This window comes from Pelodiscus sinensis, chromosome 1 (genome assembly GCF_049634645.1).
Source record: "Pelodiscus sinensis isolate JC-2024 chromosome 1, ASM4963464v1, whole genome shotgun sequence".
Lineage (NCBI taxonomy): Eukaryota > Metazoa > Chordata > Testudines > Trionychidae > Pelodiscus > Pelodiscus sinensis.
In genome coordinates, this window is record NC_134711.1 from 178,817,024 (window position 1) to 179,087,005 (window position 269,982).

Consider the following 269,982-nt stretch of genomic DNA (forward strand, 5'->3'; position numbering starts at 1 on the left):
AATGTGTGCCATCCCTTCACAGCTTCTAGTACTGACCAGATTCTGCATGCTCCAGCCCAGAGCTACGGGGCTTAGAAGGACCTTCCCTGTACTGGCTGTTCCAGGCTGGGAAGGCTTGGCATGGGCACTGAGAGCAGAAAGTCTGTCTCCAGTGAGCCCTCCCAGGGTATGTCTACACTACCCCGCTAGTTCGAACTAGCGGGGTAATGTATGCATACCGCACTTGCTAATGAAGCCCGGGATTTGAATTTCCCGGGCTTCATTAGCATAAGCGGGGAGCCGCCATTTTTAAATCCCCGCTGCTTCGAACCCCGTGTAGCGCGGCTACACGGGGCTCGAACTAGGTAGTTCGGACTAGGGTGCCTATTCCGAACTACCGGTACTCCTCGTTTCACGAGGAGTACCGGTAGTTCGGAATAGGACCCTAGTCCGAACTACCTAGTTCGAGCCCCGTGTAGCCGCGCTACACGGGGTTCGAAGCAGCGGGGATTTAAAAATGGCGGCTCCCCGCTTATGCTAATGAAGCCCGGGAAATTCAAATCCCGGGCTTCATTAGCAAGTGCGGTATGCATACATTACCCCGCTAGTTCGAACTAGCGGGGTAGTGTAGACATACCCCCAGCCCCACAATGGTGCCCAGGCATCCTGGAGGAGAAAGACATCTGATTCAAATTTAATAGTGACAAAATTCAGATAAGGAGTGAAAGGAATAGACTTAGATAAAGAGTCTAGTGAGAGTGTGGCTGGAGTGAGAGTGGAAGAAACTAGGACCTGGAGGTGGAGACTGGAACTGGTTGGGCAAAGGAACTGGAACTGGGACTATTGGGAGACTGTGAATGGGAACTGGTTAGACAAGGAGATTGAGACTAGGAACCAAACGGGATGAGGGGAGCGTGAGAAGGAAGAGAGGAAGATATTAACAAGCAGCTGAGATACAGGGCAAGAACAGAGTCTGGCTGGGCAAAGCAACTGACGTAAGGATCCAGGAGATGTTGCTGTGGAGATGGACACTGGGGGTATATCTACACTACCACCCTAGTTCGAACTAGGGTGGTTAATGTAGGCAACCGGAGTTGCAAATGAAGCCCGGGATTTGAATTTCCAGGGCTTCATTTGCATCTCGCCGGGCGCCGCCATTTTTAAAGGTCCACTAGTGCAGACTCCGTGCCGCGCGGCTACACGCGGCATGGACTAGGGAGTTCGGACTAGACTTCCTATTCCAAACTACTGTTACTCCTCGTGTAGCCGCGCGGCACAGAGTCCGCACTAGCGGACCTTTAAAAATGGCGGCGCCCGGCGAGATGCAAATGAAGCCCAGGAAATTAAAATCCCGGGCTTCATTTGCAACTCCGGTTGCCTACAATACCACCCTAGTTCAAACTAGGGTGGTAGTGTAGACATACCCTGGATGAGGTGATGTAGAGAGAGACAGACTGGTCAGATGAGGAATAAGAAGACTTGGATTGTCTAGGCAAGAAGACAGGGGACAAGGAGTTGAGGTGGGAGGGTTGGAATTGAGTCTGGCTAAGTAAGAAAGCTGGGACTTGGTGTAGGGATAGGAAGAGACTGAGAGCTGTGGGGAGACCAGGGCTGAGAGAGCAAACTCAGAGGGGGAAACTAGAATTGGCTGGACAAGGACACCAGGACTGGAATGAGAAGCTTGAAGAGTAGAGATTGGAAGAGGATGGGAAAAGAAAATGGGACAGAGACAAGAAGTCAGGGGTGGGAAAGAGACAGGGCTGAAACAGATAAGGTTGGAAGGAATGAGGTGAACATGGCCATGCCTGGGGAAAATAGGTAGAAGAGCTGATGGCCACTAAATAAATTTCCTTGAAAAGCTTGGACTGGAACTCTAGATTATTGCATCTCTTCATTCCTCTGCTCTTCAGTTAAGTATCAGTGAAAACCCACTGCTAAAGTGTATGTCTCACCCCATCCCTGCAAAGCTTCTCCATAAAGAGAACAACCTACTACTAAGAGTTACTCCATTAGTTCAAGTGGGAGAGGTCTTAAAGATTCTTCTCCTCCTGCTGACCCAACTGGGTGTCTAATACTTTGCTGTGTGATGGAATTTCTGATTTTTCAGTTTACTTTCAAAACCTAGAAATTTATACGCAAACTATGTATTGAGAATTCAAAGAAAAGTATTCAAAAGTTAGGAAATGTCTGTTTTAAAGTTGCCTATGAAGTCTTAATTGGCCCCCTGGAGCATATTCATTTTGATAAACTCTTCATGGGTGGATGTTTTTACACAGCACAGTTATTTCAAAATAATTGACTTTGTTTTGAAATAACAATGTGAGCATCTACACAGAAATTCCATTATTGCAAAATAATTTCGAAATAACGGATGGCTTATTTTGAAATCTGTAAACCTCATTGTACAAGGAAAATAACGCCTATTCTGAAATAGCTATTTTGGAATAGCAGTAGTGTAGACACTCCACTGCTGCTATTTCGAAATAGCTCCTCCCCAGGGCCATTCAAAGTAATTACTCCCCGTGCCTGTTGGGGCTCTAATTTGAGGTAGCATGTCCACATTAGGTAAGCTTGCCTCAGACTAATGTAGATGTAGATGTGCTATTTCAAAATAAGAGTGCTGTGTAGATGTACCTAACATACTAATCACATAGGCTGCTACACTACAAGGTTATTTCAAAATAATAATAATTCCATAAATAACTATTTCAAAGTAAGCTTATTCCTCTTCACTACAAGCCTCTTTCGAAAAAGCCTCTTTCAAAAGAGAGCATCTAGACTGCAACCACTTCTTTCGAAAAAGCGAGCCCCTTTTTCAAAAGAGAGCACCCAGGCAGTCTGGATGCTTTCTTTCAAAAAAGCCCTGTTTGCATTCAAGAACACCTTTTTTCGAAAGAGCACTTTCAAAAAAAGGCATTCTTCCTCATAAAATGAGGTTTACTGCGGTCGAAAAAACTGCCGCATTCTTTCGATTTAATTTTGAAAGAACGTGGCAGCAGTCTAGATGCAGGGGAAGTTTTTTCAAAAAAAGGCTACTTTTTTTTAAAAAAAAACCTGTAGTCTAGACACACCCGCAGTGTGGATGCTCACCTTATTTCAAAATAGACAATGTAGACACACCCACACTGTTTTTTTCCATAAGACCCCAGCTTCCTTCCATGCGCAGGATGGACATGAAATGTAGTGAATCAACAATGTGTAGTGAAGGAGGCTGGGATCTTAGGGTTTGCTGTAGATGTTGGAAGAGTTGTAGGAATGAGGCAGGGGGGCAGCAGAAAGGCAAAGGTATTGCTCATGGTTAAGGCAGCTGAATGCTGCCCTGGAGAAATGGATTCTATCCCTGCCTCTGCTACAAAGTTCCTGTGTGATACTAGTCAAGTCACTTAAACCCAGCTTTTTGCAGGTGGCCACCAATTGTCAGCTCCTCATTTTCTAGGGTCTGCCTTGAGACCCAGGAGACTGATTCGCAGAAGTGCTGAGCACAGACAGGTGCAAACTGAAGTTAATGGGTGCTGCACTTTGACCATATGAAGTGTTATATATTGCTAAGTTCATTGAAAAATCAGGCTCTAAGCACCAAAAAATGGAATACCTACAAGTGGTGGATACTTTTGACCTTAATTTCCCTGTGTCCCAATTCCCTATCTGTAAAATGTGGATAATAATTCTTCCGCCATCCTCCAACCACTCTAACAATAAAGAAGGGGCATATGATAGGCTGCTTGCCTCTATGGTAGCAGAAGTTGGAAGAGATATGTTGATATAGGCTTGCAGGAAGTGGAGGAGATATGTTATGACAGGCAAGCAGGAGCTCATGTTTAAAACAGTTAAATGCTGCTGTAAGGAACTGAGTTCTATCTCTGCTGAAGTGCTATAGAAGTCTAAGTGCTCTCTAAACTCAGGTTTTAGATATCTTTAGGGCACCCAAAATTAGTGGATACTATTCAACTTCATCTCTCTGTGCCTCAGTTCCTCACTTGTAAAATTGGGGTAGTAGCACTTCTCTACCTCATAAGGGAATCATGAAAATATATTCACTAATATTTGTAAAGTAATCAGAAACCATAGCTATGAATGCCATAGAAAAGCCCTTCAGGAAATTAATAATTCTGTTGTTCTGTATTGAGAGCAGAGATTGAATAGCATGCAGTAAATGTGGCCAAAGGCCATATATTCCAAAGTGTGGAGAAAACAACATTTTGAATAGCCTGCTCATTAAGTATGCATTGTGGACTTGATGAGGAAGGATCCTGCAGAAAAGTAGTATATAATCGAGTAATTTAATATTATCATAATACATATGTACAAGGGACTGAACTAAAGAGGCTCAGCCTCACTTTTGAGTGCTTGACTTTGTAACCTTAATTCTTTTTTTAATGTAGCTTTATTTTTGTCTATACACAAACAGTATTTAGTAGGGGCACAGGCAGCAGACCCCATGCCATCCCTCATGGCCCCTCTTCGTCATTGTCCTTTTCTGCACGACACCACCTCATTCAGTACACAAGATAGAGAGAGGGGCAGACAGCAATTGCAGGGAAAGTACTGCTCGCCCCTGCACCTCAAAATGGAACCTATTCCATTGCTGTGGGGGCATGGAGTATGTGGAGTCTGGCTACACCAAGGAAGTGGGAGAAGCTAGAGCAGGCTGACTGCAGAGGGAATATTCCAAGACTTTTGCTGCTGAATTCTAAGAAATATCTACTGAGTTTGTATGAATTGAGAGGTTTTTTTACAAGAGCATATAAAATGTCCAAATTTGAGTGAAGTTTCATGACACCTCTTTGAAACACAGACAATCAAATCATAGAGGTGCTAGATCTTCTCCACAAAACTAGTCTCATTCTCAGAAACTGACGAACCACTTTAAAACTTGCCAAATAAATCAGTCTGAGGCAGCCACCGAGCAGGGGAAATTTCAGCATGACATGAATGGTTTAAGTTTGGCAAAGTTCTAAACAACTGAAAACAATGTTTAATAATGGTAAAAATCTGGCAACCTTAATTACAGGTGTCATTACCTGCACCACTTATAACAGAGTACCTCTACACTAGCTCGTTAGTTCGAGCTAGGTAGGGTAATGAGGGCAAGCGGAGTTACAAATGAAGCCCGGGATTCAAATATCCCGGGCTTCATTTGCATGTTCCCGGGCGCAGCCATTTTTAAATCCCCCTTAGTCCGAACTCCGTGACCCCGGCTACATGCGGCACGGAATAGGTAGTTCGAATTAAAGATCCTAATTCAAACTACCGTTACTCCTTGTGGAATGAGAAGTAACGGTAGTTTGAAATAGGATCTTTAATTCAAACTGCCTACTCCGTGCCGCGTGTAGCCGCGGGCACGGAGTTCGGACTAAGGGGGATTTTAAAATGGCGGCACCAGGGAACATGCAAATGAAGCCTGGGATATTTAAATCCCGGGCTTCATTTGCAACTCCTCTTGCCCTCATCTCGAACTAATGAGCTAGTGTAGACGTACTCACAAAGACAGAGAAAGAGAACATGTTAGGTGTTGAGGTTTATACATGCATAACAACATATGCTAATTATAGTACTGTCTTGTGATTTTGGTGGGAGTGTCCTGTTTATATTTTATCCATTGTACAAAATACCAGTCAGTTAGTTTTTTCTATGACTGTATTAAAAAAAATAAAATATTAATGAAGCTTAAGAAGTAAAATATATTTGCTGGAAATGTAATGGAAGATGGGTTCTTTTTTGTTATTTTCTTTGAGGAAGTTGGTTGGTGAGGTTTTAAGGAGGGTTATTTGTTTTTTGTTTTGGTTTGTAGGTGTTTTTGTTAAATATGGAAATGAATATGGAATCGAATGCTCAAAGTGCTTCATTTATCTACTAGAAGGTTGTTCTTTTTTTATTGATTTTACTGCATTTACTTTGAATCTTGGTATACATAAAGGGGCACCCAAAATCTTTAAAGTATCTCCTGCCGAATTAAATTGTTTTTGTAATCAAAATCAAACTATTAAAATAGCAGAGGAAGCATTATTCCCCAGAAGAATAATTATGAAAACAGAATAGAAATATTGTGAAAGGATTTTGAAACTGTATGTAGTGCTCCTGCCATCTTGTGGCTTTTCTGTGTAGAATCATATTAACTCTTTTATTTATGAACTTAAATGGATGTTTGGGTGTGTTTTCCCAGGGCATACATGTAACGCATTTCTGACAATAAAAGTTATACGCAAGAATGGTCTGATCAGACAGGCACCTTAAATTTAATAAATTCCTCACACACTTTGAAGTGGGAATTATGTGTAAAATAACAAATCATTTTGCTATAGGAAGAAAACCTTTTCATAGTTTGGGAAACATTCTTTATACTCTCTCCAATTATGCTAATTTCCCCTACAGAAAAATGTATTTAAATGCTCTTGATTCTGACTTGGAACAAAGTGCATTATGAGCTAGGCACAGGAGGCAACTTTTATTGGCATTATTTCATTTTGCATCTTTTCAAATTATAATTTTCTACTAAAACTGAAAATCATATCCATTTTCTGTACCTCTGGAATGATGGCTTTAAAGACAGGGATGAAGATAGTAAAACTCTCTCCAAACTTTTGAGTTGTGGAGAGGAGTGATAATGGGTGATATCTGGTGGCATCACGTACTGGTGTCCCGTGTTTCCCATGTTTGAGGAGGACAATGACTATCACCAGATGCCAGCTCTTTGGGATTTTCCCTGTCAATGAAGTCTGCCACTATGCTAGTCCTTTTGACCCCAAACTCTTGAGGAATTTAGGATAAAAGCCATATTTGCCAGCACCTTTTCTGATTTTGATGGCCATAAGGGCCTTGTTTACATTTTCTATAGCATATGGAGAGACTAGTGATGAAGTGATAGTGCTTTGTCAGATGTTTAACCTTCCATCTAGTCAGCTTGTTGGTTTTGATTTTTGAGTTATGAAGAAAGTAGGAGACAACCGTGCTGACTGTCTCTTTTCGCTGGCAGTCAGTTTACTGGGTCATAACTCTAAGCTTACAGAGAAGTGGCCAGACTTTATTATTGAAATGAGTGAAGTCAAGATACTCCACTGCCTTGTTCCATCTTTTCAGGTGGGCAGAGTTCAGTAATTCTATTAGTGCTTTTGCTATGACTGGATCACTACTCGTCTACTACACTGAAGAGTGCTTCTGTCTCCAGCCGCCTTGTAATAGCCATGGGGAATGTGCCCTGCCACAGTTTGATAAGAAGGTGAACAAAGTGGTCAGAGTTTTCTAGGATCAACTTGATACAATGTATCCTCTCTTCAGTTTCTTGTTGGGTCAGTGATAAAGTGCTTATTTGTAACAGTGGATGAGGTCTGGACACTTTGCCATTTCTTGGCCAGATCCAGAGACATGAGCTAGTCACTTGTCCATAGTAGCTTTCAGGATTTCAGGCATATTTTCCATAACCTGCCAGATAGAAGTTCTGGGTAATCTTCAACATGCTTAAGTTCTCATGCAGTGGCTATGTCTCAACAGATAACTGGAGGCTTGATCTTTGCTAGCACAGAAAGCCACGGCGGAAGAATTGATTTAAAGTTCCTGAGCTTTTTTTGGCAGCTTCTTGTTCACACCACTGCACATTCTCTGGAAGTTAGTACATGAGGGGCAGGGCCAATGTTTGTAGCACCAGAGCAGTTAATCCCCAGCTTGTTCTCACTAACTTTTGGCTAATGTTGATGTGAGCATAGTTCCCTCTAGGGTGTGTGCCTGGGTGATGGCTGCCTAGCTGGTTCCAGGGCAGGGCTGCATGAAAGGAGGCTGCCCCATGTGCCCGTGATGGAGTAGGGGCTGCAGTGCGGCTGTCTCCATTGGTTTCTCCTAGAGATGGGGCCGTGGTGCCTCATAGGGGGAAAGCTGCACCATGGCTCCAGATCCATCAGCTTTCATGCAGCCCACCCTGGCTGGAGCTCCAGCAGTACTGCAGGCTACCCAAGATATAATTTCAATAATTGTCTAAAATTTTTTGAAGTTGATCAAGAAACCCAGTCATCTAGCATGTTCATTTCCTGATAGGATCAAACCCCAAAGCCCCAAAGACTATTGTAGTCAATAGAAGTTGTCCCCCTGATTTCCAGTGAGTCTGAAATAGGCTGCAGGTGCAGAATAATCTGATTGATGACTTCCAGCAGGCTCTTGTACATAATAACAATAAACCTCAGTGGTATTGACCGTCCCATGTTTTATTGTCTTTCCTGAATCTATTTAAACATTTTTCCCTTCAAAACCATTTCGAAGGAATCCCTAAAGAGCAAATGCATCTTCATACTGTTCTGTGCTGCAGTGATAGCATTTATGTTGTGTTCTAGTTTATGCAGTTTTTTAATTGTACACTGAGCACACATGGTCTCAATATTGTGCACAAGAAATAATTCACTCCGCTCATGGATGGAAAATCTTAGAGGGAACATTGGACGTGAATCTTCACTTTGGAGGCTTCTTTCTTGAAGTGGTCACGAAAGGTGAATGTCTGGTTAAACCTAACACTGTGATATGTTGGCTTTGACTCATAATGCACAGTTTCACCACAAAACTTGACAGTTGGAATGTTCTGTGCTGTTCTCTTGTCAAAGTGGAAAGTAAAAGCCTACCAGTTTGCCTGGATTTTATCTCAGACACCACTTTTGGGAGTACTCCTCTGTGATCTTAAGGTCTGATGTAAGGGTCACTTCAAGTTCCTTAAAGCTACCGTACTGAGTTGCAAAGTGACAAGCTACCAGCATGCATAAACTTCTGCACTCTCATTTCAGGCATATCACTTATGTAGATGTTGAAGAGTGCTGGAGTGAGTCCAAGTCTTGGGACAGCCCATTATTCACTATTTCTAAGTACAAAATACTCATAACTGCCACTGAGCTCAACAGGTGGTGAGAGTTCTTAAAACCTCTGAAAATCACTGGTTTTTTGCATTATAAAATTTGTTTTCAGCCAGTCTTAAGCTTCTGAAGCTTTCATGGTGAAATCTTCTTGGAATGGTCCTTAGCCTGAACATAAATTATTATAGACAGTTTGGGGAAAGAGTTCAGACATTTTGAAGTATGAAGATAGTGGGAAACATTTTGCTTTCTCAATTATTAAAAATAAAAACTCTCGCCGCCTGTTTTGAACTGATCTAGCACCAAAACTACTGAAGAAAAAATAAAGGAAATATCCAACTTTTGCTTTTGATTTGGCTGAGTTATGACTCACTGAAAATTGCATGTCCCGTATATTTTTTATCAATGATAGCACTAAGGGCCTTCGGGCTGCTCCCTCCAAAACCAACCACAACTGATTTAATTAGTACATAACAAGGGCTTCTGTGCTCAGTGCACAGATGATGCTTGTATGTCTGTTGTTATTATAGAGAAAGACAATGGCTGAGGGAATATCTTTTATTGGGCCAGTTTCTGTTGATGAAAGAAACAAGCTCTTGGGCTACACAGAACTCTTCTTCAGCTCTGGGGAAAGAAATCAGTGGATCTGCTCTGATCATTATTTATTTGTACTGCAGTAGTATATCAGATTCCCAGTTATCAACCATAACCCCCTAGTGTTGGATACTAAAAAAAGAACACAAAGAACACAAAGCCCCTGCTTCAGAGAACTTACAGCCTAAGAATAAACAAAACACTACAGATGGGGACAGACAGGCAGACTGGAGATTACCAGGAAACAGTGAAGTAATGGTGCTAACATTTGTGTGGTGAAAATTTCAGTAAAGATTTAAAGTACTTGAGGGACAGCTCTGCAGAACACTAACTTGCCTTTTATTACAGTGGTGCTGGTAAAACCATATGGCTACGTCTAGACTGGCCCCTTCTTCGGAAGAGGCATGCTAATTTCTAATTTTGGAATAGAGAAATCCGCGGGGGATTTAAATATCCCCCGCGGGATTTAAATAAACATGGCCGCCGCTTTTTTTCCGGGTTGGGGAAAAGCCGGAAAAGAGCGTCCAGACTGGCGCGATCCTCCGGAATAAAGCCCTTTTCCGGAGGATCTCTTATTCCTACTTGCAAGTCACATGCTGGACAGCTACCGATCTGTCGGGAACCAGTTCGGCGTGGGGAGATCCACCGTCAGAGCAGTGCTAATGCAGGTATGGCACCCACCGGCCACTGGGCCGGGGGGGAGAGGGGCTGCAAGGAGGGGATGGGCCGCCCCAGGGAAAATGGGGGGGGGGGAGGAGGCGAAAGTGTCCCGCACCGGAGGGTTTGGTCTGTCCTGACCATACTACACACCGCCCGTGGGGGTTGCTTCTGGGAGTGAGGCGCAGGGCAGTGCCAGGGCACGAACACTCCCAGCCACACGGGTGCCCCAGTGATTCATGGTTTGCTGTGTCTCTCTGCAGGTGGTCAAGGCCATTAACCAGGTGCTGCTCTGCTGGGTGGTCTGCTTTGCCGACCCAGACGCCGTCATCCGGGGGTTCGGCGCCCTCGGCTTCCCCAACTGCGGGGGGGCCATCGACGGGACGCACATCCCCATCCGTGCCCCAGAACACCAGGCCTCCCAGTATGTCAACCGCAAGGGGTACTTCTCCGTGCTCCTGCAGGCCGTGTGTGACCACCGGGGCCAGTTCATGAACATTAATGTGGGCTGGTCCGGCAAGGCACACGACGCACGGGTGTACCGCAACTCCTCCGTGTGCCAGAGGCTGCAGGCCGGGACCTTCTTCCCCGACCGCCACATCAGGGTCGGGGACGTGGACATGCCCGTGTGCCTGGTGGGGGATGCGGCCTACCCCCTACAGCCCTAGCTGATGAAGCCATACACGGGGCACCTCAACCCCTCCCGCCAAGCCTTTAATGCCAGGCTGACCAGGGCCCGCATCGTGGTGGAGGGGGCCTTCGGGCGACTGAAAGCCAGATTTAGGTGCCTCCTCACTCGCCTCAACCTCGCCGAGCACAATATACCTCCCGTGGTGGCAGCATGTTATGTGCTGCACAGTTTGTGTGAGCGGAAGGGGGAGGCTTTCCTGCCAGCCTGGATGGCTGAGGCTGAGCGCATGGCGGGCCACTACGCTCAGCCCCGTACCACCGCCGTCCGGGAAGCCCAGCGGGGGGCCGTCCAGATCCAGGAAGCCCTGTGGGAGAGCTTCTAGGTGGAAGAGGAATAAACTCTCCCTGCATGCCCTACTGGTGCCTTCTTCCACCCTGCCCCCCTTCCCCTCCCTAACCTCCCTTCCTAATGTCAAATAAAGACACCTGTTTTGTCAACAAAAATCTCATTTTTATTTTACATGCGTGTAGCCGCGCGGCACGGAGTCCGCATTAGCGGACATTTAAAAATGGCGGCGCCTGGCGAGATGCAAATGAAGCCCGGGAAATTCAAATCCCGGGCTTCATTTGCAACTCCGGTTGCCTACATTACCACCCTAGTTCGAACTAGGGTGGTAGTGTAGACATACCCTAAGCGACATCACCTCAGGACCTAACCACATCAGCCACCACATCAGAGGCTCATAAAACTGCATGTCCACTAATGTGATCTATGCCATCAAGTGCCAGCAATGCCCTTCTGCCATGTATATTGGACAAACTGGATAGTCTCTATGATGAAGGATTAATGGACACAAATCAGATATTCAAAATGGTAACAAATGGAAACCTGTTGGAGAACATTTTAACTTTCCCAGGCACTCATTAATGGATTTAGAGGTGGCTATTTTCTTACAAAGTAATTTCAGAAATCAACTTGAGAGAGAATCTGCAGAACTACCCTTCATATGCAAATTTGACACTCTCTCTCATGGCTTGAACAAAGACAAGAACTAGATGGGCTGTTATATTCAACACCCAAATAACATCAAAAGCTAAGTATTGGGCACTAAGGGCTCATCTAGACTATGCAGAATGGTCAAAAGAGGATATGCAATTCCCACAGAATTTGCATATCTTCTTCCAATCACACTTTCAAAAGCAGAGCTTTCGAAAGTGAAAGTAGTTTAGATGCAGCTTTTTTTGGCAAGCCCACTCTTTGTCAAAAAGCCTCATAAACCTTCACTTTCGACCATTCCGCATAGTCTAGATATGCCCTTACAGTCCACTCTATTAGCCTCATTTAGCATGGACACTTTAACTGAAAGATTCCCCCTCCGTCTTTTATGGCTTTTTATTTGGAGCTCTGTACCTCTTGCTCCATATCTATCATCTGAAGAAGTGGGTTGTGCCCATGAAAGCTCATGATACTAGCTATATAGCTACAACTAATCAGGAAAGTGATCTTGGAGTCATTGTGGATAGAGCTCTGTGGGCTCTGTGTAAGAAGACTCAGTCATGAGTTTAAGAGACCAGAATATGTATGGTAGATTCAGCTCAGGAACTCAGAGTCTGTTACTGGTCAGGTGACTGTATCAAAACTACTCACAGCTCCCTTTAATATAACTTCAGCAAGGTTAAATACAATTCTCCCATCTCCCCTTTTCCAATAAAATAACGTATTCAACACTAATCAAAACTATATAGAATAGTGATAGAAATGTAGCCGTGTTAGTCTTGGGTAGCTGAAGCAAAATGCAGGACAATGTAGTACTTTAAAGACTAACAAGATGGTTTATTAGATGATGAGCTTTCGTGGGCCAGACCCACTTCCTCAGATCAAATAGTGTCTTCCACTATTTGATCTGAGGAAGTGGGTCTGGCCCACGAAAGCTCATCATCTAATAAACCATCTTGTTAGTCTTTAAAGTGCTACATTGTCTTGCATTTTGCCAAAACTATATAAACTATCTATCTACAAGTAAACATGATGAATTACAACTTTAATCTCTGCATCCATTGGTTCAGCAGTCTGATGCTCACATTTTTCCATTGCTCTTTCTGTTTCAATCAGTTTCCTCCTTATCCCTCCCTTTTTCAGGACTATATTGAAGATTTGTCCAATTCCCAGAGCAAGTCTTTCTTTCAGGAATAACCACATCATATGACCAAAGAGCCATGACACCAGTAGCTACTCCCTTGAGTTTACAACAATTTATCCTGAGGCTTCGAAGGCTTATTCTCTTGATCCTTTGTTATAGTACCTGTCTGGTGTCCTCTATCAGCCTTTTACAATCCTTTTGCATTTTGTTCATTCTTAACGTCAAAATTAGACTGTCCAGTTTTTCATTTTCTGTTAAACAGTGTCTCTGAGGGAGACAGCATATCTCTCAAGGGTGCTGATCCTTAGGTTAAGCCAATTAAGGATGAGAATTACATTCTTCTGCTTCTTTTAGTCTTCTCTTTATTAACACCATTCTCCCCAAGACCATACGGATGTGGGTATCTAGGACTCACTATCATGTGCTTGAAGCCATAATCTCTCACAATTTTTTATTCATATCCTGCAAATTGTGGACCATTGCTTGACATTACCACTGCGGGAGTATTATATCTAACAGAAATTGATTTAATGTGCTTTTTTACACACTTTGCTGTGGTCCTGCCCGGTAAAGCAATCTGTGGAATGTGTGAGAAACAGTCGAAAATCAAAACAGAATCTTTGCCAGCATAATAGAATAAATCAATACCAACTTTATACAAACTTCAAAGGTTCCTTATATAGCAGCATAGGCTATTTTGCAGGTTTAGGATGGCACTTTTGACACTGTTTTTCTTAACTGTTTTTCTATATCCTTATTCATTTGACATCAACACAACACATTTCTGACCCTTCTTTTTCATTCCTGAATGTCCTTCATGAATTCTAATAAGCATGTCAGACTGTAATGCATTGAGAATGAGTAATCAGTTGCTTCTAACCAAAATGTAATCAATCGCTGAAAGTTCTTTTTTGAAGTGAAACTATGGGGTAGGTACATGGTGACCAGACCAACCAACAGCTACTGCTTTAATAGCTTTTTGCAAGGTCTCATTTTGTGCTGTGCTGCAAACACCATCCACATGTCATCACATATTTTCTTTATAATATTCAGATTCTGAAACATGTTCTGCTACAGGGTTTTCAAAAGCTCTCAACAGAGTGTCACTGCCACGAACTCCTGTTTTATAGTTAATTTGCAAATCATATAACTGCAATGGAAAACACAGTCTTTGCATTCTGGGAGGAGTGTTAGCCAGCCCATTCTTTGCCAGGCTATTAAAGGCTAACGGTCTGAGTCAGCAATAACTAATTTCCCACAGATGAACACATGACATTTATTGCAACCATGCACCAAAACTGAAGTCTCTTTCTCAATTTGTGCATATTGACACTAAGTTTTAATGAGTGCCCAGGAAGTATGTTAAGGGAGGAAAGTTAAGGGAGTCACCCAATTTAGGCTTTATCAGGTTTTGCCTTTATTTATACAATTTCAGACAGAATTCTTGTCACTTAGTATCTGGATATACATTTTTGTCAGACAAGTAATAACAGACAGCATTGGTAAATGGACCCAAGGTACCACATTTCCAACACTAGGAAGTCCTTCCACCTTTCATGATAGTCCTCACCTTCTGAGGTTCCTTGGTCTGGTCCTTCAGTCTTGTTCTTCTGTTTCTTGTCTGGCATTTTTCCAGGCTGGGCCTATGTCCACTTAGGTCTTTCAAACCTTTCTATCTTTATCCAATAAGCTTTTAGCACATCTACTCTTTGGATTTTAAGAAACCCATACATTACACGGGCACAAGCTTCAATTAACCAAACACGTAATTTCCTTGGTAGTCTTGCACTTTCTGGGTCATGCCATTTTGTCACCCTGCCCTGGGTCTTCCTAGAAAAAGGGTTTGTTGTTGTTACAAGTCTGTATGTACTTACCTCAAAACTTCCAGAATACTGTATTACCTTTGTTCTGTCAGAAGTAACAGTATTTCTAGTAGATTAGCAATGCTATGTCAAAGCAGAATGGGCAAAATCAAACACATGCCAGCAATGACTTAGCTTAAAGATCACCTCATCTGTACTCATTCACTCTCCATAAATGAGGCTGCAGTTCTGTCACGAAAGTTGTGGAAGTCACAGATTCCAGGACTTTCTGCAACTTCCATAATTTCCAAAGAAGTTGGTGCAGCTGATTCCAGGCCCACCTTGGGATGTGCTGCTCAGGGCCAGCCACACTGGCTGCTGCTGAAGTGGCCCCAGGGCCAGCTACTTGGGCAGTTCTTGGGGACAGCAGGGTGGTAAAGTAGCTGCCTTGGGGGTGGCCCCGGAGGATGACTGGAGTGTGGTCCTCAGAGAGAAGCAGACACTGGGGGCCCTCAACCCTCAGCACTGGAGCAGAGACCCCTGAATCAAGGCGCCCAGAAACAGAGATTTAGTCCTAGGTACTTATAGTAAAAGTCATGGGTTAGGGTTGAGGATTCAGAGAGCAGGGAGAGGCTCAGGACTAGGGCAGGGTGTTGGGGTATGGGAGGAAGTATGGTCTCTGGGAGGGAGTTTACGTAGAGGAAGAGACTCACAACCATAGGGTAACAGGTTGGGGTGCAGGAGTGGTTCAGGGGTGCAGGCTCCAGGTGGCACTTACTTTCAGCAGCTACTAGGAAGCATGTCCCTCCAGCCCTTAGCCGAAGGCATGGCCAGGAGACTCTCTGCACTACCCACACCTGTAGGCACCATTCCCTCAGCTCTGAGTGGCTGCAGTTCCCAGCCAATGGGAGCTGCAGAACCAGCACTAGGGATAAAAGGGAAGAATGCAGGAACCCGCCCCATGACCACTGTATGTCTATGAGCTGGAGGAACATGCCAACCATTTCCTGAAGCAGCACAAAGCTGGTAGGTAGCTTGCTTTAGCCCCGCGCCAACTGGATTTTAAAAGCCCATTCAGCAGTCCTGACTGGTCCCTTTGCCAGGGTCCCTTTCCAGTCAAAACTGGACACTGACAAGCCTACTGATTTCTAATGTGAAAATTAAATCTTTCAAACATTTTGTTTGTCTTGACTGTGCAGTATTCTTCAAACTTCTGCACAACTGCCTTATAGCATGCTTTAAAAACTATGGCTACGTCTAGACTGGCATGATTTTCCGCAAATGTTTTTAACGGAAAAGCACTTTTTGCGGAAAAGCGTCTGTGCCAATCTCGATGCGCTTTTGCGCTAAAAAGCCCCAATTGCCATTTTCACGATCAGGGCTTTTATGTGCAAAACAAATCTGAGCTGTCTACACTGGCCCTTTTGCGCAAAAAGCATTTGCACAAAAGGACTTTTGCCCGAACGGGAGCAGCAACAAGAAGCACTGATTTCTTACATGAGATCGTCAGTGTTCTTGCAGAAATTCAAGCAGCCAGTGTAGACAGCTGGCAAGTTTTTCCACAAAAGCAGCTGCTTTTGCGGAAAAACTTGGCAGACTAGACACAGCCTATGAGTAGTCCTGTGGTACCTTAGGACACATCTACCCAGCATGGCAAAAGTCAAATTAAGATATGTAACTTCAGCTACATCAACTGCGTAGCTGAAGTCGAAATAGCTTAATTGGACTTTTGGTGCTGTCTACACAACAGGAAGTTGAAGGAAGACCACTCCTTTGACTTCGCTTACTCCTCGTGAAGTGATGGTTACAGAAGTTGGAATAAAATGTCCTCCAACTTGCCATTGTTTTGAAATAATGGCTTTCTGTGAAGATGCACATTTTGTAATTTCAAAATAACATCAGTTATTCCTAAATGATACTGCGGTGTAGACATACCCTTAGAGACTAACAAAATGTATATAGTATGCTTGTTCTGCCTGATTTTATTGCATACTATAAACACTGAATACTTTCTGCTCTGTGATATTTTTAAAAATAGCTATCTTCTGCTTATCTTCTTTTTCCAATTAAGCCGCTTGCTTGCATGTACAGGCTGAATCACTGTTGAAATTTCTTCCAGTTATTCGCTGCCTTATCAGATAACTTGAACTGCAATTGAGCTCTCATCCACTCCATTTTATTATCCCTGTTGCCCTGCACTCTCTTTACCAATCACTCCTATCCATCCACTTCTGATACCATGTAATGTTTGTGGATTCTGTGTAAAGACACTCAGTAAGGACTTTAGGAAGATTAGAATATATCATTTCTTGCATACTCAGCTCAGCAATTCAGAGTCTGGTGTTGATGCTTAGGTGGCTATATCAGAACTGCTTGCAGCTTCCCCTAATAAATCTATTCAGATAAACTACATAGCTTCACAAAAGTCACATTAAGTGCTGCAGAGTGGGCCAAACAGCAGATCTGAAAAATCACACTGCTCCACTTCACATATCTCCTCTGTCCATAACCTCATGCATGGAAGCTAGCATGGATTTTTGTGATTTCCCTAATGGAAAATTTGTGCTGGTTGGCAAAGATGACTATTCTTGTTACCCAGAAGTTGGAATGATCAGCAGGACTTCTGCCAACGCTGTTATACACAAACTAGCCAAGGCTTTGTCAGCCAATGGCACTGCATGAAATTTGCTCAATTTTGCAGAAAACCTTGGTTTCAAACATTTTAACACACTCACACGGGCCAAAAGGCAATGGTAAAACTGAGAGTGTTATTAATGTAAGCACTTGAGAAAGTACTACAAATTGCTGCGCTGATGGATTGGCCACGAAACAGGAGTTATTTAATTCCTTCCATAGTTATCGAACCACTTTTCACTGTTCAATTGACATGACATCAGCAACTGTCCTGTTTGGCAGGCAGCTAAGAATAAAATTGCCACTAGCTAAGATAAGAGCAGTTAATGAACTTCTACATCAACATGACAACAAAGAGAAGCTCATGAAAAAATATGCCAACCAGCTCAGACGGGCTAATAACACATCTTTCAAAATGGAAGATGGAGTTCCTTTCAGAAAGTTTCAACTTGGCAGCAAATTCTCTACACCCTTTTATCCTGAGACTTACCAAGATCACAATGTTTAAAGCCATGACAGTCACTGCTCAGATAGGATCCCCACAAAATCACTTGAATGCATCTTACGTCAAACCACTTCATGGCACTTATTATGTTCCCCATCCATGAGATGATGACAGAAACGGAACTGACTGTACTCTCTCCAAGGCAAGTGAGGTGACCTGCTGTGTCTCCAGAAGCTGAAAGTCAGTCTTATCCAAAAAGAAGCACACATTAACCTACTGTGCACCAGAAAAACTACATAGCATAAGCAACTGTTTCTGTGGACGTACAGAGGGATCATTAAAATGTTGCCATTGTTTAATTTAGTCTATGTTTGTTGCATTTTATTTATAAGGTATAAATATTTCAAAGTGGTGAATTTATTAGTTGTTGTTAATTTAAATTTTGAGGGGAAAAAAAGGGAAGTAATGTTTATGGAGAATTCATTTCATGAGACATCATACTGGAGTTTGGGGGTGGAAGGTTGGAGTATCGAGTATAGAAACAGGGGTATGTAAATCCATTCCAAGTTTTGGATTTTTACTAGAGAGTTCAGTTAGCTATGGTTCGAGAAGCTGCATGCTGCATTGTGTCAACTACAGGATTAAGTAAGTAGTTTGTGGAATCTTAATTTGAAACTACTTACAGCTTCTGCATGATTTTTTCCAGAAGATCCTACTCAGCTATGACACAATAAGCCTTTGAAAACTCATCCTCGATAGAAATGATTAAAGTTGGGCATCTAATTTCTACAAAGATTTCATCAGTCCTCTCACAGTTCCTATGCGTCATACCAAGACAGCAACTCATCATGCTCCATCCCCTCATCACTCCTGTGTACAACCAAACTGCACGTGCCTTCCCTGAGAACATTTCAACATGCTCCAGCCAAAAGCTGCTATAGCTAAATCCAGCTTTTCCTGTGATTATTACTCCAAGTCACTGGGTCCTGCTGTGGTACCTGGTGTAGGAATTCAGAGCTGGAGACTGTCACTCCTATGTTTTCACACCTCCAACCGTCTGACCCTGGAAGTGTGAAAGAGGCAGAAACAGCCTGAATTAAATGCAGGGGGGACAAGAGCTGGAGCAAGGATACAGTGAAAAAGGAACTGTAGATTAGGATAAAGAGCTTGGTGGGAGGAGACCAAGACTGAGAGCTGGTAGGGTGGAGGGTAGGACTGAAGAATGTGGGGGAGGGGAAGGGGAAGCAAACTAGAATTGAGAACCAGAAGGAAAATGGCAGCCAGTGGAAAGGGATAAGACCAAGATTAGATGAGATGTCAAGGGGGGGCAGAGAGGGGACAGAGCAAAGGGGAAAAGAGGCAGGCTGGAGAGAATAGAATCAGAAGGGCTTGTGACCACTAGAGAGCACTCCACTCCAGAATTCGGAGTGAAAGACACAATTTCTAAATCTTAATATTCCTCTGCTATCAGCAAATATCTATGAAACCCACTGGTAAAGTGTGTGTGCTTCATCCCACTCTAGTTACTAGCCAACAAATGACTATGGCTTTCAGTTATTTTTAGTTTGTCGAATGTCTATGCTGTGGATCTAGAGGTTTCACCATTGCTAATGACCCATGTGGGTGTCTATAGGATGCCACAGGATGAAATTATGGGAGGTGGGACATGTTCAGTTTTCTTTTAAAAAAAAAACTAGGATATTCCACACACAAAAATACATTTTAAAAGTTAAGCTTGCAAAGCCAAGCACTCAAAAGTTAGGAAATGCCTATTTCAGGTGTCTCTGCAGCCCTAATTTGCCCTCTTTGTGCATATTCATTACAGTACAGTCCTTAATTACATGATACATAATATTTTTTTCCACAGAAACCTGTAGTCCTTCAGTGCACAGGATATGCACAAACTGGAGTTGAATCAACAATATGTATGTAGTAAAAGAAGCTGTTGTCTATAAAACTGCTGTCTCATTTGGAGCAAATGTTGGAAGGTCTGTAGTGAGTGAGGCAGGGGGCTTAAGAAAGGGAAAGGTATCATTCATGGCTAAGGCAGTTAAATTTTGTCCTGGAGAAATGGATTCTATCTCTGCCTCTGCCACAAAGTTCCTATGTGATGCTAGTCAAGTCACTTAAACCCAGCTTTTCGCAGGTGGCCATTAATTGTCAGTTCCTCATTTTCTAGATGCCTGACTTGAGACCCTGGGGACTGATTTGCAGAAGTGCTGAGCACAGACAGGTGCAAACTGAAATTAATGGGTGCTGCACTTTGACCATATGAAGTATTATATATTGCTAAGAACACTGAAAAATCAGGTCCGAAGCATCTCAGAAGAAGTACCTACAAGTGGTGGATACTTTTGACCAAGCCTCAGTTCCACCTCTGTAAAATGGAACTAAGATGGTTTTGCTCCCCAAAACAGAGACATGGGGCTTAGGACACACACCTTTCCTTGACATCTCACATTAGCTACCCCTGCGTAATATGCTGGCTTTTGTGAATTCCATTCTGAGGTCCTCTCTTTCCCTCCCCATTCATTGTACAGGAAGCTAGGCTCCTATCTCAAGCTTCGTAAATCCCAATGATTTTCTAGGCACCAGAAAATAACCTCAGCATTGCCACACCTAAGTTCCTTTGTAAAACTGGCCCTCACTCCTTTCTCACATTTAGATGGAAAGAAAGAAAGAAAATGGAGCTTTCTTTCTCTCTGCACACAGACACACATATACATATTCGTGCGGTGTTCTGGTCTTTTTTTCCAGCACAGATGGAAATGGATGCTCACTTTGCTAGCTCTACCGATGACTAGTCATCGTGAACATAGTTCCAAATTCCAATAAAGGCGCTCAGACATCAGCAAATGCACCAGTTCTACTCTACAAAATGAGGTACAACATGAACTGGAGAAGTCTCATGGGTTGTAGGTTTTGTGGATTGCTCAGGTTAGCTCTGGACAAGACCTGCTCTGCCAATTATTTTAAATTGGGCCATTCTGAGACAGGCATCCAAGCACTCAAAGTACAGCAAGCCAATATTAAGTCTTGAGTCTCCTTCTAACTTCTATTGCAACACAGGCAAAGCTAGTATTCCCACTAGCACAGGAAAGGCAGAAACCTATAGGGAACATAGTCAAATAACACAATGTATTTCTAGCCTAAGGGAAATGCCAAGAAGCCCATCAGAATGTCAACCTATCTTAGATCATATGTCAGATATTCGAGTTTTTATTCCTCGTCCATGACAGTAAAAGAAGAACATGTGCTGTTTTTTTGTGTTTAAAATTGAGTCCCCAGATGGGAAATTTTAGCTGCTTAGTCTAGTCACTGAGTGAATCATCCACACAGTAATATGTCTGCAGTCACCACAGCCATATTGCCACACTGCAGGATGGTGATCTAATAATCACCACCAGAGTGGAGTCAAAGTTTTCTCTTCAGCACTAGAGTAGGTAAAATCCTACTCACAAGTCAGCACCATTTCCTAACCTGCTCTCCAGTTGCAAATCAGTTAATTTGATTTAGTTTACTGTTCTCATCAGTATTTGTCAGAATACATAAAATAATAGTTTTATGTATACATAAAACAGTATTTGTCAATACATAAAAATGATGATACTGTATCAGGCCAAAGGTTCATCTAACTCAGTATCTTGTCTTCTGACAAGTAGCCAATGTGAGGTGCTTCAGAGGGAAGGAACAGAACAGGCAATCATTGAGTGATTCATCCCCTATTGTCTTCTTCCAGCTTCTGGCAACAGTGGCTAGGGATGCTTAGAGCTTGTGGTTGCATCTCTGATCATTCTGGCTAATAGCCTTTCATGGACCTATCCTCTATGAGTTTATCTAATTCCTTTTTGAGCCCTGTTATAACTTTGGCCTTCACAACATCTCCTGGCAACAAGTTTCATAGGTTGTCTGTGTTTGGGTACGTCTACACTGCACAGATATTTTGGGATACCGGAGGTCTACACAAGCATCTACACAAGCCACCTGTTATTTCAAAATATTTTTCGAAATAACAGGTGCGCTATTTCACCACCCCAGTAAACCTTGTTGCACGAGGGTTAAGGAATGGCTTGAAATAGCATGTTATTTCAAAATTTGGCACTCTGAAGACACACCAAATTTCAAAATAAGCTATTTCGAAATAGATTCAAGACAAGATACGCAATTTGCATAGCTCAAATTGAGTATCTTATTTCGAGCTTTGTGTGAAGAAATACTTCCTTCCATTTATTTTAAAGCATACCCAATTTTAAACTCAATGTATATGTTTTCATTTTCTTAGGAAATTTAGCTATCTTTTTTTCCAAAGCAAATGTAAGCAATTGAGATAAAAATCATTCTGGGATCCAGAGATGATGCCCCAAAAAAATCTCAGATAGCAAGCTTATTTTAGCATGTCTCTGTCTATGATGAGTTACAAAAGATTTCATAGTCAAGTGCCATCAGTTTGCAAAATTGTAAAAAGAAACTTTCGTGAATGAATCATCTCCAAAGCTGATTTTTGGGTAACTAAACTTACAAGTACTTTTTGAAAAAGCGAAAGATGATCTTAAGACAGCCCTATGCTTCTTTCAGGTGCAAAAAAATATTTTAATGTTACATGGCAAAGATTATTGGAGCCAGCTTGGATTCTGTCCAATTTAAACCACACTGGCAGGCTGATAACGATACTCTTCTTATGAATAAATGCTTACTCACTCTCATTGTACAGACAGTTTAACATTTGAAAAACATGATTAGCTTTTTTAAATAAGTGTCTGAACCACTGAAACTATTTTTCCTATAAATTACTGATTCACCGCGACTGGGGAAATCCTTTCCTCACAGATAACTTAATAATCAGATAATTTATCTAACTGTAGGATTTAATCTAACCAAATAATCCAAATTAAGATTTCCAAACCCAGGTAACTAGGATTTCCAAACCCAGGTGGATTGCTGAATAGATTTGGCCTGGGTAATGACTAGGTGCTGTAAAGGCTTTGAACTTTTGAAAATCATGTCACTTCTATTAGGGGGCCTAAATATGTATTTATGAATCTAGAGTTAGGCATATGTTGTCTTATGTCTTTGCATTAATGGCAGGAATAACTTTATTAATACTTGTTTAATGAGTTTTTCCATGGTCAAAAAAATGTTATAATAAACTACCATTGATTGAAAAATGCTGCATGTTTTTAAGAAACATTTCTAAAATGTTTCACAAAAAAGCCATTGGAATTTCAGATTGTTGAAAAATTCCACTCATTCTTTACATTCATTAAAAAAAATCAAAATGATTCACAAAATAGTTTTATTAAACATTCATACATTTTCAATCAGCAATAGAATATACCACATATTAATCGTGTGGTTTTTAGGTCACTTCCATTATGAAGCTTAAATGACTAAGATCTTCATGGACAACACCAGCGTTGCCAACTCTCAAAATTTAATCCCAAGTAAAGCTATCTTGGCCTCTGCTGGATCCATTATTCCAACAACATGAGAAGCTCTGGCTTTCATATTATTTTCAGCCCTTCCGGAAGGGCAACTCCCTTCTGATTGGATGCCTTCTCCATCACTTGCAGAACAGCTGCCCAATCAAAGCTGCTACAGCAAGCAGGCACAGTTCTCCCCCTTCCACACACAAGTCAGAGAGTGGGAGAAGCTCCCACCATTCTCACTGGAGCAGAGTGGGATGAGGGGCAGAAAAAGACCAGCAGCTCAAAGCAACTCACCCTTCATCTTCCTTCTCTCAACAAAATGGTTACATAGTTTGTTTAACATGAACAAAGCCATGTATTTTTCCCTCATCTCAGTATCAGAAACTGTGAACCCATTTTTGCTGAACTTTTTCAAAATATTCAGCCTCAGGCAGACCCTCCACTTGTAAAATTTCAGCCCAAATGCTAACAGTTTAGCAAAGTTTAAGCAACTGAAAATAGTTTTATAATGGGGAGTGTCAGGCAAGCTAAAAAAAGTTGAGGCTTGGTTTGGCTTCACGTTACCTTGCTTTCCTTTCAGTCTCTTTCTCAAGTTCTTTGTCATTTCTCCCTACATGCTCACTCTCTCTTTCATTGCACCCAGAAAAGTAACACAGCAGCCTTTTTTTTTAATGGCCTAACCCTTTTCCTTGTGAAGTCAAATAAAGTGGCAATAGCAGTTTTTTCATCCCCCATCACAGACCTTCTTAAAAGACTTTTAACTGAAATAAAAAATTATTTACAATTCAATTCTGAGGAATTTATTTAGGCCAGGGGTGGGGAACCCACAGCCTGGGGGTCAGATCTGGCCTGTTGCTTCATTTCACCCAGCCCATGTATGGGCGGTGAGCCCCATAAGTTGTGCCTCCCCAGACAGCCAGGTATAGACCCACCCAGGCCCTGTGCTGCCCAGCCCTTCCACCACTGTGCAGCATGCCACTCCTCCAAACCCCTGTGCTCCAGTCAGGGCTGTGGGGGCTGCAATAGTGCTACCTACCCTCCTGATGCTCTGGGGCTGGAGACACTGTGGCAGTACCTTCCTAGTGCTCTGGGCTGGAGAGACTGCAGTCACATGCTAACCGCCTTCCCAGCACTCCGGGGATAGGAGGAAGGCTAGGTCCATTCTCTGCCTGCCTTTCTGGTACTTCTCTAGGACTATGTCTAGACTACGGAGTTTTTCCAGGATATCGGATCCTGGAAAAACTCCACCATGTCCAGGGAATGCATTTTATGAGGAATAAGGGCTCTTCCAAAAGAGGTTTTTCCAAAATTTGGACCCGTGTACACTAGCCAAATTTTGGAAAAGCCTCTTCCGAAAAACAATCGGAAAAAGGTACGCCAACTGCGAAGCGCAATTGGCGTACCTTTCTCTGAAAAAAAGTGGCAGTCTAGACATAGCCTAGATCTGGGGGCTAGCCTGGGCTGGGGCTTGCCTCTGTCAGCCATAGGGTGGGGACTCAGCACTCCAGCAGCCGGGAGGAAAGCAGCTGGGGACTTTGGATCCAATCCTTGATTTTTATTTGTCTGTAGCTCACAAAATGGATTTGTTTTTTCCTGTGGGTCAATGGCCCAAGATGGAAAAAAGGTCCCCCACCCCTGATTTAGGCTTTGAGTCTGCATGGGAATACTTGTACTTGTGTGTAGTCAGACTTTATTCCAACTCAGCTAGCAGATCCCGAGGGAGGGCTTGCAGCTTTAAATCCATATTTCCTCAGAGGTTTCTGCAAAGTGATATAATAAAATATAACAACGCAATAATACAATTTCAAAACCTATTATGTGGAAAAAAGAACTGTGCAGCTGCAATTATTGTACAGGTTGGACCTCCCTGGTCCAGCTCCCTCAGGACCTGACTGATCCCAGATGAGGGAGTTTTCCATATTGAGGAAGGTCCAGGGGAGGGGCAGCCTCTCCACTAGGCTCCTCTCCCTAGCTATCTGCCACTGCTGCAGACCCCTGGTCCCATGAGCTCCAGCGGCAGCCCTGCGGGTGCTCACAACCCTGCCAGCCCTACCGGCCCTGCCAGCGCTTACAGCCCTGCCAGGTGAGACTTCTGCAACCTCCTCCCTTCCTGGCCTCACCAGCTGCAAGCTCTGCTGCCTCTCCTCTCTTCCCTACCCGTGGGATCCAGCACCCCCACTGGCTTCCCAACACAGCCAGCTGTGGGCTCTGGTGCCTCATGGGCTCCGCTGCCCCACTAGTCCCACCAGATGGCTGTGCTCCCAGCCTCTGGCAGTCTCTGTGTTGGGGCTCTCTAGTCCAGCAGCATCCAAGGATGTTACTGGACCAGAGAGTTCCAGACCACAGAGGATCGACCTGCACTATATATGTGGCATGGCCAGTAACATCCCTTATTCTGGCATAGGAGGTAGAATGTTTTGAAAAGTTTGGCAAATTGGACAGAGCATTCAAGGTAATGGCAGGATACAACAGTAAGATGGATTTCACTACTGGTAAGCCACAAAACACACTTTTTTTAAAAAAAAAAAGGGGAAGTCCTCATTATTCTCAATGGCTTGGAACAGAAACTCCATATATGCATTATTGGTCTTGGTGAGGACTGGTTCCTAGAACTGGTTTCTAGGATCCTGGGGTAGAACTCTTTAATTATTAGAAGTAGTTTCTAACATGCTTTGCAAAATCTGCCTGAATCTCTACTTTTATAGAGATTTTATAGATGTTTTCTGTGCCCTGCAGTGGAGTTGGATGAGGAGGTGGGAGGGAAGGAATGGGGAGTGAGGGGAATGAGAGAAGGGGGGTGAGGAGGTAGGGGGAAGAGGCAGTGGGAAAGAATAGGGAGTGAGAGGAATGAGGAGAGGGGGATGAAGAAGAAAAGGAGATGAGGAATCGGGGTGGGGGACAGGAGTCTGGCATGCAGTGTCCCCTCAGCAGCAGCTGGGGCTCCCAGGTTAAGCAGGCCCATCTAACCCTCACCCTGACAAGCCCTGCTCCTGCTCCTGGACTTATCCAACCTGGACTTATCCAACAAGCTCCCCACACCCCCAGCAAGTTACACCTGGACCCCCCCCCCCATCCTATGAAGTCCCTCTTCCCCAGCACCTGGACCCCATCTCTCCTGGACTCTTTCACCAAGCTCAGCCAGAGGTCCATTGCCCCTACACCAGAATGCCCCACCAAGCCCTTATGCATCCATATCTCCCACTGAGCCCCTCACACCCAGACTGCCCCACACCTGGATCACCCACAGTAACTCCCGCCACACTTGGCTCATGCTGGGCTGTGCCTGCCCAGCCACACCGGGTATGCCTGGCACACAGGGCCAGCCCTTACACTGTGTTAGCGTCAGGCACAGCCTCACTGAGGAGTTCCTGTACTGAGGCAAGCTGGGGTTTCAGGTGATCTCCCCACCTCAATGCAGCCAGAGGCCCATGCTCCCCTCTGCTAGAAATGTAAAGATGAGGGGGTTTTCAATGGCCTTCCTGTGACAGACTTCCAGCATGACATTTAAGGCCTGGTCTCAAGGGGAGTTTTTCCACAGATTTAAAAAAAACAGTGGATAAGGAACTTAATTATCCTGTGCCTCAATTTCTCCATCCAAAAAAAAAGGATAATAATAATACTTGCCTGCCTCATAGGAGTTTGTGTACATTCGTTGGTTTTAGTTCGGTGTTTTGGTGTCATCAGATGGAAAGTGCTGAGAAGTGCAGTTCTGCAAAGTGTTTTTTCCAATTTCAAAATCTTTCTGTATTATTCATGCAGAAGCCACTGCTCGTGGATTACAGGATAATTTCAAGTTGGAACTTCATGGGATAACTCCTCCTCCCATTGTGTGATGCTGGAGCAATTTGCCCACATTTAGGGCTGTTAATTAGGTAGTTTTTGCACATCTGGCACATGCTCCATTTTGTTGAGAAATTGCAGAAAAGTGGAGGGTTTTTTTTCAAAAATAATGTGCTTGGGTTCAGGGATTTGGCTAGAAGGGGACAAGCACATGGTGAGTAAGGACACAGGATGCACCGGGAAGAGAAGAGGGAGACAGTGGGGAGGGGGCGGGGCCTGGCCAGGAAAGGAGTGGGGCCTGGGCTGGAAAAGGGGCGGGGCCTGGGCTGGAAAGCTACTGCCTCCCCATGTGAAAATTTCAACAACCACCCATGAGAAAGGAGATATAGGAGCAAGCTCAGTGACTGCAATAGGGGGTCTTTAAGGGGAAGACTGAGAGAAAATTAGCTGTCCAGAGCAGCAGCAGGTTGGGAGTGGCTAGGGAAAGCTAGGTTTATATGGAGTATTGTTGGAGTGATGGGTAGATTGTGGAAGAAGCTGGCTTTTTGGGGATGGCTGGGAGCAGAGCTGCAAATCATCCAGGAATGTCCTGGAGTCTTCAGGATAGAGATGTGATGAAACCTCCAAGGATTCATCCAACCAAAGTGAAGCAACTCTAATGGGGAGGGCTTTGGGGGGGATCTAGCACAGGTATCTAGGGGAAGACAGCTTTACCTAGGGGTTCAGTGGGGAAGGGTTGGTTGCTGAGGAAAGCCAGGGGCCACTCCTCATTCAGCATTTCTTCCTAGCCATGCCTACACTACAATATCAAGTGAGCCATCCTTGTCATTCTGGCAGTAAGGTATAGAGACAACCAGAGCATGAGGTTACATCCCTGACCATGTTGACAAATAGCCTTTGATGGGCCTGTCCTCCATGAACTGTTCTAATTCTGTTTTGAACCCAGTTATACTTTTGACCTTCACAATATCGCCCCACCCCTTGGAAATAAGCACAGGCTGACTGTGTGTTGTAAGAATCAGTATTTCTTTTTGTTTGTTATACCACTGTCTATTAATTTCATTGGGTGACCCTTGATGCTTGTATGTGAAGGGATAAATAATAGTTTTCTATTCACTTTCTCCACACCAGTCATGATTTTATAGACTTCTATCACATCCCCCTTATTTATTCCTTATCTAAACTGATCAGTTTTAGTCCTTTTACTCTCTTTTCATATGGAAGCTATCGCATATCCCTAACCACTTTCGTTGCCATTCTCTACTTTCTCCAGTTCTAATATATATTTTTGAGATGGGGTGATTAGAACTGAATGCAGTATTCAAGGTGTGGGCATTCCATGGATTTATATAGTGGCATTGTGGTATTTTCTGCCTTCTTATCTATTTGCTAATGGTTGCAAACATGGTTAGCTTTTTAGACTGCCACTGCACATTGAGCAGATGTAGTTGGAGCACTATCCAAACTGATTCCAAGATTTCATTCTTGAGTAGTTATAGCTAATATAGATTACGTTTTCCAAAGTGCATTACTTTGTATTCATCAGTAGTGAATTTCATCTGCCATTTTGTTGCCCAGTCACACAGTTTTTGCTCTAAGTTTGTCTACACTAGGGGATAAGTTCAAATTAAGATACTCAACTTCAGCTACGTTATAGTGTAGCTTAAGTCAAATGATCTTTACTCCAATTTTGGTGCCATCCACACTGTGGGAAGTCGAGCACACTCTCCCTTCGACTTCTCTTACTCCTCGGAGAAGCAGGACTACCGACATCGATGGGAGGGCCCCTCTTGGTTCAAATTGGTGTGCCTTCACTAGACCTGCTAATTCGAACCTCGGAAGATAGACTGTGGCTCCTTCAATCTTACCTGTAATGTAGACATGGCCTTAGTGTCTTTTGCTGGCTGCTCTTCAAATTCTTTGTTGGCTTGCCTAATTATATTTTTGCACTTTACAGTCATAGTTTATGTTCCTTTCTGTTTCCAAACTCTTAGGATTTGACTTCCAATTTTTAAAGGGTGACTTTTGATCTCTATCTGCCTCTTCTACTCTGTTTAGACAAAATAGTGTTTTTGGCCTTTGTTGTTGTTGTTGTTGTTGTTATATACATATATAAAATTTGGGCCTCTATTATGCAATTTTTAAAAAGTTTTCATGCAACTTGCTGGCATTTCACTCCTTTTGCTGTTTCTTCTAATTTCCATTTAACTAGCTTCCTCGTGTTTGTGTACTTCCCCTTTTGAAGTTAAATGCTACTATGATGGATTTCTTTGGTATTCCCCCCTTCCTCCTAGAATGTTAAATTTAATTACATTATGATGGAGATTGCTGGTCATTTCAGCTGAATTCACTTCTTGGACCAGATCCTGTGTGCCACTCAAGACTAAATCAAGAATTGCCTTTCTTCTTTTGGGTTCCAGGGCTAGCTGCTCCAAAAATCAGTCATTACCAGTGTCTAGAAATGTTATCACTACATCCGTGCAATGACATGTGACCAGTCAATATGGAGATAGGTGAAGTCCCTCATTATTATTTAATTTTATATTTTTATAGTCTGTCTAATCTCCCTGAGCTTTTCATAGTTACTATCAGCATCTTGGTCAGGTGATTAGTCGTATTCTTCTATTGCTATTCTCAAACATAGAATTTCTGTAAATAGGGATTCTATGGTACATTTTGGTCATTAAAGATTTATTATATTTGACCTCATGCTTTCTTTCATTTATAGTATCACTCCCCCACCAATATGACCTACTCTGTCATCTCTCTCTCTCTATGTATATATATATATTAGAGATTTGTGCATCTGTCTGTGACTCTGTGTGTCTGCAAGTCCATTTGTTCAAGAACTCCTAAACTATAAGAGCTAGGACTACCAAATTTGGTATTCAGCCTCCTCTTATCCTAACTTAAAGCAAGGTCAGGGCTTGGTTGTGCCAGGAAATCAGCAAGTGCTGGGAATGGAATTGTTTTCCAGAACATGGAGAGAGAGCACAAAAGACAGCTATACTGCAGAGTGACCACTTGGGGCAGCTGCACCAGTAAAAGAGTGGCCAGCTAGGGATGGGACTCTGTACCAGAGCTGGTAAGTGACCCCCTTTCCCAAAACAGGGAGGAGCCAGTGGTTGGGGATTGCAGCTCCAGTGCCCCAGGAGGAGCTGCCACTGCAGCAGCAACACCCTCACTGCTCTGAGCAGCCCCAATGAGCTCCTCTTCCCCCCTCCCCCTGGCCTTCCAGCCTGCTGCCCTGAGTCCTGCACCCCCACTTGCTTCCCTCAGCTCCCCCTCCCACACCAAACCCCATCCTCTGTCCTCGGCCCTCTATCCAACCCCTGCCATGACTTATGCACCTCCACCCCCTGCCCAGACCCCTCCACACCAAACCCTGTGCCCTCAGCCTCTCACAACCTTCACCTCCAACCCTGGATCCCCCAACCCTGCCAGGCTCCTGCCCTCACTCCTGCACCTCCATCTCTTTTTATTCTAGCAAAAGACAAAAAACTGCAAATATTACCTACCAACAATCTCTATTTAATGTATGAATCACTTTCCTTCTTTTATTAATACAAATTTCTTTTTTCCTTCATTTTTGAAAAATACAATCACTTAAATAAAGCATGTACATTTTCCTTTTATTTTACAAACAAACTAAAAAAAAAGCATTACTTTGCTTAAAGACCCAAGTAACGCCAGGTACACCGGCTAGTTCCAATTCATTTTATACCTTCATATCATTATCCTCTATTGATTCCATCAAGTTTCTGTGATGCCTATTACATCAATATTCTTATTTAATACCAGGCAATCAAGCTTACCCATGTTTAGACTTTTAACATTTGTACATAAGCACTTATACCATTTGTCAATATGTCATTGGCTACCTTCAAGTGACATAATTTAAAAGGGACTTTTTTTCATTTGACTGATCCTCTTCCATTCCTTCCTGGACTTGATCAACTTCCAATTTCTTTACTAGCATATAATGAATCCCCTTTAATAAATCCTCCCCAATAAGGGATGTCTCTGTACAAATTGAGTGCTCTACCTCACCGATCAGTTTCTCCCCAGCCTTTAGTTTAAATCTTTCTCAATGACAGTGGTGGATAACCTGCTTGAGGGCCACATGTAGCCCATTTGGGTTTTATGTGTGATCCACAAGACATTTTGTTACCAATGCAGAGGGTTGCCAGATTCTGCTAGTTTTCGTCCCCATAGGTTTTTTTCCCCTACCAGTATTACAAAAGTGACATGTATTTAACGCAAGGGCACATGAAGAGAGGTGTGTGTTGATTGCACACAACATTATGAGCGATACACTGCTAGACTACGTTTATATTGCGCCCATTTGGCACAAGAAATATTCAAATGAGGTGAAGCATGGAATATCACCGGGCCTCATTTGCATAATTAATGAGGCTCCGTTTTTGGACAAGAGGCTTTTACGCAAAGAGGAGCCATCTACATGGCTCCTGTTCGCTCAAAAACCCCTCTTGTGCAAGAGCCGTTCTTCTACATTTTTTTCAGGAAGAATGGCTCCTGCACAAAAGGGAGGTTTTGCGCAAAAATGGAGCCTTGTTAATTATGCAAATGAGGTGCAGTGATTTTCCATGCTTCACCTCATTTGCATATTTCTTGCGCCAAATGGGCGCAGTATAGATATAGACCTACAGTTCAAACCCTGAAAATTGCAAGTCCTGCAAGTACAAGCAGTTAGCAAAACTATCCTCTCTCGGAAGACTGTCTTCTTATGGCAGTCTTGCGGCCCACTGAGACAAAGGAAAGCCACTCATGCTGCCCGCTCACTAGCCTAGGTTGCCCTTCAATGCTCTATGACCTTTTTAATTTTTCATGGCTCTTTTTTAGTTTAGGTGCAGAGAATCCTTTCTGTATAGGCTCCTTTCTTCCCCAAAACCTTCCCCCATTCATAATAAAGCTAAATCCCTCCTCCAAACACCATCATCTCATCCACACACATGGACAGTTCTGCCTCTCTCAGGGTTAGTCTATACTGCAGGGCTTAACTCAAAATAAGCTATGCAAATTGAGCTACGTTAATTGCTTATTTCAAAATAGGGAACGTCTACACGGCACTTATTTCGAAATAGAACACTCTTCCTCTGACTTCCCTTATTCCTTGTACAATGAGGGTTACAGGAGTCAGAATAAGACGTCCTCCAGTTTGACAGTATTTTGACACTATTTCAAAATAACTGCTGGCCGTGTAGATGCGGACTATATTTCTTCAGAATAGCGCTAGTTATTTTGAAATTGTGTTGCAGTGTGGACATTTCCCCCACTGGCCTTGCATGTGGAACAGGAAGCATTTCAGAAGCTGCTACTGTGGACTTTAATGTCTTACCTATCAGCCTAAATGTTGCTTTTAGGACCTCTCTCCTCCCTTCCCAATGTCATTGGTAACTACATATGTCCAGTTTCACATTCCTGCACCTTTATCAGAGAGGAAAACAAGGCAGAAAAGTGATTTTACCTTCGTTTAGTGATATAGGTCCATTCTGGGGAGAAGACTATAGGTTAAATCAGCGGTGGGAAACGTGCAGCCAACAGGCCATATGCAGCCCATCGGGTTACTATATATGGCCCATGAGATATTTTGTTTACTGTTGCCCACGTGCAGGGTTGCCAGATTCCACTGGTTTTTAGATGCTCAGTTTTTTTTCCTACCCGTATTGCTAAAGTGACATGCATGTAAAGCAAGGGCACATGAAGTGAGGTGCATTGCTGACTGCACACAACATTGATGGTGTGAGCCATGTGCTCCCTCTGCATCCAATCAGAGTGCTGCTGCGATTCAATCAGCACACCCCACAAGTTCTAGATACTCACGCTCAGTTAGCAAAACTACCCTATCCTGGGAAACTGTCTTGGATATGACAATCTTGTGGTCCACTAAGATGAAAGAGGGTCTGCATGAGGCTCATTCATTAGCCTAGGTTGCCCATTGCTGGGTTAAACTATACGAAGTAGTAATTTGTATGCCCTCACTTGGGCTTTCTGAGAGGTGGATTTCATACTAGGTGATGTCACAGCTTTAGAGAGGAGATCAATCTGTGGAGCCAAGAGGTCATGGGGGGGCACTTCTCTTTACTGTGTAACATCAGAAAATGTAAAACACCTAATTATAATGGAAACACAAGGGAAAAAAACATTTACTATGGGACATTTGTTTCTATGGAGACCAAAGCACTACAAATGCTCAATTGCTTTTTAACTATGTATTTGTGGGTTACACCAAATCCTGTTTGTCAATCCAAGTAGTTTTGCTGTGAAATATTTCTAATTATCTGCATGCTTCTCTAAATATTTCTGAACTTTTTTCCAGATAGAAATTGCTCTGGAAATCTCATGAGAACTATATTTCTCATTAGATCTTTGGTATTACCTGATTCTCAATTTGTTGAAAATATTAAAGGAACAGTTTTATTGAATTCTTTTGGATACTTCTGGTTTCTGTTTCAGTCTAAGCCAGCAGGTGCACAATGCACACAAGAATTAAAAGGAGAAAAAGATGAAATCTGCAGGGAGTGGGGAATGTCTAAGTATAATTAGAGATTTTAATGACGCTTCAGTTCTTACTTTATCCAATCCTGTTTGCCTAGTTTCTAACTTACAAGAAAAAAAACACAACACAAACTTTGATGTTGCTATAGACTTCACAGAAGGGATTCTTTTTGTTTGTTTGCTTGCCTGTCTCTCGGCACAAACAAGACTCTAAAAAGTATCTACACTGATACTTCTAAATTAAAAGCAGAACTGTGGAATTGACTATGCCATGTTTCATGTGATAACGACATTGCTACATTTGGTATTATTTGTGGTTTTACCCGGAGTTTCTCATTTTTTGCCAGAGAATTAAATTTATAACACTGTGAGAATATAAAAAATAGAATTTTGAATTTCTCCCCACCACGTATCATCTTGAACTGTGATTAATTTCAACCCCAAAATAGTTTCACTTTCACTTTGCCTGTACTACAGAGTGTACAAAACAGAAGTGAAAAATCTGATTAATACTACTATCGAGAGTCATGCTAATTTGTTATATCCAGAGAAGCAATAGGTTATTTCCAAACTGATTTCATTTATAGAAAGGACAGCACATTCTTTTTAAAAAAATTACCTAAGACTGTTGGGGAATTTAGACTCGAAGGTATAGTCCCAGTTAATAATTTAGTGTAACTTTAACCCTCTCATACCTTTTTTTTCTGAGACACATCAGGTACCATGGTACAGATCAAATAAACTATTTTTGAGGTATGCAGTGGTGCTGTGCCCATGTTAGTCCCAGAATATTAAAGAGACAAGGTGGGTGAGCTAATATCTTTTACTGGACCAACTTCTGTTGGTGCCAGAAATAAGTTTTCAAACTTACATAGAGTTATTTTTCAGGTCTAAGTTTAAAAGCTTGTCTCTCTTACCAATACAAGTTGGCCCAATAAAAAATATTACCTCATCCACCTTGTCTCTCTAATTTATCATCACATGGCAGACACACTACATAAATAATTATCATTAATTGAATAGGCAAATTGTGATTATGTACATGTACTGATTCCATTAGTATAAATTAAAGACATAGATATATTTTTATCCAAAACCCCAAGCTGTGTTCTGCATTTTGCTTTCTTCAATAATTACTGGATCCCTAATATAGTCTACTATTCTAGCATACTTGCTTTGAAGTAGCATAACGCTTCCTGTTAGAAAAGGAGGAGTTAAGAGGCAGAAGAGAGAGATTTGTGCAAAACTACCAACTCTTCACTTCAGAATTATGTATCTGCAAAAAAAATGTTTATTTGTATGACTACCCACAAACAGTATCCAGGTAGAAATAAGGGATGTTGGCGTATAGTCGTTTAAACGATTAGATCATAAGCCTGGACTTATTGGTGAATCCAAATGACTACACACATGCACACACATCTTGCTGCTTCTGTATCAGAGGCAGCAGGGGTGGAGACAGACGGGAGCGGATATGTGTGGGGAACCAGCTTTTAAGCCGTCTCTCCACGCATGCCAGCTCTGCAGAGTTGCTTGCCCCATGCTTGCTGCAATGCAGGGGCAGGTGGAAGCCACCTGCCGCCCCTACCCCCTGCGCCAATGCGGGGGAGAGGAGGGATGCAGGAGCAGCGTCTGTGTGAGGAGCTCGGGCCCCCTGCAGACAGGGGTTATTGCTACTCTACATTGCTGCCTCTGTATCAGAGGTAGCAGAGTGAGGTGGCAGGTGGGAACCAGTCTGCACGGCGAACCAATTTTTAAACCGTCTCCCCTCGCAGACTGGCTCTGCCTGCCACTGTGCACTGCTGTCTCTGTTACAGAGCCAGCAATGTGAGGTGACAGAGGACTTTCCAGTATTAGGGCCAGGAGTTGGGAGCCAATTGGCTGCCGGTCCTGTCCCAAGTGGGAGCATATTAGTAAGTGTGTAACCCCTAAAAATTGTTGCAGCTACACGATTACTGAAAATATCAATATTTAACATCCCTTCTAGAAAGGTGGCTAGTTCTTCCTGAAGAGAGACTTTCACTGAGGGGTGCAAACTCCAGCCCATAATCTAAAATGTAAAATGTCTCTAAACGGAAACTAAACATTTCTACAATAAATATATCATAAGGGATATAAAAAGCTTTGCATTTCAGAGCATAAGGCAACCACTAACTGAAAAGAGTTAGAAATAAATTGCCATTATGTGAAGGTTATTCCTAATCCATGGATGTTTTACATCCTACTCAAAGTCATCTAACAGTAGACACATTTGGAGATGGGATATTGGATAAGATGGACCGGAAGTCTGATCCAATACATCAGTTCCTTAATTCCTGTGTTTTCATGGAAAATACATCCAGAAGCAAGTATGAAAATCTGAACTTACACTGCTTGTGAAATTCTACATCAATTTTTTTAGACTACATTACGGACCTTGTCACACTTTACACTTGGTTTGTTGCTTTCTCACATATTCAAAATATTAGCCTCCGCTCTTCTCCTTACTCGGTCTTGGAACTGATGCAAAAACTTAATATGGGGAATCTGACATCTAGTACCGATTTCCCTGCTGTTAACTCTCTCCCATTCCAAACCTCATAACATTGTGTGTGATAAGTAGCTCAAATTCCATGGAAGTTACTAACAAGGTTGGAGGTAGGAAGTACTTAGCTAACAGGAGACCTACAGAAAAAAATAGGACTGAGAAACATGTTAATATCTTATCAGAAAAGAGATTGAAACAACAGGAAGTCTGGCCTACTTTAAAGAGTGATAGACACATTCATGACCCATCTTGTGGGGGAAAAGTGCTACCGTACCACATGTGAATTAAGTGGTAACTAACATAGGATAAAATCTTACCGAAGACAAGGCAGTGTGTAGTTTGACCACCTGTTAGCAAGACAAGGCCCAGAATCTAGGTTACCTTGACATGCTCATATGAAAACAAAAATTAAATATTGATCTTCTTTAGAATTACACCATATGGGTATGTCTACATTACAAAGTTAATTCGAACTAACAGCTGTTAGTTCGAATTAACTTTCATAGGCGCTACACTTGCAAACCGCTAGTTCAAACTTAATTCGGACTAGCGGAGCGCTTAATTCAAACTAGGTAAACCTCATTCCACGAAGACTAACGCCTAGTTCGAATTAAGTAGTTTTAATTAAGGGCTGTGTAGCCACTTAATTCGAACTAGTGGGAGGCTAACCCTCCCCAGCTTTCCCTGGTGGCCACTCTGGGCACCACCAGGGAAACTCGTCTGCCCCCCTCCCGGCCCCGAAGCCCTTAAAGGGCCACGGGCTGGCTATGGTGCCCGTGCCAAGTGCAAGCCTGCCAGCACCCAGCCAGCAGACCCTGCACCTGGTAAAGCACGAGCCAGCCTCCCGCTGCCACCCAGACCTCCGCCTCTTCCCAGGATCAGGCTGGCAGCTCCCAGGAGGCGGGCGCCCACCTGGTCTAGTGCGGAGATCGTGGACCTCATTCAGGTTTGGAGGGAGGCCTCCAACATCCACAATCTCCGCACTAGGCACAGGAAAGTGGCCGTCTAGGGCAGGATAGCTGCCAGCCTGGCCACCAAAGGCCACATGCGAACCCAGGAGCAGGTTTGCATGAAAATCAAGGTGGTCCAGTGAGACCCCCGACTCTGAGCCCTGAGCTTAGAACATAAGAACAGCCATACTGGGTCAGACCAAAAGTCCATCTAGCCCAGTAGACTGTCTGCTGACAGCGGCCAACACCAGCTACCCCAGAGGGGATGGACCGAAGACAATGAACAAGCCATTTGTCTTGTGCCATCCATCTCCAGCCTTCCACAAACAGAGGCCAGAGACACTGTTCCTACCCCCTAGCTAATAGCACTCTGTGAACCCAACTTCCATGAATTTATCTAACTTCTCTTTAAACTCTGTTCTAGTTCTAGCCTTCACAGCCTCCTGCAGCAAGGAGTTCCACAGGTTGACTCTTTGCTTTGTGAAGAACAACTTTCTGTTACTAGTTTGAAGCCTGCTACCCATTCCTTTCCTTTGGTGTCCTCTAGTCCTTCTTTATGGGAACTAATGAAGAACTTTTCTGTATGCACCCTCTCCACCCAACTCCTGCTTTTAGAGACCTCTATCCTGTCCCCCCTCCGTCTCCTCTTTTCTAAGCTGAGAAGTCCCAGTCTCTTTAGCCTCTCTTCATATGGGACCTGTTCCCAACCCCTGATCATTTTAGTTGCCCTTTTCTGAACCCTTTCCAAGGCCAAAATATCTTTTTTGAGGTGGAGACAACCACATCTGTACACAGTACTGAAGATATAGCATACCATAGTTTTATACTTCCCTTCCTCCTTCTTCCCCTGGCTTCCCCCTTCCAGCTCCCTCTTCCCAGGTTTCCCCATTCCCTCTCCCACCCTCTCTCTTCCCCTCTCCCACCTCCTTTTCCCAGTCTCCCCAGAACTTAATCCCCTCCCCAGTTTTGTTAAAAAAAGAGAGTTTCTATTTTTGAACACACATGTCCTTTATTTTGTACATCAGGAAGGGGGGCTAGGGAGGGGTAAGTTGAAGGAGGTGAGGGAGGAATGGGACATGAGCCCCCGATGGGGAGGACTGGGGTGGCTCTGCGGGCTCCTCAGGGTGGAAGCTCTCCTGCAGGGACTCCTGGATCCTGACAGCCCCGCAATTGACCCCCCCCTCCCCCGGATGGCAGCCTGCAGCAAGTGCAGCCGGGCTGATGGCCGAGTACTGTAATTTGCCGAGTGTGGGCACTCAGGGCACTCCAATGAGGGATAGCAAAGCAGTCCTGTCTTGAGGTAGACAAGCAAGCAGGGAACCCTGAGAACTGTCTGTCCTGGGTGGGGGTCGGGTCCCTTTAAGCACAGCCCTCGGCTAGCCTGATGCAGCAGCTCCACACTCTAAATCCGAACCTGGTGCCCTGCCGGCACTGGTTCCGGCCAGCCTTAACTTCAGTTCAGGGTCATGCTAGTTCGAATTAGCAAAATGCTAATTCGAATTAGTTTTTAGGTCTAGATGCACTAATTCAAATTATCTTAGTTTGAATTAACTAATTTGAATTAAGTTAGTTCGAATTATTGCTGTAGTGTAGACATACCCTATGTTATTTACCATAGATTAAGTACAGGTTCGACCTCCCTGGTCCAGCACCCTGGAGACCAGACTGATTGGTCTCAGATGAGGGATTTTGCTGGACTAGGGGAGGTCATTTGTGTCCCCGCTGCTGGGCCACATGCTGGGCCTCCCTGCTCCCTTCCCCTGCTGCTCAGCTGAGCCACACACCAGGCTTCTTGGCTTCCTGCCCCCTCTCAGTCCGTGCAGTCCAGTTGGGCCATCTGCCAGGTTCCTAGACACCCCATGCAGCCCAGTTGCATTGTGCCAGGCTCCCGTCCCTCCCCCCAAACCACACCAGGATTCTCTGATCCTGGAATATCTGTGCTTTGGCAGGACCATGGATGTTACCGGACCAGAGAGTCCTAGTTTATAGAGGTGCAACCTGTAATATGTGGCATAAAAACAGCTCCCTCCCCCCCCACTTAGTTTGGATGCATCCACAAAGGAACAGGCTAAGGATACATGCTACTGTGTCAGACACTAGAGTTTGGTCTCTGGAATCATGTGCAAGTGACTTTTTTCTTCTCTGTATCTGAAAATAACCAACCCTTGGCAGCGTATGTACAAGGTAAACCATAAGCCCTGGAAGTATCCATATCTGGCCATTGCTCACCAAACTTGCCTCAAAAATATCTATGACCTGGATCAAGACCTCTGCAGGGAAAGGAGCCCTCATGGGAACAATATCCGTTTTTATTCAAATCATCAGATGTGCTCATTTTGAGATGCCTAAGACATTATGGGCTCGTCTACACTGGCCCCTTTTCCGGAAGGGGCATGGTAATTTTTGAGATCGTAATAGGGAAATCCGCGGGGGAGTTAAATATCCCCCGCGGCATTTAAATAAAAATGTCCGCCGCTTTTTTCCGGCTTTTAGAAAAGCCGGAAAAGAGCGTCTACACTGGCCCCAATCCTCCGGAAAAAGCGCCCTTTTCCGGAGGATCTTATTCCTACTTCAAAGGAGCGTCTACACTGGCCCCGATCCTCCGGAAAAAGCGCCCTTTTCCGGAGGATCTTATTCCTTTGAAGTAGGAATAAGATCCTCCGGAAAAGGGCGCTTTTTCCGGAGGATCGGGGCCAGTGTAGACGCTCTTTTCCGGCTTTTCTAAAAGCCGGAAAAAAGCGGCGGACATTTTTATTTAAATGCCGCGGGGGATATTTAAATCCCCCGCGGATTTCCCTATTACGATCTCAAAAATTACCATGCCCCTTCCGGAAAAGGGGCCAGTGTAGACGTAGCCTATCATTATGGTGGTGAGGTGTGTATTGACTGTCAAGCACCGCAGTGCAAATGCACACACCAAATGCCCACCCCACCCTCCATATGCAAATGGGATTGATAGATTTTAAGGCCAAAAAGTCATCATTATCATTGACTCTGACCTTGCACAAAACACAAAGGCCCCTTGGCACACTTTTTAAGGACTCAAAGACTAGAACCCAGGTCTACAGAGCCTGGAAAAGCCTGTATTCCCAAAGTACCTCTCGGAAGCCATACAGCAGCCTAGAAAGCAAATGTTGCAGGCTGTATCACCCAAGAGACTCAGTGATGGCATCTTGTGGTTCTCTGATTGGCTCACTGTCCTATTTATTCTCCAGGCAGTTGTCTAGACAACCATACAGACTTTGGCCTGCAGCCATGCCAGACTTTGCTTGATCTCTGGATCCCCCACTTCTGATTTAACCCTAACTCTGACCCTAATCCTAATTCCTGCCTCCTGATTCTAGTCTGGTAGCCTCTGATCTCCAGTGTCTAATTCCAGCATTACAATTCCTTTAAAGACCTGCCTGGTAACTATAATCTCTGGGGGTATGTCTACACTACCCCGCTAGTTCGAACTAGCGGGGTAATGTATGCATACCGCACTTGCTAATGAAGCCCGGATTTGAATTTCCCGGGCTTCATTAGCATAAGCGGGGAGCCGCCATTTTTAAATCCCCGCTGCTTCGAACCCCGTGCAGCGCGGCTACACGGGGCTCGAACTAGGTAGTTCGGACTAGGTGCCTATTCCAAACTACTGTTACTCCTCGTGAAACGAGGTGTACCGGTAGTTCGGAATAGGCACCCTAGTCCGAACTACCTAGTTTGAGCCCCGTGTAGCCGCGCTGCACGGGGTTCGAAGCAGCGGGGATTTAAAAATGGCGGCTCCCCGCTTATGCTAATGAAGCCCGGGAAATTCAAATCCCGGGCTTCATTAGCAAGTGCGGTATGCATACATTACCCTCCTAGTTCGAACTAGGAGGGTAGTGTAGACATACCCTGGTAGACAGACTTCAACCTATTTGTAACCACTACACCAGGTAGTCTATGCCTGAGTTTTCCTCAGACCTGACAGGCTCTCTCTCTCAAATACATTGTTTGCTGGATATTTGTAGATAAGTTCACTATTGCAACTTATTGATGTTCATAATTATGATGTGATGTGTGTACAGCTAGGCTACGTCTACACTGGTCACAATTTCCGGAAAAGGGATGCAAATCAGGTAAGTCAGGATAGGGAAATCTGCGGGGGATTTAAATAAACATGTCCGCCGCTTTTTTTCCGGCTTGGGGAAAAGCCGGAAAAAAAGCATCTAGACTGGTGCGATCCTCCGGAATAAAGCCCTTTTCCGGAGGATCTCTTATTCCTACCTCAGGTGAGGGATTTTGCTGGACTAAGGGAGGTCATTTGTGTCCCCCCTGCTGGGCCACATGCTGCGCTTCCCAGCTCAGGTAGGAATAAGAGATCCTCCGGAAAAGGGCTTTATTCCGGAGGATCGCGCCAGTCTAGACGCTTTTTTTCCGGCTTTTCCCCAAGCCGGAAAAAAAGAGGCGGCCATGTTTATTTAAATCCGCGGGGGATATTTAAATCCCCCGCGGATTTCCCTATCCTGACTTACATCCCTTTTCCGGAAATTGTGGCCAGTGTAGACGTAGCCCTAATGTTTAAGGAAACCTTGAACTCTATTGACATGTGTGTCCTTATTCATTGAGCTGCAGACCTGCAACTTTTAGAAAAAGCTGCACACTATGATTGGTAGACAGCCATCACCAACACACCGCTGTGAATACCTCCAAAGAACCTGAGTTACAGGCCCCTGCCATGACAGTGAATAGGAGGTGAAGTAGGAAGATCGAAGACATGACCAGGGGAGCCAACTGTGCCATCAGCCAGAACCTGTTTGGACTACACCGCAGTCCAGTCCAGTGGTGGGCAGCCTGTGGTGCAATTGGAGTTCTATATGTGACCCATGACATATTTGGTTTACTGTTGCCCATGCAGAGTTGCCAGATTCTGCTGGTTTACATCCACATAAGTTTTTTCCTACTGATTGTAGTAGTCAATTGTGGAAGAACTTTGTACATGCTAGTTTAGGGGTGGTGAGGCCTGTATTCCTTCCCCCCTTTCCCTTTCCCCTATATCTGATGAGCCAGAAGCAAGTCTTTGGGAACACACGCCATTTAAGATAAGCATTGTTGCCAGCATAGCAAGAACAAGTATAAGATAAGGTTAAGAACGCATAAACAACTCTGTTTACCCTAAAGTACTGATCACGTAAACAGGGCCGAAGGACAAGAAGAACCAGATCAGAACTAGATCGATAACTAACAGCTAAGCTCTATATCAGCACTAATGAGTAAGCCCTGGACATTTCCAAACTGCCAAACAGGGCAGGAAAACTGTATTTAAGGCTGCATCAGAGCCTAGCAAATTGGACCTCACTGATGGGCTTTGGGTACCGGCGCCTCAGAAGCTGAGACAACCTCCCACTTCGTCCACAGCCTACCAGGCTTGCAGGAAGGGACATAAGATATGCCACTTCTTTGTTATGTTGTTCTTCCATTTATGGGGCACAGTTGTTAGCTGTCAAGATACTAAACTGTTTGTGTTCGACAGATAGCTGTGTGGTGTGTTTTGTACTTTGAGAACCCAGTGTCGGACCTGAGACTTACTCTTGCCAGCTACACTGATGTTAAAAATGTGGCAGGCACATAGAGCAAGGGTATGTGAAGTGAGATGCATATTGATTGCACACAGTATTGTGAGAGCTATGTGCTCCCTCTGCATCCAGTCAAAGTGGTGGTGCGGTTAAGCTGGCATACTTGCAAATTGTATGTTCTCACTTGCAGTACCCAATCCCAGGAGACCATTTTGGTTACAAAATCTTGCTGCCTACTGAGATGGAGGAGGGCTACTCACAAACCTACGCTTTCCTTTGCTGGTCCAATCAGTTCTAGCAGTTGAGCACAGACAAGCCGAAGGAACTATATGCAAATGTGTAAACTTATCTTCCATTACAGTGATAGCCCTTCCAACTTAACAGGACACTATCAACTCAATTAATTTGCTCGTACTAAAATAGGTGGTGGTACAACAAAGAGAGTTGGAGTTAGGTGGGGATGCAGGGCATGCAGAGCAGTTTATGTACACAGGGATATCCCTTCCTGAACTCTCTCAATGAAACTTTCATGACTACATTCTGCAATCCTCTTTCAAACTTCCTAGGGATGGCAGCCTTATTTCTTCTTCCATGGTAGGACACTTTCTCCTGCCATCTGCAATCAGCAAGCACTATTTAAGTAAATGGACTAGCAGTATATGAGCTTTGGGATTCGAGCAATAGCTGTGCTCTTTCTACATTGCTACCCAGGATGAGATATCTGCTGAAATCACTGCCTGTGGGAAATTCAGTGCCAGTGCCCTGTACTCATAGTTGCATGCAATCAACCAATTGCCTCCTTGTTTCCTTCACATCTGGCAGGCCCTACTCACCATGGCCGTTGCTGAGACTGGCACCATGCCCAAGCATTGTGAATCAGAAATGTCAATAAGCAAGTCTTGTTTAATACTGCAGGGGCTCCAGCTATGGAAATGGGGTAGGTTTAGAAGTTAAAATAAAAAAAGTTAAAAATTACTTAGGGTACATCTACACAGCAACATTATTTCAAAATAACTAGCGTTATTTTGAAATAACTTGGTCCGCGTCTACACAGCAGACAAGTTATTTCAAAATAATGTCAATCTGGAGGACTTCTTACTCTAGCTCCTGTAACTCTCATTGTACAAGGAGTATGGGAAGGCAGAGGAATAGTGCTCTATTTCCAAATAAGTGCTGTGTAGATGCTTCCAATTTCGAAATAAGCTACGCAATTGATGTAGATCAATTTGTGTAGCTTATTTCAAGTTAAGCCCTGCTGTATAGATGCACCTTTAGAAAAGTTAGATGTCTTCAAGTAACCAAAGACTGATTAAATGGATCCTAGAATACTCAAGGAGCTGATAGAGGAGGTATCTGAGCCTTTAGCTATCATCTTTGAAAATCATGGAAGTCGGGAGAGACTCCAGAAGACTGGAAAAGGGCAAATATAGTGCCCATCTATAAAAAGGGAAATAAGAACAACCCAGGAAACTACAGAGCAGTCAGTTTAACTTCTGTGCCTGGAAAGATAATGGAGCAGGTAATTAAGTAATTCATCTGCAAAAATGTGGAAGAAAATAAGGTGATAGGTAACAGCGAGCATGGATTTGTTAAGAACTAATGAGGTCAAACCAAGCTGATACAATTCTTTGATAGGATAGCAAGTCTTGCGGATAAGGGAGAAGTAGTGGACATGGTATACTAAAGTCTAGGTAAGGCATTTGATATGGTCTCACATGACCTTATTAATAAACTAGGCAAATAGAAGGGTGCCTAGTTGCACCCCATGTTGTGTCGGAATAAGCTACGCAATTTGCATTATGAAAATTGCATAGCTTATTCCAAGTATAAATCAAAAGAGCTTATTTTGAAATTTGGCATTGTCTACCCAGCACCAAATTTCAAAATAAGGCACTATTCTGACAAATCCCTTAACTCTTGTGGAAGATGCGGCATTGCTATTTCAGGTTATTTCCGGAATCCCAAAAGAGCAACGCAGTCTAGAGATACGCTTAGATGGGGTTACTGTAAGGTGGGTAGCTGGCTGGATAACCATTCTCCCAGAGAAGTTATTAACAGTTCAGTGTCATGCTGGAAGCGTACAAGTGGGGTTCTGCAGGGGTCTATCTTCAGGTAGGTTCTGTTTAATATCTTCATCAACGATTTAGATGATGTCATACAGAGTACACTTATGAAGTTTGCATATGATACCAAGATAGGAAGGGTAGCAAGTGCTTTGGAGGATAGGGTCATAATTCAAAGTGATCTGGACAAACTGGAGGAATGGTCTGAGGTAAATAGAATGAAGTTTAATAAGGACAAATGCAAAGAACTCCACTTAGGAAGGAAAAATTTCACACATACAGAATGGGAAGCGACTGTCTAGGAAGTAGTACTGCAGAAAGGGATCGAGGGGTCATAGTGGGCCTCTGGCTAAATATGACCACAAGCTAGGTGTGACACTGTTGCAAAAAAAGCAAACATGATTCTAGGATACATTAATAGGAGAGTTGTGAGCAAGACATTAGAAGTCGTTCTTCCGTTCTGTTATGCACGGATTAAGCCTCGGTTGGAGTATTGTGTCCAGTTCTGGACACCATATTTCAAGAAAGATGTAGAAATTGGAGAAGGGCCAGAAAAGAGCAACAAAAATGATTAAAGGTCTAGATAACATGAGCTACGAGACAACGCTGAAGGAATTGGGCTTCTTTAATTTGGAAAAGAGAAGACTGAAAGGGGACATGATAGCAGCTTTCAGGTATTTAAAAGGGTGTCACAAAGAGGAGGGAGAAAAATGGTTCTCCTTGGCCTCTGATGATAGGACTACAGCAAGGGGGGCTTAGGTTGGACATTAGGAAAAACTTCCTAACCATCAGGGTGGTTAAATACTGGAATAAATTGCCTAGGGAGGTTGTGGAATCTCCATCACCGGAAATATTTAAGAGCAGGTTAGACAGACATCTTTTGGGGATGATATAGACTTTGCTTGATCCTGCCACGAGGGCAGGGGACTGGACTTGATGATCTCGAGATCCCTTCCAGTTCTAGTGTTCTATGATTCCATTATGTCCTGCACATTGCCAAGAGTCACAGTCCTGCGTAGCTGGAGATGATTAATGGACCTGAACACTTGCATGTCAACAACCTACAACGAACCTAGTAATGGATTTTCCAATTCCAAAATGATTTTGCAAGCAAGGTCAGCTTGCTACCAGTAAATGGAAGTTTCCACAGTGTGATCGCTGTTAACTCTGCTGTCAGTGCAGCTCATGCTAGAGTACCCATATGGGCGAATGCAGCACAGAGATCCAGGAATGTGGCCTTGGGCATCCAAAAGTTTTTCAGCTACTGCTTGTCATCCCACACCTGCATTATGGTGCAATCTCACCACTCAGGCTGTGTCCAGACTCAGGGGTTTTTTCGGGAAAAGTAGCCTTTTCCCGAAAAAACTTCCCCTGTGTCCAGACTCAAGCCGCGTTCTTTCGAAATTATTTCGAAAGAACGCGGCTTTTCTTTCGATGGCGGTAAACCTCATTTCACGAGGAAGAACGCCTTCTTTCGAAAGTTCCTCTTTTGAAAGAAGGAGTTCTTCAATGTAAATAGGGCTTCCTCGAAAGAGAGCATCCAGACTCGCTGGGTGCTCTCTTTCGAAAAAGCGGATTGCTCTTTCGAAAGATCCGCCTGCAGTCTAGACGCGATCTTTCGAAAGAGGCTCTTTCGAAAGAAGCCTGCAGTCTAGACATAGCCTCAGTGTTTGTTTCTCAAGCCCAAAAGTAGCATCCTACCATCTGCAGCTGGGGCAGGGGATTGGGATACAGGGCACTTGCCTGGGGCCACAAATTCCAGCAACAACCTTGAATTGATTTTCACTATGTCCCATAGCAATCTATTCTCCTAGAAATTGTCATGCTCCCTGCTGATGCAGTTAAACATAGGTCTCTACAAATATTGGAGGCAGTGCCAGATGAAGAAATGGGCTTTAGGGGCTGCCCCTTATGCCCCCTATGTTCCAGGTCACTCCTGTGTGGGTAGGAGTGGGAGGCAGCTCCATGTGCTGCCATTTTCCCCCCTCCCACTACTAGAACTGCAATACCAGGAGTGACAGGAAGCTCTGTCCCCACACTGCCCTCGCCTCAAGGCTCTGCCCCTGTAGCTCCAATTGACCATTCTCATCAAATGTGGAATTGACATTCAGTCATGACATCAGGCACTTGTGGGTCATCCCAATGAAAGCTCCTCACAGGACTAATCTCAAATAGGTTTTTCAGAGACAGGCCTATTACCGTACGTGCCCCTATGCATGTTACATCGCAAAACATGTTGGTCCACATTAGAATTCCAGGGACTGCACTTACAAAGTTTCTTCTGTTTTGAGAAATCTGACCAGTTTCAGTGGTATTGTCCATTTTAAATCTGGGAAAGCTCTCAAACCAATACCAACAGAATCTTTCAGACGGAAAACCTTTTAAAGTGAAACGACTCCACAATCTCTTCAAGAGACGTCACTCTGACTTGAGGCATAGGGTATCTGCCAGTCTCCATGTCAGAAAGAATGAAATGTGTTCTCTTCATTCCTAGTATTCAATAAATTTATCTAAGCAAATGTTCAAATTGAATGCAACCTCCTGGTTCACTGATGCTTTTTTCTCCTCTCAGGAGGCCCTTGTTGGCTGCCACAATAAACGTCTGGGAAACAAAACATTTTTGAACCTAAGTAGCATTCAACATTCCTGAAGCTGTTGAGTCCTATGCATTGTGCCTGGTGACTACCTTATGTTCTAAATCCTAAAAGATATCGGTAGGACCCTTCCAAATTCATGGTCCATTTTAGTCAATTTCAGTCATGGGATTTTTAAAAATGTGTCATGATTTCAGCTATTTAAATCTGAAATTTCAGTGTTGTAAATGCTAGAGTCCTGACTCAAAAAGGAGTTGTGAAGGGGGTCGGAAGAAGTGTTCTCTGTAAGTGGCGCGCTTGTGAGGCCACCCAGGAGAGATTCAAATGCCACCCAGATGATTAGCAGTGTTTCCACAGCTGGTTTGGGGTTTCTCCTGGAGGTGCACATTCACACATGCCTTGGTGCAAATAAAAGTATTTATTCTACACATGGATGAAAAAGATTAGTGGGAACATTGGTCACAAGGTTATTGTGGGGGAGGTTGTGGTAATGCTACCCTTACTTCTTCACTGCCACTAGCGGCAGCACTGCATTCAGCGCTGGGCAAGTAGAGGACAGCAGCAGCTGACCAGGAGCCCACCTCTTAATGCAGAGTTGCCGCCAGCAGCAGAGAACTAAAGGTGGCATGGTATGGTGTTGCCAGCTTTACTTCTGCACAGCTGCTCATGGGGCACTGTCCCACAACAGCTGCTGCCCTCCAGTTGCCCAGCTTTGAAGGCAGCACAGAAGAAATGGGGGGCAATACCACAACCCTCACAAAAATAATTTTGTCACCCCCATTAACTCTCTTTTGTGTCAGAAACACTGTTCTCCCCCATGCAGGCCTGCCAACAGCAATTCCTGGCTCCAGGGCAGAACAGTCAATGGGTCTCTGAATACACAAGCTGTGCCTGTGCAGGTGCCACCTACTTGACATTGAGCGATGCTACACTGGCTAGTGCCCAGTGAACTGCCAGCTGCGCTGCTGGGTGTGCTCTTCCAGCACAGGCAGGGCTTTCACATGCCTGCCCAGTAAGGTTACCAACTGCCTGATCATGCAAATTCAAAGGCCTGACCCCATCCCACCCTTTCCCTGAGGCCCCACCCCTTCCAGCTCCCCTCCTTCTATTGTTCATTCTCCCCCATCCTCAGTCACTTCAACAGGCTGGGGCAGAGGGTTGGAGTGTGGGAAGAGGTGCAAGATGCAGGCTCTGGGAAGGACTTTGGGTGTGGGTGGAGCTGCTGGGTGCAAGCTCTGGGCTGAGGGTTTGGATATGGGCTGTGGTGGGAGTTTGGATGCAGAAAGGGTTGAGGGGTGCATGCTCTGGGCTGGAAGTCAGGAGGGGTGCAGGCTCTGGGAGGGAGTTTGGGTGCAGGCTCTGGACTGGGCAAGGGAACAGAGTATGGGAGGGAGGAAATCTGCACTTAGTTCAAACAGCTCTCAAAAGCAGCCATCTGGCCGGGGCTTCTAGACAAGAGTGCAGGAAGATCTGTGCACCACTGCCAGCAGTTACTGCCCCTGCATTGGCCACAGTTTCCAGCCAATTGGAGCTATGGAGTCAGCACCCAGGGTTGGGGCAGTACACAGAGACACCCTCCTTATCAAGGGGCGTCAGGGATGGTGCCGGCCACTTCCAGGAGCAGAGAGAGGGTGGACAGGGAGCCTGCTTTAGTCTTGCTGCATTGCCAGAAGCAGCACGTGCGACATGTGGGGGGTACATGCAAGTGCATGTATACCCTCCCAAAGCAGGAGAGCCAGGGCCAGTACTAGTAGTCCAAGCCATGCCCTCCCACCTCTCTCTCTGCATGCTTCACTCACTCACTCACCAGCAGCAGGGAATGCACATACTGGGCAGTTCCAACCCATGAGGAACCACTTCTTGCCACTCTGGGCATTGCTGAATAAGGCAGCTGGGGAGGGTAGAGCAAGGGCAAGAGGGAGGTGGGGAGAGGTGTTGCCGATGCCCTCCCTCCTTCCCCTGCCACATGTTACCACTAAGCTGTGGCATTTGGGGACCCAAGATCCTTTTAAATAACCTGGGCAATTGATCCCTTCTCCCCTCCCCAGTTGGTGCCTTGCCTCCATGAATTATACAGAGTCCAGTAAAAGCAACACAAAAAGACAGATTTCATGGGAAGAGTCCAGATTTCACAGTCTGTGGTGCATTCTTAATGGCTGTGAATTTAGTAGGGCCGTAGACATTGTCAAAACAGTGGTTTGCCAGTTTACCAAAAGATTACCTCTCCTCAACAAGATTACAAGGGCTCGGGTGGGCTCTCTTAGAGGTGCTGTGCCTCTGAAAAAATTCCCTCACTCCATACTGATATCAACTGGCTACAGGGCCATACCAAGAGCAGGTACCAGCACCCCTTCCCCAGCTCAGCTGCACTGGCTGTGCTCTGGCCAACAGAATCGAAGAAGCTGCCTACTCAGAGCATGCAGGTGTGAGTGGGTACTCAGCTTCTACTGACTCCAGTCCACCCAGACCCAGGAGAGGTATATCCCACACAGAGATGTGACAGGCCTAATTTCTTATGCATGCTGCATTCCCTGCTCAGGAGCGCTGTCCAAGCTGTGAGGTTGTTTTTCAAGCAAACAATATAGCATTGGCTACTCTGAGCCAATCCACTCCTTTTTCTGTGCAAGACTCCTATTGACCCTATTGTAGAACAAAGTCTTTCCCCAAGAGTTGCAATGAGTATTTTAAAACATTTTGCCATTTTATTACAACTTAAAATGTTAGCTAGAACAAGAATTTCAACCTTTCAAAGCCTGGAAATTTAATGTTTTCCCTTCTCAAATGACACACACTGACACTATGATGCTTTTCACAGCACCCTCCGTGCTCCCACTGCATATCCCTGTAAATCACTTTAACATGTGTCCATTTTTACTCACACCCACTATCTCTAACAGTCACTCTTGGGGCCCATCTCAGACAATTGTATTGACCTCAACTATGTTTGCTAAGCTATGCCAGTGGAAACACTTAGAAATCAGTAGCAGCAGATGGCTGCCTTCGTACAGCAAGACCTCACCATCTTCATTGTCAGCTTTTGCAGTTTCACTTGTTTGCGGTGCATTGTGCCACACTGGCACAAGCACATGCTGATGCTTTCTCATCTGGTAAAGTAATTACAAACACTGAAGTAACACCGAATCTTAATTAACCAAAAAGCAAAGCAAATGATGCAGACAGTGGTCAAGAGGCTAGGAAGGGGAAAAAATGACTAAGCCAGAAAGTCAAATTATTGGATAAGCTTGCAAGTGATCATAGCACGGCCTCAGTAGCTAGACTGTACAGCATTACATTATATTAAAAAAACAAATGTTATACTTTTTAAAAGAGAAAAACGTAAGAGACAGTGCTTCTGCAAGCGACCCAGCTTGTACAAAGATGTCATGTGTGTGTCGTGATCTCATAACTGAAAAAAATGAAAAGGCATTATGCATTTGGATCAAAGTTATGGCAGAGAAACGAGCACCTGTGAATGGTGCTATAATTCGAGAAAAGGCTTTGAGCTTGGGGAAGCATTTTGCACAAGCATAGGTGGGGAGTATCATTCACTGAGAGCAAGAGGTGGTTTGACAAATGTAAAAAAGAGGCACAGTTTACATAAGGTGAAGTTTTCAGAGGAATTGATGTCAGCAGACCATAAAGCAGCATGGGATTATCCCTTGTAGCATCTTAAAATTGAGGAAAATGGTTACATGCCTCCAACAAGTTTTCAATGCAGGTGAAACCGCCTTGTATTGGAAAAGGATGTCTGCAAGGACATACCTTTCCAAGGAGGAAGGGCAGTCGGGGCAGATATAGGGCAGGGCGACGGGGCAGCCTCCCCAGGCCCCGCGCTTAAAAAAGCCCCGCGCATGCGCCATGGCAAGGGGGGGCCCTGCAGAGTTATGCTGCCCGGGACCCCGCAAAACAGTCATCTGCCCCTGAGGACAGCTTTAGGCTTCAAGGCAACAAAAGACCGGCTAGCCGTTTTCCTCTGTGCTAATGCCTTGGGAGAATGCATGGGGGAAATGCATGATGAAACCTATATTGTTCTACCATACATTGAACCTTATTAGAGGGAAAGAATAAGTAGAGTTTGCCAGTTTTTCTGGAGGTCAGACAGAAGGGCTTGGGTCACAGCTGATGTATTTGTGGACTGATTACACAACTGTTTCATCCAGGAGCTAGAAAAATACCTATGGCCCAAAAGGTTGCCCTTGAAAGTGCTATTTGTCTTGGACAATGTGCAAGACCACCCACAAACCACTCTAATTTTCCGATCCTGACATAGAAGTGGTTATCCTGCCACCTAACTCATCTTCCCTCATCCAGTCTCTCGGCCAGTGTGTGATTGCTACTTTAAAGCCTATATCACCAGGTGCACCTTTGCTCAGATTCATAATGTGCTGGATGCTGATAAAATGCTTGATCTCAGGAAGTGCTGGAAGGACTACAACACTGCTAATTGCATCACTATCAAAGGAGTTGATAGATAAAATAAAATTATCAATCACCGATACTTGTTGGAGGAAGCTATGGATGGAAGCTGTCGAGGATATCGCTGATCTCCCACCTGTGGATGAAGAGAGCAAGAGGATTGTCAGAATGGCCCATGATGTTGGAGGGGAGGGTTTTGAGGATATGAGGGAATCGAAGGTTGACAAACTGCTTGAGTCACACACAGAGGACTTGACGGATGAGGACCTACCAGTACTCGTGACAAATAGCAAAGAGGAATGAAGAGGAAAGGGAAGAGGAGACAGAAAAAACTGATTTAAATTTAGAAACACGGGCTGATCTTTTCAGATGCAGCAAACAGCTCACTGACAAAGTGCTTGAGTATGATCCCCCTCGATGGAACAGAGCCTGAAAGTTAAAAGGGAAACTAAAACTTCAATGATGCCACACCAGGAAATGTTAAAGAAGTTGAAGAACAAGACTAATAGCTTCCTTTCCATCACAATGTTCCTTTACGAACCTGCCTCTGTTAGCCCCTCCCCCACATCCAGGAGGAACAGTAAGATTTGCAGGGAGTGAATTTAAAGAACTGTTTGGGGTGATTAGCTGTGAAGTTGAAGTTGTTTGACTATACAGTATCATCTATGTGTTCAAGTTTGGATGGAACTCTACTGCTTTGATGTTAAATTTGTTTGTTGACAAACAGTAGGCAATTGTATGCTTCTTTTGGACAATGGGTTTTTTTCTGTTGTGAAACCACTACACACACATACCCTCTGGCCTTCGTATTCACAGATTTTAGTATTCACAGCTATCTCCAGAATGTATCCCACATGAATGGGGAGGGCTTCCTGTATTCTAATATCTTTACAGACATCTATTCAACTATGTTATAATAATACAACCTACATGGTGCTAGACCACACTTGGAATAAATCACTTAGTCGTATTTAACTCACAAAATAGTCCCATTAAATTCAGTAAGGCAAATTGAGGTCTTATTTATACCAGTGTAAATCCAGAATAACTTCATTTGATATATTCTGGATTTAGACAAGTGCAAATGAAAACATCAGTTCCACTGACTTCAAATAGGACTAGTTATATGAGTATAGCAAGCAAACATGGACCCAAATAAATGTTTGTGATTATCAGAAGTCTCACTTCAGCATTGTGAGACTATCCTTATAAGCCTTGTAGTTTATGCCATAAGTTTTACTGAATTGCATATCACCCGGTATAAACCAAACAAATTTACATTGGTCCCCACCTGTCAGATATGTCCCTACTGTGTTAAGAGATGCCAGCTCTTTTCCCACCTCATTCTTGCCCTTAGAAGAGGCAGGGCCGACTCTAGATTTTTTGTTACCCTAAGCAAAAAGTTTTTTGGCTGCCCCCCCACCCCTTTTTTTGTTGGCTATTACACCTTTGCACTTTGCAATAGGTTTTTTTATTGTTGTTGTTTTCGTTTTTGTTTTGTTCCAGCATTTTAGCCCTATAAATAGCAAATATAATTTTAATTTTTTTTCCCATAAAGGCAAAGGCACTTCAGGTAACCTCCCCCTCCCCTTTCACTCACTGTTGGGTCACAACAGCCTTTTCCCTGCCCTGTCCAGCCCCTCCCTATGGACAAGCACCCCTCACTCCCGACCCACAGGGGGAGCAGGGTGCAGGGACAGCGCAGAGCCAGAGAGGCATGGGGAACAGGGGGAGAAGGGTCCACCATGGGGAATGGGAGGCGCAGACCCAAAGGAGCACAGGGACCGGGGGTAGCAGGGGGACTGGGGTGCTGGTGTGTGCAGAGGCAGAGGGGTGTGGGGGGGTACAAGGGTGACGCAGGAAACAGGAGGCACAGAGCCAGAGGGATGCAGGGAGTGGGGGGGAGCAGGGTGCAGGGGAGGCACAGGGAATGGGACGTGGGGAACAGGAGGGGCAGAGGAATCAGGGTCAGGGGCAGAGCGGGAAATGGGGGGCACAAACTCAGAGGGGCACAGGGAAAAGAGGCTGCGGGATGCGGAGGGGGTGCAGAGCCAGAGGAGCGCGGGGACCGGGGTCCAGGGAATAGGCAGTGCAGAGCCAGAGGGACACAGGGAACAGGGAGAGCAGGTGCGGGACGCAGGGGCGGCATGGGTAACAGGCGGCGTGGAGCCAGAGGGGCACAGGGCGGGACAGGCGCAGCGAGTCAGGCAGCCGGTAGGGAGCGGTTTCTCATCAGCAAAGAGGGCTGGGGCCGTGGCAGGACTGGAGCCGGCGGGGCGGGGCGGGGTGGAGCCTGACCATGCCGCACTCCGCAGCCAGCTCCCAGGGACACACAGCCAGAGCCGAGCTCCCGCGGCCCTTTAAAATCGACGGGGGCGGGGCCGAGCATTGTCGGGGGCAGCTGCTTACCTGGGAATGCCGCCCCTGGAAATGTGCCACCTCAAGCACGTGCTTGATTTGCTGGTGCCTAGAGCTGGCCCTGAGAACAGGTTATAGCCAGTAACTGTGTATTATCCAGTGGCAGAGAGCCATTTGTACATATTATGACCCAGGATATTTGAAAATAAAGCTGCATACCTCTAGAACCTGTTTAATAGCACTAAAATAGATATTAAAAGGTTTAAGATGTTTGGCATAAAGCAGATTTAAAATCCTAATTTAAGTCTTGGTGTTATGTTCAGAGCCTTGTGGCGATACATTTTAAGAATGCATCTATAATACATCATCGAAGATAAACCAAGGAGAAAATTTGACACAACAGTGATATAAAATAAGTTACATACCTGAAATGCTTAAAGACAGGTATACAATATTTGCATTAGTGCCTCTATGGAGGAGCTCACCCCTCCACAGCCTGAGGTGGGAAAGCTGTGGTTTTGGTGAGCTTCAGCTCAGATGTGTCTGTCTCCTCATTCTTTGTCTTGATTTGTAAACTATGGGCCCAGTCATGCCCCTATTCAAGTCTAAATGGGAGTGTGGGGGGGGGAGGAGAGGAGAGGTTATAGTCACTTAAGAAGAGCAGGATCAATGGTGCCACTGAAAACAATGGAAAGACTCCAATAAGCACAAGATCAGGACTTTAATTAGTGTCATACTGTGGAGGCACAGGATACACACATTTTATGACATCTTGTTAGATCTCTATCTTGAGGATTTAAAAAAAAATGTTAGATGCTCAAGTGTTAAGGTGCCATTTAAAAAAGTAAATGAACAGTCATACATATCCGGGAAGAAAATAAAGGCCAAATCAAAAATAAGTCATGTAAGCTTATGAACTGAGCATACAGAAAACCAAGTGCACACAGATTTATCTTGCATTATATGAATCATTCTTGACATATGATTATAACGGCAGCCTTCTTAAGAAAGGGGAACAATACAAATTTCTAAGAAATTGGACGGGAATGCTTCCTAACGTTCAGTGGTTTGGCATTATTTGTTAACAAAAGTGAAGGAAGCATATATGCAGCATTCAGTCACGTGATGCAAATTAGTCCACGTAGAAATTTTCAGTTTTGTATGCAAAAAAATTACCAATCCACTTGCACAAGAAGGACATCTATGAATCTGGTGCTGTCTAAAAGTACCTTTCTTACTGGCATGCCTAGGCTCAGCTTTATGCATAATCACCTTTAAAAGGACCAAATTTTGTGAGGAGGTAACATTAGGTGTTTATTCTAATTCAGAATGGGGGTACTTCCTCGGTCCCTAAAACCATGCGTGTATTTATGTGTGTATATGCACACGCACACCACCAAGCCTTTCCCTCACCCTATCCCCCACAAAAAGGAATACGTTATTGAAAGATATCCCAGTGCCAAAGGTGCTGAAGAATACTTGATTCTACTTACATCCAACATACTTATTTCTGGCCACTCTTCTTTCTGGGTTATAACCCCTGCAGAGGGGTTTTTCAGATGCCATGTCATCCCCATGCTCCCCTGTCATCTCATCAACATTGTTCTCTCCAGTAAACTTTTCAGCCAACTGACTCCTCTGAAGCTCCTAGGGTACTTTGGCATGACATGGGCAATATGAAAGGATCCTTCACCACAGAAGGTACATTTTCTTTTTCAGGATTCCCTAAGACAAGACAGGGAAAATGCTTTATTTCCTTTCTTGGCTACTTCCTATCCCAGCAAGCCAGTTTCCCCAGTGCCCTAGAGAAGTATTTTCAGAGTTTTTCCTGTTATGTCATGTTGAAAAATTGACCATTTATTCATGCAGCTTTGTTTCTTTAGAAGTAGGATAGGGGAATATCTTCACCCCCAAGCTTTCAGTCACTAACTGGAGTGGAGTGGAGTTTGAGGCTGCAGCTTAATGAAGCATGTAGCACTCTCTTTACTCCCTCCCATCAGTAGCCAGTCAACTGCTATGCTGGCCAGGTGCGTCAGTATCAGCTAACCTGGATGAGAGCACTCTAGCCTAGCATCCAGGCTCGGAGTCATGGTCAGTCATCAAGAGCCAAAGACAAGGGTAAAACAAAAAGGCAGAAAGTGGTTAACAGAGCCAAGGGTCAGGCTGGAATCTGTAATCCAGGAGCCAGGGCCCAGGGTCAAAACTGGGGCAAGGGTTAGAAACTAGAACAAGCGGGATATCAAGCTAGGAGGGATTCATAGAACCATAGAATCCTAGGGCTTGAAGAGACCTTGGGAGGTCACCAAGTCCAACACCCTACCCAAAGCAGGACCAACCCCAACTAAATCAACTCAGCCAGGGCTTTGTTAATCTGGGACTTAAAACCCTCTAGGGATGGAGATTCCACCACCTCCCTAGGAAACACGTTCCAGTGCTTCACCACCCTGCTAGTGAAATAGTTTTTCCTAATATCCAACCTAGCCCTGCCCCACGGCAAGTTGAGACCATTGTTCCTCATTCGGTCATCTGTCACTACTGAGAACAGCCTCTCTCCATCCTCTTTGGAACCTCCCTTCAAGGAGTTGAAGGCTGCTATCAAATCCCCCCTCACTCTTCTCTTCTGCAGACTAAACAAACCCAAATCCCTCAGCCACTCCTCAAAGGTCATGTACTCCAGCCCCCTAATTATTTTTGTTGCCCTCTGCTGGACCCTTTTCTATGCATCCTCATCCTTTCTGTAATGAGGGGCCCAGAATTGGACACAATACTCCAGATGTGGCCTCACCAGTGCCAAATAAAGGGGAATAATCACTTCTCTAGATCTGCTGGCAATGCTCCTCCTAATGCAGCATAATATGCCATTAGTCTTCTTGGCTACAAGGGCACACTGTTGACTCATATCCACTCTTATCCACTAATCCCCAGGTCCTTTTTTGCCAGACTGCTGCTTAGACAGTTGGTGCCCAGCCTGTACTAATGCTTGGGATTCTCCCATCCCATGGGTAGGACTCTGCACTTGTCCTCCACCTCATCAGATTTCTTTTGGCACAGTCCTCTAATGTGTCTAGGTCACTCAGGGCCCTATCCCTACCCTCCAATATATCTACCTCTCCCCCTAGCTTAGTGTCATCTACAAACTTGCTGAGGTTGCAATCTATCCCCTCATCCAGATCATTAATAAAGATGTTGAACTAAACTGGCCCTAGAACCAAAGCTTGGGTCACCCTGCTTGATACCAACCACAAATTGATTAATTGATCACTACCTGTTAAGTCTGACAATCTAGCCAGCTTTCTATCCACCATTCAGTCCATTTATCCAATGCACACTTCCTTAACTTGCTGGTAAGAATACTGTGGGAGACCACATCAAAAGCCCTGCTAAAGGCCAGACATAACATGTCCGCAAAGCCAGTTACCTTATCATAGAAGGCAACACAGGGAAGGCTAGAGATATTGCTGGGTTCAAGGCAAGAGCAGGAAGAACAAGGAAACACAGGAGCAGGCATGAGCATTGAGAATCCAGGGAGCTGCCGCTGCTTCTGGCTTAAGACCCAGCCTGCTGGGATCCACAACCATTCAGGTGGTGTGGCTAATCAGGCAGCTGATTCAGGCCAGCTATACTGATGAGGCAGCCTGGCAACTAGCATTTCTGCAGGCCCAGATTCCTGACAATGGGAAGGACATAGCTGCTGTTTCAACAGCCTGCCTTCATGGGCTGCCTTGTGTCTTTTTGAGCAACAAAAGAATGTGCACCCAGGCTAGCTCAGCACCAGCCTGCCGCTACTTCAGACAATTACTGTAGGTCAGGGGAAGTCCACATGAGGAGGCAGGTCAGGGGAAGTCCACCCGAGCCAGCTGTTGATAAAAGACTGAGACCATCCAGTGACATCACTTTGGGGCAAGAGGCAGGGTGACACAGGAGTGTTACAGGATGTCATGACATTTTAATGTTTTCCTTAAATCCCCAGCCCTGAAATGATGTGATATCAGAATCTCAGCTCCCATTTAATAAGAGAATGTCCAGCCAACAGGACTTCCCAGAAGAGCTTGCAAATATGGTCCTAAAGTTTGAAACTTATAAAAGCACATTAAAAGAACCCAAATATATTATTTTTAAACCAATCTCATGATATTTTGGAGGCTGACTCAGGATTTTTGAAAACACGGGGCTAGCAAAATTGCTAGCTTCTCATCTGTACATGAAGGCTGCAAAGCTGATCCTGATTAACCAGCTCTGCAATTGGAACTAGAAGTATTTCAAAGAAAATGCTACCAAAGGCCCAGGGCCTTTCTGACTGTAGTTTCTAGGACCCCTCCCTCTTGTACCTCCAGCCATCATTGCAGTCACTGAACTCATCGCCATTGACTTCTGTAGGAACAGAAGAGGCTCTGTGGCCTTGCTATCAGAGTACACTATACCCACAAGCTTGGTGTTACTTTGTTTTGCTGCTTCACTTCCAGGTACATCAATGTTTACTGTAAAAAAGTTTCTTTCATGATACCAAACAATTTGGATGTTATCACACAACATTCTGTACACCATTGGATGGCACCTCCTCCTGGCCACTCTGGCAACTAGAACATGTTCGACCAATGCCCCATCCTGCAGTAGCATTCCATCTCTTTTGGTCCATAACCTCTCTCATTTCAGGGGACCTACTCTCTCTTCATGATTCAACCCTCCAGCCAGACCACTCAGCACATTTCTCTCTTGTGGGGTACCAAATCATCGCAGTCAGCTGTCCGCTGCTGGGTTTGTGCCACTTCCCAAAAGCTGGTTGGGCAGCCTGGTCCCACCTTCTACTCCAGGTTCTACCTCAGAGGCCCTCTCATCAGCAGCCAAGGTTTGCCCTGTCCCATATCTTGCTGATTCTCACCAGGGCCTTTCCGGCTCTCCCTCTTCTCTGGGTTTCCCAGCTTTTTCTCACAGGGAATAACAGCCCCAAACACTCCCCCCATCCCTAGAGCATGACTACAGACCACTTTCCTGCAGCCCTTTTCTTGTCTCAGCTCCTGGCCTTTATACAGGCCCTTCCTGTTCTTGTCCAGCTGAGCCTCCTCTTTAAGTAAACTCTGCTTCCTGACTCCTACTTCAGATGCAGCTTTGGCAGTTAACTGGCCTTCCTGACCTTATCAACCCCTTCAGGCATTGTGTTGGGAGGACACCCCCACGACAGATGTGAACAGAAAATCAGAACAGAACTGCTGAATGTATGTCAGACACAAAGAAATACTGCTTGTTTGGAAGGATGCAGTCTGTCAAAGGATTTGCAAAAGCGACAAGGAGTCCTGTGGCACCTCATAGACTAACAGATGTATTGGAGCATAAACTTATGCTCCAATACATCTGTTAGTCTATGAGGTGCCACAGGACTCCTTGTCGCTTTTGCAGATCCAGACTAACACGGCTACCACTCTGATACTCGTCAAAGGATTAAAACTTATCATGGACATTTCCTAAAATGCTTCATGCCCAATCCTACAAGTATTCCACATGTGAAATTCCCAAGGACCATCAGTCCTTGGAAACATAAAGGTTTCTTTTGTGTTATTTTTTATTGATGTTTACTTACCTGTAAGAAGGGGGTACACAATCAGATTTATATCTGAATGTCTTGTGTGGTTAGGCATTTTTTGTAAAGTTACAAACAAAACAAATCAAAATAAAAGCCATATCCGTGTATAGGGATATAATGATTGAGCCATGTTCTTTCCTATAACAGGAGAAGAGATAGCACCCAAAAGCCAGTTAAAGTTGCCTGATTGCCTGCCCTGTTCAGTTCCAGCCCTCATGAACATTACAGCAGCAAAATGCTTACTGAGTTTATAGCAATGGCAATGGTCTCCAAAGAACCATGAGTTGGAGCTTCCCCCATCACCTGTCAGACAGTGAATTCAGAGCCAATTATTCCACCTGTGATTGATTGATTGATTGCCTCCTGCCAGAGGAAGTGATGTTAGGCAAGGATCATTATGTCCTGTGATCTTAAAAAGAACGGGAGGGACTCACTAGAAGGGAAATAGTAACAGAAATAGGATTTGTCCATGTAGAAAAACTTGCAGGGAATAGAGCACACTCCCATGTGGGGAATAGGCTTGAGATAGGGTTTAAATAGGCAAGAAGCCAAGTAGGAGAATCCAAAGAGAGCAGGTTCAGCTTCTATGCAGGAGGTTAGAAAAAAGTTCTTCATTGGAGCCTAAGAACAGCAAATATTTATTAGTTAAGCATAGAAGGGAGAACCCAGAGGCCTGAAAACCAAAGGGAAGCTAGTTTAAGTATGGGGTGTGGAGAAGCAGCAAAATGGGACTTAGAGGTAGAAAGTGGCTTAGGGAAACAGCTGCATGTCTGAAGAAACTGATGTAGCCACTTAGTATAGCCTCCCTGGGCCGGAGCTCAAAGTAGAGGATGGCACTAGCTAGGTGCCCATATAAGTCCCCAAGGAAGATATATGCAAACTCAAGAGGGGAAGTATTGGGTAAGATGTGACTGAAGATTCTTTCGTGTTGATATTATCTGTGAACTTTCCGTTAAACTTCTCAGCCTGGCATGGGGCTGAATTTTATAATTTGGCCTGAGGGCCAAGCCCCAGAAGATGCAATGAGAGGCAGATGGTCTACAAGGTATGCTGGAAACAAAGATCATTTGTAGCATCAAACCCTGACACAGGGTTCTGAGCGGACTACCTTAGGGTATGTCTACACTGCAATGTTATTACAGGATCCCAGAGGGATTCTGAAATTGCTACCCTGCGTTCAAGGAACACGTCTGCTATTTTGAAATAATTTTCAAATAATGGATGTGCTACTTTGCCATCATTGTAAACCTCGTTGCACGAGGGATAAGGGATGGCTCGAAATAGCACATTATTTCAAAATTTGGTGCCATACAGATGTGCCAAATGTCAAAATAGCCTATTTCAAAATAAAATTGAAATAAGATACTTAATTTGTGCTACACACATTGCGTATCTTATTTTGATTTTAGAGTGTAGTGTAGACGTACCCTTACAGACCATCTCCATCTAAGAACAGAAGGAGCATATTGATTCTTTAGCCATATCACTGTTTGCCCACAGAATCTCTCTGCCTATATATTTCAGTGATGCTAAAGGGTACCTTCAAAATGGAGGTGAATTCTGTTTTTGGGAATATAACACAAATACATCTGCCAGTTATCAGACTAGTAACATAAGTTTTAGCTATATTGTTAGTCTGTCAATAGCACATTCAGTATTCTTTCATGTTGTTTTAATTCTACAATTCTAGAAATGTATTGGGAAGTGATGGCCCAGGTCCTGTAATCCTTAATCACATGAATAAATCCATTTATTCCAATAGGACTATTTATGTGAGTAAAGGCATATGGTATCCAGAGCTTGAGTTGGTAAAGCTGATGTGCTCATCTATTGAAATAGAATATCAAGAATTAGAGACAAAAAACGTTATTTAACAAAGTTTAAATATACTTATCAGATTTACATTTAAAAAGTAATACAGCTAAATCTAAGTATTGACAAGTGCTGCAAGTAAGATTCAAAAATAAACTTTTTGCATTAAAATTATTTTGCCTAGCAAAGATACCAGTTAACATGAGAGTCTTTTTTTTTTTTTTTTAAATCTGTGACTTTTGTATTGACAGGACCATCAGTGGATTCTGGGAAGAAAAGATGCATCACACTGAAGAAAGTTTAAGCCCCACGTGTTTTGCTCAAAGAAAGATCATTGATTGGCAACTGTCTTCAGAAATTTCTGAACTTGTGAGTAGTTTATAAAAATTCCCCACCCACATTGTTCTCTGTGAAACGTGCTTTTATATGTCTTCTCCTTCCATTCCTTGCCATTAACCTGTCTACTGAATGTTTTGTGCTTTGCCAAATACAGACAGCCCAAGTTTTCTGTGTTACAGGAAATGTAACCCAAGTAGTTTTCCTGTCACTATAAATTTATCAACTGAAATGCACAGAGCATTAACCCTTTCCATATGTTATATATTTACATATTTGTAACTGTGAAGCAATAAAAATATTGTAAGATATTTCAAAGATTCAGGTTTTCTCCTTTACTTAAATATCCATTTTTTGTTATATTTGGCACAAATATTTGTGGGTGTGTTCTAGGCTTATGCTCTTGGCTGAAAGCAACAAGAAGGCTTTTCTATGCGAGTCCTCTGATTTCATTTGAGTGAAAAATTTCCACAAAATAATCCTTTTCAGGTTAAAGGTTGGCATGCTTGGCCTCAGTCTGAGAAACAGAAACTTGTTTTACTCCCTCCTCCCCACCCTATTCCCTATCAACAGTGCACAAAATTGAAAGGTTTTGAATGGAGAAGAGCCTGAGCCATGAGTTCAGATTCATATCTGGATCTCTATTTTTAGTGTTTGTAGGTGTGTCCTGATAGATATCCATCTCTAGCCTTAAAGAGAGATGAACTAACTGTAGAGATTTGACAATTTGATTTGGATAAGCACTCACAAATCTTATCTTAATTTCCCAACCTATCCAGACAACCAGAGTTTCCAAAGGCAGGCTGGAAATCTAACGAAGCCATGCTGTGATGTGGTGTTCTTAATTTTTTAGTTAACATTTGCAAAGTTCTTTGAAGGTATACAATTCTGTGGTCCAGAGTCTGTGCTCCTCACACAATCAAAACTCCCACTCACTTCAGGAAATGCTCTCATCATTCACGTGAATCATATATCTTTTCCATTTCACTGGGAACAAGAAAAGGCAGAGCTGCGAAATATTTCTAATCATAATTAGAAATGAGGCTGAATCTGAAAGCTCGGTTCTAACTACAAAAAGCATATCCAATTAGCTCCACCCAGCAAAAGAAATCACCGTTAGCTGCAAAGTTTGGATTCTTCCCCAAAGGGATGCTGAATCATTTACCCACCCGCTATATCTGCAATAAACACAACTCATTGCAAGTTGATACCTTAATTGGTTAATAACATAATAAAAACATCCTGACTGATTAATTATTCAGTCACGGGGGTTTGATATCATGTGCTGCCGAGAGCCACAGTAGGCACATTAAAGAGCCACTCCCAGCTTGCGTTCTGCAATCGGAGTATCACTGCTCTAGTCTGGTCCTTTGTCTTTCTACTGATCTAGCTCACTAAACCAAACACATGTCTCAGTTTACTTCTTCTGTTGGCCCCATGTATCCTTCCCTGGGATTGTAACTTCAGGAGATATTAAATAGCTCGTTATTTCTCCTGACAAGCAGCATATGGCTATGAGAGTTACCAAATTCGTTACATAATGAGCAAAGAGAGCATGATAAAGGGCCTGAACTTAGACTACTGAAATCAACGAGAGCTTTGCAACTTCCATGACAATAGGATCAGAACATAAGAAGATAAAGGAAGGGACACACAACTGATAATTGGTTACATGAATAGCAGAGAAAAAGAAGAGATATGTTCTGGTTCCAATGATTGATTGAAGGTTTTTTTTGAAGTTAGAAATGAATGATTTTCTTAATGTGAGGAACTGTACACATTTTATAAAAGTAGCAAGTATTATGGAAGACTAAAGAAAACAATCAGTTATGCTGAAGTCAATAATAAAATAACCTGACAGGATTTAGTGAGGAGTAATGTTGACACTCAATTCATATTTGGAAGATTAATAAAAATGCATAAAATTAAGCTTCAGAAAAGTGATATAATATGTACATGTGGAAGCTTTGCCATGGCTTAAACACTGCCATTATCCATCCCGGTGTAAAAGTTGTGTGCTCTGCTTAAGAGTGCATGACATGGCCAAGATTTTCAAGTGACAGGCTATTTACAGTGCCCTATTTGAGACACCCTAAGTGAGGGAGCTGCCCACTTGAGACTTAAAGAATGGAGCAGGCTTGCTAAATGAGGTAATCAGGGACACCTGGTTCTGCCACGTACAAGGAATGCTTCTGCTTTTTCGGAACTGTTCCGAAAAAGCAGATGCGTTCTTTTGGCGTCCCTGTATTACTCATTGTATGAGGAATAAGAGATGTTCTGAAAGAGGAGGTTTTTCCAAAATTGGGCTCCATGTAGACGATCTAAATTTCGGAAAAGCCTCTTCCAAAAGAAAAGCGGGAAAAGATACACAAATTGCAGTTTGCAATTTGCATATCTTTTTCCGATAGAAGTCTGCAGTCTAGACATAGTCTCAGCAATGCGCAGGAAAGGAATCAAAAGGTATAGGCCAAGGTAACTAGACTTTGAACCTTATCAAATAGCTCAGATGCCCTGCATGCATGGAGAAAGGCATATTTACCCTAGCCTCTTAATTATTTTACATATAGTTGATGAGGTGGGGAGTCTCATGGTAGGTGTAGTGGAGCATCTTTCTTTTAGCCCCAGATAGCTCATCCTTGAGTCTGTACTGGGGATGTTGTGACAGAGTCTGGAGGAAGTCTTCCCAGAGAAGTAGACTGCCTTCCGAAAGGCCCCTATTAACCTCCAACCATGAGAAAGACAGAAAGCCTACCTGCCCTGTTCTACCATCCTCTAGATGACACCTTTGATCTCATCTTTGTCCAGCATTAGGCTCAGACCCTCAGAGAATATTATAACCAGGTCACCATGATCAATGGGACAACCACTCAAAGACACTCCACTCCATGATTTCCCCATTGTGAGTCTCAAAATGACATTCTATACCAGATGAAGAAACAACCTCACTTGGAAGATCCCAGAACCTAGCTCCTGGTTCCCAAAACTGCCAAGCAATGTTGAGATTAGCCCACTCTCTTTCCCAATGGTTGGACATCTGGATAGGGCAAGACCTCGATTCTTTTGTCCAGGTATATTTTTGGGAAGTAGCAGATTTGTCTGTCCTGACCAGACTATCAAAAGGTAGCCCCTAGGGAATAAGTCTAGGCTTACCTAATTCTCCCCCACCCCTTGTAACAAACCCATTTGACAAAGAGGGGCTTGACACTGTAGGCCCCCATGAGAAATGTACTATTCCATAAACTACTACTTTGTCACAAGGTACTGCAGATCTTTTCCAAGGTAGGCCTCCCAGTGGCGATTATCACTGACCAGGAGACAAACTTTATGTACCAAGTGTTTGAACAGGTCTGATCCTGTTGAATGTTCTGACCACCCTAAACTTTGGTCTATCATCCTCAGTCCAGAGGCTAAAAAATGGTTCAATAAAATCCGAAAGTCCATGCTAATACACTGGGACAGAAGCCAGATACTTGGATCAATTGCTGCCATACCCTTTATATAAGATATGAGAAGTACCACAGATATCTACTGACTTCTCCTCTTTCAGCTTTCCCCAGGGAAGATAACTCCTGGTTATCCTAAATCTGGTCAGGGAGTCATCCTGGGAAAACCAACCTATCCACTCATCAAATGTCCTACAAATGAGGGAGAGGCTGTTTCACCAAGGTCAACCTATTCCAGGCCAAACAAAGCTGAACTTTGCAGTATAATTAGGGATCTAAGATGAGGAAATTCTAAGTAGACAACTGAACCCTTCTATTGCTGTTTAACACTTAAAACACATAGTGGTTGATTTTTAGCTCATCCTTAGCAGAGGAACTAGAATGTTTATCATAGATGAGGCTGTCATGACCATGAGGGATGGGCAGCAGCCTGGGGACTAAAGGGTTAACCTAGCCAGGTAGTGGTCAGCCAATAGTAATGCAGGTAGGGATTTGAAACTGACACAAAGGATTTTTAACTTTTCCCTCCTTTGTCTCTGAGCCAGTTTGTTTTCTAGGTACTGAGGGGGACAGAGGACATGTCTCTCTCCAAGAAAAGACTCTTCACCATCAGTAAGTAGGGCAAACTCTAGATAAATCCATTAGGTTTTATTGTTTTCTGCTTTGGGAATTTGGATCTGAGATCTGTGCTGTTAGAAATGGTTTTTTCCCCCTTCTGTAATTAAGTCCTGAGCCCATAGTAATCCCCCATGAGTTTATTAATTTGTGACTCTTACCATCCAGTCACCTTAATTATGCTTGCAACGGTAGAATTATTTTGGTAATAAAAGTTCTTTCCTTTTTATTAACCTGGTATTAGTTCAGTTCTGTGTCCTGGAAAATATGTCTGTGCGATCTGCATGCCTCTGACTAGCAGGCAGCTACCACAGACTGAAATTGGTATTTTCTCTTTTCTTTTTCAAACTCTTTGGGGAAAAGCGCTTGGAGTGCCCGGGGGTTGGTTTCAAGTGTCCACCCCTGTTTGGGGGTTCAAAAGCACTTGATGGTGGCAGCAGATTTTTATCCCCCAAATCCAGGTTTTTAGAATTTTGGGGGGAAGTTTTATACCAAAGCCTGGAAAGATAAGGTTTTGGGGTTGCTTTGCAGGCCCCCACTTCTACATTCATCGTGCCAGCGTGGGGAATCAGACTTGACAGAGGCCAATGCTTCATTTGTGCCAGACTTGCCATGGCTGAGTCTCAGAACTTCTAGGCTTGGCAGTTCATAGCATTCAGCATGTACAGGCTTGTTGCATCAATTATTAATGTAAAAACATTGTTTGAGCCTTGGCATCTCTCTCATTACAAATTAAATGTTTCATGGAGCACCTATCTACCACTAAGTAAGAATTCAGGCTTTGGGTTAAGCAGGTGCACTATTCTGTTTATAGAAGTTTTCTTTAGATGCACTTGACACAATTGAGGTTAGAATCTCACTTTTGATATGTTGGAGCTGACCAAATCACTGGAGAACTTTTTTCATGGAAAAGATTTGTTGAGAGTTTTGAGAATTCTAAACCATCAAACTTTTTCAAAAAACCATATTGAAACACCCAACAATAGCAACACTAGGTATAAAAAACAAATTATGTTGACTGTCTTCTGTGGGAAAAGTATGGTGTTGTAAAACCTTGCCAGCATTTAATGAAGTGTTTATTAAAAATATAAATACAGGCAGTCCCCGGGTTACGTACAAGATAGGGACTATAGGTTTGTTCTTAAGTTGAATTTGTGTGTAAGTCGGAACTGGCTCCAGATTCAGCCGCCGCTGCTGAAACTGACCAGGGGCTGACTACAGGAAGCTGGAGGCAGAATTGCTCTGCCCCTAGCTTCCTGGAATCAGCCACTGATCGGTTTCAACAGCGGCTGAATCTCGAGCCTGGGACAGAACAGCTGGGCTGCCAGGTAGGTCCCTGCAGGACCAACCCGGCAGCACCCCAGCTGCTCTACCCCAGGCTCCACAACAAAAGCCTGGTCTGCTGGGGGGGGGGGGGTGCACTAGCTGCGCCCCCCTCCCCCAGCAGACCGGGGACACAGGGAGCAAAGCCTCAGCGTCAGAGGGGTGCCGCGCCTCCCCGGCTTTGCCAGAGCAAAGCCTCAGAGGCGCGGGACCCCTCCACCTCCCTGGCTTTGCTCCAGGTGTCCCTGGTCTGTTGGAGATGGTCCCCAGCAGACCAGGGGCACCCGGAGCAGTTTTTCTCACCCCGGAGGTCGACGTGGCGGGACCGCTGCACTCTGGGTGGTCCCGCTGCCTGCGAACTCCGGGGCGAGAAAGCCCTGTTCGTAAGTGCGGATCGGACGTAAGTCAGATCCGCGTAAGTCGGGGACTGCCTGTACAAAATAGAGGCAGGATAGCTCCAGGACCTCGTGGAATGAGGTGTACAGCTAGTTCGGATTAGAAGTCTAATCCGAACTAGCTAGTCCGTGCCGCGTGTAGCCGCGCGGCACGGGGTCCAAACTAGCAGGCATTTAAAAATGGCACCGGCCGGCTTCATGCAAATGAAGCCCGGGAAATTCAAATCCCGGGCTTCATTTGCAACTGCGGATGACTACATTACCCCCGCTAGTTCGAACTAGCGGGGTAGTGTAGACATACCCTAACAGTAGTTGTCATGTTTAACAACATACAGTCAATGGGGAAGTCCTTATTCCCTTTTTTCTCCACTTCAAGTCACTGAAATAGTGTCACATAACTGGAAAAAGTTATTCATGTTAGGTGACTTGTGCAGTCTAACGTGGCTGTTGAAGTGCTAACTAAATGTGTGCACGTCAGAAAACAAGCCCACACTTCATCAAAAAACTCCAGGCTCTGAAAATGTAAATTCTAATTCCTAGTCTATTTTAATGAAGAACAACGATTCATCAGTGGTGTCACTTACAGATAATCTTGAAAATCATGGTCATGCTTAGAATCTGCAGCCCTCCCCCATATATGACTATTTTTCCTGATTTATACAGAAGATTTATAGAAGAATTTGCCAAAATGCATTTATCTTAACGCTTCAGCTTTTGGAAAGTTTTGCAGGGCAGGAAGTAACAGCAAATTCAAGATGAGTTTTGTCATAAAACTTATTTTCACAACACACAGGATCCAGCTGAGTCCCCCAGATCTATGTGTGAGGTAAACCTTCTGCATATGGCTATCCCCTGTTACATACAGAAGAGGGATCCAGTTTCTTCTGGGACCATCCATCCAGTGCTATCCTTACCCATACACAGAATATGAATCTGTGTATGACATCCAACAAATTGAGACACCACAGGGTCTTAATGTCCACCCATCATCCTCTTTCTATCCTAAGAGGATCTAGTTAACTTAAAACTGAAAATGCATGCCGGACCTATTAGAAGAACATTGAACCTGTGAAAGAGCCATTCAAGTGGTAATGAGGCCATTTAATAGACATATGTCAACTCCAGATAGCCTGTCAGTTTCTCAGTTTACCGTGTTAGTTTAAATTTTGCTTTAAAAATATTTCATTAGTGTGTTGCTTAAGATTATGAAATCACATCTCTTAAAAAAAATCATCATCCTTTCATAGGGGCACCAGTTTAATTGTACTCATAGGGCCCTATCAATCCTAAGGACATCATCCCTGCATCCACCCTCTTGCTAGGACCTCCACAGAACACTCTTTACACAATTGGGATCTGAACAAGGGGAAGAACTAGGCCAGTGAATTGGGAGCCGATGATATGGTGGGACTGAGGCAACTTACTGGTCCTCCCCCAAAGACTTGTGGAGATTTCTGAGGATGCATTATCTGGTCCAGAGAGCCCCCTCAAGAGGTACACTCCATGGGGAGATCAGAGTAATGCTGATCAGGGGATCTACACTGCCAGCAAACAATAGCAATGGGTTCTCACTGGAGGCATGAAGCCTTTGCAGAAGTATGAGAAGCTGCATGGATGGCCTTATCTTCCTGTGAAATCTCTTATCACCATAGATCCCCAGGTTCCTTCAGATTATTTGGAGGCAATGCGTGAAGCAAAGTGTTAGGGGAAATCACTATCCTTCACTTTCTTCCTCATGATTTTCTAGGGTAAGTTGGTTGGGGTTCGCAATAAGCCTTCTCATTTACTGCACACCTTTTCTGGTCCACAGGAGTAGGATGGGTCTGTCCTGTGAAGTTCATTACCATAAAAGGAGCTCAGGTCGAGCAGAACTTAGTAGCTCTGCAGAGCAGACATCTTTTCCTGTGAGAGAGAATGGTGATACGTAAACAGGGCAAGCTGGAGAAGAAGGGAGGACAAAATTGTAAGCTATCATGCTGGTGAGAGAAGGTAGATATGTCAGGGAGGAAACGCAATAGTAAGATTTTTCTTTTCAGGTACTTAGAGAAGGCAACATTTTAAAAGCCTCAGAGGGAGATTTGTGGACATGGTAAAATGGACAGGCAGAGAAATGTTAAATTCAGTTATAAAAGGTCACCAATTTTGCAGTCCTAGAATTATCATCTAAGAGGTTTAGCTCCCATCAACACATTATCCACGTGCTTTACAACTCCATTACATTTTATTGTGAAGTGCTTAATAGACTTCATGGAATCTTCTGGCTTACCTGGTAATAAGAGGTTGCTGTCCAGTTATGGTAAGAGAACTTTCTCAAAGAGTGGTGCAGTATGATCTTAAAGAAGAGTAAATTCCAGGTTGTCTAATTTCTCTGGAAACTCATTCACTCTCCAGATCAAGAATACTTTATCCCCAGATCTTGTGAGCTTTGCCTTGGATTCTGTGAGCTGCATAGTTCTAGAAGAGCATGTGTCTTGGCAAGCCATAGATGGACTTGCAGTTGCAGATATAAGTTGGTCTGTATCCATCACAAACAAGGCTTTGAACTGACATTAGAAGTAGACAAGGAGTCAGTGCAGAGAGCAAAGGATTGGATGATATATTCACAGCACCTCATTGCATTGAGATGGCATTTTGCTAAAGCTGGAATTTCCACAGTGCTTCCCATTCAGTGAACTAAAGCAATCCAGTCTGGGGTAGATAAAGACACTGATCACTGTGGCCAAGACTTTATGAGAGAGATGACATTTCCCAGCAATCTGAAGGTGGAAGAAGGTTGTTTCTGAAGTTAAGAGTCCCTGAAACTTCATACCAGTATGGTAAGCAGAGTGGGTTTGTAGGTAGATGACTATGCTGGAAGCAGAAGACCATGTTCCAGTTAATTCCTTGAAACATATTCCCCTTCCAACTAGCATCATATGGGCCTTATGTGGGTTGTGTATGAAACAGTTGTCCTTCATTCGGGGATTGATCTCCTTCTAGACAGTGACACATTGTGGCATCCTTTCAATGGCACTAGTTGCTTCTGTGGAAGATGAAATGTAGAGTTGGCAGCATGGCCCTTATCATCTCACCATTTCTTCCAGTCATCTCAGCTAAGTATTGAAGAGGAATGAGTATTGGCTGGGTCCCTGGGAGATTCCACATGGGGATACATAGGTGGAAGAGAAGCCTAACCCCTCTCTCTGGGTGAAGGAAGCCTGGAGTCATTGCAGCATTGTGCTATTAACTTCTGTCAGCATTGATAGTCTGTGTCAAAGTGAGAGAGAGAGGCTACGTCTAGACTGCACTGCTTTTTCAGGATACCAAAAAGCAACACCATATCCAAGGAACATGTCCGCTTTTTCAGGAAAAAAAATCAAAAGAACAGACTCACTCTTTCGCCATCTCTGTAAACCACATTCTACGAGGAATAAAGAATGGCTCGAAAGAGCTTTTTTTTTTTTTTTTTTTCAAAATTTGGCACTGTGAAGATGTGTCAAATTTTAAAAAAGCCTCTTTCAAAAGTAAATAGAAAAAAGATACACACTATGGCTGTGTCTACATTGGCACCCTTTTCCGGAAAAGGGATGCTAATGAGACAAGTCGGAATTGCAAATGCCGCGGGGGATTTAAATATCCCCCGCGGCATTTGCATGAACATGGCTGCTGCTTTTTTCCAGCTCGGGGCTTTGCCAGAGAAAAGCGCCAGTCTAGACGGGATCTTTCGGAAAATAAAGCCTGATTTTAAGAGGAATAAGGGATCTTCCGGAAAAGGCTTTATTTTCCGAAAGATCCCGTCTAGACTGGCGCTTTTCTCCAGCAAAGCCCCGAGCCGGAAAAAAGCAGCAGCCATGTTTATGCAAATGCCGCGGGGGATATTTAAATCCTCCGCGGCATTTGCAATTCCGACTTGAACATAAGAACATAAGAACGGCCGTACTGGGTCAGACCAAAGGTCCATCTAGCCCAGTATCCTGTCTACCGACAGTGGCCAGCACCAGGTGCCCCAGAGAGGGTGGACCGAAGACAATGATCAAGCGATTTGTCTCCTGCCATCCCTCTCCAGCCTCTGACAACAGAGGCCAAGGACACCATTTTATCCCCTGGCTAATAGCCTTTTATGGACCTAACCTCCATGAATTTATCCAGCTTCTCTTTAAACTCTATTATAGTCCTAGCCTTCACAGCCTCTTCTGGCAAGGAGTTCCACAGGTTGACTACATGCTGTGTGAAGAAGAACTTTCTTTTATTAGTTTTAAACCTGCTACCCATTAATTTCATTTGGTGTCCTCTAGTTCTTCTATTATGGGAACTAATAAATAACTTTTCTTTATCAGCCCTCTCCACACCACTCATGATTTTATAGACCTCTATCATATCCCCCCTCAGTCTCCTCTTTTCTAAACTGAAAAGTCCCAGTCGCTTTAACCTCTCCTCATATGGGACCCGTTCCAAACCCCTAATCATTTTAGTTGCCCTTTTCTGAACCCTTTCCAAGGCCAAAATATCTTTTTTGAGGTGAGGAGACCACATCTGTACACAGTATTCAAGATGTGGGCGTACCATAGTTTTATACAGGGGCAGTAAGATATTCTGGGTCTTATTTTCTATCCCTTTCCTAATAATTCCTAGCATCCTATTTGCCTTTTTGACCGCCGCTACACTCTGTGTGGAAGTTTTCAGAGAACTGTCCATGATAACTCCAAGATCTCTTTCCTGATTTGTCGTAGCCAAATTAGCCCCCATCATACTGTACGTATAGTTGGGGTTATTTTTCCCAATGTGCATTACTTTACACTTATCCACATTAAATTTCATTTGCCATTTTGTTGCCCAATCACTCAGTTTGGTGAGATCTTCTTGGAGTCCCTCACAGTCTGCTTCTGTCTTGATTATCCTAAACAGTTTGGTATCATCTGCAAACTTTACTACCTCACTGCTTATCCCTTTCTCCAGATCATTTATGAATAAATTGAAAAGGATTGGTCCCAGGACTGACCCTTGGGGTACACCACTAGTTACCCCTCTCTGATCTGAAAATTTACCATTTATTCCTACCCTTTGTTTCCTGTCTTTTAACCAGTTCTCAATCCAAGAAAGGACCTTCCCTCTTATCCCATGGCCATGTAATTTACACAAGAGCCTTTGGTGAGGGACCTTGTCAAAGGCTTTCTGAAAATCCAAGTATACTATATCTACTGGATCCCCCTTGTCCGCATGTCTGTTAACCCCTTCAAAGAACTCTAACAGATTAGTAAGACAGGATTTCCCTTTACAGAAACCATGTTGACTTTCGTCCAACAAATTATGTTCTTCTACGTGCTTCACAATTTTATTCTTTACTATTGTTTCGACTAATTTGCCCAGTACTGAAGTTAGACTTACTGGTCTGTAATTGCCAGGATCGCCTCTAGAGCCCTTTTTAAATATTGGTGTCACGTTGGCTACCTTCCAGTCATTAGGTACGGAAGCCGATTTAAAGGATAGGTTACAAACCACAGATAATAGCTCAGCAATTTCCCATTTAAGTTCTTTTAGAACCCTTGGATGAATGCCATCCGGTCCCGGAGATTTGTTAACATTAAGTTTTTCTATTTCTTCCAAAACCTCCTCTAACGACACTTCAATCCGGGACAGCTCCTCAGATTCATCACCCACAAAGGACGGTGCAGATTCAGGAATCTCCCTAACGTCCTCAGCCGTGAAGACTGAAGCAAAGAAATCATTTAGTTTCTCCACAATGGCTTTATCGTCCTTGATTGCTCCTTTTATAGCTCGATCATCTAGGGGACCCACAGGTTTTTTAGCAGGCTTCCTGCTTCTAATGTACTTAAAAAACATTTTGTTATTTCTTTTTGAGTTTTTGGCTAGCTGTTCCTCAAAATCTTTTTTTGCTTTTCTTATTACATGTTTACACTTGATTTGACAGTGTTTATGTTCCTTTCTATTTACCTCACTAGGATTGGACTTCCACTTCTTAAAAGATACCTTTTTGTCCCTCACTGCTTCTTTTACATGGTGGTTAAGCCACGGTGACTCTTTTTTAGGTCTCTTGCTATGTTTTTTAATTTGGGGTATACATTTAAGTTGGGCCTCTATTATGGTGTCTTTAAAAAGCTTCCATGCAGCTTTCAGGGATTTGGCTCTAGTCACTGTGCCTTTTAATTTCTGTTTAACTAACCTCCTCATTTTTGCATAATTCCCCTTTTTGAAATTAAATGCCAGGGTGCTGGACTGCTGAGGTGTTCTTCCCACCACAGGAATGTTGAATGTTATTATATTATGGTCACTATTCCCAAGCGGTCCTGTAACAGTTATATCCTGGACCTGATCCTGCACTCCACTCAGGACTAAATCGAGAATTGCCTCTCCCCTTGTGGGTTCCTGCACTAGCTGCTCCAAGAAGCAGTCATTTAAGCCATTGAGAAATTTTATCTCCGCTTCTCTTCCTGAGGTGACATGTATCCAGTCAATATGGGGGTAATTAAAATCCCCCATTATTATAGAGTTCTTTATTTTGGTAGCCTCTCTAATCTCCCTCAGCATTTCTATGTCAGTATCGCTGTCCTGGTCAGGTGGTCGGTAATATATCCCTACTGCTAATTTCTTATTATTGGAGCATGGAATTTCTATCCATAGCGATTATATGGAACATGTTGATTCACTTAATATTTTTATTTCATTTGATTCTACATTATCTGTCACATACAGTGCCACTCCGCCACCCACCCTGCTCTATCCTTTCTATATATTTTATATCCCGGTATGATTGTGTCCCACAGATTTTCCTCATTCCACCAGGTTTCAGTGATGCCTATTATGTCTATCTCCTCATTTAATACGAGGTACTCTAGTTCACCCATCTTATTAGTCAGACTCCTAGCATTTGTGTACAAGCACTTTAAAAATTTGCCACTGCTTATTTGTCTGCCCTTCCCTGATGCATTGGATTCCTTTGTATGCGGTTGTTTGTCAGCTCTGGCCCATGGTTTGCCCTCTCCCCTCCTCTCTTTCTGACTACAGAAAGGGTGCCAATGTAGACACAGCCTATGTGTACTACAAATTGCGTATCTTTTTCCAATATAACAGTGCAGTCTAGATGTAGCCAGAGAGAGAGAGAGAGAGAGTAGTATCAGCACTGGGATGTAGCCTCCATCTTTAGCCATAAGACAATCATCTTTTAGTGCTGCTAGGTCTGGGCTTGTGCTGTGACACGTTCTGAAGCATTTAGGAGAGAGGTTTCAAATACACATCCAGTTTATATACTCCCCCAGGATCCTTTCCCATGTCCTGCAGTTCCACAGCTGCTACACTTCAAAAGAGCAGCGTGAGTGGGAGGAGGGAGCTCATACCTAATTGGTCACAGGCAGCTGATCCATTTTCTCCTTCCCCACACTCCCACGGCTCCAGACCAGTAATCACTGCCACCAGGACAGACTACTGTGGCTCTGGTTTAAAGGGCTCCTTCCTAATTTATCTTTTCCCCTTTTAGCTGCCACCACCATGGGCCTTGTAGCAAACACAGCTGTAAGTCAAAGACCAATGTTGGATTGAACAATCATATGATTTCATAGTTGTGCTTAAAAAAAATACAGCTCGGCTAAGTGTTTAATTTTAATACCATACAAGTAGGTGGTTTTCTAGATAGAACTTTGATTTCCCATGTTGTTATCCTGTCTACAATCATATGAAGTCTTTTAGCTCTCTTTCAGTGAATCTTTTAAATCGACTTTATTGAGAAAACAACTTTATATGGAGTTCCTGGCTAGTCCCTCAAATATTCTAAAATATTCTAGAATATGAAAGGCAAAGAGGATCTTTTGACAGTGAGACAGGGAAATTGATGAGGGAAACCAAAGTAATATTTCTTTCTTTGACTTCATTACTTTAATCATTATACATGTGATGATCATAAGCTATACAATATTAATAGTAGTGGTAGAAGCATTTATAAGCCCCATTTGAGCTCAGGGTCCCACTGCACACTTTCTCCAAGAGACAGCTGCTGCTATAAAGACAATTCCCCAATCTGTAAAGTGACACACTGGTTAAGTGACTTGCCCAAGTTCACACACTAAATCTGTTGTAAAGCCAAAATCCCAGTTGTCCTGAGTTCCTTAACCACAAGATGACCCTTCATTTCTTCTACAGCTTCAAACACTGGAAAACTACATACTTGTTTAAGACCATATTCTGATACCCTTCCCATACTGAATAACACTTTATTGCTTGAGTGTTCTCATTGATTTCAATAGGATTACTGGCGGAGTAAGGCACTATTCAATGAAAGTAAATGAATTGAAAATTGGCCTTTCAATATTTAAAAGGACAAAAAAGTATTATTAGTGATCACTTCAAACCAGTACATCAAAGAGAAGCCCACTTCAACCTAAGGATGGTACAGATCTGACTACTTTCTGAACATGGAAAGTCAGGGCGAACTTCAGTTTGTTGAAACTTTATCATATCAAATGTTGCATTTCCCTGTAGCATAAATGAGATGCTAATTATAGAAAGCCTTCAGACTATTCTATCCTCCACTAGAATCTTTCTTTATTGTTTTCCCTCAATTTTATAGCAACACTATTCCTGCTGGTTTGCTGGATACTTTGAACTCTGGCATCAGGTTTTCACAACCATCGAACCAAAAAAAGGATTCCAGCAAATCAAAAGGCTATTTAATTCATATTTTATTCAATTGTTCAGTAACAGTAAAGGAGAAAAACATAGCCACTAACAACAACACATATGTAGTGCACATGCTGCTGTCAAGTAGAATTATTCCATGTGTGGGTATAGGAATTATCAGTTCTCATTGAGCATGCATAGTTTATATTAAAACAGATATTTGGAAATCTCAGGAGTAACTACCAGAATCTGAGCCACCCATAATGGGAAATAAATCCAAACGATTTTTTTAAATGTTTGGATTCAATGCCACAGGTTAACAACATGTTGAGTAGTGAATATATAAAAAATTGTCTGATTATTCTTCAATCATGCCAACCCAGATTTAGCTAAATTACAGCAAAATGCCTATTCTTTGGTGATAGATACTTTCTCTGTGAGGAACTGGGATTCTCACTCATTTGCAGCACCTATTTTTGGAACACTCAAACTGTGAGAGGGTTTCAGCAATGGCTTACCTCTTCATTGTCAGATCTGGCCACTGTCCCAGCTCCACTCATCTTGGTAAGATAGTTTAATTTAGCCCTCCAGCTACACTAACAAATAAAATATCCATCCTTTGCAGAGTAAGAAAAGATTTTGGTTCATTTTTGAGCACACAAAATATCAGGCTATGAGGAATCATCGTATGAAAGGCATGGGTGTAGTATTTTGGTATTATGCAATACTTGTGTAGGTGGGCAAAATCCATAGGCAGCAGCTATGCTTAAGAAATTAAGACACAAGAAATTTTGCTGGTGATATTCTCAACCCTAGGAAAAAAGTCATTATTGCTGAAAATAACTCCTCCTATCTATTTCATGTACATTCAGATCAACAGAACTATCAAAATCATCTGAAGTAGCACCATCTGAGGACATCTCATAATGTCACAAGTGGGAAGGACCAAGTAAGACTTGAAAAGGAACCTTGTAACCGTAACAGTGGAGTCAATACCAATGTTACATGATCCGCTATTTCACTGTCATACTCCATTTGGACATACTCCATGTGCTGCCATGTCTCTCGGTGCAGGTTTGCTGAGGAATTTTAGCCGACTCAGTGAGGTGTCTTTTTCCCACCGGATCCATTGGGTTTAATGCTAATAAGACAAATCCGTGCAGCAAAGTTCTGGATAATAAAAGTAATACAATGAAGAGTAAGAAACAGCTCCCAGAAATATACTCCCTCTCCAGCTAGTCATGTTACACACGTCTGAAGATCTGTGCATGTGTGATGTGTTTTTCCTCTCCCTCCCTTTCTTGCAACTTACCCATTATTTGTTTAATATGTTACCATCACTACTAAGCAATCATTTGCATCTATTATTATAACTAGATTCAAAGGTGAAAGCCAGACAGTCCCTGTCCAAGCACAGGAAAGTACATGGTATTAAAGAAACATTCACTTGGAGTTTTTTGTTTTCCTTTTTTTTTAAGCTCTTCTGAGAAAAAAAAGGCAGGGGATTTACTGAAAGCCAAGTCGGTTGGTTATGAGTCACCTTCATGACTATAAAGGGTCTCAAGTTGTTTTGGAGCAGACTTTCTTTGCCTAACTTGTGCTGCAGGGATATCAAGGTGACCAGCCAGACCAACAGACCTGTGATGAAACTGCTGCTGCCTCGATTGCTTCCCTTCTTTCTGTGTTTGTTTCATTTTCTCTCTCTCTCTCTCTCTCTCTCTCTTTCTCTCCTCTTTCTTTCTTTAGAAGAAGGGGGGGAAAACCAACAAGCCCAGTGCTCTTGGTTAACAAGTGAGACAGAACAAAGGAAGTCTGTGGCCTCCTCGCTGCATTGGGTTTACTTGCATCTTTCTTTAAAGAAATTGTCTCATAGCAGGTAGGTTTTGGTGTATTTTTTTTTTAATGAAAATATCATGTGTTACAGGAGACGTGGAGCTGTCCAAGGGAGGGGACCCATAGAGGGAGTTCAGAAACTTAAATAATCAGTGAAGGCTCAGCTTCAGAAGCATGCAGAGAGAGAGAGAGAGAGAGAGAGAGAGAGAGAGAGATTGTGCCTTCAGAAAGCCAAACTCACACAGATAGCACACTCACAGGCACACAGGCACCATTCCATCACTACCTTTGTATCAGATTCACTTCTGTAAATTCATACACTTACATCTGGCTTAAGTCACATCACACTTAAGGGGAAGTCAAACACGTGGTGGATTCTTTTGCTATGTTTTAACTCCTATCTGCCTCCCCCACCTATTTTTAATTCATTTTGAGAGTCAGTTTAGAAGTTTGTTATATAAAATGTCAGTTAGAAACTCCTTTTTAAGAGGTTTATTACTTAAATGTAAGTATTCCCTCTGATCCACAACTTACGATACATACTGTCAGCTGGGAAAATAACCTGTTTTACAGATTTGTTTTGACTTTTTAAATTTTAGGGACACATTAAAATGGAGAGATGGCTAATTTTGTAGCTCATTTTACAAACACATAACTGAAAAATGCCTCCTTTTAAAGATCCAAGTGTATTTCTGTCATTTGGGTAAGGCCTTTTTCAATATTATTTTTAAATGTAAGTGTTTGGGAAAACCTACTCCTATAAGAACTTTTAGAATTTGTTTAATATGCTTATCCGTATTAATAAAACAGCAGCTGAATGATGAGCAGTGATACCTTGTTTTGTAAAAACTCTGAAGTTTAGAACTCAGCCATAAAAAATGACTGTGAACTAAAATTTGGCATTCAGTCTTGAGGCCTAGCCATGCTTTTATTTCATTTTTAATGAGGCCGTGTTTCATGTGTAAAAGTACAAAAAACATTTTATAGACACAAATGGTAAAGGTTTTAAAGACATTTATTCAATAATGTGACAGTCTTTGAGGAGCAATTTAATATTGTTAACTTTTGAAAAAATATATTGTGAACATATCCTTCTTCAGAGTTCTTCCAGTGTCTTCAGTAAATATATGTTTATTTCAGAGAATGGGACAGAGCTGTGAGATTAAATACCTTTCAAATTATAGTACTCTGTAAAAATTCTCTCCATGTAAATAGAGATAGAGGACATGACATGTTCTACGCATACAAAAATGTTTCTGTACATGTCTAATGCTCACTTATCAAAGTTTAACATCACGATAGTTTTTAAGCCCTTTTAAATATTTAGGAAACTAGAGTATATGATGATGGAATTATTGGATCCCATTTGAAACTTATACATTATGCATAAAGAGATGGGGGGGGGGAGGAATTCAGGGGAATATAGGCCCCAAAAGACACTTACTCTGTGCTAAATTTTAGACTTGATAATAACTGCACCAAAAATAGGGCTTTTCTTTTATGGAAGACAGACCAGCAACTTTACTAACTTTAGCTTGGTACTATGTAAGAATGGGAAACTCTGGTCCTCAGTCTGATTTTAAATTGTTAATGAAAATGAAAGATTGGCAGCACCTGTTAGAGTGAGATACGGGACAGCAGATCCTCTGCAAATTTTTTCAACCTGTCCATCTGCAAAAAAAGACCTCAGTCCAAGCTGCCAAATGCACCTGCCACACCCCTTTCCTCCACCCCCACCCACAGTGTTGAGCCTCTGGTGAACAGGGAGAAGACTGGAACTGTGCATGTAATTTGCATCTCATTTGAACTCAGGTATGCAGAGGCAAAAGGCTAGTACACTAAGGGACTGTGCCACTGAAGTCAATAGGAAGTCTCTTTGCATTGACTTAATGGGCTTTGGATTGAGCCCTTGACACAGCCTGAGCATTCAAACATGTTTGTAAGTAAAGCTGCTGGTGAGTATGTGCAGAATTTGGGCTCTGGTGAGCTGTATCTTCTCCCTTGCACTCCTCCACAAAGAGGAGAATTTGTAATGGAAGTGTTGGCACCACCTTCCCTGCAACATGACAAAGTGTAATGTTGTAATGGTTTTCTGCAGAACATTTTCCTTTTCTTCCCTGAAATGACTCAGTACTTTGGTGAAAAATGAATTGTCAGAGAAGTCAAATGCAAACATGTTTAGCGTTTCTCCAAAATGTCTTAAATAGTGCATATTTAAGGGGTTTTTCTTTAAAAATATAGTGGCTTTCCCTCTCCTGGATTGAGGGCAATTGATCTAATAAAATCATGCCCCCTTGAAGTCAAGGAGAAAACTATTGATTTGAAGAGTACAGCATTTCACCATAGTGCTTACGATTTCTTATTTTCAGAGGAAAGTGTGGTCTAACTTACTTGGGTTGACTGTATTATGATTTCAGTTTGTTCCAAAGTTCTGAAATATGCTTCACCAATCACACCAGAGATCACAGCAGCATTCTAATAATCTCTCTTTTACCTCATGCTACAGATGTGACTAACAAATCCAGCTCCACTAGCTAATGGGAGTTTACTGTTGACTTGAATGGGGCCGGGATCTCACCCTAAATTAGCAAATTAGAGTTTCATATCATAAAAGGACTTTGGGAGAAAAGAAATATTGAAAATTGCATTTGCTTTCAAATGAACAAATTATCGTCTCTGTTTCAGTGTTCATTAATATAACAATATTCTGCAGCTCACAGCACATGGTATCACCTAACTAGCTTCAAATACTATAATTCAACAAAGCAAATACAATGTATAAAAGAAAAGGTGGTATCTTTAAAAAATGCTAAATGGTATCAACGACCAATTAATTTTTTGTCTTTAGGGCAAAGTAGGATGGGCAAACTATTCAGAAAACAGTATGACTGGGGACAAGGTTAAAGAGCTGCCAATAAAAATAATAGTGAAGAACAAAAATAGAACTGATCTAATCTGATAACAAAATGTTCAGGCTGGAACTATTGTGCAGTTCTGCTCATAAGGCAGATTGAGGTAGTTAACTCCAAGTTTCTGGAGTTGATGTCTAAGGAGATGGCTAAATGCAATGGCATGCTGTTTGTAAAGTGATCTGACTTGCAACAATATCACAGAAACCAGACTTAATCCCAAGGGCCAAATCCATTCCTGGCATTCATCCTGCTACTGACTTTGACAGTTATCACTGACTTCAATTACATTATGCTGGGAATGAATTTTTAGTTGTTTGCAATAAATGCATAGTTAAAATAGAGTAATTTCAACTTCTCCACTACATATTTATTCTAATAAATAAAAGCAGGCACATGTAATTAGGAAATAAAATCAAAAGTAAGGAATTAAGTATTTCAAAAGTGCATAAAGTGTTTCATATTGTACTAATAGGCAAATGTAAATTTAATATGGGAAACATCAGACTAGTCAAAGCAATAAATTATGTATGTGTAACTTAAATAACAATAGCAGGAACTCTAGAATTGGCTTTCCAAGTCAGGAAAAGAAAAAGTTACAATATAGAGTTGATCAGAACTCACATTATTTTCACTCCCTTGTAATTCCATAGAGGTAAGTGGTATTACTCATACTTTACAGCACTGCATGTGAGATCAGAATGAGTGCTAGGGCTCCCATGAGGTACTACTAGATTTATTTCAGTTACAGAAGGCCCTCTCCTGCAGCATTTATTCTGGCAGACCTTCCATTGAAGTTGATGGGAATTTCAATATGTATGACAGAGGGGTAAATAAGGAGCATTTAATTCAAAATCACCACAGGGATAATATGAATCTTTCAGATTACACTAAAATGTAATAATTCAAGAAGTCAATCCTTTTCCTACTGAAGTCATTGGAAATAATCCAATTAAATTCAGTGGAACTTGGAGCAGGACCAAAACTGAAACTATATTAGTAAAGCTAGTGTTGGGACAAGTCACTGAGACTTGTGCTCCTAAATCATTTTAGGTATTTTTGAAAATCTCTTCCATAGTGTATATGGAAAGACTTGGACAAAATATTTAGGCTACAGAGCAGAAGGCGTAGATTAATCACTGGATTAATCTTCCCTTTTGGAATACACACAGTTTATTTGTGTTCTCTCTCAATTCAATCAGACTTGAGACAGATTTTGCCACACACACTAATTCTGGCCAGTGCCTTATTCCTTGAGAAGCGCCCCCTAAATCAAAGGAGATTGAAATCAGCACATTAAAGTGTACAGAACCATTTATTTTTACACCTCACATTGATTAAGATAGTTGCTCACTCTGCAATCCACATGTTCATGTTTTGAACAGCGGCAAAATTGAAAGGCAGGTTGCACTAGTGGTAGTGCATTATGCTATGTGATTTGCAGAAACATTCTTAATCAGTTCATAAATACATTATAATAGTGAGAGATCTGTTGGTACTGCATGTTTTGAGGCAATTAGAATAATTATTTATCTTTATTCATTAATTATTATTATTATGTTTCCACTAGTAATGCAGTCTTTGAAAAACAAGACTTTTTAGTTAAATATAAAGTAACAAAGTTATGATAGGGTGAGTTGTCATATTCTGAAAGAAGTCCTCATTGCAAAATCAATATATATTTTGTATTATTTTATACATGTATCATAGTTGCCCAGAGACCTCAAACAGAATCAGAAAACTATTTTATTAGTCACTATACAGAACCAGAGGTGTGCACCATCCCTGCCCTGAAAAATTTATATTGGAGACCAATTTTGTATTTTATACTTATCTGAAAGGTAGGATGAGAGGGAAACAATCTCATACTTAGGTTTGCAATCTTTTATATTGTAAATTTAATATTGGTGCATCCTAGCCATCTCTCAGCCTAGCCAACAAGCTTTTTGTAGATGTCATGGTAGAAGTGGATCTTGAGGTGGGATATGAAATAAGGGAGGGGAGTAGTTTTTCAGATCTGCTCAGGAAATGAGTTCCAAGCCTAAGGGGGCAACTGAGGCTATATCTAAACTGCAGGCTTCTTTTGGAAGAAGCTTTTCTGGAAGAGATCTTCCGAAAAAAATTCTTCCGGAAGAATACATCCACACTGCCAAAGCGCATAGAAAAAGCGATCTAGTTTTTTCAAAACCCCTATGAAGAGGTCAGAGAGCTGGAGATTGAAATGATTAAAACAGGGAATGGCATGGATGAGAATTGTAGCTGTCTGGTGCTTAGAATTGCTGTAGCTGTGTTGGTCCCAGGATATTAGAAAGACAAGGCAGATGAGGCCATATCTTTTATTCAACCAAATTCTACTGGTAAAATTAGACAGAATTCAAAAGCTTGCACCTTTCACCAGCAAAACATTGATCCAACAAAAGATACTACCTAACCCACCTTGCCCTTCTCAGATCATTGACAAAAAAATTCCGGTGATTTTTTTTAACAGACACACAGAATGGCAAGAGTAGAGAGGGTTTTAAAGCAAGATAAAATGTTTCAATTGGTCGTATTAATAATATCAATATGACCAAACTAGATATGCATTGATAGTGAGAGGTCCACAAGTAGAGGATTACCAGTTAGGAGTGGTGAGATAGATCTGTGAGTCATTAGTATATAGATAATACCATGATAGTGAGGGCTATCAGTCAGAGAACTGATGAAAGTCGCGCCCCACAAAGAATTGGAGAGGGGAAGACCTGCTGAAAGAGACACCAAAGAAAAGATCGGAGAGGCAGGAGAAGAGGGAGAACAAGATTTTAAGGAGGGAGGTATGGGTGAAAGAGTTCAAATGAGCAGATAGAACAAGGTGAAGGAGGAATTATCCTAACAGAAATAGAAAAGACTTGAGTGAGAGCTGTTTCAGTGGACCCCATATTGGAGGGGATCCTGGTTGGAGTTGGAGGTTGGGTAGTAAAGGCAGGAGTTGTAAATGATATTTCAGTTGGAGTACCAGCAAGATACTTTGGTGTGATTAGGAGGAGCAGAGGGTGTTGGAAAGAGGAGGAAGGAGGTCACATAATATCTTGTCAGTCTTGTCTATGAAAATTTGCATGGGGAAGTAGGAGGGGATTTTATTTTATGAAGCATGGGTGGAAGGATTGAACATCTTTTCCATTACCTAAAAAAAAACCCAGTTTCTACAACCTGGCAAGAAGGCACCATCATATCCACAAACTTGATATGGTAATGAAAGCAAACAGCTGTGCAAAAAGCTGTTACAGAGGTTCAGCAAGAGGAAATGTAATTTCTCACCACTTCCTGATAAAGTAAAACTCAGTTGTGTTAGAACTTAGAAGCAAAACATTTAACATTTTATAAAGCATAATGGAATGCCCAATTCACCTACATACTTGAGGCCCACACAAGGCCCTCTTTAAGTCCCACACCGATAAACCATGGAGCAGTGGGGTCACCAAAGCACCACAGAGAGTGTCTATGTGATCACCAGAGCTGCCTCCCTTCCAGAGTTTGGCTGCAGGAGCTGATGGTCTGCACCAATCTCAGGTTTTCTTGTGGCCGGACAATGATGTGGGATGTATATGTATGGAGCTTCTCCTCCCAGCCACTGTGAATGGCTGCTGGCTTTTCTGACTGCTGGAGTGACCCATCTTTGCTATGCCCTTTGTACTTCTGTCTCCGCCTTTCTTCTAGGAAAGAGTGCACTAGCAGGCAGACTGCTAAATGAAGAGTGCCTCCCACAGCGAGCTGCTGATACAAAGACCCAACCTTGTTTTGGAATAAATTAGAGCAGTTGGTTAGTAAAACGTATGGAAGTCTCTGGGAAAACTCTAAATAGATTTAAATACATTAGGGATGGTGCAGCATGGTGCAAATGATATTTACCTTGGACACATTTCAGGTAATGCAGGCTGATGAAAATGAAGTACACCAGGAGTGGGGAACTTTTTTTGAGTCAGGGACTGCTGACCCACAGAAAAATCAGTCAGGGGCTGGGGAGGCAGTGGGGAGATTGGAGCACAAGTGCAGACTCCCCAATGCTGTGGGAGGCCGTAAGCCTAGGGGGGCAGATGGTCGCATATGACACCTGAGGCCTTAGGTTTCCCACTCTTAAAGTACACTCTTTATATATCCTGAAGAGATGTGAACTCATAGGATCTTCTGATGAAATCAGAGTCAGCATTCCCAGTGATTTCAGTGAACTTTGGATTAACCCTTCAGTGGCAATGTACGTCCATTGGAAAACAGAAGGGAAATAAGCAACAGGGAATAGAAAAATAGAAAACAATACAGTAATGATATTACTGGTATGTATTCACTTCTGAAGTACCAATTAATGTGCATGATTTGTCTGCAATAAAGTGCTGAAAGGTTAACCATGTATCCCTATCCCACACTCACCTCACAGAGGTACTGTGATAAGTATTTCAAGAACTTCAGAGACGTTTTACCTCATTTAAACATGCATCTCTAAGCAATAGCTGAGTTCAATGGGAGTTTTGCCTGAATAAGTAATGCAGACTTTGGCCTTTAATCACTGTTTCAATCCTGGGTCTGGAAATTTCCAAACCATTGTACTTAAAACTACATTCACTGTGGAATTTTTGTTTGCCTCTTACATATTTCACTGATTATGCACACATCTAAGTGGTTTCACTTTGACTGGAGTAAAGCACAAGGTAATTTCCCTAAAATCTCTAAATTAGACCACAGATTCATGACATTTTAACTTCCCTTTTGTACTTACGTTGATAAATGTAAGAATGCTATAAAAATGGGCAGAGGTCTCAATCACTTACATGTAAAGAAAGAGCTCCAAAGCCATATTGTTAAAGAATAAGCTTTCCAAAGATTTTTGTGATTTGGCGATAAAATGGTTTGTGGGTGGAAGGAAAAAACTCAGAATTGAACCATGTCTGAAATCAGCCCAGCAGACAATACTTTCTTTCAAACCATTGATAAATCATGCTTTGGTCAAAAGATGAGACCAGTTTGGCAGAGCAGTAACACTGAACAGTGTATGAATTAGATTGGAAAATGTAGTAAAAAGTAGCAATTTTCAATGGCTGAATTAACCCCAAAGTTCATGTAACTAATTGAAATCTGTCTAAAGTTTATGCAACTTGTTAATGAAAGAAGATTGTCTGACCTCTTTTTCCTTTTATTCCTTTCCACGTGATCATATATTTATATTTGAAATGTTACATATAATGTCTTGTCTTATCTCAAATACTCTTGCTTCCTTGTTGCAACATGATTGCTCTACCTTTTAGGAAATGACTCACAGATGAGGGTGATTGGAAGATATAGATCTTAATAATAAATACAATCCATTCTTAATGTTTTCTGTACTGATCTATAGTATTTATCCCCTCATTATTAAGTCTTCTCCATCAAGGCATTAGTGTCTCATAGGTCTTAAGAAGTGTTTATTAGACAGTGGGCTGTTCATTAAACAGAAAAAAAAAATCTCAATTCTCTCTCTTGATGCTATTAGAAATTAGTCTATACTTCTGAAGTACTGTATATTGGATCCAGTCCTTTAATTAGATCAATCCACCTACAATGTGCCCACTGATTTCAAAAGCTATCCATGGGACAGGGGAGGATCTTGCCCTTTATTCAGCCAACAGTAAATGCATATTGATGAGGTTATAATTGCTAGAGCTGTATTTCCTGTTTGCTTTCAGAATATCTAGGTCCTGTGAGACATTTTTATATATTTTAAGACACTTTAAAAGGTGCATTTATTACAACCAACTATTGATCACATGCTCATTTTCAGATGATTATTTAGCACATTTAAGTATTTTGATTAACTATCTGTTCCAAAGATTAAAAAGTATACAAGACTGTATAAGCAGCATAATGTTTAAATTTGTTCTCTCTCCTCACATCACTGTCATTCTTCATGTGTAATACAATTTAGAAGACATGACTGAAGGAAAGTAAAACCGAAGTGATAGGTGAAATAATTCAGTAAACTTAATGGATTATTTATTCTGACTGATATTCTAAAAATAATATTACTATTATTATTGTGCTTTTTAAAATTTAACTAAGTACAATTCTTTTTTTACACAGTGATGCATGTTCTCACTCTGTAACAATTTACTGAATGCATTTCTCTCTTTATATTACAGATAACCAATGGGAAAAACCAGTTCCATTCTTTGTGGCTCATACTCAGTTCTCTGGAGTTCTTCTGTAGGCTGTATGTTGTTAATGCTAATCGTGATAGGGGTTTTTACCTATGACTGACTCCTACATGTTAGCATTAACACTGTATGATGCCGTTTTACCAGAACTCACATGGAACAAACTGTCACTGTGGGAGGAAGACAGAAAACATGAATGAGTCACTACAATGCTGGGAAAGCCTCCAGTCTGCATGTTACAAGGGTGGGGGGCTGCTCTACATACAGGCATGTTGATTAGAATCTATAGGTTTATGGTTGCTGGAAGAGGTGTGGGGGGCAATTTCATATATCAGTGCCTCTTTAGCAGGATTTATAAATCAATGCACTTTGAGCTCACCGATTTATATTTTCATTTTACTCTATTGCCTTTTGGATGTTAAGAGTTTTCTTCCCACACAATTCACTTTATTGCTTCATCATTCCTTTATTTGGGAGGGGATGACAAATTAAAATTTTGGCATGCCTAGATGTGCACTGTAATCATTTGTAAAAAATATTTTTATACATAAGAAATTTGCCCCACAGAAAATACTTTATCATGATTTTAAAGCTGAATGTTTAACACTTTTTAAAGTATTGCTTTTCTTAGGAAATTATGAGTATGTATACTTCTTAGTCACAAATAACAAGTGCTATACAAACCTATAACAAGTGCTATGCAAACCTTCTAACTCCTCATAAGTCCTCATAACATGCCTGTGCAACATATAAGTAGTAGTATTATAGCTATTCTGCAGGTGGAAAAACTGAGCCACAGAGCTGTGAATTGCTCACACTTCACAGAGCAAGTCGGTGACATAGTCTGACTGTCAATCGCTCATCCTCATTACACCTACAGGCAGTCCCCGAGTTACGCGGATCCGACTTATGTCGGATCCGCAGTTACGAACGGGGCCCGTCTCCCTGGTCTCCAGCAGACCAGGGAGAGGAAGCAAAGCGGCGGAACACGTGGGCAGCGGACAGCCCAGACGCGTCTGGGCTGTCCGCCGCCCGCGTGCTCCACGGCTTTGCTCTGCTTTGCTCCCCATCTCCCTGGTCTGCAGACCAGGGGGACGGGGAGCAAAGCGGCGGAACATGTGGACAGCAGACAGGGACCAACCCAGCAGCACCCCAGCTGCTCTGCCCCAGGCGTCCCCAAGTCAGCCGCTGCTGAAACTGACCAGTTGCTGACTATAGGAAGCCACTGCCCCGGGCTTCCTGGAATCAGCCGCTGATCAGTTTCAGCAGCAGCTGACTTGGGGATGCCTGGGGTTCTTAAGTTGAATCTGTATGTAAGTCAGAATTGGCATACAGATTCAGCCGCTGTTGAAACTGATCAGTTTCAGCAGCGGCTGAATCTGGACACCAGTTCCGACTTACATACAGATTCAACTTAAGAACAAACCTACAGTCCCTATCTTGTACGTAACCCGGGGACTGCCTGTACTTTATTACTCAAGGATTTGACACTTGAGACTGTCAAGGAATAACTCAGTGGTGACTGGGCGAGACAATGGGATTCGTATTAAGGCAGCAGCAAAAAATATAAGTTTAGACCTCCACAGGTCCTAACAGTAACATGAACCTCCAACTATTGTAATATACAATTGATACAGAGTTAATTGTATAGGACTCTGATCCCACAAATGCTTATGAATGTAACTTCACATGTATGCATAGTCCAACTGAGTTTATTGTTTCTGCTCATTTGTAATTACTCTCAACTGTGGGGGTGTGTCTAGACTACCTAGTTTTGTCGACAAAAGTGGACTTTTGTCGACAAAACTATACCAGCGTCTACACTACCGCTGAGTTCTGTCGACATAACGTCGACAGAACTCAGCAGTTTTGTCGACGCTGGTAAACCTCATTTTACGAGGCATAACGCCTTCTGTCGACAGAACTCTGTCGACAGAAGGTGTTATTGCCTGTAACACTGCGTCCAGACTACGGAGTTCTGTCGACAAAGCAGCTTGCTTTGTCGACAGAACTCAATGTGTCTGGACGCTCTTTGTCGACAGAAGTTTTGTCGACAGTATCTGTCGACAAAACTTCCGTCGACAAAACGCGGTAGTCTAGACGTACCCTGAGTGTTTTCCCGGCTCAGGCTCTAAATCTGATGTCCCTGGTTAGGGTTGTGTATATTTTCATAGAGGATACATGTTCATTCCTCCACAACCGAGAATCTGAATTCTTTTAAGCACATTTCCATATATTTCACTGGACATTTTAGCTGTGTTATTGGAAGAAGAGAAGGTTGCCAAGAATATCAAGATTTCTTGTTTTTAGGTTTGGGGAAAATTGTATAAAAATACCCAATGTTAAAGGATAAAGAAAAATTTCTGAATAGGAAACAACATATAAGCAGATCCTGAACAACAAAGTTAAAGATACAGAGCATTTCTATTCTAAGACCCTGATATGTGAGCAGACTTCTGCAGCCTTGGGATCAGAATTTATATCTCCCTTTCAATTGTGTGTAATTATACTTTTTAAAAAAAGGCTCATTTTGAAATTTAGAGATTTGTTCTTAATTCAGGGGTTCTTTTTTTAAGTTAGGGTAATAATGCCTCAGCCATTTTTTGGGGGAAACTACTTTACACAGATTTGAAACAAACTTGCATTTCAGCACTTTCAGCGAGCTGATAAAACGTGACTTGTTTCTGAGCCCTTTTGGCAAGCAGAAGGGGACTCTGATATTGTCTCTCTCTTGAACCTTTCTTTGTTGATTCTGACATGGTGAGACCCACTAGCTTGGAAAAGATTGGTGGGAAGCAGCCCTTGTGAATGACTAGATCTGTTCTGCAGTATTTACAGGCTGCTACCGGTGGTGCTGTGGGGTAGACACAGCTGATAAAGTGTCTACCTTCCACACACAAGCCACATTATAAGGCAGTTTGCAATGAAACACTCAAAATTCAGATGACAAAGAATGGCTCTACAATGTTAACTCGTCCTCCTATGTGTCTGGTCAGATTACAATACAGTGTTATGTGATCACATTTTATTATTTCAAAGATAGTGGTCACTACTGAAGAAGGCAGTTCTTTGATATTTTAATTCTCATTGGTCCGGTGTACATTTGTCTAGTTCACTACACATCACCCAAAACTGCAGAGAGTGAATTCACCTTCTTTTTTAACAATTTTAATCAACATCACATTTGAGCCTCTCACAAACCTTCATATATTCTGACACCACCTGGGTGAACTATTCAGTATTTGGTAGACTGATGTACAGGTATTGTGCCACCCACTAAGGACTCATTTAGACAGGGAATTATTTCAAAATAGCTATTCCTGCAACTTCATGTGTAAATGCTCCTATTCTATAAGAGAAGTGCCTTATGTTGAATTACCTTAATTTAAATGGATTAGTTATATACATGACAGTAGTTTTATGTAATCAAAGTGCATTCACCTAACTGAGAATAAGGAACTCCTATTCTGGAAGAACATGTACACAGGCAGTTAATCAGGTACAGTTAATCTGCTGTAAATTCACACCCTACCTTATTCTGGTTTAATGTTCATGTATAGACAAGACATTAAAGCTACCACTCCAGCTTTTACAACCGGTATTACCATATTAGTTATTTATTTATCATTAAATTAATTACTTCTAACATTATGCCAATAAATATTAACAAAGGAGGAGATAGACTTGCAATTCACTATTCTAATTCTTAATTGTACTGTGTTCAACTTATATGTATGCGCATCCATGTTATCTCCTTAAAATACATAAATAGGTATGAACTGCAAATATAAGAATTATCTATCAAATATAAATGAGCATCATACATATCCCTTCTGCTGCAAATCTGACTCCTCAGAAGAGGCGTTAGGTTTTTGCCATCATATTAGTAGGAATTTTTTTAAATAGCTTTTTACTCTGAAAAATGTTAATGCTGTCCATGACTGGGGTTTCATTTTTCTGAAAGACCACAGCATGATAGCATTACCATTTTCAGATGGTTGGTATTCTTCAAGAAATGTCTATTGTCTGTTATTCCAATAAATTGCCTTTTATGAATGAATTATGCGTTTGATGAATTATGGACTTCCTATAGCTGGATTTCTAATAAAAGTCAATAAAAGTTAAAATATGCCTACACAAGCAAATTCCTTAACTTCAAGTGAAACCCTATTGCATTTAGCAGAGTTGTATGACATTGGGGAAATTACTGAATAGTAAAAAGAAATTACTATTTACCAGTGGTTAAAGTCTGTCTCAGCAGTTTTCAAACTTTATTGTACTGTGCTCACCCCTCCCCCCCCCCCAATTCTGACAACAAAAATTAGTACATGGTCCCAAGAGGGGAGACGAAAGACTGGTACCACCTGGGCCCTGCCACCTAAGCCCTGCTGCCCTGGGCAGGGGAGTATCAAGAGTTTCTGCCCTGGGCAGCGAGCATGTACATCTAACTCTAGGCAGTGGGGCTTGGCCTCGGGCTTCAGCCCCAGGTGATAGGACTTGGGCCTCAGACTTGCTGGGGCCCAAAGCCAACATCAGCTTTGGTGACCCCATTAAAAAGGGATTGTGACCTGCCGTTTGAGAATCCCTGGCCTATCAAAACAGTATGGGAATCTCACCCCTTCTGGTGGTCATGACAGGACTTGAAGTCTAGTAATGATCCTGCATTTTTACCATTGTTTGCTAATGGGATACACAGTGATGAAGAAGACATTCACCTCCTCAGGGAAGAGATTCTTCCTTACTATGTAACCGAAAAACTCCAGTAGGTGAAATTCTATGGCCTATGTTTGCACAGCAGAGAAGACTAGTTCCTTCTGACTTTAAAAGTCTTGAAAACCTGGGCAAATAAAAAGTTTCTGAAAGGATTGCCTGGTCCCAAGGAGATCCCTAGCCTGCTAGAAAGATATATTTGAAATAGTAAACTCAGCAACTAACTCAAAACCATGCTCCTTGCATTAATTAAATTAACTGTGATTGATTGCAAGTTTTGATCTCACTTTTAGTACTAACAGTTGTAACCTTTTCTTGAATATTGCATTCTTTCACAACATCTAAGAAACACTTTACCCATATTTCAGCATCTTCAGTATGCATTACTGTTAAAAGCAAACAACTATGGTTTTTCAGAGGTTTTAACTTCATAATTGTATGGCTGTGATATAGGCCTTTTTATTCATGATGCAGTAGTTCCTTGGGAATGCAAGGTATATGACTGATTGGAAGATGAAATCTGATCAAATCCCTTAATCCTATAGCTTGCAATGTTGTGTGGTCTACAGTCCACAGTGATCCACTTTGCAAGAGCATTGGTTAAGCTGTTGTACTTTGGCTGATTAATGGGCTTGTGGTGATTCTGAAACTCTGTATCCATAGTCTGTCAATGTTGGAGGGACTCATTTGCTGTCAGTGGATTATCTGTGGCACAGGGAATGGAAGCACAAAGCAGTTTAGCACATAGGCAGTACTGAAGACATGAAATACTTCTAGGCTGCGTCTAGACTGGCAAGTTTTTCCGCAAAAGCAGCCACTATTGCAGAAAAACTTGCCAGCTGTCTACACTGGCCGCTTGATTTTGCGCAAGAACACTGACGATCTAAGGTAAGATTGTCAGTGTTCTTGTGGAAATGCTATGCTGCTCCCGCTCGGGAAAAAGCCCTCTTGCGCAAATCCTTTTGTGCAAGAGGGCCAGTGTAGACAGGTAAAAACTGTTTTGCGCAAAAAAGCCCCCATGGCGAAAATGGCGATCGGGGCTTTCTTGCGCAAAACCGAGTCTAGATTGGCATGGACGCTTTTCCGCAAAAAGTGATTGGCACAGACGCTTTTCCGTTAAAAGCATTTGCGGAAAATCATGCCTGTCTAGACATAGCCCAATAGTATTAGAATGTAGCCTCGCAATAGCTACATATAACCTTTTTATTCAGTGTGATCAAAACTGTGATTATTTGTGACTACGTTTTTAATCACTTGATAGCCCTACTTATCAAGCTCAGTCTTGAAACAAATTAGGCTGTGTCTATAACTAAAGAGTTCTGTCTACAAAATTTCAATTAAATCACTCTTGGACATCCACACAATGGTCCTTGTGCTGGCATAGTTGCATCCACACTAGCAGCTCTTGCATCAACACAGTGAGCAGGGCACTGTGAATAGTTACCCAACTATGCAACTGGCTGCCAGGTACTTTGGGAAGGGTTTGTAGTGCCTCACGAGGAAGGAACAACATCACATGAAGCAGGTTTCTTAATCCCATCATTAGATAGGCATCCTTATTAGATTGCCGAAAGCTTTTAAACTGAAGTTTGCAGGGGAGTTCCTGATAGGGAGGGGGAGAGATGGAATGTTGTATGTGAGTGTGAACAGGTCAGGAGAGTGTGCGCGTTGGGGGAGTGTGCGTGTCAACATGCTGTCTCTAAATCTGGACTGCTGCCAAAAAAAGCCAGTCCTGCAGCAGGGAGGGGGACATCCACAATATCAGCCCCCTCCCTTCCCAGCTCTGCACAGCAATCTATCGTACACATACATACATTCAGATAACTGCCCTGCCTGCCTACTCTGTTTGTAGTGTAAGAGAACGCAGTAACAATTAATTTTAACAAATTTACTGTTTGCTGCCATAGAAGAGCTACACACTTAGCTGTCAGAACTTGCTGGAGCTTTGAAAGAGAAGGAGTGCATGCCTTTGTAGCAAGAATACAGAGGAGCCGAACTCAAAATAGCGAGCAGAGTTGTCACAATGGGCATTGTGGGATAATGAGGGAGACCTGGCATGGCAATATTGATGAATGGCAACATCCATTCTGATGCTTCATAGCTTTAAGTCTGCAACAAAAAGCTTCTTGTCAAGGTGGTTCTGTTGCCAAAACAGGGCAGTTTTGTTACCAAAAGTGGTTTTGCAGTGTGTACACCTCCAGGCTGCGTCTAGACTGGCATGATTTTGCGGAAATACTTAACGGAAAAGTTTTTCTGTTAAAAGTATTTCTGCAAAAGAGCGTCTAGATTGGCACGGATGCTTTTGTGCAAAAAGTGCTTTTGTGCAAAAGCATCCATGCCCAGTATAGACTCGCTTTTGCGCAAGAAAGCTCCGATGGCCATTTTAGCCATCGGGCTTTCTTGCGCAAAAAATTAAGGTGCCTGTCTACACTGGCCCTCTTGCGCAAGAATGGTTGCTTTTTCTAAACATGTCAGAAAGATAAACATCAGAGAGACATTGGTGCTATAAATTAAGGCAAGAATACTTGCGCAAGAGGGCTTATCCCTGAGTAGGAGCATCAAAGAATTTGTGCAAGAAGCACTGAATTCTTACATTAGAACGTCAGTGCTCTTGCGCAACTTCAAGCAGCCAGTGTAGACAGCTGGCAAGTTTTGTGCAAAATCTTGCCAGTCTAGATGCACCCTCACTGTTTTGCCACCAAAATCTGCCATTTATTTTAGTGTAGATAAGGCCTTAGTTGTTTTCCCCCCATGACTACTCTTGGAAGGCTGTTCCAGAACTTCACTTCTCTGATGCTTAGAATCTTTCATCCAATTTCACATCTAAACTTGTTGATAGTCAGTTTATATCCATTTGTTCTTTACTGCCACTGGCCCTTAATTTATAGCACCACTGTCTCTCTGATGTTTATCTTTCCAACATGTTTAGAAAGAGCAACCATACCTCCCCTCAGCCTTCGGCTTGTTAGGCTAAACTAGCCAAGGTCCTTAAGTCTCCTCTTGCATCCTCCTCACAGCCCTCTCTCAACCTGTGCCAGTTTGAAATCCTCCTTGTTAAACATGGGAGACCAAAATGCACATAGTATTCCAAATGAGGTCTCACCAGTGCCTTGTACAATGGTAATAACACCCCTCCCGCTCCCCCCTACAAACATCTCACCTAACACATCCTAGGATTGAATTAACCTTTTTCACAGCTGGATCCCACTGGCAGCTCTTAGTCATCAACCAATCCACCCATGTCTCACTCCTCCATCATTTCCAACTGATGAGTCCCCGTGACCATTCACTTTGCATTAGGGCTGTCAGTTAAAGAGTAATTCATAGTACAATTAACATTTTCAATATTTTAACCTGTTAATTGTACTCAAGGGTCAGCAGGAGGTTGAAGCTCCGGACCTCTACGAAGCCAGGAGCCCTAAGCCCCACACTGGGGCTATGTCTACATTGCGCATTCTTGCGCAAGAAAATATGCAAATGAGGCATGGTGATGAATATCGCCATGCCTCATTTGCATACCTAATGAGCCACCATTTTTGCACAAGGGGCTTTTGTGCAAGAGCTGTTCTGCCTGAAAATAAGCAGCAGAACAGCTCTTGCGCAAGAGAGGGGTTTTGCGCAAGAAGGAGCAGAGTAGACTGCTCCTTCTTGCACAAAGTGGCAGCTTATTAGGTATGTAAATGAGGCGCAGCGATATACACCTGCCGCACTTCATTTGCATATCTTCTTGCGCAAGAATGCACAATGTAGACATAGCCTAGGTGGGCTGAAGTCTGGAGACCAAAGGGGACTTTAATGATAAAGAGGTTGCACTCTGGTACATGTGAGATTAATTGAAATATTTTACCAGTGCAAATATTGGTAATAACAAATATAAAGGACCACTTCACATCTTGTATCGTGTTGTAATTGTAATCATATTTGAAAAGGGTATTCTGTTAATAACAGTGTATTACAACTTTCATTGTGTTTTTTTTAATCACTTGACAGCCGTGGTTTGAAGGTGAGGTTTATGGGAGGCACATCTCTGATGCTCCCACCCTTCACTCAGATAAATGAGAGGATTTAGATTTGACCAGAATTGAGAATCTGTACTGATATCAACACCATTAATAAAATGGAGAGAATGGGATCTCTTCCACCAGGGAAATGGTAAAATCCCTGCTGCAATCTCCTTCACTTTGGAAGAATTCAAAATAGTGCAGAACATTATATTGTTGCCAGGGAAAAGTCATTTAAAGCTATTATGTTCAAAATGGAGCCTCTTTAGATTCCATCTTGTTTCCCTTCTTCTCCCTGTGTTACCCTTTTCCCGCCAAAACCTAAGTGCACACAGTCACCTGCTCGGTGCACCCCGCACTATCATTTGCACTCAGCCCAAAACTGTGCACTAGGCACTAAAATGAGCTACACACCGCTCAGAAACTGTGCACCCCTCCCTACTGGAGTGCTGCACACGGCACCATTTGCTGCACACCACCCTTACCACCCTTTTCCCGCCTTGAAGGGCTTATAAGCCCTGACCAAAGAAGGGTTCGGGTTCGCCATTGTCCGTCTGTATTGTAGCCCGTCAGTCACTGTCTGCTGTCCCAAGTCCTGTCAGTGTCTGTTCGTCTCCCGTGGTGATCCATTTTAGTTTGTGGGTTCTGGTATAAGGATTTGTTCGAGTGTGGGAGAGAGAGAGCCTCGCGAGTGTGGGAACGCCCCACTTAAGGATTATTGGCTTCTGTCACTTGGACTTGAACTCATTACCATCATCCTTACCCGCTGGATTGGACTGGAGGTCGAAGGGCTACCAAGCGCCGATCCCAGAGGGAATCTACCCGACTCACTGGAGGCAGAGATCCACCTGCAGGAGGGCCGTTCGACAGGACTACCTTTCCCTGTCAGCGAGGGACTCCCTGCTGTCCTCCCCTAAGGCTTTACACTAGCTACAGGGTAGAAGGTCACAGGCATCAATCGCCATCTGCCTCTGATTTGTAAAGTATATTCCCCTTTGTTGTGTCTGGGACTTATCTATCTTCTTTTCTTCTGGGATAGGGTGGGTTTACACTGTTGTTGTTGGTGTATGTTCTACTGTTCAAAATATATGGTTTGGCCCTAAACATTGGTCTAGCCTGATTTGTGGTTACCCAATCCAACGGTGATCAGATACGTAACACCAGGCCGAATCTGGCTTCTGAGAGGGGGACACCCGGCTTTAGGCCGTGGGCTTAGTCATTGCCATTAGCTTTAGCTCCCACAACAATTGCTTACCTCAGTTCCCCAGGTAACAATATGCAAAATAAACTAAGTTAATATTTGACTAACTTGGGCAAATCAGGTCCTTTTAAATATTGACCAAACCCAGGAAGCTTGCACAATAAAAACCAACGTGCTTCCTCTCCGTATAAATGCTCATGTTTTTAGCTATCACCTAAAGTGAGATCTTTCAAACATCAACATCCACTTCAAACAGGGACCCTGATCTCTGGAGCAAATATTAATGGGATATTTGTGATATTTTAGCATTACAATTACACAAAACCAAAAATGGTCTTACTCAGGGTCAAGATTTCAACTCTTCCCTTTGTTTCCTTCAGTCTCTGTACTTTTTTCCTTCATTCTGCCAGCCTTTTCCCACTCACCATCACTTCACTTAGATTTTCAATTCTCCCTGCTTAATTGCCCACCCATCAATGCCCTAAGTCCCCCTCCCCTAACAATTCTCTAAATATAATTGTCACTTCTTTCTATTCCCTTTCTTCCATCCCTTACTGCTCTCATTTGACTTTGCATTCACTTCCCCACTCCTTCTGCCCACAGTGGAGTGTCACAGAGGAAAAGGAACTAATTAGGGCCAGTTGTTTGCTCCTGGGCCCTTTTTCCACTGGAGTCTCAAGGAGGCAGCGGCTATAGGGGGAAAAGGATGTCTTCTCTAATGCCCCTTTTTCTCCCTTGCAGCAAACACAATGAGGTCTTCTTCCTTTCAGCCTTTGGGGAAAGCAGCAGATGACCTGTTAATTAAACAAATTGGAGAGAAACCTCTTCTCTGAAAGATGCTGCTCGTACTCCACTGATAGGTAGGAAATCTGAAAGCTCCAATAAACTTGTGTGCCAGTTCCCACTGCACAGACTCCTGTGCTTGGAAAGTATTGACTCCATGAGACAGGCAGAATATGCAAAAGGAGCCCTGGATGAACCCCAAGCAGCTGCAGTAAGAGAACTGGTGTTGTCTTCTCTCCCTAGGGCAGCCTGCATACGGAACCCCTCATCCCAGCCCCACTCCAGATCAATGATTTAAATGAAGCATGTACATTTTCATTTTATTTTCCAAAAAACAAAAATGAATTTAGCTAAGGACCTAAGCAATGTCAGGTAAATCTTCTAGTAAACAAATATTTTAAAAAATGTAAATATACTATGTCAAAGTCTCTTTAAAGTAAACCAGGAATATTCCCACACTAGAATTACACGGTACAATCTTGCTTAGTCAAACCTTAAATATCTGAAATTCTATTATCTAAAACAGGACTATAAAGAAACAATGAAGTAGGAGAGTCCCACAGCCTTGGCTTCAGTCTGAGCCTGGGGCTATGTCTAGACAGCATCCCTCTGCCAACAGAGGGATGCAAATCAAGCACATCGAAATTGCTAATGAAGCAGGGATTTAATTCTCCCATGCTTCATTAGCATAAACATGGCCACTGCTTTTTTTCCCCCATATAGCAATGGTCACCAATCAGTAGATTGGGAGTTACTGGTAGATCTTGGAGCCTTTGACAGGTGATCCTGAAAGGTTTGGCCTTGGAGCTTCCCCCTCCAGCCCTGGGAGCCTCTTGCTTGCTGTGCAGAGCACAGGAAGAAGAGGAAGGGGGAGGGATGCTGATGTCAGGGTGCCCCTCCCTCCACGCTGTACGCCATCACCACAGAGCAGAGGCAAGGCAGGGATGGAGAGAGTTTGCTGGCTGCTTTTGGGAGGGGTGCAGGGCCAGAGGAGGGGTGAGCCTTCCTTAGCCCCCTGCACCACCACTCAGCAGCAACCTGTGGTAAGTGGTGCCCACCTGGAGCCCACATTCCAAACCCTGAGCCCAGTCCTGAACCTCTCCTACACCACAAAACCCTTCCCTAGTCCTGAATCCCCCTGCACGCAAACTCTCTCCCAGAGCCTGCACCTATCCTGCACCTCAACTTCAGCTCAGAACCCCTGCCACACTCCAAATCCTTTAGCCCAAGATCAGAGACTGAATCCCCCTCCCTTATACCCCAGCCCTCTGCCCACAGCCTGATAAAAGTGAGTGAGGGTGGCAGAGGGAAGGAGGCGGGGCAAGAGTGCTTAGGTTTGAGGTGGATCCTGGATTGCACTTAAATTCAAAAAGTGATCTTATGCTTAAAAAGGTTGGAGACCACTGCCATACAGCAATGAAACAGTGAGGCAGCATGAGCTGTGGGCTGGCATGGGCCAACTTCTATGCTGTATTGACAAACATACCCTAAGTTTACTAACATGATTAACATTATTGATAAATGTTGGTGCCACTAATTAGAAGAGATATTTCTGGTTAGAAATATTTTATTGAATGCTTGTTGTTCTTTTGCTAATCAGTGATATCAGTTGGTTAAGGAAGCAAGTGAAATTTCAAAAGTATACTTAATGATACAGGAGTCATTGAGACAGAATTTAAAGAATATATTTGCTAAATAAAATATTACAGTATATAAGCCTCAAAATTCTTCTCTGGCCCAAGAAAAAAGGGAAATTAAAATTCTAGCATTCCCTTTTCAGCAAACTCTCTTGAGGATTTGTATAAAGTCAACCCATATAAACAGTCTAAAAAATAAAGCGGAGGGCTTATTATGTGGAGGGCTGTGAGTTTTTGCTAGTTAGGGAAAACAGTTTTTAAATATGTAATTAACAGCTTTTGTTTTAGCAGCTGGATACAATGTCTCAAAGAACAGAGGACATGGAGGGATTCAGTGATTATTCATCTATAAAATATTAAATAATTGATAACCACTGGACACTGTTCTAAAACTCCCTTTTTGGGAAAGGAGAAGTCTTAAAAAATTGGAAGCAGTTTGACAAGAGAACTTAGTCCCATTTTTAAGTGTTTTGGGTTTACCTGTTGCTATTAATGTACAAGACACCCGTGTTCTGAAGCACCAAAGATTTTTGTGACACTGCTTTTGAAAATGGAAGAAAAAATAATAATTTGCATGGACTTGATATCATAGATGTAGAAGTTTGGGACAGTCCACTAGTGAATAATTTCATTAGATAATTGAACTAGCATTCAGTGGACAAAAAGTGTTGTTTTGTTATGGCTGATTAAACAAACTAAACAAAAATTGTTTTGCATGTTTTTTTAATGAAAATCCATCAAATTACTGCAAGAGGATCAGTTCCTGCCAGTTAATGGTTCCCTTATTTTTTGTGTACCAAGATAAGATATTTATAGATGAGGCAAATAAATATCAGAGGGATAGCCATGTTAGGTATCCTCAAAAATGAGAGTCCTATGATACCTTAAAGGGTAGGGTATGTCTATACTTGCAACCTCTTTGGAGAGAGGGATGCAAATGAAGACATTCAAAATTGCAAATGAAGCCAGGATTTAAGTATCCCGTGCTCCATTTGCATATTTGCATTATGGTGCTATTTTGAAATAGCACTACAGGCAGTTCCCGGGTTACGTACAAGATAGGGACTATAGGTTTGTTCTTAAGTTGAATCTGTATGTAAGTCGGAACTGGCGTCCAGATTCAGCCGCTGCTGAAACTGACCAGCAGTGGCTGAATCAGGATGCCTGGGGCAGAGCAGCTGGGGTGCTGCCGGGTTGGTCCCGTAGCGCCCAAAGCGGCGCTACGGGACCAACCGGCAGCGCCCCAGCTGCTGTACCACAGGCGCCCGGAGCAAAGCCGCGGAGCACAGGGGCCGCGGGACAGCCCAGACGCGCCGTGGCTATCCTGCTGCCCTCGGGCTCTGCGGTTTACTCTGCTTTGCTCCCCGTCCCCCTGGTCTGCAGACCAGGGGGACGGGGAGCAAAGCGGCGGAACACGCGGGCAGCCCAGACGCATCTGGGCTGTCCGCTGCCCGCGTGCTCCGGGGCTTTGCTCTGCTTTGCTCCCCGTCCCCCTGGTCTGTAGACCAGGGGGACGGGGAGCAAAGCGGCGGAACACGTGGGCAGCGGGCAGCCCAGATGCGTCTGGGCTCCCGCTGCCCGCGTGCTCCGCGGCTGTGCTCTGCTTTGCTCCCCGTCCCCCTGGTCTGCAAAGTCCCCCTGGCCGCTTTGCTTCCTCTCCCTGGTCTGCTGGAGACCAGGGAGAGGGTCCCGTTCGTAAGTGCGGATCCGACATAAGTCGGATCCACATAACTCGGGGACTGCCTGTATTTCCAAATACAAAATGCGGTGTAGATGCAGTTATTTCAGAAGAACACCCTTCTTCCAAAATAACACTTAGTCCTCAAAAAATGAGATTTAACAGTTATTTTGGAAGATAACCGCATCTACACCGCATTTTGCATTTCAAAATAGCACTATTTCAATATAGCGCCATAACGTGAATATCCAAATAAAACACGGGATATTTAAATCCCGGCTTCATTTGCAATTTTGAATGTCTTCATTTGCATCCCTCTCTCAAAAGAGGGTGCAAGTGTAGACATACCCTCACAGATTTATTTGAGAATAAGTTTTCATGTACTAAGATTATGCCCAAATAAATCCGTTAGTCTTTAAAGTGCCACAGGACTTCTTGCTGTTTTTAAAAAGTGTTTTACTCACAGAAGAAAAATCGATTAAAATCTGGGATTATAAAAATACTATGAATGAGTTGGCTGTTACCACACATGAAACATTCATTTCTCAGTCATCTCAAACTTTAGTTCAGCTCTAACTATAGTTTTAACAAATGTAGAAAATCCAATAAGTCAATTGAGAAATTAGCCTCAAATTTATCTCTGATTTCACTTTGTTGAAGTCAACTGAGTTAGCAATCAGGACTGGACCTTGGCATTTTATCGTTACACAAACACACAACACATGTCCAAAATATTTTTATTTTGTTAATTTACACATGAAATTAATAATTACTTTGATGCCATTTTTGCTTCCAGAATTACATCTTTTGCTTTCGGGCTGCAGTCTTCAGTGACCTGCAAAACATCAGTATTTAGGATATTTAAGGGTAGTTTCATTCTCTGATCAGATCATATACACTCTCCCCTTCTGTAGTATTATATTTGAGTAAGGATAGAGTATAGCAAGAAGTACTGTTGCCTTTACAATTAAATATGAATTACAAATATTTTCCAACTGGTTTATAAATAAATGCCAGCGGAACCCTGTTTATCTACTATAACTGGGACTCTAGCCAGATCAAATAATCAAAAATCTAGATAAACTGGAGAACGGGAAAGTGCAATGCTGTGGCAGCATCTAGTAGCCACAAGCGAGATCATTTTCTTCTGGACCTGTGTACAGTGGTTTTCCAATTAATATGGAGGCTCAGACAAACAGGGTTTGAAGGTACTATTGTTTTAGTTTTGAGCATGTTTCTTAATTAGTGGACTAGGGTACAGATGTGATACACTTTTACTTTCTACTGCTATTCAAACAACAAACTGAATATTAGTTTTGGAGTGCTAAAAGTCTGAAAAAAATACTATTTAATCTTTACCAAGTTTCCCCAAGTTTACTTATGTCTAGATGTGATGGTGGGTTTCCACTTCCTTAATTCTATGAACATATTAAAATGTCTTCCACATTTATTCAGTCCCCAATACTTCCCTGGCTTCACTATTACTTTCCAACCATATCCTCCAGAAAGTTTCCTGTAACACTCTTCCTTTCCTTATACCAAGTACATTTTAATGTTTAACGTTATTTCCAGTTGCCGTCACATTTAATTTAATGCAGCCATTTTCCCTTTTACCTTCCATTAGCTTCTAAGTAAGCCAATAATCCTTCTAATTTTTTTCATCCATGTGTGGAATAACTTTTTATGTGCACCAAAACATGTATGAATGTGCACCACCAATAGCAACACCAACCCAGCTGTGGAACCTCTGCTAATCAGCTGGGAGGCATTTGAATTTCTCCTGCATGGCCACACAAGCACACAGCTTACAGGGAACACTGGTGTACTCCTATGTGGCAACCTTTTTCCTTAGGTACTATTGTAAAAATTGAATCACTTGTTTTCTGTTTTACATGGGGCATAAAGGTCCTCCTATTTGTTTTAAATGTTGATGACTGCATACTAGGGATGTAAAATCCTGTTTAATTAGTTAACCTGTTAAATGTTAAGTTTGACTGGTTAACTGATCAGAGGCAGGCAGGGACACCCCGCCTCCTAAACCCGCCACCTGCACCATGAGAACGGACTGCTCCAGCCCCCACAAGACTGCTGGCTCCCAGCTCATATGGGCTGGAAACTGGCAGCCTCACACAAAAGGGAGGGAGAGGAAGCTCTCAGACCACATGGCACTCCTCCTCCCCCCACACATCCTCCTGCTGCCGCTTTAACCCTGGGCCACTACCACCCCACACACAAGGTTGCCAACTTCCAGATAACCGGTAAGCATCACGGCAACAGTTTAACTGGTTACCCATTCACATCCCTACTGTCTACATTTAGAGGCATTACATTGCTTTTTTTAAAAGTTTAGTTGCATTTCCACTTTATGCTAAATCTTCTTTTTAGATTCCTCATATAACCTTCAACTCAAAGAAAAATTAAAACACAAAGACACTAACATATTTTCCTCAGCTTTTGAATATTTTGGAAAATGTCCATACTTTAAAGTTACTTCATGAGTTTACAAAGAGGCTATTTTTGTTTACAAATTCATATTTGCAATTTTACTACATAGGTATCAATCACATACACCATCTAAGTTCCCTGATCTGTTTGTAATTCAGCTCAGGCTTCCACAAAATACGAACACTTTTCATATTATACAAACAATTGGAGTATTCATTTCTTTTTATACGCTAATGCTGCATTCAATTTTTCTTAAGATTTGGCTTGGATTCCTTCCTTTAAATAAATACTAGGGGGCTGCACTGCCTGTTCACTATGCTCGCCAACCCCCCCTCTGTGTACTGCAGCCAGATCATGGCCTCTCTTTCTACCTGTGCCACAGCAGGAAGGGGGCCATCACCAGCCCTTTTTGTGACCAGATGGGGGCTGGACCACAGGACTTGCCCCAGGATTGGGGCCAGGGACAGGATGCTGTGGCCAGATAGGGGCTGGGCCCCGATTGGGGCCTTATTGGCCAGGCTTGCTGAAGGAGTGCTTCTCCTTGGTGCTGCTGGGGCCGGCTGGCCTGGAGCCACTCACCCCGGACAGGGGAGAGGATCCACCAGTTTCTCTAGTATCTCCCTTCTGCCACCGGGGGGGGGGGGGGGGGGGGGTGACGAGGCTGAGGGGCAGCAGGACAAAAAAATTGCCTGTGGAACACAGAGTGACATGCTGACATCACTCTGTTGTCCCATAGGAAAAGGGTTTTTTAATATAGAGAGAGGTTATTGTAGGAATCTTCCAACTATGATTATTTAACTTCTACAATGTGATACTATTCTATCTTTTATTTTAAAGTGAATAAAGCTGTGTATTTAGCTGCTAGTTCTACTTACCAGTCTCTGAGACCTTTCCAGCAGTCTGCGCCATACTGTGTGATGAGCCTGGAGGAAAACAAAAATTGAATGAGAGCAGTGAATTGCTTATAATTAAACTAAAAGCAGGTTCTCTTGCAAATTAAATAATACACAGACATAGTCAGTGAGATCTCTTTTATTCATTTGTGAGAGAGAAGCTTTGGAGCACACCACAAGCTCTTCTTCAGGTCTGGAAAATGTACAACTACACTAATGCTGCAAACAAAACTTAAAATGCAGGCAGCTTGATTGCTCAGGTGAAAGTAGTTAATTTTTATTACAATTCCAGCTGACTGGTTATCTATCTCTTGCACACTTGGCTATTATGCAAACACACACATGAACAGTACCACTGAAGTAAATGTGTCTATTTACATGAGTAAATGTAAGCTAATATAGAAATGTTGGCAGGATTGGCATTGTCTAGATATCTTTACTGGTTTAAAATGTGTAAATGTCAAATATGCCTTGAATATACTGTTAACATCTCTTCTTGAACTTAAATGAAGAAAACTTTCACTATTGCCTTAGCAAACATACAAAACAAGGTTACAAAGTACACACCTCCTGTGGACATAGGTACTTCCACCTCTGCAAGAAGCGGTAGCTACGTACACAGGGGATGCCTTCCCACTGTCATAGCTCTATGTACACCAAGAGGAAAAGGAGGGGGCTAGGTCAGTTATACAGTAAACTTCCAAAAATCCGGCACCTTTAGGATCCAGGGGGTGCCGGATTATCAGATTTGCCAGATTATCGGAAGAGAGGGCTATGAGGGGCCTGGGGTGGGGGGGGATGCCACCCCAGACCCCTCATAGCCCCCCCCCCCTTCCGATAGTCCAGCTCTGCCCCAGGCATCCCTGATTCAGCCGCTGCTGGTCAGTTTCAGCAGTGGCTGAATCAGGGACGCCTGCAGCAGAGCAGCTGGAGTGCTGCCAGGTTGGTCCGGTAGCGCCGACCCTTGGCGGGGCGAGACCAACCCGACAGCACCCCAGCTGTTCTTGGGGACGCCTGGGGCAGAGCAGCTGGGATGCTGCCGGGTTGGTCCCGCAGCGCCGCTCCTCGGCGCTACTGGACCAACCCAGCAGCACCCCAGCTGCTCTGCCCCAGGTGTCCCCAAGTCAGCCGCTGCTGAAACTGATCAGGGGCTGATTCCAGGAAGCCCGGGGCAGAGCAGCTCTGCCTCCGGCTTCCTGGAGTCAGCCGCTGGTCAGTTTCAGCAGCGGCTGAATCCGGGACAGCTGGGGTGTTGCCGGGTTGGGTCCCGCAGCCCTGAGGGGCAGCACTACGGGACCAACCAGGCAGCACTCCAGCTGTTCTTCCCCCAGCTTCCCCGATTCAGCCGCTGATCAGCTTTAGCAGCGGCTGAATCGGGGAAGCTGGGGGCAGAGCAGCTCCATTGGTCCGGCTGCCCAGAGCACTTCCGGGTTCCTGATGGTGCCGGACCATCAGGAGTGCCGGACCATCAGATGCCGGACCATCGGAGTTTTACTGTACCAAGATTAAGCTGGTTGTCTAGATCCAGCCAATTCAAAATGCCTTAAGACACAAGTGTATCCTTAATCCTTGGTGAATTATTTTAAGCGTAACAAATGTATCAGAGGCACTAAAGACCAGATAATTGAATATTATGAAGTACATGTTATAAATAATCTTGTAACTTGTTTTGTTCGCTGTTTTAAGTACTTGACCTCAAAACTAGTCTTTATTCATCACTTGACAGACTAGGTATTTTGTGTTTAAGCACATGCCTAGAACGTGTGCTATATCTCAACTAGGTTTATGAATTGTTGACAGTATACTTATGTTTTTCTAGGTGAGTTAATAAACGGTGGCTTGGTTAAGAATAACCAAGTGTCCTGATCTCAGAAGTGCTCCAAAGTAAAACTTGACCTGAAAAGTTCATTAGTGCTGAATGCATTACTTACCTTTAAGTGAACTGGCAGAGACACACCTTGGAACCTTCGTACAGATGCAGGCTGACTGGTTTGGAGATTATGGGCAGCTGTCACTTCATACTGGAAGCAAAAACTTGTCCTTGGAATGTGAGGGCCTTCACTAATGTCTACAAAGTCACCAAACCTAATTGGAGCACAATAAAACTCACTGTGAATGTGTTTTTATTTTGTCATTATTAACATGCCAGTATCTTTGCATTATCACTGAGTAAATGCTTATCTACAGAAAACGATTGGGAATCTCTGTCTAAATCACAAGAGAAAACCCACACAAATCCCAAACCAAACCTTCCACTATAACTCAGCATTCTTGGTATCTGGGGAAGAAGTGCCCTTGAAAACTTCAGGTTCGGTATGCTTTAGTATATTTTCCTAACCTGAATCTAAGTAATTCAAAACTAGAATTCAGAATGGGTGCTGAGGCTCTGCTCCTGAAAGTGCATAGTTTTGACAGAGTTCTATTTATTACTTCAAGGATGCCTTTCCCTATCATCTCTCTGGAAGTGTCAATGCTTTAAAAAAATGGATAAACCAAACCATGAAAAAATACAACACATAGGAGATTAAAAAAAAACAAAAACAAAAACAAAAAACAACCTTTAAATGGCTCTCTTCCTTCAAGGATTGGCCAATCCTTTCATCCCTTCTGTCCTCAATCCCCAATCTGCAGACTTCCCTAAGAAAACAGTTTTTCCAAGAAAAAACCTATTCCAAAACTAGACATTTTCGCAAAGCCAATTTTTCTGTAAGGAGCTTCCAGACCACAACCACCACACATGGAAACACACAAACATCCAGTGGTCAAAGCAACATGCATGAGGTTAAACCAAAAATGGATTTTTTTACAACTCACGGACTATGACAAAAACTTTTTCCCCTCACAAGCAATTTCTGCCTCTACCATTCAGATTCTTACAACCGTCTTCTACTTTCCTTTCCTTTAACACCTTAAGTAGTTCCATTTGGACCTCCAATGTAAGTAATGCATGACATAAAAAGATTTACCAGGAAATTTTAGTTGATTTAAAAAAATATTTTCTTCTAATATATGTAAATTGTTAAGAACTATTTATTAATGTAGAACCTTACTTTAATACTCTACAAGTGATGAGGTTTTATTCAGTATTTACCAGCAGTAAGGAATGGGAGGGTGGGGGGGAAGAGCAGGAGCCCACTATCTTAAAATCTTTCTGGAAAATTGAATGAGGCCAATCAACAGTTAAATATGACAATAATGGTGTTGTGAAAGAAATTATAAAGATTAGAAAGCAGTTAACCCAGAAAGTGCCATATCAGTGAATACAGCAAAGTTGAATTAAATATATATCCCAAGTTATTTATATTTCTTTCAGATACACCTAATTTTGCAAAGTAACTGCACCTTATTATGAATAATTAAAAAACAAAATGTAAGTTTTACTCACCTATGTAACTTCACTATTCTTTCAAGATTTTGTGATGCTTTCTGTTCTATTGAATCCATTTTGTACCTTTAAAAACCAGGAAAAACAGCACACCATACAAATTTTCCACAGAAAGTTATAGATGTAAGGAAGCAAGAACAATCAAGTTGCTTCATATTCTTTTTGTAATCTACAAAGCCTGATCTTCACTAATATGAACAGTTTACTTAACATACACAATTCCAGCTACATTAATTACATAGCTGGAGTCGGAGTATCCTAAATCGTGTTTTGGCACAATCCACACAGCGGGAGGTCAATGGGAACACACGCTCAACTTCCCTTAATCCTAGTGAGGACCAGTTGGCAGCAGTGCCAACAGGCGCACCCTCTCAGTTTGAATTAGCAGGTCTTCACTAGACCCATTAATTCGAACTCCAGAAGATTGACTGCATCAGCGTTGAGCTTCTCCACTGAGTAGACAAGCCCTAAGGGTCTGATGCAGAAGCTCTCTGAAGTCAATGGGAGTCTTTCAGAACCTAATCCTAACCACAGGATTAAATTATTACAGGAAAAATAATGGGAAACTTTGAGCCATGCACTGAAGGAGCTACTTTTTTTTTAAATGGTGTTCCATATGCATAAGAAGAAAGGTAAGGATTGAAAGTTGCTTCTAATAATTCATGGCCTTTTTGACATGTCTCACAACATCTATACCATTTATGAGGCAATCCACTTCCAAGGCAGTTCCATTCGTTTTATTTTGTGGAAAAAAAAAACACTTTCAATAAAAACAAGCCTTTCTAGATTCATAGACATTAATGCCAGAAAGGACCACCATCGTGCAACCTAGCCCTCAGAATTATACCCAGTTATCTTGATAAGAAACTCATTAACTTGTGTTTAACTGAAGCATAATTTCAAGAAAGGCACCTAGCCTTGATCTGAAGACATCAAGACATGAAGCCACCACTTCTCTCTGTAAATAGTGCCAATGATTAAACATGTGCCCAATTTCTAATTTGAATGTACAGGCAGTCCCCGAGTTACACGGATCCGACTTATGTCGGATCCGCAGTTACGAACGGGGCCCTCTCCCTGGTCTCCAGCAGACCAGGGAGAGGAAGCAAAGCGGCGGAGCACGCGGGCAGCCGACAGCCCAGACGCATCTGGGCTGTCCGCTGCCCGCGTGTTCCGCCGCTTTGCTTCCCGTCCCCTTGGTCTGCAAACCAGGGAGACGGGGAGCAAAGCAGAGCAAAGCGGCGGAGCCCGAGGGCAGCAGGACAGCCACGGCGCGTCTGGGCTGTCCCGCTGCCCCCGTGCTCCGCGGCTTTGCTCCGGACGCCTGTGGTACAGCAGCTGGGGCGCTGCTGGTTGGTCCCGTAGCGCCGCTCTGGGCGCTACTGGACCAACCCAGCAGCACCCCAGCTGCTCTGCCCCAGGCGTCCCCAAGTCAGCCACTGCTGGTCAGTTTCAGCAGCGGCTGAATCAGGACGCCTGGGGCAGAGCAGCTGGGGTGCTTCTGGGTTGGTCCAGTAGCGCCGAGGAGCGGCGGCGCTACTGGACCAACCCAGCAGCACCCCAGCTGCTCTGCCCCAGGCATCCCCAAGTCAGCCACTGCTGAAACTGACCAGTGGCTGACTACAGGAAGCTCCTGCCCCGGGCTTCCTGGAATCAGCCGCTGATCAGTTTCAGCAGCAGCTGACTTGGGGACGCCTGGGGTTCTTAAGTTGAATCTGTATGTAAGTCAGAACTGGCGTCCAGATTCAGCCACTGTTGAAACTGATCAGTTTCAGCAGCGGCTGAATCTGGATGCCAGTTCCGACTTACATACAGATTCAACTTAAGAACAAACCTACAGTCCCTATCTTGTACGTAACCTGGGGACTGCCTGTACTCAGCTTTAACTTCCAGTTAAAGGTTATTATGCCTTTCTCCACTTTATCAAAAAGAGTTCACTAGTATCTCCTATTTTCTCCCCATGACTAAGAAAAAAGAAAGAAAGGCACAGAGTGGTAAAGTGACTTGTCTGAGATAAAAAAAAAGACCATGGCCGAGCCAGGGATAAAATCCAGGCCCAAGTCAGTATTACATTACATTACTCTGACTCGCAGATAGATAGTTGGGTGGAGTGACAAGCATAACCAGCCACCTATCTACCACATGTAATGGTATAAGAGGGAAACTTCCTGTACTCCCTTGTTGAATTTGAATAACTCATCTATATCTACGCTGTACAGAACAAAACTGACATGAATTTGCATGTGTGGAATTTAATCATTAGTCATATGTTGAAATACTGTTAAGAAAGTCAAGATTTCACTGGTCTGATACAAAATACAAAAATTGTTTCAGTTTCTTAAACACCTCTTAGTTATGCACTGTAGTGCCACCTACTGTATGAATTTAACAGGAAAATTTAGGAGCCAGCGATCAGGCAATATAGTATGTATTAGTTTAGCTCTACTACACTCAGTGGAGCTATACTATTTTACACAAAGGATTTAGCAAGTGAATTGCTAACGGAAATATAACCTTTAAATAAATAAATGTTTAAAGGTTATATTTCCTTTAGCAATCCTTTACTATTTCTATTTAAATCTGAAATAAAAACTGACCTGTTATGCTGAAACATTTCTAATGCCACTTTTGCTTCAACATGCAATGTTTCAAATGGCAGATCTTTGAGAATTAGACTATATGCTTCTTTTGTAAGAGAACGGAAGTTGTCCTTAAAACAAAGAAATAGATTGTTAGCACTGTTCCTCAGCTGCTCATTAAAACACATTTTATAAGAAATATTGTAACTAGCAGTAAAAATGGTAAACAACAAGCTTTTGAAGATCTATAAATTCTTACAAATAGATCTCCTAGCAATAGGTTTGCTAATGATTACTGTTGGTACAACACTAGTCATTTCAACTTGGAGAGGTCTAATGTGACTAATCAATGAGAGTGTTTTTACTGACTTTTCTATTGCAAGAGACCCAAAGAAAATGGGAATTCCTTATTACCAATGCACTTTTTCCTGTGTTTTGTGAGACTTCTAACTCATTGGAAAGAACTTCACAAGCTCATCCAAACATGCTATATACATAAACATGATCCTGCCACTGCTAAACACTAATATGGCCAATTCCTAGCTAGTTTTCTAGTAATCAATCTGAATCCCTTCTAGAAATGCCTTTTTAGCTGACAAATTAAAAGAAATGGACTTTATTGATGCATCAATAAACAAACTGATCACTCACCCCAGAAATCAAACTTTAGCATTCAGAAGACTTTAGTAACAATAAAGATGGTTCACAACTATCTTAGAAAGTTTTTCAAGGTGAGCAAATTAAACTACAGCTTGCACTGAAGTGAAATTCTGTATTTTGTTAACATTGCCCTGTTAGCCAGACATTTTTTTTCCATCTTCCGGTAACTGTGCATTATAAGAAAAAACACATGCCCAATGAAAAACTTTTCTCACTTCATCTCCTAGCAATTAAAGGTCTGTAAACGTTTTAAGGCCTTTTGCTGAAACATGCCATGCAAGTGAAAACTATTAAGGACAATTATAATTTAAAACACTCATAATATTTCTAAGAAAGTGTGCATCACTGCTCCATACTGGGAGGAAAAACTGTGCTAGCTACAGGTACTTTTAATTTAATGATACTCCACATGGTGGCAGGCAGAAGTTTGCTCAGGGAAATCAGTTTGCAAGAGAGGGGTCTCTAAGCTGTTGACACAGCAAAGCAAGAATATTTCCATGTTAAAGGAAAGTCACTCAAACAAAGAAGGAGTAAACTATAATAAGTATTTTCCAGAAGATAAATTGTACTTACTGGTGTTGGTTTCCAGTCATCAAGCCTGCTGTCCAAAACAACATCATAACAGAAAGCTCCTGAGATCACTGCAGAGCCAGAAAAATGCTATTACTTGTAATAAAATATACATTTTATTTCATGATCTCAACATTCTTACAAGAATAAATAAGAGCCAAAACAAGGCTGTTCCTGTTCTAGAAATATAAAAATAATCACAAACTGAAATCCATGAATTACAATCCTAACAGGACTGCTTGGGTTCTATAAAGTCAAATGACAGATTCTGTTTGTCTAATACGTATTCTCCACAAAAATAAAAATTATAAATACTCTAAACATATGAATATAGTAATCTATATCCACTCATCAAAAAGTATACACTCCAATCTCTGGGACCATGTATGAAACCGTTTTTTCCATGTGTCCAACATACAATCATGCCCTCCTCCTCTTTGGAGTACAGTATTTCTGCATTTTTCATTTGTACAGAGGATTGTAACAGAAGTGTGTGACAGGCACTATACAAGACTGAAGTCATTTATTTATCCAGAGTGGAAGTAACACAAGCAGCAGCAATTCAATAGGAAACTCTGACAACATTCTGAGGTGGAAGGAAACAGTATGGTCTCCATGTATATTCACTGAATCCTTAACTAGAGTCTAATAGTCAGTTGGAGTCATGGTATGTTATATAAAATCTCACTGATTGCTTACCAGCTTCACATATATCAAACACCTAGGGCTTATCTATGTGAAGACTTAATGAGCAGCAATCCAAGATGTAACCATATTGCACATTAGTATGCCACATATTAAGTCACATAATGCACTTTGGCAGGCTATCTGGAAGTATGTCAATTTCAAGCTTCACTTAAGTAGCCCAAGAATGAAAGGCTTCTCAGCCACCTGAACACCATTTTAAAAATATAAAAAACATTTACTTCTGTCAATTTCTCTCTCTACATATAAAAAAAACTTGTGCTGCGGGATGACAGAGTGGCATCATCACATCACTCTGCATCCCACCTCCCTTCTCCCCTCTCAGCGGTGAGCAAAGGGGAGCCAAGCCTACCGCGTTGCGGCCTTGGCCCAACCCAACCACCTGGCAGCCACGGGGAGAGACCTAGGCCTGGTGAGGCCGTGGCCCAGCCCAGCCCCCCGCCCCAGCAGCTGGGGGAAGAGAGCAGAACCACTGAGTGGAGCCAGGGCTAGCACAATCTCAGCCCTCCTGGGCTGCCGAGGGGGAGGGGGTGGAGAGCTGGGGCTAGCGTAGAGAAGAGGAGGTAGAGTCAGGAGCCTGGCAGCCGGCGTGGGGCGGTGTTGGGGGCATGTCAAGGCTGCCATGCCTCAGCCTGGCCCTCCCTAGCAGCCATGGAGAAAGCTAGGGTTGCCTACACCCGGAGAGGGGAGTTGGGAGAGAGTGGTGAGCAGGGGGCACAGCACCCTGATAAAATCCTAAAAAAATTCAGACATCTTTAAGCAGAAAGTGTCACTGCGCTTTGCTATTATGCTTAATTATTGCAAAAATCTCCCAATATAACCTGCTAGTTTTCTAGTAAGCTTTCGGGCAATTTACATGAGTAAGCAACTGATTGCTTAGATTTTCAAATACAATCTATAATTCAAGGTCCTGAGTCTCTTCTAAAAAGCCTTAAACCCAGTTCTCAGAGACCACCATGTCTATTTCTGCACTTGACAAAGCAGCTGTGATTAGCTAGGAAACATTTACTAAAAAAGGCCAGACTTCACTTTATATTATTCTGGGCCACTGTACAGGCAGTTCCCGGGTTACGTACAAGATAGGGACTGTAGGTTTGTACTTAAGTCGAATTTGTACTTAAGTCGGAACTGGCATCCAGATTCAGCTGCTGCTGAAACTGACCAGCGGCTGACTACAGGAAGCCCGAGGCAGAGTTGCTTTGCCCTGGGCTTCCTGGAATCAGCTGCTGATCAGTTTCAACAGCAGCTGAATCTGGACGCCTGGGACAGAGCAGCTGGGGCGCTGCTGGGTAGGTCTCCGCAGCACCGCACCTCAGCGCTGCGGGGACCAACCTGGCAGCACCCCAGGTGCTCTACCCCAGGTGTCACCAAGTCGGATCCGCGTAACTCGGGGACTGCCTGTATACTCTATAAACTTGCTGTCAGCAGAAATCAGGCTTTTCAGTCTTGCCACCTTCAGTACATGATGCAAGAACATTTCTTAATGCAGGAATTTTGAGTGGGATTTCAACAGTGTTCAGATGAACATTTCTGAAAACCCAATCAACACAAAAACATTAGTGAGCTCACTCCAACATCACTTGGATGTCTGACCCTTGAAACGATGCAGGAGAAGGGAACAAAGAAGGTAGAACTGGGCTGTGCTCCCTGGGTACATATTCTTTGGACATAAAATGCCTGTATAGAGCACCCAGGTATTACAGTGACACATTTTTTAAGGCAGGAATAATAAATCCCTCTTCTCAGGAAAGAGAGTCCCTAAATGTTATAATATTAATACTCAGACATACACCTGCCCTGGATCTATGCTAGCTTATCAACAATAGAATATTTATATCACCTGGCACTTCCGGAGCTCTGATTAGACTGACAGAGTATTCATCTTTGAATGCCTGCTTTAACACACATGCCAGAATCATGGAACAGGAACGCCAATAGGCCTGTAATAAAGAGCATTTCAAACAAATTTACTATACCGAAGTTGCCAATTCAAGCCAGATTCAAATAGCAACTCTTCCTTTAAAACTGAATTCCTCATAAGTATTTCCTAGTTTCCATTGTGCATTACTATTTTAATACAATGTACATATTTTATTTGAATCATTTATATAGTGCTACAAACACAAGTCTTAGAAAACAGATCACATGTACCCTTCCAGAAGTAGTTTTGAATCAACTGTCCTGATTTTCAACAGCCCACTTATGTGGAGCTAGCTGCAGGATCATGTGCTAAGAGACAGAACAATTGAACAGGTAAAGAAAGATGGATGAAAATTATATGTGAAAAAAAAAAAAACAACTACAAAAGACTTCTAGAAAAAAAGTATTTCAAGGAAGTGATCTGAAGGAGGATGTTGAGAATATCTTGCAAACTGTTCAAGTTACAGAAGGCAGTGTGAAAGACAGTGAAGCCAAAAGCATGACAAGGAGATAAAGGAAGCGGCAAGGAGAGAAGAATGCAAGCAATATCAAGTGAGAGAGGAATCAATAGCAAGTGAAAAGAGAAGAGTAGCGAGGTGAGATTACGAAGGACTTTGAAGATGAGGCTAGGAAGCACTAGATACTGCATATTTATGTCTTCAGTCCTAATATAAGTTCTCAAGTTTACAAAATTTCAAGGAAGGAGTTGAACTGGAACAGTACACAGTGATTTTGCAGGATGGTATTTTGCCCCAATAACCACATTTTGTTGTCCAGAATCTAAATGTTCATTAATAATTAAGATGATAATCCCTCAGGGTCTGTCTACACTACCACCCTAGTTCGAACTAGGGTGGTTAATGTAATCATACGAACTTGCAAATGAAGCCCGGGATTTGAATTTCCTGGGCTTCATTTGCATGTTGCCGGGCGCCACCATTTGTAAATGACCGCTAGTGCGGACTCCGTGCCCGTGGCTACACGCGGCACAAACTAGATAGTTCGGATTAGGCTTCCTATTCCGAACTATCTAGTTCGTGCTGCATGTAGCCGCGGGCACGGAGTCCGCACTAGCGGTCATTTACAAATGGCGGCGCCCGGCAACATGCAAATGAAGCCCAGGAAATTCAAATCCCGGGCTTCATTTGCAAGTTTGTATGACTACATTAACCACCCTAGTTCGAACTAGGGTGGTAGTGTAAACATACCCTTATTGATGTGAAAAACTTTAAAATGAGAACCAGATATAAACTAATGTTAGAGGTGCTACTTGCATCTTTAGACAACCTAAAACAACTGCTTTGGTGCCTCAACTAACAGTTTAAACATTAACATTAACATCATGCCCACAGAAACCAAGGAAGCAGACAGATGTGGAACTTAAGTTGTAGCGTGGTGTTTGGGAGACTACCACTTATTTCTTCCCTTGCTTAGGCATTCTTCAGCCAAAATTATTCTTTCCTGAAATATTATTAATTAAAAATGTAAAGTAGTAAGTATTATTTTTAGTGCGCAATATATAATTAATATTTCTCACATGATCTTTTAAAGTTATATAGAAAAGACAGAGCATTTAAGTGATTTGCGAAGGATCACATACCAGAAATGGAACTCTGACACCCAGTCCTTTGTATACTATAATACTCTTCTGTATTTACCTGTGGGCCCATGTCCTGCACTTAGATTACAAGCTACTTAAGGCAGAAACTTTTTTTGTCTGTATAGTGCCTAGCAAAGCGGAGATCTGTTCAACAACTAGACTCCTAGGCACTACCACAATATAAATAGTGTAAGGTTATTAGCAAACTAAAATTACAATGTTTAGGTTATACATTTGTAGTTACAAAAATTTAGACTAAAAACTTATTTTATGCATCTTACTACATTTTCATAAAGCTTCCCAACATGGTTATTCCAATCGGCTGCAGTATTTATCATTTGTTCATAAGGAGCGTGAAAGGGTTTCTTAATATCTTAATGGTTTTCATGCTTTAATACAATCTTTTGTTTCTATAGACTGCAGACTAAGGGTACATCTAGACAGCGGGGCTATTTCTGGATAGCTACCCTGTATTTTTTAAATACATCCGTTATTTTGAAATAACGTGCGTGCTATTTCGGCATTCCTATAACCCTCAATCCACGAGGGTTAAGGGATGTATTGAAATAAAGCATTATTTTGAAATTTGGCGCTGTGCAGACGTACCAAATTTCAAAATAAGCTATTTTGAAATAGAATTGAAATAAGATACAATTTGCATAGAGCAAATTATGTATATCTTATTTCGAGTTTAGAGTGCTGTGTAGACGCAATAAGATTTTGCTTTTATATTCAGATACAAAAACCAGTGGGGGTAGTAGAGCACATCCAAACTGCAACGCATATAAAGCCAACAATAAATGTGATTTTAACGATTTTCATTCTCTCCTGTAACCAGTGGAGCTAGAATTTCATTCAAACTACTACCTAAGGCCCTAACTTACTCACTAGGGATGTAAAATTTTTAATAATAGTTGAGTAACCTCATGAATTCTTATCAGTTACTTGACTATTCTAGGTGTCCCCAGGGGCGGGGCCAGCAGTCAATGCAATCTGGTCCCACTCCCGAGGCGCCTCCTGCCACTCTGTACTCCTGCCTTTGTATCACAGACAACAGCACAGGATGCCAGGTAGGAGCTGGTCTGCAAGGGGAGCCAGTTTAAAAACTAGCTCCCCTCACGGACTGGCTACCTGTCGCCTCATGCTGCTGCCTCTGAGGGATGGCAGTAGCCCCAGTCCGGGAGAGTGGGGGAGGAAGCACTGAGACAGGCTGCTTGCTGGCCTGCTAAAAAATGTACTGGCGTGGTGGGGTGGGGAGGAGGGAATTCATGTAGTCTATAGCATTAACCTATAAGCTTTTGCTTATCGGTTAATTGTTAATCGAGTACACTATTACATCCCTACTACTCACTGAAGTTAATAGGAAAAACTTAAATGGGAACTGAATCAGGTCCAGACAAGAAACACTGCATAAAGAAATAAGACGTTGACTTACTTTGTTCACTTCCTCAGGATTTTCATCTTTGAAAGTAAGAAACTGAATTTCACACGATTTGGTCAAAGGCCTGTACATGTCCCATAGCTCTCCATCCACAAGTGCCAATACTGATTTCTTACAATGCCATTCACTTAAGTCTAAAAAGAAGTGAAAGAATTCAAGACTGTTATCAATATCCCACTAATCTAGCTAAAATTTGCAATTTAGAGTTCTTCTCTTATTATATCAAAATGCAAGTGTGATTTTTGTGGGAATGTTATTAGAACCCATGGAAATTAAGTAACTTTTTCCTTAAATCCCACTATCTGTATTTTATACATGCCAAATTGAAATACTACATTTGTATGTAATGTTACCTGGATCACTATGTTTGTCCTTGCAATGACCACAATAGTAGTATCTGTCAGTTTGGATGATAAGATCATTTACTGGCAGAGTGATTTATTGGCAGAGTGATACTCAATGGGACAAACAGTTTGGGATTCCATTTACTTACGCATGGCACAATTGTATGGAGTAGACAAAGCTTTGTTCATAACAAACACAGTGCCAGGGTGAGATTTGCTAACATATTTTACTTCAATCTTCTCAATTCGTGGATGCAGAGACAACTGCCTCGTTTTCTCCTTAGTAAAGAGTTCATTGCGCATCTGAACAATCTCAGCTGTAGACAGTCGGGGAGCAGAAGCTGTAGAAATAAACCCTGGAAAAAAAAGTGATATAATTAAGCAACATAATTTCTCAAGATATTCACACTGGTATTAATAGACTAATTAGCATCATCAACAAGTAGAGACACTAACCCAACAAATTCTTAATATATGGAACTGACTTCCAGTTCACAATTAATGTTTGTGATGATAGCTCATTATGTAAAAATCAGACCCTAAATATTCAAAAGTTAAATAATATGTTCTTTAAATAGAAATGCTTAGCACAAACCTAAAAATGTTACTTGTAATCTTTTAGACTCTGCATTTGACTCTATTAAAAGCCAAGATTGCATCTGTCTCTCTCTACTTTCTCCTCAAGAATATGTAAGAGGAATTGTGGAATAATTCTTCCTCATAACATATGGGCTGTGTCTACATTGGCACCCTTTTCCGGAAAAGGAATGCTAATGAGACAAGTCGGAATTGCAAATGCCGCAGGGGATTTAAATATTCCCTGCAGCATTTGCATGAACATGGCTGCCGCTTTTTTCCGGCTCGGGGCTTTGCCAGAGAAAAGCGCCAGTCTAGACGGGATCTTTCAGAAAATAAAGCCTTTTCCGGAAGATCCCTTATTCCTCTTAAATTCAGGAATAAGGGATCTTCCGGAAAAGGCTTTATTTTCCGAAAGATCCTGTCTAGACTGGCGCTTTTCTCTGGCAAAGCCCCGAGCCGGAAAAAAGCGGCAGCCATGTTCATGCAAATGCCGCGGGGGATATTTAAATCCCCCACGGCATTTGCAATTCCAACTTGTCTCATTAGCATCCCTTTTCCAGAAAAGGGTGCCAATGTAGACACAGCCCTTGTGTTTTGATCCCGTATTGTAAATCCTTGAAGCATCCTGTCCTGTAAATTGTCATCAGCTCCAGGGGAATAACCTCATGCTTTAAAAGAACACAAAAACCAAGGCATAACTACTTTATGCAATGGTATCCATGTGGAAACATTCCTTTCTGAGTCCTTACGACAAACATCTTATACCACAAATCTGAGATTTGATTACTTGTACCTTAGAATGAGTAACTACACATTACTTTCTATATTTATCCAGCACCACTTTTAACTCAATGAGTAGTAGGGATGTTAATGGTTAATTGGCAAGCCTCACCCATTAAGGGGGCTGCTCCAACCCTGTGGGGTGCGCCATGGGCGGAGTGCCCCCTGAGCACCTCCCAATTGCAGTGGGCCTGGCCCCAGCACACTGCAAGCAGGGACACTCCAGCCCAGCCAGAGCAATCCCCAACCACAGAGGCTCACTGCCCCCTGACTGCAGCGGGTCATTCCAGCCCAGCCAGACCTCCCACCTGGTCCATTTAACTCTTGAAACATGAATCTGGTCTTTTGTATGCTTCTCCCTTGTATTATACAGATGTCACATGTGAAAAAATGCTTCTTAATTTGGGGGTCCTGACCCAAAAGGATGTTGGAGGAGATTGAAAGATTATTTTGGGGGATCACGGTATTGCCATCCTTACTTCTCCCCTGCCTTCAGAGCTGTACAGCTGGAGAGCAGCAGCGGTTGGCCAGGCACACAGATCTGAAGATAGCACTTCACCAACAGAAAGGGAAAAAGAGAATGGAGGGGCCAGATCTGCGGGCAGCAGCTTAGAAGTAAAAGTAGCAGTATCACAATCTCTATAATAACCCTGCAATGTGCTCCCCCCGCCCTCCCTCCCCACACACACTCCTTTTTGGGTCAGGACCCTATCATTACAACACCACGAAATTTCAGATGTTTATAGCTGAAATAATGAAATTTACAATTTTTTAAATCCTCTGACCGTGAAATAGACCAAAATTGACCATGAATTTGGTAGACCATAGCAATTATCATAAATAAGAAGCACCTCCGATCACTAAATTAAATCCATTAACTAAGTCCAAGGCTTTACTATATAGCCTTGCAAAGTTATGAAAATTTACCAGTTGGCACCTCAGCTTTACCATAATTTTCATGCCTATTTAAAAAAATGTGTCTCGCGTAACTGAATTTTGCACATTTTTTTTAATAACAAATATCTCATTTTATTTTAAAATATGAATTTTGTTACTTATACAAATGATTCTGCAGACCGTGAGCATGCGCACACACATACATAGGCACACCCCGCATGTAGTTTCCAAAATGTTTCACATTCAGTAGACCATAAGAAAAGAAACCAAAGATCACTAATTCACAATCAAATAAAACATTTTGGAAATCAGGCATTGGGATGGTGAGAATAATACTGTTACAAAGAAATCCACAAAAGAGCTGCTTCCAAAGTCATAAGTCAAAACATTGTGTCTAGGCTAGGGATGTAATAGTGTAGTCGATTAACCGATAAGCAAAAGCTTACTGGTTAATGCTATAGACAACACGTATTCCATCCCCCCTGGCCAGTAAATTTTTAAGCGGACTGGCCAGCAGCCCAGCTCAGTCCTGGCTTGCATGAGGGTCCAAGACCTACCCCACTGCAGCTCTGCATTTAAAGTGTATTAGGAGCCAGGCAGACAGGCAGCCTGACTCAGTTCTGGCTCAAGTCAGGTCCAGGAGCTCAACCACACTCCCTCCCACTAGACAGGGGCTGCTGCCATCCTGCGCTGCTGCCTCTGTATCAGAGGCAGCAGTGCAAGGAGACAGGTGTAGGAGAAAGAGCCCAAAGCATGGGCCTGGCACTTGAACCAAAGTAAGCATGAATTATACTATCAGTAACAGACTGGTCATATCAAATGCAAATGGTTGCCTGCAAGTCAATGTCTCTTGGCACTAGAACTGCTAGCACTGATAACAGCACATCAAGTATGTATTCCATCAGAACAGTACAGGGACTCCCAGCTGAGTACATGATAAAACAGTGTGAAACAACAAGAGTGAAAGCATAACAACGGGTAGCGGATAGGAATGCTTTGGAAGAAACTACAAGGGGAGGTACCAAATGTGTAATTAATATGTAAGATGATATGTGTGGTGTGTATCACAGATTGTTCAATTCTGTCTATAAATGTTGGAGTACCTCACTTAACTCTTTGGCCGGCCTACAGGACAATAACAAAATCCATACTGCCAAACAACTTGAATCCATTATCCTGGGTACAAATATGTAAGGGCTTGGAGGTTATCTTGCTACCAACAATTATTAACGTACTTTGTTCGACAATAAACCTGACTTGGGTGCCTTCATAGCTTATTTGAGTCTGTGGTCTTTGGGGACTCTTGTGAAGTCTACTATGCTAGCTATCTGCACAAAGCTGGCACAATATACTGAGAGAGCATACAAAAATGCATGCAGATGAACGTTTATCATCACTGACAGAGCAGGCGATCTGTCAGGGTGCCACACCAGTGAATCCTGAATGTACTGCATCACTGTTCTGAACTACTGCAATAAGCAGCCTGTCTGTGAGGAAAGCTGGTTTTTAAACTGGCTCCCCTCATGGACCAGCTTCTGCCTGGCATCCTGCGTTGCTGTCTTAGATACAGAGGAAGCAGTGCGGAGTGGAAGGGGTCTTCTCGGGACTAGGGCCAGAGCGCAAATGGCTCCCAGCCCCACCCCTGGGGACTACAGAATAGTTGAGTAACATACAAATTCATGAGGTTACTCAACTATTCAATTAACTGATATTTAACATCCCTAGTCTATGCAGATAAATCCCTGATTTATAACAGAGGCCTGGTCCACACTAGGAATTTATAGGTATGAAAAAAATCCAGAGAGATGTAACTACACTGACCTAACTCACCAGTGTAGATTGTGCCAGGTTAACACAAGAATTCTTCCATCAAACCAGCTACTGCCTCTCTGGAAGGTGTATTAACTACGGCAATGAGAGCCTAGGTGGGTTGCTTGGCTCCCAGCTGGGTGATCCGTGTCTGGTCAAGTGCCCCATTCTCAGCAGCAAGTGAGGAGCTGAGAAGCTTGGAGTGGCTGTATCATCCCCAGTGGGAGCTGAGAAGCCCAGCTTTGAGCTCAGAGTCAAATCAGTTGCCGTGCTCCTGGTGGGAAATGTGGAGCCAGAAGGCTGGGTGGCAACACGGACCGGAATGGAGGCCGGGCAACAGCCTACCTGGGGAATCAATTTTTGTCAATTTCACAGCTCCATTATAGATAGGGACTATGCTCTGAGCTACCCTACACTGGTACAAATACACCGCTGTGGGGTGTAACAAATCCACGCGCCTGAGCGATACCTGCCTAACCACCCGCCCCCCACCGCCAGGCGAGAAGTGCCAGGTCGGTGGGAGAGCCTCTAAGGTCTCGGTGGAGCATCTTCATTACGGGGCTTCGTAATGTGCCCACGCGCTGTCAGTGCAGCCCAAACCCGGCTCTGCACCGTGGGCGGCGGAGGGGCGGGACACGAGTGCAGGGCCCGTTGGGGGGGGGGGCTGCTCCTGCTCGCTCCCAGCCCCAAGCGCAGCTCCGGAGGAGGAGGAGGAGGAGGAGGAGGTGTCCGCCCCCCCCCCCCGGGGGTTCCCCTTCCCGGCCCAGGCGCAGGGTCACTCACTGGCGCGTTGGCTGCGCAGGCAGCGGGTGGCCCAGCGCGTGGCCATGGCCCGGCTGCTTCCGGCGGCCTCCCCGCAGGCACAGGCGGGCGCGCGCAGCCGGCGCAAGGTTCCCCTGGAAACACAGACCGCGGCGCAGGGATCCGCTTGTCGCTCCCGTCCCGCTTCGGCCGCTAGGGGGCGAGTCCCGGCCGAGCACCCCCCGCTCCGCTCAAGCCAACGGCCGCGAGGACCGGTGGCGACCTGCCGCGCGCGCGACCCTAAGCCGTATCCCTCCGCGGGGGGGGGGGGGGGGCGGGCAACCCCTGCTCCCGCGCGCGCCCGGCCACAGACACAGGCGGCTCCTGGCCGCCTGGAATCCCCTTGCAGAGCCAGGCTGCTGCATTAGCTGCAGTGCGCGGGTCAGTCCCTTTCCCAGTGCAGAGAGGCGAAGTGCAGCCAAGTAAGGTCTGTGATCCCCAGCCCCTCTCTGCTACATCCAGGGCTTGACTGAGGCCGAGGACACGTTGGCAGTAACAAAGTTCCTTCCACCCCAAGCTTCCCCATCATTTTCCTCCCAGGAAAGGTGAGTTGAGTCCAGCCCATACTTAGACACTGTCAAGAAGATGATTTCATCAACCAGGCCAACTTCTGAAATTGCTTACCCACGTTACAGCTTTGCTGTGTTCGCACATGACACAACCTGGCAGCCAGATCTGAACCTGGCAAAGGTCTGACCGACATGGAGCCAGTGAGTATTCGCCAACTATTTTGACAACTTGAACTCCTATGGAAGTTAAAACATAAGGAATAAAAAAAAAATGGTTAGACCTAAAGTCACAGTTTAAAAATCAATTTAGAAAACACTGACAGAGTTGCAATGAATCTGCATTCAGTGAAAGAGTATTCTATATAGGATTGGAAACCAGGACTTCTGGGGCCAGTGAAGTTTACGTCAACGTAATTATGTCACAGAGGAGTAACCGTGTTAGTATATAATTTAAAAATTAAAAACAACGTATGGTCCTGTAGCACCTTAGAGATTAACAAAAAAATAGTAGTATCATGAGCTTTCATAGGCACAACCTACTTCTTCAGAACCAGATGTCCAGAGGGAGGGAAAATTAAAACCTGTCAATTAAAGTGTCCATGCTAAATGAGGCTAGAGTGGGGCTGTAATTATGTCAGTATACACTACAGCCTTATCCGGCATCCAGGACCATTCCTAGGGTGGGGCGTGGGTCCTGGGGCAACCATCCCTGAGTGACCTTAAGTAAGGCCTATGGCAAACCCACCTCCACTGCAGGCTTCATCCTACCTCCGCGCCACTTCTTTCACCAAATCCTGGCCCTGCTCCACCCCTTTGCTCCCCCTCCTCCCCCCAACTATTCCCCCCCCCCCCCCCAGGGATTACTGCAGGGCCTGGCATGGGGCAGCAACAAGGGTTGTTCCCTGCCTTCCCTCCTCTGTGTTCACCATGGCAGAAGTGAGACCAACCCAGCAGCCTGCTCAGTTCCATTCCACTGCCCTCTCCCAGCCCTCTGCACTCAGCTTCACCCCTGCTGGTGCCTCACACCAGGCCCCTCAGTAACTCCTAGGCCCTTCCCATAGAACGGTTGAGGTGGCTGCCACTGGGCCCCCCCAAATCACAGATCATGGGACACCCACCCCAAACTGTACAATGGATGGGATAGCTATGACTGCATCTCCTGCCTGGGGTCAAACAACTCTGGGAACTGGGGGGCAATACAGCACACTTTTGCTTTTATTCATTACAAATTTCTTTTTTTTAGTCTTGTCTTGATATATATATCTTGCTTTGCATGGGTATTTGAAACTTTTTATGTAGTGTGTATCACAGTTCTGGAATGCTTGGGGGCCAAATCCTGGCTCCTCTTTTCTCCTTCTTATGCCACTTTGTCAGCACAGAGAAGATGAAAAGCTACCTGATAGCTAGCAGCATAGAGGACATACTGGAGTCCAAGCTCCAAGGGGACATGGTTGTTCCACTGCTGAACTTTGACAGTTCCCAGCTGGAAGAATGACCTTTTGTGGAGACATTACCATCCAGTACAACCTAAAGGAGCCCTGAAGCTGCTGTAAATTTCACATAGGTTAAACTGGCTCTTGAACAGCCCCTGAACTGGAGGAGCAATCAAAGTAGTATAATGTTTGGCTGCATCTGCAGATTCCACTAGTTAAATGTATTTTGATCCATGATATCACAACAGGCTCACAGTTATCAGACTGTCTCCTCTAACATTCTATACCACAATTTTTCATATAGTTAGCATTAGAGAACAAAAGCCTGGGTCCATTAGATCTCTGTGAATTGAGTCAAGAATTAGCGTGGGGGCTTATTTTTAGTTGCACAAATCTGGCATTTTCAGCAACATGTAGAGGACTTACTTGGTTACTTTAATCAACCTGTTGATCTAGACCAAAATAAAGCTGGGACAAAACCCAAAGGACTTCTGACTGAAAAAACACCCTGAGAAGGATTGGCTGTATTTGAACGGATTTTTATTAAATGAGAATCACTGCATATTAGGAGCTATGTCATAGGGAAAGAAGTCTCAGAGGAGTAGCCGTGTTAGTCTGTAACTTTAAAAACGACTGTGGCATTAGCACCTTAGGGTATTGTCTACACTACCCCCCTAGTTCGAACTAGGGGGGGGGGGTAATGTAGTCATACTGAGTTGCAAATGAAGCCCGGGATTTGAATTTCCCGGGCTTCATTTGCATAAAGCCGGCCGGCACCATTTTTAAATGCTGGCTAGCTCGGACCCCGTGCTGCGCGCTACATGCGGCACGGACTAACTAGTTCGGATTAGGCTTCCTAATCCGAACTAGCTGTACACCTCGTTCCACCTGATAGCTGTCCTCCGGCAGCACAGGTAGGCATGGAGCCAGAGTTTCTTAGCACCCCCAGGAGCATGGTGCTAGAGTTGAGTCCCGTAGCAGCCCAGGGCCAGACCTCTGACGCAGCCCATGGGAGTGTGGGGCTGGAGCCCCATAGCAGTCTGCTAGAGTGCAGGGCCAGGGTGAGAGCCCAGCAGCAGCCTGCTGAAGCGTGGAGTCAGAGCCCTGCAGCCTGCTAGAGCACAGAGCTAGGGCTGGAGCCCCAGTGTGCCCCCAGATGCACGGTGCCAGATCCCAGTGCTAGCAGCTGGAGCCTGTGCTGCCCAGGAAGCCAGCAGCAACTGGGCAAGCGGCCCAGCCAGATTGGGAAGGATGGCGGGGGGTGGGGGAGGGGGGCAGGGTACTTGCTGGGGCAGCCTGCCAACAGCATGTGATGGGGTTTAGGGCCAGTGGCAGGAGACCATTTCTGGTCCGGCAAATTCTCTTGTTCAGGACTGGTCAGGAATGCCAATGCTGGACCAGTAAGGTCCAACCTTTAGTATCGTGAGCTTTCATGGGAAAAACCCACTTCTTCAGATGAGCTTGAGTGGCTTTTGTTTTGGGAAAGAAGATGGTCAGTGTAGCCTATCAAGTTACTTTCCTATCATCTAATAATATGTTTGTGTTAATTTAGATTAATTCGGTAATAGTTAAAAGCTGTAATGCAAGAAATCTTCTAAAAGCTGCTCTCAGCTTTTCCGTAGGCCTTTTGTGTTAGCTTGACTGATGTCTGGGTTCAGATGTAATACACTAGGCCTTATGTTTCCCCAAGTTTGTGAAGGCCCGCTAATACTAACACAGCTGCACTCAACTCCTTGGGGGAGGGCTTCGCCATTAACACACCTGGGCTCAGGTCCATGGCCTTCCCTAGTTGGGGCCAAGACATGTTGGTATATAAGAGTCTAGCAAGAGCCCAAAATTTGTGGTCCTGCTGCTTGTACCTGCTGCTTGCCTTCCCCCACACAGCCAACCACAAGCCTATTGGTGCCATGCCCTCACTGGACTGTGTGGCAGTTCAGATGCCATTAGATGTAGAAGCAGCATGGGTGCAGTATAGCCCAGCCCTAGGCTGTCTGGTGAGTCGGGTTCCCCTGCAGTGCAGTGGCTCCTGCTCTAGAGTATCACAAGATGGTACAGCCTCTGAATGCACTTTCCAATGAGTGCTGTGTCTGCATTACAATCAATTAGAGGGCAGGGTTGCACTTAAATGATGGTCCAGGTCAAGTAATGGGTTATATTTTATCTTTTGTCCATGCTGCACCAGACTGTTTGCAGGATCTGCAGAAGTAGAGGTTAGCAGACTTCCATGGTTGAGACATGGTCTCACCTACATCGTTTCCCACGACTGAAAAAGGGGAACTTAGGTCTGGACTTTTCACCCACATAGAATGGTAGGGAAAATACCCTCGGACTCAGTAGATGTATTATTAAATATAAGTCCCAAATAATTGGTTCAGGCTGAGTTCAATGATCAGGACACAGGTTGCGATAGATAACCACAAAGGCCCATGGCAACAAATTGACATATATGATAATAAGTTAAGAGCAATGATATATTGACCAATAGGAAAAGAACACTTCAGCATTAGAAACATCCCCTACTGAATATGCATCAAACAAGTTATCGTCAGCGTCACTTGATATAAAAGTGGAACCCCAGCCTAGGGGTGAGAGGGAGGAGAAGATGTAGTCCTTGGAAGGGCCAGAAGGATGGCCCCTGGTGAGGTGGAAGGTGAAGATAATGAGAAGGATGATGGGCTAACACCTAAGATTGTTCTAGAAGGAATGATGTAAGTATATGGTATGGAAATATGGATGTACATTCCCTGTCTTATGAAATTGGGGTGTTTGTGATTGTGCTAACCTTATTAATAAACTAAATATTGTAAATATCCAAGGGTTTCTGTAGTGTGAATGTTGCAACCGTGCACATCAGGGTTCCCAATTATAGTAAAATTGAATATTGGGCCTGATCCTGGGACAAAGAACCTGTCAACCCTAAGGTGGGTATTTAGAATTTAAACATAATCTTAGATCAGGCTACATCAGGTAAGAATAGAAAAGAAGGAAAAAAAGCCAAAAATTATTACAAGGCTGAAGTCTCCAAATGCCCACTTGAAATTCAGAAAAAATGTGATTTTCTTTTGTAGTGTTCATAAGGTGGGATGTTGTCCTTGGCACCCCTTTACCTAAAGCACTACTAGCCCCAACAAGACCCTACTACATCACAGGCACTTGACCTTATCAATACTATATCTTGATGGCTCCAAGCCCACCAGCTCTAATGATGAACATATTCTCAAGACCAGTGGTTCTCATACTTTTGCATTGCTCACCCATTCCACACAATACGTCGCTGTGTGCAATCTTCCTCCTTATAAACAAAAACTTTTTTTTTTACATATAACATTGTTATACATTCTGGAAGCAAAGCAAGGTTTGGTGGTGTAGTACGGTTACCAATTTTCCCAACCACATGGATTGGATGCCATTTGTGGCAATGGTGTATGGTCTGTCCAATATGAAAATATGGTTTCCACTGTGGGCACTTCTGCTTTTGAAATATACAAGAGCCCTGTGAGGCTCTTTTACATTTCAAAAACAGAAGTGCCTCAGGGAACACTGGGTGAGCGGGGACTCAAGCAGTCCCCACTTGCCCCATGCTCTCTGCAGCATCCCCCTTCTTGCTGTCTCTATGGAGGCAGCAAGGCAGGGACAGAAGCTGGTGCTGGGAGGAGCTGGCTTAAAAGCTAGTTCCCCCAGCGCCATCTCAAGGGTGCTGCCTGCTGCCTCTGATAGGGGGGAACTCTCTCAGAGGCAGTGGGAAGGATAGGGGATGCTGCTGAGAAGCAGCCCCTGTGTGCAGAGATCCCTGCAGGCAGCAACCCCTGTTCTCAGTGGCCAGGATTGATCGCTGATTGCTGCACCTCTGCATTTTAAATGTGGTAAGAGCCCAGTGGCTTATTTAGAACGCAGAGCCACAGCGCAGGTGGCTCTGGAGTTAGCACGAGCCAGGACAGCTTAGTCCTGGTTTGAGTTGGCTCCTGGAGCTATCTTTGCTGTAGCTCTGCAGAGGCGCTTATCGACTAATCTTATACAGGCAGTCCCCGGGTTACGTACAAGATAGGGACTGTAGGTTTGTTCTTAAGTTGAATTTGTATGTAAGTCGGAACTGGCGTCAGCCGCTGCTGAAACTGATCAGTTTCAACAGCGGCTGAATCTGGACGCCAGTTCTGACTTACATACGGATTCAACTTAAGAAACCCAGGCGTCCCCAAGTCAGCTGCTGCTGAAACTGATCAGCGGCTGACTCTAGGAAGCCCGGGGCAGCGGCTGACTTGGGGACGCCTGGGGCAGAGCAGCTGGGGTGCTGCTGGGTTGCTCCAGTAGCGCCGCTCCTCAGCGCTACTGGAGCAACCCAGCAGCACCCCAGCTGCTCTGCCCCAGGCGTCCTGATTCAGCCACTGCTGAAACTGACCAGCAGCGGCTGAATCAGGACGCCTGGGGCAGAGCAGCTGGGGTGCTGCCGGGTTGGTACAGTAGCGCCGAGGAGCGGCGCTACGGGACCAACCCGGCAGCGCCCCAGCTGCTCTACCCCAGGCGTAGGCAAGAAAAGCCTGGTCTGCTGGGGGAGAGGGAGGGAGGGGGGCACTAGCTGCACCCCCCCCCCCCCCCCAGCAGACCAGGGAGACACGGGTGGCGGGAACGCCCGCGTCCTCCACGGCTTTGCTCCGTCTCCATGGTCTGCTGACCAGGGAGACGGGGAGCAAAGCCACGGAGCACGCCCGCAGCGGGACAGCCCAGGCACGCCCGGGCTGTCCCGCTGCGGGCGTGCTCCGCGGCTTTGCTCTGCGTCTCCCTGGTCTGCAGGGAGACGGGGAGCAAAGCCTTGGAGCACATCCACAGTGGGACAGCCCAGGCGCGCCCGGGCTGTCCCGCTGCGGGCGTGCTCCGAGGCTTTGCTCCGTCTCCATGGTCTGCTGACCAGGGAGACGGGGAGCAAAGCCTTGGAGCACATCCACAGTGGGACAGCCCAGGCGCACCCAGGCTGTCCCACTGCAGGCGTGCTCCGCGGCTTTGCTCCCGGTCTCTCTGGTCTGCAAGGAGACGGGGAGCAAAGCCTTGGAGCACGCCCGCAGCGGGACAGCCCAGGCGCGCCCGGGCTGTCCCGCTGCGGGCGTGCTCCAAGGCTTTGCTCCGCGTCTCCCTGGTCTGCTGGGGGGGGCTCCCCCCCACAGAAGACCAGGGAGACGTGGAGCAGCTTTTCTCGCCCCGGAGGACGGGGGCAGCGGGACTGCAGCGCATCTGGGCGTCCCGCCGCTCCAGTCCTCCGGGGCGAGAAAAGCCCCGTTCGTAACTGCGGATCCGACATAAGTCGGATCCGTGTAACTCGGGGACTGCCTGTAGTCTAATTGTATCGACTGTACGATTAGTCAGATAATCACATTTTAATATCCTTATCACATGGTATCGGAGTATTTCTCAGAGAACCATTAGGCTATGTCTACACTGGCAGCTTCTTGCACAAGAACATCTTGCACAAGGGTTCTTGTGCAAGAAATCTTGAGCAAGAAAACGTCCACACTGCCATATGCGAGCTGTGCTTTTGTGCAAGAGCTCCCATGGCAGTGTGGACATTCTCTTGCGCAAAAAAGGCTCTGATGGCCATTTTAACCATAGGGCTTTCTTGCGCAAGAAATCCCTGCCGGGTGTCGACACTGCCCTCTTGGGCAAGAGCTCCTGCGCAAGAGGGCTTACCCCTGATAAAAGAGAGTGTAACTCTTGTGCAAGGAGCCCTCTCTTACCACGCCGTACTGTAAATTTCCTTGCGCAAGAGCGGGCGGGCAGTGTGGACGCTCTGCAGATTCTTGCGCAAGAACGGCCGTACTTGCGCAAGAAGCCACGAGTGTAGACATAGCCTTATTGTTGTGTGCTTTTGGTTTTAAAGGGCAGCAATGTTACATTATCCACCTTCAAAACTTTCTTCTCTGCCAGATGCCTACTAAAAAACTTGACAACAGTTATTCTGCTGGTGTAATAAGCTATCATGCTCAGTCAGTAACATTTCAAGTTTTCTTTGTACTTTGCCATTGATTGTTCTGTTTCCATCTGCCATCTTTGCCTTATAGTGAGCATACGTCTGCACTATAGCAGCACAGATACAGAGCTGCAGCCGTGCCACTATAGTGCTGTAGCATAGACACTTCCTACATTGATGGAAGAGGTTTTCTGTCAATGTAGTTAATCCATCAGTAGTTAGGTCAACTGAAGACTTCTACATTGGGATTAGGTCAACCTCACTATGATGCTCAGGCAAAAAACAGGACTGTGTAGCACTTTAAAGACTAACAAGATGGTTTATTAGATGATGAGCTTTCGTGGGCCAGACCCACTTCCTCAGATCAAATAGTGGAAGAAAATTGTCACAACCATATATACCAAAGGATACAATTTAAAAAAATGAACACATATGAAAAGGACAAATCAAATTTCAGAACAGAAGGGGTATGGGGGGGGGAAGGGGAGGTAAATGTCTGTGAGCTAATGATATTAGAGGTGATAATTGGGGAAGCTATCTTTGTAATGGGTATGATAATTAGCGTCTTTATTCAAATTTGAGTGTAAAGTGTGGAATTTAAGCATGAATGATATGTTCAGAGGATTCTCTTTCAAGTGAAGTCTTAAAAGGTCTTTGAAGCAGGATGCAGGTAATCAAGTTGTTGAGACAATGTCCTTTCTGGTTGAAATGACAAGAAACTATTTTTTCTTTGTGATCCTGTCTGATATCTGTTTTGTGGGCATTGATCCTTTGGCGAAGTATCTGAGACGTTTGTCCAATGTACATAGCAGACGGACACTTTTGGCACATGATTGCATAAATTATATTTCTGGATGCGCAGGAATATGTATTCTTGATCTTATAACTCACTTGGCTGGGTCCGATAATGGTATCAGCAGAGTGAATATGTGGACAAAGCTGGCAACGGGGATTGTTGCAAGGAAAGGTACCAGGGTTGGTATTAGTGTGGTATGTCCTGTAGTTGTTGGTAAGAATCATCTTAAGGTTAGGTGGTTGTTTATAGGAGACTATGGGTCTGTCTCCCAGAGCCTCTCGGAGTTTAGTATCCTGTTCCAGTATAGGCTGTAGTTTATTGATAATGTGTTGGACAGGTTTAAGTTGGGGGCTGTAGGTGATGACAAGTGGTGTTCTATTGTTGGTTTTCTTGGGTCTGTCTTGAAGTAGTTGGTATTCGTCTGGCTCTTTCAATTTGCTTTTTTATTTCTCTGGGTGGGTAGTTGAGGTTTATAAATGCTTGGTAGAGATCCTGAAGTTTCTGGTCTCTGTCAGTGGGATTAGAGCAGATGCGTTTGTATTGAAGGGCTTGGCTATAGATGATGGATCGTATGGTGTGTTCTGGATGGGAGCTGGAAGCGTGTAAGTAACTGTATGAGTCAGTGGGTTTTCTGTAGAGTGGTGTCTAATTTTCCATTGCTGATTTGTACTGTCATGTCCAGGAAATGGATCTCTTGTGTAGAATGGTCCAGGCTGAGATTGATGGTGGGGTATAGGTGGTTAAAATCTCTGTGGAATGTCTCCAGTGTTTCTTGGCCATGTGTCCAGATCATAAAGATGTCATCGATGTAGTGTAAGTAGAGAAGGGTTAAAAGGGGACAGGAGTTGAGGAAACGTTGTTCTATGTCAGCCATAAAGATATTAGCATACTGTGGGGCCATGCGTGTACCCATGGCTGTGCCGCTGATCTGGAGGTATAAGTTGTTCTTAAACTGGAAATAATTGTGGGTGAGGACAAAGTTACATAGGTCTGCTATCATATTGGCAGTGGTGTCCTCTGGGATAGTGTTTCTAATTGCATAAAATTTTTCACAGCCCTGAACAACATAGCTAGGTCAATCTGAAAAACATATTCAGATCCATTATAGAGCACTTGCCTTATTTCCCTGAAAAAGCAAGCCAACACAAAGGAAAGAAAAAAGGGAATTCTGATCTCTCACACATGTAAATCAGGAGTAATTCTACTGAAGTCAGTGGAGTTACACTGGTGTAAAACTTGTGTAAATTATATCAGAACTAGACTCTAGATCTGAGTTTGTTTCTGGCAATTAGTATTGGAGGTCTACTACATTTGATAGACACATTAGATAAGTACTCTTCAGGTCACCCCATTGCCCGATGACAATACCAATTACCCCAATGTGTAACTCCTTAATCCCCTTCTCCAATCACTGTTCCTGCATCACCCAAATTGTCAATTTGTCTCTTGATAGGGCTTACCCCCCACTACAGTCAAAGCTAGTAAATGTACCCAATTAGTCATGCTCTGCACCTAGCCAGCCAGAGAAGCAGAGCTGAGACATAATAAATAGACTGAAGGATGCCAATTGGGTGGGGAAGGAGACTTTCTTAGGGTATATCTGCATTGTGCATTCCATTTGGCTCTACATATATACACTAAATGCTTTCTCTAGCATGTGATAAATAGTGATGTAGCTTGAGAGACACTGCTTAGGTGAGTACAGACATTGCAGATCCCTGTGGATATGTAACCAATTATACCCTACTCTACCTGTCCAAGCAGTGCCTTCTCATCTATCCTGCTGTGTTTATCAGTGTAGTATCTCACAGCTGCATCCCTGCTTCTAGAGCCTGCCCCTGCCACAATGAAAGATTGGACACTGGGGAAACGTTCTGGCAAGAGGCATGCAGTGGGGAAAAGCTCCAGTAGCTCCCCACAGCTACACACCACTAAATGGATGGCCTACTTTTCACTGCATTGTGCAGCTACATATATATACCATACATGATGCTGCTAGTGGTGTGTAGTATAGACGTAGCCTTTGAAAATAAAACTACATTCTAAAACAGGGGTGGCAAAAGCCACCCAGCAGGCCAGATCTGGCCTGCATAGGGCTTTCATCTGGCCCACGTGGCTGTTCCAGGCCCTCTAGTGTGTTGCCTGTGAGCCGGAGCCCTTTCAACTGCTTCTATTTAAAGGGCTTTCACCCTGTGTGGTCTTCGCTCAAAAATTATTGCCCACCCATGGTCTCAAAGATCTATCTCATCATTGGGAAGATTTCTGAAATTCAGGGTAAAATTTTCCTTCTGAATTTCTTCCCATTATCTTCCTTTATATCACCCTAAATCATTAATTTCCATGCTGACCCAATCAATCCTTAGAATCATGTTCTAATCCAAGCCAAATAAATCTACGTATATTAAAGTCACAGTCTGGCTCAGAAGCATCTCCTTGAACTTGTTCAAATCAGTAGTAAAAACAATAAGCATGGAGATTTGCTGAGCAAAAGTGAAAGCTCCAGTAAATGTTTGATGGTGTTTCATTGATGATGGAAAGAAGATAAGAGTAAATGCTCAGGCAGCTAATGCCAGTATTACTATGTCTGGATTTTTAACAGTGCAATTAAAAATTAGAAGAAAACAAATTATAATGGAACGTTATAGCCAGTGATAAAATCACTGACCTGCAAATCAAGCAAAATGCTGAAGTAAGCATGTGAGAAAGCTCAGTCTCCAATGTCCTAGAGTTCACTGTTACAAAAATGGAAAGACATTTTCAAAACCAGTGCAGCAATGATGGAGATGTTCAGCTATTGTGAAGAAAAAATATATTAAAAGTGCTTTTGGTAGATTATTCAATGTTTGTTTAATGCATGCTTTACATCCCTCTGTTGTTTACCAGCTGTTACTTACTATGGGGAATGATAGCTTTACATGAGATTCCTAAAACTAGGAGTATAAACGTTTGTCTTTTTTACTCAGTTCTCTGTACTGGTGCATGTATATGAAGAAGTAAGCTCTTTGAAAGAAAAGTTATAAATCTGTGATACTGCTGACCAGTAGTTAGTTTGAGAATAATGGACTTTCCCTCTGTGGGATTTGTTTTCACCATTTGGAATCAGGGTTATTAAATTTATTCAATAATTTCTGTCAGTTTCAAAAAAATTATCACATGCATACAAATGAAATGCAGCCAGAACAGATCATGAAAAATACAATCCAAGATTTTTGACAGGACAAAAGGACTGTATGTGGAATCCTTTCTGAATCCTTCTCATTTGCTTTTCTCTGCATATTTTTTGCCTGAAGTGCGCAATATAACTTAAAAATATAAAAAGTAACAGGTGTCACTAGGCATACAAACTAAGCTGCTGTATATTTAAATTGGATTTATAATTATTTTAACAAATTAGTAGTGGATTTGCTTGAGGAGAGCACCTTAGGAATCACTGGCAGTTCTATTGATATATAACTATTTGTAAAGACACTGTACACTAGTAGTTACTTAGTAGGTATGTGTTTTATTTAGGAATATCTTTACTATCTAAAAAGTGTTGTGGAGTCATTTACATGCTTTGCAAAGTGAGTGTAAAGTTGGCAGAAAAGGCAACAATTCTACTCTGGTTACAATGTATACACAGATTGACTTCACATGGTGCAAGGCAGTGGAGGAAAATCAGGTTCGCTGCCTTAAATTTGATAACTATTCGTCTGTTGTATTACTCCAATCCTGTATCAGAGGACATCGGTAGCTTTGCCAGTGACGAGACGACAAAAATCAATCCCTCCATAATCCTTGGAGTAAAAACCCTGTTTCTCTCTTAGGAGAGTGGTAGTGGAATATAAACAAATACAATTCTACCCTCGCATAGAATCAGAGATATTTTATTTCTCTGCTCAGACTACACTCTGTGCCAGCTATTGTTCCCGGGCGTGGGGTAACTGCGTAGGAAGCTAGGATGATACCACAGAGTGAGTACACAACAAAGGTTACGTTTGCCCTGTGTATGCCAAAATGACGAGGAATTGATGAAAAGATTAACATGAATGTTCAGAGCAGCACGCAAAAACCGGGGCTGGTTTGGCTGAGCTACTGCAGCCAGGGTGGATGGGATTCCCGTTACAGATGGAAATAACTCTTCATTTCAAAGTCCCCCTCCCTACTCCCTTTTCCTCCCCGGGCTCTGTGGCCGTGTTACACCTCTCCCGCCTCGGCCGCGGGGAGCCTGTGCGGAGAGCAACATTGCCCAACAGAGAGCGGGGAGTGACCCCAGCCCTTTCCGCGCTTGGGACCGACTTGCCCCCAGGGCACCGGGCAGTGCTAGGACCCGGCTGAAACCTTCACACCGAGCCTGGGCGGCTGCGGAGTCGCCTTCCCGCAACTCCCCCCGCCGGACGGAGCCGGAGAGCCCCTGCGGGAAGCCCGCAGGCTGAGGCGCCCTGGTTGCTGCTGCAGCCGCCTGGCGGGAAGCAAGCAGCTGGCGCTGGAAGATGGCGAGCCGTCGCCTCCTGCCGCTTCTCCTCGGCACCCTGGGGGCTCTGTGCTGTAAGTGGCGCCTCTCCCCCCTCGCTGCCGGGCCCGGCTGCAGGGCAGGGTGCGGATGCGGGCGCAGCCCCAGCCCCGCTGCTCGCGGCGCCCTTTGTTCGCCCGCCTGCCCCGGGTCGCTCGTCCCGCACAGCCCCGCGGCCGAGTTAGCCAAGGCTGGCTCCGACCCCCCCCCCCCCCCCCGGTTGTGCGGGGACCCTGGCAGTGGCACTGCTCGGAGAAGGGCGGGGAGGGGCTTTCTCGTTGCGGGCTGGAGCGGGCCCCGACACGAGCCGCATCCCGTGCAAAGTGAGGCGGGATTTGGAAAAGGTGAGCGGGGCTTCAGCGTTTGTGGTGGCGGTGTATGAGCTACGCTAGCCGGAATGCTGCTGGTAGGGCCCGTTTGGGGCGCCGCTGACTCTTCTGGAAGGTGGCTGGACTTAATGGGCTCCTTTCTTACCAACCTGTTGCTTTAAACTTCCCCTGAGATCTGGTAAAACTTAAAAAACGACAGAGAGTCTTGCAGCACCTTAGAGACTAACAAAAAATGTAGATGGTACCATGAGCTTTCCTGGGCATAACCCACTATCACCTATTCTAGAGTTTAATCACCTTTACTGTTTGCAAGTTGTTCCTATTGTCTAACCTAACTCTCCTTTGCTGCAGATTAAACCAATTTCTACTTATACTTTTAATGAAGATGGAGAACAATCACTGTTCTCTAACAGCCCTTATCATATTTGAAGACTATCAGGTCCCTCCCAAGTCTTTTCTCAAGACTATCACATTATTGTGACTTCCTTCCCCCCCCCCCCCCCACACCTTTTACTGATTTTCTTGCCCTCAGCTGGACTTTTTCCAATGTATCTATCTTTTCCTAAATTTTGATGTCCAGAATTAAACACAGTACTCCAGCAATTGCCAGTGCTGGGTGAGGCATTTCCCGTGTCTTATATGTACCCCAGAATATTAGCCTTCTTTACAATTGTATCGCCTCATTAAACCATTCTGTTTGTGGATTAACCTTAACTCCTGGGTTCTTTTCAGAAGTTAGGGATGTTAAATAACGGTTAATTGAATAGTCGACTAAGTGCATGAATTCTTAGTGGGTAGTCGACTATTCTGTAGTCTCCAGGGGCAGAGCTGGCAGCCAGTGCACTCTGACCCCACTCCCAGAGAGCCACCTACCATTCCATGCTGCTACTTCTGTATCAGAGGCAGCAACATGGGATGCCAGGCGAGAGCAGCAGCCTCCCCTGCCTCCTCTTCACCCCTGTGCTGCTGCCTCTATTAGAGGCCACAGAGTGAGGGGCAGGCAGAGCTGCAGAGCTGGTGCTCGAAAGAACTGGCTTTTTAGCTGGCTCCCCCAGGACCAGCTCCTGTTTCCCCACCCCCATTGTTGCCTCTGATACAGAGGCAGCATAGGCAGGAGGAAATGGGAGTTGTCAGCTAGATGAACAAATCATCTAGTCAACTATTTGTTGATAGCCCTGTCAGAATTACTGCTGCATATCCACTTATTTCCATTTTGTATTTCTCCATTTGCTTTTTTCCTCCTTCCTTAATATTTTGTACTTGTCTTTAGTGAATTTCATTTTATTGATTTCAGACCAGTTCTGTAGTTTGCTGTAGTTATTTTGAATTCTAATCTGTCCTCCAGAGTGCTTACAGTGCCTCCCAGCATGGTATCCTCTGCACATTTTTATAAGTGTGCTCTGTTATCTAAGTCAGGGGTGGCTAACCTGTGGCTCTAGAGCCACGTGCAGCTTTTCAGAAGGCTCCTTACATAGGTACCAAATCCAGGGCTGGAGCTACAGGTGCCAACTTTCCACTGGGCCAAAGGGTGCTCACTGTTCAATCCCCAGCTCTGCCCTAGGCACTGCCCCTTTCCACCCTTTTCCCCCTAGGATCCTGCCACTTCCTACCCTCTCCACTGAGCCTGTCACACCCATGCTTCCCCCTCTCCAGTGTCTCCCACTGAGAGCGAGCTGATCATAGTGGGCGGGAGGAGGAGGAGGTACTGATAGGTGGGGCTGCCAGTGGGCAGGATGTGCTGAGAGTGGTGTGTGTGGGGGGGGAGGGAGATGATTAGGGCTAGTGACATATATGTCTCTTTGGCAATGTGCATTGGTAATTCTGACTCCTCCTCAGGTTTAGGTTGGCCACCCGTGATCTAAATTCATTAGTGAAAACAGTGCATAGTACTCAATCCCAAAAGACCCCTGTGACACTTAACTAGATATGTCTTCCTAATTTGACAGCAAACCATTGATAGCCACTCTTAAAAATATAAAATTTCATCCTCTTGTACATCCACTTTATAATAATTTAATCTAGATTGCATTTCCCTAATTGGCTATTGACAGGCTCATTTGGGACTGTGTAAAAAGCCTTACTAAAGTCAAACTATATTGGTTCTACAGCTTCCCCCTTTCCACTGGGCTTTGTAACCCCAGTCAAAAAAGGAAGTTAACTTGGGTGGTTTATGCATGGATTTATCAAGAACAAGCACAAAAGTTCTTTTGGACAATGACTTTTTGGCCCATTATTCCGGCCAATGGGAGCAGCGGGACAAGCCTCCAGGCAGCACATCCATGCGCTGCTCTTCCCCCATCTGGGGGGAAAGGGAGCAGCAGCAGCGCATGGATGTGCTGCCTGGAGGCTTTCCCTGCTGCTTTCCCTGGAGCCACTTGCACCCCCTCTACCTTAGAGCTGGATCTTAGGGCTTTCTCCTCCCTCCAGTAGGAAGCCAGAGCTGGTACTCTAACCCAGGAGTGGGGACCCTAAGGCTCAGGGACTGGATAAGACCTCTGACGGGTTGCCTTGATCTGGCCCCCAAAGCTTAGGGCCTCCCCCAGCATTGGGGAGCCTGTGATGGTGCTCCAACCCCCCTGCCACCTCCCCACAGTCCCCAGTCCGTGACTGATTTTTCTGTGGGTCAGCAGCTCCCAACCCAAAAAAGGTTCCGCACCCCTGCTCTAACCTCTCAGAGGTGGATAGGGGCAAGGCTGGAGCACCAGCATGGACTCCCCTATGCAGATGGCTGAGCTTTGAGCCAAGGTCCATCTGCAAAGCAGCTACAGACCACTAGGGTCCGCAGACTGCAGTTTGAGAATTGCTGCACTAATGCAGTAATAATTAACAATAACAAACCCTTCTCTGTAAAGCCAGTCTGTTCATCTGCATGATTAGAGTGCCATACTCTGCCCATCACTGTGGTAGCTTAGGCCCAGTTTGTGTTGTAATATTAGGCTAATGTAAGTTGACTTCTTTGTGCAAATGTGTCTAACTGATGTAAATACCCTGTTACGCTGATGCAATAAGTGTCTATTCCTGTGGTCGATAAAACAGTGAAAATATAATCTTTTCCCAATACTGAGTCAAGTTCTGCAGTCCTTTACCTCATGATCCTGTAAATGATCATGATCCCTCTGAGGTCTCATATTTTAAATTTTTATATATATTTGTATTTTTTTTGTTTGTTCTTGGGAGCCGCCTTGAATATTTTAAATAGTAAGGCGGGGTAAAAATATTTAAATAAATAAATAGCTCTTCGTGAGTGAACTCCTGAACTCTTGTGGAGCTCTACTGATTTCAGTAGAGCTTTGGATCTGGCACCAGATGAACAAAACTATTATTGTTTTATTGTATTTGAACCCAGGAGCAAAAGCCAAAATATGTATCCACCCTAGAAATAAAAACAAACAGCTTCAGTACAAATGGGGGGAATGTACTGATAAAACATAGAATGTATTGAAACTTTTGTAAGTAATCTGATAAGTAGGCGTGTTTCAAAGCAAGTTGTTCATTTTCTTTACTAAAGCAGTTTTCAGGGTGGTTTTTTTGCAAATTAATGTAGCAGGTAGGAAAATTTAGTTTCAATGTCTGCAAAAAGTTTTAATGAGTTATGTAAAACAAAAATAATACCCAAAACTTTCCCTTAAAGTTTCAGAAACTTGACACAGTTCTATTGGCAGCATGGTTCTGAAGGTAACAAAAAAGCAAAATGAATCAGAAACTAAACTGGTTTGCCCACGGGCACACTAAACGTAAATATGAAAAGCTGTAACAGTAGAAAAGAAATCTTCAGATTAAAAGTGGGTAAATACGCAGCAAATTATACCATACATCTAATAAGAATATATTTTACTGAATACCCTATAGTTTTGTACCATACATTTAATTTTTCATATCTCCAGTCTCTTATTATGTTAATGATTAGACCTGACATTTGTTTCTGAAATTGTGGAAATAACATTTTGCACTGAAACATGTATGTAGCAGAATCTCACTAATACACAATGGCCACTTAGAGTGAGATGATTTAGCCCAGCTATGGGCAACCAAGATTAGCAAGTGCCACGTATGAGTGGCACTCCTTCATTTCAGTGGCCCACATGATTGCCAGTGGTTGGTAATCTGTGGTCCATAGCTCACTGGGGTTCCACTTGTGGCCCACGCAACCCCTCTCTGCTCCTCCTTCCCCCACGCCTCTTGTGCACTAAAGCACTGGAACCCTGCACTTCCTACTCCTCTCTCCTTCCCAGCTCTTTTGGGGTGTGCCTAGACTACAGAGTTATGTCAACAAAAGTGGACTTTTGTTGACAAAACTATACCTGCGTCTACACTGCCACTGAGTTCTGTCGACGTAACGTAGACAGAACTCAGCAGTTTTGTCGACGGCTGTAAACCTCATTCTACGAGGAATAACGCCTTTTGTCGACAGAGTTCTGTTGACAGAAGGTGTTATTGCATCTACACCGTCCTTTGCATCTACACTCTCATGTCGACAAAGCAACTTGCTTTGTCAACAGAACTGGATGTAGTCTAGACGCTCTTTGTCAATAGAAACTTTGTCGACAGTATCTGTCAACAAAACTTCTATCGACAAAAGCCTGTAGTCTAGATGTACCCTTGGAAAGCCACAAATCCACTGACTCACACTCCATTCCCGTTCCTCCCCCTCCTTCCCAGAGCCTGATCGCAACTATTGGCCTGGTCACTCTATTCTGGGTAAAAAAACCTACAAGAGCAATCTCTGAGAGGATCCCTCAGTTCTGCTGGAGGAACATGGTTTACTTTCTCCTCTTGTGCTTTGCAGTATAGACTGCAAAACCACACTCCACACCTCCATCCCCAAAAACCCGCACTGAACCAAGGGACCTGAGAGCATCCTGGTGCATCTTCTGGAAATCAGAGCCACCTGCATAGAGGTCTGCTCAAATTCTTTGACCCCACCATGACCACTCCTGCTCTCTAGCCTATGGGAATCCCTGCTTTGCAGGGGGAACTCAGCAGAAAAGGTAATGCAGCCCCTGGCTGTTATATCAGTAAGTTATCCCATGTACAGAAGAGGGATGATGTACATCTCTTACTGGTCTCAGTCCAACATCTGCCTTCCCCCTGCTCAGATTCCTGGCTCTATAGAGGTAACTAACTCCGTTGCCTACTGTGCATAGGTCTGGAGATGGTAGAGCCATGCACACAGAGGAAGGACCCTCTGGAGCACTGGTGGGCAATAAAAAAAGGCAGCCCACAGGGTTAGTTCCTGGTGGGCTGCTGCTGCTATGTTTACCTGAGTCTCCGGAGGTATCGAAGAATCACAGCTATGGATAGCATTGGTGCAAACAGCAATTTGTGATTATCAGAGGTAAGCATCATTGACTGGGACACCACTCCCACATTGGCTGCAAATCGCTGCCATTCTCTGATACCTATGGAGGCACATGAACATGTAGGTGGGGGTCCACCAGGAACTAGCCTACCCCTACTCTGGTTTCTTGGGCATAGGCACAAGGGACAGAATTAAGGCTAAATATTCAGTCTTCACTTTTGCTGTTTCCTTACCATGAGAGATTCTCCACCCCCTTTCTGTCCTCCCTCCCCCTGTTTTAATGTTGCAATAATATAAACTTTTTGTTGTTGCGAGGAGTATGTATTATGTTAATTCTGGCTGTTTGCTTCCAGAATCTTTATTCTATTTATGTCAAATCTGTTAAAGAATAATGTTTTAAACTGTTCACAAATATACATTATGTTTGTACATTACATGTCTTCCTCATGTATCCTACTGAGAATTAGCTTCTTGGTATACCCCAGTTCAGTGAGATACTCTACTTTTAGAAACTATAAACAATCACCTTTTAAAAATAATTTTAAAATTGCCTTTCATTTCATAGAACTGTGTCTTCCCTTTAGGATCATATCCCTATAACCTTGTGTGCTATCATGCTTCCTATTGATAAGTACACTTTCTTCAGTGGTAATGTACATTGAATTTTCCCTGTGAAAGATGAATTTTTAGCCCAGTTCTTTAGCCCCAAATTAAGTTATTTCATGTGACTCCCTGACCTGCAGAAAGACTTAGTGTGATAGAATTACAGGACATATTATATAAAATAAATAAATCCCAATTCTAATAACATTTTGTCTTTTTCAAACTAGAACCGTAGCCTCTGAACAACAGCTTGCTCATCCTCTTTCAGCAGATTCTGTCTCTCAAATCAGTGAGCCATTTTAGAAATTCCTATTTTTGAACACGACTGAGGGAGGCTTTATTTGGCCTGCTTCCTAACAAACATATAAGCATGTTAAACAAGATTTATGTAAAGGAAAAAAATACATTCTTGATGGCAATTGTTCACACACAGTCCATGAAGTTGTTTTCTACTGACAGCACATCATTTATGTGTCATGGGATACCATCTTTCTATTTGCATATAACAGTGCTATATGGAATGCTTAGTAAAGATCTATTCTGAAAAGTTATAGCAAAAATAGAATCTTATTTAATGAGCTCTGCTACTCATCTAAAATCTGTTTAATACATTTTGTTTTTTTTCTCTTGGACAATTTTGTGGAACAGACTTATGCATCACTAACAAAATGCATAATAAAGGGTCCTGTATTCATGATTAATTGTTCTTATTTTCTTAACTGAATAAATTTGATACGGACATTTGAAGACAATAAATGTGGAACCTCATACAGCTTCCTCCCCCCCCCTCTCAGCTTCATTTTTCAGAGGTTACCTGAACTTTTAAGGTTTATATCAGAGTTCTTCCTTTTGGAATTTCCTTGCCATCCTATTTGCCAAGAAACTTTTGGCTCTAGCAGTGAAATTCTGCAAAATAGGCTGCTTTGTGTCTCCACTGGTTAGCACTGCAGACTTCGTTGTGTGGCAATCTCCATCACAGAAAACTTGGCTCGGAAATCATGGGTCTATAACCAAACCAGTTAAAGAATTCATTTCCTTCATCTCATTCTGTTGTACACCTGCTGGGTTTTATTTGAGACAAGGAAAGTTTACCAGTTTCCTTCATGATCAGTTGTCCAGTTCATTTGTTTTTTCAGCTTATATCATAGTTGCTTTGAGGACAAAGGGAAGAAATAGCACATCAAGACAATTCAAAGTAATATAGTAGCCACAGTAGCTGTTGATAAATTAGCGAGGTTGTATGTTATTAGAACAAAAAAAAAGTTTCCATTTCTCCCCACTTGTGCTAATTTGTTGACTAGTTCAAAGTTAAGAAACAGATCATTCTGTAGCCCATCTCTCCTCCATTCCATTTGTTTTCTTTACCTGTTATCTCTTCTCATATACTTGGATCCTCACAGATTTTACAATTTTCTTTTTATTCCATATTTCTACAGTGCCTATCACAATTTGGAGCTTCTGCTTGCTCCTGTAACACAAATTATTATTAATAATAATAGCAGTGAGTCATCTGAAACTGGCATGTGAAATGGAATGTGGTTTTCACAAATGGATAGTGCTAAAGAAATAAATATTAGGGTCTGGATTAAAGCGTGAGGTAATTCTTCAATTGCTAATTTAGGTTTAACCCTGAAACTAACACCCCTATGTGGATACTCCAGTTACACTAAAACACATACTTTTCTGAGACTTGCACCATGGCAGCTGGGCCAGGGTAAAAAAGGATGAGACAGTGTTGGAACTGCAGGCCAGAGCCCCTCAACCAAAACAAAATCCTTGCTTTTTTCCACAGTTTTAAACTCAGATCTTTCTATATGTATAAAAAATATTTTCTTGCAAGATGACAGAATGATGTCATCGTGTCACTCTGCATCCCGTAGACCCTCCTCCCTCAACCACCTGGCCTCCTCCCTCCTTTCCTTACTGGTGCTGAGGGCTCCAGCCTCCCTGGTGCTGGGGCAGGCAGCAATCACATGGCCTCCTCGGAGGTCCAGGGGGCGGCAGACTCACTGCTTCCCTGGTGGCTGGCGGGGGGGGGGAGGGCGTGGCGGGGCGGGGCCAAGGAGCAGAGGGGGCAAGGGCCTGGGCAGCTTCGGCCTCTGGAGCGGGGGGGAGGGGGAGGATCCAGGGCAGCCTTGGACCCTCCCCAGTGGCTTGAGGAGAAGAGCCAAGGCCAGGGTAGGCTTGGCCCCAGGCCCTCCCTGGCAGCTAGGGAGAGAGCCAGGTCCCGTTCAGCTTCTGCCCAACCCCCCAGCAGCTGGAGGGAGCAAGTCAGGCCAGCTGTGGCCTTGGCCCAGCCAAACCCCCTTGCAGATGTGGAGAGAGCTGGGGCTGGCCTTGCCTGAGGGGATCCCAACAGTTTGGGAGAGAGTGCCAGGTCAGGGCAGAGTTGCTACATCTTGGCCTGGCCCTCCCCGGGAAGCTGGGGGAGGGAGCTGTGGGTCTCTGGCCCGGTTGGCAAGCATAGTGAGCAGGGGCACCGCCCCTAGTTTATTTTAAATTACATTTAGTGCCAGTCTAGCAGCGCTCTGTAAAATTGCCTGTAGTTTTAATTTAAATAATGTTTCTCTGAGCTGCAGTAGGAGTAGTTGTATGATTCTCAAAAACCATGAGGATGGCATAAAAACGAGAGTTGTTTTTTAAACAGTAATAAATATACTGGGCTCTCTTCCATTGCCTTCTGACTGCTGATCAGTTAGGCTTCACTTGCTTCATGTTTTCAAGCATTACACTGCAACTATGAAAACTAGACACCTAAAGAGAGAGAACTCAGATTGGCATGCAGTCCCTTGATTCCAGGAATTGGGGCTTTAGGGAAAATGCCAAATGTCATGAGGGTGCCAACAGAATTGTGAAAGTTGGCAATAGAGGACCTCTGAAAGAGAACTTGAACTCTAGGGAGGCATAGTCAGGGTTAGGGATGCCAACTTGGTCAGACCGGATGAACTGGATGCCATTGCCATCAGTGGTTTAGTTATAAAGACCAGTCTCCCATCCAGTCTGGGAGAGTTGGCAACCCTAATCCATGTACACAATGGCATGAGGGCAAGCTTCTGTGTATGAGAGCTGCAGTTTTCCTCCACAGTTTATACCAATGGAAGAGCCATAGTGAGCCCAGAGGCAAACGGTGTGAAATGTACAAAGCTCTGCTACAGGCATTTTGATGAGCAGAAAGAGATGTTCTTTTGTAATTTATGTAATGTGATTATTTAAAGCCATTCTTGAGTGCCTTTTAAAAACACTACCAAATTCAAAGGACATCATTAAGTTGAAATCCTCTTCATCCTCCTCCCTGGTTCTGTGTACCGTGGAGATCCTTGGCTGTTCTCATAATGATGGTAATTCACAGTAAGAGCTCTTAGGTCTTGCTTAATGGTATTTCTACACCTTCTCCTTGGTCAGCAAGGATACAATAATGATGGCCCACTGAAATTGATGAGAGTTCACTACATTTACTTGATCTCCTTCAGTTCCCTATTAAAATTTTCTGTACTCGTAATTCACTGTTGCTGGCCTCAAACTTCATCTCAACCCTTTTTTCCCCAAAGGTATTAGCTGGAAACAATAGGACTTATAAGTGGTCTTGTGTATCTGAAGCTTGGTTTTTCAGGGTGGATTTTTGGGGGAGGTAGGAGCTGATAATTCTTTGCAAAGAAAAGTAATCAGATATTTTTGCTTTATAACCATGCCTTGGAATCTAGTCAAATTTTGTGGTTTTACAGTCATTACAGTTTACGAATAGCTTATTTTAATTATCTTAAGTCTTTTCTAATCGGCTTAAACTAAACCCAGATACATCTCTCTTAAACTGAAATAAGCATGTTCACCTAGTCATTTGCACAAATCTAACTAAATCAGTTTTACATACCATCTTTGGTTACACTGAACAACTTTGCACAGTGACTAGCCCTGACTGTAAGAGAAACATGACTGCAGAAAGAACTATCAATGCTCACAGAAAACAAACCAAGGAAAAATAATCTTAGGTGGTATGTTTAGCAATAGCAAGAGAATAACAGATAGAAGTGGGTGCTTTTCGTTATTTATATAAATTGACAGTGACCTTTTAACTTGTACATATCTGGTGATCAGTATCTTTCAAGGAACAAAGTGCTGTTAATTACCACGCACAATAGATGCTACCTCTTTCTTCCCCCAGTTCTGTTTCTTGCCAGGTCATGGCTATGTAACGCATGTATAAAACTCAGACTTATTAAATGGGGTCCAAGCCTTCAGGCGCTCACCTGAGTAGAGTTGTGTGCATGAATATTTGCAGGATTGATTTACTTTCTAATACTATACAGTACGTTATGTGAATATGAGTAATACTGTATACAGTATGTTATTAGGTTCCAATGCAATAGCCGCTTACTCAAGTGAATAACTTTACATGTGTGTAGAACTGTTGAATGTGCATGAAGTTGAGCAAATGAATAAGTAGTTGCAGCACTGGGACTGTAACCTTTTTCCAGTATAATCTCATTTGATTTTTGTTTGCTTACCAGAAAAGGTCTTAAAATGAGTGGGGCTTGAACTTGCTTTACAAATGTGAGGCGGTCACAATTTATATTAAAGTTCTATTTACATAAATGGTTTATAATGGTTAATAATTAATGTGGTAATTGTTACAGACATAACTAGTACGTGTCATGGCTATATACGCAAATCTACTGACGATGTTGTAGATAATAAGCCAATTATTGATTTATTAGATTCTACAACAATTAACAGTTTATTGAAAAATCTATTAACCATTTATAATTATTTATAAGTGATACCTCCTGGTCAACCTTTATATTAAGGTACTCGAGAGAGTACTTTTAAGTACCTGACTTCCTTGCAATATAAAAACCTTCTCTTCCAGAGTACAGATAACTTGAATCACAAATATGAATGGTACAATTATAAAATGTTTATACTGTTTAAAAAGAAAGTGTTTATACCCTCCTTTCCCTTCCCCCTCTTCCTAGAAGTCTGCCTGCATCCAAATTTCTGTTCTTTGATACTAATCTCTCCCCAGCTCCTGGGTTTGTCTTTTGGAATTCAATGGAAAAAAGTTCTCAGCGCTTTTTTTGTTGTTGTTGTCTTTTGAATGAGCAAGGGAACCTATTTATTTTGCTGCAGCTTTCAGTCTGAATGCCTGCTGACAAGACCGCACAATTCAGTTTTGTGAAACTGCAGGTCAGCGAATGAGTCGTGAATGTTGGTCCAGTTTTTGAGGTTTTTTTCTCTTCTGTATATTTGGAAATGAAGAAGTGCATGATAAAAGAAGATTCCCAAATGTTTTAAGAGCTGCAAAAGCTGTAAAGATCATGCTGTTGGTATTTGAACTTGACAGAAATGCAAAGCACAACACAACCCAAAAGGAAAACTACTTTTTCTACTCTGTTGAGTCCTATTTCCTGAGGTATTGTTCTGCGTAGAGTTCCTGTAACGTCTATTGATCTGGATTATGTGTTAGTTCACTGTGTGTCTCTCTAAGATGAAAAAAAAATTGCTTTTCAAAGGAACAATGGAAACATATTAAAATAAATAAAAATAGCTTAGAATATAGCTTCTGGACAAGCTTACAGTGTCTCATCATTTTAATAGGCAAAACATCTTATTTATTCTTGAAAATTCTTCATTGTCAAATTTGGTTTTGGTTTTGTAATGTGAACAAAATTGAAACCAAAACATCTTCAATGTAGCTTAACCTTTATGTAATACTAAAGGGCATATTCTCTGTGGGTGTAATCTAGCACAATTCTGTTGGAGTAGTTTACACTCCAAGATTTTAGTGCTAAAAAGCTAAAGTATATCGTTAATCCCAATACACCAACTAAAACTAGGTAGGACACAGTCTTCAAGTTTAGAGTGAAATGTGTACTTAAAATTCCTGAGTTCCTAAAACAATGAGCAGGGTTTAAGCTGTGAATTTCCATATAAAACCGTCCTGCTGTTGATATCTATAAAAATCTGCCATTGATTTCAATGGGAGTGCCATATGAAATGAAGTAAGGGTATGCCACAAAGTTAGTGAGACTTGAATGCACAAAACCTCTTCAGTTCTTTGAAAATGTACCCCGTAGAGACTGCCATGATTTCTATTGTTGTTTTTAGAACTTTATCATTTAAATATAAACAATTGACTCTACATCAAATTTTTGTATAAAATAATATGCCATCACTGGAACAACTTAAATATGTATGAAAAAAATATATTTAAAATACAAAATCTATGCAGCTGGTTTGTTCCTGTATATTGTGAACCTCCATTGTCAGTGCTGCCATGATTGATTCAAATTGACATTTAAATGGAAGGTCTGAGTATATCTGGTATATTCAGCATCCATCATCTAGTTGAAATTTACTTAAAGTGCGCAGCTGTGTCTAGTCAGACACTTATTTTGGCAATGTAAACCACAACTTGCTCTTCAGTGCAAATATCTCCTAAAATAAGCCTGCATAGACATAATACGGGTTAGGAGGACCAGATGGGGCAACAATTGCCATACAAGTGAGGTGGTGTATTTTTTTGTTTGTTTTAATGAGCAGGAGTAGCCATCAAAGTGGTGTTCCCTGAGTGGAATAAAGCACTACTACCCTATGTGTATTTAACATGTTTTTCCTCCTAAAACAGGGTGAGCAAAAGGGCCTCCACGGGCCAGTTTCGGCTCACCAAGAAAGTTGATCCGGACCACAGAGGCCCTGCAGCTCTCCTCCCCCCCACCCCCGCTCTCCCAAGCAAATTAGGGCCTAAGGGCGGGGTGGGGGGCACGCAAAGTCTCCTTCCGCCCTAACCCCCTCTACCGTGTGCTCCTGGCGGGGCAGGAGAAGATTTCACACACTCCTCTTCCCATAAGCCCTGATTGGCCTAGGGGCAGAGGGAGAAGCATGCAAAGTCTCCTCCCGCCCTGCAAGGGGTGCGGTGCTTCAAAGCGCTGCACGCTTCTTGCTGGACCGGGGCAGGGTAGAAGGAGATTTTGTGCGCTCCTGCGCCCCCAGGTCATTCAGGTCTTCAAGGCGAGGAGAGTGCGTGAAGTCTCCTCCCACCCTGCAAGGGGCTCTGCAGTTAGAAGTCAACCACCAGCTGCTGCTCAGCTGGGGGTTGACTCGAAGCACAGAGCTCCCTTGCAGAGCAGGAGGAGAGAGACTTCACTTGCTCCCACTCCCCAGGCCCTGACTGACCTGGGGCAGCAGCGGGGAACTTGCGAAGTCTCCTCCCACTGCCAGGGGAAAGGGTGCCTAGAGGGAATCGCCAGCTGTTCAGAACAGCTGGTGGTTCTCTCTGGGGGGGCAAAGACTTTATGCGTTCCCCCACCCACAGATCAATCAGGGTCTATGGGTGGGGAGGCATGGAAGTGTCCTGGCCCAGACCCTTTCGCCTGAGGCCCCACCCCTTCTGGGGTGGCCCAGGGCCACTTCAGAAATTTCTGAAGTAGCCCCCAGTCAAAGATTATTGCCTAACCCGTCCTAGAAGCTGAATGCCCCTCCTTAGAATTTTAGGGTATGGTCTACTTGTACTTGATTGACAATGTTTTTATTGCTCACTAGCTGAAGTTAACTGGCGTTGCTCTGGGTGAGCGGTGGGGTCTTGCCAGAGGTGCCCTGGGGGGGGGGGGAGAACGGCCCAGCTCATGCCCAGGGCTGCAGGTGCAACGACCCCACCGCCTGCCCCGAAACTTTCGCCCTGCTACCTGCTGCACCATGGGGCCGTGCCAGGGGCTCCCCTCTCCCGTGGGCCGCAACGAGCAGGTGCTGGGCTCCCTGCCACACGACCAAGAAGCTGTGCCGGGCTCTGGGCTGCTTCCAGCACCACTGTCTCCCTGCTGGGCTCGCCCTGCTGCACCCGCAACCGCCCCCTAGCGGAGGCCACGAGCTCCAGCCCGTCATTCGGCAACCCTCGGCTGCTGCCGGAGGAGAGGAGCCTGGGCCAAGTGACTTCACGGGCGGGAGGAAGGAGGGGGCTCCCTCTGCCACGGATGTGCCTGTGCAGTGGAACGGCTTGGTAGAGGCGAGTGGGGCAGCTGCCGCTCTGAGTGCCGCCTCTCCCCTCACGCCTCCGCCGCCGGCCTTAGTGAGTGATTGTCTGCGCCGCTTCTTCCCGCACTGCCAAAAGAACCTTAAAACCTTCTCCTGGAGGAAAGGTTACCCCATGCAAAGTTTGGTTGCAGAAGCTTTTATAGTGTCCAAGTTGTTAGCACACAAACATTCTCCTTTATATATTAGACTAGTTGGACTTACCCGGCATTGCCCGGGAAACCGGAGGAACAAAATTTAGAAAAACAGAAGCTGGTCCTGACAACCTCCGGCCACACTGCAGCTACCAGTGCCTGACATCTGGCCATTATGGCAGACCCCCATGCTTTTCTACTGCTGCATAAAGTAAAACCTCTGACTCAAAAAGGAAGCATTGCAATGTTGAGAATCAGAGCTATTTGACTTAGCAAACTTAGATACAAAAGTCACAATAGAAACTGTGTCTGTTTTCTTCCCATGTCATGAGTCTTGGAGACATTAAAAACACAGTGGAAGGGAGAGCCCCCAAATCACATGGCTTGTTTCCCCCACCATTGCTGGAAGCATATGGAGGCCCCTCTGCAATAGTGCAATGTTTTGTTTCCTATCAGATGGTATTTTTGCTAATTATCCTTGTAGAAGCTAATGGTTTTTTTGGTAGGGAAGTAGGGGATAGGCGTGCTGGGTCTGCAAATTCTCATCCAAGAGCTAAGTATAGGGATGCTGCAATCAATGGAGCTGGCCCTACTGAATCTGAGAGATTTCAAGGTGACCCCTCAAACTCTTCCATCTTTTTTGATGAAACTATGAGTGAACTACCTTAGCCTGCTGGCACCTCTATAGCCCCTCCTCCAGCACCACCCCCTTGACCAGCTGCCCCTCCCATGGACTGCATCTCTCAAACCCCCGCCCCCAGGATCATCCAGTATCAAACCCAGGACCAGTGCCCAGATTTGAGGGATCTCTCCCTCTCCCCCACCTTGGATTAATTTCTCCCCCACCCAGCATCATCCAGTGCTGCCCCTTGGGCCGGTGCCCCTCAAAGAAGACCCCCTCCCCACCATGGGCTTCATTTCTTACTCACTCCCTGCAGGATTGTCCAGCCCCACTTCCTTCATCCCCCTACAATCCTGCCCTACCCCTACTTGCCCCCAGTGGTCCAGCCCCACCCCCCACAATTCTGCCCTCCCCCCACTCACTTCCAACAGTCCAGCCCGCCTGGACCAACTTGCCCCCCAACGATCCAGCCCCCACAATCCTTCCCTACCCCCCACTTGTCCCCAATGGTCCAGCCCTCCTGGACCAGCCCCCCCCCCCATTCAGTCCCTCCTCCCCCCGCTCTCACCTCCGAGTCCCCGATGCGCCTACTTTTGGACATTTTTTCAAAGTGGCAGCTGAGCGATAACACCAGCCCCGCCCCCTTCACCTAGAGTGAGCCCTGGCAGCAACCCGCCCGCCCGTTGGTCGGCTGCCGGGCCCTGAGCCAGTCGCAGTATTGAAGAGGGGCCTCCATGTGCTTCCAGCAATGGCGGGGAAGCTGCTTCTCCCTGCACTGTCAAGCTCTGTGCAGCCCTGGGGAGAGGTGTCGGTCTCTCATCTCTTCCCTCCCACAGTACCTTAAAGCCTTCTCCTGGAGGAAAGTTTGGTTGTGGTAGGTCTTATAGCGTCCAGGTTATTAGAGCACAAACGTTCTCCTTTATATATTAGATAGGTGTTTTAAAAAAAGTTTTTCTGCGTCAAGTAAAAGCGTGCATGCTGCCTTGTCTGCAGGAGCACTCTCCTGCAGACAGAAACCTCCTCATCAAGGTGGAAGTATTTTGTCTACAAAAGCCTTCATAGAACCCCTCTGACTTCATGTATCTAACCTCAAAATTGGGACTACAATTTTTAAAAGGTCTTTAAGACACCTGTAAGATTACTAATTTAGGAATTCACTGAGGGATAGCATACACATAAATAAAGCTGTATCCTTGAAGAATATTATAGTGTCACACCAGTGGTCAGGTGGGAGGAAAAGCTATGCACTCCAAGAAGGGGTGTGGTCTCAGGGCGGAGGGCAGTCAGCCCTCAGTGCCACCTGGAGCATGCTGCACTGTGGCCTTCCTCAGAAACCCTCAATACCACTCGGAGTAGTGCCCAGTATCCTGTCAGCAGTTTAAAGGGCCCAGGACTCTGGCTGCCAATGCAATAGCTGAAGAGGCACCTGGGAGCCCTGGGCCCTTTTGAATCACCCGACTGTAGGGCAGCTACCCCCTTTGTCTCTCCTCCTCTGTCAGTGGGCCTGCCGGTGGCCTTGTAGATATAATTGAGATGGTACATTGCCCTAAGCCCCAGTTTTCAGAAGCTGAGAACCTTGTCCCCAAATTTTTGTTTGGGGCATGGTATTTTTTAGAAGATTAAAAAAAGTAAAATGTGTTCAGCCATTTCTGACTATCAGAGCATAAACGTGTTTTCTAGCTTTGTGGGATGAAGTTTAGGGGCTTTGTTTTCTCCGCTCAGAACTCCAAGAAAGAGTTCATCTCTAAAACTTCACTTATCATGTCCTCTGTGGGTAAGTTACCTTCCCTGGTGATTGTTCTTTGCTGAGCTTGGAATAATAAAAATAAAGTTCTAAACGAATTAAAAGAAATGCTAAGAAGCCATGTTTGCACAAAGATAAGGCTACGATCATTTGCTCAAGGTTTGAATCAGGATATTGCTCCCGTTTGGAGGAGCACTTGAGTTTGTGCTTAAGTCCGTTGAAACTATGTGACTTAAATATACATTGAAGTTCTGTCCTGAATAGGGATGTATTTAAGCATGTTCTTACTAGGGTTGCCAGATGGCTTCAACAAAAATACTGGACACACTTGACATTACATCACAATCTACATTACATCTTATTTAGAAAAAACAGGACATTTATATTTTCTCATTTATATTTTCTCAATTTGTTTCCCGAACAGAAAGCTCAAATACTGGACTGTCCGGTTCAAAATCGGACACCTGGCAACCCTTGTTCTTACATTTCTTTTCTGACTCTGGGCCTAAGTTATGGTTCATGCTGCTTGGCAATGTATTATATTACTGGATGTGCAATTACTGTCAGAGCTTTAGTATGAAATAAGGAATGCTACATGTAGGACTTAGTTTTCCAGTTTGGGTATTTTGACATTAAGTAATGTGCCTAAATTGCTCAAACAGGCAATTTATTGCGTAAAAAGCCTGCTCCTGCTTCTCTAAAATCAATGGCTAAAGAATAGCATGGTGGGAAAAACTGTTTTTGCCTAGTGTCTTATTTTTGTGTAATTCTTTTGAAGAAGAATAGGAGCAACTACAGGCAGTCCCCGGGTTATGTACAAGATAGGGACTGTAGGTTTGTTCTTAAGTTGAATCTGTATGTAAGTTGGAACTGGCATCAGCCGCTGCTGAAACTGATCCGTTTCAACCGCGGCTGAATCTGGACGCCAAGTTCTGACTTACATACAGATTCAACTTAAGAATCCCAGGCGTCCCCAAGTCAGCTGCTGCTGAAACTGATCAGCGGCTGATTCCAGGAAGCCTGGGGCAGAGCAACTCCCTGGTCTGCAGGGAGACAGGGAGCAAAGCCTTGGAGCACGCCCGCAGTGGGACAGCCCAGGAGCGCCGCGGCTGTCCCACTGCGGGCATGCTCCGAGGCTTTGCTCCCCATCTCCCTGGTCTGCTGGTCGGGAGATGGGGAGCAAAGCCATGGAGCACGCCTGCAGGGGGACAGCTCAAGCGTGCCCAGGCTGTCCCGCTGCGAGCGTGCTCCAAGGCTTTGCTCCCCGTCTCCCTGCAGACCAGGGAGACGGGGAGCAGTTTTCTCGCCCCGGAGGACGGGGGCGGGGGACCGCTGCACATCTGGGCATCCCGCCGCTCCTGTCCTCCGGGGTGAGAAAAGCCTCTTTCGTAACTGCGGATCTGACATAAGTCGGATCCGCGTAACTCAGGGACTGCCTGTACACACTTCAGGACCCTGTTGCATTTTAAAATCTAAGATGAAGAAATAGCATTTGCAACTACAGGCAGTCCCCGGGTTACATACAAGATAGGGACTGTAGGTTTGTTCTTAAGTTGAATCTGTATGTAAGTCGGAACTGGTGTCCAGATTCAGCCGCTGTTGAAACTGACCAGCGGCTGACTACAAGAAGCCCGAGGCAGAGAAGCCCGAGGCTGATCAGTTTCAACAGCGGCTGAATTTGGACACCTGGGACAGAGCAGCTGGGGTGCTGCCGAGTAGGTCCCTGCAGCGCCGCACCTCAGCGCTGCGGGGACCAACCCGGCAGCACCCCAGCTGCTCTACCCCAGGCGTCCCCAAGTCAGCCGCTGCTGAAACTGATCAGCGGCTGATTCCAGGAAGCCCGGTGCAGAGCAACTCTGCCTCGGGCTTCCTGTAGTCAGCTGCTGGTCAGTTTCAGCAGCGGCTGACTTGGGGACGCCTGGGGCAGAGCAGCTGGGGTGCTGCAGGGTTGGTCCAGTAGCGCCGAGGAGCGGCGCTGTGGGACCAACCCGGCAGCACCCCAGCTGCTCTACCCCAGGCGTCGATGGCGAGAAAAGCCTGGTCTGCTGGGGGAGGGGCGCACTAGGTGTGCCCCCGCCCCCCCAGCAGACCAGGGAGACGCGGGTGGCGGGACCGCCGAGGCGCACCATGGTCCCGCCCTCATCCTCCACAGCTTTGCTCCGCGTCTCCCTAGTCTGCTGGGGGAGAGTCCCCCCAGCAGACTAGGGAGACGCGGAGCAAAGCTGCGGAGCATGCAGGCAGCGGGACAGCCTAGACACACCACGGCTGTCCCGCTGCCGGCGTCCTCCGAGGCTTTGCTCCCCGTCTCCCTGGTCTGCTGGGGGGAGCTCAGACCAGAGAGACGCGGAGCAGCTTTTCTCACCCCGGAGGACGCGGGTGGCGGGACCGCGGCACATCTGGGCGTCCCGCCACTCCCGTCCTCCGGGGCGAGAAAAGCCCCGTTTGTAACTGCGGATCCGACATAACTCGGGGACTGCCTGTATAGCTCTTTATAACACTTACAAGCTTTCTGATAACTCAGTTGCTGCTTTGTTGCTATAGAAACCAACTTTGTGCAGAACTGTTAGAATATTGGAAAATAGCCTTTTTCTCTGTATGTGAGAGACCCTGTGTAGTTTAAACCAATGTCCCTCCATTTTCAGGGAATTCCCTATTTGTTACCATGGGAACAGGCTCCATGGCAGAGTTGTCAAAAGGTTTGTAAAATTGCAAGAGGTGTGTGTGTGTTGCCTAGCTACGCCTTACAAGACGCAGATTACCCAACAAAAAATTTAGCACCATATGTTTATTTTGGAAAGCTACAACTATATAATTAAAACAGTCTTGTGGAGAAAAAAAGCTTACCTTTTGATACTGAAATAAATGGAATACTAATATTTCTTAAACTTTTTTTATTTTCAGATCTAATAATTATGTCATAAAACATATATATACATGTTATAAAATAGTGTTCTTGAAATAACTCACATAATTCTGCTTTGTTGGATGGCTGAAGTTGCTTGGTCTGTAGATTTGTAAGGCATCCAGGAATATATGTGATAAACATTCCCTGAACACAAGAGAACTACTTAAATAAGTAAGAAGCCCATGTGCATAAGTGTTTGTGGGATCAAGACTCTTTTCATTAGGGATTGTAGCCTGATCTAAGATTGTTTAAATTCTAATGACCCACCTTTAGGGTTGACAGGTTCTTTGTCCCAGGAACAAGCCCAGTGTTCAATAATACTATGATTGGGAACCCTGATATGCACGGTTGCAACGCTCACACTGTAGAAACTCTTGTATATTTACAATATTTACAGTTTATTAATAAGGTTAGCACAGTCACACACGCCTCTATTTAATAAGACAGGGAATGTACATCCATATTTCCATACCATATACTTCCATCATTTCTTCTAGAACAATCTTAGGTGTTAGCCCATCATCTTTCTTATTATCTTCACCTACCCCATTACCAGGGGCCATCCTTCTGGCCCTTCCAAGGACTACATCTTCTCCTCCCTCTTGCCCCTTAGCTGGAGTCCCACTTTTATACTATGTGACGCTGACGATAACATGTTTGATGCATATTCAGTAGAGGATGTTTCTAATGCTGAAGTGTTCTTTTCCTATTGGTCAATGTATCATTGCTCTTAACTTATTATCATTGCCATCAATTTGTTGCCATGGGCCTTTGTGGTTATCTATCACAACCTGTGTCCTGAGGGGGAAGGGGCAGTGTGGCAGACTGGAGGAGATGGGGGAGGGGTGTCAGGGGCAGCGGGGCTGGCCAGGGGAGATTGGGAGGAGGAGAACTGGGCGGCAGGAAGCAGGGGTGGCTGGGAGGGTGTCGGGGGCAGCAGTGCTGGTTGGGAAGGGTTGGGGAAAGCGGGGAGGGGCGGGACTGACCCCGGCACATGCTGATCCTGGGACACTGTCAGTCCTGCACATGGTCCTGGTGAAGAGTGAAGAGTGAGCACAACATGCTCAGGGGATGGGCAGGGCTTCTCCTCCACCCTCAGACTCAACCAGGAATCACCAATTGGGCCCCACACAGCTTGCTCTGGGGAGCTACATTTCCCGGCAGGTGGGATGTTGAACCCAGAGGATAAATGTGGCTTCCACTGCCTCCGTGTGCATGTCCCGCTCAGAGCGTTGGGGCTCTGTGGTTACTATGGTCTCATGTGTCTCTTGGAGACCTTCCGCCTGGCCCTGGGCCAGCAGCTGGAGCAGCTCCACAGACTCCAGCCCCGCAAACTAGAAGGCAGAAAGTTGGGGAGGGGAAGGGGAAAAATAGGAAGGAAGGGGCATGTGCTGAGGGGAGGGGGGCAGGGCAGGAGAAGAAAGGGGAAGGCACCAAGGGACAGGGTGCAGGAGAGACAAATGCCAGGAGAGCAAGTGCAGACAATGAGGAAAAGGGCAGGAGGGGAAGTGTCAGTGGGAGGGGGGACAGGGTGATTCTGGGAGAGGAGAGGGTAAGGGCATTGGGGGCTAGAGGAGGGAGGGAGAGGTGCTGGGAGAAGGCTTGAAAGAAGGGGTGGGTATGAGGAAGGTGGGGATGGAGCAAGTCATGTAAGGGCACAGGGGAATGGGGGCAGAAGGTGGTGAGGGGGTGGACATTAGGGACAAAGGGGGCAGGGGCAGTGAGGGAAAGGGGAGGCACTAAGAAGGTTCAGGGCTAAGGGAAGGTGAGGGGGCTAATTTGGCTACAACAAATCAGGAAAGAGATCTTGGAGTTATCGTGGACAGTTCTCTGAAAACGTCCACACCGTGTGCAGCAGCATTCAAAAAGGCAAATAGGATGTTAAGAATCAAAGGGATAGAAAATAAGACATAGAATATCTTACTGCCTCTGTATAAAACTATGTATGCCCACATCTTGAGTATTGTGTACAGATGTGGTCTCCTCACTTCAAAAAATATATTTTGACCATGGAAAGGGTTCAGAGAAGGGCAACTAAAATGATTAGGGGTTTGGAACAGGTCCCATATAAGGAGAGGCTAAAGCGACTGGACTTTTCAGTTTGGAAAAGAGAAGACTGAGGGGGGATATGATAGAGGTATGTAAAATCATGAATGGTGTAGAGAGGGTGAATAAAGAGAAGTTATTCATTAGTTCCCATAATATAAGAACTAGAGGACACCAAATGAAATTAATGAGTATCAGGCTTAAAACTAATAAGCGAAAGTTCTTCTTCACACAGTGCATAGTCAACCTGTGGAACTCCTTGCCAGAGGAGGCTGTGAAGGCTAGGACTATAACAAATTTTAAAGAGAAGCTAGATAATTTCATGGAGGTTAGGTCCATAAAAGGCTATTAGCCAAGGGATAGAAATGGTGTTCCTGGCCTCTGTTTGTCAGAGGCTGGAGATGGATGGCACAAGTCAAATCACTTGATCACTGTCTTTGGTCCACCTCCTCTGGGGCACTTGGTGCTGGCCACTGTTGGCAGACAGGATACTGGGCTAGATGGACCTTTGATCTGACCCAGTATGGCCATTCTTATGCTCTTACGTTGGGGGCAGCAGGCACCAGGGGAGCTGATGGAGCAAGGGGAGGAGACATGGCAGCAGTGGGAAAAGGTAGAGGTTTATAAGATATTGATTAATAACTTGGGTACCACAGTGGCACATCCGAACAAGCCACATGAACTCAGTACTGGTGTACAACACAAACTTCATTCTGCTCATGGGAGGAAACTCTTAGAGTGAACACTTCCCCCAGCATCTCCGCCCCCAAGTTAATGTCACACACCTTGGGTTAATGCTACTGCAGGATAGTTGCATGAGGGAGGTTTGGTGGGGGACAAACTAATCCCTATTGGTAGGAGAATGGTGGGAAAAGTCCTTAGAGGGGGATCACAAGACACCTTTTACTTCTGGTCATGTGTCCATCTTGACCTGAGAGTGTTACCTCCAGAGGTGTGTCTAATGGGGGTTAGGAGGTTTGGCTAATGGGGGTCAAAGAGTAAATTTAAAAAAACTTCTTTGCGTGCACACCCTAATGAAATGTGCTGCACACGCCTATGCTTATATACCAACATGCCTTGGCCCCAGCTAGGGAAGGGCATGGACCTGTGCCAAGGTGGGTTAATGGCAAAGCCCTCCCCCAAGGAGTTGAGTGCAGCTGTGTTAGTATTAGCGGGCCTTCACAAACTTGGGGAAACATAAGGCCTAGTGTATTACACCTGAACCCAGACATCAGTCAAGCTAACACAAAGGGCCTACGGGAATGCTGAGAGCAGCTTTTAGAACATTTCTTGCATTACAGCTTTTAACTATTACCAAATTAATCTAAATTAACACAAACATATTATTAGCATGATAGGAAAGTAATTTGATAGGCTACAGGATGTTGTGGACTTTTCCATATATAATTAATGCACACATACAAGCAAATAGGTTGGAAAAAAATCAGCCGCTTTTCCGGAAAAACTTGCCAGCTGTCTACACTGGCCGCTTGAATTTCCGCAAAAGAACTGACTTCCTACTGTAAGAAATCAGTGCTTCTTGCAGAAATACTATTCTGCTCCCATTCAGGCAAAAGTTCCTTTTGCGCAAAACTTTGGCGCAAAAGGGCCAGTGTAGACAGCTCAGATTTGTTTTCCGCAAAAAAAGCCCCGATCGCGAAAATGGCGATCGGGGCTTTTTTGCGGAAAAGCGCGTCTAAATTGGCACGGACGCTTTTCCGCAAAAAGTGCTTTTGCGGAAAAGCGTCCGTGTCAATGTAGATGCTCTGTTCTGAAAATGCTTTTAACAGAAAACTTTTCCTTTAAAAGCATTTCCGGAAAATCATGCCAATCTAGATGCAGCCAGATTATTTATAATCCAAAATAAAAGTAGCATATTTGAACTCTTAATGTGCAAATTAGATATGCCTTGTAAATTCTTCAAAGATACTGTTTTAAATTTTAAAAGCCTTGCTTTTGGTTGTGTGTTTGGGGCACCAATACTGCAATGATTTCTGTGTGGGTAGACTACTGTGTCCACATAGACCTCATTGCAGGACTGGGTTTTCCTCTTAAATATTGGATAGACAGCTGTGCACCCATAGTGCTCTATTTGAGTCAATGGCATGCTGTGTTGATGTTACAGTCTGCCCATGGTTATGCTTCTCAGTGTTTAAATATTGGAAACTGTGATAAATATAGAAACATGTTTTCATTGCACCTTTCATTTAGAATAAAAAGCTGAGTGTAGGGGGCAAAGCAGTGGTGGTGGTAACAGTAAAATTCCTGGCTGCACTCTTGAAGTGAAATACAGTAAAATTCCAATAGTCCGGCACTCCTGATAGTCCGGCATCAAAATGGCAAGAGCCTAGTGAGTGAGCTTCGGCAAAAAATGAGTTACAAAGTAACAGCGGCAGCAGCTGAACTGAGCAAAAAGGATAAAAAAGGCTTAAAAAACTAAAACATTACAGTATACTGTATACAGTATGTACAATAAAAAGGGTTAAGAACACTTTATATACAGTATATAATGTATACAATATATATATAACCAGTTTATAGTACCTCCTGATAGTCCGGCATATCTGATAATCTGGCACCACCTAAATCCCATAGGTTCTGGGTTATCGGAAGTCTACTGTACTAGGGTAGGGAATTGAGACTATCCTAAGGGCAGGTCTACGCTATGGGGGGGAAGGTCAGCGTAAGGTATGTAATTCCAGCCACGTAAATAACATAGCTGGAGTTAGGGCTAATGCTGAACTAGGGCGCCATCCTCGCTGCAGGAGGTTGACAAGAGAAACACTCCCATTGACTTCTCTTACTCCTCACGACAGCGAGAACTACTGACATAAACGAGTGTGCCCTCAGCATTCAATTTAGTATGTCCCTCTAGATCCACTAAATCAAACACAAGATCAACTGCTACAGACAGCATTGATCATCCTGATAATGTAGACACACCCTAAAAAAAGCCCTCTAGAAGATGAAGGTACGGTATATGGACTGCAACATAGCAGTGACTGTAGTATTGACAGAATAGATAGTTATTTTGGATGCTAATTTATATTTGTACATCTCAGCATCCATATTTTTACAGTGTAGGGTTTTTTCATTTTATCTTTCCGTCTTAGCACAGATTAAAACATTGTTCTATTCTCTGATCAAGGATCTTAATTCTCATAATTATTGTTTCTGCCAAAAGAATAAAATAGAATGGCTGCATGCATCCCCAGAAATATGTACATTCTAAATATGCCAGTTGAACTTCTCTTGTCCAGGACTCTCTGGTCCGGCAACATCCGTGGTCTGGCAGGATCTCAGATTTTGCAGGACCAGAGAGCCCCGGGACAAAGGGCTGGGTGCAGGATAGGCCCACAACATTTTGGCACCTGAGGTGGGGAGCTCAAATGACGCCCCCATGCCCGCTCGCTTGGGCCAAAAGTTCGAAAGGTCTCTTGTGCCCTCCTTCCTCCAGTACAGCACTCCACCATCTCTGCATCTAGAGCAGAGAGAATAAATATGCACCAGCAGCAGACACCATTTTCTACAGTCTGGGTCCTAGTGGCACCCCACTCTTCCCCCCCCCCCACACACACACAGTCTGGCACCTGAGCAGATTGCCTCAGTTCGCCTCATGGTAGGGCCGGCTCTGCCTGGGTGGCCATGGGGTTGGCAGCAATACCCCGGGATAGTAGAGCCATGGCAGCCCTCGTGGCCCCGAGGAGTGGAGCCCCAGTGGCAGCTCCAGCAGCCAAAGGGTAGCAAAGCTGCAGAAGCCCTGGTGGTCCCAAGGAGCAGAGCCACAGCTGCTGCGGCAGCCCCTGAGCCCTAACAGTGCTGGAGCCAGGAAGCCGTGGCAGCCCCGGGATAACGGAGTCCAGGAGTAGCTCCGCAGCAGCCCTAAAGCCATAGCATCCCCAGCTTCCCAGAGCTGTGTCAGTGTCTGAGAGCTGCAGCAGCCCAGTCACGGTGGTCTTGGGATGATGTAGTCCCTGGGCATTGGAGCTGTGGCAGCCCTACGTTGAGTGGAGCCTGATGGCCCTGGGGCAGCACGGCTGTGGCGGCCAGGACTGACCAGCAGAGCTGGGGACAAGGGAGCTCCACTGTGTCTGCTGATGGACCCCAGGAAAGCCCAGATTCCCGTCAGCAGAAGGATGGAATTGACCTCCCCTGATCTGGAAAACTCCCTCATTCAAGACCAGTCAGGTTCTGAGGGTGCTGGAACAGGGAGGTCCAACCTATAATTTAATTAAATCCATGGCTTTATGAAGCAAATACTTAATTAGGCTAGTTGCATAAAATGAATTACAAGTTTTGTGGGGGAAGACAGGCGACCTATCCATCTTTCAATATTTCTGTCTAGTGGTCATTCTTTATATATTTCTCTGGTAAGCAGTCTGTTGTCCTAACTTCTGAAGGCAGATAGAAGCAATGTAAACACACACGCACACACATTTCTGGGTATGCAACAAACCTCTTTTAAGAAAACAAGTATCTTTGTAGGCAGGGGGTATTTCTAAAGGGCCTTGCCTTGCAAACTCTGGACAAGATATTTAAAACCAGCCCCTCCCCTCTTCCCCTTGTTCTTGCAGAGAGGGGATTCCTTAAATTTCATACCAGAGATAAAACAACATTTTTTGGACCTACTCTAGTTTGATAAATGTTAGCTCAACATTTTCAAACTTGAGTAGTCTGACTTTCAGAGGGTCTGTCCATCCATGGCTCAATTGACTTTAGGACAGAGGTGCAGAACCTCAGGATAAAGCTCCCGGCTTGTCTGGATCCCGCCCCCGAGACTCAGGGTCCCCTCCAGCATTGGGGAGCAAGTGTTGGCACTCCAGCCCCTCCCCCAATGCCCCATCACAAGGCTGTAACACACAAAATCTACTAACCTAAGCTCCCCTAGGCTCTGTGTGTGAGGGGAATATGGGGAGTGTCTTTTTCCTTCTCAGTCAAGGGTCTTGTTAATGAGGGTTGTTTTGCTTTAGGAGCTCAGTACTTCTAGAAATCAGAGCACTCAGTATAGGCTAATTTAGGCAATGAAGTGTGAAGTTTACATCTATTTTTTTAACTTGATAAATAATAAACTTCCTTAAATTAAAAGTAAAGACAGCAACAGAAGAGTTTGCCAGAGCTATAGTTTGTATTGAATAACATGGAATACTTGTGAGGGAAAACCTTTGTCTGAGTTGGCATTATGAACTTTGTTGTCTGTGCTAAGCTGCCCCATAGCAACTGAATGCCTTTTCTCTCTCAATTTTTAAAACATGGTTTTCCAGCAGGACTAAAAGATCTTTAAGGTCCTCCACTGTAAGTCTGATGTTAAAATTCCTATTCTTTGGGTTAGTTGCTGATCCACATAACCACTTTTTTCCCCTTTTACCCTCTCTCAGATGCATAGATACACTGAACTCTCCATTCTCCTTTTCCAGTGCTGTGAGCATGCCAAATACTGAAATTGACAAGAATACACTCTCTGAAACACTTGAAGAGGAAGATTATTTAATTTTAATTGCATTTAGATTTAAATAATTAAAAAGACCCTTATTAAGATTAGAGGTTTTCCAACATTAATAGGACAGTCAGATCCCAGAAGTGTTAAAAAGTAATCATTTCAAACAGGAACTCAGCCAGCCAAGCTGCCTCCAAAAATCTGCTTCATCATTCTGGGAAACACATCCTCAGCGCTCTTCAAAAACAATCAGCTTTTCAGCTTCATTTATTAGCTTTCTTAATCTGAAAAACCCACCCTTAGACTCTGTTGCAGTGACTCTCCCTCTGACCAAAAAGAGCTGGCTGTGGCTCCTGGTGGAGGGATTATTGCTACATAGGGATTCTAAATGGCAGAAACTGATGAGATTTCTCTATTGAAGCATTTGGATAGTGTGGAATTATCCTGTCTGCTCACTTAGATAGCATCAGTAACCATGGCTCTAAATACTGTCTTGTGATCTGCTTTCAGATTCTTGTCTGCTTAGAGGAATTGAGCAAGCAGGAAGAATAGAGGATTAGCCCATTGTATGTGGCTATGGGCTGGGGGCAAAGGGGGAAAACAGTGTGCTGGCTATAATAGTTATCTATCTTAAGAACTGAAATTTTAACACAGTTCTAGCAGGTGTTTTGTAAGGCAGATGGTATGACAGGAGGCCAAACAGAAACACTGGATCTAGACAACCATAACCATTTAACTGCTGACTTCTTTCTTTCTCCTGATCTATGGGCTGATTTTTGTTTTGTTTTGTTTTTGTTTTTTTTAAGTGTGGGTAGGTAAGGAATAGGGTTCCCTCTTAACATAATAACCTTTTTCTTCTATGGTGAGGTTTTTCTGAAAAACATTAAGCATGGAGCTTGAAAAAATTATTAAACACCTACTAGCCAAGAGGCTGATTGAAGAAGAATAAGAAAGATTCTAAGAAAGCAGTCCTGTCAGAAATGATCATTAATTAGTGTCCTGATGAGAAGCCTTGCTCGTGTTTACTCTGCAATGACAGAACGGGTAGGATTCTGAAATTACTCCATGATGCCGACCCTGTGTCTTTTAAACTAGGTATTGGATGAATTTTAACACCTCTGCACATTGCTCTGCTTCTTCTTTCCCCTCTCTCTTAAATTTGCTTTTCAGAAGTCTATTCATCACTCTCTCTGTTCAAATTTTCCACCACCCTAACCCTCAGCTAGCCTTTGTTTGAGAGAGACTCCCTTCTATATGACTACAATACTCTGCAGCTACTGCTCACATCTATAGGGATTGTGAAACTGACATTTGTTTTGTCTCTTTTACTGATGCCAGATGATCCTTCAAAAGTTGTCCAATTATATGTACATTGAATGAAATAACAATTGTCTCTAAGACCTCACTTTGCTTGGTCAACACCCTCAGGATTTGTATACGCATCCAACTCCCCTAACTGCTAAATATACAGCTCCAACAGTTTTAGTGTCTGAGTCTTCAAAGGGTCCACTCTTAAGTCAGTCTCAGGCTGTCTTGAGGCTTCTGGTTCCTCAGTAGTTATTTTCAGCATCAAATCTTGAATGTTTTAATGCCTCTATGCAAATGAATGGCGCTGTCAAATTTTTACTACTTTTTTTCTTTGCACTCTATACTTTATACTCAAATTTCATAGAACACAGTTAACTTCATACTAAGGTTTTATAAACTTTTTAAGAGTGGAAAAAACTGGATATACTATTTTTAGCAAATATAAAACTGATACCACATGTGACAAAATGAAGCATGGGCTGGGTCTCCTCTTCTTGGCTTGAATAAACTTTTGTACCTTGCAAGTAGTGTTTGGTGTGTTTCCTTATTCCTGCTTGTGATAAGGAGTATGAAGTTACCTTCTGTGACTTGAGTAAGCCTTACTTTTGTAGCCTTTCTTTTCTTCTAGTTTGTTTGTTTATATATGGGGGGGGGGAGAGAAATTAGAATATAAAATATAATACCGCTTCCTAATGGTACCACCATACCATTTATATATATATATATGATCCATCCTGTTAGGATATTGAACTTAGTTATGTTATGATTACTAAACTACAGTTACTTCAGACAATTTGCAATATACTCATCACAATATTGTCTACAGAACAGTTCCAGTAGAATGTAGTGGCTCTCCTATTAAAACTGTTCTTGGGAAAGTATGAGTATAGAACTGTCTTCTGTACACCTTTAATATGGCAGTGGTTGGGCTTATCCTGATTTGTGGAAGCAAGCAGTTATACTGTTTCAGCAGTGTGTGGTGGGATATAAGACTGTCCATGACAATTTAACCCAGGGCACATGTAGTTTTAACACAGTTCATACATGGGATACTATTTTCCTACCCACATTTGGGAGTTTATTGCAAGCAACTCTTATTCCCATAATTTTATTCTTAGCACAACTTAATTCCGAAACCTACAATATACTTAAATACTTAAGCTTTGTTATAAGCAACACATGATCTGGAATTTAGCAAAACAAATGCCATTATGACTGTTTTCTTTTGTATCCACAACGTTTTGATTCTATTTTATCTAGTTTCCTGAAATCAAATCAAAGGAAATGTGGTATGATAGTATCTAATGTGTTTTTCTTTAGCATTCAAATTGCCAAATGAAATTTTCTGTTGCAGTAGAGTTTTTTCTAATGGTAAATGTGTGCCCTTTGTAGACTAGGTTGTAAACAAATGATCAGGTTGCTTCAATGTGAAAACTCTTTTCCAAATATAGTTATCTTTCCATTCTTCTTCTTTAGGTTAGGCTAAAGGGTCCAAAATTATCAACGTTTTGAGAAGCTGCCAACAACGTCTTGTTTCTCAAGTGATTATTTAGGGAATTGTTGTCATAGCTTTAGAGATGTCTTTTGTTTGGCTGATCAAAATCCTTAAGTAGCTTCTTGCTCTTAACCAGCCATATCTCTGTGTCATTGTACTTCTACTTATATTCCTGTTGTGTTGTTACAGATGGTGCTATATATGCTGATCATAATGTATTGTATTGCTCACTCAGATCTTTATGCACTTTTAAATTGTCTAACTCTCTCAGCAGTTTAGGGAGCATATACAGTTCTCCCACAAAAAGCAGTTTCCTTGTTAAGAGTTCACTCTGCAAAAAGTAATAGATACCACAACATTGTCTATAGTGTAAATCAAGGAAGGTAACAGCTGAAGACATAATATATAGTCTGTCTTATTGTGGTTCTGGTTACATTTTTAGAATTATATAATTTATATGAACTGAGATGGGAGAAGAAATACATATTTTTTCCCCTTTGAAAAATTTCCTGATTTTTAAGTCTGTAAATGCATTTAATATGGCTGTGAATCACATGCATTTGAATAGATGACTGTATTGGAAATAATCCTATTTCTAGTTACATTTTATAAACACTCTGTCCAACAATTTGGAACACATCCATGGCTCCTGAAGATGTTTCCTAACCAACTAAAAAACAAGCATTAACCAGAGCCAAAAAGTTTGAATAAAACACTGTTGTTCTTCCCTCTCTGGACATGTGAAACTACAGACCCTTACAAGGGAAAACATGTAATGTTTGGGAACAGAAATTATAACAACAGTAACGGAAAAACAGCCAAGACTGGGAAATACCCAGGTATATTTGGAGCAATTTCCCCTTTGTTTTTTCCCCCATCCCAAAATATTAACATTAATTGAACAAGGAAAAGAGAGATGTTTCAGGTGAAAGTAAAACTACAAATTATATTAAAAATCTAAATGGGAATCGGGGATCAACACATAAGAAAAAATGAAAAAAGCTTGAAAGAAAGCATTTAAAGGTTTAAGGGAGAAAACAGGCTTGGTATCTCTAGCTAGAGTATCAGTAACCCAGAAAAAAGAAATGTACTTTTGAGAAATGAAATAATGTGTTAAGATGGTGGTAGTTGACGTGAAAGGGTATGTCTATACAGCAAAGTTATTTCAAAGTTATTAATAACAGCCCTTATTTTGAAATAACTTTACTAGCGTCTACACAGCCAAACTGCTATTTCAAAATTAATTTGAAATAGTGGAGCGCTTATTTTGAATTTGGTAAACCTCATTCTACAAGGAATAACCCCAAATTCGAAATAGCTATTTCAAAATAAGTGATGAGTAGACACTTATTTTGAAATAGGGGGCCTCCAGCCTTCCCAGGGTCCCCTGGTGGCCACTCCAGCCTCAACCAAGAATACTCCTCTCCCTCTCCTCCCTCCCTAGAGACCTTAAAGGGGTAGACTCTGGCCACAGTGCCTGTGCCAGCTCTAAGCCTGCCAGCCCTGAGCCAGCAGTCACTGCCCCTGACCCAGCGGCCCCAAAACATGAGCCAGCAAGCCACTGTCAGCCAGCCCTCCACCACTCTCCAGGAGCAGTCTGCCAGCTTAAAGGAACCTGCCAAGGCCCGGAGAAGGAGGGCAGCTTCTTGGTCCAGGGTGGAGATCATGGACCTTATTCAGGTATGGGGAGGGATCCCCCCAACATCCATGATCTCCACACTAGACGGAGGAACACGGCTGTCTATGGCAGGATACCAAAGGCCACATGCGAACCCAGGAGCAGGTTTACATGAAAATCAGGTTGGTCCGACCAGACCCCCAACCCTGAGCCCTGAGCTTCCCCTTCCCCTTCTTCCCCTTGCTTCCCTCTTCCAGCTCCCTCCTCCTAGTTTTCCCCCTCCCCTCTCCCACCTCCTTTCTCCAGTCTCACCAGCGTTTCCTCCCCTCCCCCAGTTTTGTTAAATAAAGAGAGTTTGTGTTCATGAAAATAAATGTATTTTATTTTACATCAGGAAGGGGGTTAGGGAGGGGTAAGTGTTCTCCCTCCTTTCCCCCCCCCCCCCCCACCCCTAGCTGCCTCTGTATCAGTAGGTGGTGGGGAAGCTTAGGGTACGTCTAGACTACCGGGTTTTGTCGACAGAAGTTTTGTCGACAGTATCTGTCGACAAAACTTCTGTCGACAAAGAGCGTCCAGACACACTGAGTTCTGTCGACAAAGCAAGCTGCTTTGTCGACAGAACCCTGTAGTCTAGACGGAACCCTTCAGGCAATAACACCTTCTGTCGACAGAACTCTGTCGACAGAAGGTGTTATGCCTCGTAAAATAAGGTATACCAGCGTCGACAAAACTGCTGAGTTCTGTCGAAGTTATGTCGACAGAACTCAGCGGTAGTGTAGACGCTGGTATAGTTTTGTCGACAAAAGTCCACTTTTGTCGACAAAACTCAGTAGTCTAGACACACCCTTAGGCTCATCAGGTACTCAAGTACTCAACTACTCACTTACATCTCTCGTCTATATCATAGCCATGGTGGTGGCACAGCTTCGATGCAACAGTGCTGTAGTATAAACACTTCTTATATGGACAAAAGGGTTTTCTCCATCAATGTAGTCAATCTGTCTCTCTGCGAGGAGTTAGGTAGATTGACAGAAGAATCCTACCCTTGACCTATCTGTGTCTACACTAGCAATTGGGTCAACCTAACTATCATCAAGCCCTAAGCAACACAACTAGATTGATCCAATTTTCAAGTATAGACCAGGCCTGAAATTGCAGAGAGAATAGTAGGGGGAGTGCAGAGAGAATGTAGATGCCCGCTGTTGAGATGGGAGGCGGGGGGAGTTGAGAGTCCTTTATTCAGATAACTTTTAACACCCATGTACTAACTGGTATAATTCAACAGTAGAAGTATGTGTGGTACGGGGCAGCTGTGATTACAGCAGGGGATTGAAGATTAATGCAAGTTCTCTAATTATGCCTTATTGAAAATAGCAGATTGTGGCGGGGGAGGGGGAAGATAGAAATGTGCACATACATGTTTAAAAGCTTATTCCTTCTCTAGTTATGTAATAATACCCAGTTTATCTGTCACACTTCCGATCAGTAGCTCTCCAAACTGTTCAGATGCAATATCATTATCCCATTTTACAGATGGAGAAACTACAGCATAGAGAGTTAAGAGATTTACACAAGGTCACCCAGCTGGTTGGTGGCTAAGCCAAGAATACAGCCCAGGTCTCCCAAGCTTCAGTCATGTCCACTCGCCAAGAAGCCCCCTATAGCATTTGGAGTTTTATAACTAAGCCTAGGATTGTTGTCCTCTAAAATTGGCTCAAGCAAGTGTGCAGTGCAAACGTCTGTTATCTGACTTAATTTTTTTTCATAGACTCATAAGGTCAGAAGACACCTCAAGACGTCATTGAGTCCAACCCCCTTCTCAAAGCAGGACCAACCCTAACTAAATCATCGCAGCCAGGGCTTTGTCAAGCCAGTAGTTAAGGACCTCTAGGGATCCATCACCTCCCTAGATGACCCATTCCAGTGCTTCACCACCCTGTTAGTGAAATAGTTTTTCCTAATATCCAACCAACGGCTTCCCCCACTGCAACTTGAGACCATTGCTCCTTGTTCTGTCATATGTCACTACTGAGAACAGCCTCTCTCCGTCCTCTTTGGAACCTTCCTTCAGATAGTTGACGTCAAATCCCCTCTCACTCTTCTCTTCTGTAGACTAAATAAGCCCAAATCCCTCAACTTCTCCTTGTAAGTCATGTGCTCCAGCCCCCTAATCGTTTTGATTACCTACACTGGACTTTTTCCAATGCGTCCACATCCTTTCTGTAATGGGGGGCCCAGAATTGGACATAATACTCCAGATGTGACCTCACCAGTGCCGAATAAAGGGGAATAATCACTTCACTTTTGTTTTTTCTCTCTTGCAGATCATAAAGCATATGGCATCTCTATCAAAACAGACAATCAGCATGTTACAGCAAAGGAGTTTCAGGGTACAGTATGTGCATGGGCATCACTGCATTTATACAGCTAGATATTTATAAAATATATACAAATAATGAGAAACTGTTTAAAGGACATAATTAAGGTTCCAAAGTCATGCACTTAAAATTTAGGAAATGCCAGAATTTAGGTTGTGTGCTATCTTAATTCAGACCCATTGTGTGTATGTATTATGATATAATTGTTAATTATATGGTTTCATACTATTTTTCCTAGAATGCCTGCCAGCTTTTATGCATGGGTTGAAGAGTGCTCAATTAATGAGCAGCTTGCTCCTTGTTGAATATGTGCCTGTAGGCCTTATTGACTATTCATTGTTCAACCCTTGCTCTGAAGACACAATAATTAATTTCTTTGTGGTCTCTTCAAGGGCACTTAAAGCTATAGTATCTGAGTGCTGCAGACACTCGCTATTTTATTCTCTCAACACCTTGGTGAAATGAAGGGTTGTGATTATCCACAATTTACAGATTGGGAACTGGGGCAGAGAGAGTCAGGTCAAAAGTATCCACTAATTTTAAGTGAATAAAGGCAGTCTAGATATGGATCTTTCAAAAAATAAACCCTTTTTCGAAAGATCCTGTAAACCTCGTATTCCTCAAAAAGGCTTTATTTTTCAAAAGATCCGCATCTAGACTGCCGTTTTTCGAAAAAGCTCCATTTCGAAAAATAGTGGTAGCCATGTTTATGCTAATGAAGCGTGAGATATTTAAATCCCTGCCTCGTTAGCAATTTCGATGTGCCTAATCTACATCTCTCTGTTGACAGAGGCGTAGTCTAGACACAGCCTAAAATTCTGTGTTCTTAGTTCAGCCTCTCCCTCAAGATACCGTAAATAGAATTCTCCTGCTTCTCCACTTCTGATTGTCTCTTCAGTTCTGTCTATCCCTTTTCACTCCCTCTCTCTAGTCCTTAGTCTCCCCTCTTCTACTGCCATCTCCCCATGTTATGGTGTCTCTCTATCCCATTGATGAATGCATTGAAAATAGGGAACTAAGGTTGAAGAGGCCTACACCATACTTTCTCCCCTCCATATAACCCAACCTAGCAGGAGAGGAGGAGGAAGTGCTTGTATCATGTGAGTGAAGCACTGGGCTTCCTCTGTTTTCTTGCTCATGAGAGAATGACTTCAACATTGGCCTCTTCATCTTCTCCTTTACTCTCTGGGCTCCAAAATGAAAGAGAGAGAGGGCAAGTCTCACCCCCAAACTTTAGTTTAATTATGAGCATGGAACACTGAAACTAAGCTCTCTTCACTTTAGATAGACCCAAATAAAAGTAGGCTCAAGCAGCAATTGCAAGGGCCAGGAGTGAAAGTCCCAGACCATAGACTGGAATTGACTAATGTTTTTTCATTGTAAGGCAACAAAATAAAAGGGAAGGGAAACTTCAATAAATCTTAAGTAGAGGAAGGCCACCGCCTATCCCATTCCCCACCTGCAGTCAGGAACGTTAGACTTCCTCCACTTAGTTCAGAGCACGCACACACATTTGTAAAACATTGTGTATTTGTCTTTGGAACAGGATGTCCTCCTGTCATTGTGTTTTTATTTTAATGTCTTCTTTCATTTTGTGTATGATCTTATTGCTCATGAAAAATGCCAGACTGATAGCTTTGGAACTCTGAAGCCTTCAATTCTGGTCTGGAAAGACAAAATGTAGGGGTGAATAAGTAACTTTGTCTCCATAATTTATTCAGTCCTCAACTATCCTGGCTAAGATTGGGAATAAGAGTGCAAACTATAGCAGGCTATTGTGTTTGCTTTTGAAATGTGGACATGTCCACTGGAAACTGCATACACCCAATCAAAAGTATAACAGTCTTTGATCCCTATTAATGTGATCTGTATATGAAGGGCTCAGCCTAAAGGTGAAAGACTATCTTGCGTTATTAACCTTCTAAGCCATTTGTTCCACCCTCACTGAAAAAAAAAAAAAAAGATAGAGGCAATTTACTGGAGGTTATACACTACAGAGAGATTGAAGGTAGTCAAGATTTTTCCATATTAATACAATTACAATGAGCAGAGAGTTTAGAAAGATATGACTGAAAGACTGATACTAGCTCTGGAAACGAAATGAACTGACAAGGAAGTGATAGTGACAAGTGCACAGAATCCCTTCAGTAGATAAATAATCTGGATATAATAGTTCTCCTTCGAATGCTTGCCCATGTGCATTCCACTTAGGTGAGTGCATGCCGCGTGCATAGATTGTTGGAGAGTTTTTCCTTAGCGGTACCTGTCAGGCGGTAACCTGGAGTGGCACCGTTATATCGGTGCATATATACCCCCTGCTGGTCCTCCACCCCCTCAGTTCCTTTTTACTGCCGTGATGGTCATTGGAGCTCCCTTCTTGCTTGCCTGCAAGCGTGTTCTCAGCGGTATTCAAAAGCCTTTAGAGTAGTTAGCACTGAGTTAATCCCTTTGTTCTTTCCAAGTTGCTTCCCCTGTTACGTACCTGTTAGATAGAGTTAGATAAGTTGTTTGGGTTGGGGCTTGCCTGTTGAGTCCCCTTCCCTCCCGGCCTATGGGGCATGCCAGGGCCTCACAGCTTCAAGCCCTGTTCCAAGCCTATGCCCTGTGGGCACCTACATGATTCGTGCTTGAAGTGCTTGGGTGAGGCCCACGTCCCAGCTAACTGCAGAATCTGCCGCAGTTTCAAGCCCCGGACTCAGCACAAGTGAAATTTGCCCCTGAAGATACTCCTAATGGAGTCGGCACATCACCCGGCACCGTCATCAGACTCGGCGCTGGAATCACGCAGCACACTGTCTTCAGTGCGGGAGACTCCTGGGTTCTCGGGGGCCTCATCGGTGTCGAGGCCCCTGTTGCGCGGCACCATTCGCAATCACCTGTCAGGCAATCACCTGTCAGGTGCAAGAAGAGGAGAATGGAGAGGGGAAGGTCTCCACCCTGGCATGCACCTGTGGTTCGCCCCCAGTCAGGGCACCTTATTGCACCTGCACTGGCCGTGAGGTCTTCTGCTCCTGGGCCAGAGTGTGGTCAATTGAGCTTGACCAAGAGCTGCAGAGGAGCCAGCTCCAGTTAAATGGCCTTCCATTCTGGACACGTTTGAGGTGGCGCAGGAACTGATTGAACTGACTGCTGATTTGCCCTCACCTCCTCCAGAGCACCGGGGATCGGCCTCGGACCTATGCCTCATCAACAGCACCTGACCCAGGTAGGCCCGCACCATCCTCGGCACCAGCGCTGTGCAGTGCTGTGTTCCCTGGTGCGCATATCTACACCGACATCGAGAGGTCCTTCAGACCGATGACTTCACTCTCCAGGAGTCCAGAGAGAGCTCAGTGTCAAGCATGCTCATCCCGGCAATCCAGTCAATGGCACGGAGCACTTCATGCCTCCTCTGGCAGTGTGGCACTGGAGCAAGCCAGCATCTCTGGTTCAGCACGCGGAGAGGCACCATTCCCTGGGCCCGGCCTCTGCCCCATCTTGGTCAGAGTCCAACTCTGCGTCAGATTCCGATGGAAAGTCAGTACCATTTAGGGCATCAATCTCTCACTCCCATTCCCGGTATTGCTCAAATTCCTGGCGATGAACCTGATCTCGGAGCTACTCTCACTCCCGGCACCGCAAGCACCATGACAGTGACTCGGGACATTCGCACACCTGGCCTCTGCAGTGTCAGCATCTAGGCCAGTGGCCATTTTGGACCCCATGGGTGTACCACCAGGCCCTAGGGAGTGCTCCGTCAATGGCGGGATCCTCCCATTTGGGGATGTGGGCCCCACCTTCAGCCACTCCATTGCCCAGAGCCCTGGCACCACAGGTTTTGGTGGTACAACTCCCCAGTTGGAGGAAGGCGGGGACCATGGGCTGTCAGGGCAGTCTGCCCCTTCTCAGGTGTTGGAACAGCCGCACAAGACGGAGGACTCGACCATTCGGGAGTATTCATCGTTCTCCCCTGATGAGGCCCTAGGATTGGCCTCTTCATCAGTGCCAGCCATATTCTCCCAGCACCATAAAGAGCTCCTCTAGAGACTGGCCCAGAGCCTTGAGGTCCAACCCTAAGCCCCATAGCTCTGGGACAGAACATTAGCAGATCATTATGCCATTACACAGCATGCCAGGAAGGACGCTGCAGTAGATAGGGCTGTGTTGCAGTCCATCTCTAGGTAGACTTTGACCCCCACCTCCTGGGGCGCTAGCTTTGGAGTTACCTAAGTGGAATGAACGTGAGCAAGCACTCGAAGGAAAAAAAACCAGTTACTTACTTTCGTAACTGTTGTACTTTGTGATGTGTTGCTCATGTCCATTCCCCATCCCACCCGCCTCCCCTGCGTTGGAGTGTTCCGGCAAGAAGGAACTGAGGGGTGGAGGGCCAGTGGGGATATATATGCACCGATATAGTGGCATCACTTCAGAGGCCTCCCCAGCTGGCCCGATGGGTACTGCTAAGGAAAAAACGTTGACAATCCGTGCACGTGGCACACGCACGTAAGTGGAAGGGACATGAGCAACACATCTTGAAGAACAACATTTATGAAAGTAAGTAACCATTTTTTTCTAGTAGATCTTAAAATATTTCTTTAATAGATGGATTTTTAAGGAGTGAAACATACACTGTTTAAATCAATAGATATGCAGGTTTGGGAGATAAAGTTAGAATAACATACTGCTCTAATTCTTCAGGCAGCAATTGAATTATTTTTCTATGTTCTCAAATATGTTGGTATTTTCTTAAAATAATAAGCAAATCCAAAATAATTGAAAGTGTAAAAGTCACCTTCTTGAATATTAGCAAATATTTTAATAGAAAAAGAGCATTTAATTTTTAAACTACAGAGCTTAGATCCAGAGCAATTATGTCAAATTAATTACATACCAAAGCTAGATTAAAAACCCAGAATGTTTAACTGAGCTCTGGCCATTTATATTTCTAAAGTCAGTAGAACTACTTCATTTTATCCCAGCTGAGGATCTGTCTTAGACGACTTACGGTCTGATTTAAAGCTCGTTGCAATCAATGGAAATCTCTCTGAATTTATTCTCTATTATACTTGTTTATTTATTGAGTATATACAATGAACTCAATTTTAAGAGTGGAATTTGACTGAAACCATTTATTAGGAAAAATATTATGATCAATACTGGTAATCATACCAAGCACAGAGCTGAAATACTCTTCATATGTTTTGTTTCTCCTAGAGGCTATGCTTAGCTGTAAATATTCAGCTGGAAAGGATATTGTTCCAAGAGTAGAATGGAAGAAACTCACAAATGTTGTCTCATTTGTGTACTACAAAGATGAGTTAGTAGGTAAGAAGCTGTAAAGTTGTAGACTGATGAGTTAAAATGAAACCGCTAAAATGCAGCTTGGTCTCTTTCAGCCCACAAGATGAAAGGTATGTGATAATGGGACTTACAATCAAGTCTGTTTTTTTTTTTTTGAAAGCTTAAATATAGAGCTTTTGGCTGACATTCCCTATCTATAATAAATTTCACTTTTAAGTTTCTTAGACAATACTGATTTCACCAAGGCATTCAAGAATATGGGGGAAACATATATGCTTCCAAATTCAAAATGGGTCTTGGGATTCTAACTCTCTAGGCTGTTGGAAACTGGCTGTTTCATAAATGATGCCTTTGTTTTGTGAACAAACAGTGTAGGGTTTGGGCTTAAATTATCCCTTTAACTTCTTTGTAGAATGGAAGTGATACTGCGTTTGGAGAAAAATTCTCATGATTGTTGTCCTTTAGTAGAAAATTAGACTCAAAGATGATCAGAATAGAAGAAAAAGCATTGTTCAGTTTCAAGATGTGTCAGTCATGCACAGTGATACTTTTATAACAGGTTTCATCTGCAAAGAATACCTTTCTAACTGTCATGTTCTCTTTTAAAGGTGATCTCAAAGGCCGAGCAGAAATGATAGATTCAAGCATACGAATTAGAAATGTTACCAGAAAAGATTCTGCGAGATACCGTTGTGAAGTTAGTGTGCCGACTGAACGAGGGCAACATCTGGCGGAGACTACTATTACTCTCACGGTGCTGGGTAGAAACCTAACTTTGATTCTAGGTTTTTGTTGAAGTCAGTTCTACAGGCAGGGTGGTAGTTGAAATTCAGTGTGGATATTTTTCATTTTACATTTACGTTCTTTTGACCAGCTCTACCAAAGAATTAATAATAAAGAACTAATCTACCCGCACAGAATCTTTTCTGATAGTAAGGTTGAGATTTTCAAATAGCCCTAAGGGAGTTGGGCTCTGAGATCTCATTGACTTTCAGTGAAAGAGGGGTACCTAACTCTTTGTTCCCACAGCATTTCCCAACACCAGAGCAGCTATGAAAGCTTAAATGGCATCGATAATCATTCTGTCGATAGAAATAAATCCAAAACACATAACTGTGAAGAGGCTAGGGCTAGCTTCGAATTCTGATTTGGTTCCAAATAAAACTCAGGGGTCTTTTTCTTGTCCACTTTACAAAATTATACATAGAAATACCAGCCTCTCTCCCAGAGACACCCATATCTGGACTGGCAGAAATGTTATCTGGACTAAGGCACATTGGTAGAGGCATCACTGGATCTTTTATAGCAAATGCCAGTGTGAAGACTGGTTAGAGTTTCTTATAAGCCCTATATTCATAAGTGCTAAAACTGGCTTCATGGTTTCTGTTATATACTACTTCTGGGGGAGTTCTGCACCAAGAATTAATTATGTACAGAATATTTTCAAAATCCGCATGTTTTATTTGTTAATATAACATAATATAATCACACCAGTTTCAGTTATTTTTGGTCACTTATTTCAAAATACTGATTAGAAAGTAGGTCTGTAACTCTAGACAACAAAAAAGATTCAGGAAATTTTTTTTTAAATAGATTTATTACTAGGCATATTGATACAGAACATCGAGTAATAATTTATTTAAACTACAATACAAAACTCTATTTCCTGCACCCCACAGAAGCAGTGCAGACTTGGGGGATATAGAGGTAATGGAGGAGCTGAGAGAAGGAGAACTAATTGCTGGGTGTGAACTTTGAGGGGTTTGGGATGTGGACAGGAAAAGTATGGAACAGATGTTTTTCAGGGGAAGGACTCTTAGGGAGATTCTCCCATGCAAATCCTGACTGACTAGAAGCCTCTCCCATCAGTCAGGCACATCTGCCCTTCTTCCCATGTGTCCTTGCACCCCCGTCCACATGTCTCTTCACCCTCCCTCAGTCAAGCATATGGCCCTGCACCTCCATTCCCATTCAGCTCCTGTCCCAGTCAGTCCTCCGCATTATGATCTCCTGTTTGACTCACCAACAGCCCCATGCTGTCATTTCCCCATATGCCCTGTCTCCTGACCAGGCCTGACAGGCACTATGAAAAAGGCAGGCTGCAATCTTTCTTTTCCCTGGCTTGGAGCTGCTGCTTTGTTCTAGTGCCCTACTGCGCTCTTGTGGTAAAAAGAGAGAACCACAGCAACTTTCCAGCAGAAGTTTTTTGCTGTGTAAAAAATGAAAACAAAAAATATATATAAAAAACGTTTTTAAAGATAATATCTCTAAAAGAGCACCAAAAGAGTGTAAATAATTTGTTTTCATCTACCAATTTAGGAGAAAGATTGGATGGCTAAGTGTGATTCAAGGTAGTTGCTAACAGTTAGCCATCCAATCTTTCTCTTAAATTGCTAGCTGAAAATTATTTTTTTTTTTTTTACTCTTTTGGAGCACTTTTAGGAAGATTGTCCTTTTTTAAAAGTTATTTTTATTTATTTTTGGGGTCTTTCCCCTCCACACACATTGTGGAATTACTGCTCCCTCCTCCTTCCCCCCCCCCCCAAACACTGGGGATGCTGCCCTCCCCCCAGCTCTGCGGCCCCCCCCAGTTCGCCTTCGCCCAGAATTGCTGCTCCCCCCCCCCCCCCACACACACACTATAGGGATGCTTCTTTCTCCCCACCTCTGGGGCTGCTGCCCGCCCAGCTCACCCTCCTCCTAACTCTGGAGTTGCTCTCCTCCCGTGGTCTTAGGCTGCTGCTGGGGGGGGGGGAAGGCTGCAAGCCACATGGCCCGGAGACAGGCGGGCCACCTTCTGAGGGGGCGGGAGCCGGATCTGGCAGGGGCAGCCTGCCATCTTGGGGGCCTGAAGCTGTGTGGCGCACTCCGGAATCAGGCGGGCCACCTGCAGAAGCTGGCAGGGGCGGCCTGCCAAATGTGTTGGGGGCAGCTTGGAGGGAGCCAGAGCTGGTGGGGACAGCCTGCGGCGTTGGTGGCCTGCCGGGGGTGGCTGGAAGCCACACAAGACAGCCTGCTGCGTCAGCCACAGCGAGAGCCAGACAGGAGAGCACACCTGCACATGCCTGCAGGAGCTGGCGGGGCATGTGCACAGTAGGGGCAAATTGAAAATCCCATAACAGACAGACAAGAACGATAACTTAATAGAAAGATTGTCTAATAAGCACGGCTCATTAATTATCTGCACACTTAGGGTGTGTCTAGACTACTGAGTTTTGTCGACAAAAGTGGACTTTTGTCGACAAAACTATACCAGCGTCTACACTACCGCTGAGTTCTGTCGACATAACGTCGACAGAACTCAGCAGTTTTGTCGACGCTGGTACACCTCATTTTATGAGGCATAACACCTTCTGTCGACCAGAGTTCTGTCGACAGAAGGTGTTATTGCCTGTAGGGTTGGGTCTAGACTACAGGGTTCTGTCGACAAAGCAGCTTGCTTTGTCAACAGAACTCAATGTGTCTGGACGCTCTTTGTCGACAGAAGTTTTGTCGACAGATACTGTCGACAAAACTTCTGTCGACAAAACGCGGAAGTCTAGATGTACCCTTAGTGGCACAGAAAGTGGTTCAGTGACACTCCGCACCCCTACTATGCAAAAATGTTCTAGTTACCTCTGCCTGTATTTCCCAACATAGTTCAGTGATTCTTGGCCTTTGGCAGTGACTCAGCAAATGGCTGAAATATCATACTGTGATTGGCACTGTTCAAAAAATTTGAAGGAAAAAGCTTTTCCACCAAAAATTACTTCTCAAACTACAAGCATTCTTTTATGTGAAAATTGGACGTTTGAAACTTTGTTGAAACCAGAGAAAATTCTTTCTTTCACTAGCCCCCAGATCAGGGGGGAAAGAGGTTTGAGGTAGAAAAACTCAAAAAATGGGGAGAGGAAACAAGAATAAAATTTTTCAACTTTTTTTTTAAATCCATGGAAAATGTTTCCTAATTCCACATCCCCTTGAGTCTGTGGAACTAAGTTTTGTGCTGGCAGGATGGGGGTGGGAGCACTGAGAAGCTGACCTCAGTTGGATGGTAGTGAGAGGGAGCAGAGCAAATGAGAAGGAACAGCAAGTGGAAGGGGTTAGGAGCATGCTTCTTACCTTACCAGGGTCCTGGCAACTAGAGATGTGAATGGGTAACCTGTTATCCGGAAAGTATCACTCTTACTGGGTAACAGTTAACCAGCACCAAGGAACCAGCCCCCTGCCCACCATAGGTGGAGGGCTGTTCCAGCTCGCCTGGCACACCATGCCACAGGCTGTGGCAGGAGCCAGGAGCCTTGTGCAAGGCCAGGGGAGTCAGTGACAGTCTCATGTCGGGCTGCCAGATCTAAGAGGGTCAGCAGCAGCCCCGTACAGAGGAGGAAGTGCTGACAGGGCCGGCAGCAGTCCCGTGAAGGTGTGTTGGTGGGGGGCAGCAGCAGCCCCACAGGTTGGGGGCTGCTTCAGATGAGTTGCAGCCCCCTCCCCCCACTCCTATCCTGCTTAATTGGTTAACCAGTTAATTGATTACATGGAATTTTACATTCCTACTAGCAACCCAGAGGTTTTGCTATGTTCTCATTCAGTGTGATCCACTGGTCGCTCCCTAGTGATCATTCTTGTCCATGCCCTCCAGTCTACCCTGTTAATTAACACATCATAGGGTTATTTGGATTGTCTTTGATGCCTAAGCTGATAGTGAGTAGAAATGTGAACGTTAATTTAAAACACCTAAACTGCAAAATAACCAATACGTTTTCATTGCTCAGTGGCCTCAGCAGCGCCATCATGCGAAGTGCCCAGCTCAGCAATGAGTGGAACGGTCGTAGAAATGAGATGTAAAGAAAATGAAGGGTCTCCTGCTTCTGAATACAGATGGTATAGGAACGGTGTTCCTTTGGTGGAAAACACTGGAACTGGCAGTACTAAAAAAGGAAACATTTCTTACACCATGAATAAAAAGACTGGAACACTGGTAAGATCATCTGGTCCAACTTTCTTTTTGAGTTTTGTGTCTGAAAGAAGACTGAATATTATTATTCATGTTCCATTATGGCCAAGAATCAGAGCCTCATTGTGCTAGCCATTGTGCAGATGAGAAACAAAGTCCTGCCCAGAGAGCTCTTAATACAGGATACATCAGGTGGATGAAGTACCCAAAGGGGTTGGAGTGTATTGAAAGAATGAGATTGTAATAATTTAGCAATTTTTCAAATAAACATAAGTTATAGCTTGCCACATGCATAGCCAATGCCAGATCAGGCATCACAGTGCAGTTAAGGTTTTTAAGGAAGGATTTAAAAGAGAATAAACTGGGCATCTTTAACTTCTATGGAGAGTTATTCCCAGGCACAGAGAGCAACACAGGAGAAGCAGATGTTTAGGAAATGTAAAAGTAACTTTCCAGCTGTACTTAGGAAGGCCCAATCCTGCACCAGTAAAGACTGGGAGCAAGAGACAAGCCCCAAATCAGCCTGGGTAACTCTTTCAGAACTATGCACGTCTTTTTGAAGAGGCTTCCTTGGATACTTTTCAATTTTTAATAATAAATTTTATTTCAAGACCTTCTAAAGTGACTAGAAAATCGGAGTTACTCACTTTTATGGATGATCAAAGTCAAATACCTTAGAGGAGTCTGATTTTTTTCAGAAGATGAGTGATCAGCATATTCTGAAAATCCTAAATATGTCAAACTGAGTATTCAAAATCACTAATCACATCTAAAAATCTTGGCCTTGATGCATAGTTGTGGCACTCAGGGAGTGAGCCTAATTTCACAGCCCATTGAAGTCAATGAAAAAACATCCACTGAGTTGGATGAGGTTTGTAAAGTACTTACTTCTCCATTCCTTGTTGTTAATGTGAAATAGTCATCTGTTTCAACATACTTCATTTTATTTAAAAAAAAATCATAGTTTAAAAAACTGAATGGTCTAAATCAGTGTTTCTCAACCTTTTTTTATAAAGTACCCCTTTAAAAAAAAAGTACCCCCCAGTAGCTACAGTTTTCAGACACGCACACTTTTTTTTCCTACTATTGCAGCACATTTGTTTAAACAACTTAATCGTAGCCAGGTGGGTGATGAAATGTTTGGGTGTAAAAAGTAAAAAAATAATAAAGCGCTGTAAAACTTAAAACAAAAATTCAGTTTTCTCCAAATTTCAGTTGTGTTGACGTACCCGCCAGACATCTTTTGAGTACCCCTAAGGGTACTCGTACCACTGGTTGAGAAACACTGGTCTAAATGGTAGCAGTGTAGCAATCTTCTTTTCCCTACCTCCTAACTGTAAATCACATTGTGATAGTAATTTGATAACTAGAGCTGGATGAGAATTTTCCCTTTGAATGAGTTTCCAACAGAAATGGAGTTTCCACAAAATTGAAAATTTCAATAGGGAAATTTTGAATTTGCTGAAAAAAAGCAATTTTCATCAAGCAAATCAAAATAAAATATTTCATCTTGGGTCAAATTCAGTGAAACGAAATTAAATAATTAAATTTCAGGAAAGTTTTTGATTAAAAACATGTTGAAACAAAATGTTTCTGAATCAATTTTTTTTAATTTGTTTTATTTAAAAAATCAACTTTCCATCCCTACATTTGACAAAAAACGAAAAATGTCAATTTCCATAGCATGGAGGTTCTGAATTTCACTCAGCTTTATTGATGACTTTTTTAAATGTAACAGCTATTTAACACAGTTTCAAAGAAAGACACTGGAGAGTATTACTGTGAAGCCTCCAATGGAATTGGACTTCCTCAAAAATGTTCTGCAAAGCAAATGCAAGTTGGTAAGTGTCAAAAGCAAATAAGCCAGAAAACCTATAGATGAAATGACTTTATTACATGGCACATATGAGAAACTAAGACTGGGTACAAATTATGCTGTCTTCTTCCTCCTCCAGAAAGCTTGAATCAAATGCATGATGCTTTATGTAGACATATGACTGCTTAAATCACTCACTCCTCTTCTAAAAAGAAGCAGTAGACATACTGTATCTTACAAAAGGTCAGCTAGCTCAGAGTGCTTTGGAATGATTAAAGTGCGGAACTTTCAGAAGATTATTATGCATTAAATGCTACAGAATAATAGTATACACTTAATTAAGATATTAATATTTTAGAATGTTTTTGGTGTCTCTAAAGCATCATGTATAAGTCTTGTTTTCCTTGGGACATTTTCATATGAGACTTTAATGCAGCAAGTCAGAAAACTATTTCTGATCTTCATTTTATCTGGAAAAACAGTAATAAATGTGACATTTATATTTGGTTATTAAAGGGACACTGTTAAGGTTGATAGCCTAACATTTGTTTTGCTCTCCACTCCTTACCTGTTTGCAACATCCGTGTAACTTGTTAGAAATAGAATTTGTTGTGTAAGCAAAGTCCATCCATGCTTTTTTCTTTTAAAGAAAAAAATGTAAATTCAGCTGACTCTTGAGTAGCTTTGCAAAATCCCACAACACTGCATGCACAAATGATCGAGGGAAGTTAGTAAGGAAATATATCAAGCTTCTAAAAGGTTTACGTCAGAAGTGAAGGGGAAAATTCTTCTAATGGTTGGAGTCTACAAAATGCTGTGGCAGTGACCTTTTAAAAAGTGCTCTATATCACTCTCTTGTGACCTGATTCAAAGCCTGCTGAAATCAGTAGAAAGACTTCTAATGCATTGATATTGTATTTGAATAATGACATACTATCAAGGCAGAATTTCTCTACTGGGGAAACATTAATTCATGTGAGAAATTGGTATCTCTTGACATATATAATGATATTTTGGGGGCCAACATTTTCAAATCTGTGTGCTTGTAATTAGACAATCAAATATATATTTGGGCATCTAAGTAGAAATGGCCTGATTTGTCTTTCCCCTCACTCCTCAGGCTATATCCACACTCCAGGCGTCTTGCACAAGAAATTTTCTGCGGAAGAGATCTTCCACAAAACCTTCTTGCTCAAGAGCGTGTCCACGCTGCAAAAGCGCATCGAAAAAGCGATGTGCTTTTGCACAAGAGAGCATCCAGACTGCATGGGCTCTCTCTCAAAAGGAAACTGATTGCTATTTATAAAATGGCCACCAGAGCACCTGTGCTTTTTTCTGTTTGCCTCTTTTTGCGCAAAAAAACCCTGTTCCCCATCCACACACACCTTTTTGCGCAAGAACTCTTGCACAAAAAGAGTTATTCCTCGTAGGAGGAGGAATACCTACACTGAAAAAAACCCTCTGTTCTTTTGTTTTACTTATGCAAAAACGTGCTTGAGGTGTGGACGCTCCATGAGTTTTTCCGGAAAAACGGCTGTTTTTGCTCAGCAGCTCCGTAGTGTAGATCTAGCCTCAAGCTGCACACTTACAGCACTCATTGATTATAATGGAATGGTGATAGCTCAGCAACACTGAAAAATCAGGCCCCTTCTATTTCAGTATTCAAATCTGAATTAAGGAGTCTAATTTTAGGCACCCAGGTTTGAATACATGGTTGAGTTTTTAAAAAGCCTTACTTCCTCTCATGTCAGAAGCCCTCTAGTTTTACATACGATTCAGCAGCATGAAAATTCTTGGTGCCAAAATATCATTGTGTCAACGTTTTCATCAGCTGTTACATTGCTACTATTTTAATCAAACGAACTTAAAACAAATTTTCTAGTACTGCAGTTTCCATTTATAGGGTTCAGGATACCGTCTCCCTTTGACATGCATAATTTTAATCACAGTTGTGGGTTAGGCACTTATATTGCATTCTATAATTATCATTGCCTCTGCACTCTGAAATTACAGTGGAAAACTGTTGAAATGGCCAATATTCATTTTTTTGGTTTTTTTAACACTGGATTTATTTTGTTTTCAATTATAGATGATCTTAATATAAGCGGAATCATAGCTGCTGTAGTAGTTGTGGCTCTGGTAATGGCATTATGTGGCCTTGGGGTATTTTATGCACAAAAAAAAGGTTACTTTTCAAGTAAGTTGAGTTAAATCTTGCCTGCCTTATAGATATAGGAAACTTACTATGACTAAACATTTCTACTCTCTGTAGAGTATACTCCTTGTTGGTGTAGGGTGAGTCTGCACTATTGAAGTATTGCGTCTGTCTTCAGTGAGGCTATGTCTACACTGCAGTTCTTTTTCGGAAAAAGGTACGCAAATTGCAAAGTGCAATTTGCATACCTTTTTCCGATTCTTTTTTCAGAAGAGGCTTTTCTGACATTTGTGGGGCCAAATGTGGGGAAAAACTTTCTCTTTCGGAAGAGCCCTTATTCCTCATAAAATGTGGAATACAGAGCTTCCGAAAGAGTGTGCCTGCTTTTTCAGAGATTGATCCGAAAAAGTGGACGTGTTCCCTGGATGCGGCAGAGTTTTTTCCGGGATACCTCTGGTATCCCAGAAAAACTCTGTAGTGTAGACGTAGCCTGAGTGCAGGATTTGGCCCATAGTTATTGGTTCTTCCTACTCATTTTGATCATACTCACTTTCCTTTTTGCAATAGAAAATGAGACAGAAATGGCAAGCTAGTCACAAATCGTTGCTGAAAGGGAATTGAGGCAAATGCAGAGGGCATAAGCAAGCTGCACTGACTTCTTTCTTATGCAAAGTAGGGATGGTAGCAATTAGTCAAGTAGTCAACTACCTGATAAGCATATGCTTATCCGGTAACCTAGTCACTACTCAACTAGTCACTTCCCCCCACCCCTTGCTGCCTCTATTAGAGGCAACAAGGGGAAGAGCAGGAGCCAGTGCTGGGGAGAGTCAGCTTAAAAGGAGAAGGGCAGGGGAGGAAGAGGCACAGCGGGGGACCCAGCACAAGCCAGCAATCAGCTGATTCCCAGCTTACACACGGTCCCAGACGCTGTGCCTCTGCTTTTTAAATGGGGTAAGAGATGCCCAGCTCTTACTCCATATAAAGGCAGAGCTGGGGTGGGGAGCTAACCCCACTGTGGCTCTGTAGTTCTCCCCTTTTATCAACTAATCGAGTAGTCAATGGAAATTTCATCGACTACTCAATTAGCTGATTAAACGAAATTTTAACATCCCTAATGCAGACTTAAGATAGTTTTGAGATTAATCATTTTCTCTTGTTGACAATTATATTTTCCACGTATGTTCATGATCTGAGTCTGAGAATTTTTTGCTCACCCCGTCATTGACAAGTAACTTGAAGAAAATTAACTCTGAGCTCGGGAGGGAGAGCCCAGGACAAATGACTGCTTGGGTACAAAGTCTAGCTGATGGAAGAAGTTACAAACTTCTTCCCCAAAGTGTATTATAACAGGACTGATAAGGACCATTGTAGCTATGAGAAATGTCAAACACTCCCATCCCTGAAAGACACTAGGTATAAATTTATTTCTGGCCAGAATTCTGCCATATTTATTCATGTGTACTGCCTTGCTACACAAGTGTTCCCATTTATTTAGTAAGGCACCAAAGAACATTAAAAAAGCAACAAAATTACACCTATATCAGTGGTTCTCAAAGTGTCACTGTCTTGAAGATGGACTTGGGGCTCGCTTTCCCTTCCCTTCCACCCCCCCCCCCCCACAGCAGGGCACCTGTGCTGGCACTCCTGCCCCAACCCCAAAACGTGAGGATGGAGTGCTAGCTGGGGCAGGGGCAGGGATAGACTTGCAGGCCAGATCCAGCTTCCGGGGGAAGGCAGGACAGGAAACTGCTTGTCTGGAGGCTTTCCCTGCTGCTCCCATTGGCCAGAATCACAGCCAATGGGAACAGCGGGGAGTGCCTGGGAGAGGCGGGAGGCACGGAGCCAGGTAAGCACCCCTCTTGTGACCAGACCCCACACCCCCATTACCCTCACAAACACCCCTCCAGCCAAGACCCCACATCCCCACCACACTCCTGCACCCTCCCTTCTCCCCTCCCAGGACTGCTATCCTGCATCCATTTTGTCATCATGGGTGGTTGGCTGGTGATCCGCATAAAGGTCTACGTTGAGTGGGGTAGGCCACTGGCCAAAACATTTGAGAACCACTGACCTATATGTTATAAGAAATTAATATGCACTCAAGCATGGGCGCGCGCGCGCGCACACACACACACACACACACACCCACCCCAAATATGTGTTTGTGCATATGCACATTAAAGGAACTTTATTGGTCATTTGGTTTTTAAAATCTGTCTATTCCCATAAAATGAAACAATTTAAACAGAATCATTTTTAAGCAGTACTTAAACTTGCATCCTTGTTGAAATGGACTTGCTGACTCCATCTGCTGGACCATAATGAAAGTACATGTTAGGATAACTGATGCTTTTATTACATTTCATAACAGTTGGACAACTTCCCCAGGTTATTTACAATATAGGCCATAGAGTTTAATACAGTGAGCAGGCAGTGATGCAGGGGAATGTCTCATGATGTGTCTGAAAGAGGAGAGACAGCTTTTTTGGAGCATGGGGAACTGAAGATTGATTTGAGAGCAGTTTCACCATTTTCAAGATAGGTAGCTGAATGCTTTCAGAAGTAAACTAATAAGGCCAGAGGAAAGAGAGTGTGGGTGGGTTTCCTGCTAGCTTGTCTAGACAGACTGCTGCCAAGGGAATCACTTGTTCATCTTCCAGAGAGAAACATAGGTCAGCTGCTACTGTCAGAAATTAAAAGGATGAGGAAGGACAAGAGCTAAATGTAATCTACAGAAAACATTTCAAAGAATGTGTATTAGCCAGGGAAATTTCCGTATGCTAAATATGTTTTTTTTTTCTTTTACTCTTCCAGAAGAAAGCCCTTCTCAGTAAGTATATTACTTTTGGGTAATTTCATTTATACTTCTGATGATACAAAAAATGTGATTTTTTTTTTTTTTTTTTTTTTTTTGTGCTGGGCTTTCCATATCCTCATGATACATACAGGTGTTTTGTGTCTTTAACCTAATTTTTAGGGTGCTATTTTGGTGGCTGGAATTTCTCACTCTGCTTACTAAGCTGCCTACTAAGCCCAAGACACTAGTAATAAATGAACAAACCAATATATGTTAAACAGAGGTAAATTTTCAAATGGTTTGTGCCCCCTTCTCCTTTCGTTATCAATCAACCCCTATTTCAGCCAGATATAAATCTTGCTTGAGCAACTCCCTGGTTGTGAATGCAAAGCAGCTAAGTAGAATTTTATACAAATCTGTGTCTGCAAATCATTTTGAAAATTGGCTGTCAGCCAGGATGAAAGTTTGCACCTCAGTTTTGCCCTAAAAGATGGAAGCGAGTTTGTGCTGTGAAATTAGCAACTGTACAGAGTACACACAAGCTGATTTTACAAAATAAGCTGAGATACATATTCACATATCAGACGACCACTGAGTCCTTAAAGTGAGGCTGGCATTTATTTTGTCAAGCTAAGCTCAACAATAACAACTCATGTTCTCAAATGAGGACAATGGCAGGAAAAAGCAAATAACTTACTAAAAGAAGATATCACCAAGTACTTCTTAAAAATATTTTCTGATACTTGTTTTATGATGGTCATGAATATGTTATACATCATCACTAAATGAGCTATAATCAGTTATGCTTCACATCTTGGATCCTTAAAACAAGCAAGGGAATGCTAGTTTGGCAGCGGCTCAGGAAGCAAGTATTTTATTTTCTAGAAGCTCTCCCAAGATATTGCAATGCATAAAAGACAGTAGACATGCCCCTAGTGTAAAATGTTGCTGTGCTTTTGGAGAGGGGGAAATTTTATGAAATAGCTATTTCTATTACACAGTATTTTCACACATTTACTGCAAATGTTCTTGATTACATTTGTGGTCAAGATATTCTCATGAAGTCGTCTGGTGTTAGATAGGAAATGCCTTTCAGCGTGCATATAGCAAGACATTGCTTTACCTCTTGAAAAACAGTGAGCCCCACAGATTCTTCCTTTTGTGTATTGTTTCTGGTCTTTAACTTTCATTTTTTCCTGCTTGTATTTTTAGTTCTTATTTATATATAAATTTGCCCACTTTAGACATCAACCTAGTTTCATCCTAGTTCGTGTCTTGTTAATCTGCCTTCTTTTTTATTGCACTAACAGGAAGAAGAGTTCTGACTATAAATATACCCCAAGTGAAAAGGTGAGTATATCCAGCACTCAGCTAGGGTATTTGTGGGAATTGTTCATCATGAACCAATTAAGCTCCCATTTCCTGTGACTGTCCAATTCATTGGCCCTGAAATGAGTAAGTTTCCTATATTTTGAAGGAACAAGATTAGTCTTGACTCTTTTCAGCTGAAGAACTGTTCAGGGTTTTGCTTCTAAAAAAACACTTGCCTTAAGTGAGGGAAAGTTACAGGTTTAATGAAACACATGGTCAAGTCTAATGTCAGAAATTACAAAATCATCATTTGACCAACGATTCCTTGTTTTCGATCTAGGGGGAAAAAAATTGACTTCCAAATTGCAAGTCTGAGATCTATGAGCACACTCTATCCCTCTTGCTGCAAGGAGGTAAAGGGAAAGGACCACTTGGGGCCTTTTCTTTCTTCTCGCCCCCACTTAACCAAAGAAGGTCAATTGGAAGAGCGCAGGAGCAGGGTGGAGGTGTGGAGTCTGGATGGGAGGAGGGATGCAAAAGTGGGGTGGAAGGTGGGGATTTGTTCTGAGCAGGAGGAAGGGAGAGGGTACAGGAGGGTGGATTGGGGTGCCTACCTGGTGCAGCTTCTGGAGGCGCGGAGGCGGGGGGGAGTGGCGGTGCAGATGACTCTGTACTGCCTTGTGTTTGCAGGCATTGCCCCCGTCGCTGCCATTGGCATGGAGCAGCAAGTGCATGCAAGGGACAAAGCTTCCCTGAACTGCCATGCCTCAGTGGGGGTAGTGGGGAACAGCAGTATGCAAAGCCGCTTCCTCTTCCCTGCCAGGCAGAGCTTGTGAATCAAATACAGTCTGTGGCTTGCTTTGATCCAGTCTGCAATGCTCACTCCCTTCCCAATACCGGTCACAGGCCAGATCAAGGCAAGCTGGAGCTGCGGGTTCCCCACCCCGGCCTAGCAGATGGCAGTCCGTATTGGTTATACCTGGCCACCATAAGTGCTGTACAAAAACTATCCTCTGTCCCTAAGTCTGAACTCCAAGGTAATTAAGCACTGGGGCTTTTTGTTTTTATGTTTTATTTTTGTTTAATTTCCTCCTGTTTTGGTGATGAAAATTTCTTGGTTTGCCTCCATCTTCACTGAAATATTGGTAAATTCTAGTTGGGGTGCATTCGTCAGCTACAGTATAATGGCACAGCAGCAGCTATAACTGGAGTATTCAAAAGGAAAGAAATATTGACAGGAGTTTTACGTTTTTCCCCCTTGATATTTAATTTCTTCCAGTTGGATACCTTTTGAACTGTAGTAGGCATATCATGTACAAATGGGTTTTGTGGGCTTCAATCCTTAAAAAGGAATTGGAATGGTATGGTCACTGATAAGCCAGACTTCACACTTCAGGTCTAATATTCTGTTGCAATGGGAAGGGGTTGATTTGATGTCATTACTAACACTTCATAGCATTTTTTGTTACTGTTTGTTTGGCATTTGCTCCCTCTCTAACAACCTGGAGATATGAGTTAAGTTCTACAGGATGGACCTCCCTGGTCCAGCACCCTGGGGACCTGACCAGTCCCAAATGAGAGAATTTGCCAGACCAGAGATCACCGGCCTCAAGCCCCATCACCTGCCAATGGCAGACTGCTCCAGCAAGCACACCGCCTCCCCTGCATCTCCCCCTCGAACCTGGCTAGGCTACTTGCCCAGATGCTGCCAGCTCCCTGGGCAGCACAGGTTCTAGCTCCTGCCACAAGGATCCAGCATCGGGGGGTAGCCTTGGTGCTCTGGCCCCACACTCTAGCGGGCTGTTGCAGGGCTCTGGCCTCAGACTCCCATGGTAGCCTGGCCCCACACTCCTGGAGGGGTGGGGTTGTGCCAAGAAAATCCAGACCAGCATCAACCCGTGCTGCCAGGGCACTCTAGCCTGGCCCTGTGCTGCTGTAGGCTGCTGCAAGACTCGGGCCGGGTCCTGTGCTGCCCCCACCTTGGCTGCCAACCCTGTTGTCCCAGCCCAGTTGTCCCTCCTTCCCTTAGGCTCCCAGGCTCCCGATGTTAAGGACTAGTCGACTATCTGATAAGGAAATGCTTATCAGATAGTTGAGTCGACTAGTTGCTTCCCTTCCCCCCTCCCCTTTGCCCCTCTTGCTGCCTCTGTCAGATAAAGGCAGCAAAGCAGTAGGGAGAAAGAGTACTTCAAAGTGGCAGCACCATGTGGAGCCCAGGGTCAGCTGGGGACTTCTTAGCTGATCCTGGGTTCCATGTGGCGTTTCTACAGAATCTAGACTCAGCTGGGGAGTTCCCAGCTGATCCCGGGCTCTGAGTGGCACTGCCACTTTGAAATGCCGTGCGGAACCTGCGGTCAGCTGGGGAGTCCCCAGCTGATCCCAGGTTCTGTGGAAATGCTCCCCAGCTGACCCTGGCTCCGTGCAGCATTCCAGAGCTGGCACACTGCGTGCAGACTGGGACCAGCGGAAAGTCCCGCTGACTCTGGGCTCATGCGGGAGCTTCCGCTTTGAAATGCACAAGAGCCCCTGCTGGGGCCTCTTGTACATTTCAAAGGAGGAATTTGGAAGTGCCTATCACTAGTCAAATTAATCAATATTTAATTAACCTTAGTCCAGGAGTATTTCTGGTCCTGCCTGACAGGGGATGTTGACGGACCAAAGAATGCTGGTTTTTGTAGGTACAACCTGTACTGATGTTTAAATGCAATGGATGTAATGTAGCACATTTGGCTGAAAGCATTAAAATAATTGATCACCTTTCTCTTCTTTTAGGATTTCAGGCACACCAAGTCCTTTGTTATTTAGAAGATGTCTGACTCTGAGGGATACAAAATGACTACTTGTTATACGCAGTATCAAAGGGATTTTTCTAACTCTTCTGCAAATACTTGGATTTGTTTTGAGATGGTATATACTCATGCAGAACATCTATTGGAAGGCCTAGGATCTAATGCTACAAACCTAATCATGTACTGTATAACTGTGTTCATATTGTTAATACCATTATTTCTCTAATTTAAGGATAATAGTAAATAGATAATATAATTTGAATGAAGGTTTCTTATCCTGTTTGTCAGTACACAGCAAGGGGATTCATTACTAAGCAAATTCATGCTTATGATCTTTACAGATTAGGGTTAAAAAATTTTAGCCACTGTAATCTGATACTTTGTAGTGTCTACATCTAAAAGATAATGGCTAACTTTTTGCCATTTTTCAATTTTATTAATGCCATGATTTTTCTAGAGACCTTGCAGTCAAGTGAACAATTTCTCTGATACAGGACAGGTATACATTTATCTTAAATGTGGCTCACTCTCTTATTACTCCTGGGGTGATTCTGCATCTCTGTGAGGATACGCAATTCATATGTCCTGCATTTTTTGTTCTCCCTCTTCCCTTCCTAGTGCAGAAAGACGGGGGAGAAAATCTGCAGGGGCCATAACCTTCTTTCTAGACAGTTCAGGCAGCACATCATGCTGGAGCAGTCTCAGTCAGACTTTTACTAAGAAGTCAATTAAGAACAATCAGAACCAAGCACTTCCCAAAATATTTAGGCAGTCCATGACAATGATTAGCAAAACTGACTTTCATGTGTGAGTCTGAGATTTAAAATGTCATTTTTTATTTTTGCTGTTTTGTACTGTAATTTAAATGAAAATCTACTATTATAACTGGAATGTAGGATATTAGTTACACATGAAACTTAAGAACAGCTGAATAGTGACTTTTATACTTTAACTTACCAAAACAATTGAAACTGGTGTGATTGTTTTGACAAATTATGTAGAATTTTGCAATTTTTGGTGCAGAATCCCATCAGGAATATATAATAGAGAACTTTTCAACAGTGTTATGCTGTAGAGGTCATTGCTTTTCAACCTTTTGTCAATCTCTAAAAAAAAAAAAAAATTAAATGGAGGTGCAGATTTTTTTTCTAAATCTTAAACCTAGTTTGTGGACCGACCTCAGGTTGAAAACCACTGGAGATCAAATGTAATGCTGAAGTGTGTTGCTTTTTTTTTTTTTTAAACAGGAAGTATATTTATGATTGGTAAGTGGCTTTGCTGAAGGAAAGCACTACAGCCAAACTGATACAGTATTAGTGCCTTGATTTTTCTGTTAAAGTTGTTTTATAAATAAAAATGACCCAGAGTGTCTGAAATGCTATTGTGGGTTTGCTTTCAGTGATCTGCAGATATTACTTTGTGCGCCAAAATATGGCACTCTAAGTTAGACAGCTTGCTTTGCAACAAACTTGCTGCCTAATGTCTTCAATTCCAAACATTTTACTCTCAACTTTAAAGTGACAGCCCTAGTAATTAGAAGGGGATTTTTTTAAGCAAGCAGGCTTTTAGCTGGAACATGCACTTTTAGTTAGTCTAAGTTTCATTCTCCCAGTTTCAACTGTGGGTATGGCAGTGTAAAGACAGCAGCTTTGAGTTAATAATTATTCATTTTCATCTTACTATCTGCGGCCTTGAACAGTTTTAATATTAAAACTAATTTGCTTCATGGTCCGTGGTAGTTATAAACTATGGATAGGTGAATCAACATGCTAAATTCTTTCAGTGAAGTTGTGAGAAAGTTGTAGGAGCTAGTTTCTTTAGCACCAAAATAGGCAATTGGGATTCTAGGAGAAGCAGAAACTGGATGTTGCTACTCAGTGACTAGCATGCCCTGTTTCTCATCCCATTGGGATTAGTGACAATATTACTTTATCATTCAGACTGTACAGGATTATTGGTTTGATTTAGTTCATGTCTAAGAAAATGAGCTACAAGTTTTAAATCAGTACTTAGTGTACACTAGTTCTCCAGAGGAGCTAATTGAAGAGCAGTAGAATACAGGCAGTCCCCGGGTTACGTACAAGATAGGGACTGTAGGTTTGTTCTTAAGTTGAATCTGTATGTAAGTCGGAACTGGCGTCCAAATTCAGACACTGCTGAAACTGACCGCCAGTTCTGACTTACATACAGAATCAACTTAAGAACCCCAGGCGTCCCCAAGTCAGCTGCTGCTGAAACTGATCAGCAGCTGATTCCAGGAAGCCCGGGGCAGAGCAACTCTGCCTGGGGCTTCCTGTAGTCAGCGCTGGTCAGTTTCAGCAGAAGCTGACTTGGGGACGCCTGGGGCAGAGCAGCTGGGGTGCTACTGGACCAACCCAGCAGCACCCCATCTGCTCTGCCCCAGACGTCCTGATTCAGCCGCTGCTGAAACTGACCAGCAGCGGCTGAATCAGGACCTGGGGCAGAGCAGCTGGGGTGCTGCCGGGTTGGTCCAGTAGTGCCCACGGGCGCTGCAGGACCAATCGGCAGCGCCCCAGCTGCTCTGCCCCAGAGTCCAAAACAAAAGCCTGGTCTGCTGGGGGGGGGGGGGGGGGGGGGGGGGAGCACACTAGCTGCACCACCCCCCCCCAGCAGACCAGGGACACGGGGAGCAGAGCCGCAGCAGCAGCGGGGTGCCGCGCCTCTGAGGCTTTGCTCTGGCAAAGCCTCTGAGGCGCGGGACCCCCCCGCGGCTGCAGCTTCAGTCAGGGTGCCTGTGGTCTGCTGGGGACGGTCCCCAGCAGACCACAGGCACCCTGACTGAAGCCGCAGCCGCGGGGGGGTCCCGCGCCTCTGAGGCTTTGCCAGAGCAAAGCCTCAGAGGCGCGGGGAACCGCCGCTGCTGCCGCTCCAGTCAGGGTGCCTGTGGTCTGCTGGGGACGGTCCCCAGCAGACCACAGGCACCCGGACTGAAGCCGCAGCCGCGGGGGGGTCCCGCGCCTCTGAGGCTTTGCCAGAGCAAAGCCTCAGAGGCGCGGGGAACCGCCGCTGCTGCCGCTTTGACTGAAGCGGCAGCAGCGGCGGTTCCCCGCGCCTCTGAGGCTTTGCTCTGGCAAAGCCTCAGAGGCGCGGGACCCCCCCCGCGGCTGCGGCTTCAGTCCGGGGGCCTGTGGTCTGCTGGGGACCGTCCCCAGCAGACCACAGGCACCGGGTCTCATGCAGCAGCAGCGGGGGTTCCCGCGCTTCTGAGGCTTTGCTCTGGCAAAGCCTCAGAAGCGCAGGAACCCGCCCGCTGCTGCCGCTTGGGTCCTGGTGCCTGTGGTCTGCTGGGGACGGTCCCCAGCAGACCACAGGCACCGGCACCCAAGTGGCAGCAGCAGCGGTTCCCGCGCTTCCGAGGCTTTGCTCTGGCAAAGCCTCAGAAGCGCGGGAACCCGCCCGGTGCCCCTGGTCTGCTGGAGACGGTCTCCAGCAGACCAGGGGCACCGGAGCAGCTTACGAATGGGGCTTTCTCGCCCCGACTTCCGGGGCGAGAAAGCTCCGTTCATAAGTGCGGATCTGACGTAAGTCGGATCCGCGTAAGTCGGGGACTGCCTGTACTGAAGACTCTCCCCATATAAATATAGCTGCTAGAAACAGTGGGCTACAGGTGCAGAAGCTAACACTTCTCAAAAGAATTCTCACTAAATACCAGGAAATTCAATTAAAGAATCAATCCTACTTTTTCATCTTAGCTAAGTGCTTGCACAACAGTACTTTAAATGGAAATATTTTGCAGTTTCATTGGCATGAAAGTGAAACTTTCTATAGAAAGTTTGTCAACTTTTCAAAGAAACTTGAAGAGTACCAACAAGAAGACTATCATGATAGGAAAGGGGGGGGGGAGGGGAGAGGGAGACAACCACAAGTAGGTGTAAGTACTCTATATTTTGGATAAATGATAGGTTATGAAGCTATATGCTTTGAGCTTACCCAACTGTGATATTGCATTGCCTTATGTAAGTGCTAGGTTCCTACCACAGGTTGAATTGTAAAAGTGTAATGGGTCTTCACTGGATACCAAAATGAGATGTTACTCATTGCAAAATACTCAATGATTGTATGCTCACTAGCTTTTCAAGTTTGAGTCTTGTTTTCTTAGGATCAGACGCCAGTCACATCAGTCAATTCAATGTGATTTCTCTCCCTGTATTTTGGGCAGCAGTATAATAAGCAATTTTGATAGTTTTCAGGCAGCATTTTAATTTAAAAACAAGATACCTTTCACAAAAGTGCACCCATACACCAAGCTTGTATAAACCTATCCACTTCAGCTCATGGGCCTTGCACAATTGAAGGGTATGTGGCATGAGATTTAATGTCTGAGTTCCCAAACTATCTAAATAAAACTTTACTATTGCAATAATGAAGCATGTAAACAGTAATGCGATACTTGGAGCTTATATTGTACTTTTCCTATGCTTTCAGTGATTATTAAAATTTAGGGAAGCATAGTTCCTTTCAAAGAGAAAGTTATTACATTTAACTACTTTATACTCATTGGTTCTTTGGTTTTATCTGGATATTGCAATGTCATCTCAGTACTATGTTTAAACACCAGGAAAACAAAAAAATTAAGCACTTTATATTAGATTTCCAAACGTGAATTTTATGAATGGCAATTCACAAGGATCAGGTTGTACTTGTTTGACTTGAACTCAATACAGTCTAAGTATTTGAAAGTGAAATTCCACATTAAATTACAACTGCTGGTCTATTTAACAGCTCCATGAGAAAGATGATATCCTTGCTTGGAATGCAGACTTCAACCATATCATTTTTGTGATTCTTCAAAGTTGGGCTCTAGGAGGAAAAAAATTAGTTGTGTGTTACAATACTCAAAAGTTCCAAATCATGCTCAAAGATCAACTTCACAAAGGACCCATTTTCAATAATCTTCAGCTAGTTTTACTGCTGCCACAAAGTTTGTATGTGCCGACCAGATTGCATATTTACCATCCCCAAGAACAACAGAGTATGCGCTCTTCCAGGATAACAGAGTTGATTGTAAGCAGCGATGTGGAAATAAAGGATAAATGGTGGGACATACAGCCTCACTTTCAAACAGATGATACAAGAATAAATCAACATCCAAGCTGGAGCCTTACCCTCAAATTTGAAGTCTGGAAATTTTGTCAGGTCTCCCCCACCATACAACCGCTGAATTTTGGAAATTTCTTCAGTCATGTCTTTCTGGTATTCAGGGCCTACATCAGCTGGACCACCACTTTTCCTAAATGCAGAAAATTTCCAATGACAATTTTGATACGCAACATTTTATACTGATTTACCATTTAAGAGCATAATCTAAAGTAAACGAAATGGCTATAAACCCTCCAATAAAGTAATTAAAATATTGAAAAAAACAGAAGTAAAGAGCATATGCTAGGAGGGAATTTTTCCCTGCAGCATTTTAATCCAGACATTTTAGCTTAACTAATGCTAGAGGAGGATTTAATAAAAATAAACATATTGCAACAATATTACAACCGTTCCTTAAATAGTGTAAGTTCTACAACTTATCCATTAATTTTATCCTGGCCTTAATTACTGCTTTAGCGCAGATGCTGTGCTCACTGCTATAAAGAGCATGAAGAAATGGCTCCTGCACTGTTTACAATCTAAACCCACAAAAGAGTTCCCAGATGGAATTAGAAAAAGAATTATACAACTGTAAAAAGCTCTTCAATATAGTAAGAATAATCCCCACTAATAGTAAAAATAGCTACCCCACCAGTTTTAATTTTGTAGAGAGAGTCAAAATACAATTGCCTAAATGTAATCTCTCTCTGGTGCCAGCTGCAGTTTTAAGATAACTGTAGTTAAACCAGGTGTGGACAGGGTCTCAATGCCCCAACAACAATACACTATTTTCTCATTTCAGTCTCCAAATCCACACCTGCAGAATCCCCTAAGGCAGTGGTCTCCAACCTTTTTATACCGAAGATCACTTTTTAAATCTCAGAACAGGCGAAGATCTACCCCTCTACCCCTTCCTTGAAGCCCTGCCCTCTCTATTCTCCTCCTGTCCATCACTTGCTATCCCCAGCCCTTACTTACAAACTCCGATAAACAGTTGATTTTTAAATTATGCAATATATAAAATTAAAATGTTTATAGTTATGAAAAATGGTCTGTTTTTTATTCATGCTATTTACATCTAAAATGAAGCATTTATAATTATACATTTTGTGGGGACTGAGTTCTGTGGCTGGGGGCAGGGGAGAGGGAACAGGGTGCTGGGAGGGCAGAGGACAGGGTTCTGCAGCAGGGGACAGGGTGTCAGTGGGGACAGAGTTCAGGGAGTGGGGATTGAAATGGGGACAGAATTCTGTAGCTGGGGTCAGGGGCCAGTGGCAGCAGAGAGTCCCCTGCATCTGCCTGCTCCCAGGATTCCCCCCTCCCCCCCGGGGAAGCCAGCACATGCCTCTTCCATGCCTGACTCCCCCCACCCCCCCGTAGTGTGTGCCTGCCCCGTGCCAACCACTCCTCCTGCAGCAGGGCCAAACCCCCACAGGCGCCTGCCCTGGGGCCAAACCCCCTTTCCACAGCGCAGTCCGGCCCGGCCCATCCCCTTTCTTCTCTCAGCGTGGCCAACCCTCGCAGGCACCTGTCCCAGGGCCAAACCCTCCTCCCATAGCACAGCACAGCAACCCCCTCCTGCAGCATGGCCAACCCCTGAAGGTGCCTGCCCCCGGGGCCAAACCCCCCTCCCACAGCACAGCCAACCCCTGCAGGGCCAAACCTCCCTCCCATGGCGCAGCCTGGCCTGGCCCAGCCAACTCCCTCCCCTCCCGCCATGCGGCCAAACCCCAGGGCCGACCCCCACTCCAGAGGTGCAGGGAAACCTCAGCACTCCTCTTTCAGGGCCGACACCCCCTCCCTCAGCCTGCAACAGAGCTGTGGGAGGGGAGCAGCCTGCGCACTTCCAGAACCCCTGGAAGGGACGTGGACTTCAGACAGGACTTCCGTCCACCCCGCGGGAAGCCAACACTACACTAAAGGTAGGTAGTGGGGCTTCTCTGGGGTGGGGGGGGGAAATGGGGGGTGGGGTTGCCCAAACACCTCGCGATCAACCAGTCGATCGCGATCGACGGGTTGGTGACCACGGCCCTAAGGCATGACTCAGTCTCCACTGGGAAGTGTTTTTATTTTAAAAGGATATCACTTTTTTCCTTTCCCCATCTCAAAGCTAAGGCAACTCATAGTTAGAGAAATGCTCTTTTATTCCTTTTCACCACTCATTAAAGATGACACAAGAAATAAAGAAAGGTGGTTTATACATTTCCCCTCCCCCCACAATAATTTGGCTGAGAAGGGCTAACAATAGGTGCAGTAGCAAAGTTCTTTCACTAATCAACACTGCAATAAAAAGCTCCCTAAGCTAAGTTTGACAGATTTGAGCCAAGAGGCTTTAAGTGAAATTGGAACTTCAAAGCACTGGTTTCTAAATGGTAGGTCCCACACTTAGTTGGATAGAGGAACCATCAAGGTGACTCCCTATGTCCCAGCCCTCAACCCCAACCAGCCCTTCTCTTCCCCAGCCGGAATCATTACCGGATTGCTGTTTGTCCACTCACCAGCTGTAGCCACTTCCCCAGATTGCAACTGCCTGGAGCCCATTCCCCATGCTGCTGGCCTGCAGTCCAGGGCAAACAACAGCAGGATCCAGACAGCAGCAGCAGAGGAAGTAGTCACTGAGCAGAAAGCAGCCTGGTACCAATCACAGCCCTTGCACAGATGCAGGAAGAGAAGGGCCAGCTGGGGCACGAGGACTAAGTACTGGATGGGGGCCTGCCTGGCAAGCCAAGCTGGAAATAGTAAAAAAACTGGGAATTGCTGCTACAGAACATACTAGAAATAACACACAATCAATACATTGATAAGTTTGAGAGGTTTTGTACAAAATGCTGGCAGTAGAGTATTTATTACATTGAACCCATTCAATTTAATAGTCCAGAAAAGTGTCACTACCTTCAAAAACAATCCCAACTATCACCAGTGAGATTCAACCCAGTAAGCTCATCTGCTTGACCACAAATCAGCCCTCCTTTAAACATACCGAGTGTCTCCTATACCTTACACAGCTTTTTTGCTAAATGCTTCAAATGAAATTAAAGTGTTGTTTAAGATAATTTGTTAATGCAAAAATCTTCATACAGGTAACAGATGAATAACAGTTTGATAGGAGAGTGAATATAGACATTCAAACCCCAAACCCGCTCGCAAAATATTGATTTTATTTTTGTATTATATGATTTTATGACCCACTACTTAGCTGAATGTATTCAATGCTTGCATTTTGTTTTTGGAATGAATATTATTTCAGAAGGTCAGGTTAAAAAGGAAGATTCATTAATGTTCATATAGGCGACTTAGTTATACAAAATTGTGAACAGATAAGCCATTCAATATTCTTTTCCTACTTGTAAATAGCTGTATGAGAATAATAGCTGTATGAGAATAATATGGACAACAACAGAAACACAAAAATGTCTTTGAACTATCTTTCTATTGAGGTCCACCTTATTTCAAAAGGTCATGAAACCTTATTTTTGTAACATTCCCCAGTAAATCAGATATATACCCTTCAACACCTGGGATTGCAACTACAAAGTAATGTTATTTCCTAGTCCACTTTCCTTAGGGCTTCAGAAGTTGAAGTCCCATTGATTAAAATTTGTGCTACATCAGTTCTCTGGCATTTCTGCACCGAAGCTAAGCAGCTCTGCATGCAAAGTACCAACCTATAAAGGTCTAAGAAGAGAATCAATTCCATACTGTCTGCTAAGAGTTTAATTTTTTTTTTTTTTTACTTAATACATTGAGTCACATTTATTGACTTCCAATAACTTACTGGCTCTTTACGTTGTATTCTCTGATCTTGTCTATAAAGAGCTTCTGAACAGGATCAAGTTCTTTTGCCTTGTTAAATACTATAGCAGAAAAGCCAATGTTCCTTCGCAAGTGCATTGAGATGGCAGAGCGGAAAACAGAGGAAAACCTGAATAGCTGTTGGAGAATCATGATGAACTTTCAGAGGGTTTCAGCTAGAAACAAAGGAGAATACATTAATTTAGGAGTTATTTGTAGAAAGAAAAAAATGTAGATCAGTTAAAAATGTCAATGGTACGAACCATAGCAAAAATACCAAGAAAAAGATTACCTCGTTTTAACAATGAAGAACAATTTTGCAATACTCATGAAATAATTTTGATTGAATCATAGGTAACATGAGGATATAGTCTTATTTTTCCCACATTAAAATTAAATGCCTGAACACACGTTTCACAAAATAAAATGCTAAAAATTAACTGGACACTTATAATTGTAGCACTTAGCAAATATATTGCCACATTCATGGCACAGGGCTAATTCACAGACTAAAAGAAAGCTGTTGTAATAAATAGGTAGTATTGAGAATACAAAGTGTAAAACACAACGTGAACCAAAAATAAGCCAGCAAATCAATATCTGTTTTAATAAAAGTAAGGTGCTATTCTAGAGTTAAAAGGGGGGAGAGGGGAGATTCTTTAAACTAACACTATTCCTTTCAAGAACATCTGACCGCACTGAGTTAACTTTACAAGCCAGGGTTGGTGTTTCTTTTTAAAAGAGATACACAATTAGTATAATAAAAGGGGAACGATTTTCAATCTCAATTACCAAAGCAGTTTCTCCTCTCTTAATGTTCACACCTCCAGATCAGCTGCTAGCAGTGGGCCTCATCCTCCCTGATTGAACTTACCTCATCTCTAGACTGATTCTTGCCTGCATATTTATACCTGCCTCTGAAAATTTCCACTACATGCATGTGATGAAGTGGGTCTTTGCCCAGGAAAGCTTATGCTCCCATTCATGTTAGTCTGTAAGGTGCTACAGGACTCCTTGTCCATTTTCAATTGGTCTCAATAACCTCGAAAGGGAACGTCTCGCAGTGAAAGGCAGGTTGCAGGCAAAGCATCACAGATGCGGTTTTTTACTTGGCACAACAGGTAACTGCACCCAACACCGCACCGACGCGGGCTCTTTGGCCGGCCACTGCCTGCCCGGACCCGAGTCGAGCCGCGTTGCCCCGGCTACCGCGGCCAGGCCGAGCACGGCAGGCAGTGCAGCCCGGCTTCGGGTGAAGGCCCGAGGGCAGAGGCCGGGATGAGAAATGTGTCCCCGGCGCCGGGCGGGGCAGCGACAGGAGCCGCGAGCAGCCCCCTGCCGCCCTAGGGGGGCACCACAGCAGCTGCTCCCTCCCCCGACCCAGCGCGGCCGCGGCGCGTTACAAGGAGACGGCGGCGGGTCCCTTTGTCTGGCTCCGGCTCCAGTCACCTTGACCGGGGGGGGGAGGGGTCACGGCACCAAGCCCGGCGCGATGCACCCTGGGAAGCCGAGCAGCAGCGAACCCGGCTCCCATACTCGTGGTGGGCCTGTCCCCCCCCCGCTCACACAAGCACCTAGAACCGCCGGGACGCTCGGATAACACTCCACAGCCAGCAGTACAGAGAGCCCTCTATCCACTCACTACCGGAAATAAGCAGAGCCACTTCCGGTCTTGGGAATTAATTCCCCCATCCCCGCCGGTATGTCTCAGCGAAGCCCCGCCCACTGATTGGCGTGTGGAAGGTGACGCCGGGGATTGCCGGGAGTTGTAGTCCTTGCACCTGTCTGGGGGGGCCGATTGTGTTCGCGCTCCCTCTTCGCCTGGGCCCTGCACAGGCCTCGCCACCCAATCCTGAGCGCCTCCCGCTCTCTTCAGTGCCGCGCTCGGCAGGCGGCGTAAGGACCCTGCGGAGTCGCCGCTAGTGAGCGGGGAGTCCAGCGGGCCGCTCCGGTCGGGGCGGGGGTTTCTGCGGCGGGTGAGTGCGCGGGCCCGGGGCGAGAGGCGGGCGGGCGGGAAGCGCCGCTCTCCGTATCCGGGGGAGGGGGGCTCGGGCCTGGCTGCGGCTCGTGTTTTGTTTCCGTTTCTCCCCGGCGCAGCGAGTCTCATTTCCGTTTCGGGTTCAAACAACAGGGAGGGAGGCGCCGCGGCGGGGCCGGGCGCTGCCTCCCCTCGCGGGCTCAACGCTGTCCCGGCGGGCGCTGTCTCGAGGCCGCAGTGCGACCCGCTGCCGCAGGCACATGGCGGCTGTGGGGCGCCGGGGGAAGCGGCCTTCGGCCTGATGCTCCTGTCCCATGGCCCGGGAAACCCGCCTGCGTAGTGTCCCTAGGCAGGGGGAGGCCTGGCGGCTGCCATGGCTGGCGGATCCGCTCCTCCCTGGGAGGGAGACCCTTGTCCAAGCCCCCACCCTCGCTGGTTCCCAACTGCAGGCAAAGCCGGCGCCCGTAGGCGGGCAGTGAACTTGCTTCGGGCGTCCCGCGTCTCTCCGCCCCGCTCGGACCCCAAACCCTCGGGCTCTGTGTCAGTTCAGTGGTAAAGGGAAATGTGCGCGGTCTGCCTGGGAAGATTGTAGTTCAGGGCGCAAAATACACAGTATATGCACTCTGGGCGCTGCTGTGAATTTCGTAGTTCTGATTTAGTAAAATGCATATTTTCTGGGACGTTCTCTTAATATATTTCGTACTGGCAGGAGTTACAAATTAATCGTAAGATTAGGGTAACAGAACAAATGCAGTGTTGTTTCTTGATTCTTGTGTGCATTAACCAGAACTTTGTTTCATAATCAATTTCACCATAGTCACCTTTCCTCATTCACACTTGTTCTTGTGTGCTATGCACTACACCACTGGGAGCAGAAAACATAAAGAACAATAAACTATGACTGCAAGACCAAAAAATTAGCCCAGGCAATAAAAGGCACAGAGTTCACTAAAACTTCAGTTATATTTTATGTTGGGTTGGGTAATCCTGTTTTTTTTATCCGTTCATATCCAGTATTTACACTCTATATAAATATTTAAGGTAGAAGTTCACTGTCCATACAGTGTTCAGAATTGATTGATTACTTTGTTCTCTGCTCACAGTTAATAGGCAAACAAACTTTTACCACTAGTCTGTTTATTCATTTAGCTGATGCTGCTGCCCACAATGAGGATATACTACAACTTACGGATTGTCTTTCAAGTGCCATCAAGTTTTTGCTTTCGCTATCAGCATTAATAAAGCAATTGTATTAGAACAGGGGGGTTATTTTACAAGATCCTTCAGTTACCTTACAAGCAAACCAGCTAGAAGTACTCCAGAAGTTCAGCTGTTCAGGATCTACAGTGACCATGAACCTTTCAGTGGATGAAGAGCTAAATTTTCACATTGCAAAATTTTCACGTTGCAAAAGATCGTGGTACCGTTTCCAGACTAGCTAAAAGAATTTAAAGCTTACCATCAAGATCAAAATGCTTTTGTGTAGGGTGGGGAAACATGGATAACTTCTGCTTATCAGGGAAAAAAAGCTTAAAATAGTTTCCACCTATACTGTTGATTATGCTGCACAAAATGGCAAGATAAAGTCACCAACACAGATTCTTCAAATGGCAAACTTACTAAGCATGACATCCTTACTCAAGCAAAGGTGACTGAGCTGGCTGGGCTAACTAAGTAGGTTAGAAGATGTATGCATATCCAAGAACATGCTATACAGAGAGTTGTCATAGGAAACAAATATAACAGGGTGCCCCAAACTTCACTATAAAGACACATGCAAATAAGATACAAAGGAATTTGCAGTTGATCCTAATCAATGGGAAATCATGGCTAGGAATGTGAACTAGTTGACTATCTGAGAAGCAAATGCTTATCAGATAGTGGACAGCCTAGCCTACTAGTTGCGCTCTTCTCCTCCCCTCCACCCCCCTGCTGCTTTTATCAGAGGCAGCAAGAGGGGTGGGGGAGAAGGAGTGCTTTAAAGTGGCAGTGCCACATGGAGTCCAAGGTCTGGCCCTAGGCTTCACATGGCACTGCCACTTTCAAATGCTGTATGCAGCCAGGGCCAGCTGAGAGTCTGGGGACTGACCTCTGGCTCTCTGTGGTTTGCTGCTTTGAAACTGCTTGAGTCCCCCGCTGGCCCCATGCTCCTTGCAGCGTTTTGCCCTTGAAGTATAGCAGCAGACATGAGGCTGTTGCTACGATTCAAAGGTGGACGCACTCTTATCGACGAATCAAAATTTAACATCCCTAATCTTGGCAGGTGATAGTAACAAGTGGTGCAATCGTCTCCCATCATGGTATCAAAGTCCATGACAGAAGCTGGCTCCTACAGCTTGAGGAGAAAAGGCTCATACATTTGTATTCACTGCCAAAGATCATGGAAATCCTGGATTAGACTGTTCGGTCACATGAGACATTGCAAATATCTACATACAAGCTGCAGTTCCCACCATATCTCATAGACAAAAGGATGCCAACATGAAGTCTGTTTCACAGTTACTTGTTTGCATTTATATTATTCCAGTACCACTCAGAAGCTCTAGTTATGATTGGAGCACCATTTGTTCTGATTTTTATTATAAACAGAAGCATGCCTAATGCCAAGTTCTGGTCACTTTGACTGTTTCTTAAAGTACACTTCATTAAGACAAACTCGAGCAGATCACAATAACCTGGCTGCAGCATAAAACAAATGTAATACACCCACCATAATTGCTGGTCATCCTGTCCCTTAGGCAACCTTTGCCTCTATGTGCCATAGAGGCAAAAAGAGAGGCCTTGAAATGTGTCCTTAACTAAGCATTTACAGAACACCCTGCTAGCAAGTCTTAATATATAATATATGAAGATATACCATCTCATAGAACTGGAAGGGACCTCATAGAACTGGAAGTGACTATACTAGATGACTTTTCATCTACATGCACTGATCATTAACTTGTTTGATAGGTAATGAGACCTTAGATGGAAAATGTTCTGTTCAGTAGGTGTTTTGTAGCGTAATGCTGAATACATTCACCTATAAGAGGCAATGTAATTTAAAAGTAATAGATAACCTATTTAGTACATTGTATTTTTAGGAAAATTTTATAGCAGTCAACAGCTTTTATATTTCTTCAGAGGACAGTATGTAATATAAATGGGAAAGCAAAATCTTGTATTTTAAAGTAATCTGAAAGCTAAATGTTATCATCCAAGGAAAGGTTAACCTGACATTCATACAATGTCCAATATGTGCACAGGCCATCCAAAGAAGAGAACAAAAGCTAACTTAGGATGTATAATCTATGCACCTATATCTTTTAACTTCCTGAATTTGCCATTTCTCAGGAAAAAACAAAACTACCAACTTACTAAAGTAGACTTCCGATAATCCCGGCACCCCTTGGATCCCAAAGTTGCCGATTATCGTATATGCCAGAGTTTCAGGAGATACTCCAGCAGGGGGGGGGGCTGTGACGGGTCTGCTGGACCCGCACTGTGGGGGGGGGGGAGATGTCAGCAGGGAACAGCATGGCAAGCGGTGAACCCTCTGCTGTTTTTCAGGGAGGCGGGGGAAGCCCCGCACAGCCGCCGGTGACAGGCCAGCTGGGGCCGCAAACGGCAGCGGCGGACTTGGGGAAGCAGCAGAGCAGAGCAGCTGGGGTGCTGCTGGGTTGGTCCCGCAGCGCCGCTCAGGTGAGGGGCGGTGTTATGGGACTAACCCAGCAGCACACCAGCTGCTCTGCCCCACCGCTTCCCCAAGTCTGCCGTTGCTGCTTGCAGCCCCAGCTAGCCTGTCACCAGTGGCTACGCGGGGTTTCCCCCGCCTCCCTGCAAAACGGCGGAGGGTTTGCCCCTTGCTGCGCCATTCCCCGCCACCCGGCCAGACGCAGTGCAGTCCGGCAGACCTGTCATGGGTATAATCCCTTCCCTTCCCCTCCCCTTACTTTTCCCAGCGAATGAGCGCATGTGGGGCTCACAGGAGCTCCAGTTGTTCTGCTGGCTGGAGCACTTCCGGGTTCCAGTTGGTGCTGGAATATTAGGAGTGCCAGACCACTGGATGCCAGACAATTGGAGTTTTACTGTACTTCTGTTTTCCAGAACAAGCATTGTCAACTGCTTCAAGGTTTCTGCATCACTATTTCCATTTATAGCAGTGTAATTGACTTTACAGCTGAAAAAACATTTTGATAAAAAGTATGAGTAGAAAATTATTTTTGATGTTAAACTATGGTGTTCAAATTAACTACTTGAACAATTTTTCTTTTCCAGGCCTTTTCTGATACTTTTTAGCCATGACTAAAAGAGATGCAGAGGAGTTGATAGAAATAGAAATTGATGGGACTGAGAAACAGGAGTGCACTGAGGAAAGGTATGTGCTTAAAAGTCAGTGTTGCTTACTACTGGTATCACTTACGCTGAAAAAAAGTTTACAATTTTTTTATCAAATTTATGTCCTGCTCCTGTAGAAATCTGTCTTATGTTTGTATTCAGTGGAAAGAAGGCTTAGCTCTTATTTAAGAACATAAGACCAATAGTCAGACCCTGTACAGATTTGGACTCAACTATCTTGAATGATTTTTTTAGATTACAAACTTTGCCATCTCACTTGTTCATTCCTTTTTACAGATCCTTGATAAATCTCTCTGCTGTTTTACCTTTGTACACTGTGAAAATGACATTTTTTCCCTTTTTTTTAATTGGTTATTGGTCCATGAGAGGAACTTTCCTCTTATCCTCTGACTATTTACTTTGCTTAAGAGCCCAAGGAGTGGGACTTTGTCAAAGGCTTTTTGAAATTCCAAGTACACAATATTCCGAGAGTCATCCTTCTCCATGTTTGTTTAGAGGGTTCTAACATAATGGTGAAGTATGATTTTTCCCTTTATCAAAACAGTGCTGATTATTCCTTAACTTATCATGTTCATCTGTGAGTCTGATAATTCTGTTCTTTATTATAGTTTCAAACAATTTGCCAGTTACTGAAGTTGATATTACTGGCTTGTAATTGCCAGGATTGCATATTGCATATGGAGCTGGTTTTTTTTTTTTTAAAGAATTGCATTAGCTATCTGATTTACATACTGCAGTTAGTAGTTTTACTATTTCCTATTTGAGTTCCTCAGAACTCTTGCGTGACTACCAATGGATCTTGATGACTTATCACTGTTTATCAATTCATTCCAAAACCATATCTATTGACCCCTTAGTGTGGAACAGTTCCTCATATTCATCATGTAAAAAGAATGGTTCAGCTGTGGAGAATCTCTCACATTTTCTGTGGAGAAGTCTTTCTTGAGTATTCCTTTAGCACTTTGATCATCCAGTGGCAGGCTTCCTGCTTATTAGGGGGTGTTAAATATAGATTGATCAACTAATCGAATAGTCAATGGGATTTCCATCAACTATTCAATTAGTCTATAAGAGCATCTCCGCCTTTGAACAGTAGAAAGGGCCCCTCCCCCCACAGAGACAGTGCTAGGGGAACTGGCTTTTAAGTTGGCTCCCCCCCAGCGCTGGCTCCTTCCCCCCCGCCCTTGCTGCCTCTCTCTGATAGAGCCAGCAAAGGAGGGGCAGCGACTAGTTAAATCACTAATTGGATCGACAAACTTATGCTTATCAGATAGTCTTCTAGTCTCTTACATCATAAGCGGTAGGGATGTATTATAAATTATTTTGCTGTTAGTTGTTGTGTCTTTTGCTAGTTGCTCTTCAAATTGTTTTACCTGAATAATTATGCTTGACTTGCCAGAGTTTATGCCCCTTTATGTTTTTCTAATTATCAATTGGCTTGTAATTTTTAAACAATGTCTTTTTGTCTTTATTGGCTTGTTTACTGTTATTTAGGCATGGTGGTATTTTTTGTTTCTTTCCATGAAATGTAGAGGGATACAGCTAGTTTGAGTCCCTGTTATGGTGTTTTTAAGTAGTTTCCATTCAACTTGCATGCATTTCACTCTTGACTGTTCCTTTCAATTTCTGTGTAGCTTCCTCATATTATGTATATTTCCTCTTTTTGAAGTTAAATGCTGCTGTAGTTGGTTTCTGTGATATTTCCCCCTCTACAAGGATGTTGAATTAAACTACTTTGGGGCTGTTGTTTACCAAGCAAATCAGCTACATTCACTTTTTGGGCTCAAATCCTATGTGCCACTTAGAACTAATTCATGAATTGCCTCTTCTCATGTAGGTTCCAGGACTAGCTGCTCCAAGAAGTAATCATTAATGGCCTGTAGAAATTTTAGCTCTTTATCTTAACTTGGGTGATGTGCCCAGTCAACATGGGGATATGTGACCAACAGTGCACTACGGTAGAGAGTGTTAACCTTGTTCCCCAGCTGAGGAGGTTCCTCCCCTACAGCCCTGCTGGACATGTTCAGCAGGAGGCCCTGAATAAAGCAGCAGGGATGAGGAGTGGCTTGTGGGGGATGCAGAAGTTGAACACCTGCCCACCATCTGACACCCTTTTAATACCCTGAGCCCCTACTGGACCCAAGCCTCATTCCAGAACCTGTGCCCTGCATTCCCTCCAATGCTCCTGCCACAAACCCCTTTCTCTAAGTCTACGTCTAGACTGCACTCTAAAATAAAAAACATATGCAATTTGCGCTATGCAAATTGCGTATTTTTTTAATTTAATTTAAAAAGAGGCTAGTTTGAAATTTGGCGTGTCTACATGGCTCCAGATTTCGAAATAAAGTGTTCTTTCAAGTCATCCCTTATTCTTCATAGAAAAAGGTTTACAGGAATGGCAAAAGAGCGCATCCGTTATTTTGAAATTTTTTTTGAAAGAGGGGATGCTTTCCTTGGATGTGGGTCTAGATGTACCCTTAGTTAAGTAAAATGCAGGACAATGTAGCACTTTAAAGACTAACAAGATGGTTTATTAGATGATGAGCTTTCGTGGGCCAGACCCACTTCCTCAGATCAAAAAAAAGTTAAGTAGCATTTTTAATTTACCAGCACCCTCTATTTTCCCAACATGTGAGATGATAGATGCATTTACTATATATTCCTACTGCTACATTCCTACTGATACTTTTATATTTTAAGCATGGAATTTTTAACAGTAGAGTTTTAGTATTTTTTGGTGTGGACATAGCAAAATAAGATGCATGGAAATAAATAATGTTTAACTATGCAGAAAGAAAACCACAACATAGGTAGTGTAATTTGTTTAGGATGACCCATAGTATCCTGTTACTTGTTTGTGGCTGCCATTTCTAATCACTTCAGCCCATTATATAAATATTTCTTCTACCCTTTACCAAACTGAATGGTTATCACTTTGAAGTGAAAACAAACTAATTGTAGAAATGTAAATCACTTTTGGAACTGAACAAATTGTCAAGCAGCTGTTTAGCCCTTCCATACCCTGCTTAGAATATTTGATCAGTCTACATTGCTTGTGATTTGTCAGTCATTTTTGTTTGTCTGCTACTTTTACCCTAGTCATATTTTCTTTCTTTCCTTCCTCCCTTCCTCCCCAAGTGCACGTTCATAAAGTGTACAGACATTAAATTCATATGTCCTTCTCTAGCTGTCTTTCCCAAAAGAGAGACAAACTTCTGATTCCAACTTTCTCATGCCCTCATGGCATCACTTTCCCATAAAAGGGATGTAACCCAAAGATAGAACAGAGGAGACAGATAATATTCCATTACATTAACCACACAGCCGTCATTGCTGCAAATACCAGAGATGAAAAATCTTTTGCTCTACATGAGTTATCTTAATTCTCTGTCTAAATCTACTCTACTCCTCAGTTGCCTCTGCCTACATTTTAAAAAAATAATTCTAGCTGTTACCTGAAGGAAACTCTCTAAGAGTAAGTATTAGTTCCTTTGTATTGGAGAAAAACACCATCAGAAGACACAACACCTGTCTCTCAGTCTGATTTCCTCCTTACTTTTAACAAACTGAGTACACTCCTATATTTTGTATGCTCCATCTATGCATAAGCAAAGGTGCCAGATCCTCAAAGCTATCCTTAGGATAGGAACTCCATACAAGTTAATGAGATGTCCAAGTGCCTGTGTCAACATAGCTTTACTAGTAGGTAACAAAAAGCAAGATAAATCTTCAAGTTTCTCCTTATAGGATGCAAACTCTTACAGCCTTTTATATTATCTACTATGTACATGGAATTTGACCCATTTATAAAATGAAAAGGCCGAGTGATGTTTTTTTACCTGCTCTAACCATTTTCTTTCCTTCATTAATGAATATTCTTAGCTAGGCATCTGTTTTATCTTGATGTCTGTCTTGTGGTATGCTGGCCTTTAGACTTGCACCCCGTGTCACCTGCTATAGAAGCAGTGGCTGTAAGTGAGTCACAGCAATGCTCTGTATAAATGCCTGACTGCTATTGCTCTGAACCCCACGTATACCTCCCACGGCTAATTGTTTCCTTGCAGTCTTCTTGGAGATTCAAAGGGGAGTAAATTATTTAACACAGGATGGCAGCAATTCAGCTCCTTCTCCAGGTAATGCCAGAGTCACTCCTACCTGCCATGTGGATTTCTAAGCTCTTTCTGTTTGCCTGGTCTGTCAATTTCTCTGGTGCTGGATTGCTGTGGTGCTCTGCCCAGCTCCGACACCCGGGGAGGGGGGGCAGAAGGAGGAGGCAGAGGGGTGATTCTCTTTATTTTCCAACTGCCATGGAACCTTCTGGTTGCAACATTCCATCCCTCGTCTATTTGAAAGGGAGTCTCCAAAGCATGAGGCTTGCTGTGGTGAGTGGAGTAGAGAGAAGGAATCTAGTTACAGGCATATATTTTTGTTGCATTAAGAGCAGTGTCATCATCATAACAAATACCCAATTTTATTAATATTCTGCAGGAATTTCTTGGATACCAAAAGGTCTTTCAAAGTCAAACAGGATGCTAATAATTTTGAACTGTCAGATCCTGAGTAACCATTAATGATGCATCCTGGTAATAATCTATTTACTTGGATGGTTCAGACCTTGGATATAAAGAAATACATATTTTATCATAGTATAACAGCCTTAACTATGACACATGGAATGCTTTTTTAATGTATTTATATGGACTTTTCTATGTGACTGATCATAGTGCTATCTAAACATAACATTCAACGAAGATTGTGTGTTATTACTGATAAAAACAGTATTGTATCAGAATCATGCTTGTTTTGTGATTTAAAATCTGCATTTTATGAAGAAAGCAAAATGTTGAATGGGCAGCGTAAAACTTACAATAACTATTTCACTTCCTTGCTTTTATGTGCTTGAGTGTTTTGTAAATGATAGAGACCCTCTTCTGACTGGGTTTTTGAACAAGATGATTTTGGCATTTATTAGTGTCCTGACTTTTGCCCATCTCAGTCTGTTCTTTTTCCTTTTTGTTTGTGTGGAAATGTACATATAAAGGTTTTTTTAAAAAAATAAAAAGGATAGGTTGGGCCGTGTGTGGGTGCAGAGATTTGCATACACAGAGCAACTTGCAGGATAGGTCCTATCTAACCTCAACTGAAAAGTGTGGGTACAGGTGGGACCTCCCTGGTTTGACACCCTTGAGACCTAAGTGGTCATGAACCACAGAATTTTCCAGACCAGGGGAGGTTAAGGTTCCCCTCCTAGATCTGCTCTCCATCACAGGCCTCACTACCCCCAGTCCTGTTGGGGCTGCACTCCTTCCCAGTGCTAGGGCTGTGTTCCTCACCTCCAAGAGTCCTAGTTCAGGCTGCTCTCCCGGCCACCAGCCAGGCCAAGGCTCTATTTCCCGTTGTGCTGGCCCAGGCTGGACCCTGAACTTGTTCAGCTGTGGCTCTCTGGTCCAGTAATATCTGTAGTCCTGCCAGACCACAAATGTTGCCGAAACAGAGTCTCTCGAATTTTATAAATTAAATTAATGGAGATGGCTTATCTTCTAGAACTGGAAGGGATCTCAAAAGGTCATACTGTCCAGTCCCCTGCCTTCACAGCAAGACCAAGTACCATCCCTGACAGATTTTTTGCCCCAAATGGCCTCCTCAAGGATTGAACGCACAACCCTGGGTTTAGTAGGCCAATGCTCAAACCACTGAGCTATCCCTCCCCCCTAACTTTAGAGTTTTAACCTGTATTTCCAAACACATTATCTGGCTTATTTGTAATCTTAAAACAAAATACAGAACGGAACAATCATTATCCTTATTTTACTATTTTACTAACTAATTAGAGATTTGTAAAAGAAATTGAGTGAATCACATTGTCTTAGCATTTCTGATATCAAGGTTCTGCTTCCGTCTTTGCCCCAAATCTCCTATTTAACTGATAAGTCACTTAAATTCCATTTCTAAGTTAGTTATGCTAGTTGGAGACCTTTTGGAAAGTGCAGGAAGTGACCATTTCTATCTCTTTTGACTCTCTTGACTGTTTTAGTCGTCATATTTTTTTTTTCATTTTTATTGTCAGACTTCTTGTATTCAGAAATGAAACATTTTACTGTTTTTGTCCCAGGCAGCTGTCTTTTATATGTGCTAATTTTAGTATCTGTTTCAGATTTTGGGATACAGCTGGGCAAATAAAAGAATGTAGATGTTCAATAAATGGCAACATTTTTTAAATAAAAAAATCCTTTTAAAATTATTTCAAAAAGCACTTCAACATTGCAGTTGTCTAGGCACTATTCACAAAAAGATATTAAATACAATTTATTTAAAAATAGCTGGTGTGCTTTTAAGAAATACCAACAAGCTGTTTGAAGTGAGATATAAATGTAAGGCAAGTACAGACCTGAAAATCAGTGTGTCTTTTTTAAAATTACTTGCAGTTCTAACTACTGCCACACATATTGCTGGATTTCAGTTAAATGGAATCACTTGCGGGGGAGGATGTTGGTATTGGGCACCACAATTTTGAAAAGACATTGATACATTAAAAGGAAAAAAGCACAATTCAGGCCTTTATATACAAACTGCAATCAAACCTTCTTTAGGACAATTTTTCAGTACTTTCTGGCTGCACAAAAACAAAACTATGATTGAAACAGATTTGTATATTTCCCTTTAACTGAATCAAATGCTGGGTCTACATTTATCGCTGGAAGAACACAGATTTCCATTAGTTCTTACCTCAATTATCCTGGGGCCAAATTCATCCCTATAAAGTTATTCTTGGGAAGAATTTGGACTGTGCAAACCCAAGTCTGTTAACTCAAGCTGAGAGGCTTGCTGCTGCAGGCAGTGTAGGCATACCCTCAGTATGGCTTTCAATAAACTACTAAAATGTTTGGTGTAAACATTCACTTTACAAAAAAACTGAATAGCTGTGTGAACTAGCCATAGATTTTGCTTCTGTTGAACACACAATGAGCACACTTTCAAAACTGTTCTGTTTAACATCCAGTTAATGATAATTTCTTTGGTGTTTAAGCATCGTGGAACAGACGTACACCACAGCAGAATTCGTGAGTCAGGCTATTGATATCAATGAACCGATTGGAAATCTTAAGAAGTTGTTGGAACCAAGACTTCAGTGTTCCTTGGATGCACATGAAATCTGCCTGCAAGATATCCAGGTAAAATAAGGAGAAAACTACTTCTGAGGGTTCAAACTATGCTGTGAAAATAGTTCTGTTGTCTCTTCCGTCTAGTGTGATGTTTGTATAGGGGCTCACTCCTCAGTTTGATAATAAGAGTCAGTCTTACAACTGTCAGTCTTACCAACTTCAAACTATTTTATGTGTATCAATTAATTATGTATTTATTGCAAATAAAAACTGGAAAATGTCTATAGTTCATTTCAGAAAATCATCTTGATTAGCAGCATGTCTTATCAATTTTGGGGAAAAATAAGTAGCATGATTTTGAACACATGATACACTAAGAAATACATTCCTTAAGTCAGGTGATTTGACTATTCTCTGGTACCTGTGGGAGGTTTTACTTTTTACAGATTTTTCTGAATTTAGAAGCCAGACAAGTTTTACATAGCATTGTTTTGTGTTGTTTAGAGGGCATATTATTTTTTTTTAAAGTGTATTTTTTTAAATAGGTGGTTACCTCAAAGGTTTAAAGGATGATGCCATTAAATAAAGACTTTCTAAACCTTTCTAATTTCCTTCGAGTCTTGTTAACACTAAAAGACTTTTCTCTAGACTTGTAGCAAAGGTCACTGGCATACATTGAAATCACTTTACTTCAGCCCTAGAGGGGTAGTAACAGAGAGATTTAACAGAGTATGTAAGATATATTTGCTGGCCCTTATATGTGGTTACATATGTGGTTACATGTATGCTATATATTCTGGCACTTCCACTGAATTTGTCTGAGTATTTATTACAATTTGTATATATACAGTAAAACTCCATTTGTCCAGCATCCAGTGCTCCAGCACTCCTGATGGTCCGGCACCATCGGGAACCCGGAAGTGCTCCGGGCAGCCGGACAATTGGAGCTGCTCTGCGCCCTGCTTCCCCGATTCAGCCGTTGCTGAAACTGACCAGCAGCTGAATCGGGGAAGCCGAGGGCAGAGCAGCTGGAGTGCTGTTGGGTTGGTCCCGTAGCGCTGCCCCTCAGGGCTGCGGGACCAACCCGGGAGCACCTCAGCTACTCTTGGGGACACCTGAGGCAGAGCAGCTGGAGTGCTGCCAGGTTGGTCCTGCAGCACCAAGGGCCTACGCTACGGGACCAACCCAGCAGCACCCCAGCTGCTCTGCCCCAGGCGTCCCCAACCAACCCGGCAGCACCCCAGCTGCTCTGCCCCAGGCTTCCCGGAATCAGCCGCTGGTTAATTTCAGCAGTGGCTGAATCGGGGACGCCTGGAGCAGAGCAGGTGGGGTGCTGCCGGGTTGGTCCCGTAGCGCTGCTCTGCCCTAGGCGTCCCCAAGTCAGCCGCTTCTGAAACTGACCAGCAGCGGCTGAATCGGGGATGCCTGGGGCAGAGCCGGACTATCGGAAGGGGGGGCTATGAGGGGTCTAGGGTGGCATCCCCTCCACCCCACCCAAGACCCCTCATAGTCCCCCCTTCTGATAGTCCGGCATATTTGATAATTCGGCACCCCCTGGGTCCTAAAGGTGCCGGATTATCAGAAGTTTACTGTATTTCTTTATCTCTAGACTAGGAGCTGCTATAACAAATGCTTGATCATACTGGCTGCAGGAGTGATATTCCGAGTATTTAAAAGTTACCCTCGTATTTTTGCAGAAAGCAAGCATGGATTTTGTGTCTTATCTTATCCTTGTCGATCAAAACTCCCAGAGGCAACTTGTAGTTCAAAGGTTCTAAGAAGGTCATTTTTTTTAAAATACAAAATAATGAAGATAGTTTTTCTAGAAGACAAAATGCAAAAATTGAATGGCAAATATTCTTTCAGGGTTTTTTTTTTCTCATTCTAATCCTGCTACAAATACAGGCAGTCCCCGAGTTATGCGGATCCGACTTACGTCGGATCCGCAGTTACGAACGGGGATTTTCTCAGCCCGGAGGACTGAAGCGGTGGGATGCCTGGTCCCGCCGCCCGCCTCCTCCGGGGCGAGAAAAGCTGCTCCCCGTCTCCCTGGTCTGCTGGGGGAACCAGCAGACCAGGGAGACGCTGAGCAAAGCCGCGGAGGACCCGGGCCGGACCCGCGGCACTGATCTGGAAGCGCCGCGGTCTGGCCCGGGTCCTCCGCCGCTTTGCTCCGCGTCTCCCTGGTCTGCTGGGGGGGGACGCAGCTAGTGCCCCCCCCCAGCAGAACAGGGAGACATGGAGCAAAGCCCGGGTCCTGTGGTAGAGCAGGTGGGGCGCTGCCGGTTGGTCCCGCAGCACCACTCCTTGGCGCTACTGGACCAACCTGGCAGCACCCCAGCTGCTCTGCCCCAGGAGTCCCGATTCAGCCGCTCTTGTCAAAGAGTGTAAATAGAGATTCTTCGTATAATTAAAAAAATCAAGCTTAGAAATATGTTACTGGAAAAATAATCACATATTTAAGACACAAAGATATATCAGATATTAATGTCTGAATTAGATTCTTCAATGACTAGTATATTGTGTTATGAAGCTGAGGTAGTATAAAAGGTTTTGTCATACTCGGTCTATATATACATTTTTCAAGTAGATTAGGATTAGCAGGAAATATTAGGGAGGTTTGAAGGCCCAAAGAAAGAAATTCTGATGATAAAGCTGACTTTTCTGTAGCTGCTAAGAGTTATTTCAGAGCCGATTACATTTTTGTTTTAGATCTCTCTCATGATACTATTGACTTTGTCCTACTGTTGTGTGAAAATGACTACAGGTTGAACCTTTGTAAACCAGTACTCTCTTGTCTGGCAACATCTGTGGCCTAAAAGGACCACTGATCATGCAGGACCAGAGAGTCTCGGTGGAGCACCCCAGCAGGGCTGACTGGCGGGCCCCAGAGCACAGCGCACCCCAGCGGGACTGATCGGCAGGCCATAGCTGGGCTGCACTTCATGCCCCAGCAGGACTGCCTGGCGTGGTAGGCAAGGAGGGATGGGGACCAGCAAGGCAGTGGGGCCTGAGACGGGTTCAGGACTAGGGGGCTGGTAGCAGAAGGCGGCAGATATGACCTCTCCTAATCTGGCAAAATCCCTCATCCAGGACCGGTCAGGTCGTGAGGGAGCCGGACTAGGGAAGTCCAGCCTGTAGTCACTAAGTTACAGTGTCAGTCTTTGACAAAATGTAATTTTTAAATATTACAGTAGACTTTCAGTATATCTAAGCTACCAATTAATGAATCTAAAAACAGTGAAGTTTTAACTGATCCTCTATAAAGCTCTATTTGCTATCACTCCCTACACAGAAATCTACTCTTACCTTTCTGTTGTTTAAAGCAGATTTTAACTTATTACACATTCAATGGCAGTGATATATTAGCTGTGGAATATGAAATTAGTATTTAAGTTCTGCTAATATAATTGCTTCTGTAGCAGATGTAACCAAAGGCAGTCATGTGACTAAAAAGAATGAATCTTCTACCACTGGTGTTAGCCTCACTTGGGGTTTTGATTAGATTAGTGGTGGAAAAAAGAAATCCCTCTTTACCTTTCTGTCTCTTTGGCCAGGTCTTCACTAAAAATTAGGTTGAGCTATCTCTGTCACTCGGGTCTGAGAAATTCATACGCTTAAGCAACATAGTTAAGTCAGCGTAGCACCTGATGGATGTATATATTTGTCTACTGCCTTTTTGAGGAGATGGATTAACTCAGGGGCAGGAAGACATTTCTAGTGAAGACATAGCCTTATCTTATAAAATGGTGAAAAGAAGGAAAGATAAGGTTTACCACAGGCAGCAGCAGAGCAGGGCTCAGGAAGACTGCCTGCATGTGCTGATACCATGCTGTTTCCAGAAGTGGCCATGGAATATGTCTGCATGCCCGCTGGGCATAGGGGAGTAGTGGGTCTCCATGTGTTGCCCATGTCTGCAAGTACCAGCCAATGAGAGCTGTGAAGATGATACTGGGGGGTAAAGATAGGAGGGGGAGCCACACAGTGAGCCGCCTCTAGGAACCTGGGAAGCACAGAGACAGGACAACAGCAGGAGCAGTGGGGTGCCATAGCAGGCGGGCAGCAGCATGGCTGGGCTTTAGCTGCCCCCTCACCATCTCCAGGATACTAAAAGAGCTGGAAGTGGCTTCAGAGCTATAGGTTGCTGACCCATGTCAGTTGCTGGGAATCATGACAGGCCAGACAAATGTTAGGCAGGCCGGATGCAGACCAGGGACCATATTTTGCCAATCCCTGCTCTAGCTGGTTCTCAGTAGCAAATATAGCTGATTAGTGATCGGGACTGTTAGCCCTACTCTCGGTGTCCTCTGGATATCTCAGTCAATCTCTGATGGAAATAGCTCCCAGCTGATTCCACGCTGGCTGGGGAATTAGATGTCACTTTGAATTCTATTACCTTGAACAAATCATTAATACTTCTTTTTTTAATACAGGCAGTCCCCGTGTTACGTACAAGATAGGGACTGTAGGTTTGTTCTTAAGTTGAATCTGTATGTAAGTCGGAACTGGCGTCCAGATTCAGCCGCTGCTGAAACTGATCAGTTTCAACAGTGGCTGAATCTGGACGCCAGTTCTGACTTACATACAGATTCAACTTAAGAACCCCAGGCATCCCCAAGTCAGCTGCTGCTGAAACTGATCAGCGGCTGATTCCAGGAAGCCCGGGGCAGGGGCTTCCTGTAGTCAGCCACTGGTCATTTTCAGCAGCTGCTGACTAGGGGACACCTGGGGCAGAGCAGCTGGGGTGCTGCTGGGTTGGTCCAGTGGCACCCAGAGCGGCGCTACGGGACCAACCGGCAGCGCCCCAGCTGCTGTACCACAGGCGTCCGGAGCAAAGCCGCGGAGCACGGGGGCAGCGGGACAGCCCAGACGCGCCGTGGCTATCCTGCTGCCCTCGGGCTCCGTGGCTTTGCTCTGCTTTGCTCCCCGTCCCCCTGGTCTCAGACCAGGGGGACGGGGAGCAAAGCGGCGGAACACGCGGGCAGCGGGACAGCCCAGACGCGCCGTGGCTATCCTGCTGCCCTCGGGCTCCGCGGCTTTGCTCTGCTCTGCTCCCCGTCCCCCAGGTCTGCAGACCAGGGGGAGGGGGAGCAGAGTAGAGCAGAGCGGCGGAACGCGCGGCCAGCTGACAGCCCAGACGCGTCTGGGCTGTCAGCTGGCCGCGTGCTCCGCTCTGCTCCCCCCCCCCCCCCCCCCATGGTTTGCAGACCAGGGGGAGGGGGAGCAGAGCGGAGCAGAGCAGAGCAGAGCGGCAGAACGCGCGGCCAGCTGACAGCTCAGACGCGTCTGGGCTGTCAGCTGGCTGCGCGTTCCGCCGCTCTGCTCTGCTCCGCTCTGCTCCCCCTCCCCCTGGTCTGCGGGGGGGGGGGGGAGCAGAGCGGAGCGCGCGGCCAGCTGACAGCCCAGACGCGTCTGGGCTGTCAGCTGGCCGCGCGTTCCGCCGCCGCTTTGCTTCCTCTCCCTGGTCTGCTTGAGACCAGGGAGAGGAAGTGCCCCGTTCGTAACTGCGGATCCGACGTAAGTCGGATCCGCGTAACTCGGGGACTGCCTGTATACTGTTGAGTGAAATAAATGACTTTCTGCAGAAAGTTTGTGTACAAGAGAGGGAGATACTAATGTAAAATAAGGGAGTTCCTATCCATGTAAAAGATGTATTAAAGAATGAGGCCGAACCGCTGCCAATGTGGCATGATGTAATATTTCAGAGGCATATAGCTAAGGAAGCAAACGTTGTCTAGACAATTTAATTGACCATTAAATAGTAGTAAGTATTCATATGAAAGGGACACTGTCAACTTAAGTATCACACTTTTGTGTATTGTTGCAATTACGATCTAACATTAGAGTAACATATTTTTCTTGACAGTATATTGTTTATAGTGGGCATCATATTTCCCCTATGGCATTCTTTGGGTCTTTTACATAGCAGCAAACTGCTTATAACTAATTTCTTTTAAAACTAACTAGATTGTAGGTTCTACTGATTAACGAGCTACTGTTAATCAGAATAGATTGGTTTTTCTTTAGATTTCAAGTTTCAAATTTCTCTGGTTAAAGAGCATGTCTGCTATTGTACAGTACTACACACAGTTTGTGATTAAGACTAAAAATATTTGCAGCCTTTATTTGAAAATATTTGATAGCTCTAGATAGGAAGTGAAGTATTCTGATACCCTAATATAGATAGAGGTTTGAATTGAAAATACAACATAACTTTATAAAAGCATTCAATTATAAATCTAGCAATTTAAAAACAATTTCCTTCTTGATATAAAGCTGGATCCAGATCGCAGTCTCTTTGATCAAGGAGTAAAGACAGATGGAACGGTCCAGCTTAGTGTACAAGTAATATCCCGGCAAGGTAAGCAGTTAAGCATTTTATTTGCTAAAATGCAAGGTAAGCCATATTGTAAGTATATTTACGTTCATGCATTATCATTTTTAACTAGCATTAAAAATATAACTATTATTCATGCTTAGGGCCTTAGCAAATTTATGATCCATTTTGGCCAATTTCACGGTAATAAGATTTTTTTTTATAAAAAAAATTCATTATTTCAACTACTTAAATCTGAAGTCTCACAGTATTCTAAGGAGTTGTGTGGGGGTTGCAAGGTTATTGTGTGGGGGAGAGGGGTTGCAGTGCTGTCCATGGTCTGAACAGCACTGCTCTCAGCTCCGTCCCTTCGCCAGAGGCCCTGTCCCTTCTGGGAGCTTGGAGCCGGCGCACAGCCCTCCATTCACAGGCACCTTGCCCAGGAGCTGAGCATGGTTGTTGACTCCCCCACCCATGATCCAAAGTCAGCTGACTCAGGCTAGCTACAGCCTTGCTGCAGGCCTTTATTGCAATGTAGATGTACCTTTATAGGTTATCTTAAAATGATGCTAACCAAAGCATGTGTAATTATTTCAAAGGCACTTTTAAAATAACCAGTTTTTGAAGACTGAAAGTGGTACCTTTTTTTTTTTAAACCTAATATAGTTTCTTCATAAGACAAGTGTTCCTTAGGTATACGTACAGATCTGTTGAATAGGAGCGTGTGGGTTTATATAAATATTTGAATTTGAAGCACATTGAATTGTGGATTGACAGGACATAGTTATTTTTATGTTCACTTTACTAAATTCTTAGTGTGTGCTAAGTAGGGATGTTAAAACACATTTACTTTAATAAAAGCATAACGTCTGAAAATATCAGGGATTGCACATTTACACGGGGGGAGGTGGCTCCCAAGGAGCTACTGCACACAGGCAGCTGGCTTTTAAGCCAGCTTCCCATGTACACTGGCTCCTGGGGAGCTGCCTCCTTACCTGCCCTTCCCCCTAACATCACTTTGGTGCTGCTGGCTCTGTAACAGAGGCAGCAGCACTGAGGGACAGGCTGCATGTAACCATGAAGTTTAACCAATGAGTCCATGCTCACCAGTTGTCCATTTACATGTGTTCACTTTTATATTCCTAATACTCAGTGAAGATTGAGGAGAAATATCACATTGAGTGTGCTGTCCTTGATAGCATGTCTTCTGAAAATGTGATGCTAACTGTGAATGCATTGGTGTTTTCTGTATCTGAGTCTTAGCATGTAGCAATAATTGTATGTAGCAATAATTTTTGCAGGGGGGCCACTTCATGAATTTTGGTATGTGGACACAGGCCAGCTCTGGGCTCCCTGGAGGGGCAGGGCCTCAGGCGGAAGGGGGCTACAGAGAGAGAGAGAAACTCTGTGTGAGACAGACTTTGTGGGAGAGTGTGTGTGACAGTGTGTCTGTGACAATCATAGAATCATAGAATAATAGGACTGGAAGGGACCTCGAGAGGTCATCGAGTCCAGCCCCCCGCCCTCAAGGCAGGATCAAGCTCCGTCTACACCATCCCTGACAGATGTCTATCTAACCTGTTCTTAAATATCTCCAGACAGGGAGATTCCACCACCTCCCTTGGCAATTTATTCCAATATTTGACCACCCTGACAGTTAGGAATTTTTTCCTAATGTCCAATCTAAACTTCCCCTGCTGCACTTTAAGCCCATTACTCCTTGTCCTGTCCTCAGAAACCAAGAGGAACAAATTTTCGCCTTCCTCCTTGTGACACCCTTTTAGATATTTGAAAACCGCTATCATGTCCCCCCTTAATCTTCTTTTTTCCAAACTAAACAAGCCCAGTTCATGAAGCCTGGCTTCATAGGTCATGTTCTCTAAACCTTTAATCATTCTTGTCGCTCTTCTCTGTACCCTTTCCAATTTCTCCACATCTTTCTTGAAATGTGGCGCCCAGAACTGGACACAGTACTCCAGCTGAGGCCTAACTAGTGCACAATGACTCTGTATGTGTGGCACAAAACGTTTGTGACAGTGACAGAGTGCTGGTTGCTGCTGGGTAAGTTTGAGAGAAACCATGCCTGTCTTTAAGATAGGGAAAGCTGTCCTGCTCTAGTGTCTCCCTCCTCCTCTGCTCTGCAAATATGGGTACGGGGGAGAAGGGGAGGAGAGTGTGCAAGTGTGTGTGAGAGCCCAAGCGCTGAAGTCTTAGAAACAGTGCACTGCCTCATAAGACAGACACTCCTCTGGGTCACTTACCATCCATGCTTCAGATTGGAGCAGCTCCATTATGTGTCTCCCTCTCCTCGACTCCAGCTCTGCAGAGATGGGGTAGAGGGGCAGGGAGATGTCCTGACTTCAGCATTCTCTCCTCTATTGCCCCACTTCCCCCACCCCCACATTGCACAGCTAGCAGGAGAGTCCTGGGAGCAGCTCAGCTGCAGGACTGAATAAGGTGGCAGAGGGGCAGCTGAACACATGTTGCCGGCTGTAAGTATACACTCTCTGCTCGTCAGTTGGACAGGCTCTAGAGAAATGTTGGGCGGGCTGCATCTGGCCTGGGGGCTGGATTTTGCCCATCCCTGTAGTAACAGTATGTTGGGCGAGATATAAATGAAACCTGTAATGCTTTTGCAATGCTCAAAGATAATATATTTTGTCTTATGTGTTTTCCTCCATATCTAGGAATAGAGCCCAAGTTAAACATCCTTGAAATTGTAAAACCCGTGGAAACTGTTGAGGTAGTTATCGATCCAGATGCCCACCATGGTGAAGCTGAAGCTCACCTTGTTGAGGAAGCCCAAGTGATAACCCTAGATGGCACAAAACACATTACAACAATTTCTGATGAGACCTCTGAGCAAGTGACTCGATGGGCTGCAGCATTGGAAGGCTACAGAAAGGAGCAAGAACGCCTTGGAATACCTTATGGTAATAAAATGCACTTACTTTCAATTGCAATGAGAATCATTTGATGATTATATGTTATAAGGACCTCATTTATTAAAGTGCTCTCCTACTAGTAACAGATTTGTTTGAAAAGCCACACTTACATTCAAATATTTAATTTTTAAGTTACAAAAATCTTTTCAAAAGAGGGTCATCATGGAATAAACTAATTGTGCTTGCATTATAGTGTATGTAATGTCTATAGATTTGTTCTGGGAGCTAAATTGGAACTTTTTCTTGATACCTATATTACACTTGAACCCTGGACTCTACAGGTGAAAAATGGATATGATAAAGCATTGTGATATACTCTCCAGTGTTATTCACTGTATCAACTTGCAATACGTAAACAGACTCCCAGAAACTTGCTGCTTTATTTGTCTTGTTGAAGAAGACAAAGTGATAATTCAAGATGGTACAAAACACATCACAACAATTTCTGATTGTTTGCCCTTTCTTGCCATTGTTTGGTTTTGGTACTTGGAAAGAGAGAAATTCAGTCACAGATATACAAGGGAATACTATAGTGAATATCTTTTGAAATTTCATAGCATGCAAGAAGAGAAGTTACATCCTTCAACATAATACTAAAAACATTTAGTGTTGAATTACAAGAGTTTCTTAAACTTTATACATATGTTAGTATTCAAACATTCCTTTTTCAAAGAAGAAAATCATCATTGAAGTTACAGTGGTGACACATTGACAAAGGTTTACAATTGTTTTCCATATATAGGTGAGAAATACATATAAAACTAAGTTGGCTTCTTCCTGACCAAAGCATATAGATATTTTGAAATTACCTCCTTTTGGTAGTAGGGATGTAAGCAACTAGTTGACTACCCGGTACACGTAGGCTTATCAGGTAGTCGAGTCACTACTCAACTAGTCGCTCTCCTCCCCTTCCCCCCGATATAGAGGCAGCAAGGGAGGGAGCAGGAGCCAGTGCTAGGGGGAGCTGTCTTAAAAGCCAGTTCCACCCAGCACCATCACCACAGGGGAGGTTAGGCAGAGATGCAATGGAGCACCCGGGATGAGCGGGTACTCAATGATAAGGATGTTAAGTAACAAATAATTGACTAGTTGAGTAATCAATGGAATTTCCATTGACTAGTGGATAGGCACTTCCACATTCTTCCTCTGACATGTACAAGAGCCTCCGGTGGGGCTCTTGTACATATCAAAGGAGGAATGTGGAAGTCCATGAGCAGCCCAGGGCCAGCGGGAAGTCCCGCTGGGCCTGGGCTGCATGCAGCATGTCAGCTTTGAAATGCATAAGAGTCCCCAGCAGGAAGAGCGTGACAGCTTTGAAATGCATGAGTCCCACAAGAGTCCCCAGCAGGCTCCATGCACTGCAGCACCACATAGTTGATCCCAGGCTCAGCTGTGTGGCGCTGCCCCTTTGAAACACCCCTTCTTTTCCCCCTCCCCCCTTTGCTGCCTCTATCTGATAAAGGCAGCAAGGTGGGGGGGAAATCGACTAGTCCTTAATATCCTTAATACTCAATCAGTCCGAGCTCGCGCCGGGTCCAAGTGCTGTGCCTCTGCCTTTTAAATGTGGTATGGTCCCCACAGGAAATGCCATCAACTACTCAATTAGCTGATTAATCGAAATTTAACATCCTTACTTGTAGTAGAAAAGTCTTAATAAAGTGAATACTAAAAAGGATAGTTTTTAAAAAACATATCAGATTTTCCTGACTTCATAGAATTCAAGAGAAAGGAGGCACATGAGGATCTTTTGTTTTCTGAATGCCTTGTTGGTGTTTTATAATAATATATGCCTCTCTAGTTTTTTGTAAATGAATTTTCTTATGATTCCCCCATAGATGAGATTTCAGGTTTTTTGCCTGGCCTTTCTATAAATATTAGGGATGTTAGTGTGTACTTGTTTACATGATTAACGAATAAACCTGAGTTATCGGTTGATGGCTCCCATGATGCTGCCTGCCCTTCCCACCCCCTCAACCCTTGCTGCCTCCCTCAGAGGCAGCAGCATGGGGGAGCAGGCACCAGCCAGCTTTTAAGATGGCTCTTGGCACATGCCAGTTTCCGTGGAGCCACCACCTTCCCTCCACTGCCTCACACAGAGGCAGCAGTGTGGAGGGGCATGCAAGAGGGCTCCCACTTTCCCCCAGTGTATAAATATGTAACTGCTCGAAAATTCAGCAGTTACATGTTTACAAAAATGTTTAACATCCCTAATAAATGTGTGTAAATTGTGGTTCTGCTGGGAGTTGATTTTTTTCAACTCCCATCAATGCTTTTTGAAATAATGTGCCTCTCTTGAGAATCCTGCAAGTTTTGCAACAGTGAGAATTGGAACTTGGAGAAAAAACAAACCCTGGTGTATAGTGATATTGCAGACTCTTTTCCTCTCCATTATCTGTTCTGGCTAGTAAGCTAAACAACTGACCATCTTCCAGGATTTTTCCATCCTTTAACATCTCTCTTCTGTTCTTCCAGTTTTATTTTTGTCTCAAAGAAACAAAGTGTCCTACACAGCTGTTTCTGGCTGTCATTTCCTCCTTCAGGTTGTTTTTGCTGGAAGCATGGAACAATCAGAAAATACTAAATCAAGGGAAAAAATGACCCAACTGCTTTTTGGAACCACAGTTTATCAATAGATATCTTAAGTTCATTGTATTTTCACGTACTCTGTGAAGCCAAAATTATTACAGGAGACAAGGCAGCAACTGAAGTAGATAATTTTTGATGTTGTGGCAGACAGCTTACCTAACTCTTTTAAGAAACAAGCTTATTGTCTGGAACAGAGGATGTTCTTTGTGACTTCCAGGAGTTAGGGTTAGAACTCCCACCACTAGTGTGCTACAAATGCAAAGTTAGCTCTTTAAAACAACATTTTTAGAACTCTGGCACTGTTCATTTCTCAGTGTTGCATTTTGGTAGATGTGCCAGTGGTTCTAGCTTCAGAACTGTTTAATCGAAAGGTTTCTGCTGACTGAGTGTAAGATCCAGACCCTGCCAGAAAGAGTTGCATGATCTATGGGAGTGACCACTAAAGCACGTTTCTCAGCCATGGAACTCCAAAGCCTCTTAGGAAACCAGATAAGAAAAAGCAAAAATCATATCTTAGGGGACGAGATGAGGAGAGAACCTTCCTGAAAACTTCTGTTTCGAAAATCACAAACTGTATCTATGCATTGCATATTGCCAAGTTGCTTTTTTGTTGGGGCTTCCCAGAAGTTAGATTATCCTCCAAAACCCAAGAGAGCTTAACAACTTTCTTAGCCCACGGTATATTCCACAGTTAAGGTGTGCTCACAGAAGGCATTATTATGGAGTATAGTGTTAGCCTAAAGAAGCTATACAATATGACAATAGGTACAGGGGAAAAATTAATCCTGCATGTGAAACAATTTTTGACAGGTATTTGTTCTAACTGTTCACCCAGATTGGCCTAGTTACAACAAGGCAAAACAAATATCTATCCTTTTTCAAAAAAAGTTAGGAAGCTTAATGACGTTTATTAGAACTCTAGCTAGTCACCAGTATCCCTGGTTGCACACAATGTTACTGATCTAACATTTGGGGAAGGAGATCCCATCCCAACATACAGAAATCTAATGTTTAATATTAGAAGGAATAAAACAAAATTGCTAGAGAGAGCAGTAGAGGGCTTAAATCTTCAGAAGTGGTAAAAAGAAGTGGTGATCCAAGTGAGACACTTGACTTGTACTCCAGATACTGCACTGTCTCAGGCAAAGCCATAGAAAGCAAATTAGCAGGTCCATAGGAGTAGTTTGAGTAGCATCTTGAGAATCGGCATTTTATTTGTATTGTGGCTTTCCACACCATCCACTCTCTTCCCTTTTGTTTCTCAATGCATAGAATGTGTGGTATAGTTTTATACGCTGTTAACGAAAATGTAATTAGGTCTTTTTAAATGTAACAACTCATTGATATGCTTGGTTGGTCATACTTATTTTAATTATATGGAAAAGTGTTTCCTCTCTGGTTCTTTTTATTGTTACTGATTATAGGGAATGGTTTTATAATGTCTAAAATAGACAGTGACACAACCTTTTATCAGTTGTATAATATATTTCTCTTCTTTTTTTCCTAGACCCTGTACAGTGGTCAACAGACCAAGTACTCCACTGGGTGGTATGGGTGATGAAGGAATTCAGCATGACTGACATAGACCTCAATACTCTTAGTATTCCAGGCCGAGAGTTATGTAGCCTCAATCAAGAGGACTTCTTCCAGAGAGTCCCTCGTGGAGAAATCCTTTGGAGCCACCTGGAGCTTCTTCGAAAATGTATGTGAGCTTTCTCAATGGCTGATTTAGTTACTGTTTTTGTGTGTGGAAAGATAAGGACAGTTGTGAACAGCCCAAATTGTTTTCCCACTTTCCATTAGCAGTGAAAGGGAGGGTGTCAAATACAAGATAAGCGAATACTAAGGGATGGTGCCCCCTGCTCACTACGCTCGCCAACCCCCTCTCGGGGGGTAGGCAGCCCCGATTGCCGGGGAGGGCCAAGGCGTGGCAATTGGCCAGCTGCCGGGGTGGAGGCGGAATGGTTGAGCCAGGCTGAGGCTACGGCTAGTCCGGCTTGCTCCCTCTGGCTGATGGGGGGTTGGGCTAAGCCTGACTCCCTCTATCTTCCTCCAGTCGCGAGGGGAGAGGTCTCATGGCTTGCAGCCCTCCAACCTCTCTCCCAGCTGCGCCAAGCACTGTGCTCTTCTACCTCGCCCAGACCCCTTGCCCTCTCCCTGCCCCAGAGAGTGGGGGAGGGGCGAGGCCCAGGTCCTGTGCTCTCTGCAGGCTCCTCGCCCTCTGCCCCTGGCAGCCAGGAGGGGGGAGGTGAGGCCCAGGCCGGAGGACCACAATTTACTGCCAGGGTTTTAAACTGAGGCGCTCCAGCAGTGGGGGGAGGGGCTATTCCCCCAGTCCTGGCCCCTCCTCCTGTAATGGACCTCTCCCATGGTCCCTGTTTCTCCTCCCTCCCAGACCTTTCTGAATTTTAAGTGTAGGGTCTAGGAGGGGGCTCAAGGAAGGGGGGGGGAGTACTGGGGTGAGGGAGTGCAGGAATCAGGGCAGGAGCTTGGGGATGTGGGGGAGCTCAGAGCAGTGGTGTGGGATGAGGAGAGGCTCAGAGCAGCAGGCTGGGGTATGTGGGGTGCAGGAGTCAGGTTTGGAGTTCTGTATGGGGAACGGGGGAATGTGCGTAGGGCGGTAGGCAGGGGGGCTGAAGCCTCCCGCCGCCCCCCCCCCCCCCCCCCCCCGAGATACATACCGGGGCTGTTTGCTCTTCCCCTTCCTGTCACAGTCAGGGAGCGAGAGCAAAGTGCACAACTCCCTAGTCCCCTGCTGTTACAATTTATGAAGTGTTCTTGAAAAAACAGACGACAAACTCTCAAATATACAGTAGATAGATACAGAATATAGTTGCAGTTTCTTGTATACGTGAAAGGTACTAAGCTAATTCTTGAGAACAGTGGTTACCAGCGGCTGGTTCACAGACCAGTGCTGGGCCACGAACTGCTGGCTACTGGGTCATAGCACACTGCCAAGCCATTCCCCCATGTCTTGATGATTGGCTCGGTGGGGTCAGTGTAAGCTGTGGCAACATTGCCATGCAGCTGCTAATTGAGTTACTGTGCTGTAACTGGAGCTCAGGCTGTGGTGAGGCTCTTCCTACTGGGGCGACCCTGGTTCCAGCTCCTGCAGCTGCTACGTAGCCCAGTTGGCAGGCCACATGGAGGGCAGCTGATCCAGCAGCCAGCGCTGCATGGAGGGCTGCTGCAGCTAGAGGAGAAACTTCCAGGTGCCCCAAGGCCAATCTCCTGCCCCTTTTCTCGTGTGGGAGGAGAGACCAAGGAATCAGCCACCCTGCGAGCCCTCTTTCCTCCCGCCCACGTTGGTGCTGCTGGACGGACCTTATTCCCTTCTTGATCAGCAGGAGCCTCCCTCTGGCCTCCAGCTGTTCCCAGTCCAGCCAGCATGTACACACAAGGACCTGCTGCCTTGCCACTGGCGGGGGGCGGCTGGGGCTAAGCAGGGGCCGCCACTACCCAGGCGGCTGGGGTGGGGTGAGGTGAAGCGACAAGGTGGGAGAAGCCCTTCAGGCTGGTGTCAGCACCCCACTGCTTTCAGACCAGCCTCTCCCCAGTTGTTTTCCTCTTTCACTCACACTTCTCGCTACCTTCTTCCCCTTCCTTTCCCTTCTTTTTCATCTTCTCCCCGGTTCCCTTATTGGTTGCATACCAATGCAATGTAAAATGAATATTCAAATGTTTCCAAGACAGAGACGTAGTGGGGGAACTGGGCACAAGCCAGGAATCAGCTGATTCCCAGCTCATGTTTGGTCCCCGTCATTGTGCCTTTGCTTCCCCTGCCCCCTACAGAGACGGTGCTGAGGGAAATCAACTTTTAAGCTGGCTCCCCCAAGCGCTGGCTCCCCCAAGCGCTGGCTCCTGCTTCTCCCCCTCCCCCACCTGCCGCCTCTCTCTGAGTCACTACTTACACAATAAGCATATGCATATGCATTCAATTGACTTATTAGGGTAATGATTCAATTGACTTATTAGGGTAATGATTTGAATAAAGATTTAAATATTTTTCTTTTACTTGGCAGATGTATTGGCCAGTCAAGAACACTCTGGAGAAATAGCTACAGTTACTATTGATCAGCGTGAGTAGTCATACCAGTAGATTAAGACAGGTGCTTGTCAATAAGGAATTTGGGTTCAGCACTCATGCTACTAAAAAGTCAGAGAAGCCACAGAGAAATAGTATCTCTTTTGCACGTTTTTGAATTTTGAAAGCAGCGCTTCATTTTTTAGCCAATTTAAGAATTTAATCAGAATTATAAATGTTTCTAATTTTTTTATGATGATCAATAAAGTTTTCCATTAGTCTGCACCATAATATGATGCACGTGAAATATTTGTAATACCAGGTGTTCAGAACTGCATTCTTGGAATATGTATCAGAAATACTTCTTTAAAAATGCAGAACTTAACATATATAATACAGTGTTAACACCAATGACATTTTATATGGTAGCAATGATTTTAAATTATTCTTAAGGTGAAGGTTTATGAATATCCATGTGACTCGTTAGAGGGAAAATAATTTGAACGTTAATATTGGGGGTGTGTGGACACACACTTCCTAGAACAGTGGTTCCCAAACTTTTCGGCATCACGCCCCCTTCTTGATTTTTGAGAAACCCTCATGCTTCCCCTCCCTTCCCCCCCTCCAAAATAGCAGCAAAACTTGTTGAGCAAAAAAAAGGAACTGACCGGGGCTGAAAAACAGTCATGGCCCCTTTAATTCCCAGGACCAGTGTGTGTTTTAAAAAAAAAAAAAAAAAAAGGTGCCGGTACTCCAGGGAAAAAGTTGTTGACCCTCTTTCTCCCCACCCTCTCCAAATGTTGCCCTTTAAAGGGGCCATTTTGAAGTCTGCCCGGGATGCCTTCCCCAGCCAGCCCAAGCTGTGCATGTTCCGGCAGACGCCCAAGCCAGAAAAAACAGAAAATACCGGACATTTCACGTGGTATTTTCTGAATTTTTTCACCGAACGGACCGGGCTCTTTCTTGGGAGGGGTGGGGGAGAGGGCCTGGGTCGCCTCGCACCCCCCTTTGGAATTTCTTCACGCCCCTCATTTTGGGAACCTATGCTTTAGAACCTCAGAGTTATGAACTTCAGACTTATGAACTGATCACATGATTTGGAACCAGAAATACACAATCAGGCAGCAAACTTCTCCCCCCCCCCCCTTCCCAAAAGCAAATATTGTATAATAATGTGTTAAATGTAAACAACTAAAAAAAGATAAAGTTTTTTAAGAGTCCCCTGCTGACTCCGGGCTCCATGCAGCGCTGCTGCTGTGAAATGCCACGTGGAGCATTTGCTTATCGGATAGTCTACGAGTCCTTTCACACATGTACATAGTAAAGATGTTATCTGTGTACACCTGCATGCGCCCACCATTATTTGTACCAACAAGTTATAATTATTTTTCTTCAATGTTTAATGCTTCACAGCTGTGCAAATTATTCCAGCATCTGTACAGCCTGCTACCCCAACCACCATTAAAGTAATAAATAGCAGTGCAAAGGCAGCTAAAGTACAGAGAGCACCAAGAATCTCGGGAGAAGACAGAAGTTCACCTGGGAACAGAACAGGTGTTTTCACAATTTTACTTTAATCTAATTGCTATAAATATTTAACTGTTAAATCACATGGTGAATTTACAGCATGTAGCTGTATCCCTTTAAGATACGATTTTGCCATATTTTGTAAGTGCTGCTCACTTGGATGTGACGCCTGTAGGGAAAAACCCAAGTGTGACAGGAAGTGCTGATGCAGTATGGAATCTTTGCCTCTTTTTACTAAATCACTGCTAAAGAGCACTATATTGAAGTGCTATCTTGTAGATAAGACAAAGCCAAGTTTGACCATTGTCTGAAATGTGCCCCATTGCTCCCACTCAGTCGTCTCCTTACCGGATCATTCCGGAAGGAAGCTGAGGGGAAAGTTCTAACTTGGCAACTTGAATACTGTTTGTTTAGTTTTCTTTATTACACTGTTTTTAACTTCACTATTTGGAGACCTGCTAATCCCTATGAAATGGAGAACTATATGTTAGATATGCAATTTAATTTCAGAATTCTCCTTAGATTTTCTTCATCCAGATTCTTTGTATCATTAATATTATATCTTCTCCCCTGTTACCTTGTTTCTATTCTGCAATATTGCTTTCTTTTCTGTCTTTTCCCCTCAGTTAGGAATTGCTGCTTTTTCAGTCTCCAAAACACAAATTAAGTGTCTTGTGATACAAGACACATTTTCAAAAATAGGAACCTTAGAACTATGCTTCCAGGCCAATATTTTAGTGAGAACTACCGGGCATGCTGCCCAAGAGATCAGGCCAACTATTTTAGTGCCTAATTATGCATTTAGAATCTAACTTAAGGTCTTATAAAAAAAAATGTTTGGCCACTGTGTAACAGGGATAATGAGCTATCTTAAACTGAAATCTTACAATAATTTTAGCTCCATAGAATATGGCGCTTATTCCATTTTAATAATTTTTTTTATATTAATAGGAAACAATGGCCAGATTCAGCTATGGCAGTTTTTGCTAGAACTTCTTACTGACAAAGATGCTCGAGACTGTATTTCTTGGGTTGGCGATGAAGGGGAGTTTAAACTCAATCAACCTGAGCTGGTTGCACAGAAATGGGGACAACGTAAAAATAAACCCACCATGAACTATGAGAAGCTTAGTCGTGCTCTACGGTAAGAAGCTCTACTACTAAATTCTTTCATAAAATGGTTGGATACTTTTCTCTAACAGCCATTATCAACCTAACAATTAATGTAAGTGCAAATATCTCTTTGTCTGTGTAGATTCTTGCATTGGTACCCTTCCTATATATTGCTGTCCTTTGATCCTTATCTGCTTCTTTTTAACTATCCAATCTTTACGTGTTTATAGATTGTCAGTTCTGCCTACTTGTTTTTCCCTTTGATATTGTCATACCCTCTGCTCCTTGTCCCCCCCCCCTTTTTTTCCTTCTTCTTCCCCCTTCTGCCGTCTCCCCTATTTATTTTGGGTCTGCACATCCTAAACTCAAAACTCCAGTCATCTGAAGAAGTGGGCTGTGCCCACGAAAGCTCATGATACCATCTATATGTTTTGTTAGTCTATAAAGAGCTACCAGACCATTTGTTGGATTTTTTTAGTTTATCCTGTACGGACTAACTCGGCTACCCCCTGAAGTATTCGGCCAGTTATTTATAATCTCTTGTTATTGTGCATCAGTTAAAAAAGACAGGTGCAGACAAGCTGTGCTGCCACCTGCTGCCGATCTCATAAGCTAAGCAGGCATAGGTCATTATTTGGATGTGTGAGGAGTTGCTTTTCGGAAACAGATAGAAATGGCTAATAAGATTTGTATTAGGGATGTTAAAATGTGTGTGTGTGTGGGGGGGGGGTTGTAAATGTGTAACCACTGAAAATTTTTCAGTGTTTACATGTTGGAGCCGGTGCACACAGGGAGCTCACCTGCCTGCCCCCGCTTCATGCTGCTACCAGGGACAAGGGGAGGCGGGAGCTGGTGCTCATGGGGAGCCTGCTTAAAATCTGTCTCCTGCCAGTTCCCACTGGCACCCTCGCTGCTCCGTACTGCTGCCTCTAATACAGGTAGCAGTGTGGGGAGGAGGGGGCCTTGTGTGTAACTGTAAGGGTTAACTGATGAGCCCAGGCTCATCGGTTATCCGTTTAAATTGTACACTCTCAATGAATTGCCGAAGTATTAGCTATGTCATTTCTCAATAGAAAAGTGATATTGCTAATTTTTACTCTTGTGCTTTACAAACAAATGTAACTTTTATTTCAGCATAATTTGAAATGTCAACAGAAAAATAATTCCCTAAACATTCATTTTCTGTTTGTTTTTGCTCTCTGCATTGTTCATTGCATATGTAACAAAATTCTGTAAAAACTGATACACGTTTCTATGTAGTTACTATACTGACTAGATTCCAGTTCTTGAGTCTCTTCTAGAATGAGACCTAAAACAACCAGTCTATGAGCTCTCAACGATACCCTCGCTTTTTGGCCTTTTGATATGTGTAGACAAACTCTGTGCTCACAAGGCCCTCTGATACACTCCACTTCAGTTTTTAATTACCACAGTCGCAAGTGCATTGAATCATACTTCATTCCAGTTACAGAAAGTTTTCACCAGTCTCTGTAGTTTGCCAAACCAACCTGGGTTTTCTCATTCTGAAAGTTTCAGATTTTGTTTGTCTGAAGTATATCATCTTCAGAATTTTGGTGGCTCTACAGAGATTTGACTGGGTTTCTTAGTCCCCCATCCATCCTTCCATTTTCTCATCAGAATTGGGAGACAAAAGCTAGTTCTGTGTGTTTCAATTTTGTTTGAGATTTAGAAACCCTCTATTTCATCCCAAAAGTGCAGATGATCTGGCACTTCGTACAGAATCATCCTTTTCAAAGAATAGAAAATCTGAGAGCCAACAAAGTGTCCACCTATGTTATGCTAGGAGCATAAGTTAAGTGTGGGAATCCAGTCAAATGAAATGTTTAGAGAAACTGAACCCCATAGGAAGGTAATATTCTTTCATTATATTTGTGCCTTGCACAAATTTACCACAATCGCATTAAACCTCACAAGTCCAAATTCATTCATCCCTGAGGTAAGGGACAGCACAAAATATATATGTAAAAGGTTACATTTGGGCATTATGCATCTTAGTTACTAATGGTTTTGTAGTGTCTTTGGAATACTATAGATCATATATATGTTTTAGATCAGGGCTCCTCAACATGCCGCCTGCTTGTATGCAGCCTGAGGCACCTTGAACTGCTTCCCGGGCATGCCTCATTGCTGTGGGCTCCAGCAGCAGCACCTCCCCACGAGCCACACCGCATTGATCCAGGCCACGTGCGCAGGAGCTGTCCACTGGCAGGGGGATGGGGGCAACAAGAGGTAGCTGCAGAGCACGCCTGCTGCGTCAGCAGCAGCACCTCCCCATGAGCAGAGCCACACAGCACTGTGCAGCACTGAGCCAGGCTGGCAGGGGGGCAGCAAGAGGTGGCGGCAGAGTACCTTCTCCATCATGGGAAGTAGCAAGTGACAAAGTTATGGGTCCTCAGGTCAATACATGAGAGTGTATGCCGGGGCTACTCAACTTTGGAAGCCCCAGGGGCCACAATGATATCCACAGCACATGCCAAGGTGCGCATGGCTACGAACGTTCCATTGAAGGTACATGCGCATGCCCCCTTCCTGATCCTGATTTCCTTTGCAGGGCAAAAAATCCCAGACATTTTTTGCCTTTTAAAAAACTCGTCCAGATGGCAATTTAACATATGAAAACAAGGACACGTCCAGTTTGGATTAATGGTAACCCTACCCAAACCCCAGCGCAGACCTTTCTCACCCTGGCCTTCCTGCCTGGCTCCACCGCCGCCTTGCCACGTCTCTTGCTACCTGGCTCAGTGCAGCGCAGCACGGCTCCACTTACAGGGAGGCACTGCCACTGTGGTTTATGCGGCAGGCATGCTCTGCCGCCACCTTTTGCTGCCCCCCTGCTGGCCTGGCTCAGTGTGGCACGGTACTGCGTGGCTTTGCTTGCAGGGAGGTGCTGCCACTGTGGTTGATGCGGCAGGCATGCTCTGCCGCTACTTCTTGCTGACCCCCCGCCAGCAGGCAGCTCCTGCGCATGCAGGCTTGGCTCAGTGTGGTGCGGCTCCCAGGGAGGCGCTGCCGCTGGAGCCCATAGCAACGAGCATGCCTGGGAAGCAGCTCAATGTGCCTCGGGCTGCGTACAAATGGGCCACAGGCCGCATGTTGAGTAGCCCTGGTGTATGCTGAAGCACATCACATACAATAGTCTGGTTAATTGTCCTTCTAGCTGAAATGACCAAGAATCTCTGTCCAGGGCAAAAATAATGAATGAAATCTTGCAAAAGGGCCATTGCAAGATGATGACCCCACATGATGCTCAATCTTCAAGCAATGTGCATTTCTGTGGGATATGTAGTGGTGGTTAATTTAGTAATATGGTTCTCCCAATGGCTGACAAATAATTCAAGAATTCATATTCCACTGCCTTCTCTCTTGGGCTTTTCAGCAAATGTAAAGAGAAGACTAAAAGGTCTAGTTTTATGTTAGCAAATAACATAAATACTTACAAATTTCTTACAATGAAAAAAGAACCTACCTTTTAACACTACAGTATCCTTAAGTATGATCACTTTGTGTGGGCCTCATGCACTGAATATTGCTCTGTTACTTAACATTGACTTTTTTGTGTTTGTTTTTTTCATTTAAGGTATTATTATGATGGAGATATGATCTGCAAAGTACAAGGCAAGAGGTTTGTGTACAAATTTGTCTGTGACTTGAAAACTCTGATTGGATATAGTGCAGCAGAGCTGAACCGATTGGTCACAGAGTGTGAGCAAAAGAAACTGGCAAAAATGCAACTCCATGGCATTGCACAGCCAGTCACAGCAGTGGCACTAGCTACAGCATCTCTGAAAACTGAGAAAGACAATTAAGCACTAGGACTTGAAAGAGGGATTCTGAGGCCTTTCATATATACTCAGAGCAGTTACCTTTATCAGAATTGGAAGCTTCTTTTTATTCCTTGACATTACAGTATGATGCATGATTTTCTACAAAGAACTGAGACACCCATAAATTTGGATCTTTAACAGCATATATTTCAGTGTATCTGAAGGGATCACCACAACTACTTCAGTGTGAAGACAGGTCCACTGCGGCATGTAGTCTGCTGAATTTGATAAGTAATGCTGAACTGGTCCATGTTGTATGTCCAGCACTATAAAAGATTTGTTGCAGCATTTAAGAAAAGTGAAGCATCTACAGGAAACAGACTGGTCAATAGTTTGAATTCAACGCTTTCTACAGTTTTTTTTATTCTCGGGTCAACTACAAAATGGAATTGGATGTTTACACAGTTAAAGCAGGAGCTGCCCTTAAACATGCCTGTTAATCTCATCTAATCAAGCAGAGCAGAAGGAACAGACACATTAAATAATACAAAGTATCAAGTCCTTAAGACAATTTCTCTGCTTACAAGCAAAGAAAACTAAGAATAAACAAAACTGAAGATCAGTGCTAAAGAAAATCCAGGTTTAATTCTGGCTTAGATGAAAAGCCAATTATGAGTTTCATTGTAATATGTAGATAACAGGCATATACGAGGGCAGGTTCTTAACTTTTTTGAAACATGTTATGCTGGCTACTCAGCAAAAGAAAATAAAGATGTCCCTGTTTTTTCTGTCAGGTGTTTAAAAACTTGTAAAGTTATTCCTCACTTGAAGAGTAGTTTTGGTTCTTGCTCTATACTGCAAAGTATATTAGCCAATACTCCTTATACCTGCACTATAGTTGATCTTGATGACCTGAAGACTTAAGTTAATCATATTCAGCAGTCCCTTCCTGTTTAGAAACATGAGTTGCAAATAAGTTTATAAAAATCTGAAGTTTGACTTTCAGATTATTGTATAATCTGCCCTATTAAAATATGAAAAATATAGTTTATTTAAAATTAGTTTCTTTTCAAATTTCAGATAATGTGTTATGGCCTCAGAAACAAAACTACACATTCCTGGGAACTAAGCGGGACACAGTTACATATTTACATATATTTTTCAAAAATGTATAATTGGATTGTATCCTGAATCCAGAGACTGGTATAAATACTACTTTATTCAGGCGTATACATGTTAATATGTACACACTGTGTCTCCATGATTTGTGAGCTTTCCCATTAATATCTTACTAAACCTCTTCTGTTAGTCTGAATAGAGCACTTTTTTTACTTTTTGCCCCTTTGTTTAAACAGTATGAATATTTTGTTACCATGCATTTTTGGTGTTCTTGTAAGCAGATTTTTTTAAAATAAGGAACCATTAGCAGAAGCTGCAGTGTCACTTGACAAGTAGTAAAAATATAATTGCATAGGAGAAAATCTTTAGTACTATGTTGAAAGGTCAAGTTACTCTTAAAACTCTTAAGTCAAGAATCTGGCTATACTGACAGATGCTTTAATGTATAATTTACTTAAACTGAGTGGTGGAAGCACTTTTTTATTGTTATTGACAAGTAAAGAGAGACTGGGGTTTATTTTTTAAGGATATGTGTGGAATCTGGTTGTTTTCTTGGAGGTGCATCTAAGTGCCCTTGCTGTAGACCTTAGGATTTCTCGTATTCTGTTTTGTCCATCTACCATTTAAGTTTCTCTAGTTACAGTTTTAGCTTCTGTTGTCAAATTCCTCCAATGACTTTTAATTTACCATCCTTGAATTACTAAAATACTCCCTCATTTGCCAACAGGCTGAGCATGCAGCTTTTGACAGATGTATTCACTTTACAAGAAGCTACACAAATCCTGCTTAGTCCTTTACAAATCCATTAGTTACAGATATGGGTACATCAGTCAGAAGTCAAGTCATATGTCTAGCTTGTATGACTGCTATAGTATAGTTGTAGCCCATTTTCACTATTTATCAAGCATTTGAAATCTCTTATGTAAATAGCTGAAGTCTTTCTCTTAGGAAAGGGGGAAACTAGATTGTAAGTTGTGTGGCTAAGACTTTTTTCTGTGTTTGCAATTCCATGTGTATTGCTCTGTTCCACACAAGCCACATTTCAAGTAGCTAATTAATAAATGCGATACAAACACCCCTTACAACACTGATGTCTTTCTAACAGATCTAAAATACTACAAGTGGACAGAGAGAAGAGTTTAAAATGACCAATAAAATCAGTCTAATGAAGAATGAATTAATATCAAAGCTAGCAAGTAAAATTGATGCTTTACCCTTGAATTTACGCAGAATAGAATAAAACTATTAGGAAAGATGGTGTCAAAACTTCTCTTGTAAATACATCTTATTATTTTGAAGCCCTTTAATTTAGTAACTATTATCCCCTTTGGATTTGTCTATATGCATTTTATTTTCTGGTAGAATCTGCTGCTTTTCCACCATGTTCTTTTAATTAAAAAAGGACCAATGCAGTTTTCAATCAACATAGAGCCGTTGTCAAATTTCCTGTAGCTAAGGGAGAAATCTGACTAACTTGATGTCTTCAATTAAATAAAGGATGTAGAATATTATATGTCAATATAATTGTTCTGTTGCTGCCAGAAAAAAATAGAAAGTATAATCCCAATTTTTTGTAAAACTGAGGGGTTTTGCATACATTTTTACTCTTTAAATAAAGACACTTATACTCTGCTAATAATTATGTATTTCTTTTCTTTTGAATTTTTTGGGTAATTTTACATGAAACAATTATTTTCTATTTTTACTCTGATGAAATATTTGTGCATAAAATGTCAATATAGTAAAATAAAACATAAAACTGTTACACAGCTAATGTTCTGGTGATTCATTTGTTTTTCAGAATGGCTACCACAGTTTTGTTTTGTTTTAAAGTAGCTAGTTTTAAAGAAAAGTAGCATGCACAATTTCATTTCAACATCTTAAGCACAAAGCTGAGCACAAAGCTGTTTCAAAAGAGAAGCAAAAATAGACATCAAGCTTTCTTCAAAACCGATTTCTTCACCTTTAAACAGCTATATCTTTTTGGACTTGTGTTAGGACATAAAGGGTGCATCTACACAGCTCCCAAAACTCAAAATAAGATAAGTAATTTGCGCTATGCAAATTGCATAGCTTATTTCTAGTCTATTTTCAAAATAGCTTATTTTGTCATTTGGCACTGTCTACACAGCAACAAATTCCGAAATAAAGCACTATTTTGAGCCATCCTTTACTTTTTGTAGAATGAGATTTACAGGGATGGCAAAATAGCGTATCCGCTATATTTTGAAATAGTGGATGCGTTCAAAAGACGCGGGGTAGCTATTTCAGGATACCTCTGGTATCCTGAAATAACTTTGCTGTGTAGATGTACCCAGAGTCTGTCTTCAAGATGCTTGATTTTGTGACACATTTCCTGTTCTTGTTTGTGCTATAAAAGCCTCATAACTTATTTTAATGGAGGAGGAGTCAGTGCATATGCATGATGAAATTATCTGAAATGTGATTCAGAATCTTTTGTCGATCTTTCCTGTAAGAATGTTCTATATGTGTGCAGATTAAAATAAAACTGGCCCTTTTCATATTAGTTTGTGTTAACACATGATATGTAAAATATGCTACTTATACAAATATGTTGCATTTTGTTGTTGCATGTAGGCTGTATTAGTGGTTGATAATCATAGAACACTAGAACTGGAAGAGACCTTGAGAGGTCATCGAGTCCAATCCCCTGCCCTAATGGCAGGACCCAGTACCATCTAGACCAGTGTTTCTCAACCTTTTTAAATAAAGTTCCCCTTTTTCAAAAAAAAAAAAAAAAAAAAAAGTACCCCCAGTACCTGCAGTGTTCAGACACACAATTTTTTTCTACCATTGCAACACATTTGTTTAAACAACTTAATTGTAGCCAGGCGGGAAATTTTTGAGTGTAAAAAGTACAAAAATAATAAAACTTAAAACAAAAATTCAGTTTTCTCTAAATTTCAGTTGTTGACGTACCCCCCAGACATCTCTTGAGTACCACTAAGGGTACTTGTACCACTGGTTGAGAGAGGCTGAACTAGACCATATCTCCAGAAATATCTCCTTAGGCAACTTATTCCAGTGTTTAACCACCCTGACAGTTAGGAACTTTTTCCTAATGTCCAACCTAAACCTCCCTTGGTGCAGTTTAAGCCTATTGCTTCTTGTCTTGTCCTATCCTCAGAGACTAAGGAGAACAATTTTTCTCCTTCCTCCTTGTGACATACTTTTAGATACCTGAAAACTGCTATCCTGTCGCCTCTCAGTCCTCTCCTTTCCAAATTAAACAAGCCCAATTCTTTCAGTCTTCCTTGATAGGTCATGTTCTCTAGAGCTTTAATCATTCTTGTTGCTCTTCTCTGGACCTTCTCCAATTTCTCCACATCTTTCTTGAAATGTGCCCAGAACTGGACACACTACTCCAATTGAGACCTAATCAGCGCAGAGTAGAGCAGAAGGATGACATGAAGAATGATGCACAGCTTGACTTGAATTCCAGTTTTTGGAGAGATGACAGTAGCCACATATATTTTACTTTTAAACTGAGCAAAGCTGCTATATGAATTTCTGAGAAACAAGTATAGAATTCTGCAATTGCAGTTTTTAATGGTGTCACTTTTTGAATTTCAACCACCATGGCTCTATCTCCTAATTGTTTATATTTTTTTGTAAATTTGAAATTGTTGGATCTGATTTTTATATTCTCAGAGGTGTAAAAGACCTTGTTAGTTTAAAGAAGATGCTAATCAACAATTTCATCTCTTATGGCACTCATTTACACAATGGTCTTTATGTGGGCTGGAAAAAAATACCTCCAGATTTTCTAAATCAGTATAGTACCACTGCTGCTAACAAATCTATAATGATTTATACCAGCTGAGAAATCGGTCCATATTAGCTAGGGTATATTTTTTTTAATAATAGAAACAGTTATCTTCCTGCTCCAAAACAAAGTGGCTGTGTCTAGACTGGCCAGTTTTTCCGGAAAAATCAGCCGCTTTTCCAGAAAAACTTGCCAGCTGTCTACACTAGCCGTGTGAATTTCCGCAAAAGCACTGACTTCCTACTGTAAGAAATCAGTGCTTCTTGTGGAAATACTATTCTGCTCCTGTTCGGGCAAAACTCCCTTTTGTGCAAAGCTTTTGCGCAAAAGGGCCAGTGTAGACAGCTCAGATTTGTTTTCTGCAAAAAAGCACCGATCACGAAAATGGTGATCGGGGCTTTTTTGCGGAAAAACGCGTCTAGATTGGCACGGATGCTTTTCTGCCAAAAGTGCTTTTGCGGAAAAGCGTCCGTGCCAATCTAGACGCTCTGTTCCAAAAACGCTTTTAACAGAAAACTTTTCCGTTAAAATCATTTCCGGAAAATCATGCCATTCTAGACACAGCCACTGTGTGTCCAGAGGTTTTTTTGTCCTTTTAGAGGACAACCTTATTCTTTCCAAGTTTCCTCCATCTCCCCTCCTTCACTCCTCCCATGCCCCATGGCTCCCCCCCCCCCCCTGCCGCTAGAAAAGCTCCAGGGCTCAGAGGTGGAGAGGGAGGGCCTCTAGGCTTCGGTAGGCCACCAAGCCTGCTCCCAAGGGCTGGGGGGAGACACAAACATACAACTAAAAATTACCACTTGGGGGTAGCTCAGCTCAAAGTTTGAAAACCACACAAGGTGCAGGGAGAGGGTGGCTAAGGGGTTGGTTTATATAGCTCACTGTAGGGAGAGGTAAAACAAAACAATGCAGCACTTTAAAGACTAACAAGATGGTTTATTAGGTGATGAGCTTTCGTGGGGCTAAGGGCTATGCGCTAGGGGAGGCCCCCCAATGTGGTCACAGTTCCCCATGGGAGCCAGGTCCCTCTACCAATGCAGCTTTTGCTGGCTTGGTGTACAGTCAAAGGGAGCTGAGGAGCAGCAGACGGTAGTTTCCTAGTGGATTGCTCCATGACAGAAGACAGATCAGCCACTGATCCAAAGAAGCTCTAGCTTCCAGTCTCTGACCTAGCCAGAGAGTGAAGCTTGGAGGACAGGGAAATAAGAGGAAGTGAGGAGGGGAGGTGAAGCTGCTCCCAGGACTGTTAAGGTGCTGCACTTGGGGGGAGGGGCAGTTCCCCCATGTCCCCTTCCAACTCTGATCGAATTGGAGCTTGCAGATCCCCTGAACTGGCTTACCAAGACCCACAGTTAAGAACCATTCTGAAGAGGAAATGGGGTCAAATTCATAGTGTATTCATGTCAGGAACTTAATTGAGCCTGGGGAGAGATACATGTGACTAATTAGGACATTACTAGGTGCAGCTGGGTGGACAGGGAGGGTTGGTTCAGAGGGAAAGAAATGCTTAAGGAGAAGAGCTTTGCAGGCCCCTCTGGCAGGGAGCGAAAGGCTGCTTGAGCAGTGACAATGAAAAGGGGATTGTGTGAGGTAGGTCTGTCTGAAAATGGACCCCAAAAGATTGCAAGGAAACCAGAGCAGCTGAGTAAATTGGGTCAGGTTAGAGAGGACTGCTAGGAGTGTGCTTCTGGCTGGCTTAGGAATGGAGACAGCCAGGGCTGCATAGTCGATGAGTTTAGTTTTGCTTTAAGTTCTGTTGTATTGTGTTTGGGGGCCCAGAAGAGTATGAGTATCCTGAGAAAAATATATTTGAGTGAAGTGTTGTATGTGTGTGCCAGAGGAGTTGGGTCTGTTAACCAGCGCACCGCACCCTCCATGGCAGTATCCTCCTGCCCCTACTATGAATGTGTTGGATCGGATATTTCCATTTTCCAAATGCTCTATGAACACCACTAGCGTTGTTAAAAGAAACACAGCAAAAGTAAACTCAGACTTAGAAAACATGTTTTAATGTTCTATAGCCACACACACAAAATCATTCTTTCTGTTGATTGATCAGCGATTACAATTTATTTCTGCCTGGTCATTAATGGTAGAAAAAAGAGCCAAGTTCTAAATATTGAGGGTGTCTCTTGATAAACCAGTGGAGCCCTCACCATGAAACCTGAGAGAACTAAATGCACCCTCCAAGGCAGGGGTGGACAATAACTTTTGATGAGAGGCCATTCCAAGAATTTGGTGGTATATTAATGGAGGAGGTTTGGGGTTGGAGGTTTGGTGCAGAAGGGAGCTTGGGGTAAGGGATTGGGGTGCAGGAGGAAGTGTGGGGTCTGGGAGTTTGGGTGAAGGAGGCAAATGTGACCTGAGGCACAGGACTGGGGTGCAGGGGTTTGGGATGTGACCTAAGGCTGGGAAATGGGATACAAGGAGGGGTGCATGGAATTGGGTTGTTGGCTAGAGCAGGGGATTAGGGTTCAGGAGTTTGAGTTGTGGCCTAAGGCAGGAGGGGGTTGCGATGTGGAGCAGGCAATTGAGTACTGAATCTGGGAGGGGATATGAGTGCAAGGGGGAGGAAGAGGTTTGGGGAAGGGAAGGGCTGGGGTGCCAGAGGAAGGCTCTGGGCAGGAGACTTACCTGGGTGACTTACCAGCCTTCTTGTCCCACCCCACACAGGCTGCAGGGCAGTATGTGTGAATAACTATGAGGCACAGTGCTTCATGGCTGCCTCTTGTTCAAACAGGCAGCTCCAATTGGCTGGTTTCTGGCCAGAAACCAACAAATGGGATTGTGCTGTGGGGGCAGGAGCACAGTGCCTACCCCCTCCCACCTTCCTCTTGGCTCTCAGTTTTAAAGGAGAGAGGGCCCAGCAGCTGCTTTTCTGAGCTGTGTGCAGGTGCAGCAAGGCAAGCTGGGAGCCTGCTTGGGGTTCCTCCCTGTGTCCACAGGCCTGATCCAGTGGCTTGGTAGACTGCATCTGGCCTGTGGACCGTATTTTGCCCAGGCCTGTTCCAAGGGCATCCTTAGGCACATCTGCCTCAATGACAAGCACTCCAAGACAGTGTACAGACAGGAAATACTTATTAGGGTGAATGGAGCAATGGCCTCAAACATGGGACAAAATAGCATTAAAAATATGCAAATAAGGTGTAAAATACCCACCTGCCCCTTTCAGTGACTGTGGAATTAGTGCATCTAACTCCCTTCTCACCTTTCACCCGTGAAAATGCCCTACAAGTGGTTGTCCTGTGACTTCACCACTTCCTCACCCCTTCCATCAAACCCCACTTACAGGATCAGCAAGAAGCAGTAGTCCAAGTATCCTTTTTGCAGGTCTGTTTTATTTAGAATGCAGGAAAATACAGAAAAACAAATTATTTGAAATGTAAAGTACTAATTAAGGCCTTTGATTTTTACAGTATTTCTTGTTCCGTTTAGCTATAGAAAGGTTTACAGGTTGGAGTTCTCTGGTCCAGCATCATCAGGACTTGACTGGTCCCGAATGAGAGAATTTGCAGGACCAGGAGAGGTCTCTTGCCACGTGCTCCCAAGCCCATGGCCTGCTGCTGGCAGGCTGCTTTATCCTCCTGATTTAACCTTCCTCACTCCCAACCTAACTTGGCTGCTTGCCCAGCTGCTGCCGGTTTCCTGGTTAGCAGAGGCTCTGGCTGCTGCTGCAGGGCTCCAGCCCCACACATCTGGGGGCAGCTGTGGGGCTCCAGTCTCATGCTGCCACAAGCCAGGCTTCTGACCCTATTGCCCTGGCTGTCCCTCCTGCTCCTGGCTCTTTGGAGATGCATGACGGATGTTGCTGGACCAGAGAGTACAGGATTTTAGAGGTACAACCTGTAGAAAGAACCACCAACCCACTCCCAGTCTGACTATTAACTTTGAAGTTAACAAAGATGATTTTGGGGAACTTGCCCTTTGAGGGAAGAGAGAAGTTACTTCAGATGGGCTGGAGCGGTTGTTAAAAGTTCTGTCCCATTTTCTAGAAGACCAAGCATGGCAAACACATGCACAGAAAGGGAAAGGGAATAAGAGAGAAAATGCAACTTTTGTCTGTGGTGTGGATTTCCTCTTGCACCCTTATTGTTGGAGAAACACAAGCCTGGGTGTGGCACACAATCTTTCTAGCCTCTTTGAGACTTGGCAAACTTGTACTAGCATAAGACAGTTTAGGACATGGCTTTTAACTGCCTCTTCAGTCACAGGCTCATAGCATTGTTGCAACATAAACAACTGGCTAAACCAGACTCTTATTAAACAGAAGGCAAAAGAGAAGGAATAGAAAAGAAAAGGAGTAACATGCGGGAGAGAAGACACAAAAGTGTGTGTGGGGGGGAAAGACCAAGGTGGTACTTGGGATTCATATGAAGCTGGTGTAAATGGTAATATCATCTGGATTCCTCTCTCTGACCTGGATCTGGTCAGGACATTCCTAGGAGATTTAAGATGTTGGCAGGCTACGGTGACCATATTTCCTGTTTTTAAAGGGATAGTCCTGTATTTTAGCACTCCTGCAAGTATCCTTTTTCTTGTAAAAGGGCAAATTGCCCTGTATTTTCTGTCTCCCCCTATTCTCCCCTCTCCGCCTCCCCGCCCCATCAGTATTGGCAGGTCCTGTTGCTGGCCAGATCCCTGTTCACCAGCCATCTGCCCACCATGAGGTGTCCAGTGGCCAACAATAGGTTTGGGTGTGAAAGGCTGGTACTGGGATGAAGATAAAGCTGGCAGGGCTATCCATACCCCCTGCTGCTTCATCAGTGCAGCTCTTGCTGTCCTCTCCTTGCTTTGCCACTTCACCCCACCCAGCCCTGCTGCTCCTCTATATACCTCGTCCGTTTGCGGGGCACATCCTATTCCCAGTGCTGAGTGGAGAACCAGCCTGTGGTCAAAGCACACCACCCACCAGCAGCCTGGTCCACAGGTTCCTTCCTTCCCCTATTTCCTCTGACTGGGACAGTGCCCTGGGAAAACCCCAGACTAAGCGAGATGTACAGGAGTGTGCGTCTCACCTCTCCCCATGTGGGGGGGTGGGGATATATGCATCAACCCTAAAGCCTTAAAGATAAGAAGGCAAATATAAAGAATCCAACTGCTCGGGATTTCTTTTTAACGGGCTCAACTTGATGTTAATTTGAATGTTTGTACTGCACAGTTCTGATTGTTTGCCTTGAACTCACTTGAATACAAATAATTTTACCAAGTATCGCAAATTGAGCATAGCGAAATATCATCACCCTGGGGCGGGCCCAACAGTGTCACAGTGGATCCTTGGGTTCTGGTAAACTGTGAAGATGGCAGCCTTCCTGTTCCCCGTGTTTGTCATCTGCTAATTCTTCCTTCCCTTCCCCAAAATTCTTTTTGCGGACCCCAAAAGAGCATGGTGAGTATAAAAAAAAATCATCCCTTCATTTTTCCCCCCCACCATAGAGGCTTAATATCTGACACAAATTTGGCTCTCAATTGCTACTCCCAAACTGCTCCTGTTTACTAGGGATGATTATATCACAGTCCTTGAGTTATAACCCTTGGCTTTTTTGTTTGAGCTAACCTAGTTTTTGTCTCCTTTTTGCACCTTTTCCCACTAGTACTTATAGGTTAGTGGGACCTTTTTTTAAACTTTCACATCTCACTATTGATCTGTCAACGAGAGTAAATTTGTAGGCCCAGTTATTACAACAGGGGCTTCACCACAAGCACTTAGTTGTGCTGCTGTCCTTGGTTACTGTCTCTTGCCTCAAAATCCTCATGGTGGGGGATCCAAGAATGTTTAGAACATAGAGCAGAGGTCTGACTACTTAAAAATGAGGTCTTTGCCACATAAGGCTGCCAGGTGTCCGGTATTGTACCGGACAGTCCAGTATTTGCGCGCTCTGTCTGGTTAAAAAAAAATCAGAATACCGGACATGTGCAGTATTTTTCTGGCTGTGCACCGGATGGAAGCCTGGCATGGGCGGAGGGAGCAGCTGGGAGTCCCGGCTGGGAGGCGGGGTCGTGAGTGCCGCCTGGAGCCCTCTGTTGGTTGAGTGTGAGGAGGAGGGGAAGCCTCCTCCTTGCTTGTGCATCGCCAGGAGCCTGTGCGGGACAGGCAGCAAGAGCCCAGGTCAGTCCCACTCCCCGCCGGCCAATTTGCTCTCCTCCTCCCCCCTTCCAAGCTGGCCTGTTCTCCCTCATTTCCCCTCCTGATCTTCCCTGTCCAGGCCTCCTGCTCTCCCCCCAGCTCTGCTTCCTGCCCCCCTTCCTCCTGGCCCCCCCTTCCTCCCAGCCAGCCCCGTGGCCCCCGACTGCCCGCCCAGCTCTGCTTCCCGCTGGCCCGTTCCTCTTCCTGATCTCCCCCAGCTAGCGCTGCTGCACCCCCCCCTCCCAACTAGCTCTGCTTCCCGCCCACCCTTCCTCCCAGCCACCCTCGCGGCCCCCAATCCCCCCCCAGCTGTGCTTCCCGCTCCCCCCCCTTACTGCCGGCCAGCCCCTCCCCTTTCTGCCCGGTCCCCCTTCCCTCGATATCCCGCGGCCAGCCCTGTTCCGCCAACCCATCTCTCTCCCCCCCCCCCCCCCACACACACCCAGCCATGCTTCCCTTTGGCCTCCCCATCTCCCCTGGCCAGCCCCATTGCCCTCCCCCTTAGCTGTTTCCAGCCCTCCCCCTTCCCGGCCAGCACCGCTCCCTTCCTGGCCGGTCCTTCCCCCCAACAACTTTGGTTCCCCCCCCCTTTATTTCCCTTCAACATTTTTTCCTGGTGGTTTTTTTTGGAGGGGAGGGGGATGTTCAGTATTTTTGTTTCAGACATCTGGCAACCCTATTGCCACATAGCAAGAGCACTCTACCTTCTCTGGGAGACCACTATCCACCCAAATCCATGTTCATAGATAGTTATGATGACTTCCCAAGTGTCACTAAAAAAAAAAAAATGTTACTCTGAAGGAATTCTGCACCACTATGCAATGGTGAATTTGCACAGAATTAATGTTCTGTATAGAATTTCATTTTTTCCTTCAGAATTGGAACTACAGAGCTCCTGGCCTTCGCTAGAAGTCATTGGATCCCACAAAGTCTGGCCTCCCAGCTCACAAATACAAGATGGCTGGGGGAAGGGGCTGGAGGATTTCCAGGATATGCAGTTCCTGGCAAACCCTGGGCCACATCCCTGCAGTGAGAAGAGCACCTGGCCCAGGGGGATGTTGTGATTGATTGGGCTGGGTCTGGGCACAGCTGAGGGCGTCCGCTCAGGGCAAATTACTCAAACTCTGGGCTCCTTACTGCCCCTGACTGGAGAACCTTCCCAAATAGGCCACAAACCAGTTGCATCACGAGCAAAACCCCTCTGACACCTCAGCTCTCCCTGTGCCCCAATCAGCCCTGGGCCTAGCACACAGGTGAGGGGTTATAGAACCCAATCTCACCTACCCCAAACGGGTTCTTCCAGTCCCAAGAAACCAGCCACAGTTCCCAGGTCAGTTTACACTCTGGATCTTACCCACAAGACCATGCTGAGCCAATCCTTTAGAATCTAAAATCTAAAGGTTTATTACTAAAAGAAAGAAAAACATGAGAGTAAGGTTGTTAAAAGATAATACATTACATGCATCAAATCACCCAGTTCTCGATGCAGGCTCTTAGCAGAGATGTTATAAAAGTCTCTGGCACACAGCCTAGGTCAGGACGGGTCCACGGTTCTTTCTGGCTCGTTGTTCCCTGAAAGGCTGCATCTGGGATCAGGAGCAAAACTGAAGACAAAATGGAGGGTGCCACATGGCACTTATATACCTCTCCTGGCATCTTCCTGGCCAGAAAAGGTCACATGGTCCAACAACCAATCCATGCTGGTCTGCAGGTATCAGTCACATTCCTGAGGTGTGTATTGGCACCTAGAGCTGCATTGTCTCCTTGCCAATTAACATAGCCATTGGCCGAGCATTCCTTGCCCATTGCTCAGCCACAGACAGAGAATTTTCCAGAATCCATACAGAGTACGTGTTTATAACTCCTCATACAGATATTATACAAGTACATAAATAGCACATACAGAATCAGTAGAACAGAAGCTTTCATGTGACACCTCACATGGCCCCCTTTGTATACACTTTGGGGTAAGTACCCCCCCATGGGTGCAGCAGTGATCTGGCTGCTCCCCTTAAAATCTAGTAACTTGACAGAAGTAAGCTCTGCATGCTCTGACTGCTGGGTATGATCTACATCTGCCCAGAGACAGAAGCAGGACTGGGAGCCCCTGCTCGTCTAACAGATGTGGCCACACACTATCCCCCATCTGGACAGTAATAAAGATGTACAAAAAGGAGCCTGTGGCTGGTCTCCAGGTGTGGAGAGGAGTGCAGATATCTTGGCTCACAGATGGGCTCTGGGGGAGGACAGGGGAGTGCTGGCATCAGACTAGGGGGGCTTGCACAGCCCCCTCCAGCACTTCCAAAATATCCCCTTGAAAGCTTCCCAAATGCTCTCTTCCCAGTACAATACACTCCTCCAGCACCCCTAAACATTCTGTCCTAGTACACACACAGCACCCCCAACTGTACCTTACAGGGGCAGGGCAAAAAAAGAAAATAGACGAAAAGATGAGGTGGCACAGTTTTCCCCCAAGATGTGCCCAGTTGGCGCACGTGACACACCCAGACTGAGGAAGCCAACAAAAACATAATAGACACACAAGAACTGGGTTACTGTAGGAGGTTTATTTTACCCTCTGCTACTTGGGGAATCTCTTTGTTTGTTTTCTGCATTGTTACAGACATACTTGCTTTCGGATTTTGAAATGAAGTAATTGAAACTTATAGGCTGCGTCTAGATTGGCAAGTTTTTCTGAAAAGCAACTGCTTTTGTGGAAAAACTTGCCAGCTGTCTACACTGGCCACTTGAATTTCCGCAAGAACACTGACTTCCTACTGTCTGAAATCAGTGCTTCTTGCGGAAATGCTATGCTGCTCCTGTTCGGGCAAAAGCCCTCTTGCACAAATGCTTTTGCACAAGAGGGCCAGTGTAGACAACACAGTATTGTTTTGCGCAAAAAAGCCCTGATCGCGAAAATGGTGATCGGGGCTTTCTTGTGCAAAACTGTGTCTAGATTGGCACGGACGCTTTTCCGCAAAAAGTGCTTTTGCGGAAAAGCGTCCGTGCCAATCTAGATGCTCTTTTCCGCAAATGCTTTTAACGGAAAACTTTTCCGTTAAAAGCATTTGTGGGAAATCATGCCAGTCTAGACATAGCCTTACTGTATTATTTGGAGAAAGTATGCTGAATTTTAAAATATTGTGGGCTGAATTTTTAATTTTTTGGTATGGAATTTCCCCAGGAATAAAGCGTGATGCTGATGCAAATAGCACTATCTATGGCAACTCTTTTCCATCTTCATCAATACACGGAATAGAAAGAACTTTTTCCTCTGAAGCTTCTAGCCATAGGATTTGTATTCATGTGTTTGTATGTTTGTATGTTATATGTGGCATAAGTTCTGTCTCAATTGCTTATCTGTAATGGCACAAAATGACTTTTAATCTTGGATGTTTTGTGTATATGTTTAATCAATAATCATACTATTTGCATGCTGTTCAGATAATTTCAGCTACCATTCTGTTGGTGTGAATGTCTGAACTCCTGTTCTGACTCCATATGCTTAGACAGTGCATGCTGGGCAGAGGAGAGAGTAGGTATTTAAGAACTTGTGAGTATGCATTTTATTCTTCTCTCCTGGACTATACTTTATAGGGTGTGCTCCCTCTCGTGGCAGAACTAGTGGCTTCATTATCTAGCATGGTTATAGCACTGCTTTAGAGCTACCAGCCAGGGGTGGAGCTAGTTTATCCTTGATCTGCCCTTTAATTTATTGGTATGTATACATATGCATTGAATGCATGGCCGTTGAATGTTTTGAGATCTGACGGCAAATCAGTATTGAATATGTGGGTGACTTGATCAACTCTGTAAGTACATACACAGGGGAACAAATATTTGAAAATAATAAGGGGCCCTTCAGTCTATCAGACAAAGATGTGAATTTAGATATTTTCAGACAAAAAATAAGATGCAAATTCTTGAGAGACTAATTAAATTGAAGCAATTAACTATTGGAACGATTTACCAAGCTCGTGGGGGGGAGGGGGGAGGGAGAAGGGAGAAAAGATTCTCCACCACAGGCAATTTTGAAATCAAGATCTGTATATTTTTTTTTTAAATATATGCTCGTGTTCAAAATAAATTATTTTTATGGAGTTCTTCATGAGGTTAGACTCTATGATCACCGTAGTTCTTTCTGATCTTAGAATCTATGAATCCGTGGCTAAGTGTACACTGCCACTTCACTGTTCTGTAACTTTCTGGCTCAGGGGTGTGAAAAAAATCATCCACCAAGTGCAGCAAGTTACAGCATTCCTGCCATGGTCACACTTTCATTTTGCTTTAATTTTAGAAGTGTAAACAAAGCCTATATTTTACTATTACCTTGTGCTCTACTATTTTTCCTGTCCAGTAACAGATCTTCATCTATGAAGGCCTAAATGGAACTCAGTCTCGTTGTCTTAGGAAAATGCCTCTCTATGTAACCCAGAAAAAGCAGTAGCACTCTATTGAGACATTTTGGCTGAGAGCCTAGGATACCATTCGCATAAATCTTTAATGGTGGTTAATTTTGCACCATTATTTAAAAGATGATTATTCTTAATCTGGTTATGTAGGCATTACCTGATGGATCAATAAAGTTCCTGGTCTCTTCTGGCTTCTCATAAGAAGCTGTGCATTGTTGTAGGGTGGAGGGCTAGGATCCTGATATGTGAGGTTTTGATGGGGGGGATGAAGACTGTCCATATTAGACGATTTCATATGCGAGCATCCAGGTATTAACATTATGTCAACATTAGATTGGAGTGTAATAAAGAAATACGTAGCAATGGATCATTACATTGTAAGTAGTTCATGGATCAGGGAGTCCCTCTTCCCACATCAGTCTGTGCCTATTTCATAAGCAATGTGGCAATGTACATGAGACAACCTGGCCAGCTAGAACATAAGTATGGGTAATTATGATTGTTGCTTCCCTTGATATGTATTTGCTATCTTTGGCTATGTCTACACTGCACTGTTCTTCTGGAAAAAGCTATGCAAATTGCAGTTTGCAATTTGTGTAGCTTTTTCCGGTTCTTTTTTCGGAAGAGGCTTTTCTGACATTCGACCCGTCTACACTGTCAAATGTTGGAAAAAACCTCTTTTTTAGAACATCCCTTCTTCCTTGTAACATGAGATTTACAGGGATACGAAAAAGCGCATCTACTCTTTCAAAAAAATTTTCGAAAGAGCAGACACGTTCCCGGAGGTTTTTCCTGGAGGTATCCCGGAAAAATTCTGCAGTGTTGATGTAGCCTTAGATACTTATATAAATATATACTAGAAACCAGAAATTGTATACAATTGATAAGAGAAGTAGAAGAGGACACATGGATAAATCTGAGGTCTACAGAGTTATGGACAACAATATTTTTAAGCATATTTGGAACAAAAGGAATCCTCATAATGGCATTGGTCTCTTACTAGGTGAAAATAGTATAATTGTCCATAATAATGCAGAAAAGGAAGCAGTCTTTAATAAATATTTCTGTTGTGTATTTGGGAAAACCCAAAAGGTTTTAATCTGATCATGAAGTGCTTTCAGTTCCAATATTAACTCAGAAGGGTGTTAAAGTGCAGCTAATCAAGTTGCTTAGTTGCATCCAAACATTTTTAAAGAGCTGGCTGAGAAGTGTTTTAGCTGGTTAATGTTGTTTTTCAGTAAGTCTTTGAACAATGGGGAAGGTTCTAGAAGACTGGAAGAAAGCTAACATTATACTAATATTTTAAAAGGATCAACAGGATGACTTCACATGCCATGCTTTAGTGAATCATTAGGCGTATACCTGAGCATAGGGTTCCCTTTTAAAGTCCATTTAGCAAAAAGAGGTTCCTGGCTCTAACTGATTTGACCAAGGAAATCTGTAGCAAAGCACAAACTTGAACACTTGTCCCATATCCGACCTAGACTATCCTCCTACCGAGCTGATTCAACTTGTACTATGCTATTTTGGCCCTTAATTATAACTGGGAGAGGAAAACCTTAGCAAAATCTTATACAGCTTTTGGTCTGTGTTCTGATATTAGAAATATGTAAATAGACCAGGTAAAACATTAAATGTGGCTGAGTAAATTCTGGAATTAGAGGTCCCAGTATCTGACAAGACACCAAACTCAAGTTTTAGCAGCCTCTGATTTAGAGTATTGATGATTTGGTCATTAATAATTTGAACCAATGGCTAAAAAATGCTGAGGAGAAGCAAATATTAAATGTCTGCCTATAATTACTATTTTCTCCTTCTCTGCAGAATTGTTCCTCCTTAAACCAAAATTAACTATTGCTAATGGCAATAGCATCTGAATATTTATGTCACCTTTGTAACAGTCACTTTTTCATTCTATCAGTTAACAAAGAAATTGATTGTTGCATCTGTAGTTCATGACACAATTAACATCCAAGCATGTTATTTGTGTAGGTGGCATCACAGTAACAAGCTATGATGCGAAATTAACACCAAACTGTAAGGTGCTAATTAATTCAATTGCTTAGTAGAAATAAAGCCATTTGAAAGAGGATATTCTATCCAGTAACAACTGTTTTATCTACATTTGAGAGAATATATATCTTGCTGTACATAAAATTGTCTTTACTTATGTTTGTAATAGCATTTTTGATGTCTTAACTTTTTTTTGTAAATGTAGTTTATATTTTGTATTTGTGTCAACTTTCAAAATCAATTAATCAATTAAAAGTCAGTTTACCTTTTGCTTATACTTTCAACTTCAGCTTTGCAGTGTTGAAATGTTTGGTCTGTAAACACTGAAAAGGAATGTTTGATACAAACTATAGTGGAATTTTTAAAACTATTAACATTTCATTTGGCCTGTATCAATGGACAGACATTTTGTTTATTGTTTTGAATAACTATCTAAATTTGGGCTGAATATGACTTGATTAAGTCTCCCCATATTTTTTTCTTAGCAGCACTACCACCAATACAAGTTCTATCATATCTTACATCATTTAGATATTCCTTGTTGTCTCTCCAACCTGAATTTCAACCTAAATTAAACCGGTTAGTAACCTTATTTTCATTCTACAGGCACTACTCAAAGGATATACAAATTAGACTCAAAGCTGCATGTTCTAAGAGCAGTAGACAGCTACAGTGCCAAATTTCAAAATAAAGTGCTTTTCCAAAATATCCCTTACTCCCCATAGAATGAGGATTACAGAGACATTGGAATAGTGAGCCCAAAATAATGGGCATCTTGTGAAGATGTGGGATAGCTATTTCAGGATACTTCAGTATCCTGAAATAGCATTGCAATGTAGATGTAGCCATAGCGTATTAAGCTTAGTTGGCATGTTTTGTTTTATTTAGCTTAGTAAGGTACAGGCAGTCCCCGGGTTACATGGATCCGACTTACATTGGATCCCTACTTACAAATGGGGTGAGGCAACCCCGCACTAGCTGCTTCCCCCCAGCAGACCAGGAAGAAGCGAAGCTAGCGCCCCCCCCCTCCCCCCAGCAGACCAGGGAGACGCGGAGCGGCTTTTCTCAGCAGACACCTCAGCTTGAGAATAAAGGACTGAGGGAAGTGAGGTGTGGGAGAATAAAACTGAGCTCTGGAGAAATGTTTGGCTAGAGTTTCCCCTAAAATATGTACCAGTTCCGACTTACATACAAATTCAACTTAAGAACAAACCTACAGACCCTATCTTGTACGTAACCCGGGGACTGCCTGTACTTGCAATCGCTTAAATCCTAGTTAAATCCTAATAAAAACACTTGTTTATTAATAAACCTAGCGCAAATAACTATCGTCTGGACAACAGCTGTGCATATCTCTTTCATCGGTGAAGGGGGAAACTTGCTCTGTGTAAAACTTTTTTGCAGAGTAAGATGAATTTATCTGGGGTTTGATCCAATTGGAGCTGTGCACCTGGGTACTATGTCAAGTCCCTTTGACTGAGCCTTCCCAGAGCTAAGTTGATCCCAATGACTATATCATTCTGCTGTGGGCTGTGATCCCAATTATATAGAGATTCTGGCTCAGCAGGACATGGTAGTGGGGTACCCCAAAGGGTAGTAAGTGGGCTCAGTGGTATGATCAGCATATCAGGTGGCAGTTTCAAGGGGGATCTCTATGGCCAAACCCATCAAAAACTGTACTCTGATTTTTGTTTTACTGAGGAGTGCAGAGGTTATTTGTCTTAATATCAAGTTGATACATTGTTTTTTAGGGCAAAAATGTTTTGGGTAGATATATAAGATTGAGTCCACGGAGATAGGAAATGACACACACACACACACGGTACAAGGGAGTGTCTCCCTGTATCTATAGGCCCCAATTCAGGAAAGCACTTTGGCATGTCTACACTGGGAAGTTATTTTGAAATAACTGCCCTCTATTTCAAAGTAGCCAGGCGAGGGTCCACACTACCAAGCCTGTTATTTCAAAATAAGGGGCTTGTTATTTTAAAATAATAACTCCTGCTTGTGAAGAGGAATAAGCTTATTTTGAAATAGTTATTTTGGGAGTTATGTTTAAATATAACTTATTTTGAAATAACCTGGTAATGTAAGACATAGCCTTACAATTGTGCTTTCAGGTAAAATTTTAGCCACTCCAGATGGGAAGGAAATATGGGGACACTGCCATCAGCCACCTAGGCAAGACAAAATCACAACAAACGAGAACAAGCCAAGCAAAACAGATCAGTGTTTTGCTGTTTTCTCATTCACCTCAATGAGAAATTGTCATACGACATTCCTGCCACTCTGTGGCACAATGCAGGACTCTGAATAAGCAGGACTCACAAGTGCAAACCAATGGAAGATGGTGTGCACAAGCAAATATTTTAAGTTTCTCCTGCCTTCGGAATGCTAATGTCTGTCTCTGTTTTTATTATATAAAGTAGGAGGGAAGGTATACCTAGCAGTTTGTTTCTCCTCTGTCTCTTCAGGGCTTCAGCGAAGCATTTTAATAAACCTAGAATACTCTTCTTTATTAAAATTTAGTATTTTCTCTTCCTTGTGTCTCAGTCTCAGTGGCAGACTTTCACACTATGGAAAAGTGCAGATCACATCTTATCATTGATGAAAATACTGGAAATATCAAATTAACTCAATCTAGGATCAGTCATGTGAGGTAAAAACCTTAAAAAAAGAAGATGTCAAGATTCTTCCACAGACCAATTTAAGGATGCTCAAACCACTTCAGTGCCCACTAGCCTGTATGTGTGTGTCACTCTGCGCATTGCCCTTAAATCTGTTATCAAAACAGTGAGGATTTCCTGGATTAAACCAGTGATGTTCTAAAGCTGCAATAAGACTGGAATTTTAGAAATCATTTAATCATTGTGCTGGACTGTCTGGAAATTACAGGCATTCTTTAACATGGGAGAAAAATATCTTAGACAAACCAAACTTGATATAACCTTGTGAACAACAAAGTTTTAATGGAAGAGAGAGAATCAAAGGAAAGCTACCCGGAAATCATTTTGAGAGTAGTCCTCCCTAACCATTAAGGTGAAGTAATAGCTAACTGTGAGTTAAATTAATCAAGTTAAAGGAAAGGATATTGAATTCTTGGAAAACTGAGTGAAAGAGGTCTCAGGGGAACCCCAAGAGATCTGTCGTTACTGGAGCTGGAGATGTAATTTCCAAATCACCTAGACATAACCGTACTACCTGTGATTGTGCTAGCCCACTAAAAAAAAGAAGGGTAGCCATGGCACTAGTAATGAAAACAGGGGCTAGCCATCCAAATACATACCTACGATTCTGGGCTATCTCATCCATGTTGCTGCAGCTATTCTTCTATTTTTAGCATGCTAGCTCAATCAAAGCTCGTGTGCATATGTTTACCCGAGCTGGGAGCTGTTGAGCTGCAGCGTGGACATACCCTTAGTCACTGAGAGATACCCAACGTTTGCCACTCCCACAGAATACAGCATTCTAGTTGCCAAATTGAGAGCTAGTCTACATTTAAAAATATTACATTTGCACAGTTAACGCCAGTGCAGCTGCGCTGCTATACTTCTTTAATGAAGCTTCTCTAAGAGGAGTGGGGAGAGCTGTGCCACTGACATTGTTAATCCATCTCCCTGAGAGGTGGTAGCTATGTCAAGGGAGAAGCTGTCTTGTTGACATAACGCTGTCTACACAGGGAGTTAGGTCAGAATAACTACGTTGCTCAGGGGTGTGTATTTTTCACACCCCTGAGCAAGTTGGTTATACCAATATATGTCTGTAGTGTAGATCAGACCTCATGCTTAATGACATTCTCCTGGTAAAACAATGTCTTTTCAACAAATCAATATAGATCTGAGAGTAGCAAACATCACAAGCGTTAGCAAGTAAAAGCTTGTCCAGCTTTTTTCCCCCAAAAGAACAAAGCTCAACTGCACATAACAAGATTTTCATATTAAAACTTCTATAAACATTGCTGAAAGCCTTCCTTGCCCCAAGAAAAATGGATTTTTTTGCCATAGTGATTTAAGTCTCCTATCCTCCATTTGGAGATGGATTTCTTCAGTCTCCTTGCACATACTCAGAAATAAAGTGCAGACACTTTCTCTCCAAAGAGCAATTTGATATATTTCCTGCTTATCTGTACATTCCAAAATTGTCCAAGATCATTTACTTTATAGCAACATCTTCCAGAAAGAAATATAAGTCTGATTTGTGCCAAGATCCTATACAGCACATTATGTTCTTGTATGAGAAAATATATGTAACGAGAAGCAGACTAGGGAAGACAGACACTACAGGCTTCAGAAAGGCTCGGAATTTCAGCTCTCTTTCAGTGTTCTGTAACTGGACCTGAGAAGCAGCACCGGGAACTGCAGGTAATTAGACCCAGAAAGAATCTGGAGAGTGAGCTCAACTCCTGTGGGGAACAGTGAATTTTCCCAGGAGCAGAAAGTGCAGTTGAACGAAACAGGAGGGTGGGAAATAGTAAAAGAATGTAAAGCGTATAATCCTACTGATAAATGTGTAAATCTGAAGACTTGATCTGCAGCGAGTGGAATTCAGTGTAGCTCTGCTGACATTAAGGACTTTATCCTAGTTGATAAAACAGTTGCTATGTGATGCTTGAGGGTGAAGCCTGGTCCTACTGTAAAGCATGGGGGATGTTATCATGTTCTGGATTTATAACTCTTTCCTGAAATTCATTTCCAGAGCAGTGCACTGACATGAAAGAGCCTTTCCTCTACATACCACCTCTAAAGTCTTGTCCCTGTGGATGGATGGTGCATATGTACAGCACTTATCAGATAGTGCTGCACTTTCTTTTCAAAGAGGTGCATCTCAGCTGTTTGGTCAGACTGATATTTGCTGGACAATTTTTGCATTGGATCAGAAAAAGGTAGTTTGCTCATGCTGTAGGGCAAGGATAAATACAGTAATAGAATTTATGAATTTGCCAAACAGAAGTGGGGGCAGCCAGTATGCATGGAAAGAGAAGGCTACCCTGTAACAATAGGTCAGAACCTAAGACCAAAAATATACTAGCAAGGTTATACTACTGGCCTTTCAAACAAGAAAGGGCTACACATAAAAACCTCCTTTGAGAATTTTCGTTTGTTTGTTTTTTAAAGGAAGCTAGTGGGAGAGAAATCTGTCAAGTCACAAGTAAGGAGTTTTAAATCCTTAGCCTCAGCATGTAGGCTGCTTAAGCATAACATAATAAAAGAAACAGGACATAAAAAAAGATAGGTGAAATCACTGGTAAAAGGCATTAATGAGATGAGAATTTAATTGGCAATATTCTCTGTTAAAGGTGTTTTTTTTTCAACTGTGGAATGAGAGGGATGTTTGGGTAGATTAACTGAGGGTTGCTGAGCCTTTATGGATGTGCAGAATGCCTGGAAAATATTACTTGAGTGTAACTGACACAGTAGTGTCTGCCTGAGTTTGCAGAGAATCTGAAGCAATAACTCGGAGAAATGTGAGCTACCCTGTTCAATTTTCCTGGATTGTTAATGCTGGAATGCAGTATTTGGGAGCCACAAGCCAAGCAAGGGGCTTTTGCTATTGCCATTCCACCATGGCTTTTTGGAGCAAGCCTTACCATTCCATAGCTACAACAGAGCACTATGTTTGGATGAATGAATCCATTCTGCCTGGAAACAGAGTTGTGGGATGGAGTGAAGAGATCACACTGAGCTCAAGGAGGAAAGGTAATAAGCCCTGACCAGACTGCTTTTTCTGTTTGTTACTAAGCGGGGGTGAAGTCATGACACTGGAAACTTCCATAGTGTAGTACAGGCAATCCCCGGGTTATGTACAAGATAGGGACTGTAGGTTTGTTCTTAAGTTGAATCTGTATGAATCTGTATGTAAGTCGGAACTGGCGTCCAGATTCAGCCTCTGCTGAAACTGACCAGCAGCTGACTACAGGAAGCCTGAGGCAGAGAGTCTCTGCCCTGAGCTTCCTGGAATCAGCCGCTGATCAGTTTCAACAGCAGCTGAATCTGGACGCCTGGGACAGAGCAGCTGGGGCGCTGCCGGGTAGGTCCCCGCAGCGCCGCACCTCAGCGCTGCGGGGACCAACACGGCAGAACCCCAGGTGCTCTACCCCAGGCGTCCCCAAGTCAGCTGCTGCTGAAACTGATCAGCGGCTGATTCCAGGAAGCCCGGGGCAGAGAAACTCTGCCTCAGGCTTCCTGTAGTCAGCCGCTGGTCAGTTTCAGCAGCGGCTGACTTGGGGATGCCTGGGGCAGAGCAGCTCGGGTGCTGCTGGGTTGGTCCAGTAGCGCCGAGGAGCGGCGCTACTGGACCAACTGGGCAGCACCCCAGCTGCTCTGCCCCAGGCGTCCAGATTCAACCGCTGCTGAAACTGACCAGCAGCGGCTGAATCAGGACGCCTGGGGCAGAGCAGCTGGGGTGCTGCCCAGTTGGTCCAGTAGCGCCGAGGAGTGGCGCTGCGGGACCAACCAGCAGCACCCCAGCTGCTCTACCACAGGCGTCCACGAGAAAAGCCTGGTCTGTTGGGGGGGGGGGTGCGCACTAGCTGCGCCCCCCCAGCAGACCAGGGAGACGCAGGCGGCGGGACCGAGATGCGCCGCGGTCCCGCCGCCCGCATCCTCCACGGCTTTGCTTCGGGTCTCCCTGGTCTGCTGGACCCCCCAGCAGACCAGGGAGACCCGGAGCAAAGCTGCGGAGGACGCGGGTGGCGGGACCGCAGCACATCTGGGCGGTCCCGCCGCCCGGGTCCTCCGCGGCTTTGCTCCGCGTCCCCCCCAGCAGACCAGGGAGACGCAGAGCAAAGTCGCGGAGGACCCAGGCGGCAGGACTGCGGCGTGTCTGGGTGGTCCCGCCACCCGGCGAGAAAAGCCCCGTTCGTAAGTACGGATCCGACATAAGTCGGATCCACGTAACCCAGGGACTACCTGTATAATTTTTAAATTATTATTAACAATTATTATATTGTGGTCTGGAGCATTCTCTGACTGCAGCACGCACTGGAGCATGGGAATGGATAGAGACCATTTCTTTGAACCATACCATCACTTACAAAAGAAACATGTTATCATCAGGATCAACTTTGACATAATCCATTGTCTTCACTCCTTTATGTATATATAGTTTATGCTTTTCTATGCTACTCATCATTGCAGCATCTGGACACTTCACAAACAGCCCTCATATACCAGAGATCTCATGACTACCCTGACCTTTCCTCTAGAGAAGAATCATCCCTGTTTTATAAATGGGGAACTGAGGCACTGAGATTAAGACTCAAGGTTGACTGAGTGGAGAGACACACATTATCTTTAGTCACTGTTGGGTTGGGCCCTATATAACACACCCAAGGTCACACAGAAAGTGTGTGACAGTGATGAATATGATGCTATGGTTCAATTAAGCATACCTGTATCATTCTAGGCCCTCACCACCATCACAAGTATATGAAAATAACTTTTATTTCTTATTTGTCTCCAAAAAGACTGCACTTACCCACTACATCTAGTGCCTAATATGTTTTGTAATAATTTCTGTGGTTTAAGCAGGCTTAGGGAAAGGGTGGTTACATGGCATAAGATTAAAACACTGAGACGTCTCACTTTCCTAAGGGAGAGTGACAGACAGTTGCATTAACACAGGCAAAAGCATCAGCAGAGGATAGTTAGAAGTGCTTTCCATCTTTTCATGTGTGATATGGAGCCACATCAACAATCTCCTTTTGGTGATATTGCTGTGATACTTTTTGTATGGTGCTTGAAACACTTCAGCTGAAGCAATTCAAAAAATAGATAAAGCTATAGGATCTGTATGCACTGTTACAATCTTTACCCTTTGATTTACCAGATAAAAACTCACTCTTTCTACATAGCTCTTTCCTCTAATAGCTTTTCTATGTATAAATAGAAACCCTATGCATCTGGGAGTGCATCTCCTTAAAGAAAGGTATAAATCCAAAGGAGATTAAAAAGAAAATTGCAGTGTCAATAACTTGGATAAAAACATAGACATGTCAATTGTAAAATGCCGCTTGGTTGTGCTTACTACCAATCTCCTAAAATGGCTATTTTAAAAGACTTACTGTCCTTTTATCACAAGCTTAAAAAGCAGGTTTTGAAAAGAATAATTCTCATTATACCACCACACTATTTAGTGTTTCAATGTTAAGAAAATATAACCCATAAGAAACGTAGGTAACTCAGTCTTGTGAAGTGTGGTGAAGAACCTTGACTCTCTGGCCACCTGATCTAGTGGTTTCCTTTCCCTCACTCACCATACAATCTTGGGAAAGTCATTTAAACACTCTGGCTATGTCTACACTGGCAGGTTGTTGCGCCAGAAGTATGCAAATGAGGCTAAGCGTGGAATATCTCCGAGCTCATTTGCATACCTAATGAGCCACCATTTTTGCAGAAGAGACTCTTGCGCTAGAAGTTGTCTACACTTCCCCTTCTTGCGCAAGAAAAACCCTCTTGTGCACTGCCATTATTCCTGAAAATAATCAGCGTAGTGGCATTGCACAACAGGGTTTTTCTTGCGCAAAAAGGGGCAGTGGAGACGGCTCCTTATAGCGCAAGAGCCTCTTCCACAAAAATGGCGGCTCATTAGGTATGCAAATGAGGCTCGGTGATATTCTACGGTTAGCCTCATTTGCATACTTCTGGCGCAACAACCCACCAGTGTAGACATAGCCTCTGTGTCTGTTTTTCCCCATTCCTAAAGTTTCCCCCATTCCTAAAGTAAGGACAGCACTTACTCTACAGAGAAGTTGTGACACATAATTAATGTCGATCCTCACATGACAGAGTGTAGAACTGCAAAGTGTTTGATATTAATGTTAAGAGTTGGGATAATCCAGCAATGTGAGTATTACAGACTCTATGATCTAGGTGAGGTGGTCTTCAACTTTGCCAGCACTGCTTTTCAGCAAGCCACGCATCACGATGGTCAAAGTTGTCCTTAGCCAAGTATCTGCTCTAATGAGACTGTACTGGCACAGATATGTCGGCACAGTGGGTGAGTGAGAGAAAGAGCCATGTTCTTAATTTCACAGAGCAGGGACTTAAACTTTCCACATCTCAGGTGAATGTCCTATCCAACAGTCTGTCTGTAAATTCAATCTTTCCTGTTGAAGATGTTCCATTTTGTATAAAATAATTAACTATTTTTTGGGCCAGTAAGAGAGAGTCACTATACATTAGTGGTGCGGGCACTCACCTGCAACAGGGGAGTTGAAGTTTGAGTACCTACTCTGGAGCAGACACTGGTACCTGGATTTCCCTCATCCCACATGAATGTCCCAGCCACTTGGCTATTGACTTCTTTAGGGAGTGGAGTGACTCTTTTGTAAACATAAAAATCAAAAGGTCTCATTTTTCTAAAATTAGATGAAAACAAATTCTGAAACCTCAATTTTGGGCAAAACAGAAATATGGTTTTCCAGCCAGCCCTGTCATCTACCTCTTTCTGTGTCTCTTGAATAATACATGGTATTCCTTCTAGTCTAGTGAATTGGTGGTTGGACTCATGTAACTCAAAGATCAGACTGGCCTATCCAGAACCATCAAGATTGCTTTCTGCTTTCTTTTCATATACTAGAGTAATAAGTATTTGTGTATCAGCAATAAGCTGGGTATCTGTCATCCTGAACAGCCCCTTTCAAAGCAGTCCAACATACAGTAATTGGAAGAAATAATATCTTTCTCTCCACAAAAGCAATTTCTCCCTTTTCTTAAAAGTGAATTTTTAGTTGTCGGAAAGTGTCTGAAGCTGGCAGAGCCTATAATTCAACAGCAGCCACTTCTTGCATTCAAAACTGGAACAGGAAGCTGGTTTAGTGGATGCCTACAGAGATGCTAGAATGGGGTAGTATTTACAGAGATTAAGTGACCCAGTAAAGCACCTTTGTAAATAGTAATTTAGAGACACTGGAACTTCACAATTTGTAAATGTCACAATTTAAAGGTCTAGAAGCCCCACTTCTACATTACTGTTTTATTCAATTAGGTCAGCCATATCTATTATTTTCAACACTTCATATCACCACTAGCAGCCACTCTGAACCCAGCAACGGCACATCTTGGCTTTTCCAGAAACCTCCTTCCAGACAATCAGTACAAATAAAAACAAAATAACTGCTACTCGACTTATTACTGTACTGCTTCTGTCAACAGTGTTCTGAATCTTTTGTGAAGCAACGTAAACTCTGTAGGGTGCACATGAAGGCAGCTGGGTCAAGAGAATAGGTTCTGTGATAGCAATTCACAGCAGCTGTAGACTTGAGCTATTATTACCAAGCAATTTTGTTTTTTCTTTGAATTGTGACTGAATTCAGGCAACTGGCTAAGTAATCAAGCTTTAGGGAACTCTGTGGCATTGGTTCCCAATGGGTTGATAACCATTGCTATCCCTTTCTGTTCCATGGGTTTGCACCTCTTTGAGCTTCAGGTGCAAATCTATCACTGCTGGATGTAGGGCTGGTGACTGCCTAGGCAGCTGGGCTTAGGGTGCTGCTTTTATTTTTAGCATAAATAAATACAGATGTATGGATTCTAGCATGCAAATTTATCATCTTAATAGGACAGGGATAAATCATGTATGCAAATCATGCATCAAAGTTGTGAAATGGGCTACAGATGCATTAAAAAATAAGGTATTCTAAAGTTTAACAAATAGAGGCTGGCCAAAATGATTCCCTCATTGTCTGTCTTTAAGGAACTGGCAATACAAACTTGCTCCTGTGCTCAAATCTTTTCTGAGTGTGGGGCTGCCCATTTCTATCTCACTCTTTTCAAGATTCGCATTACATCCCGAACACCTCAGATTGTATCAATTATAAGGATTCTCCATTCTGGGTCTTCTCTGGAAAGTCCTCCTGTCTCCCTACACACTTGCTTCTCTATCTGGAATGGCAGGGAAAAGGTTAATCTTGGGTTGTGTTATATACATTAGGTATGTAATGCAAATGCTTATTGTTGTGGTCAGTTGATTTACCTATGTACTGTAATGTGCTTATGCTGAAGTTCTTTGAGATTTTGATATTATTGCATGTTTAAAAAAAATTAGTATCTAGAGGTTTTTGACAAATTAAAGAGAAGTTCAATTAAGCAGTCACTGAATAAAGCGGAAGAGTCTTTGAGCTACCGGAAATACATTTTGGGGGGCAGGTGGATGTTGGCGTGACATAATAAATATACACGGTCAGAAGTATTACTCTTAAAAGCAATTATTTGATTCCAATAGGAGTATCTTAGAATGTTCTGATTGTTAGACTGAAAACATGTTGCTGTGTAATATTTTCTCTACCAGCAAGCAAACAACACATATTATCAGTAACTCAGAATTTCTCAACCCTTTGACATCCAGACAAAGTGACCATCTGCACCAGGAGCAATTCTGAATCTTAGGAAATCCTGGATGCTTCTAGGCTGTCATATTGATTAAGCATACCAGTAAATCTGTGTGCTGACTTGAAAGATTGTCCACATCAATGTAGGCAGCTTACATTCATACTGGAAGCAGCATCTCTGTCTATCATTCATTACATGCACTGCAGAAAGAAAATCAATGTTTTTGTAAATGAAGTGCTCACTCAAAAATGTACCTACTTCAATGCTCCAAAGAGGTTTGTGAATGACTTAGGCAGTTTATGTTGGCTATTTTTTTTCTTTCACTCTCCCTGCTGTGACACTTGACAGCCACATGGCTGGCACTGATACCATATAAGCCAGCCCTTCACTCAAATTTCTTACTTGAATGCTTCATTTTAATCTCAGTTGTTGCAGAGTAAGGTGTTTTGCTATGCATTTAGCAAGTTACTAGTCCAAGGGCTGGTCTTTAGTGGGTGTTTGGTTGAATAATAAAACCACAACACAATTTGTCACAATTGATCATTTCTGCTCAGAAGAGGCTCACTGAAGACAGGAAAAGCAGCAGCTGTGCTGTTGTAGTGATATGAATTGGCAGAGCTGTGTAGAGCAGTTGATGGGTAGGTGCCTGTATGACACTAGCACACACAATGTATCCCTTGATTTTATAATTTTAGTCACCCATATTATGAAGAGGGCACGCACTTTGTTCTAAAAGTGAATGTATTTTAATTTCAAGTGGGTTTGAGGTATGTCCTGGGACACTGTGGTGGGGTGTTTGCCTGGCACTGGCCTCACACAATTTAAAACCATTCTTAGGGTGAGTGGTAGGCAGCCACAGCTGGGGCTGCAGCTAATTAGGGCATAGCTGCCGCTGATAAAATGGCAGCTGCAGACCAAGGAAGGGAGTCTGCTAAAAGGAGCCTGAAGGAGAAGACTGGTTTTCTAGAGGGCTGCCCAGCTTGTACTAGAAATGGCCTTGCTATGTCTGGCAGGCTCGAGGCCTTGTGAGGTGAGAGCTTGGAGTGGAAGCCAAAGGTGCTGTGGTGAACTGTCCCAGGAAAGCAGATGATGTTAGGGTTGGAGGAAGGGCAGTGAGAGGCTGCCACTAAAGGGTCCCTAGGTTGGGGCCCAAGGCAGTGGGTGGACCTGCTGCTCCTACCTTCTTTTCCCCCACCATCCCCACTTCTTCCGCTATACTTGCCAGAAATAAAGGTAACCAGGATAGGCCGCAGTTTGCGTCTGGAGTGAGGGGCTACACTGAAGACTGCAGTGAGCAAGTGACAACACAGCGAGGTGCTCCTCCCCCAGGAGAAAAAGGGGAAACAATGCTGGGGGTCAGCATGAGGGCTGTGCACCAAGGTGGATGCCAGGAATCAGGACTTATGTCTGTCTGCACAGGGAGCAGTATACAATTGATGTTGGCGAGATGCTGCTAGCCGAGGGTGTCTGGAGGCAGGGTGAGAGGTTCTATAGTGCTAATTCTCAGTAGGGTTGCCAGATGGTTGAACCAAAAATACTGAACACCCCCCAAAAAAGGGGAAAAAATTCTGTTGGGGGGGAGGGAAGAACCCAACAGGGGAAGAGCCCCTCCCCCCAAAAAAAGGACTCCAAGACTTAAAGGAAAAAAAAATAAAAGTGTGGTCACTCTGCAAGTTTTTGCGTAAGAACAGCTGTTCTTGTGCAAGAAGCCTGCAGTGTAGACATAGTATAAGAGAAATGGTTTCAAATCATATTTCTCACCCTAGTTCTTATTTCAAGTACAATTCTTCAAGTCAGAGCTGATCTTTTCTCTGGCCTGAGTCTAACAGCTTCTGCCCTCAAGGGTTCTTTGTTTTCAGGGCTCTTATGGGGGGGGGGAGGGGGAAGGAGTTTCAAAAGCTGGCTGAAGATCATTGATTGCTTCTCATCTCTTAAAGAAAAGTCTCTTTTCCATTCGTCCTGTCCCAAGGGGAATTTACCAAATTCAAGATGGATGCCTCCAGTATGTGGCAGGGTCACACGTCTGTTGGACCAACCACAGTTTAGATTCACAGAAAAAACAAAACCATTTACAGATCATTGCCATGAGCACTAGGCAGAAAGAGGGAGATGGACACGGTGTGACCTTCGAGAAGGGTTGGGGCAGGAGTGGGGTCTTGGAGAAGGGGTGAGGCAGAGATTAAAAAAGGGGGGGTTATCTCTGAAACAGCCTTTCTCAACAAACACAGCCAAGAAACTAAAGCAGATCACTATATTTAATTAGAGATGAGTATCCAAGAAATATCCTGACCAAGGACATACTAAGGAGTGCTCCTCAAAAGATCATGCCAGGAACCAGGGACAGCAAAAGCCCAAGTAAGAGAGCTTTGTGTTCTCTACAGAGGTTTTAGCAATCATAGAATACTAAGACTGGAAGGGACCTCGAGAGATCATCATGTCCAGTCCCCTGCCCTCGTGGCAGGACCAAATACTGTCTAGACCATCCCTGCTAGACATTTATCTAACCTACTCTTAAATATCTCCAGAGATGAAGATTCCACAACCTCCCTGGGCAATTTATTCCAGTGTCTGACTACCCTGGCAGTTAGGAACTTTTTCCTAATGTCCAATCTAAACCTCCCTTGCTGCAGTTTAAGACCATTGCTTCTTGTTCTATCCCCAGATGCCAAGATGAACAAGTTTTCTCCCTCCTCCTTATGACACCCTTTTAGATATCTGAAAACTGCTATCATGTCCCTCCCCCCCCCCCCAATCTTCTCTTTTCTAAACTAATCAAACCCAATTCCTTCAGTCTTCCCTCATAGGTCATGTTCTCTAGACCTTTAATCATTCTTGTTGCTCTTCTCTGGACCCTCTCCAATTTCTCCACATCTTTCTTGAAATGCGGTGCCCAGAACTGGAAACAATACTCCAATTGAGGCCTAACCAGTGTAGAGTAGAGCTGAATAATGACTTCTCATGTCTTGCTCACAACACACCTGTTAATACATCCCAGAATCATGTTTGCTTTCTTTGCAACAGCATCACACTACTGAGTCATATTCAACTTGTGGTCCACTATAACCCCTAGATCCCTTTCTGCCATACTCCTTCCCAGACAGTCGCTTCCCATTCTGCATGTATGAAACTGATTGTTCCTTCCTAAGTGGAGCACTTTGCATTTGTCTTTATTAAACTTCATCCTGTTTACCTCAGACTATTTCTCCAATTTGTCCAGGTCATTTTGAATGATGGCCCTATCCTCCAGATTAGTCGCAACCCCTCCCAGCTTGGTATCATCGGCAAACTTAATAAGCGTACTTTCTATACCAATATTTAAATCATTGATGAAGATATTGAAGAGAGCCGGTCCCAAAACAGACCCCTGCGGAACCCCACTTGTTATGCCTTTCCAGCAGGATTGTGAACCATTAATAACTACTCTCTGAGTACGGTTATCCAGCCATTTAAACAAAATGTCTCTTCCCTGTGCACATTAGCAGATTTCTTTAAAAATCTGAAGATGCAGAACACAAGAAACAAAACCATTCCTCTTTCCTAGACAAACACCTACTTCTAGACTTTTTTCCACATTGCAATTACCACAATGATCTTTTATCAGGTGGATGTATCATGATTAGTATTATAGTTGCATTTCTAATATATGCAATTCTCCTTGTTTGGTATGCAGCACCCATTTTCATCTTCTCAACCAGTGCGGGGCTGCCTATGGCCCAGTGGGGTTCTATGTGTGGCCCCCACATACAATTGCCAGATTCTGTTAGTTTTCATCCATATAGTTTTTTCCTACTAGTATTACAAAAGTGACATGTACTTAAAGCAAGGGCACATGAAGTGAGGTGCAGGCTGATTGCACACAACTTTGTGGGAGCCATGTACTCCCTCTACATCCAATCAAAGTGCTGCTATGATTCAGTTGGCACAAGCTTCAAATTCTAGGTATGCAAGCAGAGTTAGCAAAATGACCCTCTCCAGGCAGCCCATCTTGGTTACAACTATGTTGTGGCCCACTGAGATGAAGGATAGCCATTCATATGGTCCACTCCTTAGCCAAGATTACCCCTCACTGTTCTAGATTCAGATCCTTCTGACATTGTGAACTAATATGGTAGCTTTCACATATTCAGTGACACCTAGGCTACGTCTAGACTGGCATGATTTTCTGGAAATGCTTTTAACGGAAAAGTTTTCCGTTAAAAGCATTTTCATAAAAGAGCGTCTAGATTGGCATGGAGAGCCACAGCTCTTTGGCCACAACCAAAACTCCACGGCCGCTGCTGGGTCGCAGCTCCCTGACCATGGCCAGACCCCCATGGCCTCTGGGGCTAGAACTCCCTGCCATGCCATGTCCCCTGCCCCCCAACACTGGGCTTCCAGCTGAGTCACCACCGGTCCTCACTACAGCACTCCTGCCCCGCCACCAGACCTCTCTGTTCCTGGACTCTGTGGTCTAGGAATGTCCAGGTACAAGCTATACTTCATTTTGTTTGTTTTAAGCCTGGTACTTATTCATTTCATTTGGTGACCCCTAGTTCTGTCTTATTTTCTATCCCTTTTTTTATGATTCCTAACATTGTTTGCTTTTTTAAAAAATACTGCTGCTGCACATTGAGTGGATGTTTTCAGAGAACTATCCACAATGACTCCAAGATCTCTCTCTCGGATGGTAATGGCTAATTTAGTCCCCATGATTTTGTACATGTAGTGGGGATTATGTTTTCCAATATGCATTACTTTGCATTTAGCAACATTAAAATTAATCTGATATTTTGTTGCCCAGTCACCTAGTTTTGTGAGATCCTTTTGAAGTTCTTCACAGTCTGCTTTGGTTAACGATCCTGATCAATTTTGTATCATCTGCAAATTTTGTCATATCACTGTTTATCCCTTCCTCCAGATCATTTATCAATATGTTGAATATGATTGATCCCTATGCAGTCCCCTGCGGGACACCATTAGTTAGTTCTCTCCATTCTGAAAACTGATAATTTATTCCTATCCTTTGTTTCCTATCTTTTAACCAGTTATCAATCCATGAGAGGACCTTCCTGCTTCTCCCATGACAACTTATTTTGCTTAAGAGCCTTTGGTGAGGTAACTTGTCAAAGGCTTTCTGGAAAGCTAAATACATTGTATCCACTGGATCCCTCTTGTCAACATATTTGTTGACCCCCTCAAAGAATTCTAGAAGATTAATGAGACGTGATTTCCCTTTACAGAAACCCATATTGACTTTTTCCCAACAAATTATGTGCATCTATGTGTCTGACAATTCTGTCCTTGATGATAGTTTCAACCAGTTTGCCTGGTACTGAAGTTAGACTTACTGGCCTGTAATTGCTTGGATCAACTCTAGAGCCCTTTTTAAAAACTGGCATCACATTAGCTATCCTCAAGTCATTTGGTATAGAAGTTGATGTAACAGATAGGTTACAAACCATGGTTAGTCGTTCCTCAATTTCACATTTGCACTCTTTCAGAACTCATGGGCGAGTGCACTCTGGTCCTAGTGACTTGCTATTGTTTAGTTTATCAATTTGTTCCAAAATCGCCTCACTCTGGGACAGTTCCTCAGAGTTGTCACCTAAAAAGAATGGGAATCTCCCTAACATCCTCAGCTGTGAAGACAGATACAAAGAATTTGTTTAGTTTCTCTGCAATGAACTTATCATCCTGGAGGGCTCCTTTAGTATCTCGATTGTGCAATAACCACATTTGTTGTTTAGCAGGGTTCCTGTTTCTGATGTACTTAAAATTGCTATTATTTTTATATTTTTACATTTCCTTTGACAGAGTTTATGGTCCTTTCTATTTTTGTAACTAGGATTTAACTTCTACTTTTTTAACAATACCTTTGTATCATTCCCTGATTCTTTTATTTGGTTGTTAAGCCACAGTGGCACTTTTTTTGTTTTTGTTTTCTTACTATGTTTTTCAATTTGGGGTGTACAGATAAGCTGAACTTCTGTTATGGTGTCTTTGAAAATTTCCACCAGCTCCCATGCATTTCCACGTGGGATTTGTTATTATGTTAACCAGATAGGAAATATGAAAATCAGGATGGGGGAAACAGTATCTA

General features: G+C 43.6%; 4 protein-coding genes and 1 long non-coding RNA gene across 14 annotated transcripts; 3 read left to right on the top strand and 2 right to left on the bottom strand.

Annotated features, from left to right (window-relative positions):
* The first annotated feature begins 95,231 nt into the window (after window positions 1-95,231).
* LOC142820882 (uncharacterized) lies at window positions 95,232-100,038 on the top strand. Of its 2 annotated transcripts, none has more exons than XR_012897843.1 (4): window positions 95,232-96,583; window positions 97,543-97,661; window positions 97,828-97,956; window positions 99,513-100,038. It is a non-coding gene; the product is annotated as an uncharacterized LOC142820882 (long non-coding RNA). The 2 variants fall into 2 exon arrangements; XR_012897841.1 differs by having other exon boundaries at window positions 95,234-96,583; window positions 99,510-100,038.
* A 1,584-nt stretch (window positions 100,039-101,622) lies between these two features.
* MRPL39 (mitochondrial ribosomal protein L39) lies at window positions 101,623-122,514 on the bottom strand. The gene is made up of 10 exons (XM_075910085.1): window positions 122,290-122,514; window positions 117,591-117,797; window positions 117,092-117,231; window positions 113,977-114,076; window positions 111,435-111,502; window positions 110,220-110,332; window positions 107,623-107,688; window positions 106,169-106,322; window positions 104,220-104,267; window positions 101,623-101,734 (listed from the first exon to the last, which is right to left on the bottom strand). Exons 1-10 carry the CDS (start codon window positions 122,333-122,335, stop codon window positions 101,669-101,671), a joined length of 1,008 nt encoding a protein of 335 aa, XP_075766200.1. The 5' UTR covers window positions 122,336-122,514; the 3' UTR covers window positions 101,623-101,668.
* A 158-nt stretch (window positions 122,515-122,672) lies between these two features.
* Window positions 122,673-191,887, top strand: JAM2 (junctional adhesion molecule 2). Of its 4 annotated transcripts, none has more exons than XM_075910110.1 (10): window positions 122,673-123,017; window positions 169,377-169,442; window positions 174,624-174,734; window positions 175,319-175,471; window positions 179,462-179,667; window positions 181,382-181,484; window positions 183,549-183,656; window positions 186,429-186,444; window positions 187,722-187,761; window positions 190,495-191,887. In XM_075910110.1, exons 3-10 carry the CDS (start codon window positions 174,629-174,631, stop codon window positions 190,525-190,527), a joined length of 765 nt encoding a protein of 254 aa, XP_075766225.1. In that variant the 5' UTR covers window positions 122,673-123,017; window positions 169,377-169,442; window positions 174,624-174,628; the 3' UTR covers window positions 190,528-191,887. The 4 variants fall into 4 exon arrangements, with proteins under 4 accessions (XP_075766225.1, XP_075766216.1, XP_075766206.1 ...); XM_075910091.1 differs by lacking the exon at window positions 122,673-123,017 and adding an exon at window positions 135,143-135,528; XM_075910116.1 differs by lacking the exon at window positions 122,673-123,017 and adding an exon at window positions 135,754-135,837.
* Window positions 191,888-195,111: 3,224 nt separating this feature from the next.
* On the bottom strand, window positions 195,112-210,014 carry ATP5PF (ATP synthase peripheral stalk subunit F6). Of its 6 annotated transcripts, none has more exons than XM_014576396.3 (4): window positions 209,875-210,014; window positions 199,387-199,579; window positions 195,638-195,762; window positions 195,112-195,332 (listed from the first exon to the last, which is right to left on the bottom strand). In XM_014576396.3, the coding sequence occupies exons 2-4, from the start codon at window positions 199,554-199,556 to the stop codon at window positions 195,304-195,306; spliced, it is 324 nt and encodes a 107-aa protein (XP_014431882.1). In that variant the 5' UTR covers window positions 199,557-199,579; window positions 209,875-210,014; the 3' UTR covers window positions 195,112-195,303. The 6 variants fall into 6 exon arrangements, with proteins under 6 accessions (XP_014431882.1, XP_075766266.1, XP_075766251.1 ...); XM_075910151.1 differs by lacking the exon at window positions 209,875-210,014 and adding an exon at window positions 201,185-201,325; XM_075910136.1 differs by lacking the exon at window positions 209,875-210,014 and adding an exon at window positions 200,978-201,125.
* GABPA (GA binding protein transcription factor subunit alpha) lies at window positions 201,242-238,731 on the top strand. The gene is made up of 10 exons (XM_075910125.1): window positions 201,242-201,379; window positions 205,639-205,738; window positions 212,747-212,891; window positions 219,099-219,183; window positions 221,826-222,071; window positions 226,177-226,371; window positions 228,692-228,748; window positions 230,107-230,247; window positions 231,172-231,364; window positions 234,932-238,731. Exons 2-10 carry the CDS (start codon window positions 205,662-205,664, stop codon window positions 235,158-235,160), a joined length of 1,368 nt encoding a protein of 455 aa, XP_075766240.1. The 5' UTR covers window positions 201,242-201,379; window positions 205,639-205,661; the 3' UTR covers window positions 235,161-238,731.
* Window positions 238,732-269,982: the final 31,251 nt, after the last annotated feature.

What these genes read in the sequence shown, in the direction of transcription:
- ATP5PF (XM_014576396.3), bottom strand. Translation starts at nt 199,556, where the DNA reads ATGATTCTCCAACAGCTATTCAGGTTTTCCTCTGTTTTCCGCTCTGCC. An exon ending in GAATACAACGTAAAGAGCCA is followed by an intron (nt 195,763 to 199,386) that starts GTAAGTTATTGG and finishes TTCTGCATTTAG; the next exon opens with GAAAAGTGGTGGTCCAGCTG. An exon ending in TCCAGACTTCAAATTTGAGG is followed by an intron (nt 195,333 to 195,637) that starts GTAAGGCTCCAG and finishes TTTTCCTCCTAG; the next exon opens with AGCCCAACTTTGAAGAATCA.
- JAM2 (XM_075910091.1), top strand. Translation starts at nt 135,474, where the DNA reads ATGGCGAGCCGTCGCCTCCTGCCGCTTCTCCTCGGCACCCTGGGGGCT. An exon ending in TACAGCAAAGGAGTTTCAGG is followed by an intron (nt 169,443 to 174,623) that starts GTACAGTATGTG and finishes TGTTTCTCCTAG; the next exon opens with AGGCTATGCTTAGCTGTAAA. An exon ending in TGCAAAGCAAATGCAAGTTG is followed by an intron (nt 181,485 to 183,548) that starts GTAAGTGTCAAA and finishes TTTCAATTATAG; the next exon opens with ATGATCTTAATATAAGCGGA.
- MRPL39 (XM_075910085.1), bottom strand. Translation starts at nt 122,335, where the DNA reads ATGGCCACGCGCTGGGCCACCCGCTGCCTGCGCAGCCAACGCGCCA. An exon ending in CCTGCGCAGCCAACGCGCCA is followed by an intron (nt 117,798 to 122,289) that starts GTGAGTGACCCT and finishes TTTTTTTTCCAG; the next exon opens with GGTTTATTTCTACAGCTTCT. An exon ending in CAGAGCTCCGGAAGTGCCAG is followed by an intron (nt 111,503 to 113,976) that starts GTGATATAAATA and finishes CTGGCTCTGCAG; the next exon opens with TGATCTCAGGAGCTTTCTGT.
- GABPA (XM_075910125.1), top strand. Translation starts at nt 205,662, where the DNA reads ATGACTAAAAGAGATGCAGAGGAGTTGATAGAAATAGAAATTGATGGG. An exon ending in CAGGAGTGCACTGAGGAAAG is followed by an intron (nt 205,739 to 212,746) that starts GTATGTGCTTAA and finishes TTGGTGTTTAAG; the next exon opens with CATCGTGGAACAGACGTACA. An exon ending in ACGCCTTGGAATACCTTATG is followed by an intron (nt 222,072 to 226,176) that starts GTAATAAAATGC and finishes TTTTTTTCCTAG; the next exon opens with ACCCTGTACAGTGGTCAACA.